The sequence below is a fragment of the Lipophrys pholis genome (genome assembly GCF_963383615.2).
Source record: "Lipophrys pholis genome assembly, chromosome: 17".
NCBI classification, from domain to species: domain Eukaryota; kingdom Metazoa; phylum Chordata; class Actinopteri; order Blenniiformes; family Blenniidae; genus Lipophrys; species Lipophrys pholis.
In genome coordinates, this window is record NC_137643.1 from 11,099,661 (window position 1) to 11,343,809 (window position 244,149).

Here is a 244,149-nt window from a genome sequence, read left to right on the forward strand (position 1 = left end):
TCCCGATAGTGACCTCGTTAACCTCGTTTCAGGTACCCAATCACAGCCAGCCGGCCTCGCACGCTCCTCCTCCCGAGGCTAAGCAATCAATTCAAACTTAACAACCGTCAGCTACCTTCTCGCTTTGGCCTGACCTGGATGTAACAGGACTGGCCTGAACTGCCTGTTCCCCCTCCTGACATCATTATTCGACGCCCGATCTTTTATTCACACTCAATTCATCCAGGTATTCGTATTTCAGTGAATAACGCATTGATTCAATAACACCGATCAATCTGACATGTAGAATCACTCTGAATGCAAGCGGGCGCAGCACTTCATTGCAAAGGTTCAATATTTTTTGAGGGTTTAGTGCCGTTTTGATTTTGTTAAGATGATCCCAAGTTTAACTGTTTAACTCTCTTGAGATGTTCCACAACGTGCAATACTTATTATTTGTATCCCCCTCCCCCCCCCCCTCCTCCCCTTTACTGTGCCAAGTGTATGTATCATATTTGACTCCAGTGACTCGATCTCTGTTAGTGGCTCGTGTATTTTGTTGCCTGTTGATGTTTGTCTCACCATAAAAAAACAAGAGTCAGGATGGTTGTGAAGAGAAACAAATCCCAAGAAAGAGATGTCCTGTAACTCTCTCACTCTCTCTCTCTCTCTCTCTCTCTCTCTCTCTCTCTCTCTCTCCCTTTTTGTCCTTGTGGCCTTCCTAAGTTGTGTGAGTCTGCACTATGTGTCATGAGTGTAACGTGTGTGTGCGCTTATATACTTTATGTTAAAATGTGTGTGTGTGTTCGCGCGCGTGTGTGTGTGTGTGTGTGTGAAGCGGAGTGTTTTCTCCTCTAACTGTCTGTGAGATCATAAACCCTGACCCTCAACGGTTCACGGTGAGACCCACAGGAAAAAGAAACCTCATTGCTAGTGGGGACCACTTTTTTTTTGTAAAAAAAAAGAAAAAGCAAATGAAAAAAATGAAAAAAAAAACAATTTGAAAAAAAAAAAAAAGAACAACAACCAACCAACAGAGATGCACATGTAAGTAGATGTAAAAGACTTGATAATGTTTCAGCACTTTCTAATCCTAGGATGGGTTATAGGTCTAACCCCTCTGTTTCAGACCGGTACCCGTCCTGGGGGGGTAACATTCATTCAAAACAGACAGAGAGAATGAAAAAAATAAGGGGGTGAATATTAAAGAAAAAGAGAAGAGATGGCTCAAGTTTTTTGCACATCACCTTGCCGTATCGTCGTGTTAATCTGTCTGTGCTCCATCTCACTTGGCGCCCGGCGCGTTCTTGGGTCCAACGGGCCGAGGTGTTAGGTGATTCCTTGGTTCTTTTCGTGTAGGAAAACCTTTTTTTTTTTTCTCGTGGAAAGCATCCCTTCTTTTCTTGTGTTGAGGTTTGCTTGATGTGTTTCCCGGCCGCACACCGGCCAAGCCGCGCCGACGATTCAAGTTTTTGGGTTCGCGCTCTCGCGCTCTAATTTAGCAGAAAGGTTTTCCGGCGGCGCCGCTCGGTTCGGTTGGGCTCGGTGAAAACGGAGCGTCCAAACCTCCCGCTTTGTTTGCGTTAATTTTTGGTGCAGGAGCTTTTTCTGTTTTCGGTCTCCTTGTAGCACTCAATATAATGTCAGGGGACTTAAAACTATGTAGAGAATGTGTCATTGTTAAGTTTTTATGACAAGCTTCCTCGCTGGAGGAACACTGCTAATGTCATCTTTTTTTTCTTCTTTTTTTTTTTAAGAAATTGGCTTCTTGCACAACTTGACAAATAAAATGAATGTTGGTGTGTGAGCTTTGACTTTTTGATCATAAAAAAAAAAAAAGTGTGCTCTGTGTTTCTTGATGTTTGTACTTTCATTTTGCAAAAAGGATGTTGGGTTGTTTTTTCTTCTTTTTTTTGGGGCACTTTGTTGTGTTTTAAAAGTGAACAGAATTCAATCAGGATTCCACTTTGTTTTTCATTAATTTTTATTTTTATTTTTTATTGTATGATGTCTCGTCCATAGCGCTGGATAACCAACTCAGGCAGAAAGAAAAACAAAAAAAACGAAAACAAAAAAAAATGTGTAGATGCCCACTTAACAGTTTAGTTTCACCCCAATCAGTTTGCGTAGTGGGCTGTTTGACATGGGTTACAAGATATGTCAATTTATTACATATACTTTGATATTTGAATTGATTTGATGATTAACAACTGTCAATATTGACAATTAACTATAAATTATTATTATGATATAATGTGTATTATGCTGGAGATGGCTCGGACGACTCTTCAGTGTCCTGAACGTCTTGTGGTCAGCCGCCGCTGTGTGCACGGCGACAAAAACGCTTCAGCAGGGGACGGGACGTTCACTTCCTGACCTCTGACCCTGCCCACTGCCACGGAGGGGGCGGAGCTTGTCTGTCAGCTGGGGCTGTGTTGATTCCTCCCCCCTGCTCTGAACACTCGGCTCGCAGCCAGTCTGTCGGGATGTCTCTCTGCTCACACCGGCACCATCCAAGTACAACTAAACTGAAACTTACTTGGCCGCGTAGAGAACTGGACATCAGCACGGACCTGCACGGACAGTCTGGCCTGCAGGGGGGGCTGCAACAGGCCCCAGCCAACTTGTTTGTACTATATTGTACTCACCAAGTCCCTGTGTCTCACCACCCCTTCCCTCTATAGCAACGGAGAAACCCTGTCGGTGTATGTATTTGGCATCTGTACAAATGCACCTCTTTGAAAAAGAAAATGAATCCTTGGCATATCTGGAATAAATGCCCCGCTTGTGTTGTTTTTTTTTTAATGGCAACACTTAAACACACCTCAAGGCACTCAATAAAGAGTCACACAAACCCTCCACTCATGCCCAGCGCAAAGTTACACATCTTATAATTGTTTTTTCAGGTCCTGAGCAGTTAGCAGGTTAGCTCCCTCTAGTGGCGGAATGCAGCACTGCACTTTGCCCCTAAGCAAACACATTAAGGGGGCCCTTTAAAATGACCTCTCACCTCCCATAAAAAGTGTAAATATTTCTGAATATGTGCAATAAAATTGTGAACGATGGTACTTTTCACATTACATTAATGTTTTATTCAGGAAGAAAGATAACTTTGTACATTTACCAGTAAGTGTTTTATGACATCAACGTTAATCTGCCTTAAGGCTCACTTAAGTATTAAAATAAGTTTCTTAATTCAAAATCGTAGATTTAATCCAGTAATTAATTGATTTACTTCAAAGCTGCTACACATAAGGGGAGGGTTTTTTTTTTCTCTCCTTCCAGTTAGACGTGAGCGTTAAACTGGCTTTATCTGAGAAAAGCAACACATTTCTTTACCTGAGAACAAACACAGCTGAAATTAAAACAAGTAAAAGTGTAGTTCCCCTCAGGACAATCAGTTCATCATTTGTTCTGAACGATGAGTGAAAATAGCAGCTCTCAGACCCTCTGCTGTTTCAGTTTCTCGGGAACAAATCTCCACCTCAGTGCGACAGAAACAACTTCTGCATTTCAGGTGTGACTGAAGTTTCGTTATTCTTCATCTGTGCCGGCGCCTTTTCACGGCAGCTTCATGTCACCAAGAGGCCACAATGCCACGGCTGTGCTGAGAGAAACACGTGGGAGAAGGTTAGTGTCTGGTGTCACCGCCTCAGGTACGTGATGCGATGCTGCAATCCACTTCTCTTCTTGTGGAAAACCAGCTGTGATCGACACCGACCACCTGACAATGGAACGGTTTGGCTGCAGGAACAAAACTCAAAATCCAGAAGTTGCAGCTTCTATTGTTCAGAATAACCATAAATGTCAGTTTTTACCGATAAAAGGTCGGATCAGTCGTGTTAAAATAGGTACAACTCGACTCATTCACAATAAAGCGGAGCTGACATTGTGCCTTTAGCACGAGAAACACTCACTGGACTAAATCCCCCAAATTCTGCTTTTACAAATATTCAATTTGACATGAAGTGAGCACGGGCATTAACTTTAACAATATTTCCAGTTCACTGGTTGTAATTTGCAGTGGTGTTGAGTTGCATATAGAGGGGTGTTTCTAGTATTTTCACCCTCTCCTATTTTAAGAAAAGAGACACAAAAAAAGCCACACACTTGAAACATCATGTAGTAAATGTCGATAAAGCTTTGTAAAAGCAGCAAATGGTGTAGCTCTGTAGATTATTAGACTGTAATCATGTAAATCCAACAATTGTTCACATCCACATTTAATTTCATGGGTTATTTAGAGATTCAGGCTCCTCGACCCTCCCTCCTCCTGCCCTGATGTGCTTCACCTGTGTGAGTGTGATTGTCTCCACCTGGTGACCTTCTGCTACAACAAGCTCCTGTAACTTAAATGGCATCGTCTAATGAGTCCAAAATCCATGGCAGTAATTTAAGAGTTATATTAATTAAGGGAAATAATATCACAAGTTGAAGCCGTCACGTCATTACACCTGCGTCGTCGGTTGTGTGTTATCAGACGAGCTGAGCGAGCGCCAAGACTGGCTATCTGATCACATTCACACACCCATTCACAAGCTTTCCAAAATGATCCACGTCACTGAGGAAAAGCAGCAGGGGGTTCTGCATGCACTTTATTGCAGCATGTTCTTTATTTCCTGGTGACAAGTCTCTGAATATTGCGTACCGATTTGAGTATTCACTGTGAAAGACATGGCGGCAGAACTGTTCCTCCACGTTCCTGCTGATTCCTGGTACGACAAAAGAAGAGGAAAAGTCTCCACTGGCATACAGACACAGGTTAAAGGATATTTTTTATTATCATTCTTTTTTTGTTCTCCGAAAACTTAAAAACATTGAGAAGTGCATTCCCCCCTAACAAGAGAACATTTGGCTGGACTGTTGCGTGACGCGGATGAAGGTGGTTCTCCTGCTCAGCTCTTTGAGTTTGGCGGCGCCCACGTAGGTGCAGGTGGAGCGGAGCCCCCCCAGCACGTCACGGATGGTGTTTTCCACGTCTCCTCTGTAGGGGACCTCCACCGTCCTCCCCTCAGACGCCCTGAAAGACAGAGACAATAAACAGCAATAGAAATAAGACGTATAGAGGTTACTGCCATGGACATTCAAACATGAAACACATTTGTGTGGGGAGTTTTCAAAATATTGCCCTTTTTTTTTTTTCCCAGTGAAATCTTGATAAATCTTCTGGACCATTATGAGAAAAACCAAACATGAACAGTAAAGTTACTGCAGCCCTGAGCTTCTCACCTGTACTCAGCCACTCCGCCGACATATTTCTTCATGGCCGTGTCAGAGCTCATGCCGTAGAAGAGCTTGTACTTCTTTCCGTTCTTCTCGATGACCTCTCCGGTGCACTGGTCGTGGCCGGCGAGCATTCCCCCCATCATGACAAAGTCAGCTCCGGCACCTGAAGGGGAGTGAGTTTTCATGGGTGGTGAAGATGTGCAGATGAACACAAGGAGAGGAACAAAATTCTAGGCGTGTTACTTACCAAAGGCCTTGGCGACGTCTCCTGGGCAACTGCAGCCGCCGTCCTTAACGGAGAAGACACGCAACACAGCCCTATGTTATATGTCATAGTTCTATGGGGACAAATTGACGAGAAAGGTCTTCCAACAGCGCGAGAAGACTAATGATCTCTCCTGGCTGCATTTAATGTTTTTGTAACTGGAAAACGGAATCCCCAGCTGATAAAAGGTAAACTTCTACAAACACCAACATAAATGCGCTTCCTATAAAGTCTTTTGCTCACAGAGATGATGTGTCCTTTGAGTCCGTGGGCCGAGTCTGCACACTCTATCACAGCGCTGAGCTGCGGGTAGCCCACCCCGGTCTTAATCCTCGTCGTGCACACGGAGCCTGCAACACACAGAGCACAACAAGATCTATCTTAGTGGACATTTTCTCTCGGAAATATGAAGAGCTTTTTTCCTTTAAAATGGTTCCTCACTAGTTCCAATCTCGGTTTATTGATTTGGGTGTCAACACATGCTCCATTAAGACCAATTTAAACCTGAATGTGAACGTGTTTTATCTTCCCATAATGCAAAACAGATGAAAAGAGTGAAAGTGTTGATAAAGGAGACAAGACAGGCGGATTCGAGAGGCGTCAATTGAATATTTTGGTTATGACTGGGAGAATTAGTACTGAGAGGAATGAATATGACTCAGGATCACATTGATAATGGAACAAACACAGAGCCACAGTATAATCTATAATGAAGGGAAGATGGCAGCGCTGCACTCTACTGTCACTACAATTCAGGGAGAAACTTTGGTAAAGAAGTTGTGTATTTAAGTTAAAGAGTGAAAAGTAATTTCTAAACACCTCAATTAAACAAATTGTTGCTCTCTTCCAGATAGAAACTTGACAGCACTTAATCCTGCAACCTTGAGTTTAGTTAAACTGTATAGAAGATGGATTCATTGACACGAACACAAACTGCTGAGGTTTATAGCCTTAAGATATCGTGTTTCATTTCAACGAGATGCTTTTAATTAAAACAAGTTCATAAAACACAAAGACATTTCTTGTCAGAACACAACAAACAAAGTCACACAGTGTTTCTGGGCCAAAAGCAGGAGACAACGCTGAGAAACGGACTGACCGTAAAATTGAGTGAGACATACTTGTGGCTGTAAACTGTTTTATAGTAATCAGCTGATTTCCTACAATAAAAAACCATGTCCTGCTTGCTCTACATTAACCCGAGAGGTATAAACTCCAGTAACCTGCAGGAGGGTACAGAGTGTGTTACAGGAAAGGAGGGTAACCGGAAGGAAGGTCTTTTAACCTCATTTGGATCTAATAACTACTGTAAAGTTATTTTAAGGTGAAACAAGTCTATAACAACCATATGATCATTTTCATATGGAATTCAATTTGTGGCCCATAAGTCAGAGTTTCCCATCCGTGCTCCACAGTTCTATAATATCCCTGTCTTTGTGGGTCATGCATGTTTCTCTCTCGTGCAGGCCTGTGCAGCTCTTTCTCTATTCGCAGGTACCGACCTGGTCCGATGCCCACTTTGATGATGTCAGCCCCGGAGAGGATGAGCTCCTCCACCATCTCTCCTGTTACAACGTTACCGGCCTGCAAGACAGACGACATTAACCCCAGAACGCTCTCTGTCAAGGTGAAGCATGGTTTTTTTTTTTTTTTTTCTTCTTACCATGATGGTGTGTTTGGGGAACTTCCCTCTGACAGTCTTGACAAACTCCACAAAGTACTCGGAGTAGCCGTTGGCCACGTCCAGACAGATGTACTTGAGGGCAGGGACAGCTTCCAAGATGGCGCACAACTTCTCCAGATCAGCAGTCCCGCTGCCTGAACTAGTAGCCACATGCTGGGGGAGAAAATCATAAGTCCCTTGAGTGGGGGAATAGATACACAGATAAATATGTGTGGCCGTACCTCTAAACAGTCTGGGTGAGTAGCAGCGAAGTTCTTCCAGTCTTCTACTGAATAGTGTTTGTGAATGGCTGTGAAAAGGGTGTGCTGAGGACAGAGAGAGACACAAAGTCAGTGCCAGTATATAAAACATATCCATGAACAGGAATGCATACATTTTAACACTTCATTTTAATTTTAATGTGACATTTCATCCTTCAACCAATCAAAATGTCTCAATTCCAACCACAAATAATGAAGGTTCCTTATTATCAGAACCATTTAATCCTTCATTTAAAAACGGTCGAAATAGGTTATAATTCAAACTGCTGAGGTTTATAGCCTTAAAATATCATGTTTCATTTCAACATGACCCTACATTTTATATTAGACATTCACCGCAATAATTACAAAATTGTTATTATTGTGATTTATTAATCACTGGGCGTAATAGGTCTTAGTTTTTAATCCACCATCCTTGACTCACTTTGCTGAGGACCTGCGCCATCTCAAATGTCCCTGTTGTGTCCATGTTGGCGGCGATGACGGGGATGCCAGTGTAAGTGTGCTTGGAGTTGCGGAATGTGAAGGTCCTCTGGAGGTCCACCTGGGGGGGGGGGGGGGGGGGGGGGGGGGATAATTAGTAGTGCCTTGTTTACATGACAATGTTTCACGTGACAACACCTAATCCCTTTAAAAAAAAAAAAAAAGGAGTGCGTTTACACTGCAGCAGCGGACACAGAGACAACGATGAAGTTAGTATTCCGGGCCACTGGAGGGCGCTGTTGCTTGATTTTGTAATGAAACTACACAGACGTGTGTGCAGAGAACAACACACTATAAACGTGAAGAAAATGGAGAGCACTCGGCATCCGCATGGGCTGATGACGCATCGGATGCTGTCAGGGGTGAGTCTCAACTATTAAACTACTGATATGGACGATAAAACTAGAATATGGACCGCCAGTCGTACCACTACGCGGCCGCCTTGTTTGTTTACAACTGGACGAACAGGAGGGAGGAGGGAGCGTTGCGCATGCGCAGTAACAGGCGCCGTAGCCTCATACAGTATCTGCAGGAGGGATTCGTGACCGTGACAGAATCTTCCCACTTTGGGAGCCGGATTACAAATTTAGCAGATACAGTGCATCCGCACACGGGCGTCGTGTAAACGGACCCCCCCCCCCCCCCAAATGTGAAGAAAGTTTTGCAGAGACACTCGAATTCTTAAACGGGACTGCAGATACAGAACTGTGTGGTAGTAATGATGCTTCTCTTACTGTAACACGATAATCTGCATGGATTGTGGCATTCAAGTGTTTTTGTGTGGTCATCACACAAGTCAATGCATTGATTTGTTTAAAAAAAACAAAAAATCACTCTCTATGTCCAGTGGGTTTTCAACTCACTCATTTTGTTTCCACGGCTTCATTCCGTCTGATATTACTCTTAATGACAAACTTCAGTCTGTATGTCCATTCATTCATCTTCTACACCGCTTTATGCATTTCAGCATCACCAGGCTCCAAACACAGAGGACAGACTGTCACAACTGTCTTAAATTCACATCTACAAACAGTTTTACGCAGATATACAGCACATGGAAAATGTGAATACCTTTTAGGTAGCAAGTCATGTCAAATGTGTTTGTTAGACAGTAGCTGAGAAGCCTCTTAATAAAAACGAAACAGTGTGAAAGCACCTCTGAGGTGTTCATTGAAACAGCTTTTGAATTAACACCTTTTACGTAACGCTGGGCGCTTTTCCTGAGTGCAGTTATGACAGGAATTATTCCTGAACTTCTTCAAGTGAGTAGAAAGTATAGAGTAGAAAGAAAGAAGAGATATGAAGGAGGAGGGAAGGTGAGACCAGCGGTGCATTTCCATGTTACTGCGGCAAATCAATATGGGCCTTATTGCAGTGCAAAGTGCTGACTCATGACTTGCAGTGGACTTTAGTGAATAACAGCAGAATATGACAGATTGGTCTGCTGGGCTCAGTTACGCAGGATTGCTGGGATTTATAACCACCTGCAATATGAGAAACTTTAAGATAAAGTGCCATTGATTAGTTGTTGATTTGCATTGGGTTTGGATTGATTTCCTACTCTAATAGACTGTTTTACAGATTTACATCAAGAAATACTTGTCATTCAGGAGGTCAGAATTCTATGTTCTGACACATTAAACTCCCTTCTTAATAGCAATAGAGGAGGTTGATAATAGGTTAGGGAAAAAAAGAAACAGATACACACACACACACACACACGTGATGATGCTATGCTGATTTCCCAGAGGCAGCTGGAATGTAGTCTGCTCTCCTGTAACACACACTTGTCCTATTTTTAAACAAGTTTTCTGAGAAATGTCCTATGACGTCTCATGTTGCTCTCCGCCGCTCGGCGAGGCCGACTCACTCCCACTCGTTTCCACTTCCCACCCTCCTTGATCCAGAGCCACCAGACCGTCCCGGTATCGCCATCGTGGCTCGGCCCCGTTTCCACATCCAGTAATGCATCGTCAAGTCGAGGACGGTATGAAGGCACGACTGCGACGCTGTCAAAGGTCAAGCAATGCTGGACAGAGGAGCCTGTGCTTCCATTTATACTTTTTAATTAACATCGAGATTTAATTGGCTTTTAAACCTGTCAGTCTCTCATTTTCTTTTTTTTCCATTTAGTTTGTGCTCAGTTATTACATACAAATGTGTCTGGTTGACTTGTTTTGAGTCACCTTTTGAAAGGTCATGCCACTGTTACGTGACCATTGAGGCCAGATTCTGAGCCCAGCAAAGTATAAAGGCAGCGAACACCTGATGTCTTACATAAAACATGACAAATATAGAATTACACTGTGTGTGCGCGTTTCACCTTCAAAGAAACATCCTGTCAAGATTAAAGGGATCGTGAATGTCGCTGCCGCTGCTGCTCTGCAGCAACGTACTCCCATTCATCAGCTTTGATTATGATAACCAGAGAGAAGCAGAGTTAAGAGGCCCACCACGTATAAACAGTTAACATCCTTCTGTTGCGTCACCCACCACATAAGCGTGCTTGTACTTCCTGAATGCAACAGTGAACTGACCACGCTCCTCCTGAGAGCTCCGGCCCCACGGCTGATTGAACTGTGCACTCGAATTGCATTAAAAGTAATTAACAGCACCGACCTCTGAGCGACTCTTCAGGCTGCTCCTCTTGGGTCTGAAGAGGACATCTTTAAAGTCCAGCTTGAGGTCCGCGTCCACTCGAGGCATCTTGGATGCAGAGAAGAGTGATGCCCAGGATGAGGATGGAGAGTATGCGGAGGAGCCTCCTCTGAGGAAGACTGCAGCAGCAGTGATGGCCACCGGTCCCAAGCCCCAACCACCAAACCCGAACCTCCAGGCGGCCAGCGTATTTATAGCAGAAGGGGGCCCAGCCCAGCCCCGGCCCCCATGGCTTTATTTGGGCCTGGACTCTCTCTCCCCCCCCCCTCTCTCTCCCTCTTTCTTCCTATCCCCCTGACCCTCCTTCTCCCTCCTCTCTTCCAGCCTGGTCTCTCTCCCCCCTCGCCTTCAGAAGAGTGGCAGGAGCAGCAGTGGCTGCTCAGGCAGGCACGCCGGGCTGTCCCATCTGCTGACGCATACACACACACACACACACACACACACACACACACACACACACACACACACACACACACACACACACACACACACACACACACACACACACACACACACACACACACACACAAATACATGGTGGCACTGCAGTGGTGTGTGTGTGTGCTGCAGTGCTGAAGAGCACACCTGCTGTCCAGTTGGGGCATTGCTCCCTTCACTACTGGGAGGCGGGAAGATGCAAAGAGAGTCACGAACACACCATCAGGTAATGCCTCACTGTGAAGTAATCCACTTTGGTGGATTACCAGTATGAAATTAGTCACTTAGAATTACTGAACCTTTAATGACCTTGTTCCGTCTAATGTCATGCAAAGTTGTCATCTTTACAGTTACTATTGCATCACGCTCCTCTTCTTTGGCACAGGAGCTCCTCTCCGATCCTGATCTAACTAAAGATGTATAGTATCAGTACATGTGATGTCTCAAGCAGCGTTTACTGCATTTTCGCGAACATTTTTGAAATAGTAGTTTAACTGCTTTGCTGTACCTGCTTCTTTCTGCCATTACTTTATACTTTTCTTTCTTTCTAGATATGACTGAATCCTGCAAGCCCATGAGACTTCCTACAGATAATGGATTTGTATCTTCAGCAGAACCCAGTGAGTGAATCTTTCATTAGACTCTCCTCATGCACACACAGGGAGAACATGCAAACGCCACACAGGAGGGCCCAGCCTGTAATATGAGCCCATGAGGCGAGAGCGCTAACCAACACTCCACCGTGCAACCCCCAAAGTAACACAAGAGGTACATTTCCAAGTAGCAAAAGAGTACTTATTTTTCATTTTCAGTAACTTGTAAAGTACCTTGATCACTTTATAAAGAAGTAACTAGTAACGTTCAGTCTCAAGTGTCTAATAGAGAGAGATGTAAAAATGAGAAAACATTGACAAATGTAGAAAAATAAAATAGTTTAAAAGCTTGCTGACGATACTTATTAAATTGTCACCTCGACTCAACAAACAATGATTTGTCATGCGATTCAATGTGTTTTTGAGGTTTCTTGATTTTACTTGTTTCTTTTGCCTCAAATGCTTCTGTTGGTTTTGTCTTGGTTCTGATTTCACTTTATTTCCACTAAACGTACCAAAGAAAAGTCAAAGAGTGTTAAACTTACAATCATTGCAGCTCATGTGAGGCTGAGACTTATGCCAGCTTCAAAAAAACACAAACAAACACACTGTTTCCCGTGGTGTCTTCAATGACTCTCCCACTAAAATTGTGTCATGCCTTATCTTATTTGATATGAATTCCCCTTTGATTCTTCACTTGCTTGTCAGAAAATTTACACTTATAAGATTTTAATCCCGCAACCAAGATCAACTCACAGTTTTACATTTATTCTTATTTAATAAAGCATTTAATACTTATGTAAATACGGCATTGTTATCTTGGAATAGACTGTCGCTTGAGAGGACATCTGCATTAGTATTATTTTTATATGATAAAAAGATATAAATTAGTCATAATATTTGCAGTTTGCTGAAAGAAAAATCCACACGGGGGCATTAAAAATATCCTATCATCTACAGGCGAGAAGCTGTTGTAGAACCAAACACCTAATTTATACCAATAAATACTATTTTGTAAGTCTAAAACCAGATTCAGAAGGTTTCGTTAGTTTTGTAGCAACCATCTTCTGCAAATTAACAGAGTGACCACTAGATGTCAGCGTCGTTCCAGAAAACGGACTCCACATGAGGAGCAGAATAATCTCTGAGGTCAAAACTCTCCTTCAAGTGTTTCCTGGCAACAACATGTCTCTTTGTGGTATTTATGTGCAGCCGGAGGCAATATGGATCGCCTTTATTTATGTTAAGTGTCAGTGTGACTGTGTGGAGAGGCTTTAGTTCAAGAGAATGGCCTTTATTCAAAATACTAGGGAAGCAGAAGTGCCACAGTGTGGATAGCATGGCCTTAAAGGGAAAGTACTCAATACAGGATGGCTGGTGATTAAGAAATCATAAACATCTACGAGAATCAGTTTTGCGTGATGACCATGGTTTTGAAAGATGATTGATTCACTTTGAAAAGCCCTGGTCTAAAGTAAAGAACCAGTTGGAGTAAGGTTTATTTGTGGAAAAACATACCGGCACATCTTATCAGTCTTATCCCAGCATGGCTTGTTCTCTTTCAGCTCCACCTCTCATGTATCTGTAGTTTGGGCCTCTCACGCTGACTTCATACACTCTCTCTGATGGGCTTACTGTGCAAGGATTCTCAAAGTGTGTTTGGATAAGCGCCATCCAGCAAAGTCTGACCCTTCGAAATGTCAAGCAGATCCTTTTCATATCATAATAAATACAGGTTAATGCCCATTGAGATCCACGAGCAACAAAGACAGGAAGCGTGCGCTCAACAGAAGCCTAAAGTCCTCTAAATTAACTTTAATTAAATTGACTAATTTCCAAAAGAAAAGAGTGTCTTCCACGCCAAAACAAATCCTTAGACCACAGCTGAAGTTGGACCCTCAGACTTCTGACTTTACACCTCATTGTGTCGACCTGATGAGTCAGACACAAAGTGATTGAAGTGGCTATAAACCTGCTGCTCTTCAACCTTCTGGTGCACGTCACACTGACCCCTCGATAAGACTTCAGGTCGGCCCCTTTACAATCTTTACAGAACTGATAAGAACATTCTGCTGTGCAGACTGTGTCAGCACGTCTCAACCAGCTGCCGGCTCAGGTGAATGTTTAAGTCCCAGGCTGACGCAAAGAAATAGGTGAAAGTGCAACAAGAGGCTTCGTCTGGACAGAGAAAACATACGTCTGCTTATCACGAATGTGTAACGTGGCGACTGCTGTTCATGCTCGTATTTGTCCAGGTGCAGACCGTTGATAGTTCATTTTATTACACATGCATCCCTGGTACAAAATACAGGTACATTTCAAGAGCCACGTTTCTGCGCAATGTTTTGCTCTCAACTTTGTTTGTTGCAGATGTGTGCAAACCTCAGTTGCAATCGCTCTAATCAGGAGAAAACGTGATGCTTCTCAAGACGTGGGATTTCTGCAGCCTTCTGTATGCACATTTTTACAACTTCAGCCTTGTTTGTTATTTTAATTTGGGGAACATTTGGATTCACCATCTGATTTTGACTCAAATCCTAGTTAATGATGCCGTTTTAATTCTCTGTATAGAGAACCTTGCTTGTCTGCGCCCCTCTCTTACTTCTCGGAGCACACACCCATAGACTGGACCGTCTCACCCCGTATTCTCATTTCTCACTTGCTGATAAAGATCGTCAAGAAGATACGTGGGGTTTTACCCGCAAGACATTAAAGCGTTGACACATTCAGAGGAGGCGTGTCTCCTTTGGCGATGTGTCACTGGGCCGAGCAGATGTGAAAAACCACATGGCAGGGGGGGGGGGGGGGGCATCTTTGATGAGCTTTTCCTGGCATAACTTGAAATGATGAGAACTAAGAAATTCTATTTATTTCGTGCGGGCGTCACGCAGGTAACTAAAGATGAAGACGAGGCTCGTCCATCGGGGACGGACGCACAGCTTTGTGTTGTGTCGTTCAAAGTGACGAGCTCGGCGTGCTGCTTTTTGCTTCTTGGTTCCTCTGTGATTAACACGTAAACAGAGCGAGAGTAAAAATACCCACGTCAGGCAGAAAACTGCAGGGAGAAAGTGTGGGAAAGGCCATTTCATATCAGCAAGAGGCCACGGTAATTATTCAGATATAGAGATATGGTATATGGTTTGACATGCTGTGGGGCTGAGCGCTTGTTTACTTGTGCTGCTATTTCTCTACATGCACCAGTCTCCATGGGGCCTCATGAATACTGTATTGTCTTCTTCTTCATGCACTGATATCTAATGCCATAGGTGGTATGATAGGCAAGAAGGGACAAACTTGAACTGGCCAGATGAACTGGAAGAAATAAAACCAGATTTCTGAGGAGCAGTGAATGATACATTTTGATGTTTATTGGAAGCTTTGGTTCTTCATCACTGAGCATTTGGGGCAGATATCAACCGAGTCACTGATAAATGGAGCAGATGTTTCCATGAGAGTTAATTCCAAACAGAATCGTGACATTCACTCAGTGCATGCTGCTGCGAAGGGATTCAACACTGCTGGCAGCAGTGGAGAACAAGGAGGTGCTCCACACAACGAGTCAGGAAATATTCAGCCGGCTGCTGAAAACTGTTGCGTCGGGGATCATCTGTCTGGATTTCATCATTACAAACATCGACAGCATTTTTAAATCGTTGAGCTTTTATGCAGAGCTGCCTGTTCCACAATGAGTCATTGTTATTCTCAGCATCAACCAAAGTAGTTGATTACAATCAAGAGCAGCTCTGTTACTAATGAAGTCCAACTGTGGGTAACATCCATTTTCAAAATTCAGACTTTATTTATGGAGCATGGTTCATGAATTGCAGCACAAAATGTTTTCCATGTTAAAAACCGAAGGATCTTCAGCGTTTATGTATGAGACCGCTGCTCCACGAGCAGTATTTTCTAAACCTTAACCTGCCGTTAAGCTGTCTGCTGCAGGTTTGGGTCATAAACCCACTGACTGCGAACCTATTACAGAACCTCTCACTCCAACAGATCTCTGATGGATCATTTATGACTCAATGTCAGCTACTTGCAAAGACTGCTGGACACAGGTGTGGCCGTTGCAAACTGTAACAATTGATTTCTAGATTTCGCTACAAGACATTTTCACCTTTCAGAAGAGTCAATGTCTTTGTTTCCTGAGAGCTCATCCAACTGCTACCTGAGCTGTTTTCACGTTGCTCTTGTTGTTACTGGACTTGGGTTCACCAGTTACATGTCAGTAGGTCAGGATGAGGCAAGGCTGGAGCTGCTAGTACATGATTATCTCGTCCCTGTTAGTGTTTGACACAGATTCCCGTGCACACTGGGGTGTGTGCATTACTGCACGTAGCATTTTGTGTTTGCTATTTTCCAGGACGAGGTTAAAGTTGAACTTTCTAGAGCCGCACTTTGTTAATTAGCCCACCTGTGTTGTTGTTTTGTAAACCCGAGGTAATGCTGATCTTCTGCTTGACCGGCTGGAGAGAAATCAAAGCGCTCTTCCCCGTCCATCTCTCCCTCCCGGCTGTCATCCGTGTCCTTGGGAGGTAGTTTTACTGGTGGAGATGCCTGAGAGCAAATAAACAGAGTGGAAAGGGGAAGGAAATAAAGAAACGCTCTCATGTGGAAGGTCGCAGAAAGTCAGGGAGAACTCAGACTAATCAATGGCTTCTGTACTTAACTTGTTCTCCCAGAGTTAATAATCTCCGCTCACTGGTCTCTGTCAATTTTAATCAACACCAAGAGCCTACTTGTAGCACCGGCTGCTCAACTTTAAGTACTTTTTTCCCTGCCTTACATTGACGAATGACAGGTTGACCTTTCAGTGTACAATCCACACGGGGTGCTGGAGCCGTCAGTAGTACAGCCTTGGTGGGTATTTCACTCAGCCTTAGAGATTTAATAAGCAATCTTATAAAGAATGGTAACCGCGGTCCACTCTATTCCCAGTAAATCCACCAATCTACCATTTTATCTGGAAAGTATTGAAAGCTCCACGAAGAGAGGAAGTTTCTTTCACATAATCCATTCTTCAAACTTTATGACCTTGTTGACAGGATCCTATTTGCTCTCCAGAGTCTCGGAAGAAATCAAATAAATATCGATGACATTCGCAGGTTCAACAGAGTGAAGAACAGATCATCAGTGCAACTTTCCCCCTGTATATGGGTTCCTAAAGCTTGATCCAATTCAGCGTTGTGTTAATTAGTGCAACTCATTTTCAAAAGAGTTACTTATTGGAAGATTTCAGGAAGCTGATTGTAATTTATCAGAAACGCGTAAGTATTGGCAATATATTTGAGGATTTTGGAATCAAATAAGTTAGAGATTTGTACCATCTTCCACAGTGTGAGTCCGAGGGAGGTTAGTTAGCAGCATGTCGGAAACTGTACAGTGTATAAAAAATAGCATTTTAGAGCAGAAGAGTGTAGAAATACAGGCAGAGGGTCACCAATTTGTAAATATATTGAAGCTCCTACATGAGAATCCACAGCCAACAAGATATTTCTCTCCCATTTCCTCCTCACTGTCCTGACTTTTACTTCATCATGATTAGAAGGGCTGCATTCAAAACCCTCATCTGCAACGTCTCCTGCTGGTGGGTATAGTAGCTGGTTGGTTTTTGATAAAAAGGTGGAATATCTTTTTCACATGATTCATTGTGAATCGTAAGCAACTGCATTATATTTGCTTTTTTTTTTTGTTTAATTTAAATAGAAAAGTGGAAATTTCACTTTGACTTGAACACTTTTTTTTTTTTTTTATTATAACATTTGTTCGCTGGATAATCTGCTTTGCTTTTATTATTACATTGATTCATTTTCTACCCTGCTTGGGTGAATGTGTTAACTTAGCGAATACTAATATTAGATAACAGTTGACTGAACGGAATATGATGCTCGTGAGCTCAACATTTTCTTTGTGAATAGATACAAGGAAACAGATTTATCACTTTAAATGTTCCTTTTACCCTCGTTTTGTTAATAGCTCTTTTCTATTAGATTTTTTGTGCAATTTAATTGTGCGAAATGAAAGTAAACTAATCACTCACACTGAACTAGAGGAAAACTGTGCACGCAGGGAGAACGCGCAAACTCTTCACAGAAAGCCTCCCCAAACCAGACTCGAACCGGAGACCCTCTTACAATGTGACAAGGTTTTTTTTTTGTGATTCAGTGACATGCGATGAAGCCATAACCTGCAAAAGACTTTCCAACTCCAGGTCATTTTTTTTTTTTTTAAAAAACAACAGCTTTAATACTTTGTCTTCTGTTAAAAGCAGAATTATATAAAAACTTTTATTCTAAGTTATCTTACAGAGGATTGTGGCACTTGCTTCAGAAAACAGAAACAAATTGCTACTTGTACAATGTGAAGAAAAAGAAAAGTCCTTCCCCTGCAGTGACTGTGTCAGCATAAAGAAACTGTTTTCCTTTTCTTACTAGAAACAAAAAGTCTGTGGATAGTTCATAATAACAAACATGTGTAGCTGCTACATTAAGGCCAAACCCCCTACAGACGTGTGGAAAACCTCCTTGGTAAAGTGACGATATATTTTTGTTTCATTTAAATATAGTCTTTGAAATTAAATAAATGAAAATGAAAAGCTTGGCAACGACGCAAGCAAGTATTGCACAAACAGATCTCAAAGTACCTTTAAAAAAAAAAAAATATTAAAATTAAAAAAATAAAGAGTAGCACTAGTACACGCCCAGAAAATAAATGTATTGCTGAGGTTTTCAGAGGAAGCAGCTGCTGCTTAAAAAGGAGAAGGGATGGTGATTCTGAGTTTGTCCGGGAAAAAGTGGAGCAGAATACAGAAACGGGCTCGTGGTTTTGGACAAAATGGCAGGTAATCATCAAGACCCGTTTAGAGGTGAGAAGCTGACGGAGTGTATGCGAGATACAGTTCGATTTGACTTAAAAAAAAGAAAGAAAGAAGAAAACAAAAACCCAGACTAGACAAAACAGGACCACGGCAGCCCCGACGAATGCAGTGTTCTGTTCAGGAGCCGTGCTGCTTCGCCTCTAAAAACCTCCTCATTGGCATAGAATACACACAACATGACAAACCAGAAGAAAAAAAAAAATCTTCCACTGTTATACATAAAAGTCATTCTCTAATCAGAACATGTTTTAAAATAGCTTTGAAATAAAAAAAATAAAAAAAATCTGAAACCCTAATCAGTATATACAGTGTCCAGCTCGTCTACAGTACACAAGTTTGTCATCATTCAGGTTCTGGGGCGAGGAGCAAAAAAAAAATAAAATACAACTAAAATGCACAATTCTGTATCAGGTCAACTGATGCAATAATTTAATTAACAAAAACAACAGCCCTAATCTAAAAACCAAGACGTGGTGGGTGGAAATGGGGTTTCAAATAAACGGGATTTGGACAGAGTGATGCACAAAAAGCAACAATACCAACCAGACAAACTGGCAGCCCAAAAGAAATTAAGCTATCAAAATAAAAAAAATTACACACAAAAACAAAGTGGTTTCAGTGTGGAAATCTTTGATTATGCTCAGGAGTCCGTGTTTGGTAGCTCGTGAATCACACAGCAAGAAAAATCTTCCTTTGTCGTGAGACGTGGCGGCTGGTTTAACTTCAAAGCGTCGAGAGTGGAGTCGGGCAAGCTCGTCTTTATGTGTGGTAGAGCTTGTGTTCGTACTCGGCCGGGGAGCAGCTGTGCGGCGAGGCCGTGTCTCTGTTGATGGTGGCGGGGATGCTGCTGCGGTGGTGGTGGTTGTCGGTCAGCGTCAGGTTCAGGAGGCTGGTGCAGGTGGGCAGGTAGATGTGCTGCACGTGCTCCACCTCCGACCGACACACCGGACACAACTGGGGGGGGGGGGGGGGGCGAAAACATTCAGCGTCATGTGAGGAAAGTCAACTGGAGGTAAAGTGAACGTTACGTCACATAATAATATAGAAACCGTTTTCTCCTGACTCACATCTATTAGCTGAGCCACATTTCTTAGTGGTTAAAATGGAACAGATTTGCATGGCTGCTATAATCCCTCAAGAAAACCCAAAGACGCGCTCACACACACACACACACACACACGCACACACACACCATCTGCCTCCACAAAGATGGGCAACATTTAGCTGATTAAGTGTGGGGACAGTCAGGTCAGGAGAGTCTGAGCAAAGCTTTGGATGCTGCTTAAAGGACCATGAAAGGATGAGAGGCTGGAACTGGAGTATAATTAAAGAGCTTTCAGTGAAACTGCAAACTCATAGTAGGCAGAGGTAAAGTACCGTCATTCAATAACCAAACACACTCTGATTTCCTGGAGTTTTTAAAAGCACCCAAAAATACAAATGCTGAATTGCACCCCTGGGATTCCCTCCACTTCTGACCAGCTCATATTTCATTCTGATGGTGATTTACCAGGAATCAACATGATGTTGTTAAACTTTTTAAATTGAAAAGCCCACAGATATTTTCTCTGTGTGGAAATGTGTCTCACCTGAAGCTGACCGGCGCAGGTCTGGCAGCACACCATGTGTCCGCAGGGGCAAAACGCTGCGTCTATCTCCTCCTCGCAGCACAGCATGCACAGCAGAGCCTCCCGGAGCTTCTGCAGTCGCTCCTGCAGGGCTCGGCTCTGCTGGCAGCTGCCGCAGTCCTGCAGCTCGTCCTGCTGGATGTCCCTGCTGGGCGAGCGCGAAGGCGAGGAACGCTCCCCATTGTCCGAGCGGGACATCAGGTCCACCATGCCGGAGTTGTAGAGGGCGCGCCGGGCGTGGTCGTACACTTCCTTCGAGGTGCGGCGGATGTCGAACACGTACTTCTTGCCCAGGTTGATGTTTTCGTTGAGGAAGAGCGAGGCGAGGTGGCCCTTAAAGTCTCTGCTGTACTGCATCATCACTGCGTTGGTAACGGTGTCACATCTGGAAACGGAAATAGACATATTTAGTTCTCAGCTTGATCGAATCAGAGTAATGAAGCTTTCTATTATTCCTGCTGTGGGGATATCAGGGTTTCTTCAGTTTTTGTCTTGTCTGAATAAAGTAGTGCTGTCACATTCTCAACAGTAAGATAAGCGATGGCTTCTGAGCAAGCAAGAAGAAGACATGCCTGCAGGGGAAGAAAAAAAAAAAACCCTGCACACTCTGAGCTATAAACGTTGCTGAAACAAAAGCACAGGGCTGTCTTTTGTACCTTTGTACTATTGTGATTGAGCAAAAAAATTCTTAGCTCAGCCAAATTGTCCTCACTCGCTGCAAATGTTTTAGACTGAAAACAAATACTGGCTATAGAAGGAAAAAAGACTTTTCCACTCAAAAAAAAAAAAAAAAAAGCCTGAATGTCCAAATTTGCCAGTACTCACTCCACAAAATTAGTTTTCAACTAGTTCTAATGAACATTTGTAGTCATTTTGCACACGTCTTTCAGGCCACGAGTGAAGGACAATAAAACCTATTATTCAAGAAGTTATCAGAGAACATGAATCCCATTTCTGCCAGAATATGACTTCAGCCTCAGTGTGTGTGAGGCGGTGATCCATGTGGCCTCACCTGTAGAAGGCGTGGGTCTCCGTGATGGCCCGGTACAGCCCGCTGGCGGCGCGGTTACTGATCAGCTTGAACAGAAGCACCACGCTGTCGTTTGTGTCCTTGGTAACCGTCAGGTAGACGCTTTTCCCCGACTGAGTGGCGATCTGGATGACGGGATAGCTTACTCTAAAACGACAATGGCAGGAGTCACTCAGCTGCTGCACCAGCAATTATTAAAGACCCACATCGATCCAAGGCATACCTGTTGACTAAGCTGAAGTCCTCCTTGCAAATGGCGATTCCCTCAGGGCCGACCCCGATGGCCAGCCGTTGGCCGTTAGCATCGCGAGCCCAGTGCCACTCCACTCCGTAATGCTCCAGAGAGGAGACCAGCTGCAGGGCCTGGTACTCCACCGGGGCCGGGCTCACACCCTCCAGAGCCTTGTGCCTGGAAATGATACTGCAGGGGAAACAAGGAAGCCTGTTCAGCCGCCGTGCATGACTCAATGCTTTGTATTTAATATTGGCGTTTAATTTCCTTGATCGCCAGCTGTCACATTATGTCAGCGCTGGCTCATTGCCATGAGGCGTTATTTACTTTGACTCTTGCACCGTTACACACAGGGAGGAGACAGAACTATCAGGGGAATGAGGGGAAAGGTCAGTTCGCTTCAGTGATTACCAAAAAGGTCAGAGAGCGATCACTTGCATGGTAAAGGGCAATAAACCAAACCATTCAGGTCAGGGAGGTTCCAAACTCCTGATGGATTGGGGATTGATCTTTTTTTTGAGGGTGCAAAGTCTACCTTTCACAGGGGGGGATTTCCTGAATTCCATGTTGCCATTGGTGTGTGACAGCGTGCATGAATGAGTTAATGTGACTGATCATGTGAAGCACACGTGTGCAGATTTGTGTAAGTATGTTACCTGTTGATGGTGGCAGTGCTGGGCTCCTCTCCACACAGCTCTGAATACCAATACTGGGCTGTGTTTTGGTTGTAGTCGCCGAACTCCGCCTGTGCCAGGAGCGCGCTCAGCTCCTCCGCTTGTTCTGATCCCATTCGCAGGTGACCGTTGTGGAGGTCCTCCTTCACGTGCATGAAAAACATGTGTCTGCAGGGGGGGAAAAAGGGAATTGCATGAAGACAAAAGCAAATGCCTGTCTTAGTAGCTGTGTTCCTACACACAGAGGCCACTTTTAATCACCAACAGACTCGTGCGGCTGTTGTGGAGTGCAGACATACGGCAGAACAGGTGGAGGCTGAGAGGCTTCAATTACACGGCAAAGATGTTTGTTTATGTGGAGCCAAGGAAGAAGTAACTGAGATTTGTTCCGTTTCACTCTCACTATTTCAGTATCTTCCTCAAGTCGGACTTAAACTTTCACTGGACACTCGAAAAGCGGAAGTCGAGACCGATAATGGTTTGAACAGCAGCTTCCTCCCGTGTAAAACACACTTGCCCTTTTCACCCTCTGACTCAGGAACTATGGCGTGTCTGACCATTGTCGTCTCGACTATTTGTTTATTTCACGTCCATTTCTGCACAGCTCATTGACAAAAATGCAACAAAGTCTCAAAGACGAGCCACGTTTTGGTCTATCAAACAGCTCTGTTTTCCACGCAGTGGCTTTATGAAGTGAAAGTTGGGGAAATAGTTCAAAGATTAATCATAAGGAAAGCAATTGTTTAGGCTGAATGATAAAAATGAGGACATCAAGTTCCAATGGTTCTGCCAAGCACAATAGCTAAATTCTCAAAGAAATAAGCCAGAGCAGGGCTTTCCATTGTTTTGACCAGAAGATGTGAGGAATTCTTTCCTTCTAGCAGCAGGAGACAAGATGTCAACAAGAGTAACACCCTAACCGACTCAATCTGACATCATGCACAACGCTGAACTCTAGTAACCTGAACAGATCCTTCCATAGGATGACCTATGGCCCACTAACCTTAAGGAGATTGTGTGCCAGGCTGCTTGGAGTCAGCTGGTTCTGTAGCTGCAAACCAGCCGAGCAGCTTCTTACTGGTCAGAGTTGCTTGTGTCTTGACTTGTTTTCCTCATATTTTGCTCCCCACATAGTTGTCTCTACATTAAAAACAAGAAATTGTCACTCCTCTCACAGTTTAACCTCCTGGATATCATGTGCAGTCTGAACGCAAACTATGCCTGTATAAGCTTGTTACTTCCACTGGATAAAGTCTCCCTTGAGCTAGAGTTTTCCTCGGAGCATGTTACTGGAGACATTTTTATTTCTGCAAATTAGGCCACATTGAGGGTGTTTGGTAGGGTGTTTAGGGGCATATTGTGTGGAGAACGGGAGCTCCAATTGCCCCAGTTTAGACTGTTGATTTATAATTTGACTTACAGTCTCTGTTATTTAATTCTCCTTGTGACAACATGAGGCACCAAAATCAACTGAAGGTGACATTTCCTTTGTCCTTTAAAGAGATTACAAAGCTGACTTCTGGCAGAGCAGGTTACACTCGGAGAAGGGTATGCACCTCAACACACGTGTCCTGTTGCAGCTTCAAAACACCGACACACCTTATCACATTCACAGTGCTTCCAAACAGTAGAAGCAGCTGCGAGGCACACAAACAAAGTCGGTCTACACCGCCCCTGATAAAGCCAGACTACAACAACGAAACCCCATAGCCGACTAGCCTCAGGCATAACAAACAGTGCTTTGATATGGTGTTAAACATCCCATTCCCCCAAACAGACACAGCTCTCTATTGTGTCAGCCCCAGCAGGCGTCATGTGATGGAGCGCTGCTAGTTAGCTACCTGCCTGACGCAAACAATGGGGCTGATTTGACTGGGAGTTTACTACAGGTTGCTGGCGAAAGGTTACTACAGGGCGAGCCGCAGAGGTTACTCTAGTTCAGGCACGGTTTGCCGAGAGGTTATTATCGGTCGCCGTGCCACAAAGAATGGCATCATCTTCCTACAGCTCAAGTCTGGGCCGGAGGCAGCAAAACTGTAAGAAACGCGAGGAGGGATAATGACGTGATATCAATGGCAATGCCATCTGTGGTATGGACTGGTGGCTCCCATGTTGCTGACTAAGAGTGTGGTGGATGCCAATATGAGTGTAAACAAGTCTCCGAGCATTGCTGAGCCAATGACAAAAGTTACATTTAAATAGACATCCAACATGAGCTGTAGTTTAACTTCACCCGCAATAAGCCACGAGGAGGTCGTTAATCAAACACCACTAAAGTATGACAAACATTGATAACACAAAGTTAATTTTCTACTTGTGCCCATGTGAAGCAACCCTGCCCTAAATACCAGCAGCTATGTAAACTCTTCATGATGCCCACAAGGACAAATGTCATGAAGGAGATGACCAGAAACTGATTGCTCAACAACTTTGGTCACGTTTGTTGCAGCCAATTGCCAAACCAACAAGCATCTGACATTACTTGCTTGACCCCTACAGAGGAAGACAGCTGCACCAGGATCAGCCTGCTTAAGCCAGGCAGTGCTCACTCAGCGTCTGTCAGGGCCCATCCTTCAGCCAAGAGACAGGTGAAACAAGAGTTTCTGATGCCATCGAGTCCACCAACAAAGTTTGAAGCCTTTTTGTTGACATTATCTAGAATAAAAAAAAAAGAAAAGAACGTTTTTTCCCTGCATGTGAAAATATCCCATTAAGGAAAAAACTCTTAAGAAATACATGTCCACCATTTTTTTCCCCAACCTATTGAGATTCCACGCACGACGACAAAGACACAAGAGACACCCGAACGGACAAATGGCCACCCATTGAGCTTCCCAGCAAATGATAAAAAGATCTGAGTCACCACAACTCCATTGAGAGCTCCAAGGCCGGACAGAATCACGGGACCTAAAGTTGTCTCGGGCTGCGTACTCTGGACACCACGTAGCATCACACAGTCGGGAGGAAGTGACTCAGCTGCTCAATCCATCCTCTGTACGTCCCTGTTCTTTCAGTTACCATGCCAAACACATCTTACAGTAAAGAATCAGTAGCACGTGTGTTGCTGGAAAGCAAACTGGTGCGCAGGGAGCTGACCCACACCGGCACACAGACTGAATGCCAGGAAGTCTGTGCCGAGACCAAAGTCTTCTGGCCTACTCGTACTTTATTAAACAGTGCTTTGTCCTTTGTAGACACAACACATAATCAAAGTCTTTAAAGGCGTATTTGTTTGCAGCCATAACACTCCAGTGAATCCCCGCAGCGTACAGGTGAAATAAAAGCTATTCACAACAGTGGTTGAGGAAAAAAGCAGAGGTCATTTGTGGGGAGCTGCGGGAATATTTCAGCACTTGATTGCCTTGCTGGAATAATTCAATTAAAGCAGCCCTGAACCTGTCAGAAAGATTTTTGGAAAATGGGCCAATGGCTGCAAAGCTGCGCTGTGGGAATGAAGATGAAATAATTCAAGCTTTTCTTCTGTTCAGCTCTTGAACGATTCCAAATTAGCTGAATAAAATAAGCCCAAAGTGCAGTATTTCTGAGATTCGTTTCTAACTACTCAGACGAAGCTTCACATCTGTGCAAATTGAATGTGTACAGAAAAGAGAACTCATTACAAAGTCAAGCAAATTCTCTCCAGCTTGTTCCGCCCCTCCATAAAACCATTGTCTCATGCTACAGTTTTCTGCTCCAACCCAGAGCGATGCACGGTGCCAGACGGTTCTCTACAGAGAAGAACAAAACGTCCCCGCAAACTGAAACCCAACACCTCTGCCTGGAGACCGCGCCTCATCCAGCCAATCAACGGCAGAGTTTCAGATCTCATCGGTTGGACTCTCCATGTGGTTTGTAAGCTAGTCAAATGACACACTGCCAGAGGCTATGCGCTGGGAGGTTACTCGCGGCCAATGAACTATAGTAAACTTTGCTCAGCGGTTTTCTTTTTTCTTTATATGTAGCGTATCGAAAAAGTTACAAAGTGATGGGTCCAAGCAGTAAAAGTCACCCATGTGCTGAAAGAAACAAAGAGGCCATTTGTGTGCTAAATTCCTCGGGTTGAAGGCTGGTGCTCTGTACTGGATGGTGAGGCGGCGATTACAGCCCGGCATCAATCCTGGGTTGAGGAGGACAAACAAATATAACAAATCCCTCATTCCTTGACAAAGGCTGATATCACATCCTACACCAAGACAAGCCAGAGATCAGCTATGCAAGCGGACAATAAACAAAGAGAATGAGAAACTGAGACGGAAACTAACAAGTGAATAATTGCCGGCTATGGAGCATGCTGATAAAAACTTGGCTGTGTTTTTGAACACTCGAGCAGCCACAGGCATCTTGAGTGATCTCTGGCTTGATCCAATGAAGCTGAAAATTATAACTCATGTGTGACCAGAATAAATCATCTCAAATTGTTTTGTGGAACAGTCAGTTGAGGAGGCAGGGTGCAAAATGAGTCAGATTATCCTCTTTGCAGAGAGCCAATACAGCAATAAACAAAACTGAAGAACTATGAGTGCAATCCGGTTAAATCTGTTCTCCAAGCATTTCTGATAAATGACGAGTTGACCCACATTGTATATCAATCAATCACAACAGACTCCTTACATAATTTTGGTCTGCAATTTTAACAAAGCCTTGTTTCATAATAGAAACAACTACTTAGCCCAAATCTGACTCGTTTAATCCTTCGACAAAACAGACTTTCATCACTCTCTTCAGGTGCTGGTTTTCGTCAAATATTTACTTGGTCACAGTGACCCTGCGGATCCTCTTTCTGCACGAGAACTGATTCCTTGTAATCATTCAAAAGCGTTAAGTTTAAAATCTGTTAACCTAGGATTTTAGATTTGAGTCAGTCAGGCTTAAGCACTCAAATAAATAAAATGTCCTGTGCTAATAGCTGTACCCCGTGAGGGTATCCAGTATTTGTCTGATCAGAATGTTAAATACGAGGGCTAATGAAGGGAAAACATTCATATATTTAAACCAGTGACACCCCCGAGCAAGTCGTGTTTAATGATGCACATAACACAGGCTGGTCTGGAGGCCCTTCAAACAAAAAAACATGTTATTCCTCTGCCAAAGCAGTAAAAACCCCAACTAACACTTGCTATATCAACATAAGTAACTTAGTAACACAGAACAAGCTAGGAAATGATTGAAGAACCCATTAAGAGCAAAGCAACTCAAACAGGGTTGAAGAGCTCTGCTTTAGTTCTTGCTGAGGAGGAATCACTTAAAGCAGTTTTCTGCCAAAAAAACAGAAGCTGAGAGAGCAGAAGGCCACCCTGCAAACCAATTTCATGCATTTGCAAAAAGTGTCTCAAGTGAGCCGCTGAAAAGAGGCTGGGTTTATTAAAAAAAAAGTCTGGACGAGAAGGACAAATAGAAGATTTCAAAGCAATTGAATTGGAAACGGCTGCTGCACATGCAAGCTGAACCAACTCTGTGCAGATAAAAACGATAGAAAAAAAAACTTGCCACAGTTTTTATGACTTATCATATGACCAATTCCAAAAAAAGAGTCACATTGTTAATTTTTATTGGACTACATTTGTTCGGTTTGTTGTTTTTATTACAGAGCTGTATTACCTACTTTCTGGGTGAAAACTGTGATTATGTCTTTTAATCTGACCATCTCCAGCAAACAGAAGACAGAGAATTAACCAAACGTCTCAAAATAGTCAGCTGCATGTGAGCATGAACGTTTAACTGACCTAGAGGGCTTTTACGGCACGGCAGAGCACATAGCAGCTTATATAAGCAGCTCTGTGCGGGTTCAGCGGGTTATGTAATAAGGCATATAAGAAGGGCGTAGCGAGAGAGGGGCTAGCCCCTCAGCTCATCTGAAAACTGCAATACTATGCAAGCCCTGACATTGTCCATACTCTACTGAGAATATTTACACAACCTCGCACGTACCTGCCATTTATGAAGCTTCTGCTCGTGAAGAAAACATGTGGAACAAGACAAACGCTATAAATCCCCCAAAAGGGCCTGTAGATTGTGAACAATAAATGTACAGTTTTGCATTGTATTTGCAGTAGAAGCTACTTTTGTGTTGGTTGTGGTAACGAGGTCAAAGTTGGCAGCTCAAGAAATTATAAGAAAAGTCCTCAAATCCGTCATGGACTCAAAACATTGGACACAAAGTGAAGGTGGAAATTTTAATTTGCAAGTTCAGAAATGTCTCCGCTGTGCTGTCAACATCAAACCCTGCACTCGACCCGTGCCAGTGTTTTTACCCCCCACCACTTAAATAATATCACACGCAACCAGATGGATGGCATGAAAGCTCCACCAAATTAAACACGTAACCTGACAGCATGTTGGTGAGTGCCATGCGTCGGTATTTATTAGCAGAAACCCCACGTGCCCCTGGCTGCCACCTCACATCTTTATCTCACCCCTTTGTGCGACCCCACCCCCACCCGACGCCAGCCATCTGCTGATAACCCCTGCTAATTTAGTGGAGGTCAGAGCGCAGGCAGCCAAGTGTCCTCCACGCTCACTCTCCCCCACTTTCCTTTCACTTTCCTCTTCAAAAGGTTGCCAAATATGGGCCAGAGTACGGGGGAGAGGAGGGGGAGGGTGGCTGAGAGACAGAGAGAGGAAGTGTGAGCAGGCATGGTTTACATCCAACAGTGACACCAAAGAGCGACGTTGATGTCACCGTGTTTGATAAAGTCGGCTGAGGAAATTGCTGAAAGTGGTAGCGGGGAGGTGAAACAGAGAGCAACTACTGGGCTGCCAGAGAAATCCCCAACCAAAGCAGACATGTTAGAGGTCAACAAACAGCTCTGATGGCACGCCACATGTGTGTGAGGAAGGGCGAGAGCGGCATGGTGAATCTTAGGACAGCCAACAGGTTTCCACTCAAGTTTGCCCCACATCCACGGTGCGAGCCCCGCGATATCAAACAACTCGTGACACCCCCTGAGGCGAATGGAACAGCCACGGTATCAATCTAGATACTGTGTAAAACAAGTTTTTTTTGGACTGGCTCTGAGAGCTGCAAATGCACTTTCTATTTTTAACTTCAAATGGAATTGGCTGAGGGGAATACGGAGTCAGGATATAGCTTTGCCAGGGCTTGTAACTTTGTTCTGACTATGTGAATTGTTAGAATTAATCAGGCTGAGGGGACATGTGGCTCTGATATGTTGTTTTGATGTTAAAGTTATTGTGGTTTTTCTTTCCTGCTTCAAAAATCGAATAATATTCTGAATTAATGTGATTAAAGATGAAAAAATTTGACATAAAATTGATCACAAGCACGATTAAAAAAAAAAAAACTATCTCTCCCATCTAACCCAGCTCACAATGACAGCTTCATCCTGTGGAAAAGAAAAACACCCTGCACTGACTTGTTTCCAAACAGCATCTGCAAAAATGTCTGACGGAGGGCTTTTGTTCCAACTGAAATGGCCACAAACAATTGAAACAAAAAGTTATTTGGAGCTGAATGGGAGCAGTGACGAGAGGTCCTGGCTGTCACACAGGGGGTCCCTGGGGGCAGGCTCGGAGAAACACAAGTCCCAGAGCTGCTGGATCACATTTCCTGCCTGGTGCTCCACCAAAGTGACCTACAGTAACCCCGGAAGGGCTCTGGGAAGAGGTTACTACAGGGCATCTTGCCTTGCATTGAAACAAAGTGATCAGATTAAGGTTGCTATGGCTCATTTATGAAAGCTTTGTTGTTGTTGTTTTTTTCCTCCACCCACCACCTTGCTGCAATCACATAGAGTTATCAACAAAAAAATTTTTTTATTAAAGTTGAATAATAACATTAGATAGGTGACTTGCTAATTGGCAGGTTCCAGGCAGAGAGGAAAATTAGGTTTGGTTACAATCAAATGTCATCACTGGTAGTGTCTGTGCAGCACGCGAGCGGGCAAACACACCTCGTCTGTTCCTGCAGAATGAGATGAGGCTCCACAAAGAACTTGACCCGCAGCCGCAGCCGACAGGGCGCCACATTGTCCATCTGCTGGCAGATTCGATTCCTCAGATTCAGCCAGAGGTTTTCGCCTTTGCTGCCTGTGAACTGCAGCCCGAAGTAGTCCACCTCTATCACGCCCAACTTTCTGCAAACCTGGAGAGGGGGAGAGAGAGAGACAGAGAGAGAGAGAGAAAAGCAGAAGAGGTCAGTTTAAAGTGACTGTGATCCACCAGACAGTGCAAGAAGTGAAGAGCCATCAAACATGTGCAGTGACAGGAGGTGAGGTCTTTTAATAGGCAAGTGACAAAAAATAAATAAAAAAATCATCCCTGCAGGAATCAGTCGACTCTAATGAAAGATTCAAAGAAAAGAGCTTTTATCACACCGTTCATTCAGATGCCAGCTACTCCACTGATGCGTGCGTGCACACACTTAATATTCTAATGCTCACGATAGCTTGGCTGTGAACTTGGAGGCTCTCTCGGGGTAAAGGGGCTCGTGCACCCTACAATCCCACGCCCCTTCAGCGGCCATGGGGCTATTACATAACTTCATCTGAGAGAAAACCCATTCATACAGACCATGCATGCAAACCACATTGAGGTTTTCCACTTTTAATAATAAATGAGGCAGAGGATGGGGTTTTTTTTTTTTCCGGGGGGGGTGTAAACAATGAAAACTTAAACCGCAGTGAAGTTTCACTGTGAGTGGAGGAGGGCTGCTTTCAAAGGAAGAAGAGTGAACTGGAGTAACCTTGTTGGAGCGCTCAAAGCCATGCAGGTAGATGATCAGGGGAAACTATCTACCAGTGTAGAAAATAAACTTTTGAGTGCAGATCAAAACCGATTCAAACCCGTGGTTTTAGGTTTAATGTGTCCGTCAAAATGTACTTCTTTTTTTTTTCCTGTAAACTTTTTTCTTTCTTTCCGGCGCGCAGAACATTTTGTTTCCTCGGTCCTAAACGTGCAGCACAGAAGTACACGTTTTTACCTTGTTGTTGTTGCACACAAAGGAAGCTTCACCTGTCAGTGATGCACAAATGCTATAAATACTTTTCTCATCGTACCGAGTTCGGATCACTTTGTGTATCGCACGAGTCATAAACGAAAACTAGATTAACTGTAGTTAAAAATGAAAAGAAAAAAAAGCTTTGTTTCTTGAAACGATCGCAGCAGTTTGTGTGATCAGGGCAGTGTTTTTGTGCCATCGTCACATAAAAACGTGTCTTTTTAACCCACCTTATTGAGACAATCTTCACCGTTCGCCTTCGCATCAACTTCCACTTCCATCACAACCGAGTCCGGACGCGTAACGTGGCAGAGCATTTTGGCCGTGTCTTCAATAAAATCTTTGGTGTGTCACGCTTCCAGAAAAACAACAAAAACTATTCTCCAGCCTTTCTCAGAAACCCTTCACGTCAACCCTTCATCACTTTCTCAGCCCTTTCAGTCGGTGTGGCGAATCTGTGGCCACCAGCTGGAGGGTATATCAATGAAACGCCGTGCGCCGCACCGCCTACTTTTAGCTGTCCAACTGGATGTGCGTTAATACGACCCCCCCTGCAGAGTTTTCACCAATCACAAGTCTGCTTATATCCGCACACTGCACTGGCTCGAGCTCTCCTCCCGTGCAGGGAAGTGTGAGGCAGTGCGCTCTCCGCGCTGCGCCCTCGTCCGGCCGGAGCGCCTGTTGCGCACGTAAAAGGTTTTCACACTCACCTGTTCCTGATGCATTAGACATTTCAGCCCACTCCAGCACATCTCGAGGTACGTTTAATGGCTCGAATAAGGTCTTCCCTCTCACTTTGACGTGAATAATGTATAGGAACACAGCACAGAAATAGCTGGAAGTTTCTCCTCGGTGCGCTGCTGTATGAAGCCAACATGCATTTTTCATAATGTCACCTTCTTTGTTTGTAATCACCTTTGAAAGGCTGCACTCGGACCAGCTTGATTTATGTTTAGGGAATGATCTGTGGCAGTGTAAACTTTGAAATCATCTTTTAAGAGAGACACTTCTACAATAAACTGAAAGTATTGTCGAAGAACATTTCTTTTAAAAAGTCAGTACAAACATGCCACATTACATCCCTATTGTGCAATCAAATATTTGGCCTAGGGGTGTAGAAATCACACATATATCATCATTATGTTGCAAACTGGTTTCCACAAGAGGACACATAGTTGAGGGGTCAAATACAGTGGTAAAATAGTGCCACAATAAACTATAAGTTTAAGCTGTAAAGTTTTTCTCTGTTGTTGCATTAATATGTCTGTATTTTCACAAAACCTAAAAGTTACTACAGAAAATTACTACAATTTCAACATAAAGTCAATTTTAATACCTTCTGGTGCAACGTACAGTAAAATGACCACAGAAACTATAGCTGTTGCATTAAGCACGCTTTAACAAACTGACAGCGTGACTTTCAGGCTAATGCAATAAGGTAACTATCTTTCATGCCAGCGTTAATGATATCTCGGCCGAGGTCTCATTTTTGTGTTGAAATGTGTTAAAAAGTCTATGTTTTCTTAGAAATTTGTACAATTCGCTTAGTGGTTTGGCGGGCCAGATTGGAGCCTCTTGTGGGTCAGTTTTGGTCCACGGGCCTTATGTTTGCCACTCCCGTCGTAGACGATGAAATGGTGAGTAGTGGTTAGAGGACATGGGTTTGAACTTTTCTGTGTGGTGATCGCATCTTCTCTCTCTGCATGGGTTTCATCTGGGCAGTCTGGTTTTCTCCTAAAGGCCATGTGCATGTGAGATTGCTCGGTGACCTTAAAATCACCCTTGGGTGTGGGTGTGTGATTATCTGCCTCTCTATGTTTATCCTGTGATAGATTGTTGACCTGTCCAGGGTGGATGTACCCTGCTTTCGCATATGTTCAGCTGGGACTGTGAGCAGACACCCTAACCAACAGTATTGAAGATAGATGAACACATATAGCGTATGTGTAAAACATACTGTCAGTTGCAGTAATTTTATGTGGAGTGCTGATGACATTTAATTTCATAGACAAATGTAACGATCAGGTTCATTAACTGGCTTTAACAGGAACAGTAACACCTAACCCAATATTTCAAATATTTTTTTCTATAATGCAGTATTTCCTTAAATCTACCATTGTTTAGGAGAAACCATGAAGAGAAGCACAAGTTAATAAATATATTTCCTGGCTGAATGGAAGTTTAAAATCTGAGATCAAAGTGCAGAAATATAATACAAAGTGCAGTGATGAGAGTTCGGTGGAGTGTCAAAATGTTTCTCTCATTTACACTCCTTTGGCACCGTGAAATACAATAATATCCTGCCAAGGAGTTTCTTTTCTGCCTTGGTAGTTTAAGCATTTTTTTTGAGTGACCTCCTCACTGACTGTGACATTGAATAATTCAATATTTATCCTGCCTTATCACTTTGACAACACCTACCCAAATTATGATATATTATTCAGCAACCGTGCGATTTTCCATACGGGAGGGGAACGGAGTCCAGAAGACACTGCATGAAACTGTAGCCACACTCTTTTACTTACACCAGGGAGGCATGGTCCACAGCCAAACCCTGTTTTTGTCTGCCAGGGGACATTTTAGAGTGGAGGCAGAGTGTTCCTCCATATTTTTGCTCTTTCCCACTGCTGCGTTCTTGATGTAGCATCAGTGAGTCACATACAGCAGGAGGAAATCCCGAGAGAGCCCCTAAAACCTTCAGTTTTCTAGTTTTTGTGTTGAAAGTTTACCCTGAATGCTCAATATTGTAAGATTCAGGTTTACATACACAGCCACAGTGAATGCATCGGAACGTGGTTTACATCCTGTATTGCTTTCCCCTTTTCTATCAGAATGTAAAATCGTACCGTTTTTTTGAGGCAAGATTTATATCATCAAATGCACGTAGCAATTTCTCTGCTCCAAAAGGGACTGAACAGATTTTATCAGCTGTAGCATGTGGGTGTCTTTCTGTGTGTGATAAGGTCAGCCAGTCTCCATTTGGCTCGCGTTACTGTCCTTTTGCCCCGAGGTGATGTAAGAAAGTGCACCATGAATGAGCATACAGACGAGAAGTCTTTGCAGCCACTACAGCCATGAGCAAGATAGCAATAGTGACCTAACGGTGGCTGTCGACATGCGGGACAAGGTACGCTCCGAGCAATGCAAGCACTCATACGCTCACGTAATATGCTACTGCATACAGAAGACTCATCAACTTCACATCAGTAAAAAACGTGAATTGATTATTGCTGCAAGAATATATCTCAAAAACAAACAACATACATAAACCCTCCATTTTTTTTCTCTTCTCATCTCCCATATTGCACATTTAGGTCAATTTTCAGGCGAGGGCATCCTTTCTTTCTTTTTTTTTTTTTCTTTTTTTTTTGTTGCCATCTGGGCTTTTGCACAAACACAGAGCCTCTGCAGATTCCTGGTTCGTGGCTAGGTATGACATCATGTAATGTGACATCACTTCCCTCTGAGGCAAGTCAGCGCTCACTCGACTGGAGCGTGAACACATAGCCACGCAGGGGTTTCGGTGTGTGTGAGCCTGCCTGTGTGTGCTTGTGAGTACATGACATCACAGCATCATCACTGCCCAACTCCATAGCCAAAGCTGCGTCTCTTGAAGCAGTGATTATGTCAGGAAGTGCCATGCTAGCAGAGCGGCCGCAGCTGCGGCCGTTGTTGTTGTTGTTGTGGTAGCCTTGTTTGCGTCCCGTTATTTCTGTTAGTCAGTCGTATTTAAAGAAGGGGAGTACTGGAACAGCTGACGGATTGCGAAGACGGATCGGCTCGCTTGTCAAAGGATGAGGAGAGGCCAGAGGGTGAGCAGCTCCTCTGGGTCAGACGGAAGTCGACAGACAGATTCAGAAGACCGGTCTTCACCATGTGGATGCTCTTCAGATGAAGATTCCCTTACTCTCTCGGATGTGGAGGTAGAGGGTGCGATGAAGAGGAGTCGAGGATTCAGCTGCTCTTTTAGCTTTGACGACGATCAACAGCTAAAGCCAACAAAAGACGGTGAAGAAGAACTGGAACCAGAAACCTCTAATGGAGTATCTGTCACTGAAGCGGTGGACTCTGAATTGCAATCGGAATGCCTGCGACTGGAGAAGAAGGACACATTGTGTGACTCCAATCAACCAAGGTCAGGATTGCTGAGGCCTCAAGCACTATGGCTCGCAATGACGAGATGCCTTTCTCTCCGATGGCCCCCTTGTTTATCCATCAACAGACAAAGTGCCAGGAAATTAGCCTACCAAGTGGATCTCAACCAATCAGAAGACACACAGTCATCGGCCAGCTCGGAATCCTCCCATGCGAGCTCCTCCAGCAGGTCTACCTCAGATGATGGACAGGTGTCATTGGTGAAACACGAGGAAGAAGAGGTCAGGGACAAAGGAGTCAAAAGTGTCCCTCCTCCTCGTCGAGGGGTCTCTTGCTCCTCACCGAGATTACCAAGAGCCAGACAAGCTACAGACTCTTTGTTGGCTTCACTGATCTTGGAGAGAGAAACATTCCTGAGGATTGAGCTGGTAGAGTCGGGCGAGGAGAAGGAGGACATGCGCTACCGTGCAGAATGGAAGTTGTCGGAGAGAACTAAAAAACTGGCAGAGGGAGTATGGCTCTCCCGAAACCAAAAAATTATGGATTGACCTTTCAAGTTAGAGGGTTGATTGCCTTTGATGGAAGAGACTTCATATCATGCACATATCAAATTCAATCGGATGTTGCGAGCATCGGGTATTATCATCATACAATCATAGTTAGTGTGACTGACTGCTGATTAGAAATGGCCTAGATTTCAGTGAATAATCATTCTGATAGGTTTTGCATGAGAACTGTAATCCACTGTGTGTGGATGCAAACTGTGCAGAAACAAACGCTGTGACTGCAGTTAACGCTAATTAGAAATGCTATTTTCAGAGACACAGCAAGGCACGGTTAGTGTTGGTGTTTATTTTCTGCCTTTCTGGGTCTCACAGAGAACATTTTGCACATGGCTGGCTCCATGTGTGGGAGGAAGGGGAGATCTAATAGAATATGTCATGCATTTATGAATAAAATCCTTCTTTTACAATATGGTTTTAGTTTATTTTTTATTTCTTGCGTTGATTCAGTGGTAGTATGTAGCTGGCGAGCACTAAAATTAAAGCCAAATGTTTGTCAAAGGATATTAGAAAATGAAGCAGACATTACATGCAGTTAAAAAAAAAAAGAAAAAGAAAAAATAGTGGGCTTTCATGAAATCCAGTGAGTTTTTATAGTTTGGTTCGGACCATCAAACTGCATTTCCCAAAGCCACCTGTGACTTGACTACATGTGATTGCATGCTGTGGATGCTGCTTCCACATCACAGCGTCCTACACCTGGAGGTGACAAGCACCGTGCAATGCACACGTCTTAACTTATTTTTACATAACAGAACTATGCTTTGATTATGTTTATGAATGTGCTATATTCAGCAGCATTGTGCATTCCACGATGGTTTTATATTTCTCTTGTTTGATATTTCTAATGCTGATAAGTGAATATTCCACCTGCCACTCGGTCCAATGGTTTCCTTTGAAGCCACGTTTGATTTCACCGCCACACTATTTCTGTAGGCTCATTCAAAGCTGGCATCTTGCAGATAACATTTTGTTATGCAACTAACAAATTGTTTAATTGCGCTGGATCTGTTTTTTTCCCCCCCTGTTTTCTTGTCCGTATGAACGATTATTATAACCACTGGAAATTGGAGCACATTTGCATTAAGGAGCTGGAGAGGGGTTAGGCGGGGTAGAGACGGTGGCTTGGTAGGGAATGCCAACACCAGTTACCCTCAACGACACCAGGAGGAATGCTGGGTAAACATGAGGCTGGAATAAGAGGACGTAAATATATTAATAAAGAAGCTCAATTCAAATATGGTGTCCTATTCAGGGTGGTAAACTAACAATATTAACCAGCTAGTTAACTTTTTTCTTATTGCCTCACTGAGTGGTTTGGACAAACAATCTGTAAGAGCCGTACGTTTAGTCATTCTCAGAGGAAAACCCCACGGGAGGTGCTTTTTAGTTTCAGGTGCAAACGTATGACGTAGAGGTGGAATATAGGACGTTTCCAAAAGCACTTGTCAGTTACAGACAGCATGTGAAAAAGGAAGTGCTGTAGTTTCATCTGTTGTTATCCCGGTTTCATCCGCCTCATAAGTGGTGACCGATTATTGTTAATGGCTGCCTCATTAGGTAACCGAGACCTACAGCTGCTGCAGACAATGGCAGTAAAACAGCTTGAATTCCATGATAACTTGACTCTAACAACACAAATGATGATTAAGCACAGAATTGAGTGTCACTCCTCTGATGACTCGGTCACGTTTTGAGGGCTGTAACCTAAAAGAAAAATGAGTAACTTGATGAGCAATGAGTAACTACACCATGACAGAAACAAAGTGGGACTTTTTCTACACTTTATGACCTCGTGAAGCCCTCCTGCCACAAAGCCCGTCTTTACAAAGGCAGTGATATTTATTTTACATTGAGATCTTCAGGTTTTATTAAACTTTATGTTCAGGGTGTTGAGCTGGACTATAAAATGCATCAACATGCATAAAAGGAGCTGAACATGAGCATGTAGGTCATTATAAAGTTATGATCTTAAAAAGGGAACATAAGGAAGAATTAAAGGTCAACTTGTTGACTCATAATCAATTGTACCAATTCCACTGCTGAAGTTTTCCACTGAGTGTACGTGCATCCATTTATGTAGTGCAAAGTTTGTGGCTCTGAGCCTATAATTGTGTACATGAATCACCAATGAGTGGTCTAACATCCCGGAAGCCATACAATTATGCCCAAAACAAAAAAAATGTAATCTGATTTTAGAACAGGACACTCTGCTGGAACGCAACCTGAAATAATTAGTAATGAAAGTGGACTAAAAAGGTTTTAATTCTGTTTGCCTTGGCAGGGCTGCACATGACCACACACACACACTGTATGATCATATGTAGTGAGAAAGTATTGCGTAGTGTTTGCTTTTTTATCATAAGTACATTGACAAACGGAACGATTTCAAATCAATGTCCATCAAGCTGATGTCTACGCACCACATAACAGATCACGTCTTTAAACTGTAGTAAGTTATGTAAGTGTATTCAAGCTTGTACAATATCGGTGACTTAGCTTTCACCTTTATGCCTCCAGCCTTTCAGCCTTTTCCATAAACTATAATTAACCTGAACCCTACTGACATGAATCTGTCCACATTTCTAATGAAAGAAGCAAGAATGAAAGAGAGAAGTGTTTCTCATCTGTTTTTTCTAACAGAAACAAAGAGCGGAACATTGCGTCCTGTCTTCCTGTTTCATTTTTCCAGACTTACAAGTGTTTTTGTAAACTGTGCCTGGAAGGAATGGTCCCTAAAGATAGTTGCATAACATGGTGATGGACTGCAAATCCCAGCAGAGGACACACGTTCCAGTCGCCAAAGGACGAATGTGACTTCATGGAATTTTAAGGACTTTGGAGTTCACGCTGTAATTGCTTTATCTCTTAAGTCCTTCTAGTTATATTCTATTAGATACTGGGCTTTTAAGAAAAGCATTATGCTCAAGAGCACTGCAGCTACATTCATTTCAAAGAGTGAGATCTTCATTACAAAATCAAATCAGTGTTGAAAAAGCTAAGGTACTGTCAATATTGAGCATGCTTAGCATCTCTGTAGGATGGGATTAGAGCACATTGAGCAGGAAACCTTTTGGGAAGCCAAGAGTTCCACTTGGCATCTGGCACAAGCATCATCCACACATGTAATTTTCACTTTCCATCACTTCTATGTTGAAGTTGTGTTTGTGTACGATCGCTCCCAGACATGCAGCTTGGGTACGGAGCGAGCGTCGGAGCATCTCTGACAGTTTCTAGCTTTCATCATCCAGAGTATGTTGGCTTCACGCTTTGCCAACCCCAGCTGAAAAAACATGCATGGGTAGAATAAGAGTTAATGAATATATAATCAGCCACAGGTAAGGCTCCAATTAAACAACTGTGTTCAGATTTTTCTTTATCTGGCTTAATTTAGTTCATTTCACGTCATTACGTTGAAACATAAAATATTGACTTGTGCATCTTTGGGTGATGGGATTTTCCATACATATCCATATCTTACAATGAGATTCATATAGATCAAGCCAGGTACATTATCCCTGTTCAGATACGAATACAATTTTAATCAGGGTAAAATGAGGTTAATCTACTTCATTCCACTTCACTGCGCTGCAGCGATGTATTATAGATGTGTCCTATTATTTGCTAGTGTGTGTGTGCTCCGTGTGCGGTACAAAGGTTGTAGCTGTGACTCAGCCTCAGATGTGAGCTTGCCGAAGTAAAATAATACCAATAGTGGCACGAAGGGTCACAGGGGAGACTTTGCAAAATGAACACACAGCTCAGGATGATGAATTAGTGTGTGTGTGTGTGTTTACACATGTGGTGGGTGTCTATGGAGGACAAAGGAGAGTGTGATGGATGATTCCAGCCGGGCATTTTGTGATGACGGCAAAGATTAGTCAGCCATGAACACACACACACACACACACACACACACACTTTCACCAACAGGCTTTGCAGATGGCCAGCAGCTCTCTGGTGACTTCTTTGAGATTCTTATGAGAAGTGTTTGTCCTTGTGGGTTTATCGGTGGCTGCAGGCCGACTGGAGGTTTGTGAATGTACATCGAATACCAAGATGGCATCTCGCCACAGTACAGGGTTGGTTGATTACATGATAGATGACTATTATGCGTCTCCTCAGTATTCCTCACTGCTCTCGCTCGCACATATAACATGTAGAATGCATCGCACACCAGCAGTGACATTGAGGCAGTGGATATTTTTCTTCATAGCATTGGAAGATGCACTGAACTGGATGGTTAATATCACAAAGAAAAAAAAAGCTTCAGCTTGTGATTTTATGCCCCAAAGCCTTGCTGGACATTGCTATACTGAGAGAAGGATGGGCATGACTAATTTCTTCTGATATTGTTCCATCAGTGATACTCTTTTCCCCCCCACTGAGAAACTTCTCCTCTCATCTGAGAGGTTTTATCGTACTTCCCTCATCAGAAGCAATAAGGCACTTTAGATGAGTTGATATATCCCATGACCTAGATGATAAAGAATATTTTCAATTAAAAATGTTGAAATTGAATTTAATGGAACTTTCATGATACCTCTGACATATTTAATAGTTGGTTGGTACACTCACGGGAAGATTTAGATGATTGGCAGTTTCACAAGCAACTAGTCACATTGTCTTTTCTTTTTTTTTTTGTTAAAGTGATGTACATCTTGTTTGATATTTCTGAACTCTTGAAAGACATACCTTATCATTCCGATCTCTGTTTAATTGGTTCAGGCAGAATAGCAGTGGCACATGCACATGTAGGTTCTCCTGCCAGATGTAATCAAATGAAAATTTGCTGTCATAGCAACCCAGTGATTTCGCTCTCAGCCACACTGAGATCACTACACAATCCTTTCCTCAGTTTTTCTCATGTCAAACACACTCGAATATAAGTACTGTGATAAGTGTGTATACAGGCACTTACCACAATATTCAGCTTCATACCGTGAAACATATTTGTGTGTGAAAGAGCTTTGTGAAAAAAAAAAATATGAGACTTTTATTTGACTAACTGGTCATATACAGTACGAGCTTTGGGTTTATCCATCCATCTGGAGAAAAGCTCCTAACCGTGCATGGACTCAAACAAACCACTGTGCTTCCTCCAAACAAAATGTTTATTCTGAAAGGAATTCTTAATCATAAAAGGATGAGTACAGGTAAGTGACTATTTCTTTTTATGAAAAGTAGGGATTGAATTTTATGTCCTATGGGGAAAAAGACATTGTGGTTAATATACAAAACCAAGACTATAATGGGATCAACAATAAGATGTTGGTCATTGTAGTTAGAGGGTTTATTATTAATCTTGGGTTGGCCAAACCAGTGAAATTCATAAGAGTTTCAAAATAACTGGAATCCAGATTTCCTCCTTTTTCTGTGTGTGGAATATGCACATTTATGTAAACTAAGAGCAAACTCACCATGAAGCCATTTTTCGAAATGCCCCATAGTGTAAAACTCGTTGAAAGCAACCAGAAAGTTGCATTAATTGAAAAGTTACTGATTTATTTGTCACTTTTAAACTTTGCAATGTCATTCATGTGAACCAGAATCGAGCCTCTGGCGTACTGGACGTGCCCCACGGGCCACGTGCTTGACACCACGGGAGGGTTTCTAGTGAGTCATTGGCTGAGTTGCAGGTCTTTCTTACGAGAAGCACATCACCGCTGGATCTGTTTGTTCCTGCTTCTGCACTTTTGTACTCATCGTGGAGGAGAGGAGTCTTGTTTAAACATGTTCGCATCTCTCCCCAGGAGTCTGCATGCCCCAGAGGAAACTGCGAAGTATGTTGCATGTGCAGCGTGAGGGTTAAGTTAAACACTCCGCATCGGAACCACGAGTGCAATCCTGAGAATGAGCTGCATTTAATAAGACTGATATACTGTTCAGTGTGAATTCAGCCAACACCACTTTGAAGGATGAATATGTTTACAAGCATTAAAGAAAATCATACGTTCCATCTGATTACATAAGGAGTCTGTTACATTGGGAGCGGTGAGTATTATTTTTAGTCAGAGTTGTGTAATGCTTTGTCTTTCTCAGGTCATCGTGGAGAGATAGTGGGAGCTCGCAGTGATGGAACATGTGGATGGCCTCGAGTGAAGGGTGGGAAAAGGACAGATGGGGCCAAGTCACCTAGCAGCCATGCTCTCTCTATTCGCAGGCTGGCTTTTTTTTTCAGAGAGCACAGCAAATGAAGGCGTTATCCTCACAAAAGTGGACCAGACTGAAAAAGTAAGCTCTCAGACCGCTGCACGTATTTCTGATTTGAGACCGTTTACACCGGCTTTACGAGAGAAGAGGCAGATTCAGTTTCTGTTTCACCAGATGTCTTCAGTGTGACGCACACCACGGAACACACAATTGAAAACATTTTTGAAGCGATCAAACTGATGGGCAGTGTGGGGAATAATAGTTTACAAACTACTGCTTTACTGTCGAATCTCAACATTACCAACATTAACATGGCCCACTCAAAGTTTAGAGACTTGTCAGGCCACCCAACAACATTTATTCCAGAAACATAATATTTCATTAGGAACATCAGCTAATGGCAATAAAGTGTGTATTAATCGTGAATCCGGATGAACAAAGAATTAACTTGCATGTATTTGTTCAAAATTAACACGTCATTCATTCCAGCTCATCTGTTGAAAAGCTGTGATTTTTCTCTTGAAGCATAGGAATGTCTGTGTTGTGTTTGGTTTTGATACAGACAGTCGTCTGGCTCCAGAAGAGATGCTGACAGACACACGATTATGACAAACTGTTCCTGAAGACACAGAGACCAAACGGAGGTCAGAGTCTGTGAAGGTAGAGTCGACGGGACGCATCAGTAGCAGGTACATGCTGTTCACATCTTGCTTTGAATGATGTGATTCACCTGTAAAATCTCAGGCACTTCTACACATTTCACAAGGTCAAACTGTTTCCTACCGTAACATTTTATTTAAGAGGCTGTTTGTCTGATCACATGTGCGTCGTATTTTTGATTTGTTCAACATGAAGCTGAGGGACGAAGAAGACTAAACCAATGCCCAAATAACAATTTATAACCAATAATGCAGGGCGTTTTTTCAAGCGACTCCACTTTCTGTCCAACAGAAAATATGCATTTAAGGTTATGGTAATTGGTGACTCTGAGTTCCTATATGTGTAACTTTGACTGTGTGTCCGTCCATGTTTGTTTCCGCGAAGGACTATTGATTTGTCCACGATGTTCCCTGCCTTCAACTCAGCTGGGAACAGCTGAGTTGGATAACGCGGGGTGAGGTTTGAATGTATGAAGGGATCTCTAATTTAAAAAAAAAAATAAAAAAGATTTATATATAGGCGTATAACTTGTAATTGTATTTACCCCTGGACAATTTTCACATTGCCACCTGTGATTAAGTTTGATATTTGCAGTTTCGCCTCCACACATTGTCGGTGCAAGTGAGTGATGCATACACACACACACACACACACACACACACACACACACACACACACACACACACACACACACACACACACACACACACACACATCTCTGAACACAATTACACAATCAGCACAAACACCTTCTTGCTGATGCAGGTCATTAGGATATATCCCCTCACCCAGGTGTACAGTTGAAAATGTCTAACTGAGAAATACCTGTGTGCCACCAGAATAAATGGGCTGTCACCACACTGGGTAGGATACTGTCAGCTAAGCAGTGTTGTGCAAGGCTGAAAGATGCAGCAAGCGGACAAATCAATCCATATTTCATATTTTTCGTGCATATACGACACATTTCGGAAGCTATATGTGTAAGGTAATTGAAAATCCTGCACCAAAACTTTTAGGAAAGCACCAAACTAGTTCTGACAGAGTGTAAGAATGAACTTTCTGAACTACAAAGATCGATTTAAACATGCAAGCGAAGTAAGGCACATTGGAGGCATGCCGAGTTATATGGAGAGAGAGAAAAAAAAGAAGAACCCAATGCGACAGCTTTCATGAAATTTATAAGAAAGTGAATCTCCTAGTGATAGCAGGGTGGTTTATCTCTAAAGGCAGCCTCAGTCCACACCCGAAGGCTCCGGGGGAAATCAGTCACTAGTGAGTGTGCGTGCAAAGTCTGTGTCACAAAGTCATTGTCAGAAGTTTGCTGTCTCCTATCTCCGGCGTGTTCTTCCTGTCGGCCTCCCTTTAGCTTCAATCAGACTAATCATTCTCCCCGTTAATTACTTCTTTACCCTGCAGAACTGTCAACGTCTTTGCAGAGTGTGAGGAATTTTCGGATCTGATGCGGTCTGCGCTACACCTGCTCCCGCGTGAATCCGCATGCTGTGTTCAGTCGTACGCAATGTAAAGCAGGAGGCTCGCAAGTTGGCAGGATTGCTAACCGACATAGTATTCATCTCCACACATTTGACCACAGTCCATGTGGATTTAGCGCCGACAGATAAAGTGTTATCAGTGACGACTTATGTAACTTTATCGAGCGTGCAGACTCGTCTTATATGCAAGCTGATTACAGCTCCTTCATATAGCTGTGACGCACTCGGCTAAAATCAACTGGTGAGGATGAAACCCCAACTTGTTAACCCTGTCACATTATTTGTTTCTTTCTGCCATTATGCACCCCGGCACTTTAAAGTATAAAGTATGTTCTATCGGCTAAATCAAAGCAGTGAGGTACACTGGCAGCCTAGTGACCGAATGGCTGTGAGCTTTGCCCTCAGGCAGGTAGATAAGGATTTCCTGAATGCCCGACAGGGTGCAGGTCACCTGAGAAAGAGATGAAGCTGACGGGAGAAGAAAAGCTAGAAAGAGAGAGGGGAAAAAAAGGACAAAGCTTAATACCCAGTGATTTATTACTGCAATATTCCTTCTGAAGTTATTTAACCAAAATCCATCTTAAACTTTTAACTTTGACTTAGATGTGTTTTCCCAAGGTCTTCCTGACACCTTGCTTCAGTGTTTGAGGCGGCGACAGGTCAGCGTGCTGCCTAAGGACCTTGTCACATCACATTTGTCGGTGCCAGGATTAAACCTGCGAGCGTTCAGTCACGGGTCTCAAACCGAAGCAGAACCACGACTTCCATCTGCAGCGAGAGGAACGGAAAACAGAGCACAGCTGCAGCCGCGCTGCCTTCACACCGCAGAAGCTGCAAAAGCACGTATAAAGAACTTGCGCTGTGAACTTGTGCCTCACAGCGAAACAAGGCATCACTGTCATATCTCTCTTATTCTATCCTTCACCTCTCTTTCCCCGTGCCTTAAGTACCTCTCCAGTCTCTTCTGTCAGCCTCTGCTTTGTTGAATGAGGCCTTCTTCATAGATCTTTGGTGCACAGAATCAATTTCGGATAAGGGTTCGCTCACACTGGCTGATGGGCATGAAAAAGATGGTCAGACAAGTATAGTTCAAAGCTGACAAGCTGCGTCTGGATACACATTAAAGCTTATTCAGTGCTTTCGACATCACCTTGCCTGAGGGCGTAGAAAGAGTGAGAGAGTGATGGAGAGGGAGAAATATTCATGACTGGATGAGCATCCAAGAGAAATGGAGCAGGGTGAGAGGCACTACATGCTCCTGTAAACCATTTAATCTTTCACTTATATGCCTTAATCTTATTTTCTCACAACTTTATAACTAAATATTCTGTTCTTGAAAACACAAACTATATTGATTTCCTTTTTAGTTGCCACTCGTGTGTTTTTATGTGGTATTAGTGTTCAAAACAGCAACTATCTTATTAAATAAAGGCAAAATTGTGCCCATAAAGTTGCACACAATGTATTTCACATTCACTCATGCATAATGACCAAGGCTTTGGCAAAGCTTCTCAAACTCTGTCAGAAAAGGGTCAAAAAGACTGGATGATACAACCCAGTTTAATAGTGAAAGACACTATCAATCTGGACACAACGTCTGCTTGGCTTGTCATTAAATGTCCTGAAATATATGGACATTTAAAAAGTAACGAGCTGTAGAAAAAGAAGTAATTAGCCATGATTATACAAACTCCCATTATTTCAAACTTACAGTACATATACACATACATATAAAAGTTATGTTAGAAAATGAGTGAGAGGAAGTTTTAATATTTATTTAATCAGACATTATTAATCAGAGTAACCAGTTTCCTTATCTATACATTGACTTGAGCACGTTAGAGTATATATATATTTTTTCTACTTCTTTTTTAGTCTCCTTTATACGCATGGACACACACACACACACAGTATGTTATCAGGGTTTTACACAACATAAAATCATAATGGTTACAGAGCTTAAACTCTTCATTGCCCTCCTTATTTGTGCACTTGACTCTCGACTCACAAGCCGTTTCTCACAGTAAGTATTAGTTATTAGCTCAATATTGGACTTCCTGCATTTCACCTCAGAAGGTAATGAGCCACTATTAACGTCAATTACGACACAAAATGCTTGAGGGCTTGATATGTGTAATTTCTCTTAATATTTCTAGAAGTGTTCTATCCTATCACACTCGTGGTTTTATATAATGGCCTGGTTTTATAGTTTTAACTTTGTCCTGATTCAAATTTATTATATTACATAACCTTTTATGGAGACCCTGAGTTCCATAACTGTGTTAAAAAAAAAGAAGAGAAAAAAGAATATAGCCTCTGCTATGCACCAAAAATTTATCTTGATTTAAAAAAACAAAAAGCCAAAAGGACATGCACACCTTAAATGAATGTTTTCCAACCGATTTTCTTCACTAAATCGTCAATAGTTTTTGTGCTTAAGCTCATGAGCATACTTTTTTTTTTTAATTGCAAATAATATTGATGAATTCTGGATCAAAGTCTGAATAACTATAATAAAAGTGTTTGTCTTCACCAGCAAATAATCTGAGGATATTTGTAGAGGGTGTAACAACTTGGGAACCTTACGTTGGGAAGGCGGTGCAGTAACTGTGCCGTGCCTGTCTGACGGGTTGTGTTGGCTCAGGTCCAAACTGGCTCGCCGCCCAGTGACTCTGACAGCTGCCAAATCTGCTGCCCATAGGGGTATGTGATATGCAATGTGGATCTCAACAAAGCATAAGGCCACATATCAATCTTTTCACATTGTGTTAAAGTCCCAACGCCCCTCTCCCCTCAGGGCCGCTATTGTCTGGCGGAGGCCGGCTACAAATTAAAGTGGAAAAGCTATGCTAATTCACTGGCAATCAAAGAATGAATGGAAAGTGTTCAAGCCATCGAGTATAAATGCTGTTGGGTTTCCAGATAGTTGTGTAACTGAGAATATTCAAATTTGACTGATTTATGCAAGTTCTGTAACTGATGGAAACCTGTGTTTATTTGGCCTTTTTCCTCTGCACGCTGAGATCCTTGGGAGTTATGATGTGAAACTGATATGTAAATAAACCCTGGAATCATGAATATGGAATGAGCGATGTGTAAGTAGTGAGTTTTATAGTCATGGTATAAACAGTGCAGTTTTACAGAGTGTGAATACTAGTGAACCCGTGATACACCTGTATAATCAGTTTGATATTTACAATGTGTGTTTCGTAATAAGGTGTGAGCAAACCTAAAGGACAATTTATCTGCCATTATGAATCGTGTTTATTTAAAAAAAATTCACTACATTTTCTGTCAACAATCAAAAATGCAAAACACTTTTCTCAAATTGGATATCAAATACTTCATTCAGTATCTTGTATCAATCACATCTGTTCTTAATTCAAATTATTACTTCAGCTTTAGCGAGTGCAAATGTAAAGTGTTATAAAAATGTACGTACAGTAAAGGCACTAAAAGTAATTTAAAAAAGGATAAAGGTCACTTTTTTTTTTTTTTTTTGATATGTGACGATGATTAAATTGCAATTTCATTGTATTTTCCGTGGTAGTGGAAACAGACTAAACCTATTACTTCTTTAGGCCACAAGGTGGCGCATATGGAGGAGGCTGAAACCAGACAAATACGCTATAATTATAATTATCCTGCAGCAGAGCTCAAAACACACTAAAGTGTCTGTCTTATTTGTTTCAACATAATTACTGACATGAACCTCACCTGAAAAAGCGACAAAATTTTAATGTTTAGAATTAACTACGAGGAGATTTCGTAAATGGTAATCCATGTGTATGTTTGACTGCTGGTAGAGATCATTATTGACAATATATTTGCTAGGCAAACCCTAAATGACTGGCAGAATGTCACAAACAGATTTGGGGGTTTGAGGTGTATCTTGATGTAAATGGCTTTCAGAATTGAGTTTCATATTGTTGTTAATTACATTTAAAACAGAACAAAATCAGTATCACTTATATGGTTTATGTGGAAATGTCTGAATAAATGAACGTGTTGCTGTTCGAATTAAAATGTCAGATATATTACTTTGTCACCTGATTCAATTTCTCATCGCCTCAGAGAGAGAAATCAGTTTTCATTTCGATTTTGCTGTCGCAGAATTTGTTATATAGCTGAACACACTGTTTTTGCATATAGCTGGAGGGTTTAGGGCCACGTTGTCTCCCTGACACCCACCAGGTCAGAGGGGCAAGGTTGACAATGCACGCACACACAGATTTCTGAATTAAGTCTCTTTTGTTGTCACAAAATGATTTTGAGAGTTTGAAAAGTGGTCTCCAGTAACGTGCCACTTATTTCTCAGCATAGAATATAAGCCAGCAGCCTAAATGACCCGATCCTGTCCTTACTTTTCTTTTGGAGTGGCTTTTGTTTTCACAGCCTGAGTGATCCAGTCGAGTAAGTCCCACCTGCCCCACATTCCTCCGAACGAACGCTGAAGACGAGTCCCTTCTGACACACATGAAGTAAACGTCACTTTACATCCACGCTCACTGAGTCGGAGGCAAATTTCTAGGTCAATGAAACAGACAGTAGTGGTCTATATTTGAGAGGCGTTGTAGAGTTCCCCCTCACCCACAGATGGAGAACGTGTGTAATGCTTTATTTAGCTGCAATATCTGTCGGCTCAGCGGAGCAAACTCACCCTTTTTCTTGTTATATTTCTTATTCATGACCAAACCAACATGTTAGTGGTAAATGTTTAATTTTATAAATTAGAAAGTCTATTTTTAGCGAGGAACGGGCCAGTCAAAGAGATTTTTCAAGCCAGCTATACATGAATGTGCATGTACATATTAGGCAAAAGCTATTACGGTCAAGTTTCGAGGATGACTTTAAAAACTGTAAAATGTATAAATTCTTTCTGATGCAGAAATGTTTGAAAACATCCTCTTTAAAAAGAATCAGTTTGATTTATCTGTAGGGTGTCACACCCAATTTACTCTCGTTTACAAAACTGAAACGCATTCTGTATATGGTAGTAATGTCTTTCCTTCCTGATTCGCCTATTTTAAGTTAGTTAAATACTTTGCCTGCAAAGATTTTGAACCTGTGACCACCTGGAGCAGAAACTACTCTTAAAACAACTTGTATCAAAGGTGCAGAGTGAGCGACAAAGAACTTCTGACTGTGATGGTGTCGATGAAGACATTTTAAAGCTTTGCTGCCCTCATCAGGCAGAAACAGCAAATTCCTGCATTTGGAGATGAACAGCCTATAGACTTACTTCAAAACAGACACGGTCATGAAACACACGACGACTGAAACAATACTCTAGCAAAAACAAGAAAAAGTAACCAAAGAGAGGAGAGACTAATGACTCAATGAGTTTTGTGTTTACTATATGATCAAATATGATGTCACCTCTTTCACATTTTATGAGCTTCAATGTATCAGTTGCTTGCACCGACCAAGAGGGAAGCTTTGCTGAAGCAAGGCAGCACATCGCCACCACACAGTTTAGATTACTATGAGGAAACATGCAGTACAAGTGTCCTGCAGTTTAATCATTTTCACTGATTCCTGAAATCCTGCACAGACGACACTTATCTCAGGATGCTACACAAGTATTTAATCATCTCTTCTGTGATTGCAATCAACTTGCAGTTTGTAAGATATGGGAAGGAATGCAGGAGTTACCAAAAGTAGTCACTTGCCTTGTCAGTTTGTCGTGGGAGGGAATAATAGACATATTTATAAGTGGATAGAACACAGTGTGTTCTCTTGCAATAAATAATTCATTTACAAATGATCAAAATTCCATGTCAGAGTGGAGGGAGGAGGGGACAATAGACGGCAACAAATTCTTCCCACTTTTATTATGAACTCTTTGGTTGTGATCTTCATCCACAAGCGTCCTTCCTGCAGCATCCAGCCACTAGATGGCGACGTTGATTAATTTGAATCAGTCACCCTAAAGTTTCCTGTAACATGATCAAATTCTGCATTTTGATTGGGATCATAATCGATAATCTGTCATAGTAAAAGTGAAGGAGTCCTGTTAGATCTGAAAACTATTGTCAAATGCAGATAAAAGCACATTTCAACCCTCACATGTATTGTTACACATAGATTTTAGCTTTAATATCCAAATTTCTACATTAAAAGCTGAATGTAAAAAAGTGCAATCTTGTCTTGAATTCAAAGTCTTAGTTTCATTTATGTGACTGATTAAAGAAAGGGAAACTAAACGTCAGAGTGTAGGGTTTTGACATTTAAAGATTTGGGCCATCATTGCAAGAGAGTGTGAAAACACAATTTAGCATAAAGAACAGAGCGTTCTGTCTTTCTGCGCCCCCCCACCCCTTTTTTTTTACATTTCTCTGACCTTTAAAGCGTTGCATTGGAATATATATCTGGACTGCATTGATGCATGTTTCAAAACGTAGATGGGTAATAGTCGGGCTACGTATCGTGTGTGTGCCTGTGTGCAAAACCCTGATGGTCACACATGTGGGAGGTTTGATTCGGAGTGTGGCGGCGTAGTCTCGGTGGGATACATTGCGACAGATCCTCTGTGATTGAAGAAAAGATGGAGTCTTCTAGTAGGGAAAGCCGGAGGCACAGTTTTTTTCCCCTCTCATTTCTTTCCCATGTTCTTTCTGCATTGTCATATTTCTCTCCCCCCTCTGCTGGAGTCCATTGAACAACACATGCTCTCCTCTATCCAGAAATGGGAACACACACACACACACACACGCACACACACGCACACACAGCTTTTCATAATCTCCTGCTTTGAATGCTCCCTTCATCCCATTTGAGGCGGTGAATCCCTGCACAGCGTCTCTCTGCTCAGTCTGCGGGGATGTAACAGGAAAGAGTTGACTTCCGTGTGGGAATCTGGAATATGACGCCTGTGGATATAATACTTCAATGAGCGAAAGACGTGTATCTGAGGATCTGATTGCATGGATTTGACGTCTCTCTCTCGCTCTTTTTTTCCCCGCTCACAGCATTCACCATCGCCTGCTGTGTTCACACGGTTAGCCTCGTGAAATGGATTGGGATTTTTTTAGACAGGTTGACTAAACACATTTGTTCTTTGTCAGTACCGTTCAGCTTCACACTCAGCTATTCATACCTCAGAGCTGTCCAGGTTTTTCCCCTGTGAGAGCTGCTTTTGAGGGAGCGTACAGGTTAAGTTCTCCACTAAAGACCTCTTCAACGAGTTGGTTATTTTACAGGTTATACTGACGTGTGTGATTCGTTCCACCACTTCTTCTAAAGTTACTGCAGATGCCATGTGTACCTCTCGCCTCACAACTTATCATATACCCTTGACTAAATGCAGGCCCGCTCTCTCTGTATGTGTTGGAAATCTCCAGCATTTGATTGACGTGCAATCTGATTCCTGGTTAAGTGTGATCATCACTCAGTGACTATGCATAGGTACAGAATTAAAAAAAAAAAAAATGTATGAGTCCTGTTCTAAAGTTAATGTATAGTTCCACAGGCTGATACCAATGCGATGTGCACCACACTGATCAAATCTGCATCCACACTTTGAAATACATGATGTGCTGGTCCCAATTTAAAATGGACTGACAGTTTTGCCGATTGGATCCGTGGATAAAAATCACTTTCCAGATTCCTTTAAATATCAAGCAGATGCATGGAGCCCCATTTTGAATGGACCTATCGCTACTCTTTTTCAGACTTACATAATACTGACTTGTGTCGGGGGAAGATATGCTGCAGAGTACACTTGTAGTGCAGCTTCAGCAGTGCAATATGCAGCTCAATAGAGGAGTGAGACTAAAGATTGAACGGATGTGAAAAGGCTGATAAAGAAGGAACAGCTGTGCTCTCACAACACAGAAACGTTGCTCCCAGGCCAGAACCCCAGTCATTATCTAATCCTCTTTTTGACTGGGCCACTGGCAACTTTGCCTGAATGACAATGCTGCATTTGCAGACGGCATCAGGAAAAGCCAATCATTTGCTCCATTTTGTATTCAGGCCTCATCTCTGTGCGGGGTCTTGCTTTTGGCATCGTCTGTCAGGGGATATATTCAATTCTCAATCTGTCAGGGTCACTTTTTTAAAAAAATGTCAACGATTTTATTTATTTTAAACCATTAATGAGATCGCACACAATTTGCATTCATCATGGATGATTTTTGATCTGAGTGAAACAGTGAAAGAACATTTCCAAGGGTACAACCTGTTAAGTTTGGGTAATGCAGATATCAGATCGAGTTACAAGGGATCCTGCTTTTATGCACCATGTTTTACCAGTAAGACGTATCTGAAAGACAAAGCCATGGAAGTCTTAAGTACACATAGGGAGAACATGCAAACTCAGTACAGAAAAGGCCCAAAAGGTAAATAGTGAGGGTCGTGTGCATGTTGTGGTTAATCACCTAGAAGTGATGTCTGATATCTAACTTATTGCAATGAATTGCTGCACGGCAGATGCTTACAGTCTGTTACTTTATGTGTTATTCATACAGTACCTCGGTCTTTTAGAGGGCCTCTTCATAAAGGCACATTTTCCAGTCTTATTAGATCACTGAGCTCAGTAGACCTGGGCCATATTTTTTTCCCAGAATAATATTCACTTAAGTACACTAGTCCCCCTCTGTGTTGTGTCTCTGTATAATTTGATACAACTGAACATGACAGGGAAAGAACAATCCAAATGCAGTGTTCATGCTTCCAATAAATCAAGTAGAACTCAAATGATTAAGAAATGGAAAACATTTTACTTTGGTATTGCAGCAGATGTGTGCTTGTGGTCAAAGTACTGACAGAGCAGCGGCACATAATCATCAGGTAGAACAAGTGGAGTAATTAAGAAGCACTAATCTTACACGCTGTGTCAATAAAATCCTAAAGATTCACAGTAAGACCCGGAGGGCTCATTTTCACACAGATATGCTGCGCAAACGGCAATAACCAAATCTTTATTTTTGCTTTAAACCCATTTTATTTATTTTTTTAAGGAGCCTTGTGACCTGTGTTAAAGAGTGAAATTTCTCATACAGTACAATGTTGTTTGGATTCTGATATTTACTCTGACTTGGCTCGTCTGCTCTGGTTTCATAAGCAGAGCGAGCAAAAAGAATGAAATGCAGTGAGCTCATGCATTTTACATGAACTATTATGATTCACACACATTATAGATTCACACTGCTCACAGCTCTCTCTCTCTCTCTCTCTCTCTCTCTCTCTCTGTGTTTGATAATTCAGAGGGGAGAATATAGATAACGTGTTGTGATTGCATTACTCAGATCACTTTCAGACGAAGCATCGGGTGAAGCGGAGACAACTTTCTAAGATGAGCTTTCACGACTATTGAGACGGTATATTCTGCTCTATCTGTAGTCTTGCAGGCATGGTGGTATGGCGGTTGGCAGCAGAAGACCCTGATTCGCTTCTGGTCTGTGCAGTTTGCTCCACATTCCTGTGTGGGTTTTCTGCTCAGCACTACAGCTTCCTCCCACCATCTACATCTGTGTTAGCTCTCTGATGGACATTTCTTTCACTCTGTGTCGACTGGCGGAGTAGAATAAGGATGGCACACATGTATCGCGTTGCGTATACATTAAGAGAGTTCTAAACCTTTCTGCTTTGAATCTGTGCTTATTCAGTTCATTCTTCATTTTTTAGCACCATAGATTGGTGACCCTATGCTTATGCCACACAACAGGATTATTCCAACCAGCAGAGAAGTGTCCGTAGGGGAGGAGACATTAGCCTCGATAGCTGCTGGACCACTTTTGAAGGGATGCGACAAGGAGGAGGAGGAGGGGAAAATTAAGTCAGCTCTGAAAGGCTTTTTGAGGTCTAACAGAAAGGCAGCCCATGGCGTGGAATAAGGGAGTATTAACAAGGGTAGTGGCACAGGTCAGATCACTGCCTGTAGCTGTTGTGTTCGACGGCAACATTAAGAGACGGGAGGTCATTGTACTATTAAAGCAGGAGAGAGGCACACTGGAGGCTCTGAATAGGCTGCTCTCTGCTTAAAAGACAGCAGCACACAAAGAGACAAATCTACTAGCTCCACAATACAGTCATATTTAACAGTGATGTGGCTTTCAGCCTTTTGCCTTATCCTTCTATGGAGTTTCACAATATTATTATAAATATGAGCAACCGACCATGCTTAAATTACAATGAAAGACAAAGTAATCAGTGTTAACCTCAAACTTTACCACATCCTTACATAGACACTATTTACATTTTTAATAAAAGTGATGACTTAAAATAATAGAACTGTAAAAGAAAATCCCACAAACTTGCAAAAGCCAACCCATACTCTAGTCCCCACAGTCGAGCTTGCAGTCTTTAAAATGGACAACAAAATGGAGTTTCTTGAACAGATTGTGGGAAAACAAATAGTCCCCACATCCCCGTTTGCCCGGTGGCGAGTCTTCAGTGGAATAGACGATGGCTGGTGATTAACACGGGAGCCATATTGCATCTTTAATGATTCCTGAGTTTGTGTCTCCTCAGACTGGCTAATGCAGGAACAGATGGCCCCATGGGTAGAATCCAGACAGACTCACTGTGCCTGTGACAACTTTAAAAAGTGTGTGAGTCAGTTTCTGCCTGAGCATTTGTCTGTGTGTTCTCGGCGAGCGTTGCATTTCTTTTACATCATTTGCACCCTGCAGCCAGTTTCTCTATATAAGCATGTGCTCTCTACCGGTGAGATCCCATACATGAAGAAAAGAAAAGAAAATGCATATTTTAGGGTTCTTGGGCTTTTGGGGTGTTTATTTTTTCTTCTTCTTCTTGATATGTCTTTCCTCTTTAAAACATTGTGGTGACGTTCGTCTTGTAGTTGTCTATGCTTCCTGTCAGTATCTGTTTTTCCACTGACATCTACTGCAAGTGAGCTGGCTCAGAGTTCTATATCACTTCCTCTTCACTTTAATTGGGATTACATAACTCACTAGAATATTGTTAAGGGCTGTCACAACTCTAATGGATACTAAAATCTTACAATTTGATATACTTGTAAAAAAACAACCCTGAATATATACAGTATTATAGGCTTAAAATTGGACCTACTTTACAAATGTTTTTGTTCATAATTTTAAGCGAAATGCTCAGATCAGATGCACTAAACTGTGAGTAACGGGTGCTTCACTACAGATAAAAATAAACGTCATGCATTGTCATAGCAATCAAAATCTACATATCATACGAAAACAGTTGATGTACAGATCAGTATAGAGCTTTGCCTGCTCTGTGATTGTCAAAATTAGATTTGACATTGAAAAAACCACAACACCTACATTTCCATCTAAGTATAACTTTCGTCCTCGATAAAAGGAAGTGAAATGGGATACGACCTTGGGATTGATGTGCACAAGCAGTACACATTGAAAAGAATAGCACCAATTTATAAACTAGATGTAATTAGAATTATAAGTGCAGGTAAAATACTACATCTATTTTTTACTTGAGCACAAGAGTCCACTGGGGGTTTGTTTGACTTTTTAAAATCTTCTTGTATCCTTCCCTTCTTGGTCCTTTGTTTCTTCACTCCCTTGGTCCACCCACCTTCTTCTGCATCCGATCCAGGCTTCCACTGTAAGTTCTCACAGCGAGACACCCGGGGACTATCAACCAGCACAGGACTGCTCTTATGTTGTGATGATGACAGGGAGAAGGTGATCCAGCAGGGGGAGGGAGGAAGCCAAAGAGAAGTGCCTGAGGTGTAGAGTTGCCTGGCAACAACTTTCCACCTTTTGTGTGAGTTGGTCTTCTTCACAATGCAGTGAAGAGTTTTTTAAAGATGCTCAAGTATGAAAGTTGGTATGCAAACTCTGGAAACAAAACAACAAGAGATGAAGTCTTGGAAATCGTTACACCGAAGAGCAATTAGTTTTTTTTGGGCAACAAGCAGAAATCTGTCTTCCCATTCACCTTCCTTTCAGTTCACTTACACACTGGACATGCTGGATTTGGAATCATGACTTTCTGCAGTGCCCTCCCGGTAAGTGTAAGGTGGATGATACTACACTGGTTGAACAGCTTTCCCTCAGGGTAGCTCGCAGCTACAGGATGATGAACCCCCCCCCCCCCCCCCCCCCCGAGGCATCGGGCTGCTGGCCAAGGGTTAATAGACACCTTTGTCACAGGACCTGCTTGTGAGTCCTGTGTTTGTCTTCCTAGTATTTGTGACCTGATAAAGCAAGTATAGAAGATAGACAGAAGGAAGTTCAGGGCATTTGACCAAAATCAACTCACATTTACATCTATTTACCCCCCCCCCCCCCCCCCCCCCACACACACACACCTCTTCCAAAATGGTAGCATGGATGCAGCTTTTCATCTCTTGAGAATTAATAACCCGTTGGATTATGTGCAGGTTTATCAAGTTTTCTAAGTAATATTTCTCCAAGTTCACCATGTCAGTATTTCAGGTCTCCAAGCGTGTTTGTTATTTCATCAGATTTTCATAATAAAAGAACATCAACCGTGCAGCCTTGTGCAATAACTGGGAGTAAGAGGAGCTTTTTCTTTAAAGCGCTCTAATGCTTTGGTTCACACACACACTTCTCTTTGTGTCAGAGCTCGGAAGCAATAGGAAGAAATGGGAATTGGAACAAATACAGCTGCTTGCCCAATAAAGGGTTAACCACATTATGTCCTTTCTTTTTAATGAAAGCTCCTTCGACAGGGAAGTGGAGGGGTCTCGGCTTCGGTGCTTCACCTGTCTGTTAGGGTCCCGGCATGAATAAAACATTGAATCTCAACTTGACACAATATTAGTCAGACATGAATGAATACTGGCAGGACCTGCAAGGAGGCCGGAAGGATGGATATATATATATATATATATATATATATATATGTAAAATTCACTTTTTAAATTGCACCATCTCAGGCATTTGAATGAAAGTTTTTAGTCAGGTACTCAACTGTGGAGCAGAGAAATCGCAGCTCCCTCCCACGTTTGCTGTTTTTGCACAATCCGAAAATCTCTTGAAAAAATGACTGCCTCTTCCATGGTAATGTTTTGAAAGCATTTTAACACTTTATCTGCTGTCCCCTGTGCACCTACGTGGTACGAAGACGACCACGACTGCTGGCAATATTAAAAATCTCACGCAGGTTGGTACGACACCACCGACACAATTAGCTGCTAAAAACTAATTAAAAACAATCTGCCTCAAAATATTGGGAAGAAAATGTCTGTAAATGTCAAGTCAAACATGATTGTTGATACAAACACCTGAGTATCATTTTATCAATAGATTCCTGTTTAGCCGCTATTACTGAATTTATTAAGATGGAAAAACAAATAAACCAACAATAACAAAATATTTGTTATTATGTGAATAAGCAACACAAGCAGCACAAAGCCATAAAATCACTTTTAATATTTTTATGCAGGAATCCTATTGATGAAGACATTTTAAGTTGGCGATAACATGACGTATTGATCCCAGCTGTATCTTCCACATAGTTAAATGACTTACTCATGTCGTAACTGGTGTTTTTTAATCAGGCTGCAAATTTGCCAACATTGACATCAAGACATGAGGAGATGAGTAAAAGCAAGAGGAGACGAAGTCAGAGATTTAAGTGATTTAGTTTAAGAGACATGCCGTGCACATTAAATAATGTAGCTTCTGATATAAGATGAGATCAGATGAGGTGAAACACAAGATAAGCTCAGACGAGACCCGATGGGAGAAGATTGTCATTGTACAATGAAATTGGTTTTGCTACATTTGAAGGTGAATCAGCAATACAGAAGAGAAAAAAGTCTCTTTTAAGATGAAAAGTGGTCTAAAGATCCTGCATGGACATGTCTTGATGGTTTCACGTTTTGTGTCGTTGTTCTTGTGGGCGATTAGCTCTGGTCCGGTCACTCCAGACTGAACACAAACACTATACAGTTATAACAGGGCGTAAAGAATGGAACGCCCTCGGCACCATGTCACTCCGGGGTTATCAGGATCTTAGTATATCAGGCCCTTTGTGCCGTGTGTCTCACCTGTCAACAAATAGCAACAACACAGCTAAAAAAAATGCCTTCGAGTTTAACTACTTTGGGATTTTTGGAGGAATCCTGCTTTAACTCTATGAAAGGGACTTTTCTTGTCTTTCCCCATTCTTCGGGGCTATTGTGCAAACAGAATCAGTACTTGGCGAGCCTCAGCCGGGCAAGTTAGTCAATTTAATAGTTGTGCTTTTTAGACATGCCGATTCCAGATACATTAAATAAATCAACACTAATTAATGTTCACTAAATGAACGAGTGGAAAACATGTTGCCCACTCCGTACGCCCACTCAGCCACTTCAGTATTTGTGCTTTGGTAAGTTCTTTTTTCACATCATAATGATGATGACAAAAAGGTAACATGATGTCCTGAAAAGAAAAAGTTCACTCTTATTTTATTTTTAAATTTTTTCTATATTAATTGTAAAAGTTCTATAGGAACTTGGGCATGAACGTGAAGCTTTGTGACTTCTGATGGAAGAATACATACATACTAGAAATGTACAGTAGTTTTGAAACAGATGTGTGTTGGAAACTATTACACACATTTTGGCATCTGCTGTATGTGTACATATGTATGTACATATTTGGTGTTTGAAACATGAGGATTTGCTGTTTGTCTTTTTTGCTGAGATAGTAGTTTGGGTCAGCTCCCCAGACATCAATGGTTTGGCAGAAGAGAATCACTTCTCTCTTTTTTTTTTTTTGAAAAGGAGTTGAAAAGTTTGCTAATGTCCTGGAGAATCTGGCACGTCTCTGCATTGATTGCATAAAACCAGTTTGCAGGATGACTGTTTCCAAGGCAACTGGATTTTTTTTTTGTGCCTTTGCTCTCATTCTCATCTGTGGATTTCTCTCAGTACTTCTCGTTTTTGTCAATTGTGGCATGAATGTGTTGGCTAACACCCGTATTGAGTTTTAAATGGAACAAGCAGTGAAAACTTTGTGTATATTATTATTATTATTTTTATTATTATTAATATTAAAGTTTTAATGGACAGAAAATACTTGAAACCAGAAGACAACATGCAAGAAGTAGATATAGTTCTTTTGCCTTCTTTTATACAAATTCTTCTCACTGGCATGGATCTTCTGTTTTGTTGCTAATTTCCATGCTGCCTGCAAACAGACTATTGGTTTCCAACAGAACAGAGAAAAAGAAATCTATCTGCCAAACAATGCTCCTTCTCTGAATTAAACACCACGGCTCTAAACTTTAAGTATTCTGCTGACACTTCTCTTTCTTCAGCAATGTAATTCTGTGTTTTAGTGTCTCGATTGCCAACATTATAAATAATAAAGTGAGATTTTAATCATGGACAAGAGGGAAAGTGATTTACATACTTCAAATACACAGAGAGATGCATGAAAATGTAAAAATATAATCCCAAATACAATGAATTTTATATCCATTTTCAGTACAATTTACTGTTAAGTCACTCACTGTAGTTTAAAGTAGGCGAAGCTCCTATTCTCTGTACGCCCACACAGTTTCACACCACAGAGTGTTTGGTCCAGTTGTAAACATTAAATTCTGTTGCTTTACTCTTTCAGATGAAAGTGACAAAAGGAAATAATAGTTGAGGATCGTTTGTGCCTTTGGAGAAACTCAAGCACTTGGTTTTGGTTTTTCAATGATGATTTATTTATATTTATATATTTATGTATATTCGTTTACGGAGTGGCTGGAATGTGGTGTAGTGGCGAGTGGTCTTTCCTTACGGTGGGGAGGCCCCTGTTCAATGTCCTGTGACAGGTTGGCTGCAGCTGTGTGTAGAAATGGATGGAGATGTGGTAAAATATGTCATTGTCATTTTCATTCGACTTGGTAGCATGAAATGTTATTCTCTTGGGACATTGATTTCTCTTCACTCTCATGATTGATGCATTTCCTCTTGATAAGCACGCAGCACACCTTCTATGTCGCCCAAACATGTTTTATTTCTTGATAAATTCCATAAAATTGCTATTGGAGTTATCAACTTCTGCATTTTTTGTTCTTTTGTGTTGAAGAGAAAAAAACTATAGTCCTTGATAAGAATAATGGCTTTTCCTTTTGGGGGGGGGTGGTATTTGAGATCGCATCCCATTTTTGACTTATTGTTCTCATGTGAAAACATTTTTATGCCCCAAGACATTTTTGAGAGCACTACTAAAGATACTGGGGCTATAGAGCCTTCAGCATTGGGAAACAGCACAAGAAAGGGAATCATGCACTTTGTTTACATCCATCACGGAATGCACACAGTGAATGTGAACTATGTCACGGTCAGAAACCGATTTATTTTGTGAGAGATGAAATCTTGACGTGCCTCTTTAATCCACTGCCTTTGTATCTTATGTAGGAAAAAAACAGCACAAATCTGCACAGTATAAATGAATAGAAAGATATGATGGACACAGTAATCAATCATTAATTTAAAGGTTACACGGGTACTGCAGGAATTATAATCAAAAAGATATTTGTTTCTATAATTTTGAACTGTGGGAGTACCCATAGGAAATGAGAGTACATGCAAACTGCAGACAGAGAGGCCGGGCCTGGGTGTGAACTCTTCTCGCTATGGGGCGAGAACACTCAGCACCATCCAGCTTGTATTATTAAACAGTATTCAAACAGTGCTGTGGTCACGGGAATGATTATCTCAAGTTCTTCATGTGAATCGAGAGTCCTAATTATCTGTGAAATCATTTGTGTTTTGAATCAAATGAGGAAGAGTCCGTCCTCCAGCCCGGCCGCTGCACTCTTCATCCCTCCCTCGGCTTATTCAGCGCTGCAGTTATAATCACCCGGAGCTAATTGAGGCTTATGATATTTCCGACAAGTTCCCTGCAGCGTGACTTCTGCAGCTGTATCCAAACGCTATTGATTGATTGTCTGTCTGAGTCGGCCTTCGTTTTTCTTTCTTGCTTCAGGCATTGAGGAGTCAGATGGGCTGTGAAGATGAAGGCTCGTGTTGACATTATGTGATAGAGTGTGCGTGTTTGTGTGTGTTTGCGAGTTTTCAAGCTTCAGGGTTTAAATTTCTTTTCAGAAGGACTCACTACTCTTTAGTGACTCTTCAGTCATGTGCTCTTTGACTCTGGCTGTGCCTCGTGTTCGTCTCCCCTCAACTCAGTATATTTTTCTGCAGCTTTTGATGATAACAGTTCTTCAGTACAAGCTTTTGAAAATGCCGTGAATACTGGAAATGACATGCTGCAGAATCTATCGATCCATTACCGTCAAAAATTGTTATAACCGGGGACAATGAAAAAGAAGCTGAGGGCCGGTGTCAGTACAGGACAAGAGGAGACACAGCTAGGTGGTTTTGTGATGCTCTTCACAGCATCATGGTAATGAGGAGGATTATTATGTCCCCCCCTCGGGCAGCGGAGGCAGACAGAGTGGGTGTGGGCACGAGTGCGTATCACTTTTTGATGCTGTGATTTGTGTGCAGAGCTGCTTGTGAGTGCATGACAAAAGCAAGATAGAAAACCCAAACCTTTTGAAAGTGAACCTCTTTTGTTGTCCTGACATCTACTTTCCTGTATTCACTCTATTAAACATATATGGATTTAGGGAACAGAAAAAAAAATAAAAAAATCAATGTGTCTACTAGGCACACGTTCCGATTTATGGATATGCCTCGTTCCTCCAGCCACTGAGTCACATAAACAAAGAAGGTGTGTAAAGTATGCAGACCAGGCATGAATGCATTAGCGTGTGCTTAAAGGTCGGAGCCAAATGTAGTCGCAAGTTGTAAAAACAGAAGCAGCGGGACAGATGAATACAGGAAGTCGTAATCATCTGCCTTCCCTATTCCCTTTCCTCTTCTCATACACACCCTCTTTCCCACCTCCTCTTCACCCTCTTGTGCCCCCTTCCTCCTCCTCCTCCTTCGCTCAGCAGCACCCAGTGGTATGCTCCAATCATCTTCACTCCTCTCTCTCCCCCTCTCTCTCTCTGTCTCTCTCTCTCTCTCTCTCTCTCTCTCTCTCTCTCTCTCTCTCCTCTGGCAGCCTCAGCAGTCTCCACAACCACAGCTAGACACTGGTGCAGCATCGATCCATATGTGCACGTGTGCCTTTCGTGGGTGCCAGGTTCTTAGGGAACGTTCCTCTTTCGAAGCGTGTGCAAGTGTGCGAGTTTGATCCGTGTGAGAAAATGTGCGCATGAACGTTTCTGGAGCATCCTTTGTACGGGGGAGAGACTGAGAGACAGTGCAAGGATGCATGGTGGGCAGGTGTTGTCGTGATCGGTGGAGTTTCCAGTGTACTATCTGTGCCTTCTGCCTTCCTCTTCCTCCAATCTGCTCATCTTGTGAGGACAAAAATAAAGCATCCTTGCTGGGATGTCCACCTCGCCTGGTGCAAGAGACAGCAGCCAAAGGAACTCTTGTAAGTGACTTTTTCATCTTTGTGTGTTTTAGTCCATCATATGTCTGTGCACTCTGTTTTTTTTTTTTACTGAAACTTAACCCTTTTTAAGCCTTTTAGATTTTCTTTTTTTGGGGGGGGGGGGGGTATGGGGCTGTACATCATGCAACACAACAATGAATACGTGCTGTTATTAATAATGTAGATGCGACGGGTGAAATAACGGGAAGCATTTCAGCGTGCTAAATGTGGAGCCCGTGGTGGTGAAAATAGTGGACTGGAATGCACAGAGTGGGGTTGTGTAACAGTATGTAGAAAGATGATCATTGCTGTAGTACCAGTACAGGGTGCATACTAGTCGATGTTTACATATCAGAAAGAGAACATGTGGATATGTGTAATGTGGGATCGTTTTGGGGCATGGATTACTGTTTACGTGTTCCCTCGAGAGCATCCCAGTGTCGACCTATTGAGAAGGGGCTGAGCATCGATCGGCTTGCCAAACCTGCTGTTTCTCTCCACTGAGAGGAAAAGATCAAATCATATGTCATTCTCTACCATCAAATTGATGAGACAGTACAGTCTGCCTTTGGTTTAATTACTAAAAACATGAAAATAGTCTTGTAAGATACAATACGGTCAGTTTCTGCTGTGAACAGGGAGAACATGTATACTCCGTCACAATAATTCCTCGCCTGGACTTGAAGTAGGACATTAATCACTTAAAACAATCAGTCTGAAAAATACGCTGCACTTCTTTTTGTAGCAGCAGTGTTTGCATGTAGTGGATTGTTGTGCTGTTTCTGCAGCAGCAAGTTTGCACAACAACGCTGAGATTTAGAATCCAGGAATGACTCCAACATATCCAAAAAATTATCCAGTGGGTGAGAGTGTGTAGGATGCTCTGTCGATTTAATGTTTGACTTCATTCTGGCCCTCAAGCATTACACACACGCACATGCACCCACATGCACCCACATTCACGCACGCATGAATTCTGCACTGTAAGTGGGTGATTGATAAGATGATGTGACTCATTTTGACTCACTTGAAAGCTCAGTGTGAACACACAGAAAATCTCCCGCTTACACACACACACACACACACACACACATTGACTGCTTTGACTGAAGCACAGATCACAGCTGGGAAAATGGGTCTCCTTTTATTGCTTTCATTATTATTGCACCATCCCCCTCCACTCTCCTGCATTCCCCTTCTCCCCTCTGTTATTTTGGGGATGTTATTTACTGCCTAACCTTGCGCACAACTCGCCTGGAAACCGTCTGTGTATCGGGGTGATGTATTAATGATCACACAATGACACGCCCACTCTCAGTACCTTTTGTATGTTTGTGACTGGAATTTTTTTGGGGGGGGATAGATAGATAGATAGATAGATAGATAGATAGATAGATAGATCCTTTATTTGTCATTTCGTCTTCCATCAAAATGAAATTTCATTGCGATGTCTCAGAAACGGCATCACTGTGTGCTCTATGACTTGACAGAATAAAACTAAAATTCATTATTGTATGACTCCTACTCCTCTTTCACATGCTTGGTTCTAGTTCTTGGCTACTTTGCATTGTAGTTGGCCAGTCTGCTCCTTGTCAGGACACATCTATCACATTACCTTCTTATATAGCTGTGCCTTCAGATGGAAATATCAAGTGGCTGCAGGCTATGATCGCAGATTTACAGTGTTATATAACCAAATGCAGCATCTGAACCAACAAGTCAATAGTCACATCTTCAGAATAGAAAAATGGAGTTTATAAAACATTACACAAATAGAAAAAAACTAAATCTCATAACACCACAGATCTTCTGCTGTAAATATCAGAGGAGCAAATCCACACAATATCTGCAGCTAAATGTACCATTAAAATTTCCTTAAATCCTGGTCTGAATAATATTGTGACATGCAAACACTCCCATCTGATTTGATTGGTCCTAACTATTTGAAATTATGATTGGATCGGATCCTGATTGTGATCCATAATCCATGTAAACAGCATGTATGTTACATAACGTCACCAATAGAAGTGATACAGCAAAACTGGTTAATGGGGTGAAAGCTGCTCCTAAAGGTATATTTAATGATGATGAAATAGTTGAAAGGCTTGTAGTGAAGCTGAATATGGATATATCATGTGCATCTGGCACAAATAGCCAACTTCGCTTTGCAAAGTATTATGGGATTGATCCACTGAATCATTGCACATCAATCTGATCATTTTAGTAGTATAGTAGTTTACTTCGTGTACTTCAAATGTGATAGCCATGTGATGATGCGATTAGCTACAATAATATATGGGATGAAAAATCCTACACTTTTTTAAATGCTCATACATTACTAATACTACATTCTGTGGATCATGTTGTGTAATCACTACACGATAGCACACGTCACTAAGAGAGACAATAGTTGTGATCTATTTCTGGACCCTTCAAAAGCCGCAGCTCTGTAAGAAAGCCGTATTTTTAGATAGGAAAGTCAGTAGTATCTTTGATCTGTGCTTCTTCAGCTGTACCCAGTGTGGTATTAACACTACACCCCCACTCTGATAGTTTGTGTCCTCTGTTAAAGGAGCAACAGCAGGCACCTGCCACTGAGATGGATGTGCTGTGTCATCACTTCTCCTGCCAAATGATGGCTTGCCTCACCTCTCCTCTCCTCTCCTCTCCTCTCCTCTCCTCTCCTCTCCCTTCCTCTCCTCTCCCCTCTTGTCTCCCCCCGACTTTGTCCTCCTTTTGGTGCCTGGTTGCTGAACACATCTGCTCTCTTCTCGACTGGTGCCTCATCTGTTCTTTAATCTCTGAAACCCACAGCTCCTCTCCTCTCCTCTCCTCTCCTCTCCTCTCCTCTCCTCTCCTCTCCTCTCCTCTTTGTCTGCTTTATCTAGGTTCACATGAAACTTTAATTGCATGTAAATCAAAGCGCTGCAGATATAATTAGTCTTTTGTGCTGCTTTAATAAGAAGGCCTGGACGGCTAAAACACGGTGAAGTGACTGACTCTGACTCCGTCCCTGATTGGTAAAAGCCACAAGGCAACCTCAACTTCTTTTGGTGTTGAAGAATTGGACATTTGATGGAATTACATAAAAGAAATACGAATTCTCTGAAATAGTATGTCACCAAGCAGACAACAGTTAATAAAGCACCAGATTTAGGGTCAATCTGATATTTACTTATACTAAAGAGCTTAAACTCTAAATGAAACAGTTGCTGTTTGTAATCTTGCATCAACGCAGGTGTGTCTCCAGGGAATCTGTGTGTACGCTGTCATTTGTTCCTGCATACATGTCTGCATTCATCTCAGTCTATCGTTAACAAAATGCAATTAGCTTCTTAATTAGCCTACACAAACATTACTCATATCGTGTGTAAACACAGTGCACACAGACCGACGTGTCTTAATTTGCCTGCTCATTATCAGGGAGGTCACGCTTGCTTTGAGGCACACGGAGAAGGTTAAAACAAGGAATAATGGGATTAAAGGTCTTTAAAGATGGGTTTTTGTTTGAGATGAGGAAGAGAAAGTCAAGGACGGGACTTGACTTTATGTTTATAAGATGAATTAATCACATTTCAACCTTGACTAACTCATTTTAACCTTTCTGTGTGTAATGATTTTACCATTGTGTTGACTTCATGATCCATTGAGTGGTGGCTCAGTTGGTGGAGTGGCGTGGCTTTCAACCACAGGTTGGTGGTTCGATCCTCCATCTTCCTCCACATGTTGAAGTGTTTTTGGACAAGACACTGTGCTCTAAGTCGATCTCTCTCTTTCACTCTCTGTGTCACTTGTTCCCACCTTCCCTCTTTCCAAACCGTGTCCAGGTGGCTTAACGGGTGCTGCTGGCAAACATTCAACTCCCCCTGTCTCCCCCTCTTGACACTCACACTGTTTATTCAACTGTACCAGGAAGAAAAAAGCTCTGCTCAGATAGATTAGGAGGCGCATTCTTTTAGAAATGGTGATTCTACAACTTAACATGTTAAGGAGGAGAGAGAGAGACAAAATGATAGAAATGGAGAGAAGAATGATTAAAAAAAAAAGTTCATGAGCAGAGAGGAAGAAGAAGTGAATAAGGAGTAGAGAAAGAGGATGAGAAAACAAAGAAATGCTGCTGAAAAAGAAAAGAGCAATACTAAAGAGGAGGGATAACCTCCACCCAGGTGGAGGGTGAAGAAGAGTGGGTGAGGAGACAGACAATTAGAGGGAGTCGAGGATAGCGGTGGACCAGGGTTTTAAAAGACTGCAAATCTAGAAATGCTTTAGCGATAATGAAGAAGGAGAAGAAGAAGAAGAAGACGTGGGAGAGTGAGACGGGCCTCCACACTTTCTGGAAGTCTTCTAATTGGTTCTGGCTGGACAGAGATGACAGTCCTCAAGGAGTGGAGAATATCCAACCTTTGCAATGCCAAGACAAATTTTTCATCCTATCAAAAAATTTATGTCAGTGGAAAGTGAATATCGGGAGCCTTGTCACCGACAATATGTACTTCGATTATAACACGTTGTTTGAAGTTCTGGCACCATAAGATCAGCGAGGTAGAAATGAAAAGTAACACATTTAAAAGATTTCCAGAACCTCGACCAAGACACATGCTCTGTCCTGCAACATAGCAGTCCCTATTTTAATTAACACTATGTGCACATATTGTAATCAAGTTTACCCAAGTCAGTTTTTTTTCCCTTCATTCAGAGCTAACCTCATTCTAATTAATTCACAAGCTATGCAGTAAATAAAACCTGCCAGGAAGAAGGGCCAGTTTCAACAAGAAGCCTGCTTTTGCCAACTTTTATCTGAAATCAAATCAGTTTGAAAAGCAAACATTGTGTATCAAATGTTCAATCTGCCACCTGCTGTGGATGCACTGCCTGAAAACTGAATATATCCCCTGTTTAGATGTAAGCAACCAGCCAAGACTCTTCTTATGCCTTTCTAAATATTATTAAGACTAGCCACTTTCCACAGGACAGATTCGGGAGCTTTTTATATCTACGTGTTGTATTTATGGTCTGAGTCTATGTAGACCAGCTGTGCAGGAAGCTTTCAACACTATCTGGAGAGTTTATCTTCTCCATCTGGATTAATTAGATGATAAAGATCACTGCCATGTTTGGACATTACAGCGGCACCTGAAAAATTACAAAAAACAACTGCAAAGATAAAAAGGTTCAAACAGACAAATTAACGACCGCAGATACAAAATGACGGTGAGTTTTTAATAAAAATGTGGAGACACATGCAACATGATCACAAGTAAAACAAATACGAAATATGCACTTTAGTTACTTGCATCATCTGCTATTCAGTTCTGGGTTTCAGTGCAGTTTTGTCCTTCAATCTTACGGTAACCGTGCAGCCACCAGTCGACACATTATTGACAGTTGTTTTGATTGAAATGCAACATTTTCTTCATGTTTTGCACGTTGCAAAGTTATCGCACGGGCTGGATCAAACCCTCTACCGAGCCACTTTTGGTCCCAATACAACATGTTTGATACTTTTACTTTTGCAAAACTCCATTAAGTAAACACAGACCAGCAAAACAAAGTCATGACTACTATAACAACCAACTTCCTAAAACACAAAGAAAGATTGAAATGTCAAATGATCTGGTAGGTCAGTGTAATGCCTCGGTCCTTTAATATGTTAGATTTGAGTTGAATTTGTTCAAAATGCTCATGTGAGAGTGACCAGAAACACTTTCCTCTGGTCAAAGCAATTCACGTCGTTATAATGATGAAGCTGCAAATTCTCTCTGTAACCTTTTTTTTTTAGCTCTGGAGCTACAAATAAGCTCTCTCTGTTCATCTGTGCTGAGAAATTACTCTGAACTGTGTGGCATGACAGGAGAATAAATAGTTGGATGGACCCACCAGAAGCATAATGGCTGTAATTAAAGGAACAACAGTGACTGAGCTATAATTTCACAAAGAGAGTTATGGCAGCTTTTTTGTTTTATCGGGTACGTCCCAGTTAATTCGGTGGCGAGGCTTGAGCGAGAGGGCTGCTTCTGAATTCAAGCTGTCAGATGATTTCAAACACCCTCGCAAATGTGCCCGAGGATGCTGTAAAACTGGTGGGGTGAGGATGACAGGCCGCCTTAAATGATGCTGTACACAAAGATGTGCAGACATACACTACAAACACATGTACACATATAAACACATACAAACAAAAACCAGATCAAATTGTTGTGTACCTGTACTATAAGTTTATTCTTATCTCCTTCCCAAAAAAACCTAAACAAAAGCCAATATAATCAGTGTTTTCTATCTCAATTCCTGCTCGCAGATGGTTTGGAGATTGCATTTTCCGTCCCTGTGTGATGTAACTCAGCAGGTGGGTTATGGTTTTTTTTCTCCCCACTCCTCACACTCCTGGGGGAAATGGTGAGAAGGAGGATGGGCAGAGAAGCGAGAGTGTGGTCAGACGGCTAGAGTTGCTCTAATTAGCTCCATGGTCCAACCACAACACTGTTTGTAGGCACATACAGCGGCAGGGTCCTTTTGGTAGCTTTTTACTCTCTTTTGATGTCGGCTTTACACTTTTCACTCAACAATCTGTATCTAACGCTTCATATTTAATGTGAAGTCATTTTTTTTCTGTGCTTGCGAACATGCTGAGGTAATCAGTATTTCTGTGTGTGCCGCTCGGACCTTGATAATGTTCTCCCTCCTGGGCTTTCCTGTTCTGCACTCTCCTTCCTTATGTAAGGATATATAGCATAGGTCAGCTAGATCTGTCATTTAGATTAGTACCATAAAACACATCTTTTTCTCCTCTATCCTGCCCCTCTCTCTCTCTCTCTCTCTATATATATATTTAAAAAAAAAAAATTCTCTCTGTGTTAACTTTGTGAGAAGGAAAGCACTTGTGTGACTGAATATGGAGGGATCAGTGAATCATTTGTCCCTGCTGGGTTTGTGTGCTGATAGAAATATAAATGTGGCGCCGGTGTGTCTGTGTCACTGCAACATGGACAACGACAAGATGTGGTTTGTGTGAGGGAGCAGCGGGCCTCCCTGCTGTGCAGCAGGTGACTGGGCGAGGTCAGGTACAACAAAACAACAGATGGATTGACAATGTAGCAGCCGCGGGGCGACTCATCAACTGTTTCCCCCCAAAGTGTGATACCACGGATAAAACCTGTCTGAAGAGGGAAAAGGCACACAGGAAATCTATATCAATATATATTCATGTTCTTTATCACGTTTTTATTTATCTACATGGTGCTGGACACGATTTAGGTTTCATCCTGGACACATCACAGTCCACCACCGCACAAATACAGAGATTTACATCTAAAGGCAGTTGTGACCTTGTTGTTAATGAGACAATGACTTTGATTAAATATGTTCTATTCTACAATGTTAATAGCTTTTGCCGCATTTTAAAGATCCTTTATTTGATTTGAAGTGGCCTTTTTCCACCACTTAACTTACTGTGTTTCTTCCTACAATGGCAATTATTCACATAAACTGGTATGTATTAATATGGTACAGACCCTGCACAGGGTAAAGCAGCATAGAAAATGGATAGGTGGATGCAGGTCTGTAACAAGGAGCTACAAGGACAAAAGTTTAGACATTTTTGGACATCACAGCTGAACCACATGATCATAATGCAGCAGCTGCACTCCAACTCTTGAGGACATGCAGTTCTGAGGATTCAGTGCGGCTCTCGGCCTTGAGCAAACAGGAGTGAAGTAATAAAATAATCAGGAGAAGACGATATCAATGAAGAAACTACTGTGTGGAGTAACTCAAGCCGAAGGGATTTGTGTTTGTGAACGTGAGCGCGCATCACCGCTGCTCAAATGCTCTTTGTGAGGTTCTCTCCTCTGGCCAAGATTAGGTGTATTATTTGTTTATTTACAATCTTTGCTGAAGCCAACAGGATGGCACATCATGGCTGCAGACGAATGAGGCTGTGAGCGAAAGAGAAAGCGGAAGAAAGAGGGAGCCATGTAGAGGATGTGTGAAAAATATGCAGTGACAGAAAAGAACTGGAGTACAAAGACTTATAGCTGATAGCTTTTGATATCTCTGTCAGGTTAGAAAGAAAAAAAACCACTCTTGAATTATTTAGTCTGAGGATTCAGCGCAGAGGAGAAGAAGCTCCCATTCAATAGTCAACCCAAAGGGCTGAAAGTCTGGAATTTTCAGACAAAAAGATGTTGACAGTGTTTGTGTGTTGCCATTTATTGCCATGACACGTTAATGCTAATAACTAGAGGAGCACAGTATTACTATTTGCAGACTAAGAAGCAAACAGATTTTCTTTTTTACTGATGGATCTGGTTACTTTTGCAGCGAAATAAAAAAGGCATGAATGAGAATTTTCACGAATACGGAAACATCTACGTGTGTACGTCCGGTGTTTCCAGAGGTTATTCATAATCTGTAGCTGTTGTAACTGTGAGACAAACGGTTTTGTTTGTAAATCATTTATTTATTCTCTCTTAGAATTACAATTCATTACTTCATCCTGGCCTGCACTCTGAAGAAGTATGGTACATGTTTTCTATGTAAACTGCAGTAGTTTACTACTGCAACCTCTGTTTGCAATACTTCACATCTTCATCTTCATTCTCAGGATGTTCATCTTGTTCTTTTCTCAGTGTTCCAGCTGGAATTCACCCATTTCCTGTCGATTTGGTCATTTTTAGTCGAACATATTTTGTGAATTCTGGAGCCATTTTTTTTTAAGGAATCAGTCTTGGTTTTCTCAAAGGGACTCTGAGGTGAACAGGATGTACTGTCAATAATGTTGTATAAGAGTGTGAGAACATTCAATCAATAGTTTGAAAAATCTGGGTCAAAGATCCTGAAGGAAAAAACAAATTGATGTGGATTCCATTTGACTTTTTGAGACAAAATCATAGGATATTGGAGATAAATGGAGGCAAAAACTAAAATAAATCTAACGATATTTAATCAAAAAACACATTTTAAAACATGAAATTACTGTGAATCTAATTAAGATTAATTATTAGAACAATGTGACGCAAGCTCACTTTGAAAACCCCGGCTTTGAGTGAATGAATGGATTCTTTTTTTTATTTTATTAAGTGATGCTTTTCAGCATAAGAGTGTTTTCCTGCAGGAGGAAGTCATTCCTTTTTTTCTGGGTTGTCGTTTTGTTTTACAGATATTATGATACTGATACTTGGCTGACGGCTGCCAGGGTTTATGACGTTTAAACAAACGTCTGGCCTTTAAATGAACATTTTAATAAATCGGATTGACTTGGATTTGAGATCTAGTTAAATACTCAAGTATTTCCTTTAATATTTGCGAAGAAACCAAGGGATTGAGAATTATAATCACACTGCTGTCTGCTCATAAACACGCACACAAAGATTATCTGCGGTCGCTCCCACTGCTGACAGGATGGCAGGAAAGCAGCTCATGAGAACGTGTGAATGAATCACATTTGTATGGATTCATTCAATAAGTACATTATCACACTGTGCCGCCTGCCTAACCAGAGTTTGTATGCACATATGCCTTAAAGCTGGAGGCTTCTGCGCTGGGCTGTGGTTTGTAAGTAGGTATGAGGTGGTTGGTTAGAAATAGATTTTTAATTCAAAAATCGGATCAGCTTAAGAAGTAAAAGGTAATCTATTCATTGTTTTTTAGTTTTTTTTACTTAAAGAAACACTCAGAAATAAAAATATACACAATTCATTCTGTCTTCTGCCAAGACATTTAATACTGGGTTACATAGTTTAAGAATCAGTATTGAGGAATACTTTTTATACGTGGTTTGAAACGTAAGACGGCTACTGGCAAAGTAGAGCTGCTCCTCTCACCATTACCAAAGCGCAGAAATCTATATTCACAAAACAACCTTCCCGACTACATTGAGTTTAAATATTAAAGCAAGGATGTTGCACATGTGTCAGAACACCTGCTTGATGTTTTTACTCTGGATCGGCACGACTTCTTGCATTTAACGTAACTAATCATTTATCAGCGTCTCTCAATGAAAAGACCTGTGTGCAGTACTTGCACTTCCCGCCATGAGTTGTTATGAAAAATTGATCAAAAGGAACATGTGTGTGTACCTGTTATTAGCAGTGTGGCAACAAAAACACATGTTCGGAGATAGTGGTGTGCACGCACCAACAGAGACGCAGAAGTCAGTTCAGTGTAGATCCATTGCCGTTCAACTGTATTGACTGTTACATTTATTTTAACACAGGTTTTACTTTGTCGATGTTATTAAGATGAACTATTTACTGGCAGTCTTGGAGACTTTGCGCATCTTTTTCCAAGGAGATTTGTAAATTTTTAAACTGATGTAATCCCACAGTGCGCTCATGCTTCACTGGTCTTCTGCTGTTTGCTCCTGCCTTTTGTCATGCCTGTGTGACTCCACTGTCTCCTCCACTGTTACGATGCTTATATTGCAGCACATGCGACTACTCATTCATTCATTGAGAAGGTTTCGAGCGGAATGAAAAAAATAAATAAATAAATACGAGGTGATGCTGCTCTGCAGTGCACACTATGAAACATTTAGCACAACATTCATCAGGTACACGTGTGAGTGTGTTTCTGTCGGTGCAGCTGAAAGGCAGCTGAGTGTAAACCCACAGCTTTCAGTTTTACAACCCCTCCATGTTTTTTTTTCCCTTTCCTCGGCTACAGAAAGTAGAAACAAACATGCAGAGGTGAAGAAAAGAGGACAACCTTGCATAATGCATAGAAGCCTTTATGAATGTTTATGAAAATACAAACTAATTTCACTACTTAAAATTAACACGATTGCTCGGTCGCATGCCCATATTGAATGTGAGTATTTTCATGCATCGCTTTACTTTCAAAGCTTGTTTACTTGCATTCAGGTTACATGTTTGCTGACCATTTCAACTGCTGCTGTAGAGTCACCATAATATTCTGGCTTCTGCCTGCACACAATATCCCCTGCTGAAGGAAATGCCAGCGGGCATTTGTGCACTCAGAGTGTTTTTGTGGTGTGTTTCCGACACCGTGGTCGTAAAGTGATTTTTACCTGGCGAGTGTCAGACTGGCCTGGTTTCCTGATTTAGAGGCGAACACCCAGTGATTACAGCATTACCCATCGTTAAAAAAGACATCACCCTTATCCGTGTGAGTAACGCTCCCTTAAAGGCAAGCAATTAACCTGTTAGAAAATGCCTCTTAGCCACCCCCAGCCCCCACCCCCCCTCCTTGCACTGCCTCATTCTGAGTTCACAGGTTTATGTGATGTAAGCATTTCTAATGGTCTCCTCTCGAGGGGGATAATATTATTTAATGTGTCCAACACTGCAGGATGGCCTAATCTTGCTATATTATGTGTGTAAGATGTCGATGAAAGTAAAAATTTGCATCCACCTCTGCCACGCTTCGATTCCTTGTTGCTTGGAGCTAATTGGCTGATCAGTGATTTATTTGGCAGGTCAGAAAAACTCTTTCCACCCGATTTATCTTTGACCACAGGGGAGAGCACGGGAACACAATTTCTTAATTTCTTACGACAAATGAAATCTTGGTCTGAAGGTTGTGTTTAACTGTTTTAAAGGGCGCAAAACTAGAATTATGTCATTTTGATGAGCCTACATATTGAATTTTCACACATGAGTTGGACTCATTTATCACTCGTGCCTCAACATTTAGTAACACTGGCTTATTTATTTATTTATTTATTTATTTACCATGAAAATCCCTGCATCTAGACACAAAAACTGCGCCAGCCAACATGATGAGGGTTTACGTGGGAAGAGCATTTTGTTGGCAAATGAGAATGTCATTTCTAAGCAGATTGTGAGAGGGAGAAAACATTCCACATACTCTCGAGGAGCTTAGAGATATCATGTAAGAAGATGTAGACCTCCCTTCCCCCTCGTCCTTCTCCTTGATGGATCGTTCCTCTGCGTGACGATGTACTGTCAGGTGCTGTCAGATAAAACAACCGACTCTCTATCTTTTCTCACTGCCTTTGCCTGTCGGCAGCTATCAAGACTGTTTCAAGGCCACTGAATTATATTGGGCACATTATGTTGGAGAGTTTGCCTTTTAAGTGAAGGTCACAAGTGCGGTGACTTAGTCAAACGCAAGAACAAAGAAGCCATTTGGACATCAAAAATGAACCTGACACATGTCTATAGGCAGTGTTTACATTGATAAATGAGTTTATCTTGAGTTTATATGTCACAATGGATCTACCTCACTACCTTCTTATGTCCCACATAACCGTTAATCTCCACTAAGTTTGCGTTTCGTAAACACATTAAAACAATGTATGCAACCATCCCAGAAGCTACATGTATTATTTCCTACTTACATCTGTACATCTGACATCTGAGGTTTGCAAATGCATATATTGTATATGTTCCATCTCCCTGAGGAAATCTGCTGCTGACCTCTTTCACTATGACATGTGGAGCTGCTTGCTCACACACACACACATATAGCAACACTGAATATACATGTATAAAAAGGCCATATGCTTTTCATTGAGAGAGTCAGATGGCAGTTGACGTGAAGGAACTTAAAAATTAATAGACATAAATGTAGTTTAACTGTAGCGGACATATGCTTCTCTTATTGAAGACACTGGAGAATTTAAAACTAAAAATAAACAGTTTGAAATGATAGCAATATTGCACACACAGCTAAATAAGTCATCAACGAATATAAGTGCATCTATTTAGATGCTGCTCAACAATGTTGCTCTCAAAAAAGTGGCCGCGTGCGTGACCCTTAAGTTGACATATTTCTGATCATTTGAAAACTTTATGCAGTTTCTGCTGCGTCTCTGATGTGTCAAGCCAGATTAGAAGTGGCAAAATATCAAATGCACCTCAATGTGTCACCTTATGTAACATTGCCTCAGTGTGTGTGTGTGTGTGTGTGTGTGTGTGTGTGTGTGTGTGTGTGTGTGTGTGTGTGTGTGTGTGTGTGTGTGTGTGTGTGTGTGTGTGTGTGTGTGTGTGTGTGTGTGTGTGTGTGTGTGTGTGTGTGTGTGTGTGTGTGTGTGTGTGTGTGTGTCAGTTCACGTTGTTATGCCTAAAACTGAGATTGCGCCGTCTGTCTATTAAGACTTTCAGCATTTAAAACATTTATTACAAAAAGATTATTCTCGTGTAATGTAGCCGTTGCTACTTATGACTCAGTCATTAATTCTATTTTCAACCCTATGATCCCCAAAACTGTTGATAATGGTGGTGTTTTGATTAATTTAGAGATGAAATAGTTCATTACCTACCTGTTTGTTGTTTTTCTCATCTAATCTGGTTTGAGCTTAATAGATGCGGCTGCTTGTAAACCCCTGCTGTGCATTCCATGTTGATTTGTCAGACTTTACCAAGCACTTACGCCTCAACAACATTAAGTCTGAGAACAAACCAAACCAATAAAACATCACACATTTAATTTGCGGTATAACAAACGCATGTTTCACATTATTGCAAGTTTGACCTCTTACTAAATTAATAACTGCCGTTGCATCCAGGTTATTCAAAAGGTTGCCATTGGTGTTTTGATTCTGTTTTTTTTTTTCTTCTTTATGAATCTCAGTAATTCTCAATTTAACATGAAGGGCTTTTTTTTATTATTTATAGAAGGACTGATCATATGGTGAACCCATTCCAAGCACATTGAGTAAGGTCAGGTCCACAATCACAGACGTGACCTTCACCCCTCTTGCAAGATATTGGTACATTCTCAACTCCAGTGTGCAGCCCTGTGCGCTGAATCGGTGGACTGCTACACTAGCTGACACCTCTGATTTGCTGCAAGGCACAGCCGTGACCCATCTGCGTGTCAGTGTGTGTGCGTGTGTGTGTGTGTTGTTATTATGGGGAAATGTGTCATCATTGTGCAAACCAAAAACTAGAGTGTGTGCGTGTGTTTTCACCTTGCCCAAGCAAATTATGTATCATCCACTCATCTATTCTTTTTTTTTTTTTCATGACTAACTGCCAGGCAGAAAACCATGTAAACAGTAATGGCAGCTCTTAGTTTTGCCACATTAGCTGACTGTGTTCGTATGTGGAACCAGTCAAAATGAATTAATCACATCACGCAGCGTTGTGTAATGCACTGTTACATTTTGTGCAGGACTTCGGAATTCGTTCAGCATAAAAACATTAATGAGAAATTGTGATGACAAAGAAAAGAAAAAAAAAAAAAAAAGCTCTATCCTCTGGTGGCATTCAGGCTGTGAATGACTAAGCAGGAAGCACGACGCCCCCCTACACAACTCCGAATCACATGTTGGCACTTTTCTAACCAGTTGCCTGGTTACATGTGTAGTCAGACAAACTGGTTCAGTGTGTGTGTTTTACTCAAATTACATCACAGCGACGGCGAGAGAATGGCCTCAATGTGTCATGAATTATTTAGACAATGACGGAACAAACTTCTGATGTTTCCTGAAAGAAGTTTCCTCATCAATTCCTGAACACCTGCAGCTTTACGCATCAAAAACAGGAATTGTTATAAAGTATCTCCACTCAGTATCTCTAAAATGACTCATGATATGATATGACTCAGGAATTTGTTAAAATCGGTTGTAAAGAATGAGCATAACTCGTGTTTGATTAGATTTGTTTCCTGTCAATCAGACCCCTGGTTAGTTCCCCATGATTGACTGTGGCTGCTGTATCACTATAATATTTCTAATAAATGTACAAAGAAGTGTAAATTTGTTAATCAATATTATGTATTTTCAGATGTACTGTAATATTTTGTTGCACTTTTATTGTACAGCAATTACTCTAAGTTAGTTTCCATTGATATGTATATTCTATTTAAAAGGACATTCTTCATATCCAATTCTACATCTTTAAGGTCATATCTGCTGTGTGCCGATCTAAAAACGATATCTGACATTATGACTTCTAAAACACTAAATATGTGTTTGTTTTTCTTCCAATGACAAAGTGAGTGCCTCAAATAAAATGGACAAACTGCCCAAAAATCAATTGTCTGTTTTGTTGTTGTTGAGGTCAAGAACAGTTTGAAAACTGTGTGGTAAACATTAAACACCCACACTATCATGTTATCACACAGAACATCCCACTCAGCAGCGCTGCCCTCTGCTCTCTCCTCAACCGTGCTCCAACACAACACTTTTACCCCTCTATCATACTGTGGTGCTACAGTGATATTGTGTGCCATGTGACAAAGTTATTGTATTATTGGCAAATTTTACGTTAGTTCAAGTTGAATTGTGTAAAAAGCTATAACAAATAAACCAATACAAATGTTGAAATGTCACAGCAGCCACAAAATATCCAGCTCATGTTCCACTCTAAATTGTTTGCTACGAAGGAAAATTAGATAATAAGATGAGCCGCATTCATTCGGTGCAGGGTTTCCACCTGTAACTACAAGAAAGTGCAGATGGGTTTCTTTTTTCCATGTAAATTAAAGTGCAGCCAGCAGCTTGCAGGAACATTTTGACATAACTAATAATGGAGAGGAAAAAAAAAAAAGCTACTCTATAAATTTGTTCTGGGAGACGTTTCCCCAGTCAGTGTAGAAAGTGAAAGAGTTGTAGTAGCAATTTAAATCAGAGATCCTCCAGGCAAGAGTTCTTAAGAAAACAATCTTGTGGTGCAATAATGCTGAAATTGCAGGCTGTGGGAGGCTTGAAATTAGATCAAGTGCAGAACACATATAGCATAATGATTGAGTCATGCCCTGTGCTGTTATCAGATGTTTTTTCTTTTTGTGTCTGAGTTGTTTTTAGATAAACCACACAGAAAACTGAGCTTTCTTCCGGCTTGACAGGTGTTTGTGCTCGACTGTGTGTACGAACCCAGACCGGACAGAAACCTCACGACGCTGCCACTCCTGCTGTTCGCCCAACAGACTGACAGCTCTCTGGTGCTGCTGACAGCAAAGAACAGATAGGCCTGACAGTGTCCGACCCCTGGGAACACGCAGGGGGAGTCGGGGCACTGCATGTGTTCGCCGGTGGGCCGCAAAAGTGTGAGAACGCTTGATAAAAGAAGTACAGCCACTTGAGACTAAGGGCTTGTGTGCAACTTTGCAACCTGTTTAACAAAGTAAAACTCTTCCACTCGTTGAATTTTATATATCCAACTGAGAGTACCTTGACAAAACCAGCGAACGCACAGGGTGAACTTGCAAACTCCACAGAGAAAGGTTCTCTGAGGAGAACAGATAAAGCCTTGGATGATTTATTCTGGAAAATAGTCACACCATTGTCACAATCCTGACTCAGTCCTTTGTAATCAGCCTGTGCAGTGGTGTCACAATGGAGTGTTTTTCTATTATATACACAAAGGAGTTCATTCAGTCCATCCGAAAGGTGCATTTTCTGTATCATGCATATTCGCCCTTTAGCACACAAGTCATTTCGATGGCTGTGTGAACGTGCGAGGGAGAAAAAGCAGTGATTATGTGCGCGTTATTTACAGCATGGGGCCTGCCTTTGGCGGAAACCTGAGCACTTGAGAGATAAAGCGAGGCGGGCTGAATCTAAAAATACCGCGGCTGAGTGAGCAAGGCTTAAGAAGAAGAAGCAGTGGCTGTCTACACTGTCAGCGCTGCCGCTTGGTCTGCAGGCTGCACGTTGCTGTCTCAGAATGAAATATTAGGCCTTTACAAGCAAACGGAAACAAATCCATCTGAGCGCAGACAGCTAATTTAAAGTGACAGATGAAACAACGGCGCGATTTCATATCAGATATTGAATGTTTGATCTGTTTAGTGAGTCAGTGTGATGTAAAATGTGTGAAACCACTATAATAGGATAGGGGATGTATCGATTGAGCGTTAATCAAAATCGAAATATCATTTGAGCTCATAAGTCATGATGATAAAGTTTCATCCATGCTTAGAGAATGCTGCAAATAATATATCAGGAAATTAAGCATAATTACACAGTACTGTTCTACCAGTATATTTCCTGACATGACGTGAGCAGACTGCACATGCCGGGTGGTTCGTAGTGACATTTCCAACATCGACTTAAAGGTCCCACCCTGTGGTAATATCCCTCTTTTCTTCTGTTTTTCTCCAAAGAATTGATGCAACACGAGGATGAAACATTTACCAGCCACACGTTTCAGTGTGCCGCTCATCATCTCCCTTCTCTGTTCTCTGAAAAGCTTCATTGCTACTTGAAATGGAAAAAAGGTTTAATCCATCCGTCTTCTCGACCAATTTAACCAGCTTAAGGTCACATACACCTGAAGACAATGTCTTTTACACTTTGAGAGGGAAATGGAGTACTGAAGAAAGGCCTTGCTACACATACGGCTTTGACTTAATGGTCCCACTTTGTATTCAGAACCCTTCGGTCTTATCATCATTTTCCCTTGGAGGAATGCAACAGGAATGAAAATATTCACAAACTAAACATCTTGCGTCTCGATGCCAGGCTCACTCTCTCTCTTCTCTGTGCTGTGAACTGCTCTGTCTTCATTTCTCACCGAAATACAATGGATGGATTGTTTGAATTTTAATCAAAATAGAAAAAAAAAAAAGATAATTTGAGCTCAAGAACAATGAGGGATTAATGGTAAATACACAGCACAGTTCTACATACAAATACTGTATATATGTGTATTTATATGGGTTTACATGCCACGAGTGGACTGCATGTTGTGGGTTCTTTCAAATCTCTTTGGCCTTTAACATCAAATCCGCAGAATAAACGGAATATATGCAACGCAAAGATGACGACATTTACCAGCTGTGTTTTGGACTGTATGGTTGTAGCGGTAGCACTTTTACCTCACGGCAACACGATTCCTGGTTCGAGTCCGGAAACATGCATTACAGTTTAGTTGTTCATTCTTAGATCATCTGCAGGCGTGATTGTCTGTCTCTCTGAGTTCGACCATGTGATGCACAGACGGCCTGTCCAGAATGGATGTACACTGGAGCATTATCTCTGCTTCCCTGTTAATTCTCTGTATTTCTCTCAGAAGGCTGCTCCAGCTCTCCGCACACAGAGGCCTGCAAACGTTGCCCACTAGTTCCAGGTTTTTGGCAAGAGTTGAAGGCAAGCTGGCCACCGAGTCCACCGACACCTCCATCCATGTATCCAATATTCCAACCGTTGGTCCATCGAGGCTTCAAACGCGACTCTCTCATTGGCACAGCCGATTGCAATACCTGATCTGTGAAGCACACTACAAAGTATAAATGGCTGGCTCTGCAAGCAACTTGAATTGGCTGCTGATGACTTATTAAAAGCTATATTTCCATTTGAAAAGGGGTCTGTCAGTGTTACTTATCGCTGCTGCAACAGTCACTTAAATGCCGCCTGTTAGCGCTCAAACTACATATTCTTCACACCGAAGGAATTCTGAAAGCGCTCTAATTGAGTTTAGCGCTTCAGAAAATCCCATTGACAAGGACTCTCATGTGTCCTCGAAGAAACGCGAGCCCAATTTAGCATTACACAAAAGCAACGTGGTGACCAGGTTTGTATCTTGAACTCCTCACATGCAGCTTTGCATTTTGCTCTGTGAACCAAGATGAGGAAATTCACTCAATTTAGTCAAATTTGAAGCCGGAGCTTGAACCTGAAAGACATTTTCTCACTTCTTAAACCATAAGTGAAGGTCAAAGCATCACTTCTCAACGTATCTCCAGACCTGGCCTCTTGTAAACAACCTGCAATGCAGATGTACATTAGTAGATGAATGGTTCTCTGCCTTGTATTTGTCTGTAAAGTGTGCATGAAAAAATGAAAAACACCCACACACCCACAAAGCCAGCTGGTACACGCTGTCACACATACCCTGACATGAAGCACCACTTCCTTTTTCCCTGTGGTTTCTGCTTCCTGCACTTGCTCTGCAGTTATTTTTCGTCTGCCGCCGAGAACAGATAGGATCTGATACATCTCTTGTTTTGATTAGTTTCGCCCTCTGAACGGGTGAAACAAGATTATTGGTAAATATTTATGTCGTTTATTTACGCTACCTCTCTTGGGATTTTGGTTCACACGTGAGTATTCGGCTCGGAGTGGTGCCTGCTGGAAATCTGAACAAAGTAAACAGCCAGTGAGGGGAAAATGTTTTTTTTCATCTTTTCATTTTTTTTTTTATTTCCTTTACTGGCATACCGAGCTCGGGAACAGACACACAGCATGTATAAAAGCCTGTAGTGCGATTATTTTTTTTTTATTATCAGAAACTGTTAAAGATTGTGATGTGTCTTTACTCATTACTACTTGCATCTATTCCAGCAGAAGGGTGTTCATATTGAGAATATAACCGCTTCTTTACACAGCACCTCTGGAGTCATTTACCTCTATAATTAATTGAATCCTGTTATTTCATTTGACATCTGCTGTGACTAACATATTGCAGCCGGCTCGGCTCCTGTGAAACGTCCCCAGACGTGTGTCTCCTGGTGAACAGACCACATGAATCATGTTCTAGTGTTTAGCAGTTGTTATGGGATCATATGAGCATGTCTGTATGTTAACACGGTTTCGACTCGGGACAAGGAAGCTATGTAAAGCAGCAAAATGTGCAAGAGGGGAAGTGGCTGGACTTGGCGACTTGAGCTTCTACAACTAAAGTCATCAGCGCTAACTTAATCCTGCAGGCTAAACGTGTGAGAGATAAAAATAGTCCCTGCAGCTCCAGTGCTGCGCAATGTGGTTTTCTGCTATGTGGCGATGAGGATGATGAGAAAAAGACCCGAGAGAGGAAAGGCGAAGGAGAGATTGTTGGGATAGGATGAAGCTTAAGATGGAAAATTTACACAAAAGGTGGTTTCATGTCTTAAGGAAGAATGAATAGATGTGAAAGCTCATCATTTAACCGAGAAAATTAGTATTTAAGGTGAATACTGGCTTTAAACGTCACTTTCTTGGGTTATCATGGATAATAATGTGCAATAGAGATGATTCTGTTTGACATGAACCTTTTGGGAATCATGTGACTTCTTGGCAATTCTCTGAACGCTTTGCATCTGATGGAGAAGGGAAGAAGAGGTTCATCCTGGCAGACAAACAGATGGATGCTTTCACTCAGTAGGTACATTGATGATGTAAATAAACCAGCAGTGCAAGCTAATAGTGTATTCAGAATTAGATTAGAGAAGAAGAGATAATAAGCAGGCTGTAGCTCAGTTGCTAATGCTGTCCACGAGCCCTAATTATAACTGAACACATTGCCTTGTTTCTCTCCGACTCCATCTTCATCCCGGGCCACTAACCCTACACAATACTTTACGATCGTTACAGAGCTTCCCTGAGGCCCCTGATTTAATAGAGCAGTCTCCACAAGACATGCACACACACACATGCACACACACGGTCGTACGGCAGAGGACAGAGTCTGGGGGGAAAGATGAGGGAGTAATGGGACGAAGATGAGTCCTCAGATAAATGAGATGAATTGGACTCTGGGAGAGAAATGATAGCCAGACAGAAAGAGAGGGGAAGCGATTTTCTGTCTGCAAGTCTCCCAGTACTGCTGGTGTCTGTGTGAGAGGGCAGTGGGAGGAACTCATTGTTTGTTTGTTTTATGACTCTGTGTGTGTGTGTGTGTGTGTGTGTGTGTGTGTATACCATAGTCACACTGATTTCTAAAAATCAACATCTGCTAATTTTAGCTGTTATTTATAGACTTTAAGCAGCTGAACACAACTTTGATGGTTGACTGTTTTGAAGGCAGTTGATGTCTCACAGAGAAAAAGGAGCCTCAGACGCCAGATATCTTTTTTAGCTCATTATTGCCTAAATTGGATGTTTTTGTCAACTTTAAACTAAGATCTAAGATGTGGTTGAATCAGACATTTTCTCTGCGTTGACCCGGCTCCTGCCACAGTAGTGAGTGGGTGGTCTTACGTAACGCCGTCGTCCATCGGAGAGGAGATGCGAAAACCAAAGGGACAGCCTGTGCAAGACTCCAGGCTGCACGCACACCCACAGGCACGCGCGCACGCACTCCATTAACTTAAAATTGAGACTCACTGATCCTAAACTTTGCTTTTTTCCTAATTAGAAACCTAATCTGTTTTCCAGAGGTATGTCCCCGAGCTTGTCTGAGTAAATGGATTTATTAACAAAATACGATGTGCTGTGAGTCGATCATACGATCTTTATGATCTGATTTGGCTCAAATTTTACACAGGTTGTCCGAACACACCCTGAACAGTTGGGGGTTTGAGGGTGTTGCTCAGGGATTCGAACCAATTCAATTTACTTCACTAAACCACCAAAAACCTCTTCACAATATCTGATCTGACAAAACAAAACAAGAAAATGTGTCAACAGAAGGAATCTTAAGACTGTGTCGTGTTTCTTTATTTTTCGCTGCGGCACTTCACACTGGGTGATTCATCGTGACGGACTGTTTGTCTTTTATTTGACATTTTACGAGTCTAAAATGAGGTTTTGATGGCGGATGGCCGACAGGTTGAGCAGGAAGGAATGTTAGGCCACGAGCTTCAGCTAATGTCACTTCACATTAGGCTTCTCACAAGACCGAGCACGAGCCAGGGGCCACGGCAAACTTTGGAGGAGACATAGCTGACTCACTTGATAAACTGTCTCAAATAATTTCATATGTATTGTCAGGATATGTTAGCTTTTCCACAAGCTATCGCACAGCTGCTGCACCAGCCGCTCTTATAGATGTCCCACGTGACCTGTGTTTAGATTGAACGATCACTTCCTTCATTTATAGAATCTACTGTGATCAAGTATCACAGCTCTGCCATCATATATCGCTTTGACATGAGGGCAACGTTCAGTTTTGAGTTGTGTTCATTTGACAACTCTGAATACTTTCAGAGACAATAGTGATGTTTCATTTGTAGATTTTTCATGTTCTAAATTAGGTGTGATCATAAACTTTTTTTTGACTGTTTAAATAAATGACTCAAATTATTTCTAATCTTGACTTTGGCTGGTAGAACATACAGTATATGAGTCTTGTTGGCTCCAGCGCGCACATGTACAAGTTCACCACACAACCAGCATATAATCTAATTTTCCCCAGTGACACAAGACGAGTTCACTGATCCTTGAAGCCCTGCCTCTGTTTAGAACAGTTGTTCTTTGCATTTTGATGCCACAAAAAAATGAATATATAAGCAAAACTTAAGATATTGCAGAGCTTGGCAACTGGAATATTTAAAGGAGTTCTATTATTCAGCTTTTCAACACTCTCACATGGGTATTGTTGGTCAAACACATTGTATTCAAAGTTTATTGCCCCAAATCCAGCTTTTCCTTGATTTTCATCCATTTGAATATTGGATCATAGGAGCTGCATTCAGAATCTGCTGTATCTGTGTGAGCTGGACTGGCTCCGCCCACACATGCCCATCTTGGGAAGAGGAGGAAGTCCTTCCTCCCGTGGTGGGGACACACAACACACTTTTTAAAAACATTAAACAAGTCAGGGAGGTAGATGACAGAAGTTCTCCACTTCTGGGACGTTATTCCAGGTATAGGGACATAACATTAGAAAGTGAATTTTGCATAATATGATCCCTTTAAAGGATTAAAGGTGACTGATATCGTGTTCTCTTTATCCTGAAATCATAACACATTCCTAACAGGAACATCATACATCCATCCCTCATGGTTCTGAAATCAAAGGAGAATTTCTTGCACGTCAGCATTTGTTGTGACCTCAGTGGTTCCATGATTGATGAAAGATTGCGATCCGTCTCACTTTGGTAACTTTGCCCTCTTGTGTTTTTAGTGGAGCTGGAGTCGGAGCACGCGCAGAGGGTCCCGGGAGCAGAGCAGGGAGGAGTCCCGACCCCCCAGGTCAAGCTGAAAGAGAGGCAGAAGTTCTTCGAGGAAGCCTTCCAGCAGGACATGGAGCAGTACCTGTCCACTGGCTACCTGCAGATCGCTGAGCGGAGAGGTGAGGGGGAGGAGCTGTGAGGTCAGACCGACGGTCCTCGCGGGCGTCATGTTCTTTCATGATATTAAAACAGCTTTATATTGAGTGTTTGTCTGTGGTTTTCTCCGACAGAGGAGGAAGAAAACTGTGGAGGAGGTAAAGTGCAGGTAGTGGTGTGGGTAAATTATTCCAGAGTGAATCCAAAGCCATCCAGCATTCACATGAATTAATTTCCCAGGCCCAGTACTATCGGCTAAAGCCTCCTCGCCGCGACCGCAAGATTGAGCCATAATAGCTTTCTGTGCAGCCGCCACACTCCCGGTGCCTGTCGCTTAACACACAAGTAGAGTCATTACTTTGAGAAATGCCAACATGCCATTTAAATTTACTCTTCCAGAGGGATTGTAATAGAATCCTGCTGTGATTTACTCCACATATTGCTGCCAAAAATCTGCAGTGGCACCCACAGGACGGGCTGAAAGACTGCATGAGATAAACACCAAGGAACAACGTGACGGACTCGACGAGCCGGTGTTTGGAATGTGAATTTTCTTTTCCCTCTGCTTTTACTCATCCATCCTTCTCTTTTAATCCCCTGGAAATGGCTTATTAGGGAAGATTGTGGAGCTGTGGGGAAGGAGGGAGTGCTGGGGGGAAAGGAGAGAGACTTAAGTGTGGGAGAGGGAGAGGCTTATATTTTACTGCCACTCAAATTGGCTTTCTAGTAATGCTGTTCTCAAACAAGGCACGGTGACAAAACCAGCCAGTTTGCAAGTGAGATTATTCGGCTGTATTGACTTGATTATGGACAAAGTTCACTTGTTACACTAACACATTTGTCATTTATAACAGGGGAAAGAAGCAGTTCAACAAATGAAATGAAAAAAAGCGGCAATACTTTTAACATCGACATGCAGGTGACTGAAAAAGAAATCACCAAACCAAACTACTAAAAATCTGTACTCCCAACTATGTGGAATATATTTTACACAATTGAAAGATAACCATTTAAAGAAATCACATGAAAGTGCAAAGTACTCTATGCAACAACTCCTTAAATGATCAGATATTTTTTTTTAATCGTTTGCATTGTCAATCAATTAAATTCGTTTGCCTGAATAAAATATTCATGTTTTATCAACATTTTAGTTATTGTTTTGTGAGCAATGTAGATATAACGCAGGAATCTTTTCCAATAAATCAATAAACTGATTTGCTTCAGGAATGCAAAACTAACGCATGTTAAACGCATTACAGATTATTTTTAATCCAATACCTACACCTCTGGTGACGATTCATTTTGTCATGAAATGAGTCGAACTCTGCTGAGGTCTTTAGTTTTTTGGAGTACAGTGAAACACGCTACAATTACCCATCATGCAGCAGTGAGTCCCTACAGCAGGACGGAAGAAGACGGTTGAAGCAGTGAAAGGAGTGCAGATGACCGAAGCCATCCGGCCATGAAAAACCAGTCTCAGGGGTTTTACACTGCACTCTCTGACACAGACACATGCACACACCGACCATCACACTGCAGGCACAGTCCATCCCAGCAGGAAAACCTTTCAGACAAGGTCACCGTGGGGCTAAAAGAGGAGCATGTTGGAGGCAGCCACATGGAAGTGACGCTCTCATTGCAGTGATTCTTCACAAAGACCTCACCACATGACTGTGTGTGTGCGTGTGTGTGTGTGTGTGTGTGTCTGTACATGTATTCTTATTCACAGGTTGAAAACAGATCTCCTTACGACGTCCATGCTATATTTTCTGAGGCTGGATGGCCGCTGTGTGCCCGTAATTGCACGGCTGACAAGGGAGACATGGGAACACTCAGGAGAGTCTCCATTCCTTTGTGTTCAGGCGCCTCGTTTATTTATTGTGTGTTTAAGCATTTAGAGTGAGTTGATGGTTGATTGAACGGGTGTATATTCAGATGAGTTTACCAAAGTTGAGGCATCTGAAAACGTGTCTCTCTCTTGTGTGATTTTTTCCGTACTTGAGGTGCATTTTGAAGGATGGGTGAGACTTTTGCAGAGTCTCTGTGGGAAATAACCTCCCCCTTCTCTCTCTCTCTCTCTCTCACTCTCTCTTTTCACTCCTTCTTCTGCTCTCCTTCCCTGTGCCGCCCTCCTCTGCTCTCCTCATTTCCTTGAGGTACGGTAGCCAATGGCATCTTCTCTCACTGCTGTGCACCAACCAATCATGTGGCTTCTTCCTATTGTGCTCACGACTCTGCCCCCCCCTCCCACCCCGCCTCACCCCCTCATCACACCGACTGGCTGTTTGTGACGCATGCAGCACATCATGACAGTGAACTCGGGGATTGAACCCCTGCAAGGTGGTGAATCCAGGAGTCCAGTAGCTGCGGTGTAACAGGAGTGACTCTACTGTATGAGGCGGTTTTCACCACACAGAATTAGACTTCATATAGTAGAAGATATGCTTCCATGCAGACTGCTGCAAAGATTATGTATATAGAACTGGAACTACAGTGGATTCCATCCACAAAAGGCCTCCTGATTTTCTCTGTGAGGTGATTTCAAAAAAAATAAAATAAAAATTGATTAAACTCACCTGTTTTTTATGCTTTATGCCCACAATGTTCCACAAAAGTCTCTTCTTTGACTTTGAGAAAGTCATAAACTAACTTGATACAGTGCATCTCATTTATTTTATCTGTTCAATCAACGCTTCACATCGACACATTTCCATCCCGTCGTTAAAAACTTTATGAAGAGTGAGGATGATACTTGAGAAAAAGTTGTTTTTTTTTGTTCACTTAGTTATTCTCAGTCTTGCTTTTCCTTTTCACGTGGAGGCTCCCACAGATGGTAAAACGTGGCTGTCGTAATGTTGTTTTTTGAAGGTTGAAATTCCGTTTGCTTTCCGCACAAGATTACCCATTTCAAACGCCACCCAGCCTGAATGCAATCATTTGCTTCTGCTTTTGTTTTTGGAGCGCTCTCATCCTGGACTCAGTGCCTTGCTGCTGCATTCTGGACGCTGCTGCGCTTCCTCAAGTCTCACTTTCCGCCCCGTGTTGTGTGCAGAGCCGATAGGCAGCATGTCGTCCATGGAGGTGAACGTGGACATGCTGGAGCAGATGGATCTGATGGACATGTCCGACCACGAGGCTCTGGATGTGTTTCTGCACTCTGGGGGAGAGGACAACAGCGCCGCCTCGCCTGTCGCAGGTGCAAAGTCATAGAACGCCTTATGGCGACCTTAACACAAGTTTCCGTCTCGATCGCATGGAGCACTTACGTAAATAGCTTGTTCCAGTTAGCTTCGATATCAGCGAAGCAAATAACGTGTGACTCAGAAGATTGACAAGCACATTTTTCAGACATGAAGCCCCAGCAGCATCTGTCCATGTCTACTTGTTTTGTTGCAGTAAACAGTCTACAGCATGTATCTGACAGCTCCTCTTCATCTGAAAATAATACGATGCAACTTAATCTCAGCGGATTAGATCCACTTGAGCGCGATGTTATCAGCCATCAAAGTCCTTTTCTTGCCTCTTCCAGGTCCAGACGTGGAGTCGTTCACCACAGAAATCAGCCTCCAGGTCCCCACCCAGGCTGAGCTGCGACACAAGCTCTCCTCCCTGTCCTCCACCTGCACTGACTCGGCCAGCCAGGACACAGAGGCTGGCGAGGAGGAGGAAGACGAGGAGGAGGATGAGACTGAGCAGGGGGGTGGAGTGGGAGGCGGCGGAGGCGGCGGTGGAGAGTCGGGGGGAGAAGGAGGAGGAGGAGGAGCAGGAGCAGCGAGGAGGAGAAGGCCCCCTGTGGTAGTGACCCTGGACGAAGAGGAGGTGCACCCGGACACAGCGCTGCTGGACGGGGCGGACCAGGAGGAGCAGACCAGCAAAGACTGTCAGGAGATCAGGCCGAAAGTTTGAGGAGAGCCGGACTGGATTGAAAAAACAAAAAACACACCCACAGCTGCCAAATCAAACCCGGATATACGACAACATTGGCTTTGCTCTTTTATTCCTTTCCAATACAAGAAAACATAGGAAACACTGAGGTTGCACTAACTGCCAAATGACCTTGCCTTAAAAAAAATTACTGATGTGGGTTTTTAACTAATTGAATCTCGTTTAAAAACTGGTTTATGTTCTCTTTAGCACTGGATGGCTTAACATGCACATAAATTAATTCGTTTGATGTTTTTCTTCGATCGTAGAGAGTATCCCAAAGGTCCCGATGCAGATCTTTCTTCGGTTTCTTTTCAGGTCTCAGTCAAAGAGACCAGAGGTTTTGCACTATCTGTATCCGCTAACTACTTATGGCTTGCCGATCAACGTTGGGGCAGTGTTGCATAATGACCGACTGGCGAGAAACGGCCACATATAGGAAGCGCCGCTACTGCTGCCACCACTGATAAAAACAGCAAACCCCTGGGGGAGGGGGGCATCTGGAGGGAAACATTGGAAATTGTTTCGCTAAATTTAAAAGTTGAATTTAGCAGTTGCTTGGGGGAGTGATAAAAGTCAACCCGTACTGAGTTCAGACACTGAAGGTGGAAGGTTATGGCGCGAGAAGAAAGAAAATATACTTCATTAACTCCTTTGGGGAAAGTGTTTTTCTTTGTTTTATACCCGTCGTATTCATAGTAAACTTTAAGTTCACACAGTCGGAGCAGTGGGCTGCCAGTGGTCCTACTGTGTGAACTTCTAAACACAAGATAACTTCTTGGCTGCTAGTTTGAAAAAATTGGACCTTTCATTATTTTTCAACCATGAAGACGTGTTGTGAGCCTGAATCGTGTGGAAATCTGTTTGAGCACAGTGTTTGGATTTAGAGCCAATAGTTCAAACATATATTATGAGCATATTGATGTACGGTATTAATGGACATAAAACTGAAGGAATAAGGTTATTTCCAACTTACCTCTATTAGTATGTACTCGGACAGAGTTTTCAGGTGTACGACTCCGATTCATATCGCGACCCACATGATACGCAGGAGAAAACCGTTTACTTGTTAAAATTTCATAACTTGTCTTTCTCGAACTAAAGCCCTGGTTTCTAAACATCAGTGAATTTACTCCAGAAAAAGTTCAATAAATAGCAAAGACAGCTTGACAAATAATGTGCATGGGCCATCAAGATGATCTTTCCATAGCTTTATCAATGAGTTGATAAACCCACAAAAGCTTTTTCTTTTTATTTAATTTTTTAAAATTTTGCTCTGCAATACTGAAAACTACAAATTTCATTCTCTTGTGCCATTGGCAGACAACCTCGGCAGACACACGACAGAGGGGTGAATAATACCACAGTACTGTACAGCAGACGCACAGTTCAGGTATAACGATAAAGACTCGGCTCTCACACAAACACAAACACAGACACACACACACACAGAGATGGGAGTGTTCCCCCCTTCGCCATTCCTTTGACTCATATTTGGGTGAACTTCCGATTCTGAACAAGGACCAAATCCCTGTCGTGGACTGTGTGCTATGCACTAGATAAAGCCCAGAAGGTTTATCTGTATCCAGACCCTCTTTTGTCAATAATTGTTGTGCAATGTGACAGCATTACTCCTTCCTTTCTTTTCCCTTCAACTCCCGACTTCTTGAAATAAATGTTTCTCTCCCCCCCCCCCCCCCCCTCCATCTTCGTTTAACTTCCATCCGAGCATCTTTAGGAGAACATTAAGATAATGAAACATGGGAAGGATTTAGGGTTGGAGCACCTTAACAGTTCTTGCAGGCTCGTTTTGGATTTCGTCCTCTCCGAGCACTTAACAAATGGAACGCTGACACAGCGAACGGACTGAGAGCAAGAAGAGAAAAAGGTTCTCGGTTTCCTTTGGTTGGAGGATATTTTATTATATGTACAAAACCTATTACAGTTAAATGTTTTAACTGAAAAAGTGAAGCAATACTAGTGCTGTGCTGAAAGTAAATGACTTTCTGAGGCGGAGAGTGGATGTGTTGCTTTGTTGTGAAGAGTTGCTGATGATGCACGACAGCGGCTCCAGTGCACTTTAATTAAGTGGAGAAGAGCTACGGGGGCCAATCTGCACACACACACACACACTGTGGACGAAAAGAGTGAGTTACCTGAACTCCCGTGTCACACCTCATCCTGTTTGTTATTATAAAACCTGGTGATGACGCCCGTCGTTTCACGCCGCAGGGTCTTTGATATTTCAAGGTAATGTTGTCAGTGCATCAATGCACAATTGACAACATTTTGTTCGTTCTGGGGATCCTGGCTGCGAGCTAACTTCGTGTGTGTGTGTGTGTGTGTGTGTGTGTCTGCAGCAGTTTGAGAATCATTTGAAGGGACAGTGGACGATCTCTAAACTCACATTAATGCTGCCGGCGCTCCAGCAGATAAGCGCTGGGAGTCCGAATGTTAATCAGAAGCCTGCACACGCAAAGAGTCACACAAGCAGAGTGGAAAGAAATAACAGTGAATTGTCGGTAAGTTTTTATTAAACCTTAAGTACAAACTGCAAAAGTAAAAAACTGTCAATATAACCAACATGAGACTCTCTTTCTGAATGGAGGGAAAGGCCGAGACACGGCACTAATAAATTAAGTCACCAGAGACCCCACTGTGAGCAAGTAGTTTATACTGTAGAAAATGGAAGAAACAAAGAGAACTGAAGAACAAAAAAAAAAAAAAAAAAATCCCATCAGAATAAAATATATTGTAAGGCCATAAAAACTTGACAACCACTTTTTTTTTTTTTTTTTTTTTTTAAATGTTGAAAACACCCGACTTGGTATTTCATTAAATAGTCCTAAAACAGTTCAGTCTTCTGCAAGGGACAACAACCAACAAACTGGATTATAGGATTTTCCTTGACAGTCACCACTGGCAAGCTCAGTGCAACATGAGTAGCTACTACATTTTTGTTGAATTTTCAGTAATGAAAATGTAAAAACCCATTTTTTTGTGAACATATTTTTTTTTTCCCTTTTCTTTAAAAAAGTAAAGCTAAACAAACAAAACTAGGTTGGGGGGCAGTCATTGGCTACTCAATATCTTCTTTCTTAGTGATATAAGCAGCACTTAAAAAATTTGTTTATACACATTTACCAGAGCAACCCTGTAAGCGTCAAAACTCACATGGATGAAGAAAGGGAAATGTAAGGCTTTTTCTTCATCAAGCACTCGCTTCTGGAACATTTTCTCTCTTCACTATTCCTTCCTTTTCTTTCTTACCTAACCCCAGAAAAAGGCTCAAGTATTTAAAGAAATTTACAGGATTATGTACAAAAAAGGTTGATGTTTGTGTGTTGGACTTTTTCCTCTCTTTAAAAAAAAAAAAAAAAAAAAAAAAAAAATCACTCATAATATATCTGATAATGGGGAAAAAATGCAAAAGTCAAAAAGAGAAAAAAAAAATGAACAAAAAGAAAATAAAAACAAAAAATGGATTTGATATTTCACATTTTACACTCTGACTAGTGGCTCTACTTGGGATAACACATCAGATCAACAAAGTAGAAAAAAAAACCCACAAAATAATAACAATATAATATAATAATTAATGTTTACTGGTACAGATGAAACAAGAGGACTGGAAGAATGGAATGTTAACACGATTGCACATCTAGAACCAGAAAAGCCCGACAGCCTTTCTGCCCTGTGGGGGCGGGGGTGCCCAGCCAGCAGTTAGCCGTTAGCGGGCGCTAAACCCCCCCAGATTTGAAATTTTTGTGTTGTTATACAGTAATTATAACCAACAGCACCAATAAAGAAAAAGTGGATCCCCTCGCTGAGTTTCAGGCACCGTTTTCACTTGCTTGCGAAGAAGAGATCCGTCCATACGACCAGGAAGCCAGGTGAGCGGTGACCTTTGGCAGGTCGAGCAGCTGGAGCTCCGAAACCCCCCCCCCCCCCCCCCCCCCCCTACCCCCACCCCCGCCCACATCCACCAACAAACAGAAACATCTACAATGACAAAGAAAATAATGAAATACACAGAAGACTTCTCACCCAAAAAAAACAAAAAACTAGCAGAAACAAAGCTAAATTTTAAAACTAAAATTTTTTTTTTTTTTTAAAAACGTAGCCGACCAACAGTAAACCAACATCGTCTGTCTTTCAAGTTTTTACCTTGCATCGCCAACCCCCCCCACCCCTTTAAAAAAAATAATCAATGCAGAACTGCATCGAGAACAAACAAAATCAATACAAAAGGACTCTTGCTCGTCCTCAAACCGAGGACAGAGAGAAACTTTGGGTAACTACTTGATGTCATTTCACAAAAAGAAAAAAGCTGGGAGGGAAATAAAAAAGGCCGCTTTTTTCATTCGTCCCATGTTCACAGTCGGGTGATGAGAAGGGATGGGGTTCAGTCTCAGCAGCGACGGGAGGCCAGGAAACAGTGATGCAAGAAAAAGGTAACAGATGAAACCCATTTCACTTAGCGTGGGACGAAGGGCGGAGGTGAAGGGTGACATGGGGCCCGTCCAGTCTTACTGTGAATGTTATACTTAATGCTTCTTTTTTTGCTCGGGGGGGGGGGCTAAAACCATCCAGAATCAAAACAAATTCTTCTTTCACACTAGTGCAAAAAAGAGGTTTTTACTTTTTTTTTTTTTTTCTAAATAAGCCTGTCATACTAAAGGAGCGGTGGGGGAATATTTTTGAAGGTGAGGGTGGGGTTGGGGGTTTGCTGAGGTCAGGTGAGGACATCTTCAAAGCTCATAAACAATCAGTGAGGGAGGTGGCGGATGACAGATTGATAGTGATCCAAAGTGAAAAACGCAAAAAGCTGAAAGGGTGTAGTGGGGCGGGACCCGGGGGCGGAGTCCCCTCCTCAGGACACGGCCGCCGACTTGGGTATGTGGCTGGATGGCAGACGGGGCAGGGACACCTCCACCGAGGGGCGCTTCCTTTGGCCTCGCTTCGCTGGCGATGCTTTAGAGCCGGGGCTTAAACCATGGCAGGGATCCCCCCCACCGCCACCGCCACCGCCACCTCCCCCTCCACCTCCACCTCCTACCCCTCCACTGACGACGACTCCTCCACCACCTCCATTCTTTAGCAGGGCCCGTCCACACACCTGGTTCACCAGACTGTTGATTTGCTCCTGTTTGGGAAAGAAAAGTATTCTGTGACTTTCAAGAAATGAGCTTGAATCTGTTTATTATAGAATTGAAATATTACAAGTTTGATTCTGGCTGCTGGGGAGTATAAAGACTATGTGAGGTTTGAAGTAACTACATCCAGCAGATTGGCTCAATAAAAGATTATTCCAAGAAAATGTATTAAAACCTATAGATCTTCAACATACCTCACCATTTCAGAAATATAGAAAACCTCAAATCTAATCGAAAGCAGAGAAATAGAGCTTTTTGTCATTATGATGGTTCCCAGGACTTCCACAGAACAACAACGTAATCAGACAATATCCAGAAATGTGCTGCACATTTGTAACACAAGCCTCTCCATCCTGTCAAACACACAATATTGAAGAAGTGTTGCAACAGGGACCGAATCCCTCATTCACTGACAACTCTGCAGCTATAAAACCCCCATTAAATCCAAGCAGCTTGAATATGATCATGTTCATAAAAGTACATTGAACTCCTGAGTGTTCCAGCAGAAACTGGATTTTAATAGAAGGTGTGGAAAATGAAGCCGGCTGACGAATGTTTTCAAACACCATTACAAACTGAGTCATGGTGGATCAGCTGGAGTTCACCTATCGGATGTCGCCCTCTGGTGAACGCAGGAAGAACTGCAGCGCTGCGCAGTAGAAACTCACCTCATCATATCGATACATCATCTTCAGGCCTCTGCAGGACTTGTGCTTCTCCACGTAGCGCAGCGCACACTCCAGACAGAAGACCACGTTGTCAGTCTCCTGAACCACCTGCAGAGACAAACAGAAAGAACAGGGTTACCGTGGAAACCAGGTTGCGCTCAGGAAGTACGAACCCAGACACCACTCCTACTCTGTCCGGCCTGTGGTGAATTGTAAGTGAAAGCGTGCACAAATTCAAATTTTACACCTCAATAAAAATTTTGTTTCATCATTTGGTTTTCGACTCTTTGAAAATAGTGCTCCACAAAACATCAAAAATGCAGTATCATCACAAAATGGGGAATCATTTCATAAAGCAAGCATAATCAGCATTTATAGTGAATTAATTTGTTAATTTGCAGCAAACCTGCAAAATAAAGATGTTTGTTTCTATTGATAAACATATGACAAACTTTTTCCAGTGAATTGAAATAAACCGAAATGTGAATAAACCCTGTCTGTACGGATTGTATGTAAGCCGCCATGTCAGAATAAGAGCTGTTAGTTGAAACAGATAAGTTTCTTTTTTTAATAGAAAAACTTTGCTGGCTTGTGGTTTTTGGAGACCGGGGCAGAAATCCCTCACCATTTGCATAACAGTGTGACAAATCATCATTGCCACAGTCAGTTAAACTGCTGCGGCCTGTGCACCCACCATGGACAGGTAGCAGAGATGCTGACAGATTTGGCAGCGTCTCTCGGAGGACTCCAGTGCCAGCCATTTGCCGCGGGGCTTCTTGCGGCTCTCGCTGGGCCCCAGGCTGCCGTCATGCGTGCCATAGCGGGCGGAGGAGAGCAAACCTGCCTTGTAAAGTTCCTGACGTTGGCGCATCTCTATGTTCCTGTTGGATAAAGACATTGGGCACTGTAAGTACGAGCCACAGGCATAATAGACTACAATGGATGCTTGTTGTCGGTTTGAAATGGAGGACAATTGCTTTGCATTAAAAACATATCCGTAGTCTTGGCATTGAATCATTAGTAATATATCTTGGTAAGTAGCGAGGCAGATTGTTGTGTTTCAGTGTGTACGGGTGCACTGCAGCGTCGTGCCTGAGGTCTTTGAGAAGGGCGGAGATGGTGGTGAGCAGAAGGCCGTTGTCCCTCTTGGACTCAGCTGTGGCGATTTGATACAGTAGCTTCTCCATGGAGAAGGGTTTGGCTATGCAACGACATTTCAGGTCCTGTGGAGGGGGGGGGGGGGAGAAAAAGAAACACCAAGGATTCAATCATTTGTGTAAAACTGTTTTCACGTGATTGACTGTGACATGTAGAGAAGAACTGAAGACTCAAGATTCATTGTACTTCATTCTAATTCAGGAATAGAGATGTTTGCTGTTTGGAAGGAAAGATTTGAAGCTCTGTACCGCAATGCATGAAAGGCATCGTATGAATGTCATATTACCCTCGAGGGCAATCTTGATGTGGGCAACAATACAGTAATAGTGCTAAAGGTACGTGCTGCTACATTACCATCTGTTCTATTATAGCTGTATTAAGGCAGAATGGTTTAATCATGACCACAAAAATATCTCAATACACAATCTAAAGAGGACTCGCCCCTACAATAGCTCCCCAAAGTTTAATATACTGAATAACTCCATTTCCTTATTCAGTCAATATGACAAGAGTCAGAGTGTTAACGGTTGCAGCTCACAGCAGATGTGAATAGAAATAAAACAAACAAGCCACATAAGGAACTTGTCAATAATAGATCTGCACGGACAGAGTTTCGGTAGGGACAGAAATGCGGACCTTTGCGGCCTGGTATCCAAGGTTCATCCAGTGTGGCGTGGCAAAGTGCACCGTCTCTGACACGCTGTAGCCACAGCACACTTTAGAGACAAAGGCACCGGGGAAGCAGACCACAAACTGACCACTCCGCTGGACTGTACGGTAAACCCTGATGCCTTCGCGGCACAGCACCTCTGGAGAGATCTGGAAGATGAAGAGAAGAAAAGAAAACACCCTCAGTTTCTTTCATTGTACGTTTTTGGCAAAGATGTGGCTCTTCAACATGTTAAGACTGAGGAAAGACATTGTGTATTTGCATGTTTGAAACTGAATGGGTTTGGGTTTGAAAAGGACTTCTTTTGTTTGTGTGTTCTGCCCGTGCATGTGTGGTTTTTCAATTTCCTCCCCCATTCAAAAACGTGCATTTTCAGGTAAATGGTGACTAATTTGTAAGCTGGGATTGTATAAATTGGTACACAAGATGGATGAATATGTGAATATGTGTACAGTCAGTGCATCTTAAGAAAAATTTAAAACTTTAAAATCATTGTATCCTGAACAATTTATGGCAAATGAAGACAAATTGATCTTTGACGGTGACAAACAGCCACACACACACACACACACACACACACACACACACACACACACACACACACACACACACACACACACACACACACACACACACACACACACACACACACACACACACACACACACACACACACACACACACACACACACACACACACACACACACACACACACACACACACACACACACACACACACACACACACACACACACACACACACACACACACACACACACACACACACACACACACACACACACACACACACACACACACACACACACACACACACACACACACACACACACACACACACACACACACACACACACACACACACACACACACACACACACACACACACACACACACACACACACACACACACACACACACACCATGATATTCTTCTCCAGCATTTCTAGTCCTGGGGTGCCATTGGCCTGAAGCAGTGTATGGACCACCTTGTCCAGCTTCACCTTCTCCTCAGCAGGGATAGAATACCTGGGAGAAAAACCGTATAAATGACCACAACAGCAAGTAGAAACAGCTTCAAACGGTCCATTGATGGTCGAGTTCACCAACTGTATACGATGTATTTTAGACTTCAGTTCAAACTTACCAAATGCAATCAGCACCAGTGTGTAAGTAATCAATATATGGAAGGCGATTTTGGTCTCGAGACCAGCATGAGGTAGAAAAGACCATGCCAATATTTAGCCAGGGAATGGTCACCCCTGCAAAGACAGGAGGGTTCAAGAACATGAAGAAGTGCAGGTTATGCAGCAAAAACGAATGCATGCGGTCAGATCTATGAGTCACAGCTAATAAGCAAATGTTAATCATTATTTTGCTGCTGGAAATATCCTCACCAGGCACAGCACCCAAATGTCTTAGTATGGATCCAGAGTTATTCGGGAGGACAGTGAGGTTCCATCCATGTCTGTGACGTGAAGAGACAAGAGACACGTGTGAACACCAGCAGGAGATCGTTCACTTTCACTCCGAGCCTCACAACAGAGTTCAGGTAGTCAGGTATAGTTGGCAGAATATCTTCTCCCTCTGAAGGGGAATATGTTGTACTCACTTTGAAAATGGCTCTGACTTTCCTGTGGGGAAACCACTGCCATGTGTACTGGTGTCCACTTTCCCACAATGCACTGCCACGTGGCTGTCTCTCTGCTCAACAATCCTCCAGTACTCTTGCTGCGAGAGGGGAGGGAAAAAAAAAGAAAAAGAAAATGAGGGAAAGAATGCATAAAACATGGAGCAGGTTTCAGGTGTGCCACAGAAACTATTATATCCACCGCTCACAGAAGCTGAGGAGAAACTTTTTCCCTGATTATAAAACGCTCTGGTTTTAGGCGACGCCATATAGATCTACGATAGAGAATGTCGTTTACTTTCAGTATCTACGCTGCACTTTTCTTTCAACACAAAGTGCTTCACACAAAACTAAAATAATAACGTCTGCGTGCTGACCTCGACCTCTGCAGCTCCCGGCTCCTTGTTAAAGCACATGGTCATGGTGTTCCGGGCTATCCTGAAGAAGTTGGTCAGAGACACAGATTTCCCCTGTGAAGAAGAAACATTGAAGATGATGATGGGAGAAAGCAGACTCTAAACATTTACAGCGTTTGATCTCGGGAGAGCAAGTTCAGGGGAAAAAGTGAAAGAAAAACACCACAGACATCGATAACCTCTCCTGGTTCTCACCACATGTTTGCATGAGTCAAAAGGTCAAAGGAAAAAGCCTTTTGGAAAGCAATCCTGAATGCATGTTCACAGACCAATATATGAACTGTACACTTGTGTCTTTGCTCGTCTTCACCTCTGAGGACAAGACATATTTTTTCCACTGGACTTGACCCTCTCTCTCCTGCCACAGAGATCGTTGAAGGTGACCATAAATCTGCCAGCTCACGGCCTGAAGATGTACAGACTCTCCTGAAAGATGACCTCGTCAAGTGCCTCTCTTCACAGTGTCTTTACCCCCTTCTTTAGGTGTCCAGATTTCTCAGAAAACTGCTTGAGCAAAAGTCTTTACTATTACATTAGCGACAGGCTTATAAAAATGTGGTTAAATTCTATAATAAGCCACTAGAACGATAACATTGTACGCAGTGACAAGGCTTTCTTTTTCTCCAGTCAGTAGCAGCCTTTTTCCAAGCTTTTCCTAACATAATGAGAGTTAATTACACCCTTGACATGCACTTTGTTCTCTTGATAGAAGCAGTGAAACTTAACCTTCTCTTGGGGGGCACTTGTGATGAAAAATGCATACAAATCTGAGCTGTGCAGCAAAGTGATGAGTCATATTTTGACAGGCCTGCCCCGTCAGGCTGGTGACAGCCATTCACATGTCGCTGCACTCAATGGCACCTCTATACCTCCGAGGTCTGCGAAACTGTGCTGGGTCAAGTCTGCTGACAATGTCTCGGTTCTTCAGAGGGAGGTCATACAGCAGGATTTAGTTACCAAAGGAACTGGGAGGGGGAAAAAAATATTTAATGAGATCCAGATTGGAGAAGGGTGGAGTGATGTGGAGTGTGAGAACGTGCTGAGACCGACAGAACGTTACTCGGTGCAAAGAAACTGTTACTGCATCGCCTCATCAGGATACTGTGGCTTACTGCATGCAGAGAGACTAAGATGTTTGTACATACGGTATATGTATGATGGAAGGACATTAGGTTGGCAGAGAGTTTGGTGAGAGGGATTCATTGCTTCTTTCAGGAGGGGCCAGCACAAGGACTGGAGGTTTGGGGAATGGTTAGAGGCAAGGACATCGGCTGAAGGAGAGAGAGCATGGGGAGAGGGCTAGATTAAAAGAGCTGGTGGTGGGAGCCATTGTAGGCGGGGTTTTGGGGCAGGGAGAGAGGAAGGGCTTTTTTTTTTTTTTTTTTTTTGGTTGGGAGGGTGAGAGGGGGACGAATTCTCTCTGACCTACATTTTAGCCACCCAGAATCAGCAGAGCTGCCAGCACGCCGAGGAGGTGAAAACACACCTCATGTGTGGGTGCATGCATGCAAACTACAGACAAGGCTACGCAGAGAAAACCTCACCACACACGCAGCTGCACCAAAATACTACAAAAACACCACGAAGGGAACGGTGTTGTCCCTCACTGTCAAGCAAGTCTTCACTGGAGCCTAACTTCCACCCGAGACCTTCGGTTCCAGGTGTGTCCACCGTTCCAGATCACCTCGAAGTACCGTGGGTATTATTTAAGTCAAGCTGACGATGTAGCAAAAGGCAATGACTGTTAACTCCCCACACCTCCAATCCAGTTGGGGCAGAAGGGGATAGGAAAAAAATTCCATAAAAGTGACAGAGATGCAGTAAACATGGAGCAGGCTGATTTGGAATGGTTCTTGCTCATGCATAATTGAATTGTAAAAGGGTTAACTGGGGCAAATCTGGAAAGATTATGAATCTTAGAGGCAAGACAGATCCAAAACACCAGAAATTCTCTCGTCAAGATGCTCAAGACAGTGAATACTGGTAGTGGAGATTTTCAAGTATGGCAAGTAGTCATTCAATCAGAGTTGTTCAGCACAGCGGATACCAATTTAAAAATTTCAAAACCTGTCAAAAGTAAAACCCCGTCAACCAAGAGTATAAAATAAATTACCCCAGAACTAGACTCTGTGTCCCGTGACAATTCCTCATACTTGAAGAAAATTACTGCAGCCGAAATGCAGCTTTCGTCGCATTTATACTCGGCACCGCGATCGACCTGCAACCCTCAGAAAAGCAAACAAATGCCACCGAACAGCATCAGAATGTCACCAAGATCATAAAGGTAGAATTTCAATGATGCCCTATGTTTGCGGGTAACACAGTCTTCTGCAGTAAAATCCAGTGGAAAATTTGTTGTAACAACTTCCACCAGAAAGGGGAGGGGAGGGGTGCGTGTATGGAGTGCTATCAAAATTTAGAGGTGCTGTTCACGCCTTGTGCAGATTTGTTTCAGATAGTAGTGTCACGGCAGATGCTTGACTGAGCAGCAAAAAAATTAAAAAATCTCTTTGTGGGTGTGACAAAATGTGTAATCACACCTTAACAACAAAATGAGCACATCAATTTTATTTGATGGACTTCACCTCAGCTAAAAAACAGAAAAGTAATGAACAAAACCCAACTGTATACGTTATATTTACTGTGTAATAAGTTTTATTTATGAGTAGAAAAATGAAAGCTTAAAATAACAGCCATGGTTATAACTCAGTAGACAGACCCGTAAGGAAGATACAGCCACACATCCTCAGATGTCCCATGAATGCTGCCGATGCAAAAACTAGCTGATCGTAAACTGCCGTGACCCACTGTTGGTTCCTTAAATAGTAGTTCTTAAGTTGTTACCAGCACCTTAATGACTTAAGAGCACGAGGAATGTAAGAACAGCAAACAAAACAATGAAAAGCAAAATACACTTACGTGCCTCTTGTCTGAATGCATCAAATGAGTTTCATAAACAGCAAAAGTCTTCTCCATTCTCACCTTGTAAATACATTTGTGCTGGTCACCGAGAACGCTCCTGTCCTCCTCCTCCTGCTGCTGCTCCTGCCCATGCTGCCTGTCCTCTTTGCCTTGTTTTTCCTGAGCGAAGAGCCGGCGCCGGCCTGCTTTGACCTGCGCCTCCAGCTCCTTCAGATGGTGATAAACTCCATTGTTCCGGTGGTGTCCCGTGGCTCCTCCCACTATCCCACCTACCAGCCCGTTTTTGGGCTCATAGCGTGGCAGCAAGAGCGCACTGGGTGCCGAGGAGTCCGACAGACCCTCCAGAGGGCCCCGGCGGGACTCCATGCTCTTTTTCTCCTGAAGCACCTCGGTCTGCAGTCGGAGGCGCTCCTCGGCACTGAGCGAGTCATACGAGAGGATATACTGGAGGTAGGCCTCCTGCAGCTTGGCCAGCCGGTCCTGCGCTGACTTGGGGATGCGCAAAAGGTCAGCGAGCTTGGTCCACTTCTTCAGGTCCATCACCTGCTGCATGCCTCCCATGTCATTGATGAGCTGAAAAAAACGTGACAGGTCCACTTCGCAGCCACCTGCAAAAAGTACAAATACAAAGAGACAACACTTAAATAAAATCGCCCAGAAGACCGCAGAACCCATCTGAGTTAAGCCAAGAAGGCAGCCATCTTGAACCATCTGCTCCTTTGGCTAAACTCGCCATTCTCCAGCCCAGTTCATTTTATTTGAAACGGCCAATTCACCTCTCGAAAATGATCTGAACCATCATTGTGCCAAACAGGGACACAAATGACTGTTAACGTGCAACTGATCTGCTGGGGACTGTAAAGGAAGTCATTTGGAACTGTGGCATCCTGGCTGGCTGAAGGCGCTCCGCTGCGGATCGGCGGCTGCCAAGTCTCTCTGGCTAACAGCCGCATACCAACGGTGCTCACAGCGAGCTAATCTGTGAGCAGCTGCATAGAAAAGCAACACATACTGCACAGCGAGCGCACCAAACCAATTGGTGTAAAATTATAACATTTCATAAACCACCAACTGTGTGTGTGTGTGTGTGTGTGTGTGTGTGCGTGTGTGTGCGTGTGTGTGTGTGTGTGTGCGTAAGTGAAACAGCATGTAAAGGAAACTCGACAGAGATTCTGTCTGAGCGGGGACTTGTTGTAAGACTCATAAAAGGCTGATGTCATTGTGAGAAATGGAAGGTGACAGGGCAATCGGCGAGAAATATTGTTTTTGTTGGACGTCTCACTCCTCTCCGAGTTGTTTCACATTGTTACTGTCATCTATAAATGGGAAGATAAAATCGGGTGAAAAGCCACTAAAGCTTTCAAAGCACCGCTGATACCAATGGAAACAGCAGTGTTTGTGATACTTACGAACCCGACTGCTTCCTTTCATAACTTTACAGCCATGAAAAAGTGACAGAGCACATTTAAACTGAGGGATAATCAGAATACAGCTTGTTTTGTAATTTGCATGCATTATCTTCTTTTGATGGACTGTGAGGAATAAACCCAAAGTCTATAAGAATGAAAGAGAAAACCTCAAGTAGCATTTTCAGTGTGTGTGGGCTTGATTCACTCCCGCGAGCTCAATTTTACAGCCTCTTGTAGTGCTGAATCAATGCAAGCAATTTTGTAATTTCAGAAGTCATAATCATTACAATCAAAAATTTTAAGAATGATTTAAACATTTTCGGTTTTGGTTGTATGAATAATTGACAAAACAATAGCCTTTTCAAGGATAATCAATGTTTTAAAGACGTATCTGTATGCGTCTGCCCATTTGTCTCACTTACCAATGACAGGCGGCTCGTCCATGGTAATGCCCTGAGATTTAAGGTGCTTGCGGATGCAAGCCAGCCGCTGCACGTTGGGGCCCCAGCGCCGGCCCAGCATGTGGACCCTCTGAACCTGTGTAACAAAACGCATCTCCTCACTCAGCTTGCACTCCGGCCGCCAGTCTGTTGGCGGCATCACTCGGCACATGCCAGCCACCTCGGCCTGTTCCCTCACAGCATCCAAGTACACCAGGGGGTCCTGGAACTCCCTCGGAGCTGGCCGGAAGGCGGGGGCTTCACCCAGCGCTGCCCAGCCCTCTGGCTTGCTCCGCTGGCGCTCCCACTCCTTCTCCTGCTCACGTTCCTTCTGGCGCGTCATCTCTTTCTCACGCTCCCACTCTTTGTCGCGGTCAGCGGGCCGCAGTGCTGCTGGTTTAAGCTGTCCAGGGCTGTTGGTAGCGGCGGGGGGAGAGTAGGTGGAGGACACAGAGGTTTGTTGGGGGTCTGAGGTAGTGCTGGCACGGCTTGGGTTGGGTGAGTGATTCGGGCCTAATGAGGGCGAGGAGGAGGAGGAGCAGGAGGAGGAGGAAGAGGAGCTGCGACTGTGAGACCTGCTCTGCTGCTGCTGTGCTTGTCTTATCAACATCAGCTTGCCCGCCGATGCCCGCTTAGGTCGCTGGTTCACCGGCTCCGCATTGGCTGCTGGTGTAGAAGGAGGCGGGGTTTGCTGGGGAGGGGGGGTTGAAGGTGGGCGAGGGGTAACAGGTTGAGTGTGTTTCGGAGGAGGGGGGGTTTCTGATTCATGTCCATTAGAAAGCGGAGTGGTGGCGGTGCTGTTCTGCGTGGTGGCTTTCTCTTGATTGGACACCTTCTTGCTGCTGCTGCGCGTCTCCAGAGGAGCCGGCTGAATCTTGGCCTTCTTGGCCTCGGTGCCAGTCGTTTTGGCTTTCTGCTCAACAACTCCCGTCCCCACCGAATTAAGCACCACTTCCAGACGCCGTTTGGAATTGCGCAGTCCTTCTCGACCGGGACATTCCACCTGGGCCTGCTGGCACTGCCTCTGCCCGTCCTCCTTGGCCAGGGTGTTGTGCCGCTGCCCGTTTAGCCTGCCGTTGAGTCGGGCGCCGGCAGCCACATTGTGAAGCCCGTTGGATAGTAGCACCTGTTTGCGTGTTTTTGCATTGCTGTGGTGGGCTGGTGCCGCTGCTTTTCCTGAGTTGGCCAGCCCATTGCTGGCTGCTGGCTGGCTGTGCTGATTGTGATTGTTCGCTGACGATGTTGCCGAGGCGGCGCTGTTGTGTTTGTTGCTGCTGCTGAGTTTGGTTTTCTTGCCCAGTTCTTTCTGTTTGGCTTTGGTGTAGGTGACGTGGCCCTTGGACACGGTGGCTGTGTACTTCTTCACAGTTTTGGACGGCAGTCGGAAGTCGCGGCTCTTTTTGGCACCACTGGCAGCTTGTGCCGAGCCGGCTCGCGTCAGCCCGTTCACTTTAGAGACCTAGAATTCAAAAAACGAGAGGGCGAGATAAGACAAACTTATCTTGACACTGTAGTACGATCTTTATAAACAGGAATCTGGGTAAAGTTGAAAATAGTAACAAAATGCTACAATTGCCCTACAGTACTCATATAATCATCAGAAAGTATAATAAAACACACAGATCCACAGATACGCACACGCACTCCACAATGAAGAGGCTGAACGTTCAGATTCTCGCTGTGCAGAAGAATACTTGGCTGGCCAAACCAAAGCTATTTGTGGAAACCTATGCTATTCATTAAGGAACCAATCAAAGATCACGATTACTATACTTTCAAACGCAGCACAATTTTGTAAACTGGAGTTTAAACTGCTGTCAACACAATGGCTGAGATCTGGAAAAGGATATGTGCAAACCAAAACCAAAACCGCTACATCAGGAGGTAAACATGTCAGAATGGCAAGAGAGAAAAAAAAAAGAGAGAAGACATGAAATAGAAAGCAGGGAGAGCTCCATGGTTTCTGCTAGCAGATGGCTGGACAGTATGAGGTAGGAGGTGGGGTCACTGAAATGGAATAAATCCTATCCGGGCCTATAAAAATAGGCTTTTATTTGCCGTGGGTTTCCTCCAGGGTTCTAATTCAATTTCGGCGCTACAAAAAGGTCTTGCATGTGAGCATGCAACAAAGTGAGACAGAGAAACAAAGCAAGTGAGTTTGCACGTGCACGTGTACGTCTGAGACACCCGGCTGTATATCTGAGGTTTGGTATTTAATTCCACCGCTGCTAGCGGGATACAGCTGTGAGAGGAAATGCACGCGTCTGCTTCCTCATTTCAAAGGGCTTCACAGTCAGAACGTATTAACATACAGTGTGTACATTTGCCTGTTCGTGCGACTGTGTTACAGTCTGCCTTTTACTCCTGTGCCCACAGTTTCCTCACTTTCACCCTTTTCTCTCTCTATCAGATCATTTTCTGCATCTCTTTTCTCCCATGTAGACGTACCCTGCATGCATTTCTAAGAATATCCATTTCACTGTCTTCATCCTGGTCTCTGGGTTATTTTCACGGCCCACTTTCACTCCTGCCAGGAGCTTCTTCTCTACCTCCAGTCCTTCGCCTACATCCTTTGCATGGATTGAGAGAATGCTGTATCTCTAGATAAATGAGCTAAGTGAAAGACGCTGTTAAGCTCCGGAATTGTTTTCCAAATCTAAATGAACTGGGTTGGAGGCCATGTTACTATAGTTTTTTCTATATTTCATTTTAAAATCATTTTCAAACAAAAACGAAAACCTTTTAGGAATAGAAGTTTCTAGAACTTTCATGTAACTTTTTTTTTAACCTAAATATAACTAAAATATATCTATGCTTAATTGTCCTCTATCCGTGATATCTGCATGTCCTTCTGAACCACAGAAACAAGAAAGGAGGGAGGAGAAGATGGAGTTATCAATCACAGCCAGGGCGCCACAGGAGGGAGGTGACAGCCGGCCCATTGACAGGTTTGCCTTTGAAGAGCTCTTGTGTCACACTTAGCATGCGTGTGTGTGTGTGTGTGTGTGTGTGTGTGTGTGTGTGTGTGTGTGTGTGTGTGTGTGTGTGTGTGTGTGTGTGTGTGTGTGTGTGTGTGTGTGTGCGCGCGCATGTATTGTATTGTGTTTGTCTCAGGTGGCAGGGGGCCGACACAAAGACCAGACCATTAAAAGATAAGGGGGGGGGGACTGAAACCTAACCCTGCCTCCGTCAATCACTCCCCACAACACACATACACCCCCTGACAATGGTGACAAGGAGGACAGAAGGGGCAGTTGCAAAAGACTGGGGAGAGGAGAGGAGAGGAGAGGAGAGAGGGGTGGAAAGAAACCGGGCACAATTCAGAGATCATTTAAGCCGATTAGGTAAAACTGCACAGTAAGCATTTCTATGTATACACTGTAATGTCTGTCACTCACAAAAAAGGCTGTTTTAGGTTGTAGTTAAGAAGCATCTACAAGACCGTACAAACCACCTACTAAGTCCATAGTCATATTGTTCTTGAATTCTTTGCACAATGATAAATGTGTTAGATACCTCAATATAACCTGATTCTCAATTCAAATATCTGCTATATTTGTCCAGTCATCATCTGCTGACAAAGCCAGTACAAGATACAATCTGTTGTGACCCCTTCCTACCACAAGAGGGCTCAGTGGACTACTCTCAGTGTAGTGGGGGGGATACTGTAAGTCTCCCTGACTTTCCTCTTCAATTATTTGGTCTGCTGAAAAACAAGGATTGCAAGAGAGTGATGATGAGAGGGCCCTGTAACAAGTAGACAATAACCAGAGGGAAGGAGAAAGAAAGAAAGAAAGAGAGAAAGAAAGAAAGAGAGAAAGAGAGAAAGAAAGAAAGAAAGAAAGAAAGAAAGAAAGAAAGAAAGAGAGGGAACTCTAATGGGGGAAATGAAAAAGATGACAATGAAGACAACGATGAAAAATAGAGCGCACGCACGCACGCACGCACGCACGCACACACACACACACACACACACACACACACACACACACACACACACACACACACACACACACACACACACACACACACACACACACACACACACACACACACACACACACACACACACACACACACACACACACACACACACACACACACACACACACACACACACACACACACACACACACACACACACACACACACACACACACACACACACACACACACACACACACACACAGCTGGAGACCGCTCTGGAGTGGATTTTGGATGCACGTGAGCGAGGAAGTGGAGGAAAGGGGAGGGAGAGGGAGGTGGGTCTAGATGACATCATGTGTTGCTATAGCCCAGCTGAGGCCTGGCAGGAAGATTTTTAACACATAACATCTGCAGGAACCGGCCCTGAAACGAGAAGGAGGAGGTGGCCGTGCGGGAGACACACAGAACGAAGGGAAGAGAAGGCCAGCCAGAGGATAGAGTGAGGCAGGAGAAAGTTTAACCCTTACAAAACCCTGGGAGATAAGAAAGATGTACATGCAGCCATGAGCGCTGGATTATTGTGCTCGTAAAGCATTTTTACACACAGTCTTTATGGTGGGATCCACATTTATATTGCTTTCTGGATGTTGCACAGGTCAGTGTGTGGTACGAGTACAACTCCTTTAAAATACAGCCGGACACCGCGGTGACAGAGAAACACCCGACTACATTTGTTGAATTGATTCAGATTTTTGCGAAGGTACTTGAAAGGGTCAGTAGGCCAGTTACAGGGGTCAAGCAACGTGTGCATCAAAGAGAGACGGACACAAACACACATTAGCACCTAAGGGCAATTTAGTTACATCTATTCTATTAACTTCAAATGAATGTTTTGGACCTGTAGGGGAAAAGGTGTGTGTGTGTGTGTGTGTGTGTGTGTGTGTGTGTGTGTGTGTGTGTGTGTGTGTGTGTGTGTGTGTGTGTGTGTGTGTGTGTGTGTGTGTGTGTGTGTGTGTGCGTCAAATACATGTAAATGCATGCGTCAAATGTTTCGGTGGTACAATGACAACCAACGGGTTAAATCCTTTCCTGAATTATGAATTATTTCCTCTCCTGAAGTCATTTATGGTGCAACCGCCAGAACACCTCAACAGAGAGACATAAATCCGACTTAAGCCGTCTTCCCCACTTTGCTTGTCTTATTAGAGTGCAATGCAATCTGGCCCTGGGCAGGTTGGATTTTAAACAGCTTGAGAAAGGTCAACACAGCCTGATACTAATAACACGCAGTCTTTTCTTTTATTTTTTATGTACAAACAGAGAAGGACGGTTGCGTCACAGAAACATAAATTCAGTCATTTGAGTCTTGTTGGTTTGTCATCGGGTGTAATTCTGATAATCTGGAGGCACTCGGGAGGTTAATTGAGACGGGATGAGGACAAAGGACAAACAACTAAACAAGGGAGTCTTTTTCAAATGATGCAGAGTCGGCTAAATGGTTTGGCCTTGTACACCCGGCTTGCCCTTGCTGCCGTGTACAGCTGCTTTGCTGACATGCCCACTTTTCTGACTCAATTAAAACGGATAAGAATCGTATTGTTTTCGGAAAGGAAAAAGGTGCATGTATTTTATTTTGTTGATACAAGCTGCTATTGATTTAAGGAGAACTAAATCATGGTGAATTAAATTATGATAATGACTTTACTCTTCGGTTTTACACACACAGCCCGTGGTTCGTTTTATGGCTATATAATCACTTAACCTTTCCTATGGCTTAGCATGCATTTTCACAGTCGGCAGTGTGTATAAATGTGTGTGTGTTTGTCATGAACAGACATGGTTAACACACACACTGTTCATGCTAATTGGAGGAGAGTGAGGGGGGAAAAAAAGCTCTAATCCTTCCAAATGACTGGAGCCATGTTGTCAAGGGCAAGATCCGTCTGTTGGACACAGGAGCCGAAAGGGAAGCGAGGGAGAGGGAGAAAGCGGAGCATTAAGAGAAAATGAGTGAATGAGACAGATAATGAGAGACAGAGGATGAATGAGAGTCTTTCGGGGAAGGGGGGGGGGGGGGGAATGCACAATATGAGGAATCAAACAGGGTGCCAAGAGTGTGCAAAGTGAAAGAGAGAGAGAGTAGAGGAAGAGCTACAGAACAAAGACTGGTGGCTAAGTGAGGCTGAAGTTTGTCTTGGCAGGCAGTTACTCTCATTGAGATTTATTGTTGGTTATACTGGACGATTGCAGCCACTTTAAAAACCTCAAGCACATGTCCGAGTCGGCAGCAGCACAGTACAACGACAACAACAACAACGACGACGACGACGACAAAAACGATGCTTCACAGAGGCAGACCTTTAACAAGACGACAACTGTGCGGGATGAAGTGGAAAAGAAAAGCGAGAGAAGGAAACGAGCAAAAACAGGAAAAGATGGTGAACGTAATATAGAGCCGGGGCAGACAATTGCCATTAATTAGCTAATGCGACCAGAGGAGCGCCAGTTCTCTGACAAAAGCCATCTTCAACTCCTCTCTTCCTGTTTTTCCCTTCCACTGTGTGGGGTTCCTTGAAACCTGCTAAGTGCAACGGAGAGGAAGGCAGAGTTTCACAGCCCCTAGCCAGCACTACTAAATATAGCTGCAGTCGCGGCAGGCCAAAACACAATCATTACTCTCCCAGACACAATGGATGGAGGAGCGGAGGAGGAGCAGGAGGACGAGTAGGAGGAGGAGAGGACGGGAGAGGAGAGGAAAGAAAAGAAAAGGAGAGGATGGAGGCGGTAGGATAATCAGTTAGGAGCTGTAAGGAAGACGAACCCCGGGAGCGAGGAGGAGGAGGCGAGGCAAAGGAGGAAAGCAGCAATAAAAAGAAAGTATAGGAGGGGGACAAGAGAGGCTCAGGAGTAGTTAGGAGACATCACCCAGAGGAAGATAAAAAGACGATGTGGCAGATGGGTAAACGAAAAGAAGTCGAGAGAGCGAAGAATTTCAAATGAGCATAATAGCCAAAAAGAGCAAGCGCCAAGCTCAAGCTTGTTAACACAAAATATTCCACAGTGTCGCCAGTTATTGCACATCTGAAATGTCCCTACAGTAGCATCCTTTCACAAATCCACCAGTCGTATTGCAGGGCCTTTTATAGAATATGACGGCTATGTTAAGGTGTCCAGTCTGGATGGATGGATGGATGGATGGACGGACTTGAGGCCACTCAGTACCTGTTTACGTAGCTCCTCGGCGGCAGCTCTCCTCGATAGCAGCCCGTTGGCCGAGCCTCGGCTGTTGGCCAGAGCCAGTTGCTCCCTCGCGTGTTCCCGCGCCTCCGCCCGCTCACTGCGCTCCCTCAGGAGGGGCGGAGGTGGGGGCGGAGGGGGCGGCAGTGGCGGGGTGGGCGCATCCCTGCCGTGAGTCCCTGTCTTGGGTCTGGGACTCTCCCTGGTCCCTGTTCTACTGTGGCTGTGGAAAACTGGAACGGAACAAAGAATCAGATTAGAGGTTTCTGTGATGAAGTGATCATTTCTTGATTTTGACCAGATCAACACAAAGTTTATTCTGTGTGTTTTTTCCAGTGTCATATAAAGGTTTATATAAAAAAATTGCAGAGACAAAAGTTATTCTCTATTTAAAGAATAGTATCACAGTAGGAAGTAGCATGTTTTTGACAGGCAATCACAGAGAAAAGTCAATCAAGAGTATAAAAAAAAAAAAGATAAATTCTTAAGGGAAAATAGAGAGAAATTGTGCAAGGTTTGCTAGTGAGATTAAGGACTGTAGATAACTGTATAGATTTTAATACTTTTGAAAGTTTCACGTGGTAGCTTCTGTAAATAAAACCTTCATTGTGGAACATTCCAGAAGTGGGACCTTCATAACCACACAGGACACGTACTATGCATTTCAGGCGATCTCGTGCCTGAGCCAGTCAGCAGAATGAGCTTTAACCCCCACAGGACCGAGAGGAAATGCCCACACAAACATTGAAGTGACAGGCTTTTGGCGAACGTACAACGCCCAATCAGTGAACGACGCATGATTTAAGGCGTGCATGAAAACGTTGTTACGCCAACTGTCAATGAACCTGTTCAAAATGGACGCCGTCAGCCCCTGGAGGTGGCGCAAACCGAGTGAAACCGGAGCGATTGACATACACGTTCAATAGCTCTCTCTTCAGCTTTTCTACGAGGCTCAATTTAAAGTTTCACACAGTCTTAAAGCTCGGATCGTTTATATTTCACAGCACACATGCAAGGTCGCTTCCATACACGTACAGTCAGGAGAAAGGAGCCACGCTGCGATGGATGATCTATATGTGCAGTTTTAAGCAACACTGCATGGTGCAGCCTGAGACTATGTGAGTGTGTGTATATGATAAACTATATGTGTGTATAGCAGCAAGTCAGCGTGTGTTCGTCTCTGGGCCCCCGACTCAATGAAAAGAGAGAGAGAGAGAGAGAGAGAGAGAGAGAGAGAGAGAGAGAGAGAGGGGGAGAGGGGGAGAGGGGGAGAGGGGGAGAGGGGGAGAGGGGGAGAGGGGGAGAGGGGGAGAGAGGGAGAGAGAGAGAGAGAGAGAGAGAGAGAGAGAGAGAGAGAGAGAGAGAGACTTCTGTCAGTCTGTCTAAAATAATAAAATGTTACTTCTCCATTAATTGTGTTTCTGCAGTTTTCTCAGCCATGCTATGAGTCCGTTCCTCTCCGCGTGTCTAACGCAGCATAAACACCGTCAGCGATGAAGCAATGACCTACGTCTGCTCGCCTTCATGTACACACAACTCTTTCGGGCGCCCTTAACCCCTCGTCTCTATTGTCCCTCGCAAAGTATATCTGCCTATTTCCCCCCTTATCTATTTATTTTGCATATCACAGTGACGGCGCCAAGCTGCTTTGCAAACAGTGTTTGTATACGAGATAAGAAAGGAGAAAAGGCAGTCCTCATGCACACAACAAGCCTGGATTTGTTCAAACAGGTTTCTCTATCCTACCGTGCGTGCTTCTTATACCAATATATGTAGAGTTTATGCGTTCGTAAAGGATGAGGGATAAGAGTGAGTTGCGGGTTGGCGCGGCCAGTGATCTGCACAAAATCTATACACCGTTCTTCAAGAGTTCAATGTAAGCAAATCTATGGACCTTTTCTCCTCCCTAATCCTCGCAAGTCTCTCCACCATGTCTCTCCTCCTCCACATTCCACTTGAGACGATGACGAGGGAAAAAAAGCCGAGCTTCGCCGTCACCTTTAAAATCCCTCTGGCGGCAACTGGAAGGACTAAAGAGCGAGTGAGCGTCGGGGAGAGCAGAGAGGAGGAACTATGAAATGCAGCCCTTGTTTAGCGGGGTCACGCCTGGCCGGAAGGATTGTATATCTCCAAAGTCTTCCAGGAAGGGAAGGCCTTTGGCTTGAAATTGCTTCTCTAAATCTTTGCAGGAAAAAAAAAAAGAAAGAAACCGCTGCAAGATGGATATAACACATGATAGCCTCTCTCAAATAAAAATAGGATATAAGAGAAATATTTCATCCAATCTGCTTTATGTTGTGCCTCATACAGGGCAAGGAATTCTCCTTCTTCCTTCTTACAGTGCAGAAGTACTTTATTTGTGCCAGTGATTTTCATTTAATTTCATTTAACGTAATAGGCACAACAATTAACATTCAAGCCGTTTCGATATGAAATAATGTTCTGAATAATTCTTTGGTTTTATTCATTGCTTTTATAAAATGCCCGACTGCGTTCACTGTAATTGCAGTAAAGCACTTTGGCATTTTGTGGGAAGATTAGAAAGGAAGCTGCTCTGAAGTCTATTTGTTGAATATTTTGTATCTCTCCGAAAATGTAATGAATTTCTAAGCAAACTATGGTCACTCCGGTTGAGAAGGACGCAGTGGACAAGATTACTATCAAAATTAACACGAAGGACATGATTCATTTATTAATATTTCTATAAGACATACTCATTTTCAATTTCAAGACATTATATTTTTTCAATTTGTTTGATTTTCCACATCCTAATTCAATAATGTTACAAGGTTGCTCGGCACTTATTCACTACTTTATCTCACCCAAGTACTTCATTACTCTTAATCAAGTACATTTTGGATGCCTCCTCTTACTGATTCATTGACTTAGATGACGCAAAAGTAACAGTATGTTGACTTGAGTACATTTTCCAAGTACTCTACCCTCCTGTGAATGTGTGAGTGCCCCATGGGGTGTGTCTCTGCTGTAACTGTGTTGCGTGTGTGCGCCGAGGGGCCCGGCCAGCTGTTGCAGAGCGTGCATAAACACCTTGTTAGAGCTCAGTAAGCCGAGTGTTAATTGGGGTGGAAAGAGTGGATGCACTGCTCGGGTATCCCCACGTGACTTAGCCCCTTTTCTGCGGTGGAAAACAACGACTGCAAACTTTGGAAGCCGCTCACATGGACACAGAAATAGGGATGCGCGCACAGCTGACCTGAACCATCTTTTGTCGTGTGACTCATCCGGCGCTTCTGCGCTCGTCGATTCTTTTTTTCCACCCAAAAAATTGCTCTTTCCGTTCCTGTCTTGTAATTTCCACTGATGCATCATCCTGCACTCTCCTTTTCCTTCCATCCTCTCACCTCTGTGGTCATCCATCTATTCAGTCCTCATCCTCTTTCCTTGGTATCATTTGTTGCACCTCTTTATTTTCTCTTTTCCCATCTATTAACTCCTCAAGATATTTTAAGCCAATTAGGCAGACAGAGCATTTTTCATGTCCCATACGCCACAAGCTTTTTATGTCATTTTCACACTGACCCACCAACCCACTAATCCTAATCCTTTATAGGGCACTCGTTGAAAGATTCTTAAATCCAGTCGTCATCCATGGGTCTTATTGGGGACTTGTTGTCCAAGACTTATTTCTTTTAATCTTTTTAAAGTCAGTATAAATAAACAATGAATTCAACTTTTTTTGTTGTGAGGTAAACTTTAGAAAGTGTACAACCGACCAACGAGACCATGCTTTACAATTACCTCATAGTGGTTACGCTTAAAGAGAAAAACGCACAAGTGACCACAGATATCACCATAAATGTATGTATAGTCACGTCACAAGTCAAAATGTAATTATGAGGGAATAATATATAATTAGAAATAGAAGAAAACAGCAGGGAGTGTTAAACCTGTGTTAAAGCTTGTGCTAATTCATGGTGAGAAGGAGATTTATATTAAGTTCCCATATCCAGACATGAGTTTTGTTATTTAGTGTGTCTTCTGATTTGAACCACAGTTAATGTTAAGTTTGTCAAGAGCAGTTACGATAAAACCCAAAAACGCAGCTCTTACCATGCCCGTTGAGCGGCTGCCTGGCCGGGAGTTTGCCCTTGCGAGGCGTGGAGTGGCAGGAGGACGAGGCTGAAGCTTGGCAGGTGCTTCCCGCGCCGTGAGAGTGAACACCGCCTCCATTCCTCACCTCCTCCTCCTCCTCCTCTTCATCGTCCTCCAGGTCCTCCTCCTCCTGGGAGCTTCCGAAGTAGGCCATATTACTGGGCAAGGCAGATGAACCTGAGTTGGAAGACGTAGAGGAAAGAAGTTAGGAAAAGATACAGGGCGAGGAAAAACGAAGTGAACATTTATAATTTGATGTTTAAATCTCAAGCCAAGATACTGTCCTACTGGGACACAATGTGGACTGAGACCACCACTGCCACTGTACAGAGGGAACATTCTCCTTTCTCCCCTTAATCTCAGACATTATGAATGAATCCACATCAGCATGTAAGTGGTGAAATATTAGTGTAGAAATTCCGGTTGCTCCGGGGGTTTCGGGATAATGGTGATTGTGCAGTTATTTTTCTCATCTGTTATTATCCCAGTTGGAGGCCTGCTGATGCTTTGTAAACTGCTCTGCACATTATTGTTACACTCAAGTTGCACAGAAAAAAAAAAAAAGAAGCAAAAATATAATCAAGGATGTGCACGGCACGGTCTGCAGACGACGACAGTTTTCCAGCGTGTTGAACCGACCTCAACAATCAGCACAGCGACCTTTTTCTGGACTTTTGGTCGAAATGCGGCATACTTTTGTGGTGTGCCGTGATTCTAAGAATACCATGTATAATTGAGAGTGAGAGGAAAAGACATGACTTGCGTGATTTTCTTGGAGCTGCAGCTGAAACCAGAGCACTGGGAGCGAGCAACCAACCGTCTCCGAAGAGACCCTCGATGTTGACAGTTTTATTGAGACATATATAATGTACATGCGCTCAAATATCTAACTCGGTAGAAGAGTTACTTAAGAAACCAAAGACTCCCCAGCTCTCTTGCTGCTGAGCTAATCCCAAATCTGTCGCTTTCACTCTTCCAAACAGGATTACTGTCAATCCATCCCACTATTGGAGAGGAAACCCAACGATCCCTCTCTTTTCTCTTTCCGTCACACACAATCACGCTCGTCGTCATCTCGGAGAAAGCGAGTTCAATATCTGCTCCGAGGAGGTAAAGAGTGTTTGGTAGGACACGGCCTATAGTGTTACCTCGGTGAGTTTAATGCAGACACACACATGCTTACAAGAGGTCATAAAGCCCGGAGCTATGTCATCCAATCGCCAAACGTTGTAGCCATTAATCAGAGCGCAAACAGCGCTGGTTCGCCCAGCAGGAATTTAAAAGAAAAAAAAGTCACACACACACGGACGCACGCAGTAACAATGTTGTGATCCTATAACTACAAGTATATGTTTGCGATTGTTGATTATCGGCTAACAACAATGTGTGGTTACGCAACATTTGCTCAGCTTTGTTTGAATCTGGCTGTGAGGAGGAAATTGTGGATTTTACGAAGTTGCGAGTCCTTTATGACTAAATCAATCGCATAGCATGAGCAAATACTGGGGCTTTTATGACCCATTTAGGGGCCGCAGTGTTTAAAAGGCATTAATGGAAAGCAACGTGCGATTATACTGCAATTAAAATAATGATAATCCTCTGAAAAATAAGCCGAGTTCAACTAGCTCGTATCCAACTATGTAGTTAAAATTACGCACAGTGAATTGAAGATTAGCCGAGACAATTATTCAATTAGCACACTTGTTTTTGCAGAGAGCTGATTACTTATCTCAGATCTTACACATTCAATATATCATTTTGTTAATTAAGAGATAGCGCAAGTATGAGAGCGCCAAAATAATGGTTGTAAAGCAGACGTAGGGGATATACTGATTTTGAGAAAATTATGATCTACAAGACAGATCAGTTAACGCTCATGAGGAGGAATAATGTAACCTGACAGAGACGCTGTTATTGGCTGAATAATTATTTGGTAGCCATCCTGGAGTAATCAATAACTGAAATATCAATACTTGTTCAACTTCTTACAATATGCTTATATGGTAGCTTTCTCCATTTTTTTTTTTTACTTTCAACAAAGTACCAAACTGAGAAATATTTCCATTTTAAATTGTATTTAAAGTGGCGCTCACTAACCAGAGAGGGTACTTGTGTTAAAGTTTAGTTTGAACTGCTTCTTCTATCTCAAACTTCCAAAAATCAAAAATCCAAAGTTCTTCAAAACACAATAAAAAGAAAAGCGTCGATAATAAATCTTGTTGTTGTGCCCTGGATCACATGTTTCTTGGATCACACAGGTTTCTAATTATCCCTTCAGAGAGCCGGAGAGAGAAACGCATTCATAGTGGCAGCAGATTTTGCTGCAGACTGCTGCTTTACCTGCTTTCTTTAACATCCCTGTGAGGTCTGCGGGGCACAAAGTAACTGTTCGGCGTAGTGGATTATCGTCTTTATATCGCTCCATGCTAACTCCCGTGGTGATGTTTGTTTCCCTGCAGGTTGAAATTAATTCTCACAATCCATCTGCTTGGGGTAAGAAGCTTTGACAACATATGTCCAGTGTGTGTTTGTGTTTTGTTCTGTTTTTGACACAAAGCTCAGGAAGTACGATGCAGATAGTTGCTTGACGTGAGTGGTTGAACATACAGGAGTGTAGAGTCTAAATATGCCTTGTGCTTATTTCTGGTGATGGAATGGCCACCCGTCCCACTAAAGCACTTGCGGATGATGGCAAGAGGACTTTTCCTGGTCACTCACTGGCTTTAAAGAGGCGATCAGGACTCGAACGTAGGACCACGACAGCACGCACACAAGAACAAACAGAGCACCTCGTTTATCTTGGCAACGACGCAGACGCTTCTCTCCTCGACCAAACAAGCAGAGAGGACACACACACACACACACACACACACACACACACACACACACACACACACACACACACACACACACACACACACACACACACACACACACACACACACACACACACACACACACACACACACACACACACACACACACACACACACACACACACACACACACACACACACACACACACACACACACACACACACACACACACACACACACACACACACACACACACACACACACACACACACACACACACACACACACAATCAGCTTCTAATGACTTGCTTCATTAGCTAAATGGCTGTAATTTACTGCTCTGAGCAGGGGTCAGGAGGCCAATCGCAACAGAGTACAAGGGCACCTGGGGGCAGTAACGTGTGTGTGAGAGTCTGAATACTAGAGAAATGTAGAATGAGGGTACCTTCAAAACACTTCTTTGGATAAGTTCTACACAACTAGTTTGGGGTTTTTCGGGTTAAATTCGTTCAGTACGAAGCGGTTTGAGAACCGTAAAGCTGAAGGAAGACGGAGCGATCTGTCAAAGAATGACGGGAGACAAGAGCCAGACAACAGACAGAAGCAGACGTGACAACAATGCAACTGTATTGTCTAACATATTTATGATCTCCCAAAATAAGACTGCTTGGGGTTTTGGAGAGAAGGTGAGGGGAGAAGAAACACACACACACACACACACACACACACACACACACACACACACACACACACACACACACACACACACACACACACACACACACACACACACACACACACACACACACACACACACACACACACACACACACACACACACACACACACACACACACACACACACACACACACACACACACACACACACACACACACACACACACACACACACACACACACACACACACACACACACACACACACACACACAGACAGAGCCTGCCAAGCAGATCTAGTGGTCCATTATTGATTACTGGCATCTCAACAACGGGAGTCGGGCCACGTTTCTGGGGCCGACACCAAAGATTTACACCTCGTGCCCCCAACATCCCAAATCCATCGCCTACTCAAAAAAACACACAACAACAACACATGCTCACATACAAGTTAAAAAAAAACCTGTCTGCCCCTCTCCAGGATCTCCAACAGGGCTCCAGCCCAATCCCCCAATTACACCAGCTTTTCATCTACCTCATTCCGGCCGCAGACAAATCATAATTAGGTCTGAAAGAGTCTATTAGGATTGTCATTTTTAACGGGGGCTCCTGGGTGGGTGGATGAGGGGGCATAATTATAAACCCTCCATTCTCTGGCTACCCTTCTTTTGTCCCCTTAACTGGAACTGAAACAATGAGGACAATTTAAATAGTCAATCAAGAGGGTTTAGCTGCCATGGGGACATGTGGACGTGCCGACTTAGAAGTGAGAGCAGCATGTGTGTGCAGGGAGCATGAGTGCTTTTAAGATTAGGTCAGGAAAGGGAAACAAATGTACGTTATCTGGTGAGAAGAGGAAAAGTTACAAAGAGGGGTGCTCTGCCAGAACTCTTCGTCGCCCCCTTGGAGGAGAAACGGAGTGAGGAGGGATTAAGGATTACATCTCCAATTGACATTCCTTGATGTCAACAGAACCATTAACCCCACAAACAGCGGCTCCGCCCTTAGAGGGGAGGAGAAAACAGACAGAACTGCAGCAGCCAACGAAGGACGTCAAACGAGACGTACCGTTTTCAGACTTTAATCAAACAGCAATCGTACATTAGAGAGAGAGAAAAACACCTCATCCCTGAGGGAAACTCAGTTGTCACAGCAGCGGTGCACATGAGACACTTGTGAGTAGCTGTCGGACTTGAAACTCTGTTCCCAGGAGGGAAAATGTGCTTCTAGTTAAACTAAATCCTCAGACGATAAAAACAAGTTCAAACGACATCAAGTCTGTGAATGGAGCAGCGGAAACAGAGGTCCTGAACAAAATATGTAGGACTGGCTGTCTGTTCGCCAAAAAAACAACAGATGTGAACAGTCTAATCTAGGAAACTGAGGTCTTTGGTTCACTGGGTCAGAGCTGGGAGGTTATGTAAGCAAAGCAGAGGGATTGGCCTCAGTGAACCTGACAGAGAGGCACCACACTGGGGCTGGCAGGCAGGAGAGAAAAGCCCAGAGGGCATCGAGGTAAACACTGATGTTGTGCTCATATACACTGGCAGACTGCCACAACACACACACATACAGTAGAGACAGAACTGTGAAGTATATACATGGGTGTATATTTTTGTGTGTACGTGCAGTTAATTATGTATTCTCTTTGCTTGCCTCCTTCATGTCAGAGTGTACATTATGTGTGTTTACCTGCGTTTTGCGCATACACAATATAAAAATCTAAATTTATCTAAAAGATCTGCACGAGATGTGACACGAGCGGTTTAGTTCAATCACAATGTGCAAGCACCCTAAGCAGTGTGCATTTTAATGTTCTTTATTGTGCTCGCCTCAGTGCTGCCTCCTCCCTTTTGCAAGCAGCACTGCGCCCTCTGACTTACCAGAGGCAGACTGGGCCAGAGGCAGACAGTCTGGCTACCACCCAAATGGCTTTCTCCATGGATATAAACAGTCCGGCTATGAGCTTGGACCACACATAAACACCATTTTGAGAACACAGACGAGGACTAAGCACTGCAGCTGGTTAGCACGGGTGTGTGTGTGTGTGTGTGTGTGTGTGTGTGTGTGTGTGTGTGTGTGTGTGTGTGTGTGTGTGTGTGTGTGTGTGTGTGTGTGTGTGTGTGTGTGTGTGTGTGTGTGTGTGTGTGTGTGTGTGTGTGTGTGTGTGTGTGTGTGTGTGCTTGCAGGAGAAATAAGATGAACAGCGAGATAAATGCAGAATGTATGGACTAGACAGTGTGGGTGGTGAGCACACATGATGTGTATCCTTCTCTACAGCAGACAGATTTCTTGAGAAACTTTTATATTCGGTTACTCCCACGTTGCATCAGATCAATCAGACCCCCCCCCCCCACAAGAGGAAATACAACGTTTTCTAAGATGCGGCAATAACTAAATCACCAGCAGCTAACCAAATTATTAAAGATCCCAAAAGAGGAGGATTTGTGTCCATTTTCATGTCAAGATTCAAAAAAGGATGAAAAAGTAAAATGAGATTTTACAACACAGAGTGGCACGAGAGTCCCTCTTTTACACCATTAGTTTCTTTTGTAATTGCTCACTTTATTACTCGAAATCCATCATGTTTTAACTGCTTTAATGTCGCTGTCAGAAAGAGTGATGGATAGAAGCCTTTGGGGTGGATGTGTAATGTTTACCAGATAAGATAAGCAAACACTGCAGTGAATTTGTGTGTGTGTGTGTGTGTGTGTGTGTGTGTGTGTGTGTGTGTGTGTGTGTGTGTGTGTGTGTGTGTGTGTGTGTGTGTGTGTGTGTGTGTGTGTGTGTGTGTGTGTGTGTGTGTGTGTGTGTGTGTGTGTGTGTGTGTGTGTGTGTGTGTGGGTTGGTTTACACATTGTGAACGTTTGACCTGGACCAATCCCACAAATCACCACAGATGAAGTTTCAACTTAATGCGCCTCCACAACTTTAAATAAAAAAAGCCAGATACAAATTGAAAAGGAATTAGGAGGGGATGATGGGTTTGATATCTTCCTTAATGTAGCCAGAGATATTCTGGTAGCAGACATGAAGGAGCCTAATGTGTGTGGTGGTCAAATCCACAGAGAAGCGTCGGGATCTTAGAGGGGGGCTGGTGGCTTCAGACGGAATCAAAGACTTGTGTCCCTTTGAAAAGATTAACCGGGACGACACAGATGTCCTCACAGGCCGCGTCTCTCCTCATATACCCTGGATGCTGAGAGTGTGCAGATGGATGCACAGACACGACGACGGCGGGAGGGCACGGCGGAGATAAGCGGCGCAGGCCACATCAGCAGCGAGCATGGATTTGCACTCGCGCGCATGCTTGAACACACACACTCATAGACGCAACCTCAAGGGCTCTGCTGACATTCTCCCATGTTCCTCTCTTGGTGAGGGTCCCTGCATATGGGTCACATGAGAGGCCAAGGGGAAAACAGAGCAGAAGAAGCCCTGCGAAGGAAAATGTCATCCTCACAGCATGGGCAAAATTGTGCACACACATACACACAGAATTAAACTGCGTCTATAAATAAACCGGTAAAGCAGGGAGAGGCAGAGTGGAAAAAGCCTGTGGAAAACCATTCAATCGTTAGCTTAGCATCCTAGCTCTAAAATTAGCAAGAATAGCACTGTGGAGACCAGCGTTTTATTTTTTTGGGGACACGCAGACTAAAAATCAGCTTGCAAAGCACCAGTCGTAACCTTAATTATAAAGACGGAAAGCAGCAAAACAGAGTCAGGACCAGCCACCTACACCTCATTAGTCTCCCACTCCACATGTGCAAGGGTGGAGTGAGCACGGCGCCCGGCGCTGAGAATAATCTCAGCTTCAAAGAGTCATTAGCCTATGTACCACCGTGGCCTATATATGCAAATCAAGGCCTTCTGCACCAAAAAGCTTCAGTCGGTTTTAGCAGCCTTCAATTATACAATCTCGATTGAGCCCTGTAAGGTGAAAATGACATTCCATAATAGGAGTATTCTCCTCAGAATAGCAACATATAGCCATCAGGTCCCAACAGGCTCCAATCTAAATTTGCCTCTCCCGTGTCCTGAGCCTACTTTGCAGGATGGACAGAGGTTAATAATGATAACAGCAAATTAATCTGGAGTCGGGCATTTTGTCTTCCGAAGAAATTAATTCTGCTTGTGAGGACATTTTGAGGAAAACTGTGGTCAGGATATCCAACAAATTATAAAATTGAGATAGCTCAGAGGAGTCACAGCCAAGGTTGTTGGAGAGAATTGTCCTGAACATTTTATGAGCGGGGCCTTGAATGTGACACACTTTAACTATGTCACGGTAAAAGAGATGATTTGGGACTGACATACAGCACTTATGAATCTTTACAAGCGATCTAAACTTCATTTAAGTACTTTTGGACAACTTTTTTGATGTACTTGCTACTTTTTAACACAATCTCAACTCAACCCATCCATCCATCATTTATAAGGCTTGATACAATTTAGAGCCGTAGAAGCCGATCCCAGCTGACCGCATCGTGGACAGGTCACCCGTCCATCACATGACAAACACAGAGAGACAAACGACCACAGCTTTGGGTAATGAAAGAGTCACCAATCCATCACATTAGCATATTCTTGGTCTATGGGAGATAAATGAGGAATCCCAAAAAATCCAAACACCAACAGAGAGGCCGTGCACTCGACAAAGGAAGGTCCCTTAAAGCTTACAGACGTTTTCCTTCGGATGGTTACTTTAACTTCTGTTTTTGAGTACCTGAGCCTTTACCTCTTTCACTTCTACCTTCCTTATTTCTATATTTATCAACTTCTTTTTCACACACACAATAGGTCTACTTCCCCTTTTTCGACCCATGTGGGTATTTCTGCCACACATTGAGGGAGTTCTGTACTTATTTTCCTCCTTTATAACTTCACATCCACAACTCAATGTTATCACCATGTGAGACCGGGCTCCTGTTTCGCCACATCTGAGGAATTCATCCCTCCCAGAAAAGAACTCAAGCATTTCGTTGCTTCTGTGCTCTGTGGATTCTTGTTTTTGGATTCTTTATTTGCTTATTGGTTGGAACCTTTTGAGATTCTTGAACGTAAAGTGCACTATAAAATAAATGTAATAATTGGCGACAATGACAAAACAGCAACTCTTATCATTATCCATGATGTCGTTTTTAGAGAATTTAAGAAAGTTCATAGTAAATCTATCTCATTGCCAGAAGCTTTTTGCAAACTGCACTTTCAAATTTGAAGTAGTACTTTCAATACGAACGTCAGAAGTTTGGGTGTTGATGCTTTTGCAGCAACGCGATATGTTGCAGCAGATTGACTAGCTGCCTCAGAGGATAGATTATAGATAACATGAGTCCGTTTACAACACTTCTGTCACTATGACTGTAAAAACATTGTTGAGAGAGTGTGATCGAGAATCGATGCCTGCATTACACTATGAAACAGTTTTTCATGTTACAAAACTCTAAATTTGTGAACAATCCATGAGAGACATGGAACAGTAACAGACATACACAAACACACGAAACACACAGGCACGAATAAGCAAAAACACTTCTGCTAATTGCTCTGCTAGTTGTTGTTGTTTTTTTTAACAGTTCGTTTGACATTGAAGGTGCTACACACTCTTGAGGAACTTGGGCAGTGTTTGTAGAGCAGGGTGTGTGCTTGTGAGCACTTTACGTATGAACAGCTGCCGTAGTAGAGGGTGAGAGGCAGAGTGTTAAGGAGACAGACAGTTGTTGAAAGGTAAGGAGGGGGAGATGTGTAAGCTGATGAAATGCAGGATAATCGTAGCCTTGGGCCGCTTTGCAGTCAGTGTGCGTGTGCGTGTATGAATGGGTAGTGGGGGATCAAAACAAAAGTTCGAATTGCTTTTGTATATTTTCGTGTGGAAATGAAGACTCCAAGTAAAATGTAGGTGTACGTCGAGCAGAGGCCAGTGTAATGGACCCTGATATAAACCTCTAATAATAACACAAGCCATATCTGCAGCTTTCTTGTTAAACATCCTCTCTCCCGCTCTACCGCAGGTTGTAGCTGCGCATGTAATTATGTCTCCATCTGCTGCGTTCTGCCGCGTCTTACCTCTGAGGCAGAGGAAGGTGAGGAAGTCCTCGGTCTTGGGCTTGCGCCTGGACAGATCCTGAATGGAGGCGGACAGCACCGAGGAGGAGAGCGCCGAGAGGGACGTGGATGGCACCGTGGCCAGGCTGGTGTTCAGGCTGCCTGTGTCGGTCACCTTGACGGGAGTAGTGCTGGGTGAGTTGGGCTGCGACTGGGCAAACTTCCTCTGGGCCTGAAGTCGAGGTCTGAGTGGAGGAAAAAGAAAAGTTCAACTACAAGGCTTATACAGACAGTCAATCCCACACATTCCAGTCTATTATCACATATTAGGAAAGATATAAACAACCAAGAATAACAAAACACACACACACACACACACACTGCGCTCCAGCAGGATATCTAGACCTGATGCATCATTCATCGCTCAGCAGAAGACCAAGTAGCATGGAGCTGATTAAAATCACAGCATTGCTCTTTTACATACCAGCACAGCCAATCACTCACTGCTTCTATTAGCGAGGCCCTGTGGCTATTGTCTCACTGTAGACTGGTTTACTGACACAGTCACCCTGTGGTGCAAAATTGATTACCTTGTATGTGTATACACACATTTGTTTAGTGAGTGGGTGTGAGCTCATCATGATCACTTGGGTGCTCAGGCATCGACACACACTCCGGATCACATTCGGAGAGCTTGAATGTGTGTTCATGCAAGGGGTGCAAACACTTGCGCAAAAAAAACGTTTGAGTAATGTTTGAGCGCCATGGACACAGGCGCTAAATAATTACCAATGATACATATCAGAATTGAACTTGTATCGTAGTTTTGAGTTGAATGACTGAAAGCTACACGTGCATACTCACACATAAACCGAAACATCGCAGGTCTCTTCTGATCGCAGTCGAGCACCAGTGAAAGATTAAGTTGTCTATAAGGCAGCGCTCGCACTGTCAGTGGCAGCTGATAATAACCAAATACACAAGAACCAGCTGCCAAAACGACCACACACACTGCCAGGGAACTACTTTGTTCATCCCCCATCTTCCTCTGGCCTAATTCTTTTCTGCTTTTACTTCTGTATCTTTCTCAGTTTCCACCATTTTAAATATCCCCTCCGTGCCTCCACATTGTGTCTTCTTCACTCTGTGGTGCACAAAGCCTTTGAGATGTCTCTCTCATTTTTCTCTCCGCTTGTCTCTTTTTTCTCTTTACTTCACAGTGTGTGTTGGCGGAGGCGAAGATAAGAGCGGAATATTGAAGAAGAGGATGTCGGTGAAAAACGCACCGGACTTGGTTGCCTCATCAGCTCCTGTATACACAACACGCGCACACACCTGGTTGTGTGCATTCTTACACATTTGGCACGCAAGCACAAGAACTATGAAAGTCCCCGGCCGTAAGGGGCCAGGTAAACCAGCAAAATGGCCTCAATCGATTAGTGCTGCTGTGAATGTTAGTGCTGCTGTGTATGTGTGAGAGCGCGCCAGAAATTCTATAAATGTTGAGGATAAAAGCCTTGTGACATCCTGGTATTATTTGTCAATTTGCTTCAGACTGGACTGAGGTGAGGGAAGATAGGATCATGTCTGGAGAACACCCACAATGCATTTGGCGCAGCCACAGAAAGGTGCCGAGCTCCGATTACACTCCAATCAGAGAACAGCACGGAGTCGAAACGTGTCAATTTCCTGCCCCGACATGGGTGGAAGCTCAATATGTGAGAAATTGAGAGATGATTGCTCGCGCATTGCCCGAGCACTGCATTTAGAGACGAGGTGGGGGAGCCACTGAGGTTTGTTTACTATCGGAAACAAAGAAAACAGAATCACTTCAATTAGCTTGACATTTCTATGTTAAAATGTAATCAGACACCAAAGTGATCTGCAGTCTTCCTAATGAAATTCCTTTACAAGCGCATCTTTCCACAGATCATATTATTCTTAATATTTCTGCAAATGTGGCATGAACAGGTCACTAATTCAACAACATGTTGACATAAGACAGCTTCATTCTGCCTTTTATTCAGTGAAAGGACTCTTTACATATAAGAGGCTCGGTCATCCACTGGCATGAAACAGCAGGCTGAACAACACTATGTGGACAGACGTCACTGATTGGGTCTTTAAGTTTTCACACTGATTAAAAGGGATGAGGCGCCCGGGCACATAATGACTTTAAGAAACAGACAAGAAAGCAGATAGTCCTAACTTTAAACATAATCATTTATGCTTTACGGACTTGACTTTTGTTTCATATTGCAATTCCCACAATGCGAGCGTTAACAGATTTAAATACCCACAGTTTAGGTTCCCCAGCCAACAAAGCACAAGGCTAAAACCCCCTGCCAACCCAAATGCAAGTCAGTCCACATGAAACACTCACATCCTCAGTCTGCACACAAACCCAGAAGAAATGTTTTCTGTTTTGACCACTTTGGGGGCATTTTGACAGTGACGTATGGAGAGGGATGAATTTGAAGTCGTTAAGTATGAGCTCAAGTGATGAAGAGTGAGGAGGAGGGAGAGAATGGGGCGGTTTGCAGCGCGGGAGAAGTTAGACGGTGGGACGTTTGCGTGACTAAGAAAGAAAAGTTGAAGTGTGCGAGGTGGAGATAAATTGGCATAGAGTTAGAGGAACAGATGGAGAGGGAATCCCACACACAGCATGCAAAGAGGTGCAATCCTGACTTGGACAAATCAACTACTTTTTTTTTAAAATCATATACACAATATAAGCTCAACGCTTAAAAAAAGCGTAAAGAGCAAAAGCAAATATAAGCGGTTTGGTAAAAAATTTTTTATAAATAAAGATTAATTTTACAGGGGCACAACCGCTATGCTCAGCTCAGCAGCCTATCCTACAAATGCAATATCCTTAAAATGTGAAGAGAGAACATCCTAGACTCAAAGTCAAAGCTGAACTGTCGTGTTAACAACTACTACATACAGGTTAGAATAATAAAAGCAGACACAAAGCTTCAATATAATAAAAAAAAAAGACTTCCACTGCCTTCATGCGGTGATGTCACGGCCACATTCAGCGTAATGAAAACACTTGTTTGTTTTTCATTAAACAACTCCCATCTTGATCTTATAACAAAGTCCATCTTGATCATTCATCACTGCATGTTTGCCATTTCTTAACCGATTCAATCAATAAACTGAAAACAGTGATGATGGAAAGCCTTTTCTCTCTCTGTGCACCTTCTCCTGAAATGTATTTTCATGACGATTGCTTATTTAAAAATGTGCTTCTTTGAACGTCTCTCTTAGTTGTTTTTTTTCCCCCTCCTGAGAAACCGGACATGCCTGAACACTATGTACCGAATGAATACATGTGTGCTTGTGAACCTCACTGAACCTTGAAAGGACAACACTCCGTCATATACAGAGTGAAGTAATAGCAACCCTCAAAGCGCCGCGCTGCTTTTACATCCATGTTACCACAGTTGCACAGGAACACATGTCCTGATGCATAGTTCATATGTGCAGGCACTTAAATCACCCCGCCAGCCAATCAATTCAATATGTGCTATGAGCACTTTCTAAAACTGTGTGCAGGAGGAAGGGGGGGGGGGAGGGGGGGGGGGGGGGGTTCTCCATGAAATCTTCTTCTGGTACACTGAAAACTCTGGTTAGTTTAAATGCTGCAGCCTCAGATGAATAGGATCCTAAACAGCAGCGTAAAGCGTGAGAGAGTGACTAGCTGACCTACACAAAAGGGGAAGGAGTATAACAACATAAGTAGAGCACAAGTAAAAGAATGAAGACAGAGATGGATGAGCTAATAAAGTGGTATGCTTACTACATCCTGTCTAGACAGACATCCACAGCCTCCTCAGACAAGTCTCAGCTGATCCCCTGTTATCTGTTACTTATTAACTAACGAGGGAGCTGGATGCTCAGGGGGGAAGTTTCCCCCAACTTTAACTATTGCTGAATATAAGGTAAATCTCCACTAATTTGACCAAATTCTTATTTTATGTACATTTTAATGTGCATTATCAGTTCTCACATCTTCTTTCTTTTAATGGTATTGTAACAGCAGAAACTAATAAACCTAATAAAAAAGGTAATAAAAGCCGATCTGCTTCACTGATGATGTGATAATGCTGGGTTTGGCAGAGAATATGAAGCAAGGTGAAGAGATAAATAAAACTAAAGCACCTGGAGACTACAACTCCAGTAACAAATACTGTTGTTTTTTTCACAGACAACAGCGATAGACGGTTCTTTGAAATCTGCTCTCCGAGGGCAAAACAGAATTAGTGTTATTATCTATATTGGGTTGCCAGGAAATTAGAGCGTGAAAACTATTGTAGTAAACACTTGCTTTACCAATTTCACCCAATTAGCTCTGATTTTAGAGAAACAGGCGTTTGCTTAAAATGCTGAGTCATGACTTTTTAAAGATGGACACACACACACACACACACACACACACACACACACACACACACACACACACACACACACACACACACACACACACACACACACACACACACACACACACACACACACACACACACACACACACACACACACACACACACACACACACACACACACACACACACACACACACACACACACACACACACACACACACACACTATTGAGTAATCAACATGGGAACAATTTGCAATGACATGACCGTTTCTGGAAGTGTAGCCACTGCAGTGAGGGCTGAGTGGTAACATGAGCCCCTGATTTATCCCTCCGTCTGCCCAGAGGAGGTTTGTGTGTGTGTGTGTGTGTGTGTGTGTGTGTGTGTGTGTGTGTGTGTGTGTGTGCGCGCGTGTGTGCATAAAATCCAGGGTACATCATGTTCCCAGACGTGTCGAGCTATAGAATACTCATTGGTGCATTGCCACAGTGGGAAAGTGAGGCTTACGTAAGTTTAAATTAGACTGATTGCCCTGATTGAAGGAGGATGAGAAGAAAGTAAGAGAGACAGAGGGAGGAGGGGAAAAAAAGAGAAAACTGAGATCCAATACCGGTAGAAAAAGCAGAGAGATTACAGCAGGATGTCCCCATTCATCCCTTTCTAATCCACCTATCATCCATGCCTTCCTCCCTCCATTCCTTCCTGCCCCCCCCGACCCCCCCACCCCCACCCCCAGCCTTCTACCCTTCAAAGGAGTGCTCTAATGTCTAATATTACACATGCCACCATAGGCGCGAGAGCATTGATTATCTCTGAGAGAAGCAGAGTGAGAAAATTTGACGACCCTGTCAGCCGGCAAACCTCGATGAAGGAAGACGAAAAGGAAGGAGAGCAAAGGAAGAGAATAAAGGCTCGTTTGTGGCTTCCCCCTCACATATAAAATGTAAGCGAGATGAAAAACGGAGTGGTGATGAGGGACGGTGATGAGTCCGGGACAGAGAGAAAGAGGAGACGGAGCAAGTTTAATGTGTTTTTCCTCGTCCTACAGCAGACCTCTGTGTGTTCGGGCAGCGCAGCCGGGGACAGTTGAGGGAGAGCGCACGTGCACATGGGCTCCGTCAATCAAAGACGGTGTGACTTTGAGCTCTTCTTCAGTTTCCATCTTATCAAAATCCTTTCCGTGACCGCCATTTCCATGGGAATTACAAAGACAGTAAGACTGCGGGTCCCTGTGGCCACTGCCAAGACAGTTGGCACGCACGTAAGGGGCTTCAGACTGTCGATCAGTTAACTGACCCTTGTTTTTGACCTCTGCCGGTGAAGACTACCCATCTTCACCACTACCATAACTCAGTAAACCTCAGCGCAGGAGAAAACCATCACAAACACAAACCTCCTGCCTCAACTGGCTCCTCAGTGCAGTTTGCCGTTAGCCAAAGCACATCAGCAGGGTGCACTGTGCAACACACAAGATGAGTAAGTATGTGTGCGTGTTTGTTTGACAGAACTGACAACAGCCGTATATTAAACCACATATCAAGTCTTTTATGCATAAAAGGCTTGGAACAGATGCAAAAGAAAATATGTTAAAAGCCAATTAAGCAGAGTTGATTGTTGAAACAGTGATTGTTCATGCATGCTTGATTTACTGAGTAAGATGTTAGCTCAGCATTATTCATTACATTCCATCTATTGACTATTGATGATTGGAGTTAGGGAGAGGGCAAACACTTTTGGGGGTGAAACTCAATTACCCCCTTTAATCATTTTCAAATTACTAAAGTTTAAGAAAATATTTCTATTAATTTGGATTAGTGGGTAAAATTAAGCTTTATTACCGTTATACTAATGCAGAAGCCAACACTAATGTTCCAGTTAATTTTGTGGAAAAATGGAAAGTCAGCATATAATGTCAGCCATAACTTTTTTTTTTTAACTGTGTGAATGCTGCATCAGCTCTACATTGTGAATCCTGTGAGCGGCGTGAACGACACACGGAATGGCTCGGCAGACGAGTTTCAATGCCATGTGTGTCTGCGAACTTGAGGTCACATAGTGTACACTGTGTCCCTTGTAGACGAAGCCTGGGTCGTCCACAGTGAAGCGCCGGCTTTTATGTGTGGCCGTCACTGTGTGGTTTGGTTTCAGACCTTTGCTGTGCCGCTGTAACCAGATATTTGGATAAGACTGGCGAGGGCAACATGAGCTTGTAGTTCCTGTGTCAATTTGTGCACTCTGCACTCTTAATGCTGTGAGGCTCTTTGGAGACGAGCGACCGTCTGAGCTGCCAGAAAATGCACTCATTATCTGGAACGTCGCTGCCAGTCCGAGCTGCTTTTGATTCGCAATGAGAAAATGAGCCGAAAGGCCAGCGGACGACACGGTAACAATCAAGACAAGAAGTTTTCGACGGTGAAGTTTAGTGAGCGAGTAATCAGGGGCCCTTCAAGAAGCATAGGAAGCTGGTGAACAATCAACGTCAAGCACACTAGAACCATAAAACCATGACTGACAACATGACCATCACAGAAATCCAGCACATTCGAATCAGGGTCTTGAGTCATGTCCAAACTGCATCCAGGGTAGTTAGAGCCAGACTTTGTATTCCTTCCTTTGGTAAAGGTTGCAGTTTGAGGAGAAGCGCGCTGATCCAGAGTCTGTACCTTGAGGGACGCATTAATTGGCTCCAGATGCTCCACATGGTCCTGATAAAACACTACCTCACTGCAGCTGGCTCGGCGAGAACACACCAGCAATACGCGTACGTGTTTGTGTGCTCAAGAGTGGAAAGTGTACGAATGTTTATCCATAACAATTAATCTTTCTCAAATGCATGTGCATTTAATCAGTCTTCGGTCCACTCTTTTGTTTACTGTAAATGTATCTGTGTGTCTGACAGTCCAGACACTCCAGCAGATCACATAAATGAGATTTTTTTTTTTTTAATGTTTTAAGTCAATAATATTTTTCTTGTCTTCATAATGTCATGCTGAAAGCAGTGATCATGCTGTAATTGATACCATGTGGAAATGTGAATATAAGCAGAAAAGCATGCATACAAAAGTATGACAAAGCTTCCAAAGCTGCTCCGTTTAGGCATGGATAATAAACTTTTCCTAGCAGACAGTTAAGCCACCGAATAGCTTTTGCTTTCCACATAACAAATTTAAAATGCAAAGTATCCAATGTGTGCCTTTACAGGTGTTATTCTCTCAGTATGGAGCAGCTCACTGAGCCAAGAGAGCGAAAATGACAAATCTGACTAGAGCTTTCCAAACGTTCAGTGTGAAAGCCGAGTTGTCCCACTACAAACGCTAAAATGAACCGTGAGTGTTCAGTGTAAACAGGCCTGAGTGAACACTCACTTAACTCAATGTGTTTATTGCTTTTCTGTCTCCGTGCATTTAGGAGAGGGATGGCACTGCGGTGAACTGACCCATCAACCCCTGTGACCTTCGCATGTGCACACAGTGCACCCAGAGACCCCCGGCCACGTATACACGGAGCACAAATAAACACAATCATTGGCCATATGAAGATGTATGCATACAGAAGTCCACAAACTATTCTCTACATCAGCAGTGGTTCACTAGAACAGACAGTGATAGTGATGTATATACCAGCATATGGTTTGTAAAGCTCAACCACATTAAGATTAACTGTGAGTATCACTCAAACAGGAGCAACTGTGTGCGGAGTTAGGCTACTCGCTTCACAATAGAGCAGATAGTTATTTAAGATAAAAGCTGCAGCAGGGCCTCTGTGAACATTTAAATATAACCTTGCCCCTCTTTTGGAGGGGGTTAGATGTTGAGAGCGGAGATGGCGCGATAGGCAGATGCAAAGAGAAAAGACATCTTGACAATAGATTAAGCTAAGCTCTATCTGGGTGAATATATAAATACAATATTAGGTCAAATGGAAGTCGCCCACTGTCCCCCATCGTCCCTTTAAAAATGTAAATGTAAGATTAGTGCTGGACTCAAGACAAACGTCACAAAAATAACAACATTGGAAAACACCGTCAGTCTGTTTTGTTGAGGGGGAAAAAAAAAAGTTCTTTGTGCGTCACTACATCTTCTCACCAAAGAAGAAACACCAGTCAGACGTAACCTCTGTTAACAGTCAAGGTCTACTGCACAGCACTACCGGCCAATAGTGTCTCTCACTGGATGCGCATGCTCCGTGACCTCCGACCTTTTAGTCCACCTCAAAACGCACATGACGTGGCTGCCCAACGCCAGGTTGTGTCACAAAAATAACACGGCTGTTAGTGCTTAATCAGTGGTCCGAGAAGTTTTAACGGAACAAATCCTTCTAAAATGAAGATTAAAAAAAACCACATGAAACTAACAGCGGGTGTTGATATTTTAATTTCCAGTAATGGAACACGGGTGCATGCAGAGACACATGAGCATCTGTGTACAATTAATAGTGCAACTTTATTGAACTTCTTCAATGTTTTCTCCTACACACTTAGGAACTCATGTACCCACGAGGATAGTAATTTCAGCACTAAGCACACAGAGATTCTTCTTAAGTGATCTATCTCTCACTTGTGCCTTTTCAATTTACAAAAGATTCCGAGGTCTAGGTGACAAACTGACCTTGACATTGGGTCACTGCTCTCTGCGACAGAACATCTCTCGCTGCATTTTTCTTTTCAAGCAACAATGTCAAGGCAAGCCCTGACTTTCACAGTAAAATGCGTTTGTAGCTCAGGTTTGCTCTCGTCAAAGAGTCGATTTTTGAGAATGTTATAAAGCATATCATTTGACCCACAACTTCAAGCTTCTCATTTAGAGGAATCGTCTCAAAATGACAGATTTTAAATGTACCGACAGGAAGCGGTAACTTCTGCTTTATCATCTTTTACTGGAATAAGTACATATTCTCAGCTTGTAACTTTAGGATGGAAGCCTCAACAGTTGCATCAGATACTAAGCCAGTAGGAACACCGTGCGAAACCCTTTTCTAGGCTTCATCTATGCTGCTACAATCAGTCTTTTGTTTGACAGTGATTATGGGAGTGAGTGTGTATGCCGAGTGACATCATTCACCATGGTGGCTGGTTAATACCCCTTCACCCTGCTATTTCAGTGGTGAACGGAAGGCTTTCCTAAAAGCCGCTGCGAGGCAGCGACAATGAGGGGAGAGTTTGTGGGAGAATGTGGAGACTGACACTGACATGCAATGTGAGTCAGTGACAGAGAAAGAAAAACAAAACGAGACGAGTTAAACTGCGATGGGGTAAGCAAAGACATGGCATTTACTGCTGTTTACAATTTCTTTGGGGAATTTCAAAGGCAACATTTGACAGGAAAAAACAAAGATGCCATTCAAACGGACTGACGAAGGGCTCAGCAGGAGAACCACCAGGCGTCGTCTTATAGCTTTGAGGCACTATAGTGCAGTTTACACATGAGCTGTGAAATACATGGAAGGCTTTGTGTTTATGGTACATCGAGGTGTTATTCATGTACAGCAGGTCGCCTCACTCTGTGTGCGTGTGCGTGTTGGCCTGCTCACATGCATGTAATCCCTCATAAATGGAAATGGTGATTATGCATTACTGACAAGAGTCATTGGTTATGCTAGACAAGACTAGAGTGTGTGTGTGTGTGTGTGTGTGTGTGTGTGTGTGTGTGTGTGTGTGTGTGTGTGTGTGTGTGTGTGTGTGTGTGTGTGTGTGTGTGTGTGTGTACACACTTGGCATTGATTAAGTTGAAACAAAACAAGCAGCAGCAGCTGAGTGTGTGTCTTGGCCGAGACAACAGAGAGAACAGATTCAAAGAGAGCCAAAAGTGGGGTTCAGGAGGGGAAAAAAAAAAAAAAGAGAAGAAAGAGAAAAGAAGAACAGGGAGAGGGGGGTGGGGGTGAGAAAATGCTGAAATTAAGTTGAGAAGTCTCTCGAAGAGGGGTACTCAACTTCTGATCCATGCACTCAAAAACTCACGAGCTCCCGCTGCACTCGTGCAGCACCTCCACAGTTTGTTTCAGACAGCTGAAGGACAAGAGAGTAAAACTATAAATCTCTTTCCAGCTGAGGAAACAATCGATCCTCACTTTTTTTTCTCTAATATTTACATTTCATTTAGATTTAATTGTGAAAGCTTAAATCATATCAGATGTGCATCCATCCATCTTCTATTGGGCTGAGGTCGGTCACAAAGTCTGACACAGGGCAAACACACACACACATTCACAACTACGTGCAATTTAGAGTCACAAATTAACCTCAAATGCATGTTTTTAGACTGTGGGAGGAAACCCGGAGGCCCCGGAGGAAACTGGAGAACACAGAAACGGCAAGTTTGAAACAAACAAGTTTATCACTATGAGGCAAGAGTGCTAACCACGACACCACCGTGTGCATCTGGCAGAGCAGACGTAAGGAAGAAACTTACTATAAACGTGAAGGGGGAAGATTTTAAAACAAATTTTGAAATGAGGTTTTCTAACTGCAAACTTTATGCTTTAAAAAAAAAAAAAAAAAAAAAAAACGCACACGCTCATACGTGGCCTGAGTGACGAGACGCTGGGTAAGTGTGAAAACTAAGACGCCTTTTTTGGAAACTGGGCTCAGCGTGTTTCATGACCGAACCAAAGATTTGACACCACTGGTGTAAGCGGAAAAAAAAAAAAATATGCAAACAGTTTTGGAGTAACAGGAAACTCACAGAAAGTTTATTTTTGTCTTCATGAATCATATGAAGGAGAGGAAGAGACGGTGGGAGTATAACTAGGTCAGTAAACCGTGGCACTGAGGAGACGGTGTGTGTGTGTGTGTGTGTGTGTGGGGGGTGCCCTAGCTTGGCAGGGGAACCCCATTTGGAGAATATGGTCATGCTGGTAAGTGCTGGGCTACAATGGGCTGGCATGTTGGAGGGGAGGAGCTGCCAGTCCCTCCACCAATCTCAGGAGCATGGGAAGGCAAACATGGAGTTGATCTCAAAGACTTCTAAAGGGAGCCGCATCCTGCCAAAAATCATTCGCACCTGTCCTTCTGTCTCTGCCTCCCTTCCTATCCCATCTCTGTTCCACCCCACCCCGTGTCTCTCTCTCTGCCTCTCAACTCGTTCCCTTCATCCGCTCTCCCCAAACTTTTTCCTCCACTTCAAATTGGAAGCGGCTCCGCCGCTGCTCCTCCCTTCTGTTTTGGTTGGTGCCAGGTGTAAAAGCTTCTGGCATGGGCACAGTTGGTCCTGTTTAGGAACAGTACGGGGCATCAATGCCAGGGCACCAGAGTCATCCTTCACACATTAAACACACACACATGCACCAGCACACACACACACACACACACACACACACACACACACAAAATACTCTTTTTAAGAGGGCATGAGACATTGCCAAGTACTGGCGAGGCTTGAGTTTCATTAGCATCAGATAGAGAGTCTTTCTTCCTCCAGTGTGTGTGTGTGTGTGTGTGTGTGTGTGTGTGTGTGTGCGGTGAACTAATGAAAACCACAGCGCAGGCTGGCCTCTCACTGAACTCCTCTCCAAGCAGCACTACAGACTATCAGAGCAGCAGAAAAAATAAAAATAAAAACGGAGTGTTTTTTGTTATGCCTTCTTCCTTCAGTGCTTTTCTTGCGTAGCAGGTGAAGAGCAGAAGTACGCTTTACTATAAATTAAGCCGCACATTCGCTCGGTTTCAATACAACGCTTTCTGTCGCCTTCTTGAATCAGGCAGCCCACACTCAGGGCGCAACCTCATTTATCTTGTCTGACTTCAAGACCAACCGTTACTTTTCTCCGCTGCTCGGATAAAAAAAAAAAACCCTATTTTTCCTCTCCTGCTTTTACACTTTAATCTTTATTTTACCGCTAAAGGCCAAGTGTCGACTTCCATAAATTCTTAACAAATCTAAAAGGCCTTCAACTTTCTGAGTTTGTGGATCTTCCTTGAAAAGCTTCAATATTTGCTCTGGGCCACCTGTTTGAAATCCAGGTAGATGAAAGCTTGTAATGGCCAAGTTGAGATTGTGAGGTTACAGTATCGAATGACAGCCAGGAGGACTTAGGCAGGTGCTTGAGACGAAGTGAATGGAGGCTGTATGGGCTCATTACAGAGGGACATCTGCTGCTGTCCGGCCCCCAGACTCTGCCTCCAGCTTTACACTGATGCTTGGACGGCCTGTCAATGTGTGCGAGGAACACACACACACACACAGACACACACACACACACCTGCTAGAAGCAGAAGCTGGTTACAGAAAACAAGGCTTACAACTACTGGTGCTCAGCATAAAAATTTAAGGAAAAAAAGCAAAAGTGCATTGTGTAAATTTCTTTTTTTTTTTTTTCAGTGTGTGAATGTGGCGTTGAGGCAGAAAGAGAAAAAAAAAAATCATAATCTTTGAGAGACACACCAACCATTTCAAATCTGGAATACACTCTGCAGAGCATGATTTATTGTAAACCAGATTTTCCAGCTTGTGATTTTAAAACCGTCTTCATGCTGAAAGCATTAAAAGCATCACATTTTCCCGGGAACATTTACATCGTTTTCCAAGATTTGTCTTAAGAGCGCCGCGTTTTTTACCAATCTCTCTGAAAATGGCTGTTTTTCACAGACATAATCACTTTCAATAATTCACGCATTACGTTGTAAAAGACCATGCTGCAAATTAACATGTTATTGTAGTCTGCAAAAACTTCCCTGTTTAAATGATTACATTTGGAAATGCGTGGCAACAGAACTTTAAGTGGGGTAATTATAAATGACAGATATTTCGTCTGCATTAAACGATTGTGCGCTCATTAAAAGCCTTTGACATTCTTTAAACGTTGCATTTAGCATTTTGTTACAGATCGAGCAGCAGCAACTCGTGCCTCTGAGCATTTCACTGTAAATGCTTGAGAGGGATGAAGAAGCTAGTCAGAGGGGAAAGCAAAAGAAAATATGACAAAGAGAGTGCATGCACGGAGTTTATAAATCAGCGCAATGAACAGTGTTGCACTGAAACAGTTTGAATTGATTTTTCAGCGGATGTTGTCGCAGCGGATACACGGGAGGCACGGGAAGACAAATTACAGATGAGAAAAAGAGGAAGATGAAGCATGCGTGTAAAACAATGAAGACACCTTGAAAGCAGCTGCTATTGCGCATCATTGCAGGAAACCTCCGAGTGCAAGAAAGTCACCACAACTTAGTCGCCTCGAAATTTGTGTCATGTGGGCAAAGTTCCCCCGCCGCACACGCAGCATAAGCAACGGGAGCATCACGCACGCTGACAATCAAGGCCTGGAAAACTCTTCCCAACACAATGACACTGAAACAGGATTAGGAACTAATCGCACACACACACACACACACAAGCTCACCTCTTTTTTGCAGGACCGTCCTCACAGTACTCGCCGCTCCCGTGCAGGCCCTGAGAGCGCAGGGACCCGTCATCTTTATGGCTGCCCTTCGACCCCGGGCCATTCAGCTGCCCATTGGCTAAAGAACCTGGAAACACAATGGGGGAGGGGGGGGGAGTTAAATCTGAGGTGGCTACCATTTGTTAATGAGAGGATGTGGTGGTTCTGCTTTGTATGACAGTGTATTCTTGATAACACTTGACAGACATGAAAGACATTAAGGAGATGAACACGGAAAACCATTATCAATTTTTTATTCATCATTCTTATGAGTAGCCTGACACCATTTACTTCAAGTGCATGACTATAGAATAGTTTTTTTATAGAAGTACCATGAGTCATTATAGTGTGAATGTGTCTGTCCCTTTTTCCAGGATGTATCCAGCTTTCAATATATGGCAGGAACTCAATCCTGCTGTGTGTTTTTAGTAGTATAGAGAAACTCATGTTACAAATGAGTGACACACGGGTGAGTGTTGCCTTTGTTTGGATGGTTAAACTGCCACTGTATTGACTAGTACATATAGGCCCAAAGTTTAATTATTCTCTGCTTTCTGTAGTAACGTTATGGGAAGTAGGGATGCCAAATCTTCTCAGTGGCTACAGATAGAGGAGTAAATGAGCTGTACTAAAATTCCAGCGAACATATTTATTGTTAACTTCATGTGGGCCGGTGTTAAAGGAAAAAGGAAAGGCCCTCACACAATTTTTCCTCCCACCATTTTCCCCAATTGAATACAACCGCTGTTGTATGTTGACACGTGCGATGCGCGCCCTCTGCCAAAGAATTAAAAAGAGAGGAGAAAAAAAAAACATGCCCGAGGCATTTTGAAAAATGGACAGCTATAGCTGGACTTGACATTCTTAGTGAGGCCGGTTGACAGAGCCCTAATTAAATATTTAGCAAGCAACTTGCACAAACAAAATAAGCCCCCAGACAGATTCTTAAATCAAAAGCAACAAGAGGCACCGAGAATTCAAATTAGGTCAAGCAGAAGTCGATGGTGATGAAGGGAGACAACCAAATTAAATAGATATCACAAGGCTTGATTTCCTCATGGGCTTCTCATAATTCTTGGAATGTGTCATCCAAGCTTGTCAGATTTAACAATTGAGCATGAATGGGCAAAGATATTAGGCAGGCAAAGTTTCAACCTTTTCAGGGTTATTAAAAAAAAAAAAAAAAAAAAGGACAACTGGACCGAGGGACATTTCCGTGTTTAGTGATACACCAAGTCTTTTTGCAGAGATGAAAACTCAATGTTACATCAGTATGTACGGAAATCAAATAACTGACGGTGCCAGTTTTGCATAAAATACCTCTAATCACCTGTTTTGGCAAGCGTTTGCGCTTGACAAGATGGTAAATGATCTGGGCTCTTTCTGCAACGACGCGCGATGACTCACAGATACTTCAAGTTCCCAGCGGTTTGTTTAACCAATAACTCTGTGATTGCACACTCCTTTCATTCACTTCAACTTCCACACTGGCATGTCAAACTCTGATTGGCTGAATAACTGAACGCACTCGGTGAAATTCCATTTGGTGACCGATGATTTTGAAGAATGCGTCACTCACCATGAGCCGCAGCCTCGGTTTTAAAAAGGAAAATAAATTGAGAGAATTACGACAGTGGAGCATGGGTTAGAATGAGTGGCAACTTGAATGATATCCCGTGAGTGAACATACTACCGTTAAACAAGCCCGGGCATTGTGTCATCCGAGAAAGATGGGATGGGAGCGACCGAGAGAGATCAAATGACAGCGTAGGAGACAGGACGGAGATGAGTGATTGCATAAAGCATTTACTAAGATATGATTTAGCTGAGACTCATGACTATGGCCTGAAGGAGCACACACACACACACAAACACACAAACACACGCACACAGTCACACTTTCTCATTATCACATAAACATGGTGGTTTGCTTTTAGCCCACACACGCAGGGCAGGTCAGTACCTGAGAGCGGAGGTACAGTCATCGAGCACGCCGCCGCGGTCAAAAAGTTAACAAGAGCCAGCGTGATGAGTAAGGCCATTGCGTTTCTGGCAGTGCTTCATGTTGGTGTTGGAGAGTCTCTAAGTCTATAGGCCTCGAGTGAATCACGGCTTTACAATGTCTTGATTTGCACGAAAGGCTAACATCTGTACGCCTCAATGAATCAAGAGTTACACTTAAAGTCCTTTGAAGTTTCCGCTTTTCAAGCAAAAGCACATCTCCCATCAAAGGAAATTTTTTTTTTTTTTTATGGCAATGGAGAATTCAATCAAGCTGCATTTCTGACACGAATTCCTTCGTCCTCACTGAGGACAAATTCCACAGATCGCTGCAGATTAAGACACGTTTCAAGGATTTAAGTGTAACCGTGAAAGAAGTGCTCGCATAAAAGGTATTTGGCAAGCTGAATGAAACTAACATGAATGCGATGCGAAGAGTCCAACCTCAGCTTTTGGACAGTCACACCCCGGCGAAAACAAAATAGCTCATTAACTTTAATTGTGCAATGAAAATGACTGACGCGTGCTGTCCCTACAGAGCGCCAACAAACAAGCAGAGGCCCATTTCACCAGCCCCACTTCTGCTCTATTCCACTGCCTGCCTCCATCCATCCCTCCAAAGACTTGTTTGACATATGCTGGTTGCACATGAGTGCCCATCTGAGGGGCAGAGCTGGGAATCCTGGGAGAGCAGAGGACTTGGGCAGAGGACTTGGGAGGTGGGGGGTGCGGGGTGTTGGCAAGCGTGGCAGAGAGGCAGGGCTCCTAACATCGAGCCCCTGGAGCAGATGAGGGCCTCACTAAGGATGCTCTCCCAATTGCTGGTCTTATGGGGAAGAAAGGGGGGGAGGGTCTTAATCAGATTTAAGCGTGTTTAACTAAGCCGATCGCTGTGCTCCTCTCACCTGAATGTCTCCGGAGAACAGGAGGAGGGAGTGAACAGAAGTACAGAGCATAACACGGCATAGCACAGGGCTGAGAGGAGACGATTACTGAAGAGCAGCAGCAATAACAACAACTATAGCTGACTAGGCATGAAAAAAAGCAATAATCTGGGACAGAATGTGTACTTTTATGATTAACTTTAAGAAAACATGGCAAAACTACAAGACAGCGCGGAATATGAAGCCATCGACTGTGATGCTTTATCCAATGTCGGGAGCAGACTATGGGTGATGGCAGGATGCCCTTAAATATCATTAAAGATAAAAAACAGTTGACAGCCATTTGAGAAGCTTTTGACTTCTTTCTTTTTAATAAACTATTCTTGCAGAATATTGTGACACAATACTTGAATGGCTTTCTTATTCTTTCACAAAGAAGACCACAAATACTGTTTGCCATGCCTTTTGTTCCTAAAGTCTGAGTACAATTAAAACTGAGTTAAAATTAAAAGAAACAATGGTCTGTCTTATTTTAGGAAAACGCCTCACAAAATCTATTCCCAGTCACTTTTCAGAGGAAAAGCACATACTAAAATTGGCTTTCTGGCAAGATGATTTGAAAAGGCCTCAAATATTGCTCCTCTGTCTAAAATCGGGCTTCACAACACAGCATGACACTCACCACAAGCCAGAACAAAAAGCGTGCAACAATGTGCAGTTAGAAACATGGCATCTGCTTTGTGCAGTTCAAGGCACTAAATCTAAAAGCATCAAAGGCAAAAAAATTGGCTCCTGCAAAGGTTTCAGCACACAAGCACAAAATAGATGCCGTCTCCTTGCCTCAGTCGATTTGATCTCAAAACTCTCCCTCTGTCACTGTCACGCCTTTGTTTATGTCCTCTCACCCCACCTTCCCGCCCCCTTTCTGTGCTGCTATACCTATTTCCAGCCTCCTCTGACCAGTGACGCTGTCACCAGAGGGAGAACCGGGGTCCCACACAGTGTTTTAGCTGCCATGGCTGCCACTCTGGCCACGCGAGGGGCTGGTGGCAGGGGAAATACAGATAGACAACAGAGTGACAGCAGAGCGAGCGCTTGAAGGAAAGGGGCATGACGTGCATGGAGAGTGGGGCTGCAACAGCAAGTCGCAAGATAGGCAGACGGACGGAAAGAGAAAGAGAGGGGACAGTCGGAGAAAATGGGCAAACAGGGAGCCCTCTCTTCAGCTCCTCCTGGTGTTTGGCCGGCAGCCAGCTCCTCCATCAATAGCACTCAGGGAAATGGAGAGGGAGGAAAGAAAGGGATGGAACGGGAGAAGAATAGAAGAATACAACGGAGGGAGGTGGACTCAGCTACAGATATACGGCTTCAATTCGGAGAACAGCAGAGGAAGGGTGGGAGACAGGACGAGGGAAAACGGACGGGGGGGGGAATGAATGGAAAAAGAGGGAGGGACGCTCTGGGTGACAAATATTGTAGATAGTTAAGACAGATGGGGGTAAGGACAGGAAGGACAAGATGGGGAAAAAAGAGGGAGATGGTGAGAAGCAGAGAGACAGAGACAGATGAGGGAGGCAGGAGGGAGAAAAGGGTGATGGAGAGGGGAGTGTGTGTGGAGGTACATAATCGAGGAGATTGAGCAGCAGGAGGGAGAGAGGAGACAGGAGCTCGCCGAGAAGGCAGTAACCAGAGTCCTATTGATGTGTAATGAAACCTCACGTTGGGGGGAGAGAAATACGGAAGGACAAATGGATAGAGGGAGAGATACGGACGAGTGTGGCTGCGACAAAAAGAGAGGGTGAAGGGATGCAAGTGGGTGAAGAAGCGGAAGCCAGGAAGCAGAAGGGCATAATGTCATTTGTTAAATAATGCAGGGAGCGAGCGCGAGGGGGCAGGAAGTGCGTGACGGACACGGAGACGGATGGCTGCCAGCGGAGGAAGGTAAAGAGGCTGGGGAGATGGCGTGATTGCCCGTTATGGAGTGAGAGAAGGCTGGGTGGGTGGGGAGCTAGACTGACACATGCAGCTGACTGACGGGCTGCCACACCCCCGTCTAAAACAGATAGCCACTGCTGCCGCACAGTGACGGAGAGAGACGGAGAACAAGTCGGGGATGGATGGAGGAAAAGATGGCGTGATCGACACCTGATAATATGCTGCATAACCGAGCCTAAAGGCCAGGTATTGCTCGGAACTGCTTCAGTGAAATGACGGATGTTCAGTTCTAAAAAAAGGAAAGTTTTTGGGGTTCTTTTGTATTTCAGATCTGATCAGATTTCAATTCTACAACATCTTTGGGATTAAACCACTGTTCAATGCAAAAACTTTCTTTTGATTCAAGTCTGCTGTGACCGTCTTTTTTTTTTTTTTTTACTATAAATGGATTTTTACAAAAAATGTTCGTACTTTTTCTCATATTACATAAAAAACAAGAAGCTTTCCCATGAATCTTGTGGCTGTGCTAAAAGGTCAGATTCCCAAACATTTTGTATTTAACAATTACAGAGAAAAAAGGAGCAATTTTTCACGTCGCCAAGAGCCGACACTGCAAATCATTCAATTCAATTTCAACACATGCACATTCAGTGTGTTATTTGACAAAGTACATTCACTCATGTCTAATCCATCATCTTTCCGAACTCCGTGATATATCCTCGGATCACATCCGATTATCCGCACTCTGACGTCTGAAATGGCTGATGGATTCACAATGAAGCCTGCGTGAAACGGAGAGCTGTGCTACATGTCTGGTCCCAACATGAGCCCGGACTCTCTAACCCACAGTCCTTTAAAACAGCAGGAGCGGCCCATTCAGGATGTAGTGCACGCTGAGCCTGATCCTCCAAAATGGCTGACAGTTTCGCCACAATGTCTATGCGAGACGGGAAACTGTGCAGCTCGCACAGCCTCCAAAGCAGCGCTAACCCACGGTGCTCTAAAACAGCAGGGCCCGTCTATTCAGCCCGGCTCCCTTTTGTGTCAGAGTGGGCTGCTGTCGTTACCCCCGGTGCGCCGGGCCGCCGACGCTTTCTAATGAGTCATTTTTATTCAGGCGATAAGGTCAGCTACCCGCGGCGGCTTAAAAGGCCCCGAGGAGCTGTGGAGTGCCAGCTATGAGATGCCAGACAGACGCAGAGAGAAGCTGTAGATGCACGGAGGGAGGGGACACTCGGCACTGAATAAATAAAAGGTGAGAAGAAATAAATAATAAAAGGAAACATGACAAAAACCAGGAGGGGGAAAAGAGACAGGACGCAGGTATGAAAGATAAGCTAGATTTCAAAAGTCTCTCTCTCTGTCTTTCTAAGACTGGGCGTGAACTTTCAGAGGCTTTTTTTTTTCCCCCTCCTCCTGGTTTCTTTCTTTCTGCGTCTGGGTTGTGTTAATGTCAACTGAGAATAGCTTCTGAGGCACGTGTGAAGTTCAAATCTCCGCTGTTGGTTGGCTGAGGGCTTTTTAGTGTGGAAGCACAAGTGTCAAACAAAGACATGGTGGCAGCTCGGTTCAAAACACGCCGTTCATCCCCCTCTGCTCTCGCTCTTCCTGTGTTCTTCCAGGTTTACACAGCACTACAGACGAAATCCTTCCACTGTTATTGCAGCAGGCTTTCACCTGGGATTAGATTTCGGTCTAAGTAAGCAATTTCAAGTATTAATTCATGTCGCGGCGTCTATTAGCCCGTGTTTTAATGAGACTCGACCCCCGGGTGAGTGTAAACGTCCAAGCTGGAACACTTACACAGGTTTTCTTGCGTGTGACACGATGGAGGACCTCATCAAAGCCCCTCTGTTTGATGCGCAAACAACATTTGAAAACAAGTGGGTGAGATACTTTCTGTTCCAGGGCTCGTTCGAGGTTGTGACACCGAACCAGCACAGTGAAAGACTGCAGCTTGCCTCCAACTGACCCACAACAAAAGGCAAATGTGATTTCTTGATGATTTGCTCAATGATCTTTCGACAAAGCTGGCAACTCTAACAGCTACTCAGCGAAACGCCAGCACAGCAGTTTTGTTGCCGTCTTTCAATCTGTCCAAACCAAGTGAAAGGTCTCATCTTGTTTCAGTTGGAACATTTCACAATCCTCCTTAATCATTGCAATCTGTTTACAGTGGATTGCAAGTGGTTCCATACTTCTTATTCCAGTTCAATTGACTTCTTTCCAAGTTTTTATCACACACAGAAAGAAAAACAGTTGGGAGAACAGTGGACGGATGGATGGATGGACTAACATTCACTCACTCACAAAGAGACTCTGGCCGCATTAACTGAGTAAGAAACTGTATCATGGAAAGCTACACCCTCATACATTGTGATGTGTTGCATTGCATGTCCACAAAATTTAGGCCGCACATTTAAACTCACCGTTAGTGTTTGTGGTTCCATCACCATCCAGCTGTCGTTTCTGTGCTGTCCTAAACTCCTTGAGTGAGAGGTAAAGCACCTTTCGCATCACCCGCTCCTCCGACCACGGGATCCCGTCACTGTCATCCTGTGAAGACATTCAGAGGGAGGAAACACGTCAGTGTGAACCACAAATACAGACAGACTCCAGTTTCTTTCCCCCCCAACTATTTAAACTACTACATTCGCATCTGAGCAAAAATAACCTGATCTTTCACATTGTATCCCGAACGTGGGAGACAAAACAATGAACAACACATTAATACAGACCGGATCTCGGCAAGTAAGGCGTGCAAAGCATTTTCAATTGTGTGGGTTGCTAGACAACAGCACTGCCAATAAAGTGTGACTTGAGGTCGAGGTCTTGAAAAGCTCACCGCCCAAATCAAACAAACAACCCAGAACTTTACGTCAACAGGGTTGATAAACAATAGCTCCAGCCATAATTAGTACAATAGCTCTTTCAGGAAAGGATAGGTCTTCAATAAATATTTTTTTTATGTTATTTAGTCGGTCATACTACTAAAAATAAATATATATATATTCTGAGAAACTTAATAGAAAAGATAAACATGACAAAGATAAAGTACATTAAAGAATCCCCTTGACATATTGTCCTGTTCTATTCTCTCGCTCTCTCTATACAGTGACATTAACGTGCCACAACATTAGCATAACATAGCATTAGCTAGCCGCGAGACAGAGGGCGGTGGATTAGCATAACAATACATGAAGGGCTGCATCTCCGCACAATGCCATGATAGCAGAGTGTTACGGCCTTGAATAGGTAGGAAGCAAATGAAAAAAGCATCATGGGACTGTGAGTTCATGTGTTGCTAATCTCCCCGAGTGAGACCCGAGACAATGGCGTTGTTGTCGGAGAGGTCACCGGGAGTCACAAACACTAACACACAAACACAGCACATCCTTTTTCCCCGAGACGCGGCCTTTTCTATTCCGCCCGCGTCGACTCCAGGAACGAGCTCGTGACGGCTGAAGGTATAGCACAACAAAGCTGTAATTCATTCAACACACTCTATTGCTCCAATTTAGAGTTTTAACAGCTTATTAGGGAAATATTACACTACAATGAGCACAGTTAAAAGCTTTTTAGTGAGTGTCCAATAGCAATAACTGTATTTCTCTCTCCCCTTGCTGCCTCCACTCATTGCTCTGGCAGCCGTGTTTGATGTCGAACAACACTAATGACTAAAGGAAATGAGATTAGGACATGAGCAACAACAAAGAGGTATTAATAAATAATGGAAACTGGAAATAGCTTTTCTCTAGTCAAGCCATGGGGCGAGCGGATTTTAGCTTTTCACTTCAAGAAGAAAAAAGAATTATCTTTCTTTAAGAAAAAAAAAAAAAACTTGTATGCTAATTATTTGAATTAAAGCCGTCTTTCTGCAACTCATCCCAATGGATGCACCTCCTCCTGTGTGAGTCAAAAGTAACGTAATAAGCAGACGCGAGAGGAACCTGTGTGGGAGCACAGTGTGCTCATCATCCAGTTGACTCAGATCATTTGAATTGGCTCAGCTCAGCGGCTGGCGGATATCACAGTGACATCAGTGTCGACTGTATTAAAACCCCCCACTTCAGACGAAAATAATTACACCAAGACGTTTTATCGCGGCTCCGGCAATAAGATAACGGTTACGGCATCCCATTAAGAGCATGTGCGCTTTTCCTCTTTCCAAAAAAAAGAAAAACTAAAACAGAGACACATGTATGGGTTTTCCAACCAGGTTTTGGGGTCCCCCCCCCCCCCCCCCCAATCAGGAGTGACGTCACTGGACAAGTCATGAAAGCTATTCCTTCTCATGAATCAAATCCACCATTTTCAACCACCACCTTGGTGTCCGCCATTGTTCCGTTACAAGCAATTGCCGTCATGGTTTGTGTCAGGTAGGAGCAGGTCGTCCTAAAATTGTTTCGCTCGACTTGTGCCACATTTTCGACAATGTACAAGCTTGGTTTGAAAGTCTTTTTGAAATTTAGTGTAGTTTCCTACAGCTTGTGTACAAAACATCACTCAAATAAATGTTGCTTATGAACGCCGTTCTTTCAGCGCCACAGATCCTCGATCCTTTTTTCCACACAATCAAACCAAACATGTTACGATGGATGACAACCAAAAAAAAAAGAAGAAAAAAGGCCTCTGATCAACGAAGACAACTCGCTGCTAATTATAGGAGCAGCACAATGGGGTGTGTACAAATATGTGTTTGTGTTTACATCAAGCAGATTAACAGTTTCAAGCAGAGGCGACTGTTCTGAAGGAGTGTCTGGTCAAAACTTTCTAAGAAATCTATTTAATCTATCTGAAAAAAGAAAAAGAAAAGAAATCAACGGGAACATCAGACATCGGCTCGGTGCCATCACTCACTTTGTGTGCGACTCATGATTTAGATCAATATTTTACTCTCAAATCAGATTGTTTTCCAGATCAGGAAAAATGTTTTAGTTTAATCTAATCTGACACTTTTAATCTGAACGTAGAGCTGTAAGCACAGGCTTCTGTACTTATGGCTTTAAAAAAGTAGCAGTCCTTTTTTCTTTTTATGCTGCTATGGTAAAACTTCACAATTACTGCAATAACAGCAATTATCCACATCAATCATTTTCTGAATCATTTCATATGTGAACTATTACATTTCTTTTGCACAGAGTGTCGAATTCCAAGTCAATAAAGGTCTTCACTTCCCAGTGGGTTCATTAAAAGCTACAGGTGGATTGTAACCAACACATCACTTGTAATAGATTAGTGGGTATAATTTACTCTCTCAAGCAACTGGAAGATCCTGTAATTAAAACAAAACTGACATGACTTCAGCTGCTAATACTTTCTGACAATATGACAATATTGACAAGACTGAAGATCTCGCTTGTTTTGCTGTGCCTTTGTAGTTTTGTTCCTGCCGCAGATAAAAATATGCTTTTGCTCTGTTTTGATTTCTCAGGTCTTCTCTGGGACCTTGGGGATAAGACCTGAACAGCGCTTGGATAGAAAAAGGTGTGTGTGTGTGTGTGGGGGGGGGGGCTGTGAGATATTAAAATCTTTGTGTCTGCACATGATGGAGCTGATAGGTGACAGCCATGTCTGCCTGCCTACAGTACACATTATGGCAGGCACACACGCACGCAGGCATTGCTCACACGCCCTGCGCAATCTTACACACACACACACACGCACGCGAGCGAGCAGGCCGCTCAGTGCACTGATGCTTTGCAGCCTCTGACAGAGGTTGATAGGGTGTGTTTTGTGTGTAACGTGCAGTCCCTCATTACACTGTCACACATGAACACGCATGTGCACATACACACTGGTGGGAGAGGAAGTGCAAGTATTCAATTATGCCATTTTCTCCTGTAGTTAATGTCATCTAATTCTCTCTCTGTCTCTGTCTCTCTCTCTGTCGCTCTCTCTTTCTCTCTCTCTCTCAGGTAAGCACCAATTACCTAGACAGCTCACTAGCAGTCTCTCCGTCACGGTGTGGCACAAGGCCAAATGTACACACACACACACACACACACGCACACACCCACACACACACACCATTGACAGTATATCTCAGGATCACAAACACTCACATATACAGTCTCTACGGTATCTCCACCTGACACACAATGACACAACACACAGCTGTACTGACAGGGAAAGAAAAAGCCTTCTCTCCAAAATTTGACCTTAGAGTTCATCTGTGCCTTTTTTTTCCCCTCTCTCCCCGTTTCTCTGTGGTTTCTTTGCGGTATTTGGCAGTGTGCCACAGACATTTCCTGCTCCATGTGCACATAGCAACAGCCGCTGGAAGAAAGCGAGGAGGGAAAAAATGCTGACTGACTTTCCAACAAGGAAAAGAGCGACAGTTGAAGTGATGCTCTTTTCCTGCAGTTGTACTCTGAAACCTCACCAATATTTCTTTGTCTCAACAGAAGATCAATTGAATGGGTTTCCACAGCCATTGCTCAGCTTTAGGGTCACTATTTGACCTGAGAGCCAATGCGCCATCTGTTTTTTCCCCACCAAGGTACTCCACTGCTACCAATAGATTTTCAGTCACAAAAGCCACTTCAGGTATAAAATGGACAGTTGATGGACAGCAATGACTAGCAAAAGACCTTTTAAAGATATTTGTGTTCTGAATGCCGGCGTGTGGATGCAGCATCAGAGAAAGAAGGCGATCACCTATTAAAATAAGCAATAAAACCTGAATGTAGTCATACAACTGCCGTTTTCAAATCCAACACTGCTGTGCAAATGTGTGCCTGTGCTTCTGAGGTAATGCCAGATCTCTACAGAGACAGCTTTTACATGGAGCGCTACCTGGCACCGACACACACATCTCCACCCCGACCAGCTCCCATCAGGCTAGTAGAATTTCACTAATGAGCGCAGGGACCTTTACGGGGTGTGCGCGTGTGTGTGTGTGTGTGTGTGTGTGTGAGGAACATTGTGCCCCTACCGGCAACCAGCAACCCCTCCCCCCTTTCTCTTTGGGACACACAGGTAATCCACCCTGCAAATACCACACAGAGAATCACAGTCTTCATTTCAAAGCAGCCATAGGGACGTGATTGAAACACACAGCACATGATCACATCTCCCTCTCCTGCTACGTCGCTGCGCAATTACACTGATGATCTGAGCACACTGTAGATTCTTGTAATGGTGATAGTAAATGGACCTATGAAGCGAGCTTCAGCCACTTCAGAAAACACAAATCATTTCAAAAGCATGTCACCTTTCCATGCACACACGCCAATGGCAAGGGATGCCTGTTGACCTCCGTAGACAAGAGGTTGGGGTTCAGCGTCTTACGCTTAAAATCATGGTTGGAGCAACCAACTTTGGTATTACACACTAGGAAGATAGTACTCAAAGGCACCAGAACTCTCACAACTCAGTCATATCTTGCACCTTTACCAAACATTATGCTGGAGGAGGCTTCAATTCTTCAAATTATACAAAATCAACAAATACACTGGTTTTGGCAACCACTGGCATTCACGGCCCAGACAAGTAAACAGAATTGAGCAAATGTTAAAAAGCAATCTGCAGCAGGCTGATGATAAGACTTTATGAAGCCAAGCAGGATTACATTCATCACTGCATCTATATCTGCTCATTAAAGTGGATGAAAAGTGTGGCTGGTTCCACTTCATAACTCCAGCCTTGCTCAAATGATCCTCTCTGCAACGCAGGCAAATCCAATAACCCCCGACGGTTAATGAAGAAACTAGTGGATTTCACTGGCTGTGTGCAACAGTAGCTGCTGGGTGTAGCATTAGATATGAGGCAGAGAGAGGTAGGGGAGGGAGGATGTACTTGGAAAACTTGTGGAAAAAGGAGAAATCTCATTATCAGCCTCCAAATCTGATCTGACCATCCGTCTATTCAGCCTAAATAGGAGCAAAGAAAAATTCCCTCTGAGGCCATGCTAAACTCCCAAACCACAATAGTATACACCAACAATAGATTCATTTCCCACAACAAAAGCATGTTGAGCAGCACAAACCCAGCCAGAATTGTATTACCAGAGTATGAAAAATGCCCATGTGCCAAAAAAATAAGAAAATAAAAAAATCAAAGCCATACTTCATCAGTAATTTCTGAAATACTAAGTGAAAATGTGTGTGAAATTGCTTATTAGAGCCCCCAGTGTAAAACACACGCTGTGCCTTTAAGAACATCACACAGCCTTGATGTTTTGCGCTTTGGGTGTGTAAACGTAAAACAAAGTCAAGCCAAGCCAACGTCATCTGCAGCGTGCTTTACAGCACACATACAAACTACTGTAGTTTGAGATTCATGTAAATAAAAAGAGCATGTCCAGCACCACCACTGTATGTGCAAAGTCATTTAAAGTTGAATCCACCGTGCTCAAACATTTGCACACACACACACACACACACACACAGTATACATGCATTTCTCTGTACGTGTTTGTACGTACACACTTGCTGTTTCTAAAAATAGTTGCGTGCTGCTGCCGACTGCGCGGATGTCATGGAAGAGGAATGTGGGCCATGTGCCAGCTGCGATCTGCTCTATAAAACTGGCCCAAAATCTGTTTTCCTAACACACATTTCCTTTCTAAGGCGGGACGCAGAAAGGGATTGATGGATCGATGAGAAGACAAATGTTATTTTAACAAATCCCACTTTATTATATCCAGTAGTCAGGACAGTTCGGCCCCTCCACTACCCCAAAGGAAACCGCCTCGCCCCTCTCTCTACTGCACTCTGCACATCTTGGTCGTTCTCATTCTTGCACCAAACACATGGGGCCCAGATGCCTGCTTGCGAAAACGACCGCTCAGGGTTCAAGAGTGGTGCAGATGACGATGATAATAATTATTCAATTTCCAAATACATCACTGTGACCTTTTATAGGGTCATGACCAACCATTTGTGGAATAAAAATCATTTATGGTATCTGGATTAAGGCCCTGTGGAGAGTGAAAAAAAAAAAAACATCTGCAAAGTATTAATTAAAGTCCTGACAAGGTCCTCATTATGACCCACATAATGTTGGAGAACCCCTTGAAATACGCTGGGTGGAAGGAATACGTACAAAGCAGAGAATCTAGATAGTGTTTCATTAAATGAAGAAATAAAAATGTCATTATTTTCAATTATTCACTGTCTGCTTGTGGAGTAAATAGTGACAGATGTTTCCCACAATGCAGCCTGGTCCTGATCCTGCATCAGCATTATCGGCAGACAACCGAGCCAGTTCCAAGTTCCTCAAGTATGAAGCACGTGTTTGCTCCCACAATTTACATTCCAATCCTAACTACATCCTGGTCCCCAAGTCCCTTATAGCTTCAAGTAGACCGGATGCTGAGCTCAGCTTGGAGCTCAGAGAATAGGCGAATGGAACAAGGTTTTTGGGGTTGCCGGGGACAAGGGGCCCTATATAATCACCTCATTACACCCGGAGCTCACTGCATCGGAATGTGTGTGTGTGTGTGTGTGTGTGTGTGTGTGTGTGTGTGTGTGTGTGTGTGTGTGTGTGTGTGTGTGTGTGTGTGTGTGTGTGTGTGTGTGTGTGTGTGTGTGTGTGTGTGTGTGTGCCTTCCCTTTAAAGCGTTTGTGCTATGATGGCCCCAACTGTTTCTGGGTGTTCTTTATCTGCAGGATAGTGAAGCTAAAAAGATGAGTGGTACAGTTCAACCTGTTTTTATAAACAAAAACATACATTTTGGGAGCAAATTCAGCAGATATTGTTCCTCCCTGAGAACAATGCCTTCCGTCTGGCCACCATGGTCCCTCCTGCTGAGCTCACTATCAGACACACACTAACCTCCTGCGTCTACACTGTCAATCATATCAGCTGTCTGCATTTGCACACAGACACACACACACACACGCACACACACACACACGCAAGCACACACCGTCTGAATCAATCTGAGCATACATAAGTGACAGACTGCCAGCACCATTCAGCCCCGCCGAGCATAAAATGCCATCAGGCTGGTAAAAGTAGAGCAGGGAGCTGGAGTGGGAGAGTGCTTTTAGACACACTCGGTGACCAGGTTTATTTGGACTCCAAAATAAATGTGTCAGTGCTTTGAGGATCCTTCACGTGTGAGCCGCTGCCTAAAAGTGCAGAAAAGAAGATTTCCAAACCTGTTTAGGCCAAATAAGATGTTAGTGCCATCATAGAAGAACCAGAAGCTAAAATGCTTTTAAGAATTATCAACAATTACAAAGTGGGAAGAGAATCACTGTTCATGCCGACAGTTGGAGTCTCCAAATCAAAACAACAGACTTTCACTTCTGCCACCATAGGCCGGTATTGCTAATAAAACCCATGAAGCCCAATTTACTAAAATCCTAAAAATGTGTTGAATCTCATCGCCACACAAATAGATTGTGCTTTCAATTTGCGTGTGTTCTGCCGATGGTCAACAACATGAGGTTTCCATCCATTCCATCCTGTTTGAATGAACCACCGCCTGAAAACTTTCATTTCTGTTTGTTTACCGAGTTCATGAAGTGATGGGATTCAGCAAGGAGTTTTGGTGGAGGAAGTTATCAAACATATTTGAGCATTACTTTTAACAAATACGGGGAAAAAAAAAAAAAAAAAAACGCATGGGGATCCAACTGAGGAAATTCCTCTTGTCACAATAACAGCAGCATATCTGCTGAAGGTTGAGCCGATTTGCTCTCAATGCTCAAGACAACAGCAATCACAAACAACGCAAACATTTTCGAACACTATTAATCACTCTACCCATTACAGTATTTTTCTAAATTTAAAACACACAGCTGATATTCCATATTCATGAAGTCAAACACACTAAATCCATTGTGTGTTACTTTATAAATCCTTCACATGTAATCCTCGGAGCGTCCCGTTAACGGACCAGTTTTTACTAACAGGATATCGTGTGTGAGGAGCTTTTTATGGCCACAAATATTGAATAGATCAATCCCACAGACGTGCGTGTGTCCCTGCGTGCGTGGACAGCTGGCCGCATAATAAAGGTTTAAATTGACTCGAGCCCACACATACTGGCTGTGTGACCGACTTTGACCCCTCCCCTCCCCGACCCCTTGACCCCACACAAACACAAATGCAAATACATAAAAAGCTCCAAATATAAGCTTCCCCATCAACAGACCTTCAGATGAAATCCACACACCAGATTTGAATGGTTTTCTAAAAGTAGAAGACAAATTAGAACAATCCATTATTCCAGCAAGGATTTAAAAAACCCCTGCTGATCTCTTGTGTTAGTGTGTTTAGTATATATGATGGAACACTGGCTGTGTTCATAGCTGGATAAACAAACTCGCCAACCATGCCTGGAAAGAGTTGGGGCTTTTCTTCCGATATTTATTTTTTATTTTTTTTTGGTGTGGCGCACAGCAGCGGAGGAGCATTACTGTAAAAAGCTGTGCTCAAAGAAACTGCTTTCCCGTTTGTACGATCCCACAAAGTGGAGAGACGCGAGTGGAATTGTTGTTTTGGGAATTTTAAGTATCTCTCATAAAGTGAAATGTTAAAGTAATGGCATGCTATCAGCTTTACAGTGGTGCCTCTGTCAGTTTCACAGCCCTTGTTGCCATGGTTTTTAAGGCTCAGCTGAGGAAAATTCCTCATACTGTGAAGTTGCATTTGGCAGGCTGCGAGTGCTGAGCCACGCTTGGTCAGACAAAAGACCAAAACGAAGGCCTCAAGGTAAAATTATGTATTAATATATAGTATATAGTAGCACTCTTGTGTACATGCGCGCTCACGCCGACCCGACAGGTTGTGAAACAAATGGCCCGCGTTCAATAGTAACAACCTCCTCTGACACATTTACTCTCCAACTCTGTCACAATATCATTTTTCCTACTGGGTGCATGCGGCTGACCAGAGGACGGACTCGGCTCCGTGCATGCATTTTTCACAAGCGATCTGATCGACGGCACTCCCCAACACGATGTCATTCATCATGGCTGCAGCGCCGGCTGCTGTTAAAGCTCCCTGCTGTTCCTGTGGGATCCTTGGAAGACCCCGTCGCTGATCCCACTTAACAGACCACCACCTCTAGCCTTCTCACTTTCCCAATCAGATTGCGCTGTACTACAGAGGCAGATATCACGTCTGGGGTTTTCTTTTCTTTCTTTTTTTTTCATCTGTAGTGACAGCTTGTTTAAATTTGTTCGTGAAAACATGAAGCAGCGTGGCGGCACACCCTATTGTGGTTGCACTTATTGGTAAACATTTGTAAATGTTCGTCTGAGTTTGAGTCTGCAGCTTGTTAAATGTGGTCACAAACTCAATGAAAATACAGAAAATGCTCCGAGTGAGTTCTGTGTTTAGTAAAAAAAGAGGCTCCTTCAGGTTGACATGTGCGTCCCTGCAGGGATGACCTGGCCCACAATCCTCAGCTGCACCCACAATCCAGCTTTAGAAAGTAACGTAAACACAGTGAATGATACCAGACTGACAGCAAGCACAGACAACACGTCTGCACAGACGCTTTCCTTGAGACTTTGCGAGCTGCACTCACGATTTTCAGCGTTTTTCTTTGCTGGTGACCGTTCAATCATTTTAATTACTTTAAGTGGAATTAAAGATGTGGAAAGCAAGGTTTCCTCCATGGACTGCCAAAGGTGCACCGTCGATTCTAGACGACACTGTGAACCATGCGCCTCTGGCAAAAAGTCGGGCTCTCCAACCTAAAATAATTACGTGACGTACTACCTTTCCAACAAACTATCTCACTGTGGCGATCCCACGACTGTTGCTTTACCAGCATGACCACATGTTTGCTGTCACTGGCTTAAAAACGTGTTGTGATGGGCTTTAGATGACTTGTTTTAATGATGCTCAATGAACATGGGAATATCTGACCATGCAGAAGAAGGAGCCACCTGTTTATGCAAAGCAAAAGCACAAAATCTGGACTCCCTCAGTTTATTTGGTTTGACTGCAGTGAATTAATACCAGCAGCTCGGTCATACCGTTTCCTGGCTGCCCGCATGCCAGCTTTGGCCTTTTAAATGTAGCACTTGACACGTTCTACTGTTCTCGGGAGTGATGATGATGACAATGAGCTCATTACATCCCAGAAGATCTCCTAATTCACGCGACATGTGCAAACATACTAACCCGCACGAAACGAAGGCACAGGCAAAGCACTGTCTGTTGCAGAGAGCGGACAAAATGTGCCACAGAGCGGACGCCCTCCGCCTCTTACAAGCACAAGGAGGGGACAGGAAGGCAGAAACAGGAAAGAGAGTAACCTCATTAGCCTCATGCCTTGTCTGACAGGAACAGCCTGCAGGCGAGCATGCACCTACGAACGTACAGAAAACCACCGGTCACTGTATGCAGCATCCGTCTACTAAGGGAAGATGCCATTTGTATGGAAGCAAGGTAGTGCGAGCGCAAACACCTGAGGGAGAGTTCGGGAGAGCCTTGATGTTAGCCTTGGATAGCCAGGCTCATCAGACAGACTGTGGGATTACATCTGGAATCCAGTGAGGTGAGGCTGTAAGCAATCAGACAGGAAGAATCACACAAGCACCATCACACAGGGGCTCACTTACACAACAACAACCCGTAGCCTCAGGCGCTCACCTCATTTACTCTTACAGAATTTTGCACAAACGCACACAAGCTGCTTTGCTAGAAAGACTCATTAATTCCCCTCTCCACATCCAGCACGTTAAAAAGATATTGAGCGTGTGAAAAAGGCCACCACTTGCCCACAAACGGAGGAGCCCACCGACTGGATTGAGAGACAAAGTTTAGATTAATCTTAATGATGGCGAGAGAAGAAGAAAAACGGCCACTTCAGAAGCGTCTCTTGTTCACCATAAAGACGCCTAAAATGTTGTCAGTGAGTATTTGAATCATGTGGTGGAAAGGAAAAACAGATGGCCTGCGGACCTCCCACTCTCCTCTGCCCGCCCCTTCATGCTCCACTTCTAACGTCACTGTGCAACATCAGCACCGTCATTCTACGATAGAGCGTTCGCGTCGGCAGAGTTTGTGTGCGCACATTAGCCGCAAAAAATGCCCAAAACAACTTTTTACACACACCTCCAACCATCCATCTAACACACACACACACACATGCGGTGTCCTGCGCAAACCATTTCCCTCCTTGCTGAACTGTCACAGTTTACTAAAAACAGCTGAGAGGATCTGATGTTCTGCTCAGCAGCTTCGATCAGCGTTGCGTCATGATTTTCTTTTTATACGCGTCTGTCAATGATTAACTGCTTTTAACATCTGATTCAAATAACTGAATCACGAAGCCAAAATAAAACATCTCATCCAGAGATGATGTAACGGCCTGGTGTGGGTTTAACGTCCGTGCAGAGTTCTCATGCACCCAGTCTGTCCATGTAACACACACCACATATATCCGTCTAATTTTGGGTGTGTGAACGTTTGTTCCTCTGACACCATCTGTTTTTTTTTTTTTTTTTTTAAATGTTAAAACCACTCTTTGAGCATTCTTAAGAAATATATTCACCAACGTTTTAACAAAAATATCAATCAAACTTTACACTCTGGCCTTCAGCTACGAACGTTGTATTTAACGGTGTACCAGCAGTGTTAATCGCATTACGAGAAGAGAAGAGAAGAGAAGAGAAGAGAAGAGAAGAGAAGAGAAGAGAAGAGAAGAGAAGAGAAGAGAAGAGAAGAGAGACACAAAGTGACTCTTGTGTGGCCGCTGTGGGCCTGGTGCCGGTTGGCATCGGTTGGCATTACCCCCTCTGCAGCTGGTGGCAATATTAACCCGCCTGTTGGCAAAGGGCCGCTTGGGGCATGCAGCAACAACCAGCCAGGCTGGAGGTGGGGCAGTGTGTGTGTGTGTGTGTGTGTGTGTGTGTGTGTGTGTGTGTGTGTGTGTGTGTGTGTGTGTGTGTGTGTGTGTGTGTGTGTGTGTGTGTGTGTGTGTGTGTGTGTGTGTGTGTGTGTCCCACGTTGCCCTCTGTTGGCCATGGTGCACACACACACACACACACACTAATGGATCAGTCACTGGAGGGTTAGTCTGACTTTGTGCAGGCAACTTTGCACACAGGCGAGTGTGTATGCAGTTTTGCGTGCGTTCAAGTCCCCCCACAGCTGCTTTCGGTGGTAAATGGCATGAGGACAAAGACCGCAAACAACCCCAACTGAGCTGACCTGAGTGTGACCTAATATTCGCTATAGACACAAATTCCTACTTGAAAACACCAAAAAGAGGATGAGAATGATTTTAGGATAAATCTCAATGTACATTGAAGCCATTGATTTTCAATCCAAACAAACATTCGGGTTTTGTTTGTTTTTTTGTTTAATCTTCATGAATGTCATCAACAGGATTTACACATTTAAATATATCTGTATTGAAAATGTACTCATGGGGCAAAGCTATGATACTGGAAATGTTCTTCAGCCTGACGTCACATGCCAGTGATTGTAAAGCTCTGAAGAGGAAAAATATCAGTATGTCGGGAGTGTTTTTCAAAGTAGATAGACCCATTTTCCTCCATGGTGACTGGGGCTGATGACAGCAACAACAGAGTAGCTTGTACAGACCATGTAAGGTCAAGTCTCTCTCAGGCTGACAATCTCACTAACAAGCACGTTGCAACACAGTGCACTCTTTACAATACACACACAGAGTCACGCTACACAAGTGTCCGCCTGGATCGTTACAGGCCGGGAGCGTGCCGTTATGTATATTGTACACATAGTCGGGGCGCAGAGGTGAATCACAAGAGACCGGCTACATCCCCCCCCCCCCCCCACACTTCTTCTCGTGTGCAAGTTGTGATGTCATCAGTTACATTTTCACCAAGGCAGCCAAAGGTTAAGAAAAGGTCAAGTCATGACCAATTCTGGAAACTTTCTCATAAATCTCAAAATGCTGAATTATCAACTATGTCCTCACTTCTTGGTAGTGGGCGTGTTTTTCTTAACAACAGTTTTGATTGCATTATAAGGACATTTGTCCGACCCTGCTCCTCACGTGGTAAACACACTAACCCAAACACAACCCAAGTGAGGTTAGCATTATGTGGGAAAAGTGCAGAGGTGAACTCATCGCTTCTCAGAGTCAAAACTGTATGTACAAACCTCACTGGCTCCCCGATAGTACGTGTGAATATTTTTTTTTCCTTTAGGTGCCCATGTTGAAGGCAAGTAAGGAAACCTCCAGCATTTCATCATTCTGAACAGCACCAAATACTTCACCTCACCCAAGGAGCAAGCTGAACGTCTGTGAGCAGAGAAACTCCACAAAATCAGCCAATTCATTTTGAATTTCGACCGTTTATGTTTTTGATCTCATGCCAACACCTACAGCTGCATTTTTTTTCCTGAAGTGGTCTTCCAACAAAGAAATTATCTGTGAAATAATAGTTTTTCTGTCTAATAATCATTTTTATTTTCTCGGGTTAGATTCAAACAGTTGTGAACAAGCCACAAATATCACTTGGGTGACAAGTTAATTGCCCAATTTAACAAAGCAAATAATTACCCTCTGGCTCTACTGAACTATTTTCCGTATGGAAATGAGCGCCTGTGTGCACACACGGATTCTCATGTTGCCTGGTGGGAAGCTGACGTCAGCCCGATTACTTCAGAGAAATTAGGATGTTTCAAGATGGGTCGGTAGTTAAGGCGTGTTACTGTTACGCCGCTTCTTACTCAATATCAAAAGAGCGAGTGGGACGGGAAAGGGGCGCGTGTCGAAATGCTGGGCAGGAATGTGAGCCACATACATTGTTTCTCAACTGCTCTTACAGCCCCTGGTGTGCACGAGTCTTTTATCTTGACACGCACAAACAGACACTGAAAAGTCTCACAATATAATCCCAAACCCACATGTGCCAGCATTAATTGATAACAACAGGGGTCACAGTAAACATATGTTGGACGTGACAGACTTGTGCAGAGCTGAGGGGGTTTTCTACTGGATGCACATGCCCGCACACTCCACTGTGTAACCATGTACACACAGACACATGACCGAGGGTTTTGTTCAACAAAATGGCTGCTTTGTGGCCTATCCAAACCCTGTTACATACCAATGAGATTTATTTTCTAAATTTGGCAACAAAGACTCAACTGAACTGATAAGGTCGGGATTATTGAAGAGGCTGCTGGGAGAAATGTGCAAAAAAAAAAAAAAAAAAAAACTTCAAATGTGTGCTTTTGATAGTGTTGGTTTTTTGTTGACTTGCAGACTATCGTGTTTATTTGTCTTGCCAAGATTATCAATCACAGCTATTGGATTTAGATGCCAACAATGTGGAAGTGGTAATACTTGACACGGTTTCTTTGTCATACACACAAATACCTAAAATCTTTCATTTACTGCCCTATCCAAAAGACTAAGCGGGTGCACCAGTGAAGTGCGAGGCAGGCGCTGTAATAAATCTATAACTGTTCACAGGGGAACGTAAAAAATTTTTTTTAAATCAGTGTAAGCTCTTTCTCATGCAGTCTCTCGCCATTTGACTCTCTTTATTGCAGTCGGTTTATTTACCCCAATGATGTGGCCCAATTTAGCTTGAAATCAGGCCTTGTGAAATGCCTTTACTTCCAGGTCCTTGTTTTGTCCATTAAATCATGACTGTTGGTCAGTCTGTCTCGAGATGTGGTGAAACAAATGATAATGATAAAGACGCATTGTTTTCTAAAACAAAGTAAGGTGGATAATAAAAGCTTTTCAAATCAGTAAATTTAAGCAATTTAAGCATTTATGGTACTGGAAAACTTCAGTAGCTCTAAAGAGGAGTGAAACACACAGCACGCTGGTCAATAAAAGGTCAGCATCTCAAAGTGAAAATAGACACAGACACAAAATTTAAAAAAAGCTTTCATTCAAAATAATCCAGTGATATCTAATCAAAGACCACATGTGGTTAAAGCTCTACATTCACTTCACGTCCTCCAACTTTCAAGAGAAAAGTCCGGTTCTAAGGTCAGGGGTTCGGGGCAAGCAGGTGGCCGGAAGGGGTCAAAGTTGACCTCCCGGTAGACACATCAGTGGGCAGGCCTAAGCCACTCTGCTCAAAGCACCCGTCAATCACAGTCACTTATTTACCAAGCGTTGATTTCTGTTGGCCCCAGGGATCCAGCGAGCTATTTCTCCCCGGCCCCTTTACCCCCAGCCGGAGCCAGATAAGGGCCTCTTTACATGACAAAGTGCTGTGGAAGACTGGGGCAGAGAAAAGAAAGAGCTTCCTTTCAGTCGCCGATGGGGAGCAAATCCTCTGCCCACAAGAGGTTGTGGTCACATGGTTTTGATTTAAAACCGAGAGGTGGAACGGGAATTTGGGTTTCTTTGATATTCATTCGTATCATGTTCCTTCCTCTGGTTGATCTTGATTTATTGAAATGCTCACATGCCAATTATGTACAATATCACTGCTTTTAATCTTCAAAGCTTTGAAAACAATGTCCTGAAATATTTAATTCATCCTTTCTCTTCACTCCCCATTTTGAAGCCAGGCAGTTTCACTGAGATGGCAAACATTCAATTAGATAAGTCTCATCTGAACTCTGAGCTACTGTACGACACATATTACCACTTTGCCTTGTGGCTCCACTCGGGCTCATTGTCTTCATGCTAAATCTTGCCCTTATTAAAGACATACTGCGTGTTTGGGCTGCTGCAAATCAAAAACAACCACAAAACAGAGTTGAATTGTGTCCTTTTGTCTTCCAATGTGCTCGGATTCGGAGAGATGTTTTGGCACGTGAAAGTGAACGTTTGTGAAATCGAGAGACACGATGTGAAAAAGGGGAAGCTTGGTTTTCATAGTTTACACAAACTGGCAGACATAGAAGGCGTCTGTTGTTATGAGTGAAATTCTGGGGCCGAAAAAAGAAAATGGGAAGAAATATATTAGTAGAGAGAGGATGGGGGATTTGGGGTTTGATTTTGTTTGGAGTCGGAGCTGGAAAAACTCCCGTTCGAGCCATCTGCTCGTGTGAAAGCAATCGCAAGAGTCAGACGGTTTCTGCCAGCTAACGAAGAGAAGAAGAAGAAAGAAAAAAAAAAAAGAGGAAATGAAGAGATGTCACAGGGGAGCAGGTCGGAGAAAGGGGCGGGAGGGAGGACAGGTACGCATTGTGTCTCCGGTTTCCCTTTCTATTCATTCACCCTGGTTCTCTTCTGGCCTCGTGGGGAGAAGGTAACCAAAGAGGGTGTGAGAAATGTCTTGCTGCTCGCTCGCTGTCGTCTGCGGACAGAGGAAAGTTTTGTACGCAACGTTGAAGGTTGAAGGAATTCAGTCAGCTGGCATCTGTAAATGACAACAGAGCCCGTTGAATTTTATCAGCCCTTCGAATTTCAAAGAGACACGTCTCATTTGCAGCTGAATGTATGGCTGCGAGCCTCGAACGCTGCAGCCACCCCCACCCAGAGAATACCGCCAGGAAGGACTTCGATGAGCCTCCAGCCTGTTACATACATGATGATATGCATGTGGCAACCTAATTAAATTCAGTTTTCGGTGTCTGCACAATCATAAACCCGGCAACTAAATACACATGACATATCCAGGATTCCGCTCGCAGTTTCGCTGACACAAAAGCAATTTGTACCAGAAGGAAAATAATTGTTTACAGTCCTAAAGAGCGCTGATAAATGTTGAATGCTCAGTTACTGCTCCGCAAGAGAAGCCATTTAATTTCTGACAAGGCCCGACAAGGTGAGACTATGATGAAAGGCTGTTCCACAGACCTGCAGGTATTTCTCCTTGGGCAAGTATATTTAAGCGCCCCACCCCCCGCTCTTCTCCATATTTCACACAGACTTCTCAAACGCGCACAAATCTCCATCTATCACTGACAGCGCGGAAAAATAAACAATCATACTGTAGATCAATCACTGTCTGTTTAATGCCGGCGCAGCGCAGAAGCTGCAAGGTGGCGGGGTTTAACGCACCGGCATGTGTGCTCACATATATTCACAGTTGTATGCGTTCACTGTGCATATTGCTCCAGCGTGTGGAAGCAAGAGCCGTCGTGAAGAAGTTAAACACAAAGCAGATGGCGTCTCCCTATATACTTTTCATGCATTAGGAATCTGACCCCAAAACACCCTTTAAAAGCAGATTAGCAATAAGGCCAACATGGGGCAAACTCTGCACAAACTGTCTTTTGGTCATACATCATGTTTTACCTTCAGCCTGAGAAATTTAATTCAAACTGTAATCTGCCGCAGAAGACGGCAGACAAAATGTGCATTCAGATTAAGACCCAGCGTTACACTGATTGCCAGAGCTGAGATGGAAACATTAAACACTACTGTAAATGTAGAGACATCAGGGCCTGTGCTGATACCAGTGCTGCCAAGGCTGATCCCGTCTTTAATCTAAACCTTAGATCTGCACTCTCCATCACCGCGTCTGCTTCAGACCCAAAGTCTACTGGCCGTCATCACCTGGCCTTCCCTCCTCTCATCCAACACTTCATAAAGACCATTCATCCCACCATCCTTTCATCCGTCTATACCAGGGGCCTCGTTAATCCTCCTCTCCATCCTGACCCACCCTGTACTTCTCTACTGGACTGGGACAAACTTCAAAGAGGGAGAGAGAGAGAGAGAGAGAGAGAGAGAGAGAGAGAGAGAGAGAGAGAGAGAGAGGGTGTGTGTGGTGTGAAAAAAGAGACAGATTGGGTGGGTGGCCAGCTGTGTTGTGCTTGGCCTACACCACAAAGCCTTTAGAGTACAAGGGCCCACACACACACACACACACACACACACACACACACACACACACACACACACACACACACACACACACACACACACACACACACACACACACACACACACACACACACACACACACACACACACACACACACACACACACACACACACACACACACACACACACACACACACACACACACACACACACACACACACACACACACACACACACACACACACACACACACACACACACACACACACACACACACACACACACAAAATCTGTAAAAACCAAACCAATTCCCAAATCCAGCAAAACAGAGCCGATCAGGTTAGAGTACATCTGATTGAATATTTAGGTCATCGAGTAATTCATTGTCATTTTCTCCAGTTGGTCCAATTGGTCAACAGGATGTCAGCTTGATAATCAATTTTCGAAATTATTGTCCCAGAAAACTAAATATTTCAATATTTAGAATCAGACAATCACTGGCTACTTTTGCCTAAAACTAACACAATCCATCCCGCTACCCATCTCCTGTCCTGCTTTAGGCAGGACAAGGACAAAGACCGTGACACACATTCACATTTACAATTAATAGTCCCAAATACTCTACCAGACTCTGCACAGAAGGCCCTCAACAGGATTACACTCCACCTCCATGCAGTACGTTTCCACCAAAGTATAATCATACACACAATGAATGCTGCTGTGTGCCTTCAGGTATTTATGCACAACATCTATTAACACACAAGTACAGCTATACAGAAGATTATGACCAGTCGCAGCTATCAAATGACAGGGACACATCATTTTCCCACAGGAAGATATGTCATTTACCCACTTTGACTGGAGTTACACTGTATTGCCCCGCTGATGTGCAGCCATTAACTGGACTGGTACACCGTGTGCTGAGCTCCTGCCCAGCCCCGCTGCGGGCGCTGGTGTGCCGCAGGAGGGGAGGGGGGCTTTGACAGACAGGCCTCAGCTAGAAGTGTCAAGTCTGTGTTGGAAATAAACTCACACACATGCATCAAATAACACACATGCGCGCACACACACACACACACACTGCTGATGACAGCTAGGGGAGCCTGACATGCCTGCCACCACTACCGGTGGATATATGTTTATTTTATTAACCTGCCACAGACTCAGCGGGAGGAGGGGAGCCGAAGGAGGAAAGGAGGAAGACTGAACGTGTGTGTGTGTGTGTGTGTGTGTGTGTGTGTGTGTGTGTGTGTGTGTGTGTGTGTGTGTGTGTGTGTGTGTGTGTGTGTGTGCAAGCGGTGACCAGTTTAGTCCAACTTCAAACGCGTCCATTTATGAGAGGCATTTCAGGTTGCGTGTTAATGTACAGTATGCTTCTTATATTTTAAATTATCTCTCTCTCTCTCTCTCCTTGAGCCCACGGCGCTGCATACAATGCATGATTTTCTTAGTGGGAAGGTATTTCAGACTGACATTTTACTTTGTGTCAGACTGTGACCTCCTACGTCCAGACACAAACGCAACACAAACTCAGTCTGTTACAACTGTGGCCCGACTTTACTGTTTTAGTAACAAAAGGAGACACACATGCTGATGAGGGGGGAACACCACATTGGAATCCAGCAGTGATTTATTTTGGCAACATGTTTCCATGCCTGCTCTTACATTTGGAAACTTTAGCTTGTGAAGTAGCAGCTGGGTTGCACTCCTCCATGTGAACACAATAAAATCACATTTCTCAGCCTTTGACCAACATTGCTTTTAAAACGTTAACAGCTTTCCACGACTTCTGACAAGATAACAGTCTTGTGCAGAAACCAGTCTGGTTTTACCTGCTCATCTTGCCACACCGCATTAATGACGCAGCATCACCCCGCCCGCGTCCCTTATCAGTGGACAGGCTGGTAACAGACACCCAGCGATGCATGGCACACCCCGTCTCGATACCACCTCGCCCCGTTACACAAATTATTGACACCGGCTCGTTTTCCTGGTGAGACTCTACATAAGGGAAGAGGAGTGTGCATGTGTCGGCGCTTCCAGCTCCGCTGCTCTTAATTGATTCATGTGCTTTAATAAAAAGAAACGCGCGGGCTCAACGCTGCCTGGAGGAACGCACCTGTCACATGAAATTAGCCGACGAGGAGTGAGAACAACGCGGAGCTTTTAAAGTCTACTGCCACAGCTACCAAGACACGCGGGGTGGGGGGTGGGGGGTTGGAGTTGCAGCTAAAGCAAAGCCACACGTGAAAAGAGTGTCAGCAAAACAACCACGCTCCTCTGTGCTGATCGGGAGAATAGAGAGTGTGTGTGTGTGTCGGTCTTTGTGAGCCGGGTATGGGTCAGCTGTCGCTGTTGGCCCGGTTTACCCCCGCGGCCTGCTGGCTTCACGGCACAGTGACACCCTGTCCTCCTTTCTCTTCGTGTCACAAATGCAACTTGGAAACAGTCCGTGAAAACAACAGCGCCACACATGCGCCTTCAAAACAACATGCCCAGTCGAAAATATTTCACTGCGGGCCGACTGGCCGAAGCATTAAGGAAAAGCTTTTCCATCGACCACGCGGCACCTTTCCAAGAAATAACGTGCCATCAGGGTAAATACCTTTAATTGCACCCGGTGTACCATTTAAACCTAACCTTGTGTTTTTAAATGTCTTCAGTCTCGCTATTTGATTTACAGTCTTCTCATAAAATGTGCAATTTAATTTAAGCTGATGTTCTGTTAGCGAGCGCTCACAATCGCTTTCCTGTAGTAACCCGGTGAGAAACCTTCGGCTGCTTCTTTTCTTTTCTGCCGTTTAAAACCGGGGACTGGAAAAAGAGCGGAGAGTGTGAGTAAGAGGGGAGACCAGCAGAGAGGCGTTAGAAATACAAGGGCATAATTGCACGCCACTTGCAATCAACTCGAATGATGCTTTTGTGATGCCTTAAAGAGCAAAGAAAAAAAAACACACGCCAAAGACATCAGAAATATAGAATCAAATCAAGACACAGATTTTTTTTCTATCAACCCTTGCACCATTTTTCATTTCTTATTAAAGCCATTGTCAAATTACATTAGGATAAGACCAAGACGAGAAAAGGTGGAGTGGCTGAAACAAAGAAGTACATTTGTGTATTCAGGAAAATGAAGGAAGGGGTCCAGCTTTTAGTGTGGTTTTTCTAGGTTAGTAGGAAAGTAAAAAAAACAAAAAAAAAAAACATTTTTTTCTGCACTTGTCTTTCCACATATTTAGTGCTGAAATCACAAGGACCTCGGCACTATTTGCAGGCCCTGACTTATTGTCTCCTCTTTTATATGAATCAGGTCAAGATATTCAGAGGTAAGTAAGGGGCTGTCATCATTTATCATGATTATTATTGTATAAACCTTTAAATTCATCATCTTAGACACAAAACCTTTTCAGATATACAGGGGAACACTTGTGTGCTGGTTATAATCGCATTTTAAAGACTCCAAATCCAAAAATGAACATTTCAGGGTACGAGTATCACAATTTCACCCCTAATAAAACATTCAGCAATGAAATATTACCTCCGTTACTTCATTACAGCACATTACAACCACTGTTTTAACGTGGCTCAATTAGCAGAATGTTAGAAAGTACAACACGAGGGGCGTTCTCTCGACCCAGACCAAGCAGCCAAAGACTCCGTTGCCAAATAACAAATGCCTGTTCAATTACGTGAACCTGCCAAAAACTGGTCATAAATATTGCTGTAGGCAGGAAGGCCTGGCCCAGGGACAGCCTGAAGCTCTTTTGCCAAAAAGGATGTTGGCCTTCACAGAGTCCAGTTGTTTCTCCTCCGCCTCCACAACCCAGAAACATCGCCTTTCCCACCTCAATTTTGTTCAAATTGACTTTCTCAAACAGTGTGAAAGTGTCAGGGGTGGTGGGGGTGGGAAAGTACTGCGTGCTCAGTGCATTAAAAATCAATTAATCTCTTATTCCAACTTGGTGGAGCTAATTCCAGAGCAGGATACACCCTGGACAGGTCACTAATGGATTATAGGACCAACACAGAGACGAGACAATCATACCTACAGGGAATCTAGTCACCAATTTACCACACAAGTATGTGTTTGGATTGTAGGAAGCGGAACACTGGTATACACACAAGGAGGAACATGCAAACTCCACACAGAAAGACTTAGGAAATTTTTCAAACAGGGTGCATCTAAAACTGCCAAGACAATGCATTGAAAGTTTTCCATTTCCTGCCAACGCCCTGCTCATGCCTTCATCCCCTGAACGTAGGAAAGGCACAGGCTCTAAATGCCAACAGTAAATAAATGGAGCACATACAATATATCTGCAGCCTTATACATAAAGACTGCCAGACTGGCGCCTGCCGCCCAAAGTAGCGGTGAGGTAGCAAAAAGAGAAGGGGGGGAGGACAAACATTATATCCAAGAGGCGCCACCACAAAGGACCCCTAAGTGAGGTCATCTTTTTCCTGTGGTTATCATTTCTATCCATATCTCAGTCAGCCCCACCTTCCCCTCAATGCCCTCTATCTATTACCACTCAGCACATCAAGATGACGGCAGCTAAATATATGTTGACACCAGTAAGGCCCCGCAATAGTGCAGAGAAAGCCGTCTTTCTCATTCAAAGTTGGAAATATTGCTCCTTTCGCCTGTGGGGGCTTTTGTTACTTAATGAGATTTGGGGACGCTTTAGGGGATAAATGACCAAGCATTTTCGTTTCAATAAACTTTGTGCACATTTTATATTTTTTTTCTTTTTCAAGGGTTCTTGATAATGACGTGCCGAATAGCAGCTGCCGGTGATAATTCATGTTGGGCAGAAAAATAAATATTCAGCAAATTCAAAAATTAACCTTCTTGGGAACAAGTTCCTGCTTTTTGATTTTTGTAACGGTCGCGTCAACTGCATGGCTGAGTAGAGCACATAAGAGTTTCAGAGCTGTTTCAACAATACACTCATAATTTCAGTGTTTGTCCCACACAACAGGGCAAGTTTTTTTTTTTTTTTACTTCATGCTGATCTATCATAGCAAAAATCAAAAATAATATTAACTGCGAGTCAGCTGACAACGCACCCCTGGAAACATAAATGTAACACAAACTTTCAAGCAGGTAAAGTGGCCTTTATGCTTCATTAAACTTACGGTGAATCCCATGGCCCTGCTATGTTCATCCAATTTAAAACAGGAAATGACATTGTGTTAGCGTTACTGAGCAGCGAGGGACAGACTGCGGGTGGGGACTAGGCCAGATTAGATTAGGAATAGTCCAAAAGGTCTACCAGGGAGCCATGAAGAGAGGGATTGATGAAATGAATGAGTGAATTAGAAGCAGAGGTGCACAGGAAAGAAGCCCAGCAGGGTGTTACCTCAGCAAATGGGGGGATGAAGGGCTGGATAGAACAAGAAAAAAGTGAAAGAGAGGACAGAAAGACAAAAAGAAACAGCATGCGGGAAGCAGGCACACAAGCTTAATCACATTAACACTGACTACAGGAAGAATGGCGGGAGGAAGGAGGGAGTAGAGTGCTGTAAGACAAAGCCATATTGGAAATCAAGTCTCGTTCTGTGAGCTGAAAGGTCAGCATGGTCACAGTGTGTGTGTATGTGCGCGTGCTGTGTGTGAGTTTCAGTGTGTGTGTGTGTGTGTGTGTGGGTGTGTGTGTGTGGGTGTACTTAACAGGTTGGGGCCACTGGAGAGCCCAAGGTCTGCAAAGTAGAGGAGGTCGATAGTGCATTACAGAGAGAGAGAGTGAGAGAGAGAGAAGAGATGATGTGTGTGTGTACAAGGTCTTGTCTGTCTATTTGTACTTTGCAGCAGCAGCAGAGCCTCTATCTCCACTGGGAGTCAACACCCTCCTGTATCAGCGGGCAAATGCATGACAGGAGGAAGTTGAATGAATCGAAAAGCTTAGTCGTAGACTACAGAGGGATGTTTATATCTATAACTTCCCTGAAGATGCCGAGTCCAGTTTCTATAAAGGAAAGAGCAACTTTAAGATACAGGCACTCGGGATCATAGCTTTGGTTTTGCTGGTTGTCACTCTGGCCGACATTACATCATGAGGCGCGGTCTGAAAGCCAAAGGGAAGCTTTCTTATCAGGCACCGGTCCAAATCTAGAATTCCCACCCGTTTATGTCAGCATTAGTGACAACCCTCATAGTTTGATCTCTAATGTGAAGCTTTTCTCTTTAAGGCAAGATGAAGACATACCTAAACATATCTTGATTTTCATTGACTCAATGAAGGCTATTCGAGACAGTGAAAGAACAGGCGGAGATAGGACGCAAAGGAAGGAAAGGGAATGGTGAGAAAAGCAGAGGAGACAGAGACGTGTGGGAGTGTAGTCACAAACTGACTGGCAGTCCTGCTGAGGGCTAGCAGGCGGTGCGCACACACACACTTAATCGCGCGAGCACACTTGCGCACATGCAAAGCGGGCCAAGGCATCTGTGCTGGAGACCTGTGTGAGTCAGGCTGACGAGCAGGCACACCGAGAAGAATCGGGCCCGAGTGACGGTGAAGCGATCTTGATGTGCAGCCAGGGAACACAGCTTCGCCACTACAGAGTACATAACTTGTCAGACGGGCAAACTCACTACAACACGCATGCAAATACACAAAGTACAATAGAACAAAGTCAAGCAAGGAACCGTGGTTTATGTTCTTTTTTTTTTTATTTTTTGCCTAATTATTATATTTACATTCGCACACGTCAATGAAGTCCAACTGGTTAATCTTGTTCAATCTCGTTGGAGCTTCATCTGTGTGTGAAGACATATGAAAAATTACCCAACGCAAAGGGAGGTACTCGGAAATTCTATAATCTTCTAGTCTATTTTACAAGAGCATTTGGCAGCACTATAAGCAGTTTCACATCACATGGGACACACCGATATAGCTGTAAATTGAGAGACCAGCTGCATGGCAAATTTGCTATTCTATCAGTCAAACATATCCATTTCATTGTCCCGTTTTGTTTTCGTGGGGAATACCATGTCTCGTATATCTGCCCAGATCATAAACCGACTAATCTCTTCTCATCTGAATCGACTTTTAATAACTACCTGACATGCCATCTTCTAAAAGAGACACCCATTAATACCCTGTAACATCAAACAGTTCACATTCCAAGAAAACGACATAATCCTCCTGCCTGTTAGAAATCCATATAAGAGCATCAGCCTTTCCAGGTTTTGGTGTAAACTGCATTCCAGTCTTGCCCCCAGTTTCCTCCACTTGAAAAACTGGGACGAGAAACCGATTCCAGCTCTGGACATCAGTGCCCAGATTTCTTTTTCTTGTTATACTAGTCCAAAGGGGGAAAAAAAACACATACATCTAGTTTCGAAATCTCTTAAAAAGTCAAACACAAAGCGGGTGTTTATTACAGGCTATTATTACCAAACGCCATCCACCATCAAACCCCCTCGCCCAGGTTAGGGTCTTGTACGCACACCCACAGACAACTTCCTCGAGCAAACGCTGCGGCCCTCTGCGTAATCATGGAGCATGTGCATGGGCGTGGGGGAAGGGTTTACTCAGCAGGATCAAAGCGAGCTCAGAGACAGACCTAAATAACCAGAAGAGCACGGTCGGGCGAGCGATATGGCGTCCCGACCACATTAAACCCCCCCCCCCTCGATTTATGGGCCACTTTATTGGGTCTCCACAATGACTCCAGCCAAATGGGCTCTTGATGAAACGCGGAAGCCAAGTGTGAGAGACATATGTAATGTATGCAGCGTCACTGGTGAGCGAGAGGAGTCTGCACTTTGATATGGCTGCCGGAACCGCCTATCAGGAGAGGAAGGAGGGCTGTGAGGTCGGCATCAAGTCAGTAGGTGAGTGAGCGGTCTGGTGAAGCGTCTGAAAGTGCTTAGTCTATCTATCAACTGAGACAAAAAGTCTGTGAAGCGCCCAGACTCACAGCTCCCAAGCTCATCGTCACATTCAAAAGAACTCTTCTTACGTTTTTCCGAGTGATTCATAGTTGGTGGCATTACTGAGCTTAAGTCTGACAAAAAGTGTGGCTGTGACTCAGACTAGTTACAAGAGACAGAAGCTCTTTGAGCCACAAATGAGCTTTTGATATTCACCACAGACCATAATGCAACAGTCTGTTTATCATCACCTTAAATCCCTGACTGCACTCCATCCTTTCAGTGCATTTCTACCCTGTTTTGTCTGCCCCGGTGGGCCCACCCAATGATAGGCTTTTCTCTGGCCACAATTACTATCTGCCAGTATTTGGGAAATTGTATACTCAAAGAGGATGGGTGAAACTGTGGGGTTGAATCCACAGAACTAATAACAATAATAATAATGATAATAAAAAGTACAGAAAGAGTGTTTTAAGCCAAGCGAAGGGGTTTGTGTGTGTTTCCAAAGTGTTTGACGTCAAGGTCACATCACAGTGGTTACCATCATGACTTCAACCTGCACCCACTGCCTTGGAAATACCTCACAGCCTTGTCTTGTACTCACATCACTTTCCTAAGACCGAAACAACAACTTCGTCGTCTTGCTGATTCAAATCTGTGTCAGTGTCACGAGCCAGTGACCTGCTTCGGTTTAAAAAAAATAAAAAATCACCCAGAGCAAATGAGTTCTGGTGATGCAAGGGTGAAGTGAAAGGAAAGAGAGGGAGGGAGAGTCGGTGGAGGTGATTCCTGGTCTGAGTCAGAATCCCCTGAATCACTCCTTCATGTCAGCGTCATTATTTAATGGAACCCAGAGGAGGTTTTTTTTCTCATGGAGGAAACATTTCTTCGCAGCAGGAAAATCAAGGTATGCTGGAATCAGCAAAAAGAGCAAAGAAAGGAGAAAGGCTTCAAGTGAGCCGAGGAGGAAAAACGTTGTGGTAATGGTGACTGTGTGGGTGTGTTGTCATCACGATTTGAGAAATAGAGCCGACAGATTTCTCCACAAAAAAACAAAAAAAATAGAAAGTTCCACTGGTCATGCGGGCTGCTGCTGCCAGCTTTTCCAGGCTGCCCTCATTACTTCAACATTAGACAAAGTCAAAAACCTCATTCACAATATGCTGATAGACTGTGTGAGAGCAGCTCCAGGCCCGAAGAAATCCTAATGCAATTACTACGAGCATTTCAATACTGAGAGTCTATCTCCACACCCAAAGAAAAAAAAAAAAAAGATATGAATCCTGATTTAACCTGACAATGAACCCTTTCCTTCATGATTGTTGTCTTTTGCATTGGTGCATGAAACTCTCGCCTTTCTCTCCTTGTACGTCTTTTTTTCCTTGTTGTAATCAAGACATTTTTTCTCTCTTCTTTCCGTCTATCACAAAAACACCCACACATAGAAGTTGGACAAGTGCCAGAGTCAGAGAAGCAAGGAGCACATTTCAGCGGGGTAGAGCACGTTTAGGGCTTCAGACGACGACTTAAATAGATCTTCCACTCAAATGTCACTTTGCATTGGCCTCGACATCAGATTGTTGTTCATAGTCAGCCCCTCCGCCCCCCACCCCCCCACCACCACCACCACGAAAAGGAGCCAAGAGCGCATAAAGACAATCAAATGTGTGCTTGTGCGCATTTCAGTGTGTGTCCTTATCTCTGCCGAGCAGGAGGAACAAGTTCAAAATGATTTGCAATGCATTTATCCTTCCCTAAAAAGCTTAGCAGCCAAACGCAGTAGTGTGTGTGAACACGCTCTTTTCTCTTTTTGCCCCAGACAAAGGGTCACTAAAAACAATCAATCATAGGAGGGCGCGAAAGAAAAACGTCGGCCATTCGCCTGTGTGAAGATAATCAATCTAAATCTATCCAGTTCTTTTCTTCTCATATTGACAGAAGGAGAAGGAGGAAGAGTAAATCAATAGAAGAGAAATGTGTTGTGGCAACAGTGACGTGGCATTAGCTGTATGTTTACACTAAGATTCCCACCAACATTCCCAGGATTCCTCAGACTGAGAATTCAGTTGGACCTGTGGAACCTGAGAGCAGAGAGGAAGAAAACCAGGAACACAAAAAGAGGGAAAACACACAGGCACTGATACTGTGACGCTGAGCCTGGTGTGACGTTGTTAGACTGCGTGTCGACTCCACACACTCCGTCGGGGTCGGGGTGGAGAAGAGGGAGGGGAAGGGGTTCTCTGTGACTCCGGCCCTCTAAAACCACAACTCCCAGGAGGCGCTGGGGGATTTATTGACCACTGGGGCAGTCTGGAGCTAACAGTCTCTAACCAGACCAACCGGGGGGGGGGGGACTGAATTAGTACAGGAAAGGCCATGTGTGTGTGTGTGATCACAGAAGTGTGGCTGTGCGGTGGAGACAGGTTAACTGCGAGTGTCTGCACACAGCGGAAGGCAGGCCAAAGAGCTGCCGCCCCAAACATCCGTTATTTAGGGAACAGTCATTGATCTATCTCTTCCTCCCTCCCCTGGTCTCTTATTCTCTCTCTACACCTGCTCCCTTGCTCCATTTCTCCATTGCTCTCTCTCTCCCTCCCTCTCTTTTTACCCTCCCGCTGTCTCATTTGGCTCACAACTTATTCTGCCTCGCCTCCCTCCCTCCCTCCCTCTCTCCCTCTCTCTCTCTCTCCGTGCCGCTTGCCCTCTCTCTTTGCCAAACAAAGTCATTCAGTGGCTTGACCACCAGTCAAAAATCACTTTGAAGCGAAATCGCAGTGCTGTTCCCCCCCCCCCTTGCTTACTTCATCCCAATATAAGTGGAAGAGGGTTTCTGTGGCGAGGAAGCCGACTTGACTCAGGCCAACCTTGACACTGTGTTACTGATAGCTGTGCAAACCACAAGTACAACATGAAAAGATCTTTCTTTTTCTTCCCTCCCGTCCACTTCCCAAGATTGTTTTCCCACACAGTCCATCCCCTTGCGTTTTTTTGCAGAATGATGTGAATCTCAGGAGGGCTGGGGTTTTTTTTTTTTTTTGTTGCCATAAAACCACTAGATGGGAGTCTCAGGAATTTTGACGATTGTCAAGGTTTCCCCCAGTTTGCGATCGCTCACCGTCCGGGTTCCCTTTTCCCCAACGAAGCTTCGGATCGTGGGGGAGGATGGTATCCTGTCTGAGAGATCCAGGAATTCTGTGTGCGAGCACAGTACAGTGAGGACTCAGTGGGAAGAGAGAGGCCGGCACACTGAAGCCTTTGTAAGCCGGCCAGCCACCCACATGTAGTGCTCGGCGAGCAGATACACTCTTGCAACTGGGGAGACGAGAGCAGCGTGTGAACCAATCTACAGTAAGTACACGCACAATGAAGATGACACACACGTGTGTAATGTAGTAATGTAGTGAAGAAAGCAATTAAAGAAAAGAAGATTTTTTTTTCTTTCCTCTCAGCCTCTTCCACACTTAAGAGTTGCATTTTTTTGCACCTGTCTGAGATGGAAAAAAAAGTTTGTGTACGTAGTGAAGAAACGCATCCAGGGACAGAGTTTTCTTCATTGTTACCATGCGCCACTTTCCTTGACAACTTTGTTCAAGATGAGTCAACAAAATAAATGGCTGTTTGATTTTGTCACTTTCCCTTTGTTTATGCAAAGCAAACTGGAATCCTAGTTCGTAGAAACTACAGCTGCACTTCCAACAAGGCTTTGTCTGCTTGAGGGTAGAAAATGATTTATATAAAAGGTAAGAAATTGTAATGTTTGGATAAATCAGAGATCAGAAGGTTCGTCTCCAGCCTTTCCCAGAAGAAATCTGCTATAGCGTTATGAAACTTCGTTGCATCACACTTAATAAATCATTCAAATCCAAACAAAGCTACAATACCTCCAACTGAACTAATATCATTTCATCGTATTCGAGCAAAGAGGCCATATTCCAAGTGGAAGCACTGAGAAGGTGTGTTTTGACTATTTAAACATGCATTTTATCACATACAAAACCCACACAAAACGCCTCTGCGGTGAATCGGAGTTTTGCATTATGTCAGTACAGCTCATCACAATGGAGGAATATGTGCGAGCGTGCGGCTCTGCTCGTCACAATGGAGGAGTATGTGTCAGAGCGTTTACGTTCGTGCCAACTGCACTCCTTATTTCCACACCTCCACTTAGCGCCTGGGTCACACCCGCCACTTTGCCGGTAAAGTGAATAGCTCCCTGATACGACGGAGGGCCTGTGCCGTAAGAGCAAAATGTGGTGCGTCGCCTTGAACAAACGGCGTTTCCCCGTGCGTGCGCACACCTACGCACGCTGTCAGTCACTCTGTCTCGCATGCACAAACACGAGCGCGCTGAAATTACCATCTACACAATGTAATGATGTGGCTCGCCGTATAGACACAGCGTGCTGCCATTTCTCTTTTGTTATCCGGGGATAAGTGGGATCAAAGACAGTAGCACCATACTGGGGCAAATGTCAGGTTCTGTTTCTAACTACTGCTCAAAAACAGGGCGGCCATGTTCAGCACTGTGCGGCGGAGCGCAAACTGTGTGGAGCTAATTTGCTGGGTAAGAACTGACAAAAAATTGAAAGTTCACTTAATACAAACAAAAACTCAAAATATAAATGCCACATGGGATCCGTTTGCTGGCAATCAAGTGTAGTCCCTGAGCAGAACTAACATTAAAGATAGGGACTCTTTTTTTTTGGAAAACTAGTAGTGACATGCGAAGATGTTTTTTCCCCTTCTCAAAGCTTCTGATGTTTATCGACGAATAGAGATTGTTTTTTTGTTTTTTTTGCCAGTGATGTCAGAATGAAACTCGTTTGAAATCAGGTAGTCTTCTCATCACCGCAGCTGAGGAAGATGAGGAGGAGGGGCAGGGGAAAGTGTAAAGACAATGACTACGATAACAATATTACCTGAATGTGGCGTTTCATTAGAGCATATGTGACCAAAGCGATGGACGCGGGACCTTTACCTTTCTTGAACACAGCTGAACTCGCAGGAGTAGACATATTTAGAAAAAGCCACATTAAATATTTAATCTTGGGACATTCGCAACACGAGGCTTGATTTTTAAGATCGCTATTTTTAAACGCGGCATTCAAAGTGGTCTTCATGTCCGAACCGCAGGAGGTCAAGAAGGAGGCCCCTGCACCATCCCCGGGGGAAACCCTGTGCAATCTGCGTGCCAGGCATCTCTCCCGCTGGTTTGAATAATTAACTTGGGGCCTGTTTGTCCTCTGGGCTTATTCAGAGTCGCTGGACCGTTGACTCACCCTTTTTAATTCCGTCAGGTTTTGGCTAAAAGTGGGGAGACGGTGCTGGGTCTTACAGGCCGGCGCTTCAACTGAGCGCACACTTTCTCCTTTACAGGGTGTGAAAGTTTGCGGTTTGTGGCAACCGTGTCATTTCAGAAAACAAAGAGACAGATGCACGGCTTCTCTGAACTGGTTCCAGTTAGTTAAAACTTGGGGATTTCTGCTAATTGTGTGTGTGTGTGTGTGTGTGTGTGTGTGCCTTTTACTCAGACTGTGTTATCCCCAGTTTTGCCCACTCAGATATGATGAGAAATTTAGACCAGTGGCAATAACTGAAATGGAAAAGAGAACCAGAGTACGCGCGACAATGACAACTGGAATTTGTGTGTCCTCTCTCAACAGTTTCTCTAAATAAAACACTGCTTTTTCATGTTTTGATAAAAAGACAACACACTCTCAGAGCTTTTTCGTAAACTAATGTAACTCAGCATTAAAAAAAAAAAAGGGGCTACATTTCCAAATCGATGCTTTATTGACGAGTCTTGTGGAAAGCAGCAGTTTTCATTGCATGTGGCAGGCCATTGATTTTAACACGTGCTGATTTCTCCCCTCATCTATATTCATTTGGATGTTTACGGCGTCTTACAAACAAAAGGTGGATGAAGGATGCTTGTGAAGCAAAGGAAACAACTGTTCTGATGCGCCATAAGCATAGTCTGTCACCTTTTAACAGGACACTGATAACATGTATCGGCAGTGAGTGAATTAATTCGACCTTCTCTGAAATAAACAACAGCTATTCAAAGAAGCCCCAAAAAAATAAAAAAAATCTGACGTGGCAATCGAAATATAAAAGAAACATTTTTTATTTTTTTTTTCAAACCTACAACTTGCATTCAATGTATGTTTACCCATGTGTACCGTTTTTTTTCCCCCTGGCTTCATAAACATAACCAAACAAAATGCAGCTCTTGTATAGTGTACAACACACCCAAGGACATAGCTCAGAAGCCATTACGGAGCAATCTCCAGCTCTGGTTTCACTTCCCATTAGCCATTCAGAGCCATGACAATACCCTGGGGGGGGGGGGGGGGGGGGGGGGACAGTGCAGCCGTGGCTTTTCCTCTGCGCCAAGGCCTTCGCATTAGTCACTTCTTTCTTTTTATGACTCTCTCTACAACCCAGAAGTCCGATGTTTTTCAATATGTCGTTTTTCAATGAACGACTGGATAAAAATTAATTACCCTACATCCTTTATGTTCCCTTCCTTTCTCTAATATGAAAAGCAGGAGTGTATGCGAAGAGATAGTCAACCTCCAATCTTACCAGCTCTGGGAAACATCACCAAGGTCAAGAGGGCAAGGTTGGAGTCACGAGCTATCAAGCAGGGAATAAAGTAACTACTACACATGCTGTAGTGTAGCACATTGCATTCAATGCCCACGGAGTGATTACAGGCATTTTCCAAACCAGACGTGGTGTTTCTTTCGCTTCACTCCACAAAAATGTGCCTGGCTGGTGCTCTCCAAAAACTCTCTAGTGTACATTTCATCCATATAATGGCACGACTATGTTTTCCTTGTGCCACTGAATCAATGCCCAAGTTTGTTTTAGCCTAGTCCTGGCCTAAGCCTCTGTCCCTCTCCCCCCACCTTCAGTCCCAGATTACCCATCAATCCCATTTTATTCCACTGGCTCAGGCAGCCCACCAATCAGACGGCAGGATGGGGAGGAATACGATAGTGGATTGGCTCGTGGGGGGAAAGGGGTGGAGCAGCTCAGCCATCCCCTAACAACAGCGGTGTAACTGCGTATGAGAGAGAATTCAGTTTCACCATCTGTAGTTTTCAGCTCTTTCTTTCTCCTCCTCACGTTGGACACCCTCTGCTTTCCTCTGCCTCTTTCATGAGCATTTTAAAAAAAGTGTTCTCCCTCTAGTTTTCTTCTTCTCTCACTGTCTCAGCTGTCAGTCTGCTGACTCGGTCTCTTACATTGACACTCAGCCGGGGCTTCAGCCGTCACACACACACACACACACGCACACACACACGCACGCACACGCACGCACGCACACACACGCACACACACGCACGCACACGCACGCACACGCACACGCGCACGCGCACGCGCACGCACACGCACACGCACACACACACACCCGCGCGCTGAGGGAGGTCAGGCTGGTTCATAGCGGAAGGAAGCAAATTACACACGTGCCCACACACACACACACACACACAAGTGCATATGCACACATGTGCAGTGGCAGCTCAGCGCGGGTTGAACGGGGTCTCTTTGCTGACCTACTTCTTTACCGTCACTCTGAGGGAAACACTGGGCATGCTCTCACTCAACATAAACTCTGCCTGAAAGCCTGCAGTAAAGACTGCTGTTCGCATTATGGGAATGTTTAGCATCAAGAGGGGCTCCGAGCCCCAAAGTCCACCCCCCATTCATGTGGTGAGGAAACGACAACCAAAAAAAAAAAAAAAGCTGCCCCTCGTGCAGACTGTAGGTGTTAACAGCCGGTGCAGCCTCCAGCAGCCATCTTGTCTGTTTGTGTACGTGAGAGGAATAGGATGAGGGTACAGAAGGGGAGCAGAGAAATGTCTTGAGTGCGTCTGGACGTTATTATACTTACCACACAGGTGCCTTTTAAACTTCAACCTCTCCAGCGGAACTCTAGTTATGTTTAAGTTTCTATAAGAGCCCATTTTGAAATAACAGCCAAAGATCTTTTATTCGCTTTTATTGCAGCTGTAAATACAACACAGACTTTCCCTTCAGGTAATTGTCGACCTAAAAAAGCCTCGACACACTTTGTACCCTGCCTTACTTCAACAAATTCCTGTAACAAATGAAAATCGTCAAACAGTGACAGAAAAAGCTGCTCAAGTGCCAATGCCTCTTTTCTTTTTGGAGTGATATTAGAGCAAAAGGTACTTTAGGCAAACACAACCACATCCTGTCCTCTGTTGGGGTTACTCAATGTTTAGTTACAGGCCATTATTCACACCTGAAAACTCCACTACAGGTTTTCAACGCCGTGTGTGACCTCAAGTCAACTGCAAATCACTCGAAATAGGCAAGTCTCGGATTACAGCTTATGAATACACGCCATGTTACAGGAATTCTTCACTTCTTGTATTTATTTACAACACCAACAAAAACAAACAAACACTACAAGCGTTGCACTGTTACATTAACCAGGGTGTCTTGGATGGGTACCTTTAGAAAGGCAGCATGCATGTGGGATCCATTGAGTTAAAATTTAACACATTTAGGGAGTTTAATTAGAGGCTAGTAAAACAGGTAGTTTCCACACAGAACTGGAGATTTGCGAAATCCCTGGCTAAATCACAGAAGTGTAAAATTACCACGCAGGTGTCTGCCTGTGGTGTGTCGCACCACGGAGTCTCAGCCGGGCAATTTTTAGGTTTTGTTGCCGTAAAACCTACAGGTACAACAGGTGATTCAGGAAAGAGAGGTGCTTCCCAGACTCACAAAGCCTTCGACACACACACACACACACACACACACACACACACACACACACACACACACACACACACACACACACACACACACACACACACACACACACACACACACACACACACACACACACACACACACACACACACACACACACACACACACACACACACACACACACACACACACACACACACACACACACACACACACACACACACACACACACACACACACACACACACGGCCCACAGAGGGGGGAAGCATGTGCCCATTGTTAGAACGTCTCCTGAGCCCTCCTGCTCTTTGAGCCCTGACAATAGCTGCATTGATAACACCTACAGGCGAGACAAATACTAAAGGAGAGGAAGAAGGAACAAAAAAAGGGGACAAGGACAAATAAAAGAAAAAAGGCATCGTAACCTGTGAATGGGTATCCGTTCGCTCAGCGCCGTGCAGAACATTTGTCCCAAAAGGAAAGAAAATTCTCGTATGGCAGCGATTTTTTTTTCCCTCGTCTGGAATAAAAATAAATAAGACGACTCCTGAAACACAGAACTCTGTAACCCTGCTCCGGTTATCAGTCAGTCAGTCAGTCAGTCAATTAGCCGGTTAGTCATCTTATGATTGGTCAGGTTGGGCACGATCACAATAAACTCTGCCAGTGAGTGACAGACGCCTTCGTAAAATCAATCCGCCTGACAAGTTATTCATACATCAACACCCTCGTTTATGGAAATCATATGCAAACTCCCTGTCAAGCGCGAGACCCATTTACCAGGACTGGACTTATCCAAATCCCTGCACAAGATCTTTTTCTGGTTTTTGAGGTGTAGAAGAAGAGAGATCATTTTGTGTGGCATGCTTTTACACTAATGAGAAGAGAGAATGATGGACTGCTCCGGCTCGGGGACCTCCGCAGTGTAACCGCTCCCACAAAAGTCTGAGGACAGATGCAGGCAGATTGAATGGTGCTCCATGCAGCTTTTAAAATTACAGCCAAAAAAAAGTCAAACATCTACTTTGCTTTACGACAGCACAGGCTGGAGGAAAAAAATAAAAAATAAAATAGATTTAAGCACCCTTTACGATCTTACAACCACACGAATAGCGAGGAATTCTGGGCCTCAAGTCAACAGCTCACTTCGGACCTGAAACAATAAATATCTAATCCCTGTCATGTTACAGGGCTCCTGTGCGGCGCAGGGCCCCATGAATCAATCAAAGTTTTCCCCCTACAGGCGCCCCTGTCTGTGACATGCACAAAGGGAGAATTTGGTGGGATTTAGCGTGCGCCACAGATGTAATAACAAGGCAAGTGAATAAAAGTTGGAGCAGTGTGGGGTTTATTTGCAGGGTTTGTGGCAAGTACATCCAATGTCATGCCTAATTCGCACAGCACACCAGTGAGCGTGCACAACTGTAAGGCAAGATTGTTCTAAAGAGGCAGCGCTTGTGTAAAGCCAAGAAAAGAAATGCTGAGTACTCAGGCGGCTTCATTTCCCATGACACCACCTTGGCCGCCTGCGCTATTTAAGACAGCATGTCACGGGGTTAAATGGCTCTGCTGAATCCTGTAGACAGTCATTCAGGGTCAATGAGTCTGACCCGAGTGAAGGAAGACAAAAAGCGCTCCAGAGATCCCCTCAACAACCTTGTGTATTTTGTAGTAATGACACTACAATGTCAGATCAGAGATTCACCGTTCAGAGGCACCAAACACCTCGTCTTGCTCCAGCACCACAGATCAAGATGAAGGGAATGCATAAAACCATTATACTCCAGCCACGCTAATCAAAATCACATGCATGACCTCTTGGGTGTATTAAATGTATATAAAACATGTGTCACCTCTCAAATGTTTTGCCGGGTGGGGGAGATATCCATCTACTCTGGTAAATAAGGAGCGAAGGCGAGCCAGCAGCAGTCACAGGAGCTACAACAAATTCGCTCCCCATAAAAATGAGCAGTGGATAGATTTCAGAGTGCAGCTTGCCAGAACCACGGGAGGGAGACTAAATGATTATGTTACAACAACACCGCTCCAGCTCCCAGAAAACAACAATCAGAGTCTAGGTAGGATATTACGGCCGAGTAAAATTAAAGGGGAGTGGGAGCGAGGCAGACAGAAGGAGGGAGGGTGGGAGGCAGATTTCATGGTGATCGTCGGGGGCTGCAAGCATGTTTGTCTCTAATTTTGCTGCCGAGCGAAGCAACCACCCTCAAAATTCCCATAGCCTCCGTAGGAGTTCACAAGAGAGCGAGGTAAAAGAAAGATAAGCTCCGCTGTGTCCAAACAGCTCTGTGACAGGACGATCAGGCCCGTTTTAAACTTTTTCAAAACACAAAAGTTTAAACCGCCGACATCACTTCCTCTTCACTTTCAGCACGGCAGCTTTTCGACCGCAGGACGCCTGGCAGGGGTGAACTTACAGCAGATTGAGCCTGATGCAGACTGTCAAGGAGATTAGATTACCAGTTAGTCTGATGGTTAATGGAAGCCACCGCGGCCCTCAACCAGCAATTACTGGGAATCGGAAGAATCAAGCGCCACATGGTCATTTTGACTGCGTCGTTTCCAAACCAACTTTACTTTACTGTGTTTAAATAATGGAGAATAAGATTGAAATCACAATAGTCAGTTGACGCAGACGTGGTAAATATTAGTCGACTCACGATAAAATTGAAATTTCAGAATAAATACATTAAAGCAAACAGAAGTTCAGATGGAACAAAGCAAATTCAATGCCAATGTTTATCGTCTCAGGCTCAAAACCCAATAAATCAATGTACACTTCTATTGATCCATGCACGGATAAGTTACAAGCCTGACACCAAAATCATTTAACTCAGGAGTCATTCACCCATCCATCTTGTACACCACCTTATCAAATTCAAAAGCGTGGAGGAGCTGAGCATATCAGACGGTAGAGTTTACCCTGAACAGGTCAGCAGTCCAAACACACAGAGAGAGAAAGTGATACACACACACACACTCATTCACATTCATACCGATACAACATTTTACATGTGTGAAAAGGAACTGGTGAAACCCACATGCACATGGAGAGGAAATACAAAACTTGAACCACAGCAACTCCGCCACCATAATGACAAACGAGCAGAAAATATTTCAAACTTTATATTGATTCAACAAGTTTGCACAGCTGCACAGACACAACGTGAACATAAAAGCAAAACTCAAGCGGCGCGTTTTTAAAAATGTTAGGCCACAGTAACGCATACAGTGTAAAGAATTCCCAAAACATCCGACGGTAAAGAACACTGCTCATTTACACCAAGACCTCATGGGGCTACATCCAAAGCCTATTTCCTTTGTATTCTGCTGAGTCCAACATCGTAAGCCCTTTGCAAGCCTCTGTGTGTGTGTGTGTGTGTGTGTGTGTGTGTGTGTGTGTGTGTGTGTGTGTGTGTGTGTGTGTGTGTGTGTGTAGATTATTTTGTATCCACAGAATGTTCGGAAACAAAGCCAAAGCTTGGACAAGGGAGTTTCTCTGCTGTGGCCTATTCCCTACTATAAACCATTGGCAGAAAATAAAAGACGACAAGAGGCAATTAAGAAATGATTTTCACCTCAGAGTTTAGGACAAAACCCTTGTACTTCACCCCGCCTCTCCTGCTCCAGTCACAATACCGCACATAAAAGCAGTGGGGCCCAGAAACAGGGGGTTGGGGGGGGTGGAGGGGGATCACACTGACATACAGGAGGCAGATAGAAGGAAAGGTGATGGACGGCAAGAAATGGGGAAACGCACAAACAGCGCGGACAGAGAAAAGACAAATGCTAAGGTGAGGGAAGAGGTGGCGGAGGCAGAGCGGATAGCACGTGACTGCAAAGAAAGAGGTGAATAATGGCGTGGGTAGAGTGAGAACGAAGAATGATGGGGATGCATTAGAGGCAATTAGATGGCGTCAGCAGAGCTGCACAAGAGCGAGGTGTCCGCATGCTTGAAGCGAACCCGATCGCTGAAAGCCGACCTCAAAGGAAGCCTCGGCGAGGAGCGAAATAAATTAATTCTGGCCGAGCACCGAGGAGACATGCAAATGCCAAGCGCGCATCACTACAAACTCCAGCTGCAGCGCCTGACCGGGCGGTTACGTCATTGTTGAGAGGGCTAGTGTGACGGTGCACTGATCAGGTGTTGGCTTGCTCTGGAGCCATTTGGGGAGGTGGGAGACGTCTACGAATTAGATTAAGCGGTTTCTCACTCAGGTTTCCTACAAGAACGTGGATCTTTTCCAAAAATGTTCCAGAGAAGTCAGACTCTGGCTGACACACGCGCTCACATTATTGCCCTGGGTTTGTTTTGGAGTTTTTTTCCCACAGATACAACCTCAAAGTTTGAACCCCCACTTCCAAGATACAGATCTTTATGGGATTCTAAGCCAAGTTAACCACTGACTAAAAGAGAAACCTTTTTTTGCCGAGACATGTGGACAGGTTTGTTAAAATGAACCGTAAATGATTTTTCTGTTTATTTAGCAGCTTGAAAATTTGAAAAAAAAAAAAAAAGGATGGAAAATTACAAAGAGAAGTTTTAACAGACAAAAGGCGAAAGGACAGCTGCAGAGTCAAATATAGCTTTAACATAAACAGACTTGTTTATCAAAATGAAGCAAAACTTTGCCGTTTGTGCGTCTACATACATTTGCTGCCGTTACTTCATGATTTGCATGACTTAATTTAGTTGTGTAAATCAGGACATGTAATAAGTGTACATGCTAGGCAGGAACTAAAAGTGTTATGAGTAATATGAAATTCCAATCTCGATTTCACTGAGTGACTGGTAATGTATGTTCAAAGTGAAAACAGCCCATCAGTAAGGGTAAAATAAATGCGAGACTGTCAGGAAATGGGTCCATGTCATGAGTTGTGAAAGTTTCTTTTGACTGTAACATACAACACAACATCTTGGCAATACGAGAAAGACCCATGACTAAGTGAGCAACAGTGTATGACAAACAGAACATTTTCTATTTTCTCAAAGGTTCTGTCATTTTGTAAAGTAAACCCTGTTTAAAAGTGTTTTCATGAGAGAGAGAGAAAATCATTGATGGCTCACATTATTGATCCAGTATATAAATAATAATTAGAAATAATATGCAATAGTAATGTACTGTATATAGTCCCAGTGACAAAGCTATCATAGTAGAACTATTGCACCACTATTATGTTATGAAACTCTAATAATAGAAGGTAACGACTAATGGACAAACTACTCCTTTGTTTATTGATTCTGTGACTTAATAGTCGGTTCCCTGTATGATTCAGGAATAGGTTGATGGGTTAAATACTCAGCAGATTTAATCGTGTATGCTAAGCACCGTGTTTATCAACCGCCACAAAAAGAAGGTGGTGTTTGTCCGTCACTCTCTATAGAAACATGGCGGCTGGAGATTTAAATCCCCCGAATCACGCACACACTTCTCACATGCACATCTGGATCCAGGGAGCGGTATCCTCTCGTCGCCATGGCAACTTCCAGCTCGTTGGCTCGCAAATAGTGTCGCTTTGGAATTCGTCTCTCGCGTGTGAAAATGACCACGCATCTCTACGACTGTCAGGCCAGAAATCAACTTGTGTGGAGCTCTTCCCCGAACTATTCTCTAACTTTTATGTGTACAAACATAAAAGTCCACATCAGTTATTGAGGATTTGTTTTCTAAAAAAAGATTACATTTGAGATTTGGTTTAATTTAATTATTTCCATCCTCTTGTTTGTATTTTTTTTTCCCCCCTTTGTCGATCTCGGGTTGTGAATTCTGGGGGCTGCCCCCCCCCCCGGGGCTTTGTGATGTTTGATCCCGGGCCAGGGGAGACCAGCCAGAAATTCAACGCAGACTTCGGTGCCATTCCCCGAGTGCAACATGAACTAAAGCTCCCTGCTGTGAGGCCTGGAGGAAACCATGCAGCCAAGAGAATTGTAAAAGCACTCATCTATTGAACAGAGGTTAAAACACGAGGAACAATACCTCTGTCTCTCTCTGTGGAAAAACTTGGGGGGGAAAAAAACAACACATTTTGCTTTGAAAAAAAAAAAATCAATAGACAAATAAGAATGGAAAAAAAATATCAATCAATTCATTCCTTTTTTCATAATGATTTTGATTCATAGGAGTAAAATAAGAAAAAGCCCAAGGAAACCCTAAAAGTGCTTTGCATTACAAACACAAGAAAGCTTTATGGAGTATTAACAGCACAGATAAACAATTTACAGTCCAGAATAGAATTAAAATTTACAAAAGCATGACCCAAAAAAAAGTGCAAGGAGAAAACCCCAGAATAGGTGTGCTGGTGTGTGATATGTGTCTTTCTGGCAGGAGGTGCTGAAGGGGGGGCGGATTCACACAGATGTGTCATATCAAACTGTACAGGACAAGCAAAGGTTCTTCTGGCAGCCGAAATCAAAGCAGGTTGAAGAATGCAAGATGTTGACCGAATGTGAGATGGTGAAGCGGGAATAACCATCAACAACCGCTCAAACAAATCATCATCGCACGCAAACACGCACTGAAATCAAATCTGATCCCTGCGACAGTGCGGCGGCCTGTTCTCCCTTCTACAAGTTTTCCAGTGAAGCGAGGGGGGAAAAAAAACAAAACACTTGATTTCACTCCGTCGTCTCTCCACTAGTGTGCCACCGAAACAGCTCCCGGCGCCTGTTTCCTCTCCTCCGAGCTGTGCTGAGTAACACAGCAAATGAGTAGAGAGGGAGGAGTAGAGAGCGATAGAGTGGAATCGAGTCAAAAATTCCACTCACTATTCTATTACAAGACGAGATGGAGTGGGGAGGGGGGGTAATGTGTTTCGTGTGGCGTTGGGAGAATGGGGGCGTCAGATGGATGAAAAGAGAATGTGTATATATTCACCTGCAAATCAAGCAAACCATTTATTCTGCTTCTTACGGCCCCATCCCACCCCCTCGTTCCTCCCGTTCTCTCACATACGAGCTGACAAGAGAGCCGACCGGCGCATCCGACAACTCAGCAGCAGCACGGAGACCCCTCCCCCAACCGTGCTTCAGCATGAAAGCTCGCTCTTGTCCAATCCTCTAAATACAGTTTGGAAAAGCGTAATTGCCGCCAGCGCGGGCCAGATGCAGTTAACACCTTTTTTTTCTGTAACCAGTGATTTTGCTCTAAATCAGTCAAACATCATCAGATTTACACTCGCACCTCTGCCTTGAATCAATAAGCTTTGTGTAAAGCTTCTTTGCCGCATCTTCCTACTTTTTTTCCACGCGGGCTGAAAAGTAGAGATTAGGCAGCAACAGTGGTCACGGAGCTACTTCACTCTGCTGGCTCATTACTCGCCTAGCCGGGGGTTTGGGGTGGGGGGGGGCTGCCACCCTGAATTAAGGCCTCCCTCATGAGGGGCCAAACGCTCGGTGAAAAGGGTTGCATTGGAGAGCTCTTTAACGCAGGGAAGGTCATTGTGCCGTAACTAGCCACGCAAGCTGAAGAGCCACAAATGACTATAGTGAAAAAGGGTATAATGATCGTCAGATATATAAAAAAAAAAAAGTTATCACTGGAAAATGCGCTCACGAGGGAGCGATTCATTGGCCAAGGCAGCGCGGAGCCAAAGACGACGTGAACAGAGCGGGCCGAGGTTTGTTGGCTGAAACAGACTAACTTGCTCCGTCATAAACCAACGATTCATAGATCACTGCGCTCGGTACGAAGCTCGTGACATTGTAACAAGAAGAATTATGAACGGAAACCAAGAAGCTGAAGGTTTCCGTTCGGGAATCTGACAACAGTGTGCAGCCAGCTGATCGTCACACAGAATGTGACAGGTCAGCATATATCAGAGAGAAAGCGTCGGGATTCCCGAGCCCGAGACATTTTGTGATGTGGCATACCGTCTTTACTGCCTGGCATCGCGCTCGACAGCGAAACTGTGATATTCTAGGAAGAAAGGGAGGGAGTAATGGAGGATCGATACGGGCTGAGCCTCTGCTCTGTTGCTTCATCCCCCGAGGCTTAATTCACTGGATGTTTAAAGACGACAGAGTCACAATAGGGGATCAGACGGGATTGACCACAGGATGAAAATGTGAGGAGTGTTTATTAAACTGATGTAGTTGAGATGAAGAGTGGGGGAGAGGGCGTACAGAGATCGGTCAAGAGGTTTGTCCATGAGGTGCACATAATGCTCATTAAAAGCTAATGCCGGTCTAAGCTACAATGGCTTGGTGATTCAAAACTGGCTGAAAAACAAGATAATACCTCCTCATTCAGATCTGCAGCTTAAATCGAAGCCAGTGGCAAAGCTGAATTCCAAACTAGATACAAAAGTACCTGAAGATTATTTTTGTATGCTCTCCTTAAAAACAGAAACATCTGACCATGTTTGAAAAACATGTCAAAATAACAACACCAAGTATTGTCCTCTTGTCTTATGTTCCACTATAGCTCTTTAAAGCCTACAAGGCCAAACGAAAGACAAAGCTAAAGTGTTGATTCAGCTTCATAAGGATCCTGAACGGATAAGCTGTAACACACACACACACACACACACACACACACACACACACACACACACACACACACACACACACACACACACACACACACACACACACACACACACACACACACACACACACACACACACACACACACACACACACACACACACACACACACACACACACACACACACACACACACACACACACACACACACACACACAGCCTCTCAGGGCCTGACCAGCTGTCTCACTCCCCCATCTCCATCCAAACCTACAGGGGCAGGAGGATATAAATCACTCGAATGAAGACGAGCACGCAGGGAACACAAGTGGTGTACGTGACACACACACACACACACACACACACACACAGGCTCTCGCCAACTGCACTATGTCCAAACACGCCTTCTGTCCAACTACTGGAGCATACACTGTAAAACACACCTACACAGGCTCCTGACAGAAACGCACATGCGGGACAACAAAGACAGTCACACCCAGTTTTATGTCATTACGCTTGCAAATAGACTAAGCTCCTGATGTCCTCATGAGAGCGGAGATGGTTGGCCTTAAAACCAGTTTATCTCACCTACTGACTGCGGGTGCACACCTAAAGACCTTTGCCTGAGCTTGTATCGGCGTGTACTAGAGCCAGCGAAGAGTTTGTGCTCAATGCCAACAGCTGATAAGACAGAAGGTCATATTACATAACAGGAGGGTTGTGTTTTTTTTTTTTTTTTTTTGCAGTGTGTGACATAATGCTGCAGAAAACAAGATATAGAAAAGAAAAGAAATCAAAGAGTCCAGAATGACCAGAGAGTCAGAGAAGAGTTGTGCTGCAATGCATTGGCCCAGTCAACATCCTTTGTTTGTTCCGTAGAGTGACAGTAATGATATACTAAACTTTCTCAATTGTACTTCATATAGGCAGATTATGGTAAAAGACACGGCCTTTAAGAATACATAAGACTGTTATAAAAGAGGATAGACTGGCCAGCTTCACTTTCAGGATTTGTTTTAGTGGAGTAGATGCGAGAGGAGGGACCACAGCGACGCGAGGCGTGGGAAGGAATCTTCCTCTCCGTTTAGGAAGGAAGACACGCATTCTAAAGCTTTACTGAGCTTCACCTACCTGCCAAACTTCAGAGCTTTTTCAAAATGTGTCACGGCACAAGGAAGCGCAGCGCAGAACGCATACGGCCGTGTGCGTTTCCTGCCTGGTGTCTCCTCTGGCCACCGCCAGTGACTAAAGCGTGTGGCTTCTTTCAATTATTTTCCATTTTGTGTAAACTGCAGCTGATCTTTGCGAGTTCCGCGCTGCCGTTACATTTATGCCGCCCCGATGCAGTCTGGCAGGGTGATCAAAGTAGCCCTTCTTTTTATTTCTCTCTGCTGGTGACTAACAAACAATAAAGCACAGTGATGTTACTCTCAAATCGAACAGGGTTGTTCTCTGTTGCCTTTTGTTCAATCTTATCTCTGCAGCAGACTGTTGGCTTCACACTTGAAACGCTCGTCACCTCGCGCTCTCTTTCCCAGTGTACGTTGATAGAATAAGAAAAAAAAAAAAAAACTGACAAAATGAAGCAAAAGCAACAGAAACGGGAAGCGCTTTTATCTTTTACCCTTCACATGTGCCACGTGGAACGTCACCATAGTGAACGTAGTAAAATAAACAGGCAGTAAAACGTTGCTTTTGCCACAGTACACTTTGGTTTGAGCCGGTAGCCATAGTGACAGAGGGGTTGCTGAGTGAACCCTGCCATGTTGCACACGTGAGGAGAAGGGAGCTTATGAAAGAAGAATTTGCATTGAAACATAAGGTTAAATGAAGCGCATTGAGGCTCAGGCACGGTGAAAAAACAACCCGGTGACCCTCTCTTCATGGTCCGACATGAGGCCCACATTTCACTTGGACAGCGCCGGGAACGAGAGAGCGAGACAGAAAGACAGGGAGAGAGGGAGATAAAGAGAGGAAAAGGAGGAGAGGAGGGGGAGAGTCTGTGCCTTTGCACTCCCTGTTCTGCCCCCGCTCTTTATTTTTGTTTCCTCTTTTTGTGCACGCCCGACACACACACTCACAGTGCAATGGATTTTCAACTTGGCCCTCATCAGTTGTGCGCCTGATGAAACAAACACTGACAGCCTCTTTACATTTGTAAAGGCCCCTGCAGCAGCTGTGCTTGTCCCACACACACCAGGCCTGCACACAAACATGCACTTACCGCACACACACACACACAACCTTTGAATCGGAGGCCTAGACCCAGCTGGGGCCTACAGGAAGAGCCGACTCTGCACAAAATGGCCCTGGCTGCACTGAGCTGTGCTCTCCTGCTACTCTTGCGCACGCACACGCACACACACAAGAGTGTGTCATGTTTCGTTAAACTGAACAACACTGCCACAAATTAACGCTTGATACCTCAGTCATTTCACAGCTTTTGACTTCAAGACATTAACAAATAGGAAAAAAAAAACTATAGATTATTTAACCACTAAAAAACAAACAAAAAAAACTTGTGTAGTCATCCTTAACCTGACGTAAGTGACAACTTGGTTTTGGAGAATAAAATACTCACAAGGCAATTTGACTTTGTTTTTGTCGGGTTCCCATTGATCTTTATGATCCTGGTGGAAAATGATTATTGCTTTGCCTTGTTTGTTCTTCTTAAGGACCCCCCCCCCATTCCAAATAATTTTATGAGCGGTGAATTTTAATATTCACTGATAGTGAGTGTTAGTTGGGTGCAGAAGATGGGGGGGGGGGGGGGGGGGGGGGGGTAACAACTCCCACTCATGTTTCAGGGGAAATGGTTAAGCCAAGCATGTATAATTGTCTTACGCTAATTAGAGAGGGAGTGGGGGGGGCGGGCACTAAGGGCCAAGAGTCCTATCTTAAAGCCTGGAAAGAGAAGGTGGGGTGGGGGGGGGCATGCTTAAGGATCTAGACTCCTCCAGGTTGTTGTATAAATGCACGTTTGTGAGCCCGTTTCAGTCCGAGCCAGACAGAATGCATCAACCGTGCAGCTGCCGAAAATACATGACAGATGTGACACACAAACACACAGGACAGAATCCTGCAGTCGGACACGGTCACACTAACCCCCCCTCCCCCCATTCTCAAAGCTGTTTCCCAGTTCTAATTATAAAACCAAGTTACGAATAGAACAAACCACTAAAGCTTTTCCACTTATAGAAAGTGTGACCCTGTCGGCCATTGTACAACAGCTCAATAAAAAAAAAAAAGAGGGGATTTTGTCTCTCTTAGTCAGAATTTCTGGTTAAAAGAATCAATGAGACACTTAAAGCTTGATCAGATTAGAAAAGTTACAACTGAAAAGTCAAATCAGCTCACATCTAACCACAGCTGGAAATATCACTGATGTGGTTAAATGTGTATTTTAATTCATTATTACACAATCTGAATACACCTAAAAACATTGTGTTCGGGTAACTTTCCCAGTCATTTTGAACATCTACCTGCCACGTATGTGACTCACATCTGCGTTACTTTCCAGTAAATGAACGTCATTGCCTACACTTTTGACGCTGAAGTTCTGCATTAAAGTGACAAAAACGGGTGCCGTTTATAGGAAAGCCCAAAGATGTCTGAAAGTCGCACAAAACTAAATCCAAAGAGCACTGCCTGTAAAAGGTCCAGAAAATATTTTCTACACAGTTACGGAGCCGAAACCGCAGGGACACAAATAAATTAAAGGAAGTTATTAGTGAAATAAGAAGAAAGTCTGATTCTTTTAGTGCTGGTGTGTCTTTAATCCTCCACACTTGTTTGGGGGACACAAAGAAAGAAGAAACTCTTGATATCAAGTCTGATAAAAAACCTGTTGCTCAGATTGACTTTGGGTATGTTTTGTTTTACCCCCCAAACAAAAAAAAAAAATCACTGATTGTTTTGGAATTGAGTAAGAAAAGTGGCTGCAGGAAGAAACGCACACTTTCTTACAAACTGCACATGGTGTTTTGGTAAAGGGGGAGGAGGAGGATTGGGGGGGGGGGGGGTGACTTTGGCTTTAACAGACGTGAGATGCCTCGTGCAATTAAACGTAACACACAGTGTCCATGAGGGGCACGTGAGCATCTTCCACAGCCACGATCACAGAAGTGCAACTAAACTTTAACCCGCTTGAGGCCCAATGTGGAGCCCGGCTCTAAACTATCAAAACTCTCATTCATTAAGGTTTATATATTTTAAGAAAAAAAAGGGGGGGGGCTGCAGTTGCGTGAAAGATTGATGTGAAAGTCCTCAGTCTTGCAGCCCCCTTCCTCATAAAAGCACCAGAAAGAAAATGGTCGCTTCATACATGAAGCCTCTGCAATGCGACTGGAGGCTTTAAAAAGAGAGGATCGTGTAGGAAACACACCGGATCCACACGCAGCGAGCAGACACGGGGGGAGATCGGGGAGAAGCAAGGTGGCCGAGGACCTGGACGTCCCCGTGGTGCACCCCCAAAAATAATACTCATTAAAACAAATAAAAGAAAAAGAATGGAGTTCTCCCTCAAAAAGCTGCTGCTCGTCCACAGAGGTCACCCGGAGCCCCGGACTGGAGGCCCAGAGTCCAGGAGAGTCCCCGAGCTGCAAATTCAATGAATGTGCTGAATCGTATGACCCCCTTCTCCTTCTTCTCCTCCTCCTCCTCCTCCTCCTCCTGCTGCTGCTGCTTGTGGAGAAAATTAAAGAGCCACAACAGTCCAAGAAACATGTCCGCGTGCAGCCCGGCAAGAACACAAATATAGGAGGAATATAGACACGCACGCAATGTGGACGCTAAACTCCACACGCGCGGGCTTTAAGGTGGACGAGAACAGCTTTTCTCCAGGTAAAAAGCTCGGAGATGAAATGCTCAGCATGGGACGAAATGGAAGCCGAAATAGCTGAGCCATGGCCGACAGGCTCGTCTTCACCGGCAAAGAAACGGGGAGCGAACAAAAGCCGGGGCTTTTCCCTTTTTAAAATGGTATTATTTTTATTCACCAAACTGCTCGCCAAGTGTTTCGATCTAAAACCTTTTCTAGGTTTAAAGAAAACAAAACCAAAAAAAAAAAAAAAACCGGGGCGCGTGCATCCCACATCCAGACGAGCCTCCAAAGCACCCGATGTTCAAATCGCTTAAAACATGTCTGATGTCGAAGAAACGTCCGCAACACGCACCGTGAATAGACATCCCCACAGTAAAAACACACCGGGCAACTTGTACACGTTGCATTTTAACAAATATCCGAGGATGGTAAATTAAAAATAAAAACATTTTCTTAAAAAAAAAAAAACCCTCCCATCAAAGTTTACGCATTTTCATCGAAAGGAGCAAGTTGAATAGGAAGAGGCTGCGTTCGGAACATTTGCAGGACAAATGTAATGTTTGTACTTACGTATTTCTTTTGAATGATATTCCTCTTGGGTCTTTCCTTGCTCATTATGCAATCCCCCCAGATCAAAATGTTTGGCTATAGAGAGAATGGCCACATGAATGTCTTTTCTTTGACTCTCGCCTCTCCCGGAGCTCCACCAAACGACGATTTAAATCCCCGGCTCTTGGACGAAAAGCTCGCTGGCTTTGCGGAATCCTCCCCTTCTCGATGGTTCGCTTGTAAAATCCCCCTCCGCAAACCAAAACAAAACAACAACAGCACAAATTCAAGGGTCGACGGCGAACGGAGACGGGCAGAAGCCAAACTCGGTCGGGGAGAACATAGTCAAAACAAACGCACAACAATAAGTTCCATCGGCCCGGACGGCTCGCTGGCTGCTCGGCTCTGCGCACTCGCTCCCGGCTCTTCGCAAAGGCATGAATATAGTTGAGGTGAGGCCAACAAGTTACATGTTGTTCGAAGGCCACGACACCGCGAGAGATCAATAAATAAAATTACAAAATAAAAGGTTCGGTGTCACGTCTCCTTTTTTCTCTCTCTCTCTTTTTTTTTCTCCTCCTCTGCTGGCTGGTCGTCGAGAGAGCGCTCTGCTCCACTCAGCGGCTCCGCTCTGCTCCACTGACTGAGAGCCGAGCAGCTCCTTTCTTCCACAGCCTCGCCTCTCAGCCTATCACGTCCTCCTCCATCCAGCGGCAACTTCAAAATCCCGGTGAGACAGCCCCGAACACCCAACAGCACCTCGGAGCCCCGGAACGCCGCAGTTTACGCACTTAATGCCAGTTTGGAGGAACTAGAACAGCGTTGGTGCGCCATATGGTGCGTTTTGAGTCCTGTAACTTGTGCTTTGGCTTCCTTAAGAGGTGAGGCGATCCAGGGCCTCTTGTATCAATGGGCCTACAGAGGGTGCTGAGACATAAACCTGAGTCTGCTTTGTTTGGAGAGTTTACAAAGCATTTCAAGTTGTTGTTTTTTTATATCATCTCTATGCTAAACATGTTGCTGCAAGCAGGGACACCAGAGCTGGAATTTAGGACCTGTCCACACTGCAAGGGGTTTTGTTTTGTTTTTTAAAAACGGGTTCCAGAGTGGAGGAATTTTAAAACGCAGCAAGACTCACATTTCCGAAAAGGATGACATCATCATCCCACCTCTCTGTATCCTCTTCTTTTTTTGTGGGAGTTCTGTCATTTTGAGCCGTGTTCTTAGCGACTTGTGGACAGAATTGTTTTTAAGAATGATGGGGAGAAAAAAGATCGTTTTGGCTGGTGTGGACAGAGTTATACAGTCCAGCCAACTTTTTTAAACTATGGCGGAATAACATGGTCAGCGTCCATGCCTGTGGGTCTGGGGGATTGAAAATAGACCGTTTGAATTAAAGAAATGTTCTCAAATACTGAGATGTGATTAAATGGTAATGATTGTGATTAATTAACTACAAATGAGTCCCTCTGATAATATTTAGACGACTAAATTGTGAGAAACTAATCGTTAGTTAATTAGTTCAAATGTGCGTTTTACTTCATTTTTCCATTGTCAATTAAAATTAGGCAGCTTACATTGTTCTATTCAAGATTTGTCTCTTTAGTGCAGTTAGTAAGGGATTCAGTCGAATCCCAAACAGCTTCAGGGATAAAAAAACAACCAAAAAAACCAGAACGACACTAAGTTACTTTGAAGTTTTAACTTCGTTTTATGAGGGACGTTCCTTTTTTTTAATGATTGACATCAACTAGAACCCGGAACAATTGGTGGGCTTCACAATCAGATCACCAGGAGAAAAGGGTGGGGGGTGGGGTGGGGGTGGATGCCCCCTTCCCCCCCTGCCACCATGGAAGCTGTGATCACACTAAAAGTTTTATTTTACGGTTTGTTCATGCAGGTGGGGACTTGGAAAGCCTACATTTTCTAGTTCCCACTAATAAACCCAAAGAACTGCTAACAGGTTCACTCTATATATTTATATATATATGTATATATGATAAACTGATGTAAACTGACACACACATTAAATTAAGCTTATGAAGTCACATTCTTTTCACCAACTTTGCTTCTAGACAATTAGCAATGCTGGCTGCACTTATTTTTAGTAATTATGTAGTCAAAAATAATGAGACGTGGCTGTTCTGTAACCGTGAGGGCATCGTTGTTTTTTTTTCCATCTTAAGCCACAAATGCAATTGTATTGACTGATGTCACATTAGCTCATGAGAGCACGCAGAAAGTTTCCCAGAGGGAACTTCCTTGTTGGACATTGCTCAAATGTTTTCTTTTCCCAATGGGGATTTGGAACGTTTCCCACTTCTCAGTTAATCTTAAACGTGCCAATAATTCTATCATGAGATAATTCACACAGTTCTATTTATATTTGTGTTCACAGCCTGCAATAAATTAGAGATTCATTTAGATTGGCTTAATTGTTAATATTTGCCGGTATTTATCTTTTGAGCAACAATCTCAATTCGATTGTGATTTGTTTAAGCATTAACAGATAAGAATGCCGAGAAGAGCCTCGGGGGCACAAAAAGGTAGGAGTTCCCCAAATTTTCATGCAAATGACTTCACCCAACCCCCAACAAAGCACACCGCCACACATCCCAGACCCGAGGACCATGTGGTTAAACATTAAGGCGCAGCAAGATGCCTTCGGAAATGTTGTAAAGACTTTTTTATTTTCAAGAAAAAAAACACACGTTTCAATCAGCACATATCAAACTTCTTCCCACAATAGGAAAAAATATCCAACCTACTCACTCCCTTTTTTCCTTTTGTTCACGCTGAATGGATGAAATGTGACTGTTTCTTCAAACTATCTCATTAAACAAATGACTAAATGAGCACATTGTCATCATTGTTAACCTGATCTTCACAAGTTTCAGATGATCCACTTTCCACCGATATTAAAAAAGAGCGTGCGCGCCTTTTCGTTGGAGAGAGGTTTCCTACTTTGTTGTTCTCCACTCAGTGATGACTTTTAGCTGACTGTACTGTGTGTCCTCATCCCCCTCACTCGGAGTGGGCTTGCTGTGTCATTACTCTAATGTACCGAGTGGGACGGTTGCTCCGTGTGAACCCAGGAGGTAGTTAAATGTGGCGGGAGTGTGCGAGGCGCAGCTTTGTCGATCGAGAACTAAATATGTGTTTGATGTTGGATAACCTTTAAGATTGGATTCACTGAATTTTAGGGTCTTTTTGTTATAAATCATCAATAGCTTTTAGAACTATCAGATGACGATTTTGCTTATGGTCTCATATTTCCACTATAATGAACAATTGAAGAGACAAAATGTCAGGAAATAAAATTTAAAAAAAGCTCAGTGGATGACTTCTTTTTTTTTTTTTGATGACCCAATAAATACACAACAACGGGTTTGTTATGTTTTAAACAATGTGCTTTATACTTAATGTTCTCAAGGAAATATGGTCAAATGAGGCGATGATGGACAACATATCAGCGAAATGTCAGCATGCAGGCCTCGACTCTGCAAAGATGCTAAATTTAAGTTGAGAAAGAGCAGCTGCTGTATAGAGAAGGTTTGTTTAGTCAAGTACTCCGGCTTTTTTAAAAGTTTGCGTCGGCTATTTGGTTACAACACCTCAACTGTATGTCGGCTTCCTGGGATGAGTTCAAGAGGCAGACTCGATGGGTTTGAACTATGCATTATCCAAAACGGAGAGTCATAGAATCTGATGTCTGCTTCAAATGGAGAACAGCCCCAGCCCCACTGGAGAATGTCTTTTCTTTCATATCTGAATGTCGCTGGGGTATTCCTGGTAACCAGGCTGAGTCAAAGTCAAATTTGGGAGGTTGACAGGAGCACGAATATCCAAACTACACAACCACAGTCGTGCCTTTTCATTGTGAAAGAAACCCAGTCTGGAGGTGTGGCCATCTAATATTCATAAAGGATTTCGCTTTTACCGAATCCCTCAAACCTGGACGATGACCCATCACCACCATCCGAGTAATCATGCTGATTTCATTATCATTCATGTAACGAGGAAGAGCTATTGATTCCACTTCTGTGTTTGATGTAGATTTAGCATAATGCTCCAAATGATCAAAGCTCCGAACTTACCCATGAATGCATGAGCAAAGATGTCAAATCAATAGTTCGTGGGTCAATAATTCTAAGCATGGCTTGCAGATGACATGATATTTGAGCAGCTTCACCATTAGGTTAGGTGGGGTGTAGTATATACACAGAAAGACACACACAAAAACAAAATAGCATTGAAGGATCAGCAGCAAAAATAGCTGCAAAGCCAGACTGTGAAGATTTCTTGAAAGGAAAAACGATATGTCATATCAATTATTGATGAATGTTAAAAGGTGAAAAACAAAGGGTGTCCAGATTATTCATATAAATCTTTGGTTTTAATCCCCCCCCCCAAAATATTCCAACTCCTGTTTAGCTCGATCAATGCCGTCTCATCCTCTGACTGTGTCAGAGTCGCGCATGCTGCTGTTTTGAGGCGACGCTGCGGAACACGGTACCTTTAGCCTCATTCACCCTGCACTCTCAGGGGTGGTTTACCAGGGTCTCCTACCCTGCTGGTGCTGACATTTCAATGAGACAAGCTGTGGAGGGATACCTGCATTTCTCAGCAGCCCCCTCCACAGTTCACATCCAGCCCACGGTACGAACAGGCAGAGGATCTCTGAGACATTTTTAACGAGACTTAACAGGTAAAACACGTCACATCGTTTAAAACTGCCCCCACTTTTGTTACTGGTGGTGAAGAATTAAATCTAAAATTTGTTGTATTGTACAATATATATTCATTTGCTGGTCGAATTCGAGGATAACCCAAGCTCATTGATGGGTTTTTATTCATAATTTATTCAAGTATCAGGCACAGCGTCTGGATGTCAGTGTTTGTCTGTGTGTGTCCTCAAGGCAGCAGTTTTCCAAAGTGCTGCTTGGACCAAATAAACGGAAGAGACATTTACACCAATGGAAGAGTGTGTTTGTGTGTATGTGTATATGTGTGTGATGGAGAAGGCCAGGGATTGATTAGAGCTTTCACTCTCAATGTGGTTAATTGCCCAGTGAGGCTTAGCAGACGGTGCCGGCTAGATTGATGTCCGATAGCCAAGAAGAGGGGGGAGTCTGTGTGTGTGTGTGTGTGTGTGTGTGCGTGTGATAGAAAGAGGGTGTGGTGGTGGGGGGGGGCACAAATCCCAAATTAATGTTGAAAGATTGAATGGTTAAATATTGCACACTGTGGAAACAAACCCGAAGGAGGTTCCTTTCACGGAACAGAAAAATCAAGTCATTGTTATCACATCTGCTGAAAAGAAAAGGCGATGCATTGACATAAAGAGAAGAAAACACCGGAGTCGCATCACCTTTTGTTTGGTTTCCCCAGCAAAGCTCCCTTTGGGTTTACTTTGACAATGGCCCCGATGTTTTCCTCTCCTCCCGGTTACTCTGAACTTGTTCAATCTGTAAAAGCAATTGTTTCATTTTGGCTCCGAATCGAGGAGTTCGGATCCGTGCTAATTTATCTCTGTCCTTAAGTAGATGTAAGTAAGTGTAACAGCGTGGCTGAAAAAAAACAACACGCAATAGACCAATCCTTCAGTCTCAAAAGTTCCCGGAACTTTAAATACATGTGTAAATATTAGTATTGCAGTGGAACGAAGAAGAACGACATTTTCTTCCCACCATCTACAGAACAAGTAGAGAACAGCACTCTTAATAGTTCTTCATCCTTATATACTTGTTTCTTACAGGGTTCATAAAACATTGTTTACTGTTCAATAAGAAGGGTGAAGGGGAATGTGTGTGTGTGTGTGTGTGTGTGTGTGTGTGTGTGTGTGTGTGTGTGTGTGTGTGTGTGTGTGTGTGTGTGTGTGTGTGTGTGTGTGTGTGTGTGTGTGTGTGTGTGTGTGTGTGTGTGTGTGTGTGTGTGTGTGTGTGTGTGTGTGTAGGGTTGGAATTAACCGGCTGAGCGTGATACTATGAGACAGCAACAAGCGAACCACGGCATTGGCTGGGGGTGGGGTTGGATAAGGATGCAGTAAAATCGTGGCTCATACAATTCACTCCTCTTCACGCAGGCTGTTAAATCTCTAAGTAATATGAGCGTAAGGGACATTAAACGCCACATACAAAAGCAAAAGAGCAAGTGACAACAATCTCACTGCAGCTGTGTCTATTAGAGGATGTGTTATTTACAAATAACTGCAATACTTAATACATATAAAGTCCAATGGCCAGACACAGGGGACCTATTAATCAAAAAAGAAATTTAGTGTCGTGAAACACATCTTAGCAGCCAGAGATAATTTTGCCTCTGTGCTTATTTTATTTCTTTCATTTGAACCTGTTTCAAGTATGAAATCAACAATTAATGAGACAATTTAAGCTAAAGAGACACAAATTGGATTGAAAGTTTCACGTCGTCTTTGCTGGGTTTTTGTTGTTCAGCCAAGAAATAATTTGAAGTAATAGGTGCTCAGTGTCAGATTGTATCTGGATACAGATTCCTTAGATTTTACTCAGTTTCACTTGTTTTTATGAGGGGATATTCTTTTTTTTTTTTTTTTTAGGGTAATGTGTGCCCTGGTGTCGGTGATGGTAGACAGATGTGGGGGTCACTGTGGCTTTAAATTACTCTCCCTGAAATTTGAATCTTATAAGTACTCTCATTAAAGTGAGGTTAACCTTCTCCATGACTACCCCCACCTCACACCCACCTCTCCCCCGCCATTGTTCAGGGACTCGTTGGGATCACAAACACAATTTATTTTTTCAACAGCCCCTTCCAACACACACAGACACACACCTCCCCTTCTGAAGGGACTTGAGAGTCCCTCCTCTACTACCGTGGATAATTGGACACCTTCAGCATGAGAAATCCCTTGCCAAAACAAAACAGGCAGCGCTGGCGTAGCCTCGTCTCGGGTGTGTCAAATATAAGCACGACAGTGTGGATGAGGAGGAGACGGGCAGAGAGGCTCGGTTCAGCCTCGGCTACAAGCTGGATTCAAAAGATACACAAACCCCCTTTGGCACCGGTTCTTTCTGATTCAATTCACACATTCAATATCTCACTTTTGGAGCCGCGGAGTGGTGTGGCAGGATCAACAGGACGAATATCCACACCCTCAGGCTCAAGGGTGAAGTTGTCCTCGGGGCACGTATCCTGGATCAGCACGCTCTTCGCCGTGCCCTAAGTTGACCCATCTGGAAGCTAAATGCAAAACTCTGTGTAGATCAGAGCCAAGGGAAGACTTGCCCTTATTTCTACCCGCGAGGCTGTTGTTGTGTTTCACTAATGAGGCAAATCTTCACGAGCTCACCTGGCAACTGCAATCCCAGATTAGTCTAACCTGATAAACCGCAGAGTTCAAGAGAAAATTGATGTTAAAAGGGTCCTGAAACGGTAGAGATTGCTGGAGCGCGAGGATGCTTGATAGCTATTACCACGAGGACCACCGCTGCCTTCATTTTCCATTTCCTTGCTTTTCTTTAAGCCCAAAATAATTTGTTGGACTCCTCTTGTTCCTTTTTTTTTCTCACGTTTGCTCAGTGACTAACACTGTTGTGGTCAGTGTGGCTACTGTAAGTAATCAGAATATAAAGGTTATTCTGGTTGTGAAGTTTTCCATACTAACTTTATCCTCATTAGTTATTTGGAAAGCCAGGCAACTGGAACAATAATGAGACATATTTAAACAACCGAGGCTCAGGACGAGTGGATGGATTGATACGGCTTGAAACGTGTCTCTAGTGTTAAGGTCAAAACTTCTGCTTTTCTTCACAAGCCACATGATTTTTAATGGCTTTGTCCTTCTCTTCTCATGCACTTTGTGCAGCTCTTAGTAATGTTACTGGAGCAATGTCAATGAGCCAGAAAGTTAAAACAAAAAACACTTTTCTCCTGTGTGACACTACAATGCAAATTAAGATTACTGTTTTTTTCTCATTTTATATATATCTAAGGTTATTTATTTATATCAAGCAATGCAAGTAAAGTTTTCTGGAGTTTCAACAACATTTAACAAGCACTGGTTTTCCTTTTCACACCTCCAACCAGTCTGGACTGGAGTACAGTGTGGATGAGTAGTTAACCATGAATTGTCAATCAGGAACGGGCAGCGTTAGCAGCATTGCCAGGTCTCTTGTGTGTATGTAGCCACACAGAGAATAATAGTCTTCATCCACAATGGGTCTATAGCCCAGGAATGACTGGCTGACTCATGTGGGTCAAGACCTGCCACAGGTGGGGGATCCCAGACTGAATGAACTCACCCCCCGACGGTAGGCAGCCACGGCCTCCGCACCCCTTTTCACCCGCTCGGGACACCTGCACTGGATACAAAAGCCATCCCTCTCCGATTCTTTTAGGGCATGAGCAGACAGAGGGGAAAAGACGCGAGGAGGAACGGCACAGGGGTAAAAAGAAATGGGGGCTGGATGGACTGAGGTGGGAGGTGCGGTGGGGTGGGCTGCCTCAATCGTAGCCATGCGGAAACAAAGTAACACAAACTCAAGCCACAGCAGGGGAACAGCTGGAGCACACAGGGACAGCTGTCTGGGTGGTCCCAGAGAAAGAGAGGGTGTGAGCTTGTAGGAGAAATGAGCGAGAATGAAAGACAGAGAGCAGGTTTGGGTTTGGGGTAGATACGGTGAAAATGGAGGCGATTCAAAAGAGGCAGGCCCGGGAGGAAAAGGAGAGGCTTGAAAACAGTTGAGGAAAGCAGCTATTTGTGAGTTATCCCTGCAATTAGGCAAATCAATACAAAATCCATATCTAATTACTCAAAGATTCCCCGCTACCAATCACAGCAGAGTATCAACTTAAACCACTTTTGTGCAAAACCAGTGAAAGAAATGTGATGAATATTCTGTTTTCCTTCGCTTGTTAAATCTGAACTGGTAAAATTCATAGAAATATTCAAATGGACCATCAAACAATTTCATCGTCTCTTCTCCACGTTTCCAATGATTGGTTTATAGGTGTTCCACTTCCTACAGCTGTTATAGAACAACTGAATTTATCAACAAAGTCACATTGTTTATTAGGAACCCAGTGGAGAACCTTCCTGCAAAAGAGAAGCATTCCTTTGTAAACAGTCTGACAATATATTTCTGTGCTCTTTCCCCTCCAAAGCTTATCACACCAACAGGGTTTACATGAAAAAAAGAAAAATGAAGGTAAGTCATGCAGGAGGTCCTGTACATTTGCATATCCCCTGGGTGCATGCTGTAATTTAGCTACATATGTCCCTTCCCTAATAGGTTGGAGTTGGCTTAGCGCTGGGCTTGTGTTTTTGGAAGCGACCTTACTTGATTGTCTGTTCGGATTCACGGCTCGGCTCTGATTTGCAATTGAAAGGCATGTAATTGTACTTGAACTAACTGAATAACTATAGGTTTCTATAAAGGGGGTGCATGAGGGCTGAAAGGCTTTTTTTTCTCCATGCTAGTTTTTAACTAGTCATCCCTGAGTGTCACCTCCTCCACGGGATGCTATTGTTGTTGCCTGCGCTGCTTTTTCCTGACGATCACACCGGTGATCGAATGTGATGAACAATTGTACCAAAATCTAAACGTTTGGCATGTTATTTCACTGATGTCACTAATCTTACAGTATGTTTCTCATGACGGTACATAATATATCAGACTTAAACAAATGGAAATGTATTCATGAGATGCATTCTCTTATTCTGCTCTAAGTTTTACATTCTTTTTTTTTCTTTTTTTTTTTCCCCCCGAATCCACTGAGACCCTGACAATGTGAGCAGGGCCGGTTACATCACCAAACAAAAGCTACCGTAAACTCAGGGCCTGCTAGTTCCTGGTTGTAGCCAGCAGCCTATCTCCTGTATTTGACTACTTTTAATTTTCCTCTCAAATGCTCTGCTGTATGACTGTTACGGCTGCCTATGTCTGAAAATGCATATTTCACCGATGCAAGGAGTCTCGCGTGTGCTAATCCCAACTTGTTATCCATGACATCAAATCCAATTTATCCAGATTTAACATCAATTCTCTGCTCGGTGGAGAGGAAAAGCACCCGAATATGAATATGATTTTTCTTTAAATCTCTATTAATAATAACTGTGCCACTTGTGTAAAACAGTTAGCACTTTTCTCATCCACTGATATGAAACAAGATTAGGGTAGCTAAAAGGGTAATGAGAAACCCTTTTGCTTTATTTTTTTTTTTTCCTTTCAGAGGAAGCCATAAACATCCTCCCTGTAATAACGAATGGTGATTATTCCGATGATATTAATTATCATTACTTTCAATTACTACACCCAGCCAGGCCCTGCCGGTTATGAGGGCAGCTCCCTGCGGAGGAGCCGCCACCCGCCGCAGTACATTCATTAGCTGAGCCAAGTGATTGCGTGGCTCTCCGTTTCTCCCCTTCTTCATTTTACTCTTTCTTTTTCTCATTTTTCTTTAGCCTTTGTCTCATCCCGGCAGTTTTTCCCTCTCAGCTTGCTTCTTCTAAGCGATGTCACCGAGTCCAAAAAGCTCACATACTGTCAAGGCGAATGAATGAATGAGGTGAAATGGAAGTTAATTGCCGAGAGATCTGAGATGAGCTATGAGCAAATGCGAGGCACAGATTGTGCAGATCTCTCAATTCTCCTTCGCGTTCCCTCCTCCTATTTTACTCCCCTCTTCGTTCTTTTCCCATCTCATTTCATCCCAACAGTTCTTGTCGCCGGTCCTTCGCTCAATCTGTTTGCTTTTGTCTCTCCCCTTTCCACTCTTGCTCACTCCTGACATGAAACATCCATTTCCTCCGCATGAAATATGGAGAGGGCTCTCATGAATTGTTTACAGGTTAGCAGCATGCACGCCTCCAGCAGCACGGGGACAAGCTCAGGTTTTTCTGGAGGGGGTACAGTGGGAGAAGCTAAAAACACAGTGCAGTAGGCAAATTAGCCCCCCCAAAAAACTTTTTGTCTTCTGACTGTCCAGATCTGCACCGACTCTTCTGAAGAGTCCCAAGTCAGTGGTCATGCAGGGTGTATGGATCATACCCTGGGATGTTCACAGTGTATATTCTGCCACATATCCTCCATAAATTCCACAACATTGCTGTGTTGGGCTGGATGTGTTTTACTTGTTGAGTCAAGCGTCACAATGACCCAAGGCAAACAGACAGAGTCATTAAGAGCTACAGTATCTTCAGAGACAAGAACAAGGAGTCCTTCAACAGACGGGGGACAGAAGTTCTCCAAGATTTTCAGGGAACAACTTACCTAGAAAAGATGCACGCAAGTGTAAACTAATTTCCATCCCTATTTTCTCTGCTATGTAAATATGTGTCAACTCATTGGTATTTGCAGCACGCATTCCAAGACGGGGGGTTTAATTAGCATCAGCGCTCCCTGTTTCATGACTCTAATTGCAACAAGATGCTGCGAGTCAAAATTTACAGCAGCTCAACCCGGAAGTTGGAAAAAAAATAATGGAATATTCACACAAATCAATAGATTAGGACAATGGCTGCTTTTAGAAGAAGATCTGACGTTGTACTCTGAATGGCCCACCGTCGGCCTGCCCAAAAAGATTCGAGAAGACAGGATGAGGAAGTGGGCTGGTGCGGTAATGTGATCGGTCAGATGGTTAGGGATATTTATCTGCTGGGTCTCACTGGACGAAACACGGCCTGGTGAGTTGGTTAATTTTCTTCTGATGCGCATGTGGATCACGTCAGCGTGGCACTGCGGGGATTTGAAGGATGGATGTGGAAGCATCAATTAAGATGTACTTCAGTGAGGATTTTATCAGTTGTGTTTTTTTTTCCTTCCTTGGGCCTAATAGCTTGTGATTGATAGTGATGAACTTGAGCATGAGGGGTGTGCATTTCAGATGGACAGATAGAGCATTTCGAGAGCTTGCTGTCTAAAGTGCTTCACTGCAGCTTGTGCACTTGTGGTTATAATGGAGTGCTTGGGAGCCACACCACTCGAGAGACTGTGTGGATATATTATTAATCCGTTACTTTCGCTATTGCCGAGGAACACCGGACAGAAAAAGTAGTGTTGTGGTGGCGTCATCCCTTTACCTGCGTCTTTCTCTCTGTCTCCTCCGCTCTGTCTCTGCCTCTCTCGCCCTGTCTCAGTCACTCAACCTCTCTCCCAAGACTGTCTGAGGAAAAGGAGCTCTGAGAGGGGAGGAAGAGATGATCAGATCAATATTGCTCTCAGGAAATAGGCTTCCATTCTCTGACTCCCTGTGTCTCCCCTTCTGCCGCTCCCTGTCTTTTGTATAGCCAGCTTGTCTGACCATATCATTGGAGCATTGTGGCCAATTTCACAAGCAGGCCAAGATAAGCAGCCATACTCAGCATCTCGGAGTGAGTGTGTGACAAGCTTGACACATAGTTCCCATGCACCGGGTGGGGGAGGAAATAGAAAGTGAAGCAGTGGTAAAGACAGTGGAAAACGTCTGTTTCTTAATGTCACAACTGAGGTTTTTCTAGCAGGTGTTGTAGTGTAGTGACAGCTACCTGGTAAAATCAAATGTTCATACTTTTGATTTAACACTGGTATCTTGCATTTATGAGGTTTTTTCTCATGTAATCAGTCTGCTTGCATGAAGAATACGTTCACCGTGTCAAATGCTTTAAAAGTATGTGGGTTTTTTTGTTTTGGTTTTACTTCTTTGTAGGTCTTTTTTTCAAAGCACTCTGGTCTTAAATTCTGTTTTTATGGTAATTGCCATTAACACTGACTTGTTTTTCCTTAATAATGAGCCGTCATTGCTCCCTAAAGTGCAAAACATGAGAGTCCAGGCAGACATTCTTTGTTGTAAAAAAATCATCGTAATAACACCCTTCAGTATACTAAAAGAAAAAAAAAATTGATTTGCATGCTGCTCGTGCCTTTGAGGTTTTTGTAGTTAAATTCTAATTAAGGTGACACGGCGATGCAGTGGTTAGCACCATCACCTCACAGCATGGAGGCCAGCTCTGAGCTTGGGTCTTTCTGGGTGGAGCTTGCGTGGTCTCACTGTAACTGTGGGTTTGATCTGGATACTCCAGCTTCTCTCCACTGTTCAATAGGCTACGATTTGCCACGGGGCATGGGCAGGGTGGAACCTCCTCTGCTTGACACTTCCCCTTTTCTACTGGACCAGCTCTATCAAAGGGAAAATACTGTGACGTCTACGGGATTCACTTAGATCCTGTATAAAGCATGGCAAATTGCATGCTCACCAAACTAAATTGCATTTTCAGCCTGTGTTTAATATGCAGGTGATCAGCTAAGAATAAAACCATGAGAGACGTTACGTCCAACCAGGAGAATTCAAGCGATGGTTTTGTATGCATCGGACCCAGTTTACACGACAAATATATCGTTTCTGTGTTTGTTACCTTGACTTCACCACGGAGTGATGGAATTATGGTATCAAACATACTGGAGCGTTGCAGCAAAAACAAAAAAAAAAGGGACAGTAAAAAAAAGGACCAAAAGAAGATTGGGAAAAAGATCCAAGAAGGGTGACAATGCAGAAATATCTTACAATAAAATCCACAAATAAAAATCCAGTGGAGCATCCTTTTCAAATGCATTAAAAACAACACTGTCAGACATGATCCTGTTAGAGCAGCTTCAGTCTGTGTCTCAAGTTTTCACCCATTTCATACACCCAGACCTACGGGTACCTTAAGGTCTCAGATTTGTTCGAAAAAGAAACAGTAAACACTTTGCCAAACTACCGATTATGGATTAGGTGAAGTACAACCTTAAAAAAAGTCAAACCTTGGCATTTTGTATTGTATTTGACACAAATCTGCAGTTCAGAATGAAAGAACAACAAAAGGAAGGCCACCAGGAGAACGCTGAACAGGCAAATAAACAACAAGTCACAACACAACAAACACAACAAAAGCCATTCTTTGGATATTTTGTAATCATGCATAACAAAATGTCTTTTTTCCCCTTGTAAGCTACAACGGATGCTGCCACAGGGAGCTCTGGAATCAGAGTGTGTTCTGCTGTAATATTCCCACACTGGACGCTAAGTAATACATTACTGACAAGAACAATTCTGCGTTTGGACCGTTGGGGAGATGAAGCTGTAACCACAATTTGTGTGTCAGCTGGAATATCATGCGGATGTCAGGGCCGGTAATGGCTCGTAAACTGCATTAGCTTTATGTCATGGAAGCATGTCGTCTGACAGATGTTTGCAGTGTAAGGTCATTCGGAAGTGACCAAAATGATCACAGGGAATCTTGGCTACAGATTATTTCCCACATTGTTGTTTTACCACTGCTGCGTGTGTGTGTGTGTGTGTGTGTGTGTGTGTGTGTGTGTGTGTGTGTGTGTGTGTGTGTGTGTGTGTGTGTGTGTGTGTGTGTGTGAAATAGAGCAGTGACAGAGGAGGAAGTGATTGCGTGTGACAACAGGAAAGGTGGGTGGCGAAAATGATACAGTATTCACATTTCTCTGTGAACAGACAGGGAAGTTTCCACTCCAGCCTCGAACTGGCACTTGGCTGTGTGTGCAGGGAGACGGTCCCATCTTACTCTGTCTCTCTCTCTCTCTCTCTCTCTCTCTCTCGCTCTCTCTCGCTCTCTCTCACACACACACATGCTCTTCTTTTCTATCTTACAGACCTGCTACCTAGAGATTAGCTTCCCCACAGAGGGGTGTGGCTGTGCCGTTGACCAGTCTCCAATCAGGCGTGACCTAGCAGTGACAACCAGCCAACCACCATTCCCAGATCCCACTGGTCTGCCAAGGGGACGTCACATGATGAGACCAACTGTCACCACACATGGTCTCTTTCTCTCCCTCAAATCTGTCCATTTGTGTGAGAAAACAATCCATCCATTTATCCTTGTTATACAAAGAAAAAGTGTCTCCAGATTTTCTTTTTCCCTGTTTTTGATCAGACTTTTTTCCTCTTCTAAAAAGAAAGAAAATTCAAGCAACTTTCTTCATTTCCAGTCCATACCCCACCTAATGCCCAGATATGTAAATGTTTAAGTCTATTGCTCCCAGAGCCTTCCAATCTCCCCTGATGGCCATGAATCCGGAGGAACTCGCCCTTCTCTCCTTCTCGCTGATTATCGCCAGCCTGTTCAAAGAAGTGAGAGGATGTCCCGCTTTCTTTTGAACTCCAAATTAAAAACATACTCTGCTCTTCATAAAAAGATTCTCCACAGGTGCGCAAACACGATCATATTCTTTGTTGCGGCCCACACAGACCTGACCGATGACTTTGGGTTTTTCTTCTACGGCACCTGGCCATTTTCAGCTTCATTAGATTCTAAATACTGCAGTTCTGCACTGGGTATTCACACTACATTAACTTTCCAAGGAACGGCAAACACAATGTTTGTTTTGGACATAAAGTAAAAGGACATGTTGGCTTCAGCCGGATCACCTCAGATAAAATATCTCTGTTCCAGACAAACCTGCAAGACTTTGTTCCAAATCACACGCAGGCAGCTTTTCACAACAATGACGTCCTCTCAAATGTAATCTCTCGTGATCTTTGTTTGGGGGACTTACTCGATTTACTGTGAGGTTAACTTGTTGTCAAGGAAAGATTGTTTTCATACCTTACATCCTGTGCAAGTTGTGTGTACACAGAACCAAAGGAGATGAATATCCAGTGTTTATACTGTAAACTATACAGAATTAGTGAGAGCAAAACATCAATAAAAGCTTACTCCTATACTCTTCATTGTGTCATTCCCTTTTTCTTTCCACCAGCAGGTTGTGGTTTTACTGTTCTGAGTGTCTCCGCGTTTAATATACTCAAGGTATGCTTGCAAGTGAGGCTTTAGCAAAAAGCTCTCTGTGTCTCACTTTAGGTCTCCCTCTGGAAATGATTAGGGCTGTTGGGGCAGCCTGGAACCATTACTGATGTACACTGATGAAGTCCCATTTGTTTGAAGTGCAAGCACTCTGTCTAAGCTCTCGTGCTCGTGTGCACGTGTGCGCGCGTGTGCAGGCCTTCATCTGCACGTCCCTGTGTGGATGTGTGGGTGTGTGCAAAATCTACCCCCCCCCCCCCCCTTAGTCAGCTCACACCACTAAAAACTCATTGCGGAGAGGAACTAGAAATAAACTCGAGAGGAAACTGGATCTCTTTGATGTCTCAGGCTCAGTTCAAACCGTTGCTGGTCATCAACTATATGTCATCAACCGCCAATCTGCGCATGAAGCGTTTCCTTCGGCAGCAGATGCGTTTTAGCATTGTTGCGTGGCCCCTGTGCTTTGACAAGATAACACAACAGCTTTTTCCTGTCCCCCGACATTATTTCAGCCGCAGCATGTCAGTCGAGAAGAAGCAGGTTACCACTGCAGTGGAGAATTAGCGGGACGTCTCTACACATGTTGCAGTATTTTGGACAAATGATCCGGGTCTGGAACACATTGTCCGAGCGTCGATGTGATTCATTGCAACTGTTCCTTCAAACAAAGAGCCATATACTGTAAATGTGTTTTGGGTTTTTGGCCCGCGGGTAGGAGTAGAACCTCGTCTATTTGAGTTGTACTTAAAGACAGCTGTGCACTCTGTGACAGCGTGAAACACTCGTGCTCAAACTGCAAATATTACGGATATGTGAAAAGAGAAGACAAAGCTCTTTAATATTAGAATAGAGAGGGGTTACAAAGGTTTAAAGATTTCATTCATCTACACTTACAAAAAGCTGTCAAATATCTTGACTGGGGTTTACATCATTAAACCTTCTTTTACCATCATTGTTTTGGATCTGTTTTACTTTGTTTACAATCAATTTGCAAAGCGACTGTTGTAGCTCCATGTGTGCTGTAGAAATATGATTGTGGTACACCTTTAATATTTCATAAGGAAAGGTTATCATTTCATACTCTCTTTGCTGCCATTTGCTTCTGACAATTCAATTATCACCGGGGAAAAATTAGAATTGCTGAGGGGAGGGCACTGACTGGAAACACGGTTTCACTTGAAGTGCTGTCAGTAGTAATGTCGTAATGTGGTTAAGCAGGTTGTAATATAAAAAGAAAACAAAATGAAAAGTGTTTGCATCCAAGTACACAGCTGGCAGCTAAAGCAGAGTTTTTTTTTTAAATACAAGTATGAATTCACTCTCTCTCTCTTTTTCTCTCTCTCTCTCTCTCTCTCTCTCTCTCTCTCTCTCTCTCTCTGACATCTGTTTCCCATAAACCAATTTGTCAGTAATAAAGCGAATTATATCTACCCAACCGTTCGTATTCCACATTACTTTATCCAATATTATATGTGATTTGGAACAGACTGAAAGATGTGAACTCATCGGTCGGGGTTTTCTTTCTTGTCAAAGTCAGAACCTCGTGTTCAATATGCGGCTTCCAAAGAGAGAGCAGTTAAATCCTGTCAGGACAGGTTAATTATTTCACTACAATCTAATATTAAGCGAGCAAAGTGGAGAAAGAAAAACCTCGGTAAGTACTGTGATAATTTCCTCATTGTTGTTCTGTCATCTCCTAACAAAGCCCGAAAGGGAGCGAGAGCAGGCTGAGCGGCGCAAAGGGTTGTTTAAAGGAGACCTAAGGATGTCCTCACTAATGGATGATGCACTTTACTCACCGGTGCACAATACTGTACACCTCTATTTAAATTCAAATTACGCCATTTGAGGTGCAGCACGTGTGCGCGTGCGTGCGCGTGTAATGTGTCGGGAGGGCCTTGGTTCGTCCCTTTTTTTCGCAATGTTTATTGTCGACAATGAGGTTGAACCCCTCTTAAAATACAAGACAAAAGCGGAGAGGTGCTAAGGGGCAGGAAACTGCTCACCACTTCTCCATTTCATTCAGCGTGCTCGCTCACACTCGCACACACTGCTAATTACATGTGCTCCTACTATAGACGCTCTAATTGCACCACCACAAGTGGCTCCAACTATTTTTAGATGGGCATGTTCTGAAAAAAAAAAAAAAAAAAAAAAAAAAGGTTAATTATACAGGCTGTGGATACAACAGGTCTGAGCTCATTGAAATAATTATTGAATGCTGCGTATTTTGCCGTGTTTGTTTCTTTGTATCTTCTTGTCATGCACTTTGAAAAGTGCGATGTTTTAAGCTCTGCAGCTCTCTGCGGCAACATGTCAGCATGATGTTAGTGGTGTGAAAACACGCCGTGGTGTGTTGTCGCAGCTTTTTTCACATCTTTTCTGTCCCAACACTGTTTTATATAGTGAACAATTGCAAAATATTGAACTGCAAAGAATGAAAATAAATGCCAGGATTGTTTAATATGATTAAGTCCATAATGATGCAGACAGAATTGCTTAAATATAAAACAGGGACAGGGGCCTGAAATTGACCTTATTTTAAGTGAATAATAAAGCCTCTGTGGATATATAAAGATATAAAAATGTCTTTTTAGAGACAAGAGCTTGTGTGTAGGTATTCTTTCAGGTCAGAGAGACATGACATTAAACTAAAGATGAGCATTAATTAAAATAATTTGCTTTCGAACTAACATGCGTGGAATTAGGGTTAGGGTCTTCTAACCTTAACAATAACCCTAAAATAGTTGAACAAATCAGTGATAAAACTCAAGAAATGGGACCTTTATCCTTTTATTTCTGCATCATTCCAGATGAAGGCCACACAGTGGAGTAGTGGTTACCACTCTCCCCACACAGTGAGAAAATCTCTGGTTTGATTCCAGGCTTTGGGGACATCCTGTCTGCATGTTTTTCCTGTGAATGAATGGGTTTTAACCAGGTATTCTGCCCCAAAAACATACTTCTAACCAGAGTAACGGTGAGTAAACAGCAAGGAAACAAGTACAAAACTGCAAACATCAAGGACTATGACCGACATTTTGAAGGGAATTCTTTTAGGATCAATTCTTATGGTCCTATGTTCCTGCACAGTGGACATGCTGTTCACAGCCTCTTTCCACTGATATTCCAAGAAGCCAAAAAAAAAGGAATTAAATCACCCAAAAAAGAAAAAAATGGGGAAAACTGTTATTTAGTTGTCAGTCCCAGGAGGCCAAAACTTCTTTCATTCTTCTTTGCAGTTTTTTATAGCAAACGTGGAAATTGTGAAACTTCTTCTCAGTCAATGGAGTGTTGAGATAAGTTAAAAAAAAAAAAAAACCTCTGGCAGAGCTGCTTTTCTCCAGCAGACAAGCAGCAGACTGGTATAATATCAGCGTGTAGCGGCGGTGAGCATGTTGAGCTCCTAATGATAGCTCTTCTCTTCGCCACAGACTAAATCAAGCTTGCTGGGTAAACCAACTCAATGTGACCACTTAACCCCCGTCTGCCCCCCTCCTGCTGCCAAGGAGAAGAAGTTTTTTATGTGGATCTGTGCGGACCACCTGACCAACTTATATCCAGACATCCTTCAGACAAGGCGAGGCGAATTACACATGAAGCATTATCTTTAATTTCTCAGTAAATAGAACAGATGTTTTTCATTTATTCACTGGTGATAGCACATTAATAGCAAACGCAGGAGGCATGACACGACACTGACACCCGAGACCGGAGTCAATAGTGAAAGCTGCCAACCTCACTGGTCGCCTATAAACATGAGCGTGGCCTTTCTATGAGGTGAATTTGTGAAATCATGCACGTTGAAGTCCTGCAGCATAAGAAGCAACAGGCTTTTGCTGACAAATAGCCCTGAAAAGAAACACTGTTATAGACTGGATTTCAGACGTTTTGTAAGATTCTGAGAAACGAAGAAGTCCTTTGCTGCATTTTTGGATCCAATATAGATATTTGCTTAAATGGAGATGATTTCAGATATGAGCACATCTGTTAGTGTTCGACAAAGGGAAACAACAGGATTTGATGTGATATACAGATGATTATGTTATCAGGTTACCAGAAAAGCCTATTCTCTAAGAAACTGAACAGTATGAGCTAACATGAAATAAAATGAGTTTGACAGCCCTGTTTTAGATCAACTATACAGACAAGCAGCAGCAGATTTTCCCGATAAAATAGTCCCCTTGCCTCAATATCATATCAGAAACTAAAAGGTTTGAAGCGCTCGTTTTCTGATGACGTGTCCTGCTGTCATTACCTGGGGAAGCCGACTGAAGCAACTGTCATTGCCACAAAGATTCCAACTCGATTACCTATGTACTATTTTAAAATATCAATCCACAACTGCTCAACCGACTCGGGGCCTCAATTTGTCTTCATAATGGGAGACAGTCAACACTTCACAACTCTGCGAAAGAGACACCAAAGAGGCCTCCCCTTTAACGTGGGGGATCTCAGAAGGCATTGGGTTTGGCACTGAAGTTAACGTGTGTGTGTGTGTGTGTGTGTGTGTGTGTGTGTGTGTGTGTGTGTGTGTGTGTGTGTGTGTGTGTGTGTGTGTGTGTGTGTGTGTGTGTGTGTGTGTGTGTCAGTGACGCCAGGTGTGTTCACCTGTCCGCCATTCACTTCCCTTCAAGGAGAACGAAGCAGAGGCAACCCACTCAAGATGTCCAGAGGTCAGATTACGTGGGCCTGTCTCTCTTCCTCATCATTCTCTCTCTCTCTCTCTCTCTCTCTCTCTCTCTCTCTCTCTCTCTCTCTCTCTCTCTCTCTCTCTCTCTCTCTCTCTCTCTCTCTCACACTCACACACATTACAGTGCATAAAAAGTATGCGAGGGGTCCATGATCCATGAAATGGGGAGTAAGGGCCTGAGGCCGGTGTGACGGCGGCAGAGAGGAAGGGAGCGGCGTGATTAATGGCAGGGATCAGGAAGTTGTGGAGTTAGTGTTACAGGTAGCCGCGGGGCGGGGGGTGGGGGTGGGGAATGGATCCGCAGCTTTTTTTGGCTTTATGAGATGACAGAAACAAAAAGAGAAGCTTGCATGAAGGGATAAACGGGAAATGAGAGCGCACTACCGAGTGGTTAATGAAGATTGCAAACAGACACTGCGAGAACTGAAGCGAAGAGCGAAGCGGCAGAGAAGCAGAGGAAGCACATGACTGGACGTGGGCCAACTGTGGCGAAAACAGTTGGAGCTGCCCATGGAGGTGTAGAAGTTATAAGGATGAAAAGCAGGGTGAGGAAGTGCAGCATTGGGTTTGATGTTGGAAAGTTTGACGACATGGCAGAGTTATAGCAACAGCTTAATGTGTTTTACTGTGTAATTATGACAGTAATAATGAAGGAAGTCAGTCAACCGAGTGTAAAGACTCACAATGTCCACACACGTCGGGCTTCCTTCATGGTGAGTGTTGACTTATAGTACAGTAAACATGAGGTGCTCTTTGCTGGGGAGGAGGGCGGGTAAATACACCTTTACTTTATGTAGACAGACAACGACAAAACTCATCAAATAAAAGCATAAAAAAAAAAAAAATCAATTAAAGCAGAGCTGCCACCTCTCAATGATTAACTGTAAAAGTCACTCTGCACTTCATTAGCCTCACACCAAATCAACCCAGTTGGCCCAATGCTAGATTGCCTTTATTTTCACAGGAAAACATGTTATTGTCAATTTGTTTATGGGTGCTGGTCGGAATGCATTACTGAGAAAGTTAAAGAATCAGCGGGTCTTTGAAAATGTGTGTGTGCAACACAGCACAACATTAATATGCAGTCCATAACATTTGAGCCTGACTGACTTGCTTTTTTTTTTTTCAGGACCTCAATGGTGCTTCTACTGCATTGTTATATTACAACACCGGCAGGAAATGTAATCACATTACAGTTATCAATTAAAAAAGAAAAAAAAAAAACCCCACTATTCATTAGAGCCGTGATTCAATCATCTTTATAATTGGTTGATCGAACTGCAAATTAACGCACGCTTACACAACAATCGCTTGACATCTCTTCACATCACTTTGGGAACCCTTCACACAGACGAGAGGCATTATTTGTTGCACCATAGGATTACATTGTAAGAGAAAAAATAATGTGCAGATGCAGTGGAGGCTTGTTCTTGCTTCAGAGTGTTTCTGTAATAAATATATTTATAAGTATAAACAGGATCTTATGGATCGTAACTAACGGACGTCTGGAAGGTTTACATTTTCTTGTTAATTAGAAATTACGCAAAGAAAATGCAGCTCGTGAGATGCTGCGGTTTGAGTATTATGTGACAAAGTCTTCTTTCTGAGGAACAACCACATCATTACACCAAACCAAGTAGGTTTCATACCAAAATACAAATACATTAAAACCGTTTCACGACACTGTTACATGTGTCAGTGATTCTTGCGCAGGGCATTGTTGTCAAGACAGTGTGACTTAAAATTATTTAATTTCCTCTTGTTGGTGGCGCAACTTAATTAATCAAATCTTCGGAAAACTAAAATAAAACGTGTGATTCTAAAAAAATTATTGCTTCTTTGGTATTAAAAAAAAAGGATTACAGTGCCAAATGAAGTCAATATCAGAAAAGAAAAGTATAACGAGAGGACAATCAGACTAACATAAGTAGTGTTGAGGTGGTGGAAAGGTTCTTGTGTAAATGTGCCCTAAGTATAAACATTTCATTTTCCGAGACCGCAATTTCCTGTTTTCCCAGGCGATTAGAGTGAAGTGTAAGCCTGAGGGAGTCACGGCACGGTCATGCTTCCTCCCGTGCTTTCAACAGGCTGGAAGGGGAGAGCCCAAGAAGGCCAAACTGCCTCAGTTGAACCGAGTCAGAATGTTGTGTTACTTGTAAATTCAACAGGAGCGCGTTGTTTCACCGTCACCCGACATGCTGCACTAATACGCTTATGTCTCCTGTTACCTTTTTAAATGGACTCTGCATTAAATACACAGTATGCATGTGAGTAAATGTGAGCTGGGACGATACAAAACATACGACCGCGGTCTCCAAACAACTGAACGTTCACATTTCCTGCAGGATCCCCAAAGACTTATTGTTTTCAGTAACTTTACAGGACATCATGCAATGCTCGGGGTGATTTGACAGCTTAGGACACTTCTGAACAAACTACTACAGGAAGAGACTTTAAAATGAAAGGAATCAACAGCCTGCACTGGATTGTATCGTCTCTCATTAAAGGTTTATTAACTGTGCACCTCAGAGCAGAGGAGGCCGAGCATCCTCCTGTTGGTACGTGATATTGTCACAGTGTTAAGTCAGAGCTTGAGGTGTTTTGTTCAAGGGGAAAAAGATGGGTAATTCATTGTGTTTTTGATTTGATGAGTAATTAGAAAGTTTCGACGCACTTTCATTTGTTCTGATTTTGCTTGACTCTGAATCACCCTTTACTCACCGTTCCCAGTTGAACGAGCAACAATAAAGCCAGAGAGCTTTACAGTAAGCTGCTTTGAAAGAGACAACGTCCCATTATGAGACAACGCGGTTTCGCTCTGTTCTTCTCCATTCAAACAGAACTAAACGTGTCTTCCAACACTTGTAGGCGACATCTGGCATCCAACCCTGCACATACCTGATGCCGTGGGATAACCTGCCTCGCGAAGCAGCCCACAGCATGAGTCAATAAGCCCTGACTAAACGTGTGGTTTTCACCCAACGCATGTGTCACTTCTCTTTTCGCTGAGGGTTCGCAGCAGCTCCTGCTCGCTGTTTGAAACACACAATGAGACGTCGGAAGCGGAAACTTTAGTCACAGAGTCTGTGGGAGAAGAGCCCTGATGAGTATTTTCTGATCCAATTTACAGTAATAACTCGCCACTTGGTAAAGGCAGTAAATGGGGATGTGCTATCTCTGTCTGGTTTTTAATATCAGTATTTCTTGCGTAGATAAAAGGACATTTGGAAGTCCTCAGAGACGGCCTTATCTGATCTGTGCCTTTATTGGAGTTTCTCCGCTGCCTCCGTGTCTCGTCCTCCCCCCCCCCCCCTTTATCTCTCTCATTTCATCTGTCTCCCTGTATTCTCTCTATCTGTTTCCTTTCTTCTGCAGCAGTCGTGCTTTCTATCAATGAAACACCCTCTTTTATTTCTTCTCTCACTCTATTTCATCCATTGATCTTGTCTTTTCGTGGACTGTGTCTTTGTGCATTTACAATATAAAGGCCAACAATTTTTCAGCCTTTCTTTTTTTTTTTTTTGCTGTGCTACTCCTCTTTCTAGCCCTCTAAAATCCTGTTAAATGGAAAAAAAAATGTAAAGAAAGAAAAAAAGAGATAAAGTGAGAGGAGAGCTTTGAGGTTGCCTGGAAAGTGTGTGCTATGTTGCCCCCTTCACCTCCCTCTTCTTCCCTTCTGTCTGTCTAGTCAACCCGTATCCCTCCTCCTCGTCTCTTTCCACCCTGGCATTTATTGCCACTGATGTGTGTTTGTGCACCCGTGTGTGTGTGTGTGTGTGTGTGTGTGTGTGTGTGTGTGTGTGTGTGTGTGTGTGTGTGTGTGTGTGTGTGTGTGTGTCCATGCACAAGGGAAAGCCCCAAAAGTTGGCCCCGTGACAAGTGACCCCCTTCTTCTCCCCAAACTCCCCATAGCAGAAACCATCAAGAATAGCAGACAGTGCTGCACACACACACACACACACACAAAAAAGAAAGGGGAAAAAAGAAAGGGAGATGAGGAACAGAGTGGAGAAAGAGAGCAGGGAAGGAGGGCAAGGCCAGCTGTAAGCAGCACAATGCGAACGAGAGCTTGGCAGAGGCTCAAAGCTGCTCTGAACGAGTGCCTCTAACTAACCCCCCCCCCCCCAAAATCCCCCCCACCCCTCCCTGACAAATTAAAAGCGTTTGGTGCTGTAAAGCATGAGGGGGGAGAGAGGGAGGGAAGAAAGAGGAGGAGAAAGGAGAGGTGGGGGAACAAGGCAGAGGATGGGATAGGGATAGGGGACACGGGGAGGATTAGGAATTAATGTGTTTTTGCACCAGCTTAATCCTAATGATTACACCAAAATAAATACAACTCAGTTCTCTCTTCTTTTTTTTTTCTTTTTTTCTTTTCAACCATTTGATGCTGGTGACAGATGCCGGGGGTAAAGGTGCTCGGAGCAAGACTCCAATCTGAAGAGATCTGTTTATTTCTTCTTCTTTTTTTTTTTTTTACAAACACATCAGATGCAGTGTTAAAAATTCTAAATCATCTTTTACCCCAGGGGGAAATTAATCATGAAGAAATGAAAGCAGCACAAGGAAAAGGCAAAGATGTGCCAGGGTTACTGTATGTAGGCTCTGCAAAGTGTGGGCATATCAGGATACAGAAGATCAGTGAATCAACAGATAGTTGGATACCTTACACACCCACTGCTGAATGAATATAGACTTGCAAACACACGCACGCACACACACACACACACACACACACACACACACACACACACACACACACACACACACACACACACACGCAGGAGCCACGCCAAAGCTCCTTTCACAGGAAGAAGCCTCAAGTTAAATGAACCACAGATGAACCCAACCCGGTGCTCGAACTGACATCACCACTTCTATCTTCAACCTCGACGCCAGAAAGCACGACAGCGTATGAGATTCAGAGAGAGGAAGGCATCCGTCTTGAAAATGGCATTCCACATTTGAAGCCTATCCTTCGCTGTCAATAGCCACACATCCTTCAGGAAAACACATGTGAGCTGCTTCCATCTGTGGGGCAAATCTCTCAAAATCTGCACTTTCACTCTTGAGCGGCAGCATCTGTGGCTGACGTGCACGTTTCAGGAGACACTGAGAGGGAAGTTGGACGTTCATGTTTACCAGACAGCACACAGAGAAACTTCATAAAAAAAAAGCTAAATAAACATTGGGGGACATTGTTTTGACCAATTTTTATTTTGACCTTTAAATAGGTTCTCTGAACATAACTTAGAATTTTTTTTTAAAAATTAAGAAAAAAAAAATAGACTTGCTCACCTTCCAGATAGTTGAAGCAAAGGAATTACATTTCCAGTAAATAGTCAATAGTTGTAGATAAAATCATTTTCATCATCATGTAAAGTTTCTATTTTGGCTTCGCTGAGACACAATCTAAATCATTATTAAAGTTTTATCACCCTTATCGCCGCCTTGAGTCCAGTTGGGGCCTTTCTGTCTGGAGTTTGCATGTTCTCCTTGTGTGTACAGCGACACTAAATTACAAGAAACATGTCGGTCACGATTGTCTCCTCAGATCAACAGAAATGAACAGCGTTGTTTGTGACATGGTTAATGTACCATGATTAAATTGAAGTGAACAAATGCGTTAGGGTGGCATTTGTCAGAAGTTGGTCGACAGTTTTACCTTGAAAAGTCTTTGCTTGTCTGGAGTTTCTAAGAATTGAAAATAGGTCACTGGAACACGGCGTCCACGCCTCAAACGTCTGAGAGGCCCAGCTCCACACGGCCCTTCCCACTCCTCCTGTCCCTCTTTCTTTTTTTTTTTTTTCTTTTTTTTTTTACCAGAGTGTGAAACAGAATACTCGGCCCCAGTGAGACAGCCCCACATTCCTCCATTACAGATGACAAGCTGAATGCCCCCTCCACCCCCTCCACCCCCTCCACCACCACCACCACCACCACCAGCGCCGAGGCCCTAAAAGACTCTGCAGCCTGCTGTTTCCAATGCTTCAGGTTTCACCTGAGGAAAATCCTGCTCCGGCAATGCATCAGACTTGACCGCCGCCATTAAAACATTATCAGCTGCACATATTTAGGTGAAACTCTTGCTCTTAAATCTTTCTTTATCCCCTCCAATGCTGAACTGGGGCACTGGGATTGCTGTGTGTATCCATGTGAAATTGCTCCAATTAAATCATAACTCTTGTGAAGCTCTCCTTTTGTCCCGTCCAGTTTGGTTTCACTTTCCCAAAACTTTGTGGTTGAAGTCCATGGTTAGCTCTTGTGCCGTCTGGAAATGGAGCTCAACCTGAGTAATTTGTGGCTTTCTTTTCCTTTTTCCTTCCATCCAGATCTTTGCTGTTGGCTCAAATGGTATTGCAGAGCTGCAGCCTTGTCGTTCTCGATTAAAAAAAATAAAAATAAAGACTGAGAAGCCGCTCCATGTTTTGTGCATGTATGTTTTTATTCAGGATTTGATTTACTGCAATAACCCCAAATCAAAATGATATTATATAAAAAAAAAATAAAAAAATTAGAAAGAGTGATGTTAACAATCTCCTTGTGTTTTATGTGGCACACTGTGGCGTCCTGACGCGAGAGGGCTGCCTTCATGAAATGCCGGCAGGGAGCGAGAGATCAGCAGTCTAATCAATCAACATTGTCATGTTTAGTCTGTGCTTGTCTTTCACTCCAGGAGGACTGTCTGCTACCGCTCGGAGAGGCTGCACCTTCACCATTTTTTTTATGGCGTCTGTGAAGGGGGCCAGAGAAGGTATTCTAGATTAACAAGCCAGATTGCCTCAACAGACAGTGGAAGGACTTTGAAACCTGCTATAGATAGATAGATAGATAGATAGATAGATAGATAGATAGATAGATAGATAGATAGATAGATAGATAGATAGATAGATAGATAGATAGATAGATAGATAGATAGATAGATAGATAGATAGATAGATAGATAGATAGATAGATAGATAGATAGATAGATAGAACCCTAACCCACCACAGCACTGCACAGGCCGTTTCACGTCCCACATGCGTTTTCTATGATAACTATCCCTCTTCTTATCTCAGGTGTCTCGTTGTGCTGCCCTTTACATGCCTGACGGTTCACTTTGATCGTTTCTACCTGAGTCATGTCAACTCTTTGTGTGTGTGTGTATATAAGTCTGAGTCTGTTCATGTTGGTCAGTCTGTGTTTCTTCAGCTGTTTACTTCATGTAATGTCAGTTTGCCTGCTGTTCTGTAAGCGTTCGGTTCAACGTTTCGCTTTGTTTCTGCATCTGCGCTTCGTGACCTTTCCCAACATTCTCAACATGTTTACATGCAAATCTGTTACTCATCCATTTTGATGAAACTTGGCCTTCAGTGTTTCAAATCATACATTGTGTAGTTTATCTAGTCAAAAAAGCAGTACGATGACATGCATGAAATCCCTTTTTTTTGTTGCCAGATTCACATTAAAAAAAAAAAAAAAAAAGAATCAAGACGGTTAAAAATAAATTCTCCCTGTAGTCATACAGATAAAAAACTTTTTCCTGCTGTTGAACCGATGACTTTTCTATGATCTGTTACATGTCTGACAGTGTATAATTTCTGCTGCTTTGTCATAAACTGGTGGAATTGTTGTTGTTTGATGAGCAGGACACATGTTTCCCTTCAGCGCTCGGGATTTAAACCTGATTTACAACCTTGACCACACGTCACCCTCTTAATCTGCCATCATCCTCGCCTCTTTCCACTGTACACAATGTAATAAGTAAAAAATGCTATAAAATTCCTCATCCATCTTTTGTGCCGCAAAGAGTGGAATTTGCCAGTCGCCTGAGGATACATCCATTCATTAAGTCCTTTCACCCCAGAGGAGGAATTGGATCGTGGGCTCCCAAGTGCATCGCCATGTCACCTTGAACAAATCCAGATGATTAAGTGACAAGCACTCCCACATGAGGACACTTTATTTCCCAAGAAACCTCAATACTTCTCCTCCCATTCAATTTTGAAGATGCAAATCTCGAAATGCTGTGGTGTGAAAAGGAAGGGGGGGGGGGGGGGGGGGGGGGGACATGACGGTCTCCCTCTCCATCTTTCCTTCCCTCGCCATGTAAGCACCACTAATTGCCTTTCATAATTAGGCCGGTGACAATTATTGTTGAACTGATAAAACCAAGCGCCCAGTGTGTACACGGGAAGTCACAGTCTTCAGTCTTTCTCATTTGCCTCCTGACAAAGTGGGTCATCAATGAGATGTCCCACATTGAGACCACACAGGAAGAGTTTCCAAGTTTTCACGCTGCTGCTGCACTGCTTCACACTTCCTCGCATGTGCATGCGAGGATCCTCTGCAACCTCACAGACCGAAGCTCGCATTTAAATTGGGGGAAACCAAGACATGCAAGAGTTTTAATTAGCCTGGTTAAGTAGGGGCTCACGAAGCTGGCGGGCCTCACCGGGGGGATTACGACAGATTTATTTAGCCGAGGCTGCAGGAGACGCTGCGATATGATATATTCCAACAACAACAATGGCTCTGTAATCACGCTCCAACCCCAAAACTCCAGCTAATCTATTCCCGTGTCTCAAAACGAGCACTCATTTTATTCCCTCTCATCTAAAAGTCAAGAGTTTAGTTGGGGTTTTTTTTTTTTTTTTTTTTTTTCGGTCTCGCTCTCGGTTCCCTCCCCTCCCTCCACTCTCTCCTGTGTTCAACCCTTGTGGGCAATTTAGTGAGGCACTCAGACATGCTAACACAATCAACAATCAGGTCGTTTGCTCTCTCTAATAGGCACTCTGGTTTTCAGTAAAAGAAGCCGTATTGTTTATTTGATTGTGTTCACCAGGGGAGAGTCCGCTGGGGAAGTATTTGTTACACGTGGAAGGCGGAGGTGGGATTGCACCAGCAGAGCATTGTTGCCTTTGTTTTGGAGAGACTACTACAGGATGTCGGAACGCCGTGGCACAATGTAAAACCATAAAAAGTTACTTACCATTCAAAGCACGGCAATCAGAGCTTAGTGCCATTCTGGGACGCTTGTGCTCCACTTGTTGAGTGTGCTCGCCTAAAAAGCAAACGGTCACTGTTTCATTGTCATTTTCAAAAAGCTTTTAGCTAAATTAGTGACTTTTATTTAGAGACAAAGCAAGCAAAGGGCATCTTTGTGAACCGTCAACGGAAAATAGATGCCTTTTAAAATGTTGATTCACTAAATGAAAGTTCATCACAGCAATGTAGGGATGAACGCTTCCTTCCATCTTCCTATGATCCATTAATGTATAATTGAAGCTCGCAAACATAAACAGAACAACCAAGAGAAAACAAAAGCGTCTTGGTGCATCTTCATGGTGAGGCCCTTCTTTAAAACATCAAATAAGATGGTTCCAATGTGTTGTGAGGTTGTTTTCTTACATATCACAGCCAGCTGGGTGGAAGATTTACTTGTTAAAAAGTATATAAATAAATAAAAAAGCAGCCCATGAGGGAATTTGACAGGCCTGTTGTTTTCTTTTTCAAGTTTTTTGACGTGTTGTCACCTGTCCAAATAGTCATCAAAACCATATGGGACCACACACACACACACACACACACACACACACACACACACACACGGTTGTGAGAAGAAGAGGTATACGTAGCAATTATTGACAACACATAACACCTGTTTCTATTCCGCATGGGTAACGCACTCAGAAACCAAATGAGACATGTTGTTTATCCTGAAAGGCTTTACAAGACCAGGACACTCCTGTAACTTACAGCAGTCAAACTACAGCAAATCTATATAGAAATGGCATATAATCCTGTTTTGGCTCTTTGCTAAAGTTTTACATTGGAACGTTCCTATAAAATGAAGCTGTGTAGAGAGAAGGACTTTCTTATAGTTATATTTATCTAAACTTTGATCCAATCGCAAAGCCTTTTGAAATTAGTGGCACGCTCTGGAGATCTGATTTTGAACGGTGTACTTTTCATGTAAACATCACACGATAAATCTGTGCAGAAAGCAGGTGGAGATGGATGCCTCAAATCATCAGTCGATCAATTGATCACCTTTCAGACGGAGAAACGCAGCTCCAATAAATGAATAAATAAATGGAATGACTCTTGTCTTTAAATGTACTGATTCATTCAGTTTTCACGCTTAATGAAAGTAAACAAGGAAATAAGTTTGCATACATTGTTTTTGCAAGTTTTATTTTAATGACAAACGTTATCTATCCAGGTTGTTTAAGTCATGGGAGTAAAACAAAGCCGTTGAACATGTATTTGACTTATTTGTGTTGTTCATTCATTGAGGTGTGTTCGCCTCCTATTGTCATATACATCAACATATAAACAAATAAACAAATAACGTCTGAATAACAGCGCTTGCTTCATGACTCCTCTTCAAAGTCAAAGTGGATTTAACATGCTCCCAGGGCCATAGAAATCATCTGAGGAAATGTTTACGTCCCATTAAAAGACACCATATTTTTGCATGCATGCAAACACATGTATGTGGATCCTGGGCGGCCACAACAGACGAGCTCCTGGGAGAGTAATGATGCTCCGGCTGCAGCAGACCTCACCCCCTTTAAAGCAAGTCAAAACAGGCCACAGAGGAAAACATGAGCTGGAAGTAAACAGGAGGCAGACAGGGAGGCGGGAACAATGGCGATTTAACAATTACAAACTGCACGGCAGTTGCTCGTGAGAGAGTGGAGCGCAGATACAAAAACATACGGCGCGTATGCTGCTGGTAGAAACGTGTGTGTGACGAGTCGGGTCGCTCTGTTACCTCCCTCCCCCCTCACACACACACACATGCACACACCTCCATCCCACACATGTTTAACAGTGGATCCAAATCAATGTGAATCAAGGTTTGTGCTCTGGTGCATCGACTGTGAGGCTCTTGCACTCACTTTTCTTCTACACAACAATGTTTTCAAGTAACAATGGCCAACTTTCGTTGCGTGTTTGACCGTGCTCGGCGCCACTGAAAATGCAACTTTTTGAAAACGCTGCAACTCCATCATCGACTAAACGCAACTCTTCTGAAAATGCTCGGACTCCGTCTCAGACTAGATCGCGGAAACGCTGCAACTGCGCATGTGCACCTCAGCCTGAATAAATAATCTTTCTGCACATGAACAGCCGCCAGAGTGTCTTGACTCCCAGTCGATCTCCTGGGACTTGGTAGTTTTATAGTTGAGAGTCACCAGAATAGCAATTCAGCTTCGTTGTCTGTCCATATGAATGTACTCACCATTGTTAATGTTTAGAGCATATTGTTTTCTGCCGTTGTGTCTATACTTTCATTACAAAAACAAACAACAGCCCCCACTAGTGGCCCTACAAGAAAACTACATCATTTTCAGCATGTAAACGGACATTGTTTTCAAAACTTTGCCGTGTACATGCAAAACCTTCCTGAAATGAAAATGCACTTGAAACATTGTTGTGTAAACGGGACCTAAACGGTAGGAGTAAAATTGAATAAAACTTACTATAACCTTAAAATACCACTTGATGAAGTATTATTTCATCACTTCCATCCCTATGAAGCTCAGAGATGAGAGATGTTGTTAGGTGAGGGATGTAGTCGCCTCTGCGTCCTGATGATGCTCTGTGATTCAGCCGTCGTTGGCAGCGTCAGCATGAAAACGTGACTGTGGGCAGCCTTTACCCAAACACCCACCACATGCTCTGATGCCTCATTTATTCGCAGGCCTCATTTCATCACAGTCAGCCAGAAAAACATGTTTAGTTTACTGGCTCTTGTCTCATTTTCTTTTTTTGGGGGGGGGGTTATAACTTCAACACCCCGAAAACTTGCATGATGAATGATCCGACAGCTGGACGAGGCTTGACCATGCGACACACTTTCTTGATCGAAACCATTCATTTTGGCCACGGTTGCATATGCCCACGCTGCAATGTTCTGGCCTGAAATGTGTGCACTGAGGTGATTCATCAAAACGCTAAAAGCTGGAGGAGAAGCAGCTGCTGTGTTTATGGAGATCCTGGCAGGTTTTGTTAGTTTCAGAGGGTTAAAAAAAAAAAAAAAAAAAGTGGCATCTTATTAGAATTTTTAGGAAAATCATAGATCAAGGCTCTCTTTTGGCTATTTGTGGGGAGGGAGGAGGAAGCAGAGCAAAAGGTGTATTTGACATGAAAAAAAAAAAAAATGAACGTATCCAAAGAGAAACGTACAAATTAGCCTCCGCTCAGGATTTTGACGTGCCTTCGTCTAAAATAAAAAATAAAAAAATGAAAGGCCGCGACAATTAGCATGAACCTCCCGTCCCAGCTCAGCCGTCTGCCAAGCCAAGCTGAACTTGAGGGGGAGCAGGCGTTTCCTCACTGTTTTAACATTCTCCCTTTTCTTTTTAATTAACACCTCAGTTACTCGGGGTGTTTGGGTTTTCCTCCGAGGGAGACGGTTTTCTTTTTTAGATTTTTTTTCTTTCCCTCCTGGAAGATTGTCACACCTGTTCAGTCAGCAGGTGTTCCACTCATCTCTTCTCGGCAGAGAAAAAAAGATGAGAAAATTCCAGAAATAGGAAACGGAGGAATCTGAGAGCGATGCGATTGGATCAGAAATCATGGGAACGTATTCAATGTAAATTCACAGAACAAATGACATTTAATTTGCTGATCCCCCCCCCCCCCTTCCTCCTCCTACCCACCACCTTCTAAACACTCAAATTCTGCAGCAAATTCCGGCTTTTTTTTCCAGTTTTTCTTTTGTTGCTTCACTTATATTTATAAGATCTAAATCAGGCAACAAAACAAGTCAACACCATTGTCAGGTACATTAGCTATTCAGTTATTCTGTTTTTTCTCCCTCGCAGGATGCTTGAGTGTCTACATTTGAATATCGACCAGGACTGTCACACGGCTTTCAGGTGAGCGCAGAAGCAGAAATATACAACCCAATAACAGTCCTTGGCAGCCGCTGTATTTTTCTTTTGTTTTTCAAACTAGATATGAGCGCATATTTTGCACCGTTAACGCTCACACTGTATCATTTCACGTCAAAGGACTTGTATTGCGTTCATTAATCTACCCCCACTTGACAGTTATTTGGTCCAAATTTGATTTGCTGCTGTTGGTTTTGATCGCGGCCGTACTGGGAATGATTTAAAAGCATCTCGGCTTCTTCTGAATCTGCAATGAATTTATCATACCTTTATGGGAGATTACCGCAAAAGGATTTGTGTGCTTTAATAGTCTGTCTACAGTCATACGCTGTGGAGGACAATGACACATGTCAAAGTCTGTCTTTCCTTCTTGTATTCAATCAGTTTTATTTCATGTCATACTTCCATCTAGTCTCACTTCAGTTTTAACCCAGTCCTGCCTTAAGCCTCCTCCCTCCCCCAATTAGACATATGAAAATCATTCCCAGCGTATCAATTGGTGACTTTTACACCCATTAATTTGCCATAATTATTTCATTTCAGATTGATCAGACTTTGCGATCGCAGATGGCGTACGCGGTGAAGCTCCGTTCCCTCTGCAGATCAAAAGGAGTCATTTTAATTGGAGCCTTTTCAACGTTAATTGTTCTCTCTGTTGTAAATCAGTGTCTGTTAGTCTCCCCAGGTCTTTGTTAGCAAATTGTCTTGGCGGCTTCCTTGTTTCATCTTGGATTGAGTTTTACTGATTCTGCTGCGTGATTGACTGGGATGATTGTGATACGCAATCGGAGAATTTGACTTGAATCCCAGGGCGTGCTTGTACATCGACCGGCACCTCATTTCTATTACACATTTATTGCAAACATGCACTTGGCTATGATGATAATACAGAAATCCACTAAATGTCAAGCAACGATGTAAAAAAGACGTGTTCTGACAAAATGTGACACTAAAACACGGTGCCTGCTGCTTTGTAGGAAACACAACTTGAAGCCAGGGAGAAACGTTTTAGCTTTCTGTTGAAGGCCCCCGCCATCAAGAACAGCACCTGCCTTTGAATGTCCATCAGTAGCCCATTAACTCATGTCTGGGTGAGCAGACTTCTTTAAACTGGCCAGAACGTAGCCGCCTGAAAGCCTCTCCTCGACCGGCCCTGTTGACGTATGGAGATAAATGGACTCCGGCCTGCATTGTCCCGTTGACACGCCCGCATTCAGCTTCATTGCTCTTTGTGACAGGCCATTGGTGGAGGGATGCAAATGAGGCTGAGCGTTCAGAGGAGGGGCACGGCCAAATATTTGATCATTCATACAGCATGTTCATCTAACTTCTTTGTTGTTAGTTAGAAGAATGTTTAACATTGGGGGGGAAAAAAATATCCCCACTCAAAAAAATAAAAAAAAGACTTTATGTTCTGGAGGTGATGTTTCGGCTACACAGATTGTCCATGCTTGAGTTTTGCATGAATGATTTCTGACCTGTGACCTCCCCCAAAGGGAGTGGACTAGGTTTTTTTTTTCTTTCTTTCTTTTAAGAGAGGGGTTTGGGATTAGTATGGGGCTTGAAGGACCGCTGGGCTGGAGGCAGGAAGTGTAAGACGATACACATCAGATCCTCATTTAGATCTGAAGCGACGACTTTTCATGCATGACTGCAATAGGAGCTCCACACTTCGTATACACTTGGTAAGGCCTCAGCTCATAGATCATTAAAGCAGGAATAATCCCTGTCTGAGGTCTGATCTTGAAAAACACTTGTAAAAATCCATCACTGCAGTACAGCTGTTCAGCCGTACGTTCACCAGCTCTGTGGTTCATGTTCGCAGTAATGTTGCAAGAACGCAGAATCGCGTGAACGAGTACAGGTGTGTAAGTGCATATACATGTGTCTGGGGATGTAAAATACTTCCCAGCTCTAATGTGTTACCAGGAGAGCGGTTCTTGGAAACCCCAGTTGGTCGGTTGGTATTTTCGTTACTACAAGAGCTCAAATCAGTGAAATCTGATCGGCGTTCGCTCCCAGAGGATATTGACTGAGACTCAACAGATGAGGAGCTGTTGACTGATGGCAGCTTAAACTTTAGTGCCATTACACCCTCCGTTTCTCGAGATAAGTATCCTATAACCACAGTATATACACTGTATGAGAAAACATTGATAAAAGTGGTTGGAGTACTCTTTACTTTATCTTTTATGTAATCTTTTTATGAATGGCAGCTCTGGAGGGTCTGTTGACCTGTCATCCAGTCCACCAATTCAGCCCGTGAGTCTGTTTCAATTAAAGTCCAACTGGTATGGGGACCTAATAATACAAGCAGTTCCTGGAGGATCCTGCTGGTTTGCAGCCCTGGATTCACATGCACTTAAAGCCAATGTGAAAATAAATAATTTTACACCAAACAGCTAAATCCCTTATTCCCAAATGTCATTATCAAAAGATAAGGTTTTTTTTTTTTCTTCTTCTTAATATTTTGACTTATTTTGGGACACATGACATCTTGGTCATTTACTCTGCGTGTGCTAAAGAAAAGCAGCAGCAGGCAGTCCTTGATTCGTCCCCCCCGCACTTCCGCTTGTGGCTTGTGTCCGTATATGGTCAGATTTCTTAAACAGCATTCATCAATTCAGGCCTGTTCTGCTGCTATAGAATGTGTAAGCACTCAAATATCGACCGCCTGAAATGTAGAAACACTCGTCCCTGCCAGGAAAGAGACAGAAAAGATGAAGTAGATGGTTTGTGTGTGTGTGTGTGTGTGTGTGTGTGTGTGTGTGTGTGTGTGTGTGTGTGTGTGTGTGTGTGTGTGTGTGTGTGTGTGTGTGTGTGTGTGTGTGTGTGTGTGTGTGTGTGTGAGAGAGAGGGATAGAGAGAGAGGGATAGAGAGAGAGCGAGAGAGAGAGAGAGAGAGAGAGAGAGAGAGAGAGAGCGAGAGAGAGAGAGAGAGGGAGGGAGGGAGATTAGCTGTGGACTATATTTTTCGTGAATGCAGCAGCGTGTTGCATGCAGACATGTTACAGGAAACCACGAGTCAATGATCATGCAGTACATGGAAGCCAGTTGACCTCCTTTGACTCGACATCAAAGACCACGTTGACTCTTGTAAATTATTCCACATCTGGCTGAGCTTTTCTTTAATGGCCAGCTGTAAAGAGATTGATTTTCAACAGTCAGCAGTGAGAAAAAAGAAACAGATAATCAGAGAAAGTGAGAATTATTGCTTTTGAAAATTGCCATGTACAAACATCTCATGGTTTCAAAGTTTTTTTGTTGTTTTTTTTTAGCTTAGTGAGTTTATCTGAGGGGAAAACCCCTCCACACATAAACAAAGCTGACAGTTCAGTGTTCAAGCAGAGTTTTGGTCGTTTTCTTTGTGTGTGTGCTCTGAAAAAAAAATCTCCCCTTAAATGGACTGAAGCTGAAACCCCATCTTGAGAAGCTTCTGTGCTTTGGCTTCACTGAGGAGCAGCAAAATGCCAAGATGTATAGATGAGAGGCCTCGCACAGGTGCCATGCCAACGCTCTAAATGGTTAAATGCCCCGAGTGCCATTCTGCCTGGCTCCTGGACAACTGGCGCACAGAGGAGGTCCCCCTGAATTGCATCACTGTCAGCGAGAAATAGGACACATCACGTTTAATTCAAATGGTGCGAACTGGAGAGCTCACTTATCAATGCAGGCGATAAATCATTTATGGCCCGAAGTTACGGTTAAATCCCACTAAATTACAAGAATAAATATTAATGTTAAGTATTGTACAAAAATATATTTCTTTAAAGAAACTAACTCTGCTTTTATTGGTATTTGAGTTAATTCAGCAATATCAAACACAGAGGTACAGACGGCCACTGAGGCTCGCAATACCACTTTTTAGCATTTTTGAAGTTGCAAATAATCCTCGAATGCACATTTCTGGACTGTAGGAGGAAACAGGGGTAAATAGAGAAGGCTCATGCATGCATGCATGCACAGGGGGAACATGAAAACTCCACACTGTGAGGAGAGAATGCTGCCAGCATGCCAACATGCGCATGCTCAGTCAGTAGCAACTTATGATTTAAAGGGGATTTTATGATTTAAATTAAGTCTTCAAAGTGAGACAAATTACACAACCAGTAAAAGTACCCATACCTACTAATGAAATACAGAAAAGTGAGTGTTTGCATGCGTTTCTTTAGCCTGTCCATCGAATGGTCTGTAAGACTGCATTTTGTCCGTACACTTCAATAACGGCTTGACGCTATTATACAGATAAAGTTCTCACTATTTTTATGATATTGTTTCTCCCGCATGTGTGCCGCTGAACCTGAAGCATGAAAACCAATAACAACAGCCTCTGTTTATTCACTTTGAGTCACTGGTAAATTCAATTTATCCATCCTATTCTTTCACATCAGGTTTCAAGGTGTGAAAATTCATTTAGACATAGCATTTTATTTTCAGTGGGCCAAATGTTATAAAGAGACCAGCAGCACCTGCTTGCAGAGTCGACCAGTCACCTGCACAAAGCCGGCTGAGGCGCGAGCCTGCTACGGCTCCTCGATGACAGGTGGAGGGAAGCGACTGCCAAGTCCACGTGTGCAAGAGGAGACAGATGTCTGTTTACATTCTCTACACACCAAATAAAAGGTGTTCACAAAGGCTTCTACACACAATACAATGCACTGCACGAGGGCGCCAGATCATCCAGTGCAAATCAACACATTAGATGGTGTAATGGTGATTTTGTCAAAAGGCCAATGAGGACATGCAAACAAACAAAATAACATTCAAACGTCAATATTTACTTTTAGTTGGGTTTTTTTGGAGCCCACTCATTGTATTGTGCACTGTGGTATTGCTGGATCTCAATGAACAAATAAAGTTTCTACTTTACAACTGGAGCTGATCACGTTTTCGCACCTATTCAAGTACATATTACATATAACCCTGACTGTAGAATAGGCCTCAGTTTTTGCAGCAAACTCCAAAAACGCCCACCTCTCCTATGTAGTTAGCTTCTATCTCAGTTTTTCTTTTTTTTTTTTACAGCTCCAATCTAATAATCCCGATCACGGATTTCTGCCTTGTTTGCATAAAGAACCCCAGTTAACAAACCTTAACTTTTCCCCATTCCTCTTCTGTTGTGAATGGAAGTTTGCAAACTATAATTCAGGATATACTGTGATTTATGATTTGCACATAATTAATACAAGGAGCGACACTGTTTTAATTGAAACTGATTTTTGGTAGAGAATTGAATAGCTCTACATATGTTTTCATGACTAGTTCCAGCTCATTTATCCTTTATTTTAATGTGGAGAACCGTATTACTAAAAAAGAAAAAGAAAAGAATACCAGGAATAACTCTTGAAGTTGTCTCAAGTGTTTGTGCTTCATTGTCTGATGTGTGATACTGAACAGCCTTTTTCGCAAGTCTAGTAAAGCACCAAAGGTGTAGGGAAAAAGAAATACTTACACAGATTTAGCTGAGCAAAGAGAAAATAACAAGATCTGTTTCAGTTCCATCACTGTACTTTGATTTGTAACCATTATGCCCCAACGAGTATGTGAAAAGACTCTTGTTAGTATCGTTCTGGATTTTTACAGGGAAGTTACCATTGGCAGTCATTCCTCCGTCCTCATTAGCAGGAGTACTCTCAATGAAGTGGAAGAGAAGTTGCTCTCCTCCGTGTCTTTCCAATCACACGGAGGCAAAAGGCTCACAGATGGCCAGTCGCGCATCATTAGGCCCGCGAAGCCCGGCCTCTGCGAGCTTCGCTAAACCGTGCGGTCCACTCCAGCCCACAGCTGGACCCAGGACCGTGTGTGTGTGTGTGTGTGTGTGTGTGTGTGTGTGTGTGTGCGTGCGCACATAATCCACAGGTGCACGGGCCTGTTCCTGACGGAAAAGAGAGCATTAGCCCGAGGCCACGGAGGCACAGAGAGAGAGGCAGAAAAGGGGGCAGAGCGAGCTTGTTTCAAATGCAAATGGCCTGGCCTGTTCCTTACAAAAAAAAAACTTTCTCCAGTGGCACAGCTTGTAAAATATAGCACCCTGTGGCTTCATTCAAAGGATACAGCGACTAACCAGGGGCTGCAGAACCGCATGGCCTCCTGAAACCACTCACCCATATCATGAAGAAAAGTGAGCTCTATTTCAGCAGTACTATCAATGAATACACCGAGGCATATTAACTGGGCAATAAAGCTTTATTTAATGTTTTACCCTCTGGGCTGCATGTTGGGATGTTTTATTATTATTATTATTATTATTTTCTTTCCACATACACATATAAGAGCTGATGTATGTAGTTTAAACAATGAGTAAAGTCACTGATTGGGTGAAATTCAACAACAATTCAAAGTCAAAGAATAATTTGGGATTATCAAGGATATGTCAGATAAGGTAATGAGTTGCCATGTTTCAGGTCCAAGGGGCCCTTTTGGGAGTTAATGCACAGCAAATGGCTTTAATGCATCATTTTCTAACTGTGCCAAGAAGTTACCGCTGGCACGATAACTGTTTAAAATGCCTTGTGATCATTAAAAGGAGATCTTGTCTGTTTTCAGCAACGTGCCTCCACATGTTTGATTAATGATTATGAATTGAAGATCATTAGGGTTCAAAGCAACAACGTTCTTCTCATAATAAGCAGGTAATAACAAATCACAGCCTAGCGATAATGCAAAACTAATTACTGTTTTAGGAAATCCATAATCTTAGTTGTGGTATCTTTTCCAATGGCTGGCACGTTATTTTTCATGGTGTGTTTATCATTAAAACTCTCCAATTCAAATGTGTTTGTGTTGCCTGCATTCAAATCAGGGTCATATTTTAATCACGACTTAAAAAAAAACAAGAACCTTCTCCTCACTAACAAAAACCTGCAAAGAAAACGTTCCCTGCAAAGTTTGAACGCACAGATGTTGTATCATTACTCACACATCCCAACGCTTCGCACTCGGTAGGAAGTCTTAGGAGTGTTTATACATCTGCTATAGCTATCACAGCAGCCTGATAGGCAACAGCCCTTCTGAAAACGCCCTTTGTTTTTTCACTCTCTGACACTCACTGATACATGAACTAGAGGTAAAAATGTTGTGTTGGCCACTACTTAGAATTCACGAACACAAATCTATCTTTAATAAACACACATGCTCTCATATGGATTTCTTTTCTATTGGACACAGGAGGAAATATTATTGTTGTAACAAAATAAAACAAATTCATTATGTCAAATCCATATCATTAACATTCATCCTCACAGGGGTGGCGGGGGGATTCCCATCCCACAACCAAACCCGCCGACCCACATTGATGCATTCCCTCCTCTGATGAATGATCCTTATCTGAATCGGACGGGATAAAATCTATCACCCTGGTTGAAACACAATGCCGAAGACAGCAGATGCGAGTGGCGAGCCTTAGCTAGGCAATCGTTAGAGCTGAAACTGTGATCATTAACGTTAGTTATACAAATATTCATGGACTTTTAAAGATATAGTGCATTTCCCTGCTTCAGCAGTCTCAGCGTGAACGATCACACTAAAAGCTGGTTTTAAACTCAATTGTTTTCATCTCAAAAGTCACAAAAAGGCAGCAAATAAGGCATCCTAAAAAAAACAAACATCCATTTTGACAGAAAAAAAAAGATTAACAGCGACATTCTCCAAAATGTGAAAAATATTCAAACAATCCTTTTTCAGTCTTGGAGGCACAATGAGGTGACTGATGTCACACAGAAGCTTTCAAAAGCGGAAAGACGCCAGAGACCGAAACAATAAGGGAACAAACATCTGTTTACGGCCGAATGATACTGAATCACGCTGTAACGAAAACTACTGACACGTCTCAGTGAATGATGACATCGCTCAACCGCTGCCAGAGGATTTCCTATCAGAGAAACTGGATGATAGACTTTTGGTCAAATTAGCATTTCCGTGCTTCATGTGTGAACATTCGACGCATCCATCAATGCACACACATTATAAAACAGTCAGCAGTCAAGTTGTTTTAATGGAAACTGAAAGCGTATATGCAGGTAAGTAAGTGTGCTTTTGCGACATGAGTGGGGGGAACTTAAAAGCACAGCAAGCCGTTTGTAGGAGGAGTAGGAAGGGTGGAGGTCGCTGGCAGGGAGCTGTAGACCGAGGAGATGGCATTTTAATCCATGACAAGTGAAGAGGACCAGCTGCAGTGTTATTGCAGAGTAAAGGACCCCCTTATATTAAGAGTGCTTTTAATATGGCACACAGATAGGTCAGCCACATGTTTTAATCTTAGTGCTCTTCTGGTATGCTCTTGTAAAGCATGCCTTTCAATTTATTTTCTTCATTTTAGTTTGTTCAAGAGTTTTCACACGTTTAATAACTAATGTATTACTAGACACCGCCATTGATTAACTCCAGGAGATCCTGTACCGCGAGTGACAGATCGGTTATGAAAATGCAACCACCTCAGGTTTCAAAGGACAGCAAAGATAAACTTTTGCCTGAAACTGTGAACCTTGGAAGCTTTATTCATCTATCTACACATCTTTCATACTTTCTTAGTCCTGTTTAAATTCGCAGGAGCCATTAAAGGCCTAAATATGCTTGTAGAGCAATACCACTGATGACCTGTGGGGGCAGTGCTGGGCAGTAGAAATCATGTGCAACTATCCAAATGAACAAAGAAGACAATCTAACTTGGAAAACATTGTATTATCTTAACAGATCAAATTTCTACATTTTAAAAACGCTGTTCTACATCAGACCAACAATTGAACTGGACTGGATGTTTTGGTTAAGAATCATTTCAAAGTAAAGGACGTATGATAGTTGCCCCCCACGGTAGACTGATGCTGCCTGTAGAGTTCAGTTTGAACTAATAAAACTGCCAAAATCCTCTGAAATGAATCAGCGAGACAGAGACTTCATACATGTTGAAACATGACAGGCGATAGAAAACTAAACAACGTGTCATTCGTGTAACATGCAGATTTCTTGAATAATATATTTTTTTGAAGTTATTACAAATTCGTTGTTCTCTCAGGTAGATTATACATTCTGATAAAACAAACACAACACATCTCTCATTGTTAACATCATCCAGATTAGACGCACATGAATATATTGACTTCTCAACTTGGAAAATCGGGCCCAGAGAGGCACGCAACATGCAAACGCAATACAGTGAGACACTGAGCCAGGAATCGAACTAAAGTATTCTAGCTCTGAGCAAAGAATGCTAATACCGCTCATCCATGCAGCCACGTCTCTAGGGGTCATTTTCTTTTCGCTGCTGGCACTGACAAAATATGTCAATGTTTTCTCAGGTGAAAGCTGAGAAATAACCAGCTGGCCTTCAGGGCTCCAGTCAGCAAGGAAGAGGTGAGGAGCAAGCAGAAGAGGAGATATCATTTTAATCCCGATGACTTGGATCTAATTAGAAAAGGCCAAGTCTTGATCACTCCAATTAGACACCTGAAGGAGACAACATACTGGATATTTGTCAAACAACTGATGTCAGCTGTCGACATGTTTGACCTTTCAGAGCACCTGTCTTTAATGAGGCACTAATTAAAGCTCCCATTGGAATCAGGGAGCTCCGTAAATACTGACACACATACTGATGACGGCTCAGGAAGAGAGGGAGCGACGCGCTCTTAAGTCAACGTGTTCGGCAAAATGTCATCTTGTGGCGTTCAGTCAGTTTGAGTAATATGAAAACGACATGGGAGTAATGTTACTGCTCTAAAGCTGAGATACATGGAGAGATAATACAAAAAATGATAGATAGCGTGACTGTGTTTATTTTTAGTTTTTCTTATCGCGGTAGGTGGGGGGGGGGATTATATAATCGTTTAAACATGCCCTAATGTAAATTAGATTATCACAAAGAGAATGGCTCTGTGTGCTTAGTGGGTTGTGTGTACGTGTGCGCACTTGTATGCTGATGTGTTTGTGTCAGCCCGGTGTTTCCTTAAGCCTGAATGCCTGCATACATGCATGTATCTGATATTGACTTTTCTGGGACTCACTGACCTCTGCCTGGATAAGCCGGAGTACCCTTCCATCTAAACACCGGGTCAAACATTGACATTTTTCTTCTTGTGCATGACTCGAAAAAAATCTGCACAGAAAAGTCCTCCTCCCAGCCATACCAATCGAAAACAGAATAAGTTTTGTTCTCCCCCCAATCATTAGCAGATAAAGCCCCTCTTTCTTGCCCTTTAATCAAACAGGCAATGGCTTGACATGGCTGGTTAGCTCCTCGATAGAGTGCTCATTGTGCCCGCGTTGAAAAGAGCTATACAGGACTTGTCTGCGAGCAAATCATGGGATCACTGGATGTGCATTCCTCCTTCCCTCCCCCACCACCGCCTCCCTCTCCCTCCATCTCTTGTCTCCCCTTTGAAAAACCGTCACATTGAGCGGTTGCGAATTTATCGTTGATTTTCGCTCTGAAACATAACGTCCAGGCACAGGTCACCGAGGAGAAAGTGCGAAGGCAACAAAAAGGCGTCTCCAAAGACTTGTCCAACGACTGTGGATGTTCTTCAGAGACTAACACACTTTGCACAGCTTCACGCAGGTCAAACAAGCCTGATTTGCCTCTTTTTAAAGTAAAAGCTTTCCTGCAGACGTGTGATCTTCCGGCTTCAGGTGCGCGGCCTCTTCTCCCCACATGCTTTCCCCCTCAAACAGGGTTGAGAACAATAGGTTGCGAGAGGCGAAGGCCCATCGTGCTCGCTGTCTAGTTTGTGATGAACCCTCGAGGCAGCAGCTCCAGAGTATTGTACTTTGTCAGGGTTTTTTTTTTTTTTTCCTCCCTCCTCTTTTCTTTTTTTTCTTTTCGAGGTTTCTCCGGAGGCAGATGTGTTCAGCTCAATTCAGACACAGCTGCAGATGAAGAGGAACAATATTGAGGGGCGAAAGCCCAGCGAGATGGAGGAAGAACAAGAACCTGAGGGGGAGAGAAGACGGCTTGTGAAGGAAATAAGGAAAAGCAGATGAGAGAAACAATGAAAATCGAGCAAGAGCAACAAACCAAAATAAGAAAGACGTGAGATGCAGAACAAAGAGAGTCAGGTGAGCGAGTGTTTAGAGGTGAGAGAATAAAAGAGGTGGAAAGAAGCAGAGAAGGGCCGGGGCAGACGAACATGAAGAGCAGCGAGATGGATCGAACAGCACTTCTTTCCATGTCGCATGTGAGGGAAGAAGAGACGTTGAGAAATAAGACATTGTGGTTTCCCTGATCTAAATATAAGTATGTGGTCGAACCCACTAACTGCTGTGTGTCTCGATCAAGTGTGCCTTTTTTTTCTGCGCCTCGCACACACATACAGAATCCCCCCCCCCCACCACCCCCACCCCCACCCCCCACCCCTAAAATAAAATACACTGAGAAACCACTAACAACACAGAGCAACCGTCTCCTTGACATGTCAATTTCTTAAATTCTGTGTCAAATGGTAAATCAGCTCTGATGTTTGTAATGAATTCACAGCGCATTATATTTGGCAAATGTGAAAAATTAAACAAAGACTTGTTTTTGAGGAGGGGAAGTTCTGTTTACTAAATACAGCCGTGCAATGCATTTAAATTCATTATGCACAGAAACAAACCTAAAAGGGTTCTGACTGAGGGCAGAAACACTTGCAGATTCTCATCTCTGGGACGTCCCTGTTCCTCTTCCCTAATCAAATATCATTTATATGTTTTGCTTTTTAAATGACAGCCTCTAATAAATACTTCGGTGTTTATTCTGAAAAAGGAGTGTAATGATGTCTTATTATCTGAGGTTACTATTGTGTGAGTACGTACTCTAAATGTTCTTGATGTAGCATCCATCCATCTTCTATACTGCTGTGAACACACACACACACACACACACACACACACACACACACACACACACACACACACACACACACACACACACACACACACACACACACACACACACACACACACACACACACACACACACGCAGACGCACAGACAGTATTTTTACGTTTCATTGTATTATGCATGAGGACAATTCATTAGAAATATTGGAATTTAACTTTTTTTCTTTCTGAATTTAAACATTTAAAGTTTTTTTTTTTTAAGTTATATTGAATTAAATGTCCATATGCTCATCTTTCTTTTCACTAAAACAAGATGAAAACTTTTGGAATAATTGGTATTCATAGATTACTTATCTACAAATATGCTGCCTGTCACACTTGATGATATTAGATCAGTGTGTCTTTATCAAAGCAGTAAAGTGCAGCGAAGTTGTTACCAGCTTGTAGAAAAAGGCCCCATAAAGCCCAGCCTCCAATGAGGTTGTAGGCCCTGCTGTTTCCTGCTCTGCATGTATCTATTTGAGGTTTGTTTTCATGAAGATTTCCTCACAAAACGGTGAAACCTGACGTGCTGCCTCCCTATAAAGGATGACATGAATTTTCAGAATGGTTAAACCTCACAGATCTCATACGAACGCCGCTACTTCAAAGTTGCCAGCACGAAGTCTCAGATTGCTATCTGTCTGTCAGGTGACAGTGGATATCCGGCTGTAACTGCCTGGGCCCACATGCCAGCAAACAGAAGCGTTTCAGAATATGTGCAGGCTTTATCATATTGTCAGGAATGCAGGGTTCGCCATTCGGGCCCCCGTTTCTTCCTCTGTCTCGCGTGACCTTTCTGTTTGTGAGTCACATGAGGGAGCTGTTCAAAAGCTCGCTGTGCCACTGTGCGTGCAAGTGAAAATACATAAGGGGGTTAATTGATGGCAAATCAAAATGCAGTTTCAGAGCAGCTGTGGATGACGGAGCGAGTGAAAAGAAAGATGGCACTGTGCAAGGTCATTGTTGTAAAACGCGCACACATTGCCGTCCACCTCCGAAAGCCACAAGACTCGGTGAGGAAGCTATTAGCCAACATTCCTCGCATGTCTTTTGATAAAAATGTCCAGCTTGGGAAGGGAAAGTGTTGAAGTGGCAATCCAAGCTTATTTAACAGAAAACATCTGGCAGCGTTTTTGCAACTCATCTGTGCCGCTCATGCCGGTGAAGTTCAAGGAAAACGGAGTTTTGGGGAAAAGTCATTCCCAGTGGCATGGTAAGCTTCTTCATTTACCCTTTTTTTTTTTTGTTTAAATGTTTTACAGATTTTGCTGTATTTGCTTTAATCCACAAGACTTCACCATGTTGTACAAGTCAGATAAAGCTCCAGGAATAATGGAGAAATCTACTACATTGTTCATGACGGAGGAAAGTAAGGAGACCATTGAAACTTCTGTAACACCTTTACTGATTTCATGTTACCAGCATGGAAATCGTGGAAAATGTATGCGAAGTTACTTTATCAACCGGTATTCATAACACTGTGTGACCTCTCAGCAAGCTTTTTTAGCAGCAGCACATGATGAGGAGACATTTTGCTCAGTCAATCTAATTGACAGTTTCTACAATTCAGTTTTCTCGTAATATCCCCAAATTTGAAGAGAAAAAAAACCAAAAACACCATAAAAAATATCCTATATAAAAGATATATGAATATGTGAATACATGCTTTGTATACGTAACAGCTGTTTCTGTCAAGCTGTGCTGATTATTTAATTGTTATGTACACTGCAGCATAGATAACGCACCGACAAGGTAATTGAAATGTTATCCTAGTCTTATCGGAGATGATTACTTAAACACTACATTTCTAATGCATGTTGAATTAGGCAATTACATGCGTTTAACGAGAGCAAGTAAGTAAGAGAGCGAGAGAGGGAGAATGAGAGACTGGGGGAGAGAGAATTACCAGACAATGAAATGGGAATATTAAGCATTTCAGCCAGTGAGTGTGAGGTCAAAGATCACAGAGTGCTTATAGGCATATTAGCCACTTGGTTATGATAAATTATGACTGTGTTGCTATGGCAATAAGTACACTCAGAGAGGCCTGCATCCAGTGGAAATAACTGGGCTTTAACGAAGGAGGGCAGCGAAAATGATACAGCACTCTAATGTAATTTCTGCTCTTAAAATTGTTTGCAGTGAAATAGAACAGCGATGACAGAAGTGTTTACAGCAGACATCACCAGCTGATCAGGGATTAGTGTGAAGTTGAAAAAAAATGCGCACAAAATACAATATAAGAGGTTCCTGTTTCTTTTGATTGAGTTTATGTTTTAGTTATTCAAAGCTGTATTCAACATGTGTGTGCAATGTGAATGAGTATATTTATCACTGTTGTGGGAGCCCTTATCTGCTGACAAACTCTCATTTTAGGAACAAAGAAGAACTTCTTAAATTTCTTAGTTAACAACATGTCTGAGTTGAATAATGTTAGCTTGTGGTTAATGTTAGGCAAGTAGTACTTAGCTGAGTTGAGTCTGCAGGAAATGAATGGAAGTCAATGCAATGTCCCCGGGAGGGACGGAAATGTGTGTGCGCACATGCAAGTCCTTGTTTGCCTTCATTTGTTGGGTCTTAAAGCAGATCGCCTCTTGTATTTGCGTGGCCCCACAAAGCTTTCCTTATTGTCCAGGATTACAACATGGTTCCAGGACTACAGTTACAGGATCAGGGTTATTCGCTTAGCAATGATGTACAAGAGCAAGAGAATGCATTATGTGAGTGAGAGGGCCCCACAAGTGATGCTGTACAAACCTCTGTGTGTGTGTGTGTGTGTGTGTGTGTGTGTGTGTGTGTGTGTGTGTGTGTGTGTGTGTGTGTGTGTGTGTGTGTGTGTGTGTGTGTGTGTGTGTGTGTGTGTGTGTGTGTGTGTGTGTGTTGTGTAAAATCCTGGATTCCCCACTGTCTGCCATATTACAATGATTTGCCACTTACTTGACAATTAGACGCTAGCAGCTGGATGCTGATTTTTTGGGAAGCGGTGGGCGCTTGTCGCTGCAGTCGTGTCACGTCCCCCGTGAGCTCATTAAGCATGTGTGGAGCGCCTGGCTGATTGGCTTAAAACGCTGGAGATGGACAGACTGATCTGTGCTGAGGGGGAGAATCAGACAGACAGAGACGGAGAGAAGGAGGCGTTCAAGACGGGAGAAAAGAAGCGGCATGCGACGGATATATGTTGAAACATTTTCCAGGAAAGACAGCGATGGAAAGGTAGCGGCACGTGGGAGAAAGATGACTGGATGTCGTGAAATCTTTATCCACTGCCATGTTGCATCGCAGTACGCGTGGGTGTGTGTACGTGTGCACATACATATGTATATAAACCTGTGTGAACACGCAATTGCTTGTTCGTGTGTGCATCTGTGCCAATGTACACTACACACGCACACACACACGCGCATATGCTGCATGCTTTAAAATTAGCTGATTGTGCTCTAACTTCATTATCCTGCATGAGTCTTCTGCACTCTAATCAATTTCCACCATCTAGAAATGGATTAGCGCGCAGCTCTGGCTGTCAATGGCAGAATTAGCCACAATGCTTTGGGGACGAAGCACGTGGCGGGCCTGCTGTGGGAGGGAGGGAGCGAACAGTCTGATTAGAATGGGTGATACGCCGGCCTATTTGCATGCAATCTGTGTTTCTGGTGTGTGTTGGTACATCTGTGTGTGTGCTGCTTTGCATGTGTGTACCTGGCTGCTCTCATTTAATAGTCCATCCTGCTGCTGCCTGTTAAGACTGGCATTTTTACAGTCTCGTTTGACTCTTACACTCCCTAATAGAAGCAGGCCAACAAACGCCCAGCCATTTCCTCTGTCTAGACCCCACTGCACTCCGCCCCCCACCCCATTTGTAGTTAACATTTCTTCTGTTTGTTTCCATTCCAGCCCCGAGTCTGCTTGAGAGATATGAAGAGGCTGTGGCTGAACTGCATTTCCTGAATGAGTTTTCCAATTGAAAGTAGTCATTTCAGGACACGTTGCAATGGACAAAAACACGACATGACATGACAGCCTCTTCTCCTGCATGATAGCTGATAACATGTTAGGATTAAATTTTTTATCATGCTAAAGATTCACTTCTTTTTTGAACCAATCAAAATGGTACTTACCATGACGACTGACTGCAGCTCTGATGAGAGTAATCGCTGGTGAGTGAAGCAGGTGGCGGTGAGGGTCGGACCTGGAGGCCTTGGCTGCTCCGCTCAGTCGCTGCCGCTCAGAATCTGGTTGCAGATGACTTTCCTTTAAGGAGGTAAAAGAAAAGAGTCAGACAATATATTTGTCTTTATACACAGGAGAAGCCAAGAGAAAGGAGCATCAGACTTAATCATTTCACTCCCATCCAGATTGTGGCATGCATACTTCTCATGACCATAACTCCTAGTGATAGTAGACATATCATATAAATTAAAACAACAGCAACTAGACATTACAGTGCAATCAGTGACGAGAATCAACAGCATGTCACACATTTGCAACAATAGCTTCTCCTTACGTGCAGAAACACACCGTAAGATTGAATAACCGACGGATATTGAAAGTTGTTTTGACTAAAAGAGAGCAGAAGCTTTCAATGACAGCCATACAATTCAAATAAATCTAGTCAGTTTTAATTGTAAAAGGGTTGATTGTGGTTCTTGCACCAGGCATTGCCATGATATTCAGCCTCAAGTCCAACAAAGGTGGATATCAAGCTATGATGACCTCTAAACAACAGGAAGGGGAATAATGACCCATTGCCTTTGTCTCCCACTTGGTGTGCCAGCATCTCATTTTGATTTGACCAGCAGAGAAGTTGTGGATACTCCCACATCAAGAAGAC

The 244,149-nt window shown here is 43.3% G+C and overlaps 4 protein-coding genes across 4 annotated transcripts; 1 reads left to right on the forward strand and 3 right to left on the reverse strand.

Moving 5' to 3' along the window:
* Positions 1-4,185: 4,185 nt before the first annotated feature.
* Positions 4,186-11,043, reverse strand: gmpr (guanosine monophosphate reductase). The gene is made up of 9 exons (XM_080484315.1): positions 10,517-11,043; positions 7,839-7,958; positions 7,376-7,459; positions 7,134-7,307; positions 6,973-7,054; positions 5,714-5,820; positions 5,453-5,495; positions 5,209-5,368; positions 4,186-4,999 (listed from the first exon to the last, which is right to left on the reverse strand). Exons 1-9 carry the CDS (start codon positions 10,601-10,603, stop codon positions 4,816-4,818), a joined length of 1,041 nt encoding a protein of 346 aa, XP_080340441.1. The 5' UTR covers positions 10,604-11,043; the 3' UTR covers positions 4,186-4,815.
* A 6,772-nt stretch (positions 11,044-17,815) lies between these two features.
* Positions 17,816-31,518, reverse strand: mylipa (myosin regulatory light chain interacting protein a). Its single transcript, XM_080484545.1, has 7 exons — positions 31,214-31,518; positions 29,938-30,128; positions 22,010-22,195; positions 21,345-21,542; positions 21,104-21,268; positions 20,053-20,476; positions 17,816-19,417 (listed from the first exon to the last, which is right to left on the reverse strand). The coding sequence occupies exons 1-7, from the start codon at positions 31,298-31,300 to the stop codon at positions 19,223-19,225; spliced, it is 1,446 nt and encodes a 481-aa protein (XP_080340671.1). The 5' UTR covers positions 31,301-31,518; the 3' UTR covers positions 17,816-19,222.
* Positions 31,519-61,950: 30,432 nt separating this feature from the next.
* Positions 61,951-91,087, forward strand: dtnbp1b (dystrobrevin binding protein 1b). Its single transcript, XM_080484775.1, has 4 exons — positions 61,951-62,312; positions 85,004-85,171; positions 88,201-88,344; positions 88,678-91,087. Exons 1-4 carry the CDS (start codon positions 62,267-62,269, stop codon positions 89,052-89,054), a joined length of 735 nt encoding a protein of 244 aa, XP_080340901.1. The 5' UTR covers positions 61,951-62,266; the 3' UTR covers positions 89,055-91,087.
* A 2,098-nt stretch (positions 91,088-93,185) lies between these two features.
* On the reverse strand, positions 93,186-194,762 carry jarid2b (jumonji and AT-rich interaction domain containing 2b). The gene is made up of 18 exons (XM_080484774.1): positions 194,143-194,762; positions 145,391-145,517; positions 138,103-138,229; positions 124,401-124,624; positions 114,796-115,014; positions 110,710-110,957; positions 103,543-105,019; positions 101,772-102,319; positions 98,751-98,843; positions 98,356-98,474; positions 98,141-98,211; positions 97,891-98,005; positions 97,667-97,772; positions 96,691-96,873; positions 95,989-96,119; positions 95,591-95,777; positions 94,897-95,004; positions 93,186-94,218 (listed from the first exon to the last, which is right to left on the reverse strand). The coding sequence occupies exons 1-18, from the start codon at positions 194,185-194,187 to the stop codon at positions 93,946-93,948; spliced, it is 4,401 nt and encodes a 1,466-aa protein (XP_080340900.1). The 5' UTR covers positions 194,188-194,762; the 3' UTR covers positions 93,186-93,945.
* Positions 194,763-244,149: the final 49,387 nt, after the last annotated feature.

Excerpts from the sequence above, each read along its gene's own strand:
- gmpr (XM_080484315.1), bottom strand. The coding sequence starts at position 10,603 with ATGCCTCGAGTGGACGCGGACCTCAAGCTGGACTTTAAAGATGTCCTC. Across the intron at positions 7,055-7,133 it reads TCCCCAAACACACCATCATG|GCCGGTAACGTTGTAACAGG; the intron begins GTAAGAAGAAAA and ends TCTGTCTTGCAG. Across the intron at positions 5,496-5,713 it reads TCAAAGGACACATCATCTCT|GACGGCGGCTGCAGTTGCCC; the intron begins GTGAGCAAAAGA and ends TTCTCCGTTAAG.
- mylipa (XM_080484545.1), bottom strand. The coding sequence starts at position 31,300 with ATGCTCTGCCACGTTACGCGTCCGGACTCGGTTGTGATGGAAGTGGAA. Across the intron at positions 30,129-31,213 it reads GTGAAGATTGTCTCAATAAG|GTTTGCAGAAAGTTGGGCGT; the intron begins GTGGGTTAAAAA and ends CCCCCTCTCCAG. Across the intron at positions 21,269-21,344 it reads GACTTCAGCTTAGTCAACAG|AGTAAGCTATCCCGTCATCC; the intron begins GTATGCCTTGGA and ends TTGTCGTTTTAG.
- dtnbp1b (XM_080484775.1), top strand. The coding sequence starts at position 62,267 with ATGTCCACCTCGCCTGGTGCAAGAGACAGCAGCCAAAGGAACTCTT. Across the intron at positions 85,172-88,200 it reads GCAGATCGCTGAGCGGAGAG|AGCCGATAGGCAGCATGTCG; the intron begins GTGAGGGGGAGG and ends TGTTGTGTGCAG. Across the intron at positions 88,345-88,677 it reads CGCCGCCTCGCCTGTCGCAG|GTCCAGACGTGGAGTCGTTC; the intron begins GTGCAAAGTCAT and ends TGCCTCTTCCAG.
- jarid2b (XM_080484774.1), bottom strand. The coding sequence starts at position 194,187 with ATGAGCAAGGAAAGACCCAAGAGGAATATCATTCAAAAGAAATAC. Across the intron at positions 115,015-124,400 it reads CACCTTCCTCTGCCTCAGAG|GTTCATCTGCCTTGCCCAGT; the intron begins GTAAGACGCGGC and ends CTTCCAACTCAG. Across the intron at positions 94,219-94,896 it reads TGATGTATCGATATGATGAG|GAGCAAATCAACAGTCTGGT; the intron begins GTGAGTTTCTAC and ends TTTCCCAAACAG.